The sequence below is a fragment of the Tiliqua scincoides genome, chromosome 6, assembly GCF_035046505.1.
Source record: "Tiliqua scincoides isolate rTilSci1 chromosome 6, rTilSci1.hap2, whole genome shotgun sequence".
NCBI lineage: Eukaryota > Metazoa > Chordata > Lepidosauria > Squamata > Scincidae > Tiliqua > Tiliqua scincoides.
This window is the reverse complement of record NC_089826.1, coordinates 59,254,051-59,523,283: the sequence shown is the minus strand read 5'-3', so window position 1 is coordinate 59,523,283 and position 269,233 is coordinate 59,254,051. Positions and strand designations below refer to the sequence as shown.

General features: G+C 42.8%; 4 protein-coding genes across 4 annotated transcripts; 1 reads left to right on the top strand and 3 right to left on the bottom strand.

Moving 5' to 3' along the window:
* Positions 1-55,907: 55,907 nt before the first annotated feature.
* Positions 55,908-61,222, bottom strand: ING2 (inhibitor of growth family member 2). The gene is made up of 2 exons (XM_066632141.1): positions 60,831-61,222; positions 55,908-58,834 (listed from the first exon to the last, which is right to left on the bottom strand). The coding sequence occupies exons 1-2, from the start codon at positions 61,066-61,068 to the stop codon at positions 58,164-58,166; spliced, it is 909 nt and encodes a 302-aa protein (XP_066488238.1). The 5' UTR covers positions 61,069-61,222; the 3' UTR covers positions 55,908-58,163.
* Positions 61,223-67,378: 6,156 nt separating this feature from the next.
* On the bottom strand, positions 67,379-74,104 carry CDKN2AIP (CDKN2A interacting protein). Its single transcript, XM_066632269.1, has 3 exons — positions 73,704-74,104; positions 71,034-71,161; positions 67,379-70,544 (listed from the first exon to the last, which is right to left on the bottom strand). Exons 1-3 carry the CDS (start codon positions 73,985-73,987, stop codon positions 69,340-69,342), a joined length of 1,617 nt encoding a protein of 538 aa, XP_066488366.1. The 5' UTR covers positions 73,988-74,104; the 3' UTR covers positions 67,379-69,339.
* A 53,013-nt stretch (positions 74,105-127,117) lies between these two features.
* LOC136656016 (claudin-22-like) lies at positions 127,118-127,786 on the top strand. The gene has a single exon (XM_066632828.1). The coding sequence runs from the start codon at positions 127,118-127,120 to the stop codon at positions 127,784-127,786; it is 669 nt and encodes a 222-aa protein (XP_066488925.1).
* A 2,857-nt stretch (positions 127,787-130,643) lies between these two features.
* Positions 130,644-268,417, bottom strand: WWC2 (WW and C2 domain containing 2). The gene is made up of 23 exons (XM_066631782.1): positions 268,076-268,417; positions 219,343-219,452; positions 203,397-203,600; positions 202,576-202,652; positions 199,327-199,406; positions 192,194-192,323; positions 191,223-191,369; positions 189,927-190,000; positions 184,658-184,897; positions 177,599-177,688; positions 175,248-175,864; positions 168,235-168,358; positions 167,607-167,687; positions 167,437-167,523; positions 161,157-161,349; positions 157,420-157,584; positions 154,212-154,345; positions 152,998-153,190; positions 148,876-149,037; positions 145,021-145,113; positions 140,615-140,857; positions 137,210-137,337; positions 130,644-134,080 (listed from the first exon to the last, which is right to left on the bottom strand). The coding sequence occupies exons 1-23, from the start codon at positions 268,204-268,206 to the stop codon at positions 134,014-134,016; spliced, it is 3,570 nt and encodes a 1,189-aa protein (XP_066487879.1). The 5' UTR covers positions 268,207-268,417; the 3' UTR covers positions 130,644-134,013.
* Positions 268,418-269,233: the final 816 nt, after the last annotated feature.

The window sequence follows — 269,233 nt, the reverse complement described above, 5'->3', positions numbered from 1 at the left end:
CAGCACCTCCTTCTGGCAAGCAGTTGCAGAGTGCCTTATAGCACGTTAACTACGGCCATCTCCATGGCAGCTTGTGTAAGACCAGCATGCCTGCCGTGGTGGATTAGACTCCAAGTTCAAATAAATTTATATACATTTTTTAAAATCTCAATGAACAGAATCACATGATGTGAATGTATAGGTACATAGAAAACTACATAGGTGCATAGAAAAGTCAGAACATTGGTCCATCTAGATTAGTATTGTCAACTGGCCTGTAGCTGCTCTCCAGGGTTTCAGATGCAGAACTTTCTCAGCCCTACCTGGATATTCCAGAGATTGAATGTGGGACCTTCTGCATGCAAAACATGTACTCTAGCACTGAGCCACAGACAGCCCTTCCCCAGGCATTTTTGAGAAGGAAAAAAATTAGTTACCTGCTACAGATTTCTTTTTGCTTTTAGCCATCCAGTAATTTGAAAAGCCAAAGGTGCTCCGAAAGGGTTCAAGGATTGTTCTTCTCACAACAGATTTCACTCGCACAGAAATATTTGCACAAAGACCTTTGCTCAAAATGGACTGGGGTGAGTTTCCATTCTAACTTGCAGGTCAGTCAAGTATTGTATGTGGTTGGGATGATAATGGATATTTACTACAATTGCAATGCAGTTTCCTGTAGCAACTAATAGCCAAGTCCCAGGACAGATGCACACAAGCAGGTGCAACATCATAACCTGAAAAAAATATGACGTTTACAAAAATAGTTCAAAGAGTCAATTACCTTCTTCCACTATAAATGGAAGAATGACTGGTAATTATTCCTAATTAAGAACACCTTAGCATAAGAAACTCGTTTTCTGGTGAAGCTGTGTATCACTAGTGTATTTGTATATTATTGCCACTGAACTGAACTGTAGCAGCAGAACTACTGCTACAAATGAAATTATACAAACTAGACCTTAACACGGACTAATCAAGAAGCGTTATCTTCATTCTGAATTAGCTTTGTTTCCCCCTGTGACATTACAGATAGCCAAATCTGTTTGACCATATGATGACTTCACTGACTGGAAGTGAAACATTGGTGCAGAAGCTGCAGCTCAGTGGTGCTATGAAGAGAGTCACAATTTAGCTACCTTCTGAATGCCAGATATAGAGAGGAAATAGGTTACCAGGATGTCTTAGGAGTACCTTCTCTCTGCAGCATCCCTGGTGGAAACTACAGGTCGTGCCTTGTTATCCACTATTTGGTATCCACTGATTTGACTCACCACTGATACCAAGGTTCACCTTTAAATGCCTTGTAACAAGGGAAAAAAGCATCAAAATCCAATTTCTTACCTTCAAGCTGTTAATTATGATTTCTTTCCAGTTGATTCCATTATTCATCCCCATCTAGTGGCTGATTACGGTATAGTGTCTATACCTGGAGTCTGCAACCTGTGTTTTTAGAGCTGCATGTGGCTCTTTCAGCCGTCTGCTGCGGCTCCCAAGTGGGGGCTGGAAGCGGGGCACCTTCCCCATGGCCGCCGCTCAGCCAGCCCAGCCCCGAGGGCGCCTCTCTCCGGCATGACGTGCTGCGGGCGCTGGCTGCTGGTGAGTGCAGGGCTGGGGCGCCGCTCTCGCCCACAGCAGCTCCTTCAGCAGGCAGGGGCAGTGGCGCTCTCCTGCACCTGCTCTCCACGCCCCACTGCGAGCAGGCACCGCAGGACAGGGCCGCTGGTGGCGGGCGCGGGGGGCGCTTTGCAGGACCCTCTGGCCGGGCAGGGAGAGCTGACAGCGCTGGTGCGGCCGCGCATGGGCTCAGCGGGGAAGGGCATCAAAGGAAGGGGCAGCGGCGCTCTCCCACACCTGCTCTCCATGTCCCACTGCGAGCAGGCGCGAGGGGCAGCTGGGCACCTCTTCCCTGCGCCCTTCCTTCCTTCTCCCTGCAGCGGGCAGGGGGCTGAACCGCAGGACAGGGCCGCTGGTGGCAGGCCTGGGGGGCGCTTTGCAGGGACCCCTGTGGCCGGGCAGGGAGAGCTGGTGGCGCATGGGCTCAGCAGGGAAGGGCAGGTGAAAGTGGCAAAGGGGGGTGACAGAGCGCCTCTCTGTCACCCCCTTTGCTAAACTAATTACTATGTAAAAATACAAAGGCATTTCCGAGACAGATAAGCTGCGCTCCGAAGCCTCCTCCGACCCCTCCCCGCAACTTGGAGTGCTCAGCCCGAGGTGCGCGTGCGCCTCCCCTGCGCCCAGGCTGGGCTCTTCTCACCCTGGTGCCGTTCCCCCCCCCCCCCCGCACAGAGCAGGCAGGGGGATCCTTCGGCTCCATCCCTCTGAGTCTGGCAGGCTTCATGAGGCCCTTTGCCTTAATGTTGCCCCCCCCCCACTGCAGAAGAGATGGGGTGACCGACCCTGGAGCTCCCTGGAGTGCGCCTGCAGGGAGTGAAGACAGCCAAAGCACCCTGGCTGGGCACACTGCGCAATCCAAGCGCCCTTCCAGCAGCCAGAGGCTGCAATCCTAGCCACACTTTCCTGGGGGTAAACCCCATTGAACTGAATGGGACTTACTTCTGAGTAGGCATGCTTAGGATTGGGATCCGACTCCGGAATCAGCCCCTCTGGCCTTCGTGCGATTTCTCTCCTGGTCAGTGCGCCTGAGCATGGAAGTCAGTCCCTCTGAAACCGACAGGGCAGACTTCCCAAAAGAAGTCTGAGGGTGGAGGATGCAATCCTAATACTACACACACTGACTAAGGAGGAAGCCTCATGGAAATCAGAGAGGCGCTTACTTCTGAGTAAGCCTGCATAAGTCTTCCCGTTGCTTCGATTCAGCGCAAAGCAGCACCTGTCGGTTTTCTTTTTCCCTCCCCTGACTCCACTCTGGAGTCAAACAAAATCCCATTGATTTAAACACACTATAGTTTTTTTTATACATAGCATAAAGGTAAAAAAAACTATATATGCAGTGTTATCTTCATTTTAGATGTCAAGAGGGTTTTGTGGCTCCCAAGGTTTTCTTTTCTCTGGAAAACGGGTCCAAATGGCTCTTTGAATGTTTAAGGTTGCCGACCCCTGGTCTATACTGATGCATTCTGGGGAGATGATGGAGAAGCAAGAAACCTGGAAGTGGGTCTTTAAAGCTATTTTTCCCATTGATTTGGTATCCACTTATTTTTTTATCCACTGAGGTTTCTGGAACAAAACCCCAGTGGATAACAAGGCACAACCTGTATTGCAAAGAGCTCTCTGAAAAATTGCAGAGAAGTGCTTTTTATGAAGGAGATAAATCTCATTTTGGTTCAGATCTCATTTTGGTGTTTGAGGAGATATTAGTGCCACTTTAATTCTCAGTTATGAACACAATCAGTTTACATTACGAGTTTAAATATTTACAGCCTAATCCTACCTAACTCCCCGCATGGTGATGGTTGCTGGCGGTCTCCTTGCCCTGAAAAAACATTTGCTCCCTTGCCCCAGGGTAAGCTTTAGCAGTTGCTATGGGTTGTCTTGGATCTGTGCCAGCTCTACAAATGGTGCAAGAGCAAGTTGATCCATGAGAAGGGGATTTGGATTCAGTATGTGCTGCTGTCAAATCCACCCTTCTCCTGGGCCTGCCTATCTGCCCATCCCCCACACCATCTCCTCCCCGTTCTACCCTCTTCCCACCCTGCTCCACCCCAAGGTCTGTGGGTGTACACAGGAAAACTCCATTGTTCCCACCAGCACCTTGTGCTGGCGCCCAACACTTTATGGCTGCTTTTCAGCAGCTGCTATTGGTAGAATGTGTATTCCCCCAATACAGCATAGGATGGCGCTGTTAGGAAACTAACCGAGCAGGCATTGCTTTTAATGTATGCATTACATTACCTTCAGAAACAAAAGTGCCATTGGAATATACCAAATATGAAGGTAACTGAAGAAACAGAAGTTCACGTGAGGACACACTTAAAGGTAGGGAATTGCTTGCTTTTAATGTTTTTGCAAGAGTTGGAAGACACCATTTTCCTAACCTCTATTATGTTTGCCAGTAGCACCGCATGTATTTCCATGTTGCCAGAAGGATGAATCATGCACCAAATGACAAAAGGCAGCTATGCCTCAGAAACACAGAGACGTTCATTGTAAAGGTAAGGCACAATGTCCAATAAACAAACAAAATAGCCAGGCAGTTGTGCTATAAACTAAGGCCCCATTTTCAGATACAGCAAATGAGATGGTCAGCAAAGAAATATTTTGGTCATGGGTCTCTCAGACCAATCCTACAAACTCTTTGTTCACTGGCTAAAGAACCCAGTGAGTCAGAAATACATGTTCGCAATTTGTTCACATATATCCTACTATTGCAGAGGTCTTAATACTCCAGGAAAAAGCAGGGTACAGTTCCTAGCAAAACAACTAAATATTGAGTTCAAGTACATTCACCTGACTTGCCAGACACAAACAGGTGGGCCTATCTGTCCTTAGGGTGAAGGTTACACCACCCTGTCTGATAGCCAGTCCTCCAGACAAGGGAAAGCCAAACTCCTACAGGCTAGCTCCCCAGCCCTTGCAAGCTCTGAGCTCCCCCATACTCCAAGGACTGAAGGCCTGAGTGGTTTGCTTCACATAGACTGAGTAGTCTAGGCTAGACTTAGATGAATCCAGTTCCTTTGTACAGGGAAGCCCCCCCCCCCCCAATATTCATAGATCCTGTATTCACAGTTTCACTTAACTGCAAATTGGATTAACACACACCCCACATGGCCTCTGGAGAGTTTCTGAGCCCCACGCACATCCACCAGTGAATGACTGTTACAGAGGGGGGGGAAAAATGTTACTTCCGGTCTTATCATAAAACCAGAAATGATATCTTTATTGCCTTATAAGGCATTCTGAGGCATGGAATGGAACCCCCATACATATTTGGACATGCCTGTACTCACACAGACACAAGCATGTAAGAGTAAATGGTTTATTTAAGAAGTGTGATTAAGGTTACTTTGAAAAGCATTTAGGTTGTTCAGAGAATAAATATATTACACACACAATGCTAAAACAATAACCCTAAGCTTACTTATCCCTGACACTCACCTGGATCTTTCCAACTTCTGAGCATAAACAAAAGTAGCTCTTTTCTTCAGTCCACAGCTGATACAAACAGCTATCTATGATGGAATACCAAAAAGCAGTTCACTCCTCCCAGCAATAGGATTTTAAATACCTTAAACTTAGCTCTTAACCAGCCAGAGATTCAGACTCCTTGAAGCTGCTAGAAACTGATCCCAGGCATGACCTGAGGCTCCTCCCAACTGGAAATTTACAACTGCAGCCAATTTCCAGTTATTGAGACCTTGAGGTTATCAGGTCTCTCATTCTCCCCAGTGAAATTCAAGATAAGGTGCTTCTTCTCAGCCATCTACCTGGTTCTGTTCCCTGCTAAACTGCTGCAGCCTACAAGACAGAGTCAGACTTAAGTCAGTGACTTTACCTTGTTCTTCACATAGGGGAAGTATTCCATCATCTCCCACTGAGAGAGGGGATGGCACAAAGCCATCAGATCTTATTTGCCTCAAGCCATTATATAGTTTCCATGTATTCAGCTTTGAATAATTAGCTAAATTCTGTCCTCTTTTTTTTGTCTGTATATTTGCAGTTTAGCTCACAGGTATGTGCACTTCACATACATTAGGAAGCTGTCTGTATGTTAGCTTGTCCCTCTTGCTGTCATGCCTTTCTATGGACATTTTATGTGTCTGGCAGAGCAAGCCTATGTATGTGTACTCAGAAGTAAGAGCCCAATCCTATCCAACTTTCCAGCACCAATGTTCCCTTACCTTGACGAGGCCTCTGTGGCTGCCCCTCCACCACATGATGCAGTATATGTACCATTGGCACGGCTGCACCAGGACTGGAAAATTGGATAGGATTGGGCCCTAAGTTCCATTGTACACAATGGAGCTTATTCCCGGGGAAGTGTGTATAGGATTGCAGCCTGGGTTACAGAAATGTAAGCTTAGCAATCAATATTTTCAAATGATAATTTTGAAAGGCTATTTAAATGATAGCGGGGGATTTATTTTGTTTTTAGCCCAAAGCAAACATTACAGATCATAAGAATTTCCGTGACTGCTCAGATGAATCTCTGGAGAAGGATGAAACCACTGAATTGACTGAAAAGGAATTAATTTCCAGAGAGAAGGGAACAGAAATGGAGAGATCAGTGCATAACAGATGCCTCCTCCAAAAACAAACACGTGATGAAATTCCTCATTTGGAAAACACAGAGTCAACTGAGGAAAAAAAGATCAACAGAAGGCTAACAGACATATCAAAGAATATGTTCTCAAGTTCTCTAGGGCTATCAGATGTAAAGATCTCCTCAAAAGGTAAAGGAGCAGACAGAGGGGCTCACAATGGATCCTCATCTTTAACTGCGCCTCATCGGAGGGCCCAGACTGAAGAAACAAATCCCTTGAGTGCTCTTTTACTGCAAAACCAAGGAATAACTCCCAATATGAGATATTACCAGCACAGCCAGCCAGACAGTGACACAAGCAGGGCTGTTATTAGAGGACAAATCAACGTGCCATGTTTAGTCAGAAAGAAAATCTTCATGATCTACATCTGTGGAGGCTACCAAGGTACAGCCAAGAGATTTGGAAGTTTGTGTTAATAGCAATCCCAAGGTCTAAAACCAGAAAATGTAGGGTTTGCAATAGAATTGCATAAGGGCAAGTTATTGATTCAGAATCTTGATGCTTTCTTTCATTCCAGTAATGTTATCTCAGACTTGGAAAGGAGGGTTGGGATCTATATCACACTGGATGCATATGGATGCATTCCACCTTTATAAAGGTGGTAAGTCAGAGGTGCAGCGTCAGACAATACGTTTGCAAGTGTATGCTTGTGTGTATGTGTGTTTTGTTAATGTTAAATAGCTGCTGGAATAGGCCAACCTGTGGATTGAGACCACAGTGGGGGCCACACCTATTCCTCCACAGCTACTATTTGCCAAGGAAAACAAAATATCCTCCCATTGGTATAAATTAGGACAGTGCAATCTTATGCATGTCTATTCAGAAGTAAGACCAAATGAGTTTAATAGAACTTTCTCCCAGGTTAGCATGTATACAATTGAAACTTAAAGCTGGAAACATACAATGGTGGTTTTTGTTTGTTTGTTTTTTAAACTGCAAACAGTTTGAGAGAACCCTCACTCCCTATGGTTTACATGCACATTTCTGTCACCTCTGGTCCTTGAGACAAAACAAAGCCTTGTCAAACCAGCTGATTAGAAGTACAAGTGAGATGCGTATCCTATACACGAGAGCACAAAACTCTTCTGGAAGTGAGTTACTTTCAATTCTCTGGAAAATAAAGAAAGCCCATCATAAATCTACAGCCAGGGCTAGCCCAAGATATCTATACCCCTCTTTCTTTATCAATCCAGGGAGTGGAAGGAGAAGAAATAACGGAGGCAAGTAGGTATACAGAGATGGCACCTTCCCTTACCAATCTGCTGCCTGATGCAACTGCTTCAGTTGACCTCATGGATGGGCTGGCCCTGTCTACAGCTTGAGTCTAAGCAAACCTTGTACTGCTCCCTGACGTACTGGGTAGCCTTGCTTGGAACCCTTTTAGTTTTGCGAAGTTATAGCTAAATCTGTACACGTTTAAGGGTTGTCCTCCCCAAATCATAAGAACAAGAAAATTGCTTATTTTTGGAATATGATTTCATTTTCTGGGATTCTAAATAGACTGCAAATTATACAAATTCAAAAAATCTGCATGCCCCTGCCTATTTTGCATAATTTATTTCACTTCTGTTGGACATTATATGGAAGAAGTAATACAGGGTACTGAAGGTCTGCATCCTGACTACTGGGTGACATACAGTGACCTTTCTACCTACAGTGCTCTCATTACATATTTTCACCCAATCTTTTTGATCTTAGGGGCTAGAAGCCATTTTCAAAAATTAAGACAAAGAAAACCTAGAGGTTCATGGAACCTTAAATTTTCAGCCCAGTTTCAAATTCTGCACTTCAACAGGTTGCAGACAGCCCTGAAAATAAACGTACGTCACTAGTTGTGTTTCTCTTTATATTTTCTGTTTTCGTAGAAATAGGATTAATGCATAGAATCACAAGTAGCAAGCAATTAAATAGCAGTTTTCTTTTGATTGCAGAATCAATTATAATTTCTATGCCCATGTCACTTTTGATGTTCAAAATGCTCTCCCATGGATTGCCATAACCAGAGGCGTTCCTACCTTGGAGCATACATGGGTGGAAGTGGTACTTACATTTGGTGGCTTTCTGGAAGGTCAGGGGTATTGCAATATATCACCCCGACCTTCTGGACTCACACATTGGTTTAAATGTGAAAAGCCTGCCTCCCTTAAGCAATCTTCAGGCCCTTTTGGGCCCAGCTACTGTGCACTCTCACCACTGAGTAGTGAAAACATGATCAAAGGTGAAAGCGGGCCCGAAAGCAGCACCGAAGATTTCTGGAGGGAAGCTTAGGCAGTGTCGTGTTGCCCCCTGATGAGCCTTGCGCCTGTGGCAGTCCACCTTCATCACCCCGGTCTTTTGATGCCACTGGCCATACCTATTTCCAATGTTGCTAACTTTTTCATATACAAACTTCCATTGAACTAAATGAAACCAAAATACCCACGTGGTATATTTTTTCTCATAAGAACAGCCCCACTGGATCAGGTCATAGGCCCATCTAGTCCAGCTTCCTGTATCTCACAGCGGCCCACCAAATGCCCCAGGGAGCACACCAGATAACAAGAGACCTCATCCTGGTGCCCTCCCCTGCATCTGGCATTCTGACATAACCCATTTCTAAAATCAGGAGGTTGCGCATACACATCATGGCTTGTACCCATAATGGATTTTTCCTCCAGAAACTTGTCCAATTCCCTTTTAAAGGCGTCTAGGCTAGACGCCAGCACCACATCCTGTGGCAAGGAGTTCCACAGACCGACCACACGCTGAGTAAAGAAATATTTTCTTTTGTCTGTCCTAACCCGACCAACACTCAATTTTAGTGGATGTCCCCTGGTTCTGGTATTATGTGAAAGTGTAAAGAGCATCTCCCTATCCACTCTGTCCATCCCCTGCATAATTTTGTATGTCTCAATCATGTCCCCCCTCAGGTGTCTCTTTTCTAGGCTGAAGAGGCCCAAACGCCGTAGCCTTTCCTCATAAGGAAGGTGCCCCAGCCCCATAATCATCTTAGTCGCTCTCTTTTGCACCTTTTCCATTTCCACTATGTCTTTTTTGAGATGCGGCGACCAAAACTGGACACAATACTCCAGGTGTGGCCTTACCACAGATTTGTACAACTGCATTATAATACTAGCCGTTTTGTTCTCAATACCCTTCCTAATGATCCCAAGCATAGAATTGGCCTTCTTCACTGCCGCCGCACATTGGGTTGACACTTTCATCGACCTGTCCACCACCACCCCAAGATCTCTCTCCTGATCTGTCACAGACAGCTCAGAACCCATCAGCCTATATCTAAAGTTTTGATTTTTTGCCCCAATGTGCATGACTTTACACTTACTGACACTGAAGCGCATCTGCCATTTTGCTGCCCATTCTGCCAGTCTGGAGAGATCCTTCTGGAGCTCCTCACAATCACTTCTGGTCTTCACCACTCGGAAAGTTTGGTGTCGTCTGCAAACTTAGCCACTTCACTGCTCAACCCTGTCTCCAGGTCATTTATGAAGAGGTTGAAAAGCACTGGTCCCAGGACAGATCCTTGGGGCACACCGCTTTTCACTTCTCTCCATTGTGAAAATTGCCCATTGACACCCACTCTCTGTTTCCTGGCCTCCAACCAGTTCTCAATCCATGAGAGGACCTGTCCTCTAATTCCCTGACTGTGGAGTTTTTTCAGTAGCCTTTGGTGAGGGACCGTGTCAAACGCCTTCTGAAAGTCCAGATATATAATGTCCACGGGTTCTCCCAAATCCACATGCCTATTGACCTTTTCAAAGAATTCTATAAGGTTCGTGAGGCAAGACTTACCCTTACAGAAGCCATGCTGACTCTCCCTCAGCAAGGCCTGTTCATCTATGTGTTTTGAGATCCTATCTTTGATGAGGCATTCCACCATCTTACCCGGTATGGATGTTAGGCTGACCGGCCTATAGTTTCCCGGGTCCCCCCTCTTTCCCTTTTTAAAGATAGGCATGACATTTGCTATCCTCCAATCTTCTGGCACCGTGGCCGTTTTGAGGGACAAGTTGCATACCTTAGTCAAGAGATCTGCAACTTCATTCTTCAATTCCTGAATAACTCTTGGGTGGATGCCATCAGGGCCCAGTGACTTATTGATCTTTAATTTATCAATGAGGTCTGAAACATCTTCTCTTTTAACCTCTATCTGACTTAACTCCTCAGTCAGGAGGGGCCGTTCGGGCAGCGGTATCTGCCCGAGGTCTTCTGCCGTGAAGACAGATGCAAAGAACTCATTTAATTTCTCTGCCATCTCTAAGTCTCCTTTTATCTCCCCTTTCCCTCCCTCACCATCCAGAGGGCCAACCGCTTCTCTGGCGGGTTTCCTGCTTCTAACATATTTGAAGAAGCTTTTATTATTCCCCTTAATGTTGCTGGCCATGCGTTCCTCATAGTCTCGCTTGGCCTCCAGTATCACCTTCTTACATTTCTTTTGCCACAGTTTATGTTCCTTTTTATTCTCCTCATTAGGGCAAGACTTCCATTTACGGAAGGAAGCTTCCTTGCCCTTCACAGCCTCTCTAACTTGGCTGGTTAGCCATGCGGGCACTCTCCTGGATTTAGTGGAACCCTTCTTTCTTTGCAGTATACACCTCTGCTGGGCCTCTATTACTGTTGTTTTAAGCAGCCTCCATGCACTCTGGAGAGATTGGACTCTTTTTACCCTCCCTTTCAACCTCCTTCTAACCAGCCTCCTCATTTGGGGGAAGTCTGCCCTTCGGAAGTCGAGGGTTTTTGTTAGAGATTTGCCTGGTATTCTTCCCCCAACGTGCATGTCAAAACGGATCGCAGCATGATCACTGTTCCCCAATGGCTCAGTAACGTTTACATCTCTAACCAGGTCCTGCATACCGCACAATATTAAATCCAGAGTCACCTGTCCTCTGGTGGGCTCCATGACTAGCTGCTCTAAGCCACAGTCATTTAGCACGTCAAGAAATCCAGTTTCCTTATCGTGACCAGAACACAAATTGACCCAGTCAATATGAGGATAATTGAAGTCCCCCATGATTACAACCCTGTCCCTCCTTGTCACCTCCCTGATCTGTTTCCTCATTTCAAGGTCCCCATCCGATTTCTGGTCTGGAGGACGATAGCATGCCCCCAGTATTACAACGCTGCACAAGCCTGGTAATTTAACCCACAGAGATTCTACAGTGGAGTCGGACCCACCTTCAATCTCTACTTTGCTGGATTCTATCCCTTCCTTAACATAAAGGGCCACCCCACCTCCAACACGCCCCTGCCTGTCCCTCCTGTAGAGTTTATAGCCCGGGATTGCAGTATCCCACTGATTCTCCGCATTCCACCAGGTTTCCGTTATGCCCACTATGTCAATGTTTTCCCTTGTCACCAGACATTCCAGTTCTCCCACCTTTGCTCGTAGACTTCTTGTAGACTTTCTCATGGTGGACAATCAAATGTCATGGACCCAGAGCATGCTCTGAGGGTATACAAAACAACCACCATGCTGAAGCTAATCCGGTATGACTCCCAATACCTGGGAGACCAATTGGGAACCAATGTTTGTCACCTTGCGCTCTATGGAAGAAATGTGGAGCGTACATGTATGTTCTACTACTAGCGATCAGATTGACCCTCTTTCCATTTCTGGAGGCAGTGTCTTTAACATTACTACTAGATTAGGTTGCAATCCTAAATACATTTACTAAGGAGTAAGCCCCATTGTCCCCAGTGAGACTTCTGAATAATCATGCATAGGCTTGAGCTCCCTGTATTGTATCTCAGGTGCTACAAAGTAGAGTGGTGTTTTTCTTTTCTTTTTTGTAATCAATATTGCAATTTAGGTTATGTGCTTTATTATCTGAATCAGATTCAGAAGTAGAACGAAATGCATTAATGGAGAACTCCTTTCCTCGGCTGTACAAGTATTGTAAAGAGAGAGGTTATGACTTCCAGATGCTGGACCTGAGGTGGGGGATAAAAGATGGAATCACAAATGATCACCGTTTGGCTTCCCTGCATATGAAGACACTCCAGAAATACCAGCAATTGGGATTCCAAACTTTTGTTGTAAGTTTCAATGCAATTTCTTATCTTTCAGATACTTAGTTTTTCAGAGCCCAATCCTGTGGTCCATGGTGGACCACAGTTGCAAATGTGCTGTAAGGCACGTTTGCGGGGCTCACCGCCAGGCTCCCACTGGAGCTAGCCCAGTGCCGGCCGCCTGGGTTCCGTGGCTCTGCAGTCTCCTGGGCTGTGGAACGGGATGTGGGGGCGTGGCCGGGGGCATGGGGGAGGCGTTCTAGGGAGAGAGGAGGCATGCCAGGGGCGGGCAGGAGGTGTGTCAGGGGGAGGGAGAGAGGTGGATCTGCAGAGCTGTGCTCTGCAGGATCCAGGGCGCTCGTGCAGGGCTGTGCACCCTATACGAGCGCCTTTACTTTAGCGCCGACCTCTTGGTCGGCGCAAAAGAGAGTAACCCCATTGCAGGGCTGCTTCCCTTACTCGGGGGAAGGGGACGAACATCCCCTTCTCCTGAGGTGCCTCCCACGGTAGCGCGGGAGGCGCAGGATCCGGTGGCAGCCCTCCATGGAACTGCCAAGCCTGGGCGCTGCCGGCAGCTCAGGATTAGGCTGCCCGGGCGCAATCCAGAGGTTCCCTTGGGCCAAAGCAAGTCCCTTGTGCTGGCCCAACATTGTTGCGAAAGTGCCATAAAGCTCTTTTGCACCAACGTAAGTGGAGTTAGGCCAGTGCACAGATGAGCGCTGGCCTCCCCACCTTGATGCAGGCCCCTGGATGGGGTAAGTATGTGTGGGCCAAGCTCCACCGGTTCAGGGGTTTGGGGAGGGTTGGGAAGAGGCGGGAGGGAGGCATTTCAGGGCGGGGAGGGCAGGCAGCGGGTGTTCCGGGGGGGGAGGTGGGGCCAGAATTCAGCACTTACGCTGAATCCTAACCTTGTTCTTGGGTGCCCTGGTGCAGTCTCCGGCTGCTCGGATTTGCACCACCTTGTCAGGTGGTGCTGATCCGTGAAGACCCATTGGGGCTACTGCAGTATGAAACAGGGTAAGGAGAAAAGTTTCCTCTTGCCTTGGGCCAAGCCTCAGACCACCTGAAACTTGCGCTGTATACAGCACAGGCCCGCCGGCCTGCCTGTTCCAGCACAAGTTAGGATTGCACCCTCAAAGTTTTAAGAAGAAAGTAGAGTCATAGACCAAAAAAAAGAAGAAAAAGTTGGATCTGGGTTGTCCCTGATAGCATTTGGATCATTAGTTCACTGATCTGCAGATGACACAGTTATGGGAGACTACCAGCTTTACAGATTAAAAAAAGCACCATGTCTGCCTTTGTTCCTTAGTTTGAAAGCCAATTTCTCTCTCTCTCTCTCTCTCTCTCTCTCCCCCCCCTTTCTTTCAGGTTTTCATTGGACAAAAGCATGATGATCTCTCTCTCCCAGAAATAATAAACAAGGAAAACTTAGAGGCAATTAAAAACACAGTTGAACACATGAAACTGAGTACCAAAAAGCCAAAACATGTCTTGTCTGGTGATTTGAAGGAAGAAATGCTATTACCAAAAAAAAATGAAATTCTAGATGACGTTAGCCAAGGTGTCCTATGCCGGAGTGTATCTTCGGAAGAACATGAAGCTGAGACAAACAGCCAGAAGGAAAGTGAAGGGATTGTTTCAAATCAGCAGAACTTCCCTGATGCGTCTCCACTAACACAAAAGACTGGAGCTGAATATGAGAAAGAGCTTCAACTTCTGAATCAGTGGTACAGCTTGGATGAAAACTGCATCCCTGCAGTTTACAGGCTTCAGCCTATCTGGTTGGTTATTCTAATGTTCAGCTTTGAAAGCCAGTTTTTCACTACTTATTCCTTTTTATATTAACAGTCAAATCCTATCAAAATTCCCCTCTGCCATGCAGTTGTGCCACTGGAACACGCACTGCATCTTGCAGGGGAGGTGGTCATGGAGGTCTCCTCCAGATAAGGGAACATTTGTTCCTTTGCCCTGGGGCAAGTCTCTGCCACCTCAAGGATCTGTGCCTGCAATTTTGCTAGTGCAAGTCCAAGTGGGCCCTGGCAGATGAATTGAGGCTGGGAAGGGGGATAGGATATTAGTGGACTCGCTGCTGCCAGTAACCAACCCCTTCCCACCCTCAACACACCCCCATTCCTGCCCTAGCCATCATTCCATTCCACCCACTCCTGCCCCATTCCAGATTTTTTCCAGATTAGTTTTGAGGCAATTTTTTAAATTAAATTACTTCCAAAATACAGGAAATACACGATTTCAGCCAGTTGTTTCTATGACATACTGTAATCTGAAGAAAGAAATGGGCTTTCACATCTAAATATTTCCTCCTCAGCAGCAATTTCCAACCTTTTTCATCTCACAGCACACTGACAAAGGTGCTAAAATGGTCAAAGCACGCCATCAGTGTTTTGACAATTGACAAGGCACACTGCACTGCCAGTGGGAAGCTCACATCCCCCCTACTAATAAATGACCATCCCCCCAACTCCTGTGGCACACCTGAAGATCATTTGCAGCACACCAAATTAATATTGCCATGGGCTTACTCTTCACTTCCCCAAGCAATGTGATAACAGTATTATTTGAGTTATGGCTTTCTTTGGAGCAGAGAACTCTGGAGGTTTACAGTGTTTCGTTAATATAGCTTTAAATACAGTTTTACAGGTTAAGTCAGTGGTTCCCAAATTGTAGGTCATGGCCCCCCAGGGAGCTGCAGAGACCAGCCAGGGAAGCCACCGAATCCTCATGAGCAACCTTCTTTCCTATACCATGTATTAGATTGTAGCGCTAAAGGGGAGCTGCAGCCGATGGCCCAGTAGGTCAAGGGAGCCACCAGTTTGGGAACCACTGGGTTAAGCATTGGAATAGCGTTAAATAGTTTGCATTTCTGTGAGCAATGACAGGTTACATCAGCAGAGGGCAGCTCTGCATCTCAGAAGATTCCTCGACTCTAGTCTGGCTCTCACACTTAGTTTATATCCTAGCCTTTCTCTATCTTTTTCCAGAATCTGTTAGTATACAGAGGAGAGAAGGAATCACTTTTATAACTCAGACTCTCTTCTCAGGTAGAGGTTACCTGGCAGTTGTCCCAATCACCCAATTCTTCTAGATAAATCTTTGATTAACTTGTGCTAGAACTGGCAAGCCAGGCGGCTTGTGCTGTATCCAGCGCATGATTGTGGCCAGCAGTGGCTTAGCCAGAGGCAAGGGGAAACTTTTCCCCTTACCCCTGGGTAAGGGATGCGGGTGCCTATGGGTCTCCTCGGACTAGCACCACCTCCTGAGGTGGCACACGTCCGAGGAGAGCGGAGCTGCTTGAAGCTGCTCCGTTCGCCCCGGGGACGGGGGTTGGGATCCGGCATAACTCCCAGATCCCAGCCCCGCCTCCCGCTCCCTGCCCACTTGCTCCCAGAGTCGCCCATCACCCTGCCTTCCCCCGCTTTCGTCCTTGCGTCGGTTCATCAAGGTGCAGAGGCTTCCATCAGCCTGCGCAGGCCAGCACTTCTTGGAGTGCCAGCCTGGCTTCCTCCCGAGGAGGTGCAAATGTGCTTCACGGCATGTTTGCGATCCTCCCAGGCCAGCCCAAGGGCCAGCATAGGGCGCAGTTAGGATTGCGCTCTAAGACATATCCTGCATTATTAGCTTATAAGTACTGGCTGAGTAGTATTCATGATTGCTAGCCTCTTACAAAATATCTGTGGGTAAATACCAGCAGCCATTTACTCTGTGGCAACTGGCCACAGTTGCCAGGAGGAACTTTTATCTCCTCTGGAGACAAAAGATTTAGCTCTGGAGCTTTTATCAAGTGGACCTGACTGTTACATGTAGAATTAGCAACTCACAGGGTAGCCCCTAGCGTTTTTGCTTTTAGCTTTCAGGTAGTTCCTTCCTGTTTATGCATTTTATGTCTTCTGTACAGCACAGTGTACAGGGATATCTTCAGCAAGGATCCAACTCGCAGGCAACAAGCTAAGAACAAATGGCTGGTGTCTTTTCAGAAACTGCATAAGATATTTCAAGAATATGCTCCAGTAGCTCTTGGTGAAGAAGTTGCCACTACATTGCTCAAAACAGGTGATGAAATCCCAAACCTGGCCAGAATATTGTTTTGCTTCAGTAGCTATTTTATTGTTTCCAGGGGAAAGGGGGACTGTTTTATTCCAGTAACTGGAGTAGAATTGTTTTTGTTTTGCAAGTTTTGCAACAAGAAGTGGATCAAGGATTTCAAATCCAGGGATCTCGTGAGGATCACTGTCACGTCTTCAAAAGAAACATCACTGATCTGCACTGCAGTCTGCTGAGTACCCAGGCATCAAAATATATTGACATTCACCCATCAAGACCCGAGGCCAACAAAACAATGCATGAGGCACATCAGAACTTTGTGAAAAGCCTTCACTCCAGGGTAGGTTAATCACAACGTTCTTATGCACCAGACAGAACTGGAACAACTCCACAAGCATCCCAATGGATCACCTGGGTTGGAAATATTTCAAGGTTCACCAATGAATCCGTATCTGAGAGTTCAATTTCATGAGCCAGTACAGAACTGCAAGGAACCCTGGGGTATATCTCTTACAGCCCAATCCTAACGTGCCCTGGAGCAGGCAGGCCTTAGCGACACCACGGTCTGCCCCGCATTTAAGGCAGGGTTGGGGCAAAAAACCCAGGTAATGCCGAGTAGTGGGTCTAAAGAGCTGATGCAGATCTGAGCAGGCCATAGCTGCTCTAGGCTGCCCAGGAAAGGGGATAGGATCCAGCATAAGTGCCAGATCCTGGCCCTGTCCACCCATTGGCCCACCTTCCCCTTGCCCTGAAACACCTCCCTCCCACCCTCCCCTTGCCCCCTCAGACCTCTGCGCCAGCCTAGCTCGACCGGTGCTAGCTCACCTGTTGGTTCGGCTGAGTGGGTCCCGTGTTGGCCTCCCTCCTTTCCCAGTGGCACAAAAGTGCTTTACGGCACTTTCTCAACACTGGTGAGCTAGCACTAGGGACTTGTGCCATATTAGGATTGTGCCCTTAGAGATTGTATGGTATGGCTGCTTGGAGTGAATGACTTGAGCATCATATTGGCATTGTAGGCATCTTTGATCGATTATGCAAAGAATACATAATTTGCCCAAAACTACAATGTTAATGGGGAAATGAAAATATCTATTACCTCTTATTTTATCACTGCAATTTTCATTATGGTGGCAGAACACTCTGAAACTTGCCTTCAAGTAAACCAAAGGTTCTGGTTATTTCAGATAATACCTTAAGCTACTATATCATCTACTTTTTTTCCACTTTGGTCATCAATTATTTTAATCATATTTGAATTTGCAAGTTCTCTCAGTCATTTCATAAGGAATTTTTTACTTTGATCCTTTTGCCATAAAAATCTCCAACCCATCTTCTCACTAGTTATAAAGTTCCTTGAATCATGAGTATTTCTTCCCTGGTCCTGAAATGAATAAAAGCTAAATGAATGCATAGCCTTGAATGAGCAGGTAGAACCTTATAAATGAGAAATCTATTTCTTCACCTTGTTTCCATCTTCATTTGTATTCAATATGTAGAACTTTAAAATACAAAACATTGAGCAGAGTTAACAGCCCAATCCTCTGGTTAGGTTGAGCTGCTGGAACTTGCATTCTGGCCATGCGACTGGACTTACAGCATTGCAAAATGCAACCTTCTACAGCACATGGGCTGGACTGTTGTCGGAAACAGTGAGTGGGGGCGGCCATGTGACAGCAGTCTTCATGGAGCCTCTGGCACTGGTTAGTCAGTGATGGGGGTGGATAGTGGGGAGGGAGGGGAAGATCGGGGCATTCTGTGGGAGGAACCAGGGGGTGAATATGAGGCGAGAGGGGTTGGATCCAGTGACAGTGGTGCACACTGGATTCTATCCCCTCTTTTTAAAACCTCACCACCCCATTTCCGTCCTTGGACACATGTCACCAAAAAACGTGGCATATGTCTGAGGAGACCCATAAGCAGCCCCAGGACTTATATGGTGGTATATAAAAATTATTTTTACTTACCAACCATTTGCCCTTGGGTTGCCCTTCCCACAGCTGGATGCAGTGCTCGACTTTTTGGCACAATTGCATAATTGCTGGTGGCAGAGGATAGGAATAGGGCATAACAGCCCAATCCTAACCTGCGCTGGAACAAGCAGGCTGGTTTACCATTGCCGGGGCAGCCTCCCCAACTCTCGTAGTGGTGCAAATGTGCTTTACTGCATATTCACAACACCTGGCAATTTAAGATTGTGCTCTATGTTATTCTTGCTCTGTCCTTTAGCAGAAATCCTCAGTTTAGCACTCTGAACATTTCTAATAGTGAAATTCTAAACAGATTTCCTGTTCAGTATTTTTCAATTAGCTGTTTGCTTGCCTTGGAGATTGATATGGACATTATAGGTTTGCCTTTACAGCTTCGTCACACTAATATTTATAAAAGGAACGTTAGCTGGGGAAGAGATGGAATCAGTCCCACCAGCAACAGATCTCATGCCTACTACCTGGAGTGCCTTTGCAATGACTTTCAGAAAATTGTTATCAGCCACTTCAACAGGTCAGCCACATAATTGCTTTCTGGGAAAATGAAAAATGAATATAAGAACGTGAGACAAGTTTCCATTAGACTTCAATGTACAATTAGTTTCACATTACACCTTAAAGAAACAAAAGCCCAAGAAATGAGAGAGAAATTAATTTCTGATTTTACTCTCTTTTACATCCTCGCACAAATTATGGAATTACAGTATTATCACAAGATAGGGTGAAAGCTGCTAGCTTAGGTCACTTCCAAAAGGATTAGACACATTATTGGAGGATAAGACTATTCACAGCTTTTAGCTGACAATCGATACTTGTGAATACCAGATACTGGGAAGTTATAAGAAATGATTCTCATGATCACACAATGTTTGTGAACCTCTCACAGGCACCTGTTACCAGATGTACTCAGGGACACATATATTAGCATGCATACAGTGGGAACCAAACATGTGTGTAGGAATGTTTGCAATTGGTTCATGACACAATCCAATGGAAATTGAAATGGGAACAAGGAGGAGAGAGGCAGAGATACAGGTGTAAACATAACATCCTTTATTGAGGAGGTAAATGTGCAAGAAGAGGGACTGAAATGTAGATTAACCTTTTCCTAAAAGACAGCAACTCCTAGACTTTTAATTCCTGGAAATATTTCTAATTATGATAATAATAGAGATCCAGAAGCATCTTATGGAAGAGAAAGGAAGGCACACAAAGAGGATCTGAAATTCAGAAGAGTGTCATGGAGAGAAGCTGGCATCTTATGTACACCTATTTACCCAGAGGGGTGAAAGGCTTAAGAATGGAGCTGCAGGCTCTTGGGTGGAATGAGGAAAGGGGAAGGGAAAGAAAGCAAGGATTCCAGCCAAGTCATGTGATCACAACTGGGACAGGACTTTACTACAAGTGGATTAGAAAAGGAAGAGGGTGACAGGCAGGAAGAGGAAATATGGAGGGGAGGCAAGTGTTGGAGAGTGGGAGGAGCAGTGAAATGAACATTATTGTGTAGGACGGTGTCAGGTATCAGGTGCCAGAAGGTCCTGGGCCAGCCCTGCAAATATGTGTCCTTGTTCAGCCCCACCTGGCACTTTTTCACTTTCATTGTCAGTCTTGCAGCATGGATTCTCAGAAGCACAGCATGCAAGTACTTTAAATGGAACACATAGCACTATCATCCAGATAATGATCTATCATCATCCACTATCCAGGTGCTGGGCAATGACATAAGGGGTGGGGAGGAGGGTGGGTCAGGTCCGGAAAGGGGGTGGGTTCAGCAGCAGTGGCACTCACTGAATCCAAACCCCTTTCCAGACCAGATCCCCCAATCTGGGTCCACGTGAACCTGCACCAGTGATTTCAATTACCCAGAGAAGACTCTGGGACTCCCCCCCCCCAGCAGGATGCAGTGCAAGAACAATACATCTGATTTTTTTTTAACCTAAGGGCAAGTTCTCTGCTATTGCTTTGAATTTTGAGCACAAAATTATTATTAGCATACTATTAGCATATCAGGACTATAATGGGGAGTGCTGTTTGACATATTCAGCTTAACTATACAGGTACTTCCCCATCTGTGCAATCTGCATCTTTAGACATAAGATTGTCAGCATTCCCATACAATTGTGAGCAACCATATAATTTCTCACATTCACTGTCACATATATATGATGCTGAGATTTGCTTTAAAGCTTTCCCCTTCTGTTTTAATTTAACCAGAATGACCAGTTCAGAAGTTGTTCCAGAAATGCCACATACAAGAAGAAAGCAAGCATTTGATGTTCATATTGATGAAGAGATTCTGGAACATATTCAGCACTGTCAGGCCTTGTAAGTTTGCTGATATGTGGTTGCTTAATTTGCATTAGTTGAGCTTCACTGCAACATTCTGTGCATGGGGACTAGAAGAATTTGTCTTCCTTTTGTTGCTGTTTATAGTAAATGTAAAAAGTAGCTTTACAGACTTCCTGTATTGAGGATGTCCTAAACAAGTTCAGAACTAATCTAACCAGTGGTCCTGGCAGTCTTCTTGTCAATTAACACTAACACAACAAGAAAAATTTAAATTATGTAAGTCAAGAGGTTAGAACCTTCCCTCAGTCACACCATGATCCCAATCTGGATTGGTCCTCTGCCACTGATGTTTATTTATAAACCACAAGCACACAGGGCCAAACCGTACATTTAATGTAATAATAATAATAATAACAGGTATTTATATACCGCCTTTCTTGGTCTTTATTCAAGACTTTATTCAAGGCGGTTTACATAGGCAGGCTTTATTAAATCCCTATTAAATAGGGTTTTTTACAATTTCAAAGAAGGTTCTTTCTTTCAAGAACGACTACATTCAAGGTGTTTCATTCCGATCTGGCTTCACATTCTGGCCTCCATCCTCCCACGCTCCGAGCAGATGGAATTGCTCGGCTTCAGCTTGTTAGCTACTCCAAGGTCGCACGGTGTCGGTGGCCTCGAACTGGCGACCTTGTGGATGTTATCTTCAGGCAGACGGAGGCTCTACCCTCTAGACCAGACCTCCTGCCCTATGCAAACTATGTATGCATAGTTTGTTCAGCAGTATGGTCCTGGACTAGTCTCTTGGAGATCAGCAGTCCGTTATAAGAGTTCTCTCCTGCTCATAAATAGTTATCAATAACTTATGACCAATCCTATGGGCACATTGCGCTGCCAGAACTTGTGTTCCAGTGGCACAGCATGCTTTATGGCTATCACGAAAGGTGACGTGCCATTCTATGCAGCTGGGCCACTGCTGTGCACCAGTTGCCTTCAGAGGAGCCCTGGTGCCAGTATGCTGGTGCAGGGAGTAGACAGGGGGTTGCACAATATTGGAAAATGACAGAAATACTGTTGGTTGAAGATTGGTGGATAAGTCTTGGACTTTGCAGAAATGGACAAACTTACGATTTTACTTAAAGAGAAATCAGTAACTGCATTAATGAACAATTGGAAACCACTTATTGACTTTTGGCATACTAGAGAATAAAATTATATAATGATTTTGGGATTTGAGGATTAGAGAGAAATGAAATAAACTATTGAGAAGAGTCTACATAATTAACCAATAAGTTAAGAAGAAATCTATAAGAAGTGCAGACGGAGACGTATATTATATTTTGTGACATTTAGACTAGATGGCAGGAAACTTATAGTGACTTAGGATATGCTCCATACTTGCATGACATTTATAAGTATATATATTTTTTGTTAGTAGATTTAGTTGTGTTTTAGTTGTTGTTTGTATTGTTTATTGATTTTGTTTTTTATTTTTAATCAAGTTATCAATCAATCAATCAAAAGGGGATAGATGGGGGGTGGATAGTGGGTGGAATGGAATAGGAAGAGGAGGAACAGGATGGAGACCAGGGAAAGGAGGGGGTAGGAGCCCTGGAAGGGGGCAATATCAGTGGCTGCAGAACCACCTATACCCTATCTCCCCAGCCTTGATTCATCTTCCTGGGTCCACTTGAACTTGCGCCAGCAGAACTGCTCATGCAGGTCCAGGTAGACCTAGTGAGATAATGAAGGCTTACCCCTGCATAAGGGGACAACTGTTCCCTTACGCAGACCTCTGGGACTGCCCCCCTCATGCAGGATGCAACGTGCTTTCCAGTAGCATGGCTGCATTGGCAGGGGGACGTTACATAGGATTGGGCTGCAACACTGCAATTCTATACATACTTACCAGGCCCATTAAAGTCAATGGGACTTAATTCTGAGTAGATATGCATAAAATTGCATTGTTGAATATTTAGTACATTTTCATCTAACCTTTCATCCACTTTCATGAGTTCCCAAAGCAGCTAACAAAAACACATTCTAAAACTTCATTAAAATGATTTTTTGAAACTTAACACATAAATTAAGCCCTCGGTGTACATAAAACTGTAAAGGGAGAGCAATAAAAGTTATCCTAAGTTTTGTTATCACTAAAAGTTTCTCTGTTGCAACTTAAAGTTGTTCCTAATAGAATATGACTGCTACCTGGCGCTTTGGGACTGGGGTGAAATTTGAACTGGACGCTTCCTTGCTTATAACTAGCGTGGTGCCACGTTGCTGATGGTCCTGGAGCAAAGTCTTGTACTGGGGTCCCATGAGGTGTGGAGTCCTTGTGCTCTTCCAGCTTTCTAGTGCAGGGAGCAGACAGCAACTGGGATGAATGAATGAATATCAGGTACTCATATCTGATATTCCCCTCAGCCAATAATACTATCTGCTAGAGACCCCATAATGACAAAGGGGCTTCTGAAAGATGGCACATGGCAGAGTGCCATCCAGTGATGGTGTGAATCTCTCAACTGACATGCACAACCATAGCCATTGGTATGGGGGGAGGGGTGTTCAGAGGGTGGTCTGGTCAGGTGGACCCTCTGATGGGCATGGCTCCTGGCTGACCTCCAATGACTCCCCTGCTCTTCGCCACTACATCAAGAAGGCTGAATGAAAACTAGCACCTGTATTGTTTTTCCCTTCTCATATAGGGTTAAATATACAGTAGAAAGAGAAACAGTTTTGTGTGAGCTGAAGAATCAAGTTACATCTTTAAACAAAAGACTAATTGTAGTTTGTGGAGAAGCTGGATGTGGGAAAAGTGCCATGATGGCAAAGGCAGCCTCCTTGGCCTCTAACTGGATTTCTGGGTAAGAGCCTTTTATGCTCATTGTTGGCAGGGAATGTGTGCATTAGTTGGAAATTAAGTTCAGTAAGTGTTTTGGGTCTTTGTCGTTGTAGGAAAGAAATATGCATGTTCTCCTTAAGCCTCAATAAATGAAATAAACAATAAACTAAAAAGTTCTTCGATTTCAGGCAGCTAGGGAGCAGTCAATATAAACCTACTGTTTCCTATACTCACCTCCAAGCTGTTCTTCCCCTGTCCTGTTTGTTTCCTATACGCTTGCCCTGGCTTGTATAATACAGAATTATGTAAAATGCAGAATTATTGCGAGCTGATTGAAATATACAAATCAAGGTAATCTGTATACATTTGTATATTTTACAGTGAGCCCATCATTCGAAGTCATTTGGAACTGATTTTTTTAGGAGGGCTTGTAGAGAATATTCTCACTTAGATCCAGAGGTGTATCATACAGGAGAGACTGTCTATGCAGACTTCCCTCTTCTTATCACAGGAAGCTGCAGTTCCCCATGTTTGCTCTGTTGCGTGCGTGGAAGTGTCCCTTTCATCAAAGGGAATGGTGAAGTTGTTTCAAGCAGAGAAGCTCAGTGCGCCTATCAGAGTTCCCTCTCCCGCAAAGACATCACCATTTGGGGGGACTGCTATTGGCTCAAGGGCAGTGATTTTCAACCATTGTGCTGCAGCAGATTGGTGTGTTGCAAATGGTATGCAGGTGTGCTGTGGGAGTTTGGGGAAGGGTCAGATATTAGTAGGGCCATTGGGAGATGTGAGCCCCTGGCCAGCAGTGCTTTGTCAATTGTCAAAAAAAGGATAGTGTACAAAAAAGATGCAATTTTAGCATCTTCTAAGTGTGCCATGAGAGGAAAAAAGATTGAAAATTGCTGCTCTAGAGCAGGGGTCTCCAAACCTTGTCCTGGGAGCCAGATGTGGCTCTCAGCAAGCCTCTATCCAGCCCATGGCAAGCCTCTGGTCCCCTGTGGGCCTGTGGCCCACTTGACCAAATGAAATGGGGTGGGGTGTTCTGAGTGTTGGAGAGGCCGCCCACAGCCTTCCTGGTCCTCAGAATGCCTAAAAACATCAGTCCCTGATTTTTCCAAAAACCAAGTGACACTTTGTGCCCTCTGAAGGATTTCTGATGATCAGGGAGGCCTCCCCAGCCCTCAGAACATGCTCTGGGTGTTTTTTTGTGGTTCACTGGTTCTAATGTATTTACTCATGTACATGTAAGTAAGCTGCTTATGGGGTGGAGAAACGGGAGTTCATTTGAGGGTGTGCTTTATTTCTGTGGTGTGTGTTGGTGCTTGGAGAAATCCTGGAACTTTGAGCCCATTCATTTATTCATTCATCTAAGTTCTGTCTCTATTTATTTAAATTTTATATTTCAAATTATTTCTTTTTCCGGCCCTTGACACCGTGCCAGATATTTGATCCAGCCCTTTGCCCAAAAAGTTTGGAGACCCTGCTCTAGAGAGTTCAATCAATAAACAGACTGCAGAATTTGGTCTAGCAGGCACAAGCAGGGCAGTATTCAACCACCATAGTACATTCTGAAGAAGCGTTCTTAGTTCAGTGAAGACCAAGAAGTGGTAGGTTAGTCACAGAGCATGTGCTTTGTGGGTACATAATGCCAGGCTCAACCCACAAGAGGAACTCAGGTTGCCCAGAAAAATCTCTGGTTCAGGGTCGCTTCTTATCTTAGTTTTTAGACTAAACAGGAGCTGTGGCATGCTGAAAGAGCACACACATGTACAATTAGGGTGTATTTTTGTCTCTAAAAAATTGACAAGATGTTGTCTCAGTTCTTCTGCTGGCTACAGCTTCCACATTTTTAAGGGTTGCACTAGCTTACTTCTATACTTGTGCATGCTCAGAAACTGATGGTGTAGGCATGTATTTTGAACACATACTATGAATACCTGAGTACAAGAAAGAACAATGTAAATCTGCTTAAAGTTCCTGGAAAACTGCTTCCAGTTGGGTAGATACTGGTGGGCCAGTTGGATCACTACACTCAGTCAGTACAAGCCAACTGCATATACTGACTGGAAAATATTTTATGATGGGGCTCTTGCCACCAGTGGCGTCACTAGGATTCATGTCACCTGGTGAGGGAGGCCTGCACGTCACCCTATGCAGTGGGCGGGGCAATGCCCAAGATGTTGGGCGTGGTGGTGTACCATCGCCCCGCCCCCACTGGTTTTTTGGCTATACCTTTTGTTAGAACAAAGATATTTCAATGTGGTTTGTTTCATTGCATTCTGCATGAAATTACACATTGATTGATATTTAAAATGATGGGATTATTCCTCCAAACTCTGATTTTAGTGATTTTGAAAACTTGTAGAGTCTTGCACACAAACTTGTAGAGTTGACACATGCGTGTCAACTTACTAACAATTTATTGCAGCAGTTCTCAAACTTTTAACACTGGGACCCACTTTTTAGAATGACAATCTGTCCAGGACCCATTGGAAGTGATGTCATGGCCAGAAGTGACATCATCAAGCAAATTAAAATAATTATAAATAATTAAATTAAAATAAAAGAAATAATGAAATAAGGGGGAGCCAGTTCTGTTCCACCAAGTGAATCTACTCTGAAGTAAGTTCTATTGTGGTCAATGGGGCTTACTCTCAGGAAAGTGTGGGTAGGATTGCAACCTGTGAGCCCAATCCTATGCATGTCTACTCAGAAGTAAGTCCCATAGTCGTCAATGGGGCTAACTCTCAGAAAAGTGTGGGTAGGATTGCAACCTGTGAGCCCTATGCATGTCTACTCAGAAGTCCCATAGTGGTCAATGGAGCTTACTCTGTAGTCTGCCTGAAATAACAAACCCCAAAAAGAATTAGTGAGATTTCCAGCCCTCCCAGTGCCCAGTTTAAAGTTCTTCTATTTCAGGCACATCAATATAAAGACCTTATTTCACCTGGCTTTGCAAGTGCAAAATAGAAAACTTTTCTCTTACCAGCTCAAGCCTCTTTTTTGTCCTTTTTGGGGGGGGGGAGGCTGCCTTCTGGAGCATCTCCAGCTCCATCGGATTGGGACCCTTCTGGTGTCCTCACATTCCCCTTTGCCTGGCCTGACCACCAGCCAAGGCACATCTGCCTACCCACGGGGAAATGCGACGTGAGGCTGCTTGGCTTTCCATAGGGCTAAATAGACTGCACCTGGGAGGGAGGGACCTCCTTCTCCCTTTTGTGTTATTGGGGGCTGCATTCATTGGATCAGGACCATTCTGACCTCCTTTGAGTCCTCTCAGCTGCCCTTTCCAACTGACTACTTGCAAGTAAATGCAGCCGTGGCTTCATTTGGGCTCATACTCGAACTCGCAGCTAGGAGGGATGGGACCTTCTCGGGTGTTTTTTGGAGGCTGCATTCATTGGATCGGGACCATTCTGGTGTTGTTGGATTCTTCTCAGCCTGCCCTTTCCAATGGACTATGGCAAGTATGCCTACTCATGAGTAAATGCACAATATGACTCACTTTCAATAGGGCGCCATGCATTTTTTGCTTCTGGTCTTTTGGCCATAGCTTTTGAACAAAAGAAGCTATTTTGATTCTGTTTTTTGCATTGCACTCTGCTGGCCATTCTGCATCCAATGGTGTATGGCATGACATGGTAGCTCCTAAAGCTGTGAAGTTAGCACATCACCCCCGGTGTGGCCCGCACCCCCTGCACCCTCCTAGCGATGCCAGTGCTCTCCACAACCAGTCAGCAACCTCATATCAACCCTTATGCAGGGTGGCATAGCCAGACATTTGAAAGCAGTGAGAAGTATTTTCTGATGGGCCGAAAAGAGCTACATTGGGTTCTTTTTTTCCTTTCCATGCAGGAACCTCAGAGTTATAATTCGATTTATTGGTGTCACTGGTGAAAGTAGGAGTATCCGGCTGCTTCTCTTCAGCCTTTGCTATCAGATATCAGAGATTTACAAGGTCTCTGTTAATTTATCCAAGGTAGCCAGTTACATTTTCCTTCTTTTAAAGCTATGGAATGACTCTGCTATTGCATTGTTGCAATGCTGTCTCTTCCTCTCATAGTCTTTTGCCTAAAATAAATGATGTTATAGCTTCAAAGCCAAGCTAGATGTGCTTTTAATCACAATTTGCTCTTCCATTGGTATATGTGGTTTTTTTCTCCTTAGTGACTAGGGGGAGCTTTCAAACCAAATGGTGCTGATCATCTATTCAGTATATGGGGGGGGGGGAAACGGGGAGAAAAACAACTGGGGAATTTTCATGCGTATCATCACCAAGCACTGAGGCCTGTTGCAAGAACAGAGCCCACAACTATGTGAAAATGTATGCAATGTTGCCAAGAATGTCTTTGATCACTTTCTCCCTCAAGGCCAATTGCTAACACCTATTTAATATTCTGCAAGTTGTCTCTTTATCCTGTTTCTGCTGAGGTGACATTTTGCCTTAGCATCTTATTTCTTAATCATAGTCTTTAAATACTGCAGATATTATGACCAATGCAAAGTATAAAGCACAGTATTATTTGGGGTTGGTTTAAATGTTTACTGTGTTTCTCCACAAGGATTTTGAAGGGCTGATGGAAGAGTTTCTCTCTTTACTGCAATTTGCTACACCAGACAAGCCACTTCTGATATGTCTGGATGGAATGGATGAATTTTTGGAGGAGTATGATGTGAACCTTTCTTGGATACCTACTGAACTACCAGAGAATGTGTATTTGATTGTTTCTGCATGTACAAAATCAGATTTTTTATGCTTAAAAATACTGGAGGTAAAACTATATTTTGGATTGTTTTTCTTGATACTTTCAGGTGGTGGGAAGTTCCAGGGCAGCTTTATATAGTGAGTTTCATTTGAATAGGGAGCACTGGAGGCTTTAGGGATTAATCCAGTCTACTGTGCACAAATGTCACATACTGATGGATTCCCAAAGGACCCCCCCCCCCCAACATGCACACATGCAGGTATACAAGATGTTACAGGGACAGGAAGGCCTGTGCTCAGACCTCACATTCCTTAACTGAGTGGAGATATTAGGAAAGGCCAGATAGATAATATGAGAAACACATATTCGCCTTCCTTTTTCTAAAACAACTTTTTAAAGAAAATTGTGTGTTTTGCCAGGGAAAGGAACAGGACTATTAAGTTCTATGGCAATGGTTCTCAAACTCCTACAAGGGAGTTGGGACCCATCTAAGAAGGTGCAGGGGCAGGGCCAAGGCAACAATGCAATTCCCAGGATCATGTCACTGCTAGAAACAGAAGGGGTGGTTTCCTTACCTTTTTACAAGCAGCGCTGGCATGGGGGTGGTGGTGGTGGTGCTGGAAGCCCCATGGATGCCTCAGTCACAAACCCAGAAGTGGGTCCCAATAGCTTTTTTCACTTACTGAGGCTTGGGGAGCCCTATGGAGGCATCCATGGGGCTCCCTACACCCCTGAATGCTGGTGTTGCTTGTCAAAGGTAAGGAAACCTCCCTTCTGTTTCCAGCAAAGGTATGATACTGGGAATTGCATCTCTGCCTTCACTCTGTCTCTTAAAGGGGCATAGGCCAGTGCATTCCAGGCTGGTGGGTTGCAACCCACCAGTTTGGGAACCACTGCTCTATGGAGATATATTGTATGCAGAGTGGACTGGATCAAGCCCATAAGGTTCTTGAGATATCTATTTATTTACAAATATTCAAGATGAACAGGAAGATATTAAGCAAGCAGTTAATGCTTCAAGATTCACAGCAACATCAATCCCCAAACATGAGCAGCTCTCTGAAAACCCAGGGGTATTCTCATTTTGAAAATATGTATTTCTGTGTCCAAGCACACAGTTCTCTGTTTGCTCTCAGGGCGCACATACCATTTTCCTTTCAGTCCAAAATTGGTATTTAGCTGGCCGTGCTAAATGCCAATTCCAGGAACTCAGAATAGCAAACGGCCCATTGATATCCCATTAATTAGAACCCCATGTCGACTCTAAACTGACAGGCTGCACACCAGAATTTGAAGAGCAAACCATTATGCATAACAGAATCGCATGGCTTTAATAATGGAAGGGAAGAGCAGATGAGTGCAACTGCTACAACTGCATTAATTTTATTACTGTGATGTGAAAAAGCAATTCAGCATTTTTGCACTTAGGCACGTCCCACTTTTTTCTTCTTCAGAGAAAGGATGTGAAAGCATCCAAATGCCAAATCCTAAATGCCAAACTCCCAGTACCAGCAAATGAGTATTTGTGAGCACTTTGAAATTGGATCAGAGCAGGATGGGTTTGCATTTCCAGCATGTACAACAGCACCTTGCTCTGCTTCTTCCTTTGGTGTAACTGCTGTTTGCATCAAGCCTCTGAAAGCCAGTTCATACAGTTGGTTACTTGGCTGTAAGTGTGTGGCTTGCAATATTTAAAAAGAGGAGCGGTCTGTTTTTAAATATTAAATATTAAATATTTTTAAATATTTAAATATTAATATTTAAATGCGTTAGACCACTGATCCATCTAGCCCAGTGTTTCTCAATGTTTGCCCTCCACCAGATCACTTCACATGGTCCACTTATCTGAAGTACTACCGGAAGCAACAGGCGATGACATCATCACCAGTTATTTCTAGGTTGGGAGACGGTGACAAACACTAGTAAGAGGCTCAGGGTGGATAGGAGGGCTTTATCGAGAGTAGAAAAGCATGCTTTGGAGCTCTGCCTGTTGAGCCTCCTACTGCTGTTTGTTGTGTCACGTTGCTGGTCTCACTGCTAGGAGGCAGGGGTCCAGGTGTCCTGTGAGTACCACCAGACACCACCTCAAGTACTACTGGTGGTACCTGTACCACTGGTTGAGAAATACTGATCAAGCCTAACAGTGAATGCATCTTCTGCCAGTGGCAGAAGGGATCAGTGAAGGGATCTTGATGGTAAGACTGGAAAAGATCTTTGTCTAAAATGTTCTCTCTTAGTCTTACCATCAAGTTCCCTTCACTGGAAATGTCAGAAACTGTTATGACTACAAATGACATTCCAGCATGTTCATCTTCCCAAATGTGCTCTGTGCTGCAATCATAAGACAAAATGGACTATCCGAATTATTACAACAGAATAACTATACATTTTTTGTTATAAAAATGCAAAATAACTACAAAGACCCTTTCAAGAAAGCAGCCATTTCCATGACTTGTGAGCCAAGGTCAGATTTTGAATACCCAATGCATCTATGAGTCTCTGTGGAAATTGTCATAGTAGGATATCTCTACTAGAAGAGCAAGCTGCCCCCACAGATCTAGTTGTTGGAAGAAGATATGTCCAACCTTTGAAACAGAATCCCTTGTGGTTCTGATATTTTCGTTATCCATCCAATGCATAAATCTTGTCTTAGGGTGGCAAAAGGGACACCAAATCTTCAGTCAGGTTTGGAGGTGACATGGTAATTGATATGATTTTTTTTTCCAGAAAACAACAATACAAGAAAATATTCTACAAATACCTCCGTTAACATGCAGAGAAATCCATGAGATTATCAATTCCTGGTTAGAAAGGGATCATCGAAGACTCTCCAAACACCAGTACAATCACTTAATGGAATCATGCACAGGCTGCCCACTGCCTCTTTACGTATTCTGTGCTTATAAGGAGTCCTGTTTATGGACATCTTTCAGCCCAGAAGCAGAAGTACGTCTACCTCCAAATATACCAGACATGTATTCACAAATTTTGAATAGAATGGAAAAATTACATGGAGAACAAGCTGTGAAAAAGATGGCAGCTTATATGACACTTTCAAGAAATGGTATAACACAAGAAGAGCTGCTTGACCTTATGTCAATGGACGATGTGGTCATTCAAGAAGTAGCTAAATTCCAAATGGTCTCTGTTTCAGCATTCCCGCTGGTGCTGTGGCTGAAGCTTTTGGATGATCTCGGAGTGCATGTGAGACAGCAAAGAACAGACAACACTTATGTTTTGATTTGGGCTCATACATCTCTGAAACATGTCTGCTTAGAACGATATCTCAAAGCGTCAGAGTTCCAGGTGTCACTACATGCTACTTTTGCAGACTACTACCTGGGCAGAGTTCCACGTGGTATCAGGAAACACAATGACACTTCTGCAATTCAGCCTCTGGCATGGGTTTTGAAAAGAGAGTCCAAGACTAGCTATGTATTTAATATCCGAAAACTCTTTGGGACTCCATATCACCTCATCAAATCTAAGAATATTTCTGATTTAATAAAAGAATGTCTCTTTAATTATGAGTTTCTCTTGCACAAATCTTGGGCTTCATCAGTGATCAGTGTAGAAGAGGATCTAAAAGCAGCTATTACTGCAGAAAGGTGGGTTCATAGCAACAGGGCACAAGGCCTTGATCTTCTATGAAAATGATTTTCAACATTTTTCTTCTCAAGGCACACTGAGCTCTATGGCCTTCTCTATGGTTTTAATCTCTTGTGATGTCACTCCAGCTTCTGGGAGACACTTCTGGGTTCTTCGGCTCTCCTTCTAGGGCAACTGTCCGTGGTAACGAATTGTCTGTCTCTCTTCCTCTGCCAGCTACTTAGAGATAATTTCCAGGTTAATGACACCACTTTCACTGGGTCCTGGACAGATTGTCATTTTAAAAAGTGGGTTCTGGTGCTAAAAAGTTTGAGAACCACTGGAATAGCCTAGAGGGCTGTTCAAGAATTCACTTTAAATTGAAATAGCATTGAAACAATAAGACTTCAAAATCCTATTTACAAGTGTGAATTTAACTTTATTTGGTTCTTCAACTAGCCGTTTGTTTGAAAAATTTAAACCCCGCCTTTCCAATTAAAAATGGCCACAATAAAATCAAACATATTTAGAAATTAAAACACAAAAAGGCAATAATATAACAGCAATAAAAGAACACTAATAGATAAAAACATTCCCTGCTAAATACTGGGAGTAGTGGCAAGAGAATTGTTGAGTAATTATAAGGTGGCAGTGAGGCAGCCCAACCCATCCAAACCCCTCAAAAGCTATTTGAAATAGAATGTTTCCAAAGCCTTGTTGGAACTGCTCCATGGAGGTGGCTAATCATAGATCCTCTGCAAGAATGTTCCAGAGGTGCAGTGCTATAGAGGAGACCTTATTTCTTGCCGCCATTCATTTTGGGGTTTGTTGTTGTTGTTTTTAATACTACATAATTGACAGCACAATCTTACACATTTTTATCCAGAAGTAAATGTGCTCAATATGGGTTATTCCCAGGTAAATGTGCATAGGACTGCAGCCTGAATCCCATATTGTTTCTTCATGCAAACCACTCAAAAGCCCTGAACGCTTCTGGTGTTGTACTGATATGATAGCAAAGATGTACAGAATATGACAACACTTTCTTTCAGGACTGTCCCCGACTTAACTTTACTAAGTGATGCTCTCAAGTTATCCAAGAAAGTTTTAATACAAGACCCATGTCAGATGGCTTCTCAGCTTATAGGCCGCCTTCAGCAGATTGTGGCTGCAGATAAACCAGTCGCCCCAGGTATGGTGAGACTTGGTCTCTTTGTTTCAAACTCTTCTGACTTGGCATTTTCTTCATTTTGGCATGAGTTATAGCCATTATTTATTACTAGCACTAGGCCATAAACACAGCCATATTTACATACACACCTACAGGATCAGGGACGGGCATTACCAAGGAGCACAAGAAGCCACAAGTCCAAAGTTGCAGACATTATAAAAGAAAAGACCATATAGAACTAAATTGGGACTGGCTCAGATTAAAGCCAAGCTATTTGTCTAAGGATATGGAAACAGGGAAGTGGCAGATGCTTAGCAAAACAAGCTGATTGGAAATAGACACAAGAATGTAGTAAACTAAATAAGCAAAGTAAAGACCCAGTCTTTACTAGGAAACTTTTACAGCTAGGCTATCAATCCCTTTTCCCTAAACAATGGTGTCAGTGCCCCAAAGCCTCGGTTCACTAGAAGATTTAGGTTTGGATATAAATCAAGATATTTTAAATACTGTACTGTAATTCACTTGCTTGTGGTTCTTAATTATATCGGGAAAATGATGGTAATTTCATCCTGAAAGGCTGATCAGGTGACATCTTTTGTTGTTGGGGAAACTTGTGTTTGCACCTAGGAAATTCTGCTCCTGAAAACAGAAATATGTTAAATATGTTTTGAAGAATACTGGATTGTTTGATATTTCCATGGTTTAAAAAGACAATCTATAAATAACAGGCCCATATCATTTCATTCAGGTGATCCCAAAAAATACCTCCATCTGCCGACCCTTTTGTCTCAGTGCCAGAAATCTTCCATTCCTGTTCTTGTACCTTCAACATCCTGTCTTATAGCACCTGGTGGACTTCTCTGTGGTCTTCTAAGAGGTAAGGGAGATGAATATTAACCTTTTAGGAATAATGTCTGCAATGTTTCCAATTCCCCTGAATTTGCTCCAAAATGAGCTGAATAAGAATCTTTTCCAGTTAAAAGTGCTGATGACCTTTATTAGCATGTTCTTTCCTACAAGTATATCATTTAGATTGTCGCCCTTACCATTTAAATTTCATTTCTGAACAACTAGAAAAACAATTAGACTTCTTTCCACTTTGGATGAAATATTCCACATTACTACCTAGCACTCATGATTGAAAAACCTGCCTGTTTAGTGATAGTGTGTTAATCCATGGCCAAAACCTATCCAAATTTTCAGCCCTGGTGTAGCTGTGCCAATGGGGTGTGCACTGCATCCTGTGGTGGGAAGATAGCTATGGAGGCCTCCACAAGGCAAAGGAACATTTGTTCCCTTGCCTTGGGGCGGCATTGCAGCTGCACCGGTGATGGAAAGTTGGATAGGATTGGGCCCTCGATACTAATTTCTCACTCATGCACTGGAACTTTTGACTTTTGACTTGAAACAACTCACCCATCTTGGATCATGAACAGTTTTTGTAATTTACTCAGTTTTCAAAAATGATTTGCTGTGCAGCATGTGGGAAGCTACTGTTCAAGAAATACAGATCCCCAGGCAGAGGTAGTTGTGCCATTGCCTGCATTGTAGCCTGCTTGTTTTTTGTTCACACATTGACTAAAATACTGAGAGTTCACAATCAGTTTTATAAAATGAGAGTAACTGGAAATCTGAAGTTCAAAGCACGGAGCTGATACAAATTCTAATTTTAAAAAATGTATCATTTACACACAGAAAAATGGACAAAAGATCAATGGCTCTTGAATGGATCAAAAGATCCATCAAGATAGGAAGCCATACTTAACACAGATTTTCAACCTGTGATCTCAAATGTCAACCTGTTGAAATTAAAGGCATTTGTCATAATGGCATCCTTTCAAAACATCTACTTCTTTATCTGAGCTTGAAAGGAAGTTCAGCAATTCTCTTTGGTTTCTCTGGATTCAGGTCTGCCACTGACAGGTTTTTGTTTTTTTCTAATTGTATGACTCTCTAAGTCAGGGGTGTCAAACATAAGGCCCATAGGCTGACTGTGGCTGCCAGAAGCAATTTATCTGGCCCCCATTACTACTACTACTACCACCACCACCACCACCACCACCACCACCACACAATTGGGCTCTCTCTTATCTTGAACAAGATTTGCATATTTTCTCTTCTGTCATTTGTAACTAATGAATTTCTATGTGAGAACAAAGTACATATTTCTGGCCATCACCTGCTTAATGATGTCATTTTCTGCTTAATGATATCACTTCCACCCCTCAGCAGACACCATGAATGCTAACTTCAGTCCTCTGCATGGAATGAGTTTGACATTCCCACTCTAGGTCACTTGGACAAAATTACCGCAATTGGAGAAACGCAGAAAGAATTCATTGTTGCAACGGTCTCCAGTGATGGCACTTTGAAAATGTGGGATTTGAGGCTTGGCAAAAGTATCTTCACTCTGCATGCAGTTGGGAGGAATATCAGTGCTATTGCAGTATGTTTGGAGAATAAGTTGGTGGCTGTGTCTGACAAAACCACCATTAAAATCTGGGATCTTTCCTTGGAAAGAGTTGTGTATGCAGCTGGTGAGTTTTTGAATACTCCAATATTAACATCTGCAATGAATGGACAACTCCTGATGGTTTTTTTTAATGGCAGCCAAATAGTTCAGGTGAGATTTTTAAAAATTAAATTCTCCTTTTATTTACTTATTTAAAGTATGTGTCTCCTATTTTTCCTTTCAAATACATAGAGTGCTGATCAGTAACTAACTTACAGCCCAATCCTGAGTTGCCTGGGCATGGGGCTGCGGCGGCCCCGAAAATGGCTGCTGCCGCACCCTACATGCCCAAGGCAGCCGTGAGCAGCACCCTGGGAGAAGGGGACTTTTGTCCCCTTCCCCAAGGCAAAGGGAGTAGCCCCGTAATGGGGCTCCCGATTCACTGCGGACCAAAAGGACGGCAGTGAGGTAAAAGCCTCCATGTCAGGCGGTGAGCCTGATCCAGCGGCTTTGGATTCATCTCCCTCCCTCCCCGCTTCCTTCCCCTGGCACGCCACCCACCGCCCTCTCCCTGCCTCCCCATCATGCCTCCTCCCCACCCTCTGCCTACAACAGCCAAGCAGGTGGGACAGACTGCGTGAGAGTGAGGACAAAGGCGGCAAGTGGGAGGAAGGTCGCGTGCACCAGCTGGGAGGCTTTCCAGTATGACCCAATCCTTTTCAGCTTTACTCAGAAGTAGTCCCATTGCAGCTGGTCATTTAATGAGCCTACCAGAGCCATGAATTTTTCTTTGATAGCTGGGAACCACCTCTCTCCCACCTGCTTACTCACCTCTTTTAGCTTTTCTAGCTACTCCTAAGGCAAGAACCCCACCCTCATTCCTTGGGCTCCTCTTTCAACCCATCCTTCATCTACTGAGGAACATCTACTGTTCCTACAGAGATGGAAAAGAGAGCCCATTCCCATTTCTCTCCTCCCACCTCCTGCTCGATGCAAAACTAAAACATTAACTCTTCCTGCCTCCTGGCTGGAACTTCCCTGCTGCTCACCCCATCTGAATGATGGCCCCACAAGGTCTTGCACATGCTGAAAAAAGTAAGCAAGCAAACCCAGATTCGCAGACTCTAGTTGTTCACATTCATGACTCATTTCTGCATCAGTGGCCTTAGACTCAAATCAGTGCCAGAGTCATCAACACAGTGACTCAAGTGTACATGAGTCAGTAAAAAAACACATTTTTGCAACCCAGACTCAAGTCACCTGACTCAAGTTCCCATCCTTGGCAACAATCCTATGCTTATGGAAAATGAAGGTCCAAATCCTAACCAATTTTCCAGCACTGGCATAGCTGTGCCAATGGAACGTGTGCCTCATCCTGCAGTTGGGCAGCACTCACCGGAGGCCTCCTCAACGCCAGGGAATGTTTGTTCACTTATTTCAGAGTTGATTGCTCTTATGTCGGTGTTGAAAAGTGGGTTAGGATTGTGCCCAAAATTTAGTTATGACTGACCTAAGTCCCACTGATCTCAACAGGATTTAGGCATGTCCTATATTTTCCAGATTCAGACCTACGTGGGGATTATCAAGACATGGAGCAAAATTGCTATTGATTCTGAGGGGAGGATTCAAACCTTTGTATTCAGAATGGGTTTGCATTTCTAGATGTTTTCTTCTTACCTCTTCCCATCCCTTCTCATACATTGCTCCCACAATTGAAAAGTATGGCTTTAAATGGATATGAAATGATTAGAAGCCAGTTGAACCAATTTGTTTTCATGCCACATTGTTCTTCAGGTTTTTGATCTAACTCATTCCTGCCAGTTGCTTCATGAGGTCTACCTATCTACAGAGGAAATGTTTATCCACAAGAACCATTCCTTACTGGTATCGAAGAATTCAGTGAAAGATTATGTTCTTTGTGCTTATAGGTTAGTAAGAGCTTAATTCATTGTACAGTGTATGAATTAATACGACAGTGAAAGTTGCAATGTGAATTCAAAAATTCTGAGTTTGGAAAATGTGGCAGGTTGCATGAAAGAAGTGCTGTAGTTGTGGCCAAATCATTCAGCCATTACTTTCTCAGCTTTTCCCACACAAACTTCTTTGCCTGTCAATATATCTATATATGCCCTCATGCTTCAGTCCCACATTAGCTGCTTCCAAAGCCAAAGTACATAATAAGGAAGTGTAACTTTAGGGGAGTAAAACAACTTAAACAATAAATCCCTGTAAACTGTATATTAAGCTGAAGAATTTTGGAAAATAGCCACAGGTTCCTATAACTGCCTGTTAGGAAACCTGGCTTGCAGCCAACCAAGGAAGGATTGCTGTGGCAAGACTAATATCCATTGTTCCCAGTGGGAATATTACTGAAGAAACTACCTTGCTTCAGGAGGACCAATGATGCTTGAAAAGGAATGTTTTCTGGAAAGAAAGATTCTGAAAAGGGGAAGCAGACAGTGCCTGAACAAGGTTGCTGGAATCTCTGAGGCAAAGCCCTGCACTGGGCCTCAGTGGTGCCCCTATACCCTGTGATGTTACACTGGGCACTACTACTTACCCCTAGTATTGAGGGTTCAGTGTTCAGCCTGGTCAGGTGGACCCCTGAGTGTTGTGGGTGGTTGGTTAGTACCTTCCCTGGCTGACCCATTGAACTACAGCATCCCTCAGAGACTTCGGCCTTGCACTGTATTTTTCCTTTCTGTTGACTCTAAAAATTCAGACCAAACATTCTTGATAGTCCTCAGTCTAGCACCTCTCAAAGAGCTTTTCATCTGCACAACTTTGCAGACAAAGTGTGACTTTACTTGAGCATGACTGCTGCATGTGATCTAGTTTTGCAGCATCATGGCTTCCAAAACTATTTTCTGCCCTCTCTTTTGCAGAAGTGGAAGTGAAGCAATGGTCTTTAGTGGTAAAAAAGGGAAAGTGGTTGCTCAGCTGAAAAGCCAAGAGCCAATGGTCGCTGCTGAGGATGTGGCTGTAACTAAAGAATACTTCCTGGTGATTTACAGGTACTGAATGTTTAAAATTGTACTCACATTGTGGTCAACCCTCCAGGACTGACCTGGAGTCTTCAAGAATCAGCATAAATGCTGAATGCAATTCTGGGAACGTTAACAGGACTTCCTTGGTTTAATAACATTCAAGTACCCTTTTGGGAATAAATATCCAGTAATAGCTTCAGTCAGAGCTGACAACCTTATCAGACACCAGAACAGAACTCTGTCATTTTTACCATCTTCCAAATGCATCTCTACTTGTCACTGCATTTTATAGGAACAATTCTCCACCTTTATTTCCCAGGGCCTGGTGATATAGTTACAGTAAAAACTCATGGGCAGCCCAATTTCAATGAATTCACTGTGCAGCATGTTGTGGCTACTTTGGGATAATATTTCAATAAATGGTCCTCTTTAGGAACATTTGTTCCCCTGCCCTGAGGTAAGCCCTAGCAGCCGTTATGGGTCAGCCTGTGAAGGTGGATCGGGCCTTGCCTCTCTCTCAACCCCTGTGCTGTTAGAGCTGCAACCCTTTGTCTGGTAAAGAGTTGTATGGAACCTTGGATGAGCAGGCACACAAAACAGCATACACCAGCAGAGTTCTTTGAATGCAGTGGTTATATTTCAGAGCAAGGGTTATCACAGGTAGAGTAATCAGTAAACAGTCCTAGTCAGCACAATGAGCAGTCAGTCCATAAACAACAAATCCAAATCAGTTTTCCAAGATACACAGTCAAAGTTCATTCCATGGTCAGTATCAACATGCATATACTCACATCCAGCCTCCCAAGTTACTGGCAGCAGTTCAGTAGTCTCCTACTACACTCCTACTGCTGCACTGGAAGCTCAACAGACCAATCATTAAGTAGTTGGAGTGGCCAATCAGTGTAGGCTATGCCACACCCAGGGTGAGGCAGTCACAGGTGTTTGCTGATCCTGCTGACTCCAGCAATCTGCACCTGTTCCTGAACCACCTAGTTGGCTGTGTTTCTGTCTTACCCAGAACACAGACCTGACATGTGCTGCTTTATATACTCTGGCAGGTGTCCACATGTCCAGTGTCCATCTTCACATGGACCCAGCAGCTCACCACTTATGGTGGCAGCCAGGCCACATGCACATGGCTTCTTAGGCAAATTCAGTCTTTTACAAAATTAATATTGCTACTAATTATAGCTTCTAATTTAGTATGCTTTATAACCTGTATTTTATTTGTCTTATTGTGGGGCAGTGAGTATCAGTTCTATTTTAAAGGTAGGGGAACCAAGACTGATTGTAATTTGCATAAGCCCTCACAGTGGGTGGCATCCACAGTGTCCCTTCCTTCAGAATAAGGGATCTTCCTCTGGAACAAGTACTGGTGTTGTTGCTTCAGAATCAGATTCATTGCTCTTGAAGTGAGGGAATCTTACTTAGGGCCTCCTAGGGCCGCCCATGCCATCTTGCTGGACCTACACTAGACAGATCTTCATATTGCCTACAACACCGCTCTTTTTGAATGAAGGTTCTTCTTTCACATCTTCTTTCTATGACTGCTTTTCAGACAGACTCAGAAATGGCAATTCTAATGTCTGCACGTCTACGGGCACAATCCTAACCAACTTTCCAGCACTGACATAGCAGTGGCCGTGGGGCATGTGCTGCATCCTGCAGTTGGGGGGCAGTCACAGAGGCAATGTGGTACCTCAATGTGACATTGAGGTAGGGCAATGTTTGTTCCCTTACCTCGATGTTCATTGCCCTTATGTCAGTGCTGAAAAGTTGGGTTAGGATTGCGGCCTATGTCATCTAACGCTACCTCTCTCATTGTAGGTCTCCTTTCATGAGACAGCGTGAGATTGTCCATATAGAACTGTACAATGTTCATACCTTTGCCTACGCTCACAGTCTGAAGGGATGCTGCAATGATTATATCCATACTTTTGCTGTGAATCATTTGGGTTCTCACCTGATTGCATTTAGCCCCATCCCAAACACCAACACCACTGAGATAGTATCATGGAACCTGGAATCTGAAGACCACAAACATTTGGCTAAATTTTCTTCAGTCCCCGTTGATGGTGAGTAGCTGTACTAGCAAGCTCAAAGTCTCTCTAGAAGACACGTTTTACAAGAGTCCAGAAGCAAACGAGCACAAGAGAAGTAAGCACTAGTGAATAAGAAAGTGAGAGGGAAATATCTCCATATAAGGTTGCTGCCAAGTAGTGACACACATTCATTACCATCTGATCCCAAGAATCATCCACAGAAGACCACTAGGAAGTACAGTAATAATTTAAAGATTTATCTGTATATTGAGGTTAGCATCAAATACATATAGGGCTGATAGTTTTAAAAAAAATTGACACAACACAATTGAATCAGATGTGGATCAAATTCTTCCACATGCTGCAACAGAGGTATGAATCTCAAACAAGCAGGAAGGAAAATAATTCAGGGATGGTGCTGGGCAAAAGCCCACTGGCTATAATGCTATGATATACAAATGATAGCCATTATGTTATATACATGTTGTTTACTTTTAAAATAGTTTCTGTTTTAATTTTAAGACCCTGCACATAAAATTAAACTGTGGGGGGGGGAGGGGGGCTATCTTCAGGCAGTGCTGCTACAGGAAGGGAGGTGAGACCGGGAGACATGTCAGATTTACGGCAGGTCTTTCCACTTCCCTCTCTTAGCCATGGCAACAATTTTCACTGTCCACAGTGCTAGGATATCTGGCAATGGCTTTCCAGATACAGCAGCAGATCTAGAGAATACACTGCCCTGCTGTCAAAGTGGCCACACACTCATCCCTTGGTCATACTGGAGCATGACCACCTTTCCGACCTTAGTGTAGCTCCAATGCAGCCCCTAGGAGAGGGAACAAATGTTCCCTTATCTTGTGGAGGTCTCCATAACTATCCTCCCATCACAGGATGCAGCACAAACCCCATTGACATGGCTACACCAGGTCTGGAAAGTTGGATAGGACTGGGCTCTCAGACTGCAATCTTGGACACGCTTTCCTAGGAATAAGCCCCATTGACCACAATGGGACTTACTTCTGAGTAGATATGGATAGGCTTGCACTGTTGGGCCTTTGAGTAAAAAAGTTAAAGCAGTATGGCTTTAACTTACGACTGGGCAGGCAAGCCAGTTTCCATATATATGAGATTAGGGGGCAAGGCAGCATGGTACTTCACTGTAGAAATGAAGGACTGCCCAGCTCTATAAATTGTCTTTCACTGGCTCAGTGAGAAAGCAATATGTGCTTTGCAAAATGATCCCCTGTTGTCTTACAAAATCACAGGTGTACTATTCAAAGTTCAGATGTCATAAACAATGGTACCAAGTGTTAATTTTAAAAACTTGCTCATTGCTCATTTGTTATTATTGCAACTAGGTGTCTGTTCTGATCTTCGACACTGTTTAGCATTCTGTGATGGAGAGAATTACCTTCGATCATGGAACCTGGCTTCCAGAATCAATGACCAGTCTTTGACCGTCACTGCAAGTGGAGGAAAGAAGACAAATGGTATTCAGGATATTGTAACAATGGAAAATTACCCCAGGTACAAAGACCCAAAAAAGAAACTTTTAAAATGTTTTAGTCACTGTTTTAATATCAAACTCAGCAAATGACTGGCTTAAAATTTAAATGGTATAAGAAATTCTGGCTGCACAGGGTTCTTCAATTATTTTTTTTTAAGCAGATTCTATGCCTTCCATGCAGTCAGAAAAATCCAGAAGGCCTACAGAAGACTGGGCTGTAATGTTTCAGTGCTAATACACATCCAAAATACTTGAACATCTAGAGCAGTGATGTTCAACCTTTTTCATGGCACACTGATAGGGTGCTAAAATTGTCAAGACACACCATCAGTTTTTTGATAATTAACGAGGCACACCACACTGCCAGTGTAGGGCTCACATCTCCCAATGGCCCTACTAATAAATGACCCTCTCCCAAACTCCCGTGGCACACCTATGGATCATTTACGGCACACCAAAATTCCATGGCCCATTGGTTGAAAATTGCTTCTTTAGAGCCACTTCCAAAATATTTACATGAGAATAGACAGGAGTCTGTATGTTCTTTGTGGAAAAAAAGAAAAAAATATTCAACCTTCCATGGCAAAGTAATCCCAATTTTCCAACAAGAAAAGTTAAATAAATCAAATCTGTGTATATCTTCTGCTGGTCATAAGCAGAAATACAGCTACACAGAAGATTGTCATTTTTATAGCTCTGTCCACCTAGAAGCAATTCATGACAACATAGGAAGGCAGCCCTGAGCAAACCAGTCACACAGATTTATATTGCCCAATTCTTAACCCAATTCCACTACATGAAACAATTTTGAACGGCAGCTCTGTGTGAAACCAACACATTATAATGCACTAAAATGTAAGGAGGTGTGTTGTGGAAGCAGGAGGTGAGTGCTTGAAATTCTTCCTCTTGGCCATTCCTGTCCACTGGCCCAGAAATAACAACATTTGCTGAACCTTTGCCATGTATCAGTAACAAGGCTGTTCATTTCAATCTTTTTCCAAGGTATGCTGTGTGCCAAAATGCAGGTCCAGGAGTCATAGCAGTGTGGAACATTGTGAAATCAAAGTGTAAACACAACGCTGTGCGAGTGGAGAGAGGGCTGGCAGAGAATACAGACATTGTCCTGGTTAGAGACATGAAACTTTTTATCCTTACAGACAAAGGAATGGCCTCCTTTGCAGATCCTCCAAGACCCATTTTCCAGGTATCAAATGTAGCTTTGCTTGATACATACACAGATACTGTAGTTTGCTTTTCTGTTATTGGCACTAAACCAGAAGCTGTTAGGAAAAAGATGCTATTTGCATATGTTGTTCTATGCTGAAAGCAAAAATGTGTTTTTATGACATTCCAGACCCTTTTGATTTATGATCTTCTGAAAAAGAAGTATATAAAGAAGCAGACAGGTCTCTACATCATTCCCTGCCCAAATGCTGAGTATAAGATCCTTGAAGGAGACCTTTTGCTTGGTCTTTCAGACAACAGGTAACATTTTTGCTTCAGTAACTGAGAAGGTAATATGATTCTTCTGCTTATTCCACATTGAAAGGAATATGCACAATCAGGTAACAGGTCGAACTAGACTAGTGTGTGATGGGGTTGGGGTGCTTGTGTGTGTTTTTTTAATTCAGTAAATATCAGCCAAAGTGAGCTCCCATGGACTTGGCCCATAGGATTGGTGGAGAGGGGTTTAATACCCCCCCCCCACCTCACCTACCATCCCAATCTGGACTCCCTTCCCTCACCAAGGCTGCTATTTCAATGGAGACAAGTTGCCACTGGCACCAACAGGAGATTTTATTCTCGTGGCAAATAGCTACTGCATGCCTATCAATCTGATTTGTTCTATGTCCGTGCATGTCATCGGGTGACATTAGTGCTGTAACTCTTTTGTGTCTTTAGAAAATCATTTTGAATGATGTCTTGTCTTTATTCATATGTACACTGTATTTTCAGAGACCATTTTATCACCTGGAACTTGGAAACAGGGTTTATTAAGGATCGATTAAGACCAGAATGCAAGGACAAGTTTTCCTTGCAACCTAACCATTCCTTGAACAAAAAAAATACAGAACTATGTGATGGAGTGCCAGCTAAAGGAACAACAGGTTTCAAACATTTCATCCTAACTAAAGGTTACATTGCTAAGACTGCAAACGATTAGTATGCACAGTTAGCAAAAGCAGCCAAAGATTAGAATATTGACCTATTTCCTTGGTAAATGCAAAGGGATAATCTTGAATTTATTATGGGCAGTCCATGATATTTACCTAACCCAGAAGGATAAAGCAAAGATAAAGATGTGAAAGCAAATTACAAAGGAGTCTTACGCCACAATCCTATGCATGTCAGATCAGAAATAAGTTCCACTGAGTTCAATAAGACTTACTCAAAGGCAGATTTGTATAGGCTTGCAGCTTTAGAATTTCACCTTTATCCTGAACCTTTATCCTGAAAGTCAGAACTTCCAGAGGTCATCTTCTTCTTTTACCACTTCAGGCGTCAAGGGAGATACGAAGTTCTGGTTCTCGCACTTCTAGCAGCCTCTTCCAATGTCTTCCAATCCCACCTCCATCCCGCCCCACTCCCTCCCCTGGCATGCCTCCTCCCTGCCCTCCCTCCATCTCCCCCCACCCTGGAACGCCTCCTTTCTGCCTCTCCATATGCCTTCACCTACCTCTCCACTGCTCAGTGGTCTGCGCAGCTGCCGAGCGGCAGAGCTCCGGCACTAACCCGGCACTAGCCCAGCGCCAGCCAGAGCTGGGCTAGCACTGGCGGAACACTGGTGCTAGGGCCCGCAAAAGTGCCTTATGGCATGTTTGCAACAATGCACCGCCAGTGTGCCAGTCTCAGGATTGGGCTCTAAACCATCTTAATCCAGAGCAAGAAAACAAGAACTCTGTGCCATGTTAAAGTGTTGGAGCTCATCACAACATTCCTCATTGCCATGTGCAGCAGCAGCAACAACAACAAACTTTAAATGTCTTCATTATAATGTTGTCTGCTCCTGCCATTTATTTCTATTTATTACATGGATTTAAAATGTAGCTCATTCCAACCTCAAACTCTTGAAGTGGGTTGTAATAAATTTAAAAAAATGTATAAACATTTTAAAATGAGATTTTTAAAAAATCTCAACTAGAGAGATACAGTATAAAAAGTATATTAGAGCGCAATCCTAACCTGTGCTGGAGCAGGCAAGCCAAGAGGCATGTGCTGCATCCAACGCGGGATTGTAGCGAGCAGCAGCTCAGCCAGGGGCAAGGGGAAGCTCTTCCCCTTACCCCTGGGTAAGGGCTGCACACCCCTATGGGTCTCCTCGGACCTGCGCCACCTGCGGAGGTGGCGCAAGTCTGAGGAGAGTGGAGCGGCTTGAAGCCACTCTGCTCGCCCCGGGGAGGGGGTTGGGATCCGGCATAACTGCCGGGTCCCAGCCCTGCTCCTGGCTCCCTGAGTGCCCACCCCTGGGCCTGCCCTCCACCTGCCTAGTAACACCCCCTCCTTCCCCCTCCCCACACCCCCATGCCTACGTTTGCTGCTTGTGCCAGCGCACTCAGGATGCGCACATCTGGATGCGCCAACACAGCTCCCGCTTAAGGAGGTGCAAACGTGCTTTACGGCACGTTTGTGACTCCTCCGGAGCACCTATACCGGCATAAGTGCTGGTTGGGATTGCTCCCTTACAGTGCTAGTCTAGACATGTTTACTCATAAGTTAGTCCAACTATGTTCAATAGGACTTATTCTCAAGTAAATTTGTAAGGCAGCGCTTGAGAGCTCCATGCCACCACGTCTGCTGTAGGTCCCAAAGCTCTGCTTTCCTCAGCATCTCCCTCCATTACACCCCAGGCCTATTTCAGCATAAGCTTTTGTGAGCTACAGTCTAGTTCAGCAAAAACATAATAGAAGAGACATATAATTGGTACCAGGGCAATTTTTTGTTTGTTTTTAAACCAAAAGAACACCAACTAGTAATTTGAAAGAATTACAAAGTTTTGGAAGGATGCTATTGCGTGTGTGTACATAATAAGTTTAAATAGGTTCACATTAAGGCTGATAACACAGGCCTACAAAATTGAGAGTCAGAAAAGTTTCCCCCAAACTTTATGGTGGTTTGATATAAATTTGGGGTGCTGATTCAAAAAATGGCATCTGTTTTGCCCTATCACATCTAGATTTGGAGACACGGCATAGCCTCTTTAGTGAATGGTTCAGGCAGCTTCCTCATGAGGAAGCCATGGTGTAGGCTTTCTCATGAGGAAGCTGCCTGAACCATTCACTAAAGAGGCTATGCCGTGTCTCCAAAACTAGATGTGATAGGGCAAAACAGATGCCATTTTTTGAATCGGCACCCCAAATACACCCAGGAATTGGTGTAACATTTAAGGAAGCAAAATGTGTGTTGGCCTGTGTAATAGTAACCTGGACTATTCTGAAGACAAAGTACAGGTGGGACTTCAGTATCTGCAGGGGATCTGTTCTTGGACCCCCTCCGGATACCGAAAATCACGGATAAGCGAATCCACAATTTTTGACCCTTTATGTATTCTGGTGCCCTCCAGCAGGTTTTCTGAAGCCCACAGAGATAGTGTGTGTCTGCATGCTGCCTTGGGCTTCAAAATGGCTTGCAGAGGCAAAAAACGCCACTTCTGGTGTCATGAGGGAAACCAGAAGTGATGATTTTATTACGTATTAATAAAAACGTAATTTCCAGTTTTTCTCAGGAATCTGGAAGTGTCTTTTTTACCTCTACAGGTCATTCTGAAGCTCACTGCCATGCACTGCCTCTGCAGGCTTCAGAAAGCCCTTTGGAGGCAACTCGACCACAGCTCCAGTCCCATTCAGAGGGTCCAAGTGCAGCCCAAGTCTGGCTCACTGTTGGTTCAAGGCACCCACGCTGAGCCAGATCTGCGGATGCAGGATCTGCAGATACGGAGGCCCCACTTGTAATGTCAGATTTTTTTAAATTTAATTATAAGTGTCTTTAGTTGTGCTCAGAAGATCGTTTATGGCTGTTTACTTGGCTTTCAGAGGTAGAATGTTAAGCAGTTCATGGCAGTCTTTTCCCATCTCTGATAGGAAGGAACAGATGATCATTGGACAAAGGATGGCCATTCTGATATGTTCATTGGTTGAGGGAGAGCAGGAGGCGAAGCCAAGGGGGTTTTTGCCTTATGATTGGCTGTAGAAGCCCAAGGATGGGGGGGGGGATGGAGTTCATAGTGATCATGCTTTCCACTATTGAATGACTGGCTACAGTGGGACTATTTCTGAGTAGGGTTGCAAAGGATTGGGTTGTCCCGGTAAGCCAGCTGAGCTGCTGCTTGTGACCCTCCTCCCTAATGCAGCTTCTCTCCTGGCTTTCTTGCACTCCCTCCCACCCCCTCCCACCCTGTTTTGCAGATGGGTGGGGACATCAGGGGAGTGAGTAAATAGAACTCTATCACACACATACACCCTGGCAGCAGGCCCATTTTTTCCACGGCAGGCTTTGTAAAGGGGGAGGGGCGACTCAACACGAGTTGAGTCACTGAAGGGTGATGTGGCAACTCGGAAAGTGCCCCCATTTTCATCGAGTCACAGGGGGTGGTAACTTGGCAACTCGACTTGAGTCAAGCCATGCTGGGTTTCCCCATCCCTATTACAATCTTCCAATCCAGGCATTAAAATCAGAATTAAAAGCTGTTCATATGCATGTTACATATATCCCTGTTTATCAGTATTGTGGCCTCCTTGGGAAGGGCGAAATGAAACAAAGACTGCGAAGAAAAGGAGACAAGAAAAGGCAGTAAAACTGGAACTGGAGAAGCTACAGCAGCTTGCTAATGAGAAAAGCCATGCTATTGACCAGTACCTCTTGAGTGGAGATGAGAAGGTGAGAGGCAACTTCCTCAACACTGGGTATGATTTAAAACTGAAGTGCTCATTGGTTGCATTTATGTTACTGCCTTACAAGCAGTGTATATAGTCAACCGTTTCAGAATGTAAAATTTCAAAATGTGAAAGTTGTGGAATTGCTGTCTTTTCAAACATGTATACATATGCATTAAGGTCAGGCATTCTTTAACACAAAAGAATCCCTAGTTACTCATGGCTACTCAGATTCCCTAGTTACTTGTCTACTCAGAAGTAGGTCCCATTGTGTTCAGTAGGGCTTACTCCTGAGAAAGTGTGCATAGCATTGCAATGTATCAGACTGAATTGTCAATATTTGAGTAAGAAACTGAATATTTCTCATGTGTATGTTTAGATTGTTAGTCTATGAGTGGGGTTTTCTGGTTAGTTCTGTTTTGTGCTATAGAGAACACTTTGGTTTTTTGAAGGGGTCTTTGTGTGTCATAATGTTCTCCTTCTGTACATGAGATATTAAAAACACCAGCAAATCACCCAGGTTTTTCCTCACTGTGCAATGGCTTTTTTAAAAAGTGGTTCACCTTTTTTTTTGTTCTTCAAAAGCTATTTGAACCTGTTATCTGCAAAGCACACCAAGTGTCTCAAGTGGTTGTGCTGTATTGGACAATAAAATAGACTTGGGAGTACAGTATCTGATAATGAGTGGGCACTCACGTGTCTCTTTCCTACGGTGAAATCAGAAGAGCAAGTTCCCTTTCTTGGCTCCAGATTATTTTCTTTGTGGACATCAGCACTATGGCTCCTTAGCTGGACTTGCTCCATCTTCCTGGGCACCACTATATATGTTTAGGGAGTATTGTCAAGATTGTAGCACTAGAGCAGGGGTGCCCAAACCCCGGCCCTGGGGCCACTTGCGGCCCTCAAGGACTCCCAATGCGACCCTCAGGGAGTCCAGTCTCCAATGAACCTCTGGCCCTCCAGAGATTTGCTGGCGCCCGTGCTGACCCGACGCAACTGCTTTCAGTGTGAGGGTGACTGCTTGACCTCTCATGTGAGCTGTGGGATAAGGGCTCCCTCCACTGCTTGCTGTTTACATCTGTGATGTTGCAGTGGCAGTGAAGGATAGGCTGGTCTTGCTTTGTGCCAGGCCTTTCATAGGCCTTGAGCTATTGCAAGACCTTCATTCATTCATATAAGTTCATCTTTAATATATTCATTTATGCAAACTTATGTAAACTTATTCAAATTTTAAATGTAAATTAATTCTTTTTTCCCTGGCCCCTGACACAGTGTCAGACAGATGATGTGGCCCTCTTGCCAAAAACTTTGGACACCCCTGCACTAGAGGAATGCTCCTTTCCTTGCAAGTAGTAGTTCAGCCTAGAAGAAGTTCAGCCATATGGTGCAGGAGAGAAGGTATCATTGGTGGCATATAGGTGGCAAGGGTTAATTTCTGTTAGTATATCTGGTAAAGGCAGCACCATCACTTCATCCTGCCCAAATCTGCCATTTACACCCTCATATAAACAGGTCTCCTGTGTTCATCTGGCCTTTTGGCAGCTGAGCACTTTTATGTACATACTTTCATGGAAAGAGGATAATTGAATTTATTTCATGGAAGCACTTATATGGAAGCTGTCAGCACTTCATGGAAGCCCCAGATCTCAATCAAACTATCATTCTGTTTTTTAGGTAGCTGTTTGCTCTTACTACGCCCACCACCTGTCTGTATTCAGCTTCGAAAACATGTCCCACCGCCACACTCTTGAAAGTCCAGAATCCATGCTTTTCTTACACAATGCTAGCTTGACATATAGTGGTCATTACCTGGTGCTCTCTGATTACAGTGAGGCGGAGAAAGTCAACTATGTAACACTGTGGAATTTAACCACTGGAAAGGTATCATTTCTGAAATATTTTTGGCAGGGGTACAATAATAAATAATAATAATAAAACTTTATTTTTATCCCGCCCTTCTCCCCAGAGGGACCCAGGGCAGTACAAATCAAGAGTTGCAGTTTATGTCATACATTATCTTGCAAAACTTGACAGTGAATAGTCAAGAGCTTCATTTCAGCAATTCTGCAAACTAATCAAGCTTCACTCACTGCAACTGGAAATTTATTGTAAAAAATATTCCTAATTCTAACGTTCCTGACTTGCTGTTCTCTTGTCATTTACCCTCCTTGCCCCCAAACCAGGCCTGCAAGTCTGCAAGTTTTCCTCTAGCTACTGGCCTCTACCTGTAATGGGATCCTGATTCCCTGGTGCAGCTTTGGCTGTACAGGTGTGTGCCGCTTAACGACAGGGATACTTTCTCTGATCCCCGTTACGTGTCAGGTCATTAAGTGAACATTCAGTCCAATCTATTACTTTTGTTGTGTAAACAGACATTCCATGCCAGACACTAGCTGGCTGCACAGGCTACTAGAGATAGATTGCCTCTTCTTTGCATTAAGAGCCTCTCTGTTGGGTAAACAGACACTCTGCTGCAGGCTATGGGAAATGGGACTGCCTCATTAACAGCATCTTTATTGTGCTTTGACCACCATCATATATGTGATCCATCGTTAAGTGAACGGTTGTTAGCGGCACACGCCTGTACTTCTTCATACTTAACACATGCAGTGAAGCAGGCGCTGCAACAGGAAACTCTACTTGCAGGAGCACCATCACCCCTTCCCCATAAAGTTCTGCTCTAGGTGGTCATCCACTACCAGGCTGCACCACATCACACTTATACACTAGAATAAGTAATCAGTAAATTGGCTCCTAATAGTCTAAGAAAACGTGTCAGTGCTTAGGGAGCAGATGCTTAAAAATGGATGTTTTTCTTTCCTAATGTTTAGGTTAGGAAAAGATTAAGAAATGAGCCAAACGTTTGCTGCACAGCCATTACTGCTGATGCTAGTAGAATAATTTTTGGAGTGATGCTGGAAAACAGGTAAGTCAGATGTCAGTGTTTGGCAGATTTTCACCCCTACAATGTTTATCTAGTAAATACTTCAGTTCTTTTAAGGAAGGTTGTTTGGTAAGGTGGACAAATGAAGACATGTGTAAGCCCAGTATGCTAGATTTCAGGCTTTTTCAACCAGAAGATCATAAGACTAAAAGCAAATAAGCCTAGTCAATTTATTAAATAAAGTGAATGATAATATTTGCATAGCTTACCTTCAAATGTTCTGAGTGCTGTTCTTGTATTGTCATAGAGTTCACAACAACGTCATAGGTAAACTTCAGTTTTCCTAAGTTGCACACAGGGCCCCAAGTCTGAAAGGGAGTGCTAACTGAAAGCCTGCCTTGTTCACAGTAAGAGCGAGATTTGAGCCAGGGATTGTATAACTGACTCTTAGCCACTATACTTCACTAGCTAATATAGTGGGTAAATGGATACTTTTGCATTGGACCCTCTTCTGCGGCTGGAAGAGATGGCAAATATCACCTAATTCTTCCAGTATAACAGCTACAAATGTCTAGTGAGGCACTGTTGCTGATTAAGTAATGCAGCCATTAGCCCCAAAAGCCAAAATAGTTTGGGCAGGCCTATGGGATTGTACATTGTGAATAAAACTTGACTCTGACCAGAACAGTACAGACTCATATTGCATCCCAAACTACTCTTAAAACATGGTGTTTGCAATCTGGTAGGGAGGGGATGGTTGGTGTCCAAGAAAGAAAAAGAGAGTCCTCTGATGGGCACATTCATAAAGTTCTTTGGATTGGGGCCAATGTCATCAAGCTTGTGATAGTGTTAAATTAGAACTCTGTTTTTCAGGAGTTAAACAAACCACTTCTCACAGAGATTAAAGTGCTAAAAAAATAATTTTCAAGGGAGAAATGACGAGCCTCAAGCTTACATGCTCAAGAAGGAGCTGACAATCCATCATTTGGTTGCACAGCTGTTAACTTAAGATTAGCTTGGCTAAGCTTTGGATCTGTCATGTTCCCAGTTTCATTACTTAGCATGACTTTGCATAAAGTTGAGTAACTGACCTATAAGATGATGTAGCAATTCCTGTAGGGACCATTTTCTGAGCAGTTAGCTTACAAAGCCTTGGAACCATAATTTTAAATGGTACAACGAATCCCCTACGACAGTGGTTCTTACACATTTAGCACCAGGACCCACTTTTTAGAATGAGAATCTGTCAGAATCCACCTGAAGTGATGTCATGGCTGGAAGTGACATCATCAAGCAGGAACATTTTTAACAATCCTAGGTTGCCATGCTACCCATACTTACCCTGGAGTAAGTCCCATATACTACCATTGTCAAAAGCATATACATAATAGCCTGTTAAAAGTACAGATGTGTAACATTTCCCCAAATGCAGTCACATACCATGGAAGCATCAAGTCTAATATATTAAAAATAAAATATTGAAATGAATGGGGACCCATCTGAAATTGGCTTGCGACCCACCTAGTAGGTCCAGACCCAAAGTTTGAGAAATACTGCCCAACAAAATAAGGAACTGAAGGAGCATGCCAAAATGTTGCATTAGAATAAACTATGAATCAACCACAGTAATGGTCCTTGGAAAAATGCCATATATCACCTTTGGACTGATAGAAACATTATGACTCTCACATTATGTGTTGTGTAGCAAGCCGGCTTTCTCAGCATGCAAGGATTCAGCAAGACATCATGCAAACAATTGATCAGCAGCAGCTTTTCTATACAAGTTACTGTCATTTGTCAGTGTTAAGAGAAATGATGAAGTCTCCCTTTTATGATTCCTAGGATTAAAGTTTGGGATCCATTTAAGCACAGACACAAGTTAATTCAAGGTTATGATGGCCTTCATCTGACTGTGAATAGTAAACTGCACATATTAGAAGAAACAAAGGCCATCTTAATTGCAGGTTTGTTGAGAATTTTGATTCTGAAGTGGTCACAGAGAACATGGGACTAGAAAGTATACCAACACTGAATATATCCAGAAGAATTTTTATTAAATTAAACCTGGCATTAGCTCAGAGTCATTTTCTCCCTTAGTGGTTTTATTTGCTCACAGCTGATAGGAAAGCAAAAGGTAGCTTATAATTTTTTTTTACTGAGGCTGGTGCTTTATGGAGGAAAAAAATGAATGGCAAGTCCTCCTAAAGTATGCTATGATCATTAACTGCTCAGCCATCTGCAAAACACAGCCTCATTGGCTTCAAAGGAAAATAGGAGGTAGATTCCAACAATGTGTAAAATGAGGTGCATATGTATGCATGTGTGTTAATGAATCCCTCTACAGCAAAAGTCAATTTGCCTTCAAGGGCACAAAAAAATAACAGCATAGGCTCCCACAAAATTGGGTGATCTTGGGAAGTGTATTGCTGCTCTGAATCCTACATCATTTCACATGTTATGAGTCCACCTCCTTTTCTTTTGTAGCTCATTCGCTTATGCATTGTAAAGCTTTAAGAACTCAGAGAGAACTCAAAAGGTATGCAGAGGATTAGCCAAATGCCAAATGCATTTTGAGCTGGTTGACTCTTCTTCAGGGACAACTGATTTAGCACTTTCAAAAAGTAACATATACAGATGATACAGAAGATGTTTTTGAAATTATCTCCTTATTCCTAGTTAGCACCAACAGTAGTTTACTCAATTCATATATCACAGCAAATAGTACTTGGAGCAAACCAGGCCAGGCCATGGAACAGAAAACACACAACTGCATCACATACTCCTAAACTCTAAACCATTATTTAAAAATTGGGTCCTGTGAAATGTAAATTGAAGTACTGTGAAATACCTCTTTCCTTTTTTTACAATGGGAGGTCAAATAGTTCTTACCTTCACCATGATTGTGATGTTTGAGGGATCTGAAATTCAGGTACACAGGTAGGGTCCTTCATAATATGCATGTAATTTTTTGGCATCACAGGTCTTGTTAAACCAGAGTTAGAACGAAGAGCAAAATTATTTCACAGATCGGTTTACTTTGCTTCACAAACACGAACTTAACAGAATAGTGTACTTCCAGTTCAGAATGGAACTCTATGTAGCAGGTATTAATGTAGAAATGCCACAAAGCAACTAGAAGAGCTTAATTCATATTGCATCTGAGCACTATGCAATTAAGAGTCCAATCCTATGCATTTCTACTCAGATGTAAGTCTCACTATAGTCAGTGGGGCTGGGGCTTCCTGCCAGGTAGCTGTGGATAGGAGTGCAGACTTAGACCAAACCATAAAGAAGGAACATCTGCTGATTTCTATTTAGCTCTCATTGATGAAAGCAAAACATGGAGTGGATCATTATAATGAACTGAGGAAGAGGAGAAATTTAGAATGCAGTATCTAACCAGGACATGTTGTGTTCATTTATATCTCTTAGGGGATGTCAGTCTCTGGGACTTGGAACATGGCACAGTTATATCTATCTTTACATCAGACAGCAAAATCTCCTGCCTGACTGTGGCATTTGACAGAAAGACAGTTCTTTTAGGCTTGAGTGACAGTCCTACTCTCATCACTTTGAAAATGCTGAGTATCAACACTCCTGAAAGTTCCACAGGAAGAGATTTGTTTGGAGAGGAATCTACAAGCAGTGAAGAAGAGCCTGAAGTTACTTAAAAGTCACATTCTTAACAAATAACTGGGCAATACACCTGAAAATGTATTGTATACAAGACCTTTAAAAGAAGATTCATAAGTTTGTTGCAATAATGCTAAAAATAGAATTTCTTTTTTCCTTTACTGTTATTAGGTTAACAAGTTCAGTCTTTGCTATTAAATACCTTGAAGTATATAATTATATATTCACATCACCCCCCCCCCCCTTCTCATTCCTGTTTAGCCACAGCATGAATTGGTTGGAGCAGCTTATTCCTTTGCATAAACACCAGCTTCAGCCATCACTCTTTCTGGCATGTCCTTAAGATGATTTTGTGCAGAGTGAGTACTTGTTTGTAGGAAGCATAAATAAAGTGAATGCACAGTGTGCACCATGACAGTACTGCCAATTTTTTTTGAAGTCTACTTTAAAACAACTTCTGATGACATTTCCTAGTAGTCAATTTTGGATCAACCAGACATTTTAATTTTCTTGCAATGCATCTGGGGCAGGCTGAAATCATACCGTAAATTAATTCTCACAAATCTATTTCCTGCTAATGCCCCTTATCTTGCAAGATTTCCTGTGATCATCAAGTTTATTCATCATTAACAGTGTATATATGTTCTTTATATATATCTTTAAAGAAGACTATCTTTAAAGATTACTTGTCAACAAGCACTTCTCCCCCCCCCCAACCTCCATCAGATATGCTGTTAGGAAGAAGGCTACTCAGAACGCTTTCACCTACAAGGCTGCTTGGGAGTTGCAAGTCTTCTCCCTGCTGTTAACAAGAATTCTAGAAAAGTTAGATGTTTGTGCGTGTCATGTTGTAACACCCAAGAAGATCAGGAAGAACGCCAATACTAAATATAATTGATTTCACCAGAAGTTCAACACGTTAATGCTTTGTACAGTTCAAGACCCTTAGTCAAACACTATGGGCCCTTGTCTTATCCTACAGCCTTGGCAGGGCTGATGTAGCCATGTCAACAGGGCATGCACTGTATCCTATAACGAGGAGGGCAGTCGCAGAGGCCTCCTTGTGATAAGGGAATATTTCTTCCCTGGAAAGTCTATAGACATTGCTAGGCTGTTTGTACCCACCTCTCACACACACTAAAGCTGTTCCTGCAAATCTGGACACTTCGGAACAAAATGCTGTGATTTTGATTTGATGCTGTGGACACCAGAAAAGATATTCGGGAGAGGGCAAACTGCATTTCTGGGAACAAGATTGTCAAAACGTTAAGATTTCTGAAAGAAAAAATCATTTCAGTGTTCCCAAACCCAAATCAAAGTGAGTACATAGGAACTGCTCTTGATATATACTCGTTTTTGCATATTGACACATATGGATTGAAAATAAGAAGTGAGTATGCAAAAACCTCTCCTTCAACCGTCATAGGACCCAGAAATAGAGGGGGGACAGATGGGGATGAGCAATTGTCAGAGGCTTGTGCCCCTTACGTATATGAAATGTAGTAGGGGCTGCAGTGGAAGGGAATTAGCAGCCTCTCTGTGCAAGCGTAGAGGTGTCTACTGCACATTCATTTGGCTTTCTGGAACCCAGTTTAAAAGTAAACCTCTAAAAGAGAAAAAATATTATTGAGGGGGACAACATGAAAAACAAAGTACCTGTGCTTCATATCTAGAACCAAAAGGGTTTTTATTCATAAACCATAGCATGCGAAAGATTGGATTCAGAGTAATTGGTACACTCTAGCGTGCCCAGGCTTACAAAATTTAGAACTGAGAGGGAGATTGTCAAACCACAACAAGCAAAGTTACTTTAAAAATCAAAATGGAACTTCATAGCAGTGACGAGTTTCTTAAAAACAAGGAACTTTACCAGTTTGCTAATGTTAGGGTTAAGGGTCAGGTTTCATCAGAAGTAGCGAAGACAAGGATAACAGACACCAGGAGGGAATTCCTAGTTTCAGAGTTGTGCATATGATGCACAGTATACCTGGTTGCAGAATTATTTTGCCTGAACTGAAACACACTCGTTTAATAATCCATTGAAGGTATGTGCTTAATACTACCCTCAAGATTAGCCAATAAAATGAAAACCCTTTCAAATCACACAAGCTGGCATCAAGTTATAGTACTGTACAATATGTGACACATTCTCACCACCAATTCCTCCAGGATGTGGAAAAGGGAGCACAATTACACCAGTATGCTAGAAGTTTGAGATTTTGTTTTCCTGTCCATTGCCTGATTTCGTTCAAGACAGGGAAACTAAAGCAACTAGACATCCAAAATAAAAACACATTTACTATTACTTCATGAACCTGCAGCTCATTTCTCCTAAAGACTTTGAACAAGAGAAGACATATTTCTGGAAGGTTACTTCTGTCTGATTGGCAGACTGTTCATTATCAGTCCACCATATACAAACTCATAATACACTTTTTCAGGTTTTTCGAAGTTGAAACAAGTCTATGAGTCTATAGAGCACAGAAGTAGTGATTCAGCCAGTATTCCTAATATGTTACAGAGGCAGCTCCCAGGAGAGTAATATTGCAATGTCCCAGAAATATTGCTTCTCACCATTACAAATGAAGCTGTCCATCTTAAGTAACTGAATCACAGGCAGTAAAAGAAAATAAATTGTGTTCCCCAGAATTTCTGCAAAGCTCAATAAAATACACAAGCCAACACAATAGATGTTAGCTGCCACAGAAATATTGTTTCACAGAGGATATGGAAATTTGTTCTCAGGCTGTTTATCCATTTAGTTTACACTGCGATTGCCTTGCATGCACATCATATCATCTGCAAAATGCAAATTGAACCACCTAAGAATAAATACTGTCTGGAAAAATCTTCAGCATTGTTAGACAGCTAGTCTATGGCTGTTCATCACCAAGTTTGGCACTAAGTACTATTAAAGAAATGACTGCTTTTGGGGGAGGGGGCATATTCAGTAGTTGTGTGCTCCAAAAATATATTCTGGGGTCTTATTGTAAGGTTCTATTACCAACCACACTTCTGAGAAATGCACCTCTTCCCTCCCATTTACTGTAGCCCTCTAATATAAGAGGGCAGTTGCTTTTAACTACCTACTCCACTTTACTGTTCTCCAGACTCTTATGGCTGAGCAAAGTCGTTTAACAGGCTGATTTAGGCAAATCTGCTGTATTTTGTCTTCTGACTGAAAGATATTTCAATATTTATGCATCCACTGTAATCTTTAAACTTCTCAACATGATTTTATGTTCCTGCTGTCTTCCCAGGAGTCAGTGGCAAGATAGCACAGGAGATATAAAGAGGCTAGGGAGCAGAATGGGAAACCTCAGTTCCAGATTCTCATTATGATGCCGAGTAGAATTTTTCTAGTCATCACTGTTTCATTATTTACGTATCTTCTTTAAACAGGTTTCTAAACTCACCACCACAAGATTAACATAAATTAAGTTTGCGACATATGTAAAGCACATGAAAGGCAATAAAGAAGCAGATTGGCTTATCATCTTGAAAAAAACAAGCAGATTGTATACTTCAGTTATGAATATAACCTGTAATACTCTGAAGACTAAAAGCATCATAGAACCAAACCATCCTCAGCAGAATTAGATATAATGGACTAAAGTTATGGCTGCAATAGATAACACATCAGTCTTAACATGATTATCTCTCCAGTCCTTCATCAGGCATCACCAGATTTCTGCAATTAAAAGAGTGAGGGAACCAGAACTCTTGAATTCCCTCTGTGCTATTCCCATGTGACCCTGTTTCAAGAATTTGGTTACTTAGTGCAGAATATTCAAGAACAGAGTACTAACATCTATTAATACTCCATTAGTACTGCAGATTTTAAAAATTATTGCATAGTTTTATGCATTATTCTAAAATACTGGTCTGTTTATTAAACAGTTTTTAATAAAAACCAAGCCACTCTCAATGCATTTGGAGCATTGACTACCTCGATCTTCTGTCTTTTTTGGATTTGTCTGTACATCTATCCATAGTCTTCTCGTTGTCCCCTCTGCACTTTGGGCAATACCATTTCCCCTTTGGTTTGTACGTGAGTCCCACACATGAAAAATGAAACCACTCAATAGGACACAGTTCATTGTCACATCCTATCATTTCTCCATAAGACACCTGGTCACAGAGACAGTAAGTTGGCTCATTAGGGTCTACTGCAAAGTCAACAGGTGAAGCTTCCCTTTCTTGTTTAGCTTTGGACCGTTTCTTTTTCTTAGCAGATTTGGATTTCTTCTCTTTAGGTGGCTGGTCATCATACTCATCGATTCCATTTGCTAAATGGCATATATCACGACTTTCACTGGTACGCTGCCGACGTGGCCTTCGTGAAGATCTTTCTGGCTGACAAGGATCCACTTTTGACTTTTCAATGGGTTTTTCAGTATCTGACAGATCTTGGAAACACTGTGAGTGAGACTCAATTTGACGGGCTCTGTTCTCCACTAATTCAAGCATCTGAGTAACTATTTGGATTTTCTCATCCCCAAGTTCTTGACTGTTGATCAAGGCTCGCTGAAGATGCTGTTGCAAACGCTTTTTCTGAACTGGATCATCTTCGCTCTTGTATTTCTCATACACTTCATCAATTTCTTTTAGTGCATCTGCCAAAAAAGAAAGCAGAAGAACTGCATGAAACACTAGAACTACCCAAACTACTGACTTCATATCAAGAAATTTGATAATCTTATTATCAAATAATCTTATTATGATATTTGAAATCTTATTTATTTAATAAGATTTGAATAGTGCACCCCAAACCTTTTAATACAGTACACTTTCAGGTAGTATCATGTTAGGATAAAAAAAATCATGGTGTAATTATGACAAAACACACACACTGAAGATGGCATCTTGGAACTTTTAGTCCAGTATGTGCTACCAGATCCTATGGAGCAACATTCACTTGCCACAGTCAGGGTCCATGAGAGGCAATAAAGTGGGCAATTTGTACCCAGGCCCCAAAGGAGGGGCCCCAGAAATCTCCTGGGATCTTACATTTTCCTATCTCACCCAGACTCGCTGCTCACATGGGGCACTCAGGGCACTACTAAGGGCATGGTAGCTGCTGCTGCTGCAAACCATATGCACCAGGCTGAGGAATGCATATAGGATGCTTTTCAACACAGTGTTGAATCTGGGAGGAAACTAGTCTGCTACAGTAGCTCTTCAGCCTGTGGATCTACTTACCATTAATAAGTGCATAGGAATTCAGGAACAAAACCACAGAAGTAAGCTTGATACACAAAGGATACTTTCCATTCTAGTATGAGCCTAAATACGATGCTAATTTTCTGCAATGATTTTCTATATTTAAAAGATTTTAGAAAGACTTAGGAGTGTGTTTGGTTTTCCATATTACCATATTTAGTTGCTGATGCCATGCAGGCAGGCAGACCTGGGCTCCACAGTAGAAAATTCAGTAGACCTGGACTACAAAGACCATTCCAGCTGTGCCCACCCTCCCCTAACCTCTTTTGTCCCCCAAAAGAAACTTTGTACCCCCCCCCAGGAGGCTCTGATCACAGTATCATGAACTCCACCATCTATTTGGGACTTAAAAGCAGACCACAGATTAAGGTCACAACTGTTATCCAGTTATCCAGGAGTAAGTTATTGACTATAACAGAATATATGTCTGAGTAGACATGCATATTGGGTTCTCAGACACTGCCTTGCCCCCCCCCAACTCACTTAACACTAGAAAAAGTGGGGGGAGGAGAAAAACAGGTTATGAATGACCAAAGAGGACATTCCACCCACCCACGGGCACAGTGCTCATCCCTACACCCAGTTCCCCCAATTAAGGATCACACCATGTCCTAAGGTGGATATGAAGTTTGGGGGGGGGGAGGAAATGAGGAACGGCCATTTGCTTCCACCCCTCCAAGTGTTTGGCAAGGGGGGGCACATACGAAGACTGAAAGCCCAATCCTTTGTATGTCTACTCAGAAGTAAGTCCCATTGTAGCCAATGAGGCTTAATTCCAGGAAAGTGTGGATGGGATTGCAGCCTTAATTGGAGTCACTCCTAAGAATCCAATCCTATGCACATCTCCTCAGAAGTAAGTCCCATTATAGATACCAGGGCTTACTGCCAGGTAAGCGTAGAGAGGATGGCAGAGCCCACACACATCTACTCAGAAATAGGTCCTATTATAGACCATGTGGCTTACTTCCAATCAAGTGCAGAGGGGCTTGAGGCTTCAGAGCACCATCCTATGCACATCAACTCAGAAGTAAGTCCCATTATAGTCAATGCAGCTTGCTCCCAGGTGAGTGTGGATAGGACTGCAGCCTCAGAGTCCCCTCTTCTGCAAGCCTACTGAGAAGTAAGTCCCATTATAGTCAATGGGGCTTACTCCCAGGTAAGTGTAGACAGGCTGTCAGCCTCAGAGCCCCCTCCTCTGCATGCCTACTCAGAAATAAGCCCCATGAGTCAACGGCCTTACTCCCAGGTCAGCGTGGAGGAGACTGCCTGCCTACTCAGAAGCAGGTCCCACAGAGTCCGTGGGCCTTACTCCCAGGCAGGCGTGGACAGGCTCTCGCCTCAGAGCCCCGCGCCTGCCCGCTCAGGCTGGGAGGCGGCGGCGGGCCCTACCTCGGCAGCGCGTGTCCATCTCCCTGAGGAGCGAGGCCAGCCTCTGCATGTCCAGCGGCAGGGACTCCACGCACTCCAGGTAGTCCTGCACGTAGCGCGCCAGCAGCTTCTCCGACGCCCCTCCGCAGGGGAAGGCGGCTACCCCCCCCGAGGCGGCGGCGGCACCGGCGACAGCGGTGGCCGCCCCCGCCCCAGACCCCGCCCCCCCGGGCTGTTGCCCCGGCGACCCCAACATCATGACGCGGCGTGACACCCGCTCCTGCCTCCCCTCGGCGGACCCGGGTCCCCACACAGCGGGAGGGGAAGGGGGTCCGGGAACGACGGAAGCCCCGAAGGTGGGCGCCTCTGGAGCGCGGCTGAGGCGAAGGCGCCTCCTCCCTCCCGCACTTGGAACTCCCCGCCTCCTTTTCCTTCCGCACCCCCCTTTCTCAACAAGCGCATTGCGCATGCGCCAGACCCTCTCCTTATAAGGCGCGGGCGGTTCGCATTCTCCCGCCTTCCTCTCGGGGCGCCCCGATTAGCTGTCTGGGCGATGACGTCAGAAGACAAACGGGAGGGGCGGGATGAGAGGCGGGGCTTGGCTCTTAAAGGGACACAGAACCCTTTCGGGGGTTCTATTCCATTCCTCTCCCTGCACTCAATGGAACGCTCAAGCCCTCTCGCTCTCTCTCAGCCAATCACCGGTCAGGACGGACGGAGATGTAGAACCCGCGAGCCAATCCCGTCAGCGGACACACTGCTGCTGCACCGCGCCATCCTCTGCCTCCCGCGGTCCTGCCTGCAGCTGAGCGCACCTGGAAGAGCGACGGGCGGAACAAGAGGGGGAGGGGCGATGGGCGGAACCAGGGAAGGGGCCTTGGGTGGCACGTGTGATTTCGGAAGGGAATGGAGTTTTCTGAGCCAAAGTGTGGATTGGGGGTTCAGTCCCAAACGTACCTTCTGACCAAGCCGACGAATGTCTACATTGTAGTCAATGGGGCTTACTCCCAGGAAAGTGTGCATAGGATCACAACCTGAGAGTCCAATCCTATGTATGCCACTATAGTCAATGGGGCTTACTCCCAGGTAAGAATGGATAGGATTGCAGGCTCACAGCCCAATCCCATGCATGTCTACTCAGAAGTAAGTCCCATTATGGTCAATGGGGCTTACTCTCATGTAAGTATGGATAGGATTGCAGCCTGAGGCTTGCAATGCTATGCATATCTACTCAGAATTAAGTCCTACTATAGTCAATGGGGCTTACTTCCAAATAAGAAACCTAGGCTTGCAATCCTAGGTTAGTAATATAAGCCCATCTGGTATCTGCATCCTTGTAGCCATGCATGTGGATTGCGCTGTCTGTGCAGGGTGACCAGGTGTCATAACCGAAAAAGGGGGTGAGGCACCCCACAATGTAGGACATCTAAGAAAAATGTAGGACAAGACAAAATAAAGGCTAAAAAACACTCGTATATATGAATTTCATGTGGTTTATTTAAACATATTATTTATGCTAGTATTTCTGAGGGCTGGTAACTAAGCTTTGCTGATCCTCAAAGCCTTCCTGTTCATATTGTTGCAGTGTTTTTGTACCTCTATATACTTTCCTGTAAATTTGAGTGTGGTATTGGGTGGTTGTCGGTAGACAGCCCAAGTGCGTGTTGGCAATTCATCCTATGGCCTATCTTTGCCACATGTTCAGCCACCCCTGATTTGTCAACCTGTAGCAACCAACAGTGCCTCTCATGTTCCATGAGAATCCAGGAATTTGGAACAGGCAATGAACTGGGCTGCAGAAAGATAGTCCTTTAAGGAACACACAGTGAACAAGATCAGTGGACAGTTATTGTCAGTTGCCCTGGGTTGAGATGAATGGACTGTGGTTCTCACCTCCAGTCTCATTGAAAATGCCCACCACAGTTGTGGGTGAAACATTGGGAAATGAAAATCTTCACAGTCCACAACCAGTAAGCCCAAACAGTTCTTACTGCAACCATAACATCCAGAAATCTTGGCTTCCTAATGCTGGCACAGGGCTTTTTGCCACTTCAGTGGGAGTGTGTTTGTGAGTTCCAAAAACAATGATCTGGCGAAAGGGAATTGACTACACAGTCCTTTACATCTGAACCCATGAAAGTGGGGTAAAAGGGTAAATTTGTATCCAGACCCAGGACCCAAAGGAGGGGCCAGGAAATTTCCTGGGATCTTACATTTTCCAATCTCACTTGGACTTGCTTCCCACATGGGATGCTGGGGGCTGCCACAAACCATAAGCACCGGGCTGAGGAATGCATACATGATACTCTTAATAAGGTGACAAATCTGGGAGGAAACTCGCCTGTTACAGTAGCTTTTTGGCATGTAGATCCACTTGCCATGAAGGAGTGTATGGGAGCTCAGGGACACAGCTATGGGACTACAGCTGCTGCAGAAGTAACTTTTGGTCCACCCAGGCCACTTTCTGTGACCCTTAGTGTGACCCTAAATATGATGATGCTAATTTTCCACAGTTATTTTCTATATTTAAAAGATTTTAGAGATACTTAAGAGTGAGTTCTGGTTTTCTGTATTACTGTATCTAGCTGGTGATGCAGCATGGGTGGGTAGACCTGGGCTCTGCATTGGGAAGTTGGTAGATCTGGGCTGTAAAGACTTTTCTGGCTGCCACCACCACCACCCCCCATCTTGTTTTGGCCCCTTCCTGCCCCTGCTATGCCAATCCCCATTGCCACCCTCCCCCCAGTTTATTTTACTCCTGTCCACCCCCTTGGGAGGGGTCCCAAAAGAAACTTTGTGCCCCTCTGATAACATTACTCAGAAGTAAGCCCCCTTAGGCTGCAATCAGTGGAGTCAATGGGGTTTACTCCCAGGAAAGTTTGGATTCAATGGGCACTTACTCCCAGCTAAGTGTGGAAAGGACTGCAGTCTACTCCCTTAGCTGGGAGTAAGTCCCCATTGAATCCACACTTTCCTGGGAATAAACCCCATTGATTGCAGTCTAAGGTCTCTCAGCCTAAGCGCTCTTAAACTCTGCTGGGAGTAAGTCCCCATTGAATTCAATGGGGTTAACTCCAGGGGAAAGTGTGGTTAGGAAAAGTGTGAATAGGATTGCAGCCTTGGGCTCGTCCACACTTACCTGGGGGTAGGTAAAAGTTTCCCTTGCACTCAACTTTCCTGGGAGTAAACCCCATTGACAATAATGGGACTTCTGAGCAGAAGTAAAAATGAGGCGGGCGTCCCGAGAATGAGCCCCGTTCTGTTGGTGCGGTGACCCCCTGGGGAGACACTCGCACTACCTGCGTAACTAGAGGGGGGTGACGAGAGGCCCCTCCCGCGCTCACCCGCTCGGCCCTGGGGGCTTCCTGGCGGGGGTTGTAACGTGAGCCTGCGGGACGGGTTACAGCGGGCTACAAAGCGCGCGGCACTCTCTGCCCAAGGTCCGGGGACTTTCCCCAAGGCGGGTGCTGAGACCCAAGAGAAACACTCGTTCTCCGTGCGTGGCCTGGAAAGCAGGTCTTCGGAACGCCTCCAAACATAAACGGCTGTTCATGCACTTTATAAAGCTTTGGCATTTGCTCCATTTTAGGTTACGGTGAATGAAAAAAAAAAATCCACTGTAAGGAATGAAACCATGACAGTATAACCGTGATACAGAGCTCTTAAGTGTCCTGGTCGCTCTCTCTCTAGTTTCTTTGGAGAGCGATTATTTACAACAGAAGGTCAAGGCAATATTTCCTTTATGCTAATCAGCCTTGCATATATTATGCAAATGAGAGCCCCCCTCCAAGAGCAAGCCAATAGGAAATAGGCTCTCTCAAATTCAAGAGGGAGGGGAAGCGAGCTGGAACTGCTGTTAGAACATTCTACTGTGCAAGCTTTGGCCTGGGAGGGAAATTCCCAGGGTTGCATGAATCCAATGCACTGCTAGCCCTTGCAAGTAGGGATGTGCTGCTAAAGACAGCAAAAGCATCTTTGGAGCAAGAGAAGGGGAAGTGCCTATTTTCCTGCTCAGGGCTTATCTGAGCCAGCTTTCACTGGGGCAGCCAGTCCTTTCTCCAGCACAAGGACTTGGTGCTGGGAAGGCAGGAAGAGCCCTTTTTAAGCATGTGCAGAGTGCTTTTCAAACTCCACCAGCTCCCACCTGCTGAGAACTGGAAAGGCTTTCTAGGCTGGAGCACATGACTACACACCACCCTCTGGATGTAGAAATTCAAATTAAGCACTGTTAAAAATATATTGGATTGTTCCTGCTGGGACTTCTACAGCAGAAACACTCAGGCTGAAATCTTACCCACACTTACCTAGGAGTAAGCCCCATTGACTATAATGGAACTTCAAAGTAGACATGAATAGGATTGGGCTCTCAGGTGCTGCCTTTGAAAGTTTCTTCAAAAGGACCTTAAGGCTGCAAAATGGTAATTTTGCCCTAGACTGTTGATGTAACTTACATCACTGCCAGTTTTAGACTTGGTGAGGCCCTAAGCCAGTGGTCTTCAACCATTTTTTGTGCCATGACCTCAATGAATGAGACTGGGGACCCCACTGTCAATCCTATCCTCCTCCCAGACCCTATCTACCTGCCCTGCCCCCATTGCCACTCTCTCCCTGTCCCCATAATGCCCTTCCAGCACTGTTCACTGTAGCCAAATATTCTTATTAGAGAGAGCAGAAAGTAACCATGAAGCCTGGCACTATTGAGTTGTTTTTTTTTAACCCAACTGCTAAGAAACTGAGCAGGATTGGGACACAATCTTCTGGTAGTGGAAAGGGAACACCAGATAGTGTGGTGCTCCCCTTTACCTGGTGGTGCTCTTGTCTAATTGTCTTCAACTTTTTTCATTCCCCTAAAATTGCCGTGACCCCACAACTGAGGCTTCTCAACCCCACTGGGGTCCCAAACCTGAGGCTGAAGAACACTGCCCTAAGCTATATCGGAGGACCCTTGTTAAAAAATTACACCAAAGTTTGCTGCACAAGCCATTGAGATCTACATCCTCAGCACACAGAATTTTAAAAGCTGTGCCCCTCCCAAAAACCTGAAAATTTTGAGGCCCCTGTGATACGTGAAAATCTTTTCCTTCCAAGTGATTTTATATCTGGTTACTAAAATATGTAGGCCAAACCTCAACATACAGGCCACAATCAAATCAAGCCACAAGCGCATGGAATGCATAACCCCCACTTAGCTATATGCAAGTGTCTCCTGATCCATTCACCCTATATGCAAAACAAGTCCGCTGGCACCTCCAGAGGAAGAAGTCTATTGTTCTATTGTTGTGATTCAATCACTCTTAAGTACCCTATGCAAACTGCCTCCAGGGGTTGGCTGAGTTCCCCCACATAGGAAGCCAGTCCTTGCTGATAATTGACTTCTTGATCCTTTCAATGTTTAACATATTCCAAGTGCCCCACTGTGTGTAGTGAGCATGCGCATCCAGATCAGCTCTGGGACACATCAGGGTTATTCTAGGTCAGCATCCGGGTCAGCAAAAACCCTTTTAAAAGAGAGGCTCCGAGCACATGCTCTCTCTCTCCGGCTGCCCTTAAGGCAGAGGTCCTCCATAGGACTCTTTCCCCCCCCCCCAACTGCTTCTCAGGACAGGTAATTACATCTTGCGTCTGGAACTCCCTCCCTTCTATCCTACCTATTTCTCCTTCTCTCCCCATCTTAGTTAGCAACTGGGTTATGCAGACCAGGGACCCCTAAAATCCTTCCCTACAACCTATCCTTTTCTAATTTCTTCGGATGCACCAAATACACGGCACATGCAACCACCATAAAGCTAGGTACACAGGATCCAAGTACTAGGAACCAAGAAACATATACTTACTATTTTCCATGTGCATTATGTTTACCTGTGTGTTTTTGTAATAAAAATATAATCATTGATTGAAAGTTATCTTTCTCCCAGTCTCCTCTTTTCAAGCTAAAAAGGAATTTCTCTGCATTACGCTGTCTTATTATCTAGCCTGCGATCCTGAAGTTTCCAAAAGGGTAATATAATAATTCCCCTTAAAAACATAACAGCCCTTTTTGGTAACACCTGAGGATTGTGAGGTCCTAAGCTGCAGTTGTTTAGTTCAGGGGTCTTCAAACTTTTTGGCCAGAGGGCCGCATCAAATATCTGGCATGGTGTTGAGGGCTGGAAAAAGAATTTAAGTATAAAATTTAAATAAATTAGAGATGGAACTTAGATGAGTGAATAAATGAATGAATGAGCTCTCTGGCCCTCAGAACACCCTCCAGACACAACCAGAGCACAGCTGGTTGTGTTCAGTTGAATGGGTCAGAGGCTTTCAGGGGATAAGAGCCTGGCTTGCGGGACAGAGGCTTGCTGCGGGCCACATCTGGCCCCTGGGCTGGGGTTTGGAGACCCCTGGTTTATGATTAAGTCTGGCCCTTCTTTCCCAAAGGCTGCCTGAGAGTTCATGTTATATACAGTTGGATATAAATAAAACTGGAAATAAACTGGATTTATAAATAAAAACTGGACTCAAAATTATGGTGTTTTCCCACCACTTCTGAATAGAATATTAATTCATTTACATCTGAGTAGAAACCAAGCTATTGTAAATGTCTTTATTTAAATGAAGTATATTTTTACATGGGATGCCATTTTTCCTTAACAAACCAATTACCCATCACATCATTTCTCTGAGTAACTATTTTTGTATCTACCACTCCTACTCAAGATACTCATTTCAAATGCATTTGAATAGAATGTATAAATCTGAATACTGTGTTTTTGGCAGATCAAGCATACTCCCATTACTTAAGCAACTTCAGGAAAGGTTCATTTTTACTGTTATAATTTGCTACTTAGTATTTCAATTGCTAGGCTAAATGATGAACTGCTATCTTGATTTCAAAATAATTGCCTTGGTCCTGATTTTAGAACTGGCACAGCTAGCTAGCATGGAATATTATTGCACATAAAACCTATAGTCAAAACTATCTGCTATGTGGAGATGGTGGTGATGGAAGATTATTCTGTTCTTAACTGCTAAAAAATGTATGGGAATTATACTTAATACTCCAACACAAGCCCATTAACACAAACTAGGGCATTGCAAGGGAAATGCTTCAAAAACAGTTTTAATACTTTTTCTAAAAACAAATATTAAAAGAAATCAGCATAAGCCATGAATCAGAGAACCAATGTAGATGCATAGGAAGACTTGTACTGTGCCCTTTGTCTTTGACAGCAGTTCTGAGATGACAAAGTAATCAAGCAGCATGAAGGATTACTGATAAGGGGGCAAAAAAACTGCAAGCTCCATTGTGTTTATGGAGCTTACCAAGCATCTCTTTTCATCAAGATTCTTCATTGAGAAGAATGCTCTATTCTCTAACGGCTGCTGCACAATCAAATGATATTCAGCATTAGTTCACAGAAACATGACTGAAAGTATTTGGATATATACTAACCTCATCTACTATAAAGCCTATGGAAGCATATTTCAGTCCCTACCTATCACAAGAAATCAGCAACTCACTGAAGAGTCCCCATTGTTCAGAGTCCCCCCAAAAGATGTCTCACTATAGCAGGTGGTGGAACAATGCCTTTATATGCAAGCAAGCAACACACTATTGGAGAGCTTTGTATCTTGTTTAGTATGGTAGTGCAACAATTTTTTTTCTCCAGAACACAGTGAACTTATTTGTCAATACATATTGACATCCAGAAATCAGAATAAAATTGAATTCATGTGCTTTGTAGAAGTTGCAAATTAACACTACAGTGTTTAAGACTAAAAATAATTAAAGAAATAAAAAGGACTGTTAGTTAAAAGTACTTAATGAAAGCAAAGTATATTACACGAGCATTGCAGAATTTTCCCCCACAGAATAGCAGATGGAAAATATGCATAATATAAAAAGTTGTATTTAATTGAAGAAGGTGAAAGGAGTCTCTCTCAAAATAAGAAAAATATGCTTAAGGATGTTTTTAGTGATAAGTAACCTTGGTGATTATGTACTGAAAATTTGCAAGTATGATAGTAAAATAGGACCAGCACATCATTTTTAATTAAGATTTAAAATATTACTTCATTAAAATAATCTGAATCAACTGTTTTCTTTTTAAACAGGCATATTAACTTTATAAGCAACACACTTGAAGCAAGTGATTCAGTGTTTGACTGAATTTTTTTAGATAACTTTCCACCATCCATGTACAATGGTTCTTCCTCTGCAGCTAAAAAAGTATAAGGGTTCCAAAATGAGCATTACTGCTACCAAAATGTAAGAGTTACAAAATTAGACTGTATTGAACAGCAAACTGTACCGTAATTGTTTCATTAAAAAATAGAAGACTTAAGTAGACTATTTAGCAAATAAAACAGCACTCTATTGTGCTATATATGTTAAGGCATACCTTTGTATGCTTTTATGTCTATAACAAATTATTTACATTTGCTACTGAGTGAAAAGAATGGTATCTGTTCTGAAAAACTGAGAATCAAAAAGTACAAAATATCTGGGAGTCTAGTTTACAAAAGTAATTCACTTATTTGTGACAGAACATTATTTGCTAGTATCAACAGTGACAGCTTCACTGTTGTATAATATCTCTTGAGGATTTCTTAAAGCTGGAGGTAAATTTAGAGGTTTTGATTCTTCATCAAGAAGCACCAAATCTTCAATTTCCTTTCCTTTGTACTTCCTTTTACATAATTTCACAATAACTTTCTTCTTCAGAAATAGTTTCAATGCCTCCCTTGAAGCAACTGCTTCAGCATTTTCCTTACTTTTTCCACAGCCAGTACCCAAATACACAGATTTGCATCTCAGTTCACAAACCATACTTTCCTGAGAGCTTTTATTCTGAGGTAAATCTGCAAGCTCTTTCAGTGGAACAAAATCAACATCTAATGTTGCCTTTACAGACTGAATAGACGAGTTTAAGAGTTCTACATGATTTACATTTGGACTAAAGCCTCCAACAGCAACCAACTTCCAAGCAACAGCTTTGTACAGTCTGTTGAAAAATGGCTGCCTCTCTTTTGCATCGTCACTTGTTAATTTGCGTAGTACTTTGGCAGGAACTGCACTTGTGTGTGAACTGCTTTTTGAAGCTGACACTGCAGCTCCTTCCAAACTGACTATCTTTTCAGTTGGTAACGCATTTTCAGATTTGGATTCTGAAGGTTTGGTTAGGCAGTAATTCATCTTTGATTCAGGACCAGGCAAAGAAGCCCGAGCAGATTTGTGCCTAGTGGTTGTTGTAGATTCATAATTAGCAACTCTGGGGTCTATTCTTACTCCTGTTGAAGACGCCGCGGGCGCCGCCTTCTGGGCCACGGATGAAGACGCCGCGGGCGCCGCCTTCTGGGCCACGGATGAAGACGCCGCGGGCGCCGCCTTCTGGGCCACGGATGAAGACGCCGCGGGCGCCGCCTTCTGGGCCACGGATGAAGATGCCGCGGGCGCCGCCTTCTGGGCCACGGATGAAGATGCCGCGGGCGCCGCCTTCTGGGCCACGGATGAAGATGCCGCGGGCGCCGCCTTCTGGGCCACGGATGAAGATGCCGCGGGCGCCGCCTTCTGGGCCACGGATGAAGATAGAAACTTCTCTGGGGTTTTAGCTGCCTCTTTTCCTGGGTTCTTTATAGCCTCAGTGTTTGTTTCCATGGGAATTTCTGCCTTAACAGATTTTGCATCACTTCCACTAACTTCACAAGCTTTGTTTGTGCCAACAGCTTGCTTCTTGCGAGGCTCTTCTGGCCCTTCTAGAAAGAAGTATACACAAATTATGTCTGTAATTGAGTAAATTTAACTGTCCTTATCTGAATCAAACAAAATCTACAGCAAAAGAAGAATCTTAATTACTTCAAAATGTAACAATGTGTGTAATAAAATATTTGGGTTTTGCTATATTATGACAGGTATATCAGTGATGTTCACTTGCCTTAAAAACATAAGCTATTATAACCCAATTGTTTTGTTGTTTAGATTAAAATCAGATTATTACTGTCACAAAACTGTTAAAATAGATTAACATAAAGAAAGAAGGTCTCAGGCTAGTTAACAGTTCTACACCAATTAAAGCAAACTCAACTTGCTCACATTTTTGCAATTTTAAGATTTATCAGATAAAAAAATTAAATTCTTAAGTCTTGACAAATTAAAAAATGAAGCTAGTTTCAATTTCTGAGGGGCAAACATGTTTTCATTTTACTACGCTCCTATATATATTTGCACAGCTATGATCTGCTAACCATTGCTACTTGATATGCCTCGTTTCACCTTGGCAACCAGTTCATCTCTCAGAGTGTGGGTTGGAGCATTAGTCACTGTGATGCCTGCAGCCATGTCCAGGACCTTTTCCATCACTTGTGCAGGATACCTGAACAGGAAAAGACAATAGAAGTTAACACTGTGGAGAAGAACTTAGACCATCATCACTAATTTTTGTTACTGACACATGCAAATCTTAGTCTTTGTGTCTGAATTTATTTTAATGTCAAAAGAAATTCTAAATCCCACCACAGCATTATTGAAATTTTTGGAGACAGTTTCCAGAGTTCTCCTTAGTATGGACACTTCAGCACTTGGTTATTACATATAGAAAGCTGAAGTACTTTCCAATCCCAGATACCCATGTTGAGTAACAGAGACACAATGCTGCAATAGAATGCTCTCCTACCTACACAACATGCACCTACACGTACATGCCATGTTAAACCAAAAGTGTCTCTTAAGACCTATTCAAAGAACACTTAAGTAGACAGATAGCAAGTCCAATTTTATCAGAAGAGACACTGATGTGCTCATGGCAAATGGGAATATCCCAATTTTGTGAAACCACAAGCAAACATAAAGCAGGTTGACTTTAAGCATTGTCAATCACAGCAAATGCCTCTAAAGAAACATTCAGGTAACAGCTTTAACTTCAGCACCCCTGAACCTGATCCAACAAAAAGCTTATGTAAACAGAAGAAAACATTGTGCCTATCAGCCCACAGCTGCAAAACTGGAAGCTCTGTTCTGCAACAGGGGTAAACTCACCAAATTAAAGCCAGTGCAGGCATTATCAGAGTGGGCCTGCGCACTCATAAAACTGCATGGCAGATCATGACAGGCTACAGTAGTTACTTCAGCCATGGAAAAAAGCCTACATCTTGCAATTCTTGTCAGATGATCATCCATGACTTCTCTCATTTCTCAGTTCTCAGTACACAAACCAGCTACAGCAGCAGCGCTCAAACTTTGAGTACTGCACACCAGAATCCAGTCCCCTGTTCAGACCACATCTGAGTGTTTCGCCCAGACACTATACAATGCCCTTTCCATTTGTAAGACAGACGCTCTGGGCAATCACGTCGTCTGCCTGGCGTCCCAAAAGCCTGCAAGGCAGGATATCCGGGCAGACGTGAATACCCAGAGTGTCCCTGTCCTCTGAACGGAAAGCACATCTTATGGCAACCAAGCAGAACTGAAAGGTCCGCTCACCAGGCAAATGGATCTGCACAGACTGCGGATCAGGCCCCCAGCTTGTGCAGTTCTGAGCTACAGGAATGTAGCTGCACTGGCTTCATAAAAAGCAAAGTAGATCTATCACAACGCCACCTAGGAAACAGGGACATGTGGTGGGTGGGGAGGCAGAGCCTCTCTACCAAAGTCTTTCAAAAGAACCCCCACCTTGTGACGCACCCAAACACCCACAACCCATGCGCAGAGCACTTTTCTAAGGACTCCAGTGGGGAGGCTCTGCCTCACCACCCACAACACGACCCTACTAGGAAACCACTCCTTCCTTTTTATGTGTACAGGTCCAACCTATTTATACATGGATTTTCTATACAGTGATTTGACTCAACAGGAATGACCCTTGCAAATGAGAAGGAATGTGCTGATCCCTGGAGAAGGGGGAAAATGCATCCCTATAAATCAGTTTTAAAAACAGAACAGTCCTTTAACAATAGCCTCCTTGATGAGAAAGAAAGGGCAGTTGGCTGACAATCCAACAATCATTCTCTCTCCAGGCAACCCCTCCCTTCCCCCTGAGCATGTGAAAGAAAGGTGATCACTTTGCATTGGTGAAGGGAGGGACTGAATGAAATGCCTTTGTAAAGGCCTGGAGGAGGACTGATAGATGGATTGTCTTATCTTACATCACTATAATAGGACTTATTTTGAGTAGGTATGCATAGGGTCTTATCTCACTTACTTGGTATGCATAGGGTCTTATCTTACTGAGGTGTGACTCTTATTTTACATCACAAAGGTCAGCAAGGCTGTTTTTAAATCACAGGAGCAAAGAAACTTTGTTTTTTAAATTGATTTGCTATTGTTCGAATATGCTTGGAATGGAACCCACTCAATGAGGCTCAACCTGTAAGCGCATTTCAAGGACTCACTCTAGAGCAAGCATCCTTAAGCCATTTCTGCCCAGCACACAGGTGCAGACCAGGAACATGCTGTGGATGGGGAGGCAGGTGAGGCAGAGCCTCCCCACTGAGAGTCCTTGGGAAAGTACAGCTGCATGTGAAGTATTCAAGCACTCACAACCCACATGTACAGCCTGCACACCTCACAGGGTAGCGCTTTTCAAAGGACTCTGGTGGGGAGGCTCTGTCTCACCTGCCTCTCCACCCACCGCATGTCCCTGGTGTACACATTTGGTTCCTGATGCGCATATGCAACGTTGGGCAGAAATGGCTTAATCAAGGACAGGCTTAGAACCCAACTCTACGCATACCTACTCAAAATAAGTCCCATTATCGTCAATGGGGCTTACTCCCAGGAAAGTGAGGAGTGGATGGCAGGCTTAGAGCTCACTCCTAAGCGTGTCTACTCAGGAGTAAGTCCCATTTTCAGTCAACGGGGCTTACTCCCAGGCAAGTGTGGACAAGACCCAAAGCGGGCGAGCCTGGCCAGCCACTCACCGGCAACCCAGGAAGACGTGGTTGGCCCACACCATGGAGAAGGAGACCAGGCGCCGGAGCTCCGCGCTGCTGTTGCCGTCCTTCCCGCCCTGCGGCAGCTCCAGGCCCTCGGCGTTCCGAAGCAAGAAGTCCCGGCGGTGCCTCCAGTGCTGCTCCGGCTCGCACCCCTCGCGCAGCGCCTCCACCCAGCCGGGCCCGGCGTCGCCAGCTTCCCCCGCCCGCTCGCCCCCTCGGCTCGGGGCAGGGCCGGCCCCCGCCGCCGCCGCGGCCTCCCCCTCGGCCATGGGTCACAGGCAGCAGCCGCCGCCGCTCGCTCTCCGCGCTGAGACCCGATTCCCGCCCGAACCGCCGCTGCTCCTACTCCTGCAGCAGCCTCTCCAAATCCGCCACCGGACGTGATCGCATCAGAGACGGCCGACAACCCGCGCCTCACTTCCGGCTACTTTTTATGACGTTGCTTCCGGCGCGTCACGTCGTTTCTGGTCTCATTTTGAAGGACGGCGCTGGCTTCCCAGGGCCCTTTGCGGCAGAGACAAGCGAGTGGAGTGACGTCATCACAACTCATACTTCCGGCGAGCATTTGAATTTGAGCATGTGCGGGGCGAGTAATAGCCCGCAATAAAATGGAGTCGCTTCCGTTTCCTTTGAATTGCTGCGCCTGGGAACCGGAAGTTACATATAGCTCGCTCTGAGTTTGTGCCTCTTTAAGCTCAGTAGTGCTTTCCCTCCGCCCCCTTCCCCTCGTCCAGCTCTGCGATCCTGAAGCGGAATTTGATTGGTTCGTTCCAGCCAATGAGAAGCTTTCTTTCCGACTGGCGCTTCAGAGCCCAGTAGTTCAGTCTTAACCCTTTCCTGCCTGGCCATCCTTGCACACATTGGTCCCTGCTGAGTATACGCAACGTTGGGCAGAAAGGACTTTAAGGTTGCAACCCTGTTATACTTACCTGGGAGTAAGGTATAATGGGACTTACTTCTGAGAGTAATATAATAATAATAATAATATACAGTATTTATATACCGCCTTTCTTGGTCTTTATTCAAGACTTTATTCAAGGCGGTTTACACAGGCAGGCTTATTAAATCCACGCAGGGATTTTTACAAATTGAAAGAAGGTTCTCTCTTTCAAGAACCACCACATTCAAGATGTTACACTCCGATCTGGTTTAACATTCTGGCCTCCATCCTCCGAGCAGATGGAACAGCTCAGCTGCAGCTTGCCAGCTGCTTCAAGGTCGCACGGTGCCGGTGGCCTCAAACTGGCGACCTTGTGGATGTTAATCTTCAGGCAAATGGAGGCTCTACCCTCTAGACCAGACCTCCTGCCAGAGTAAGGTATAATGGGACTTACTTCTGAGTAGACCTGCATAGGTTTGGGCTCTGAGGCTGCCATCCTATCCACACTTTCCTGTAAGTAAGCCCCATTGACTATAGAGGGGTTTACTTCTGAGTAGACATGCATAGGTTTGGGCTCTGAGGCTACAGTCCTCAGCTGTGAGGCTGCAATCCTATCCGTACTTATCTGGCAGTAAGCGTCGTATCTTGAAAATATCTTCCCCATATCTTGAAAATATGAATAGGATTTGCATATTTTTTTTTATGTCATTTGCAGCTTATGAATTCCTACATGAGAACAAAGTGCTTATTTCTGGCCATCACCTTCTTAATGACATCACTTCCTGTTTAATGATGTCACACCCTGTCTTTAGCAGGCTTGATGAATGCTCTTTGACCGGCTGTATGAAATGAGTTTGGCATCCCTCAACTAAAATGTAACAGACTTAGTAAAAAGGGCTAGTCATGGGCTGAAAGTAAAGGAATTTTCCTATTTTATGTGCCATACAAGTTGTTGCCCAAAGAATGACGTGGGGTGTTTCCCAACCATGTTGCTGCTGACTTGGAGACACATGTGCTGACAGAAGAAGAAGAAATAGAGTGGTTATTTTATGGTATTTTTAAAACAGAAACAAGCAGTGTTTTCATACTCCCTGGAGAAGCCAGTGTTGAAGTTAATTCCTTTCTTCTTTAGAAGAATTCTGCACATTTAAATTGCAAGTGAGAAACAAAAGAAATATTCTTCCAATTGAGAATGACAGTTCTGAACACCTTGTTGAGATGGTGTTTTGCCAGATTCCCAGTCCAAGCTCTGCCTGGAGAACCTATGCCCCCTTTTAGCTAATTAGTCCCCCTTTTTTACCCAAAGATGACTCTAGTTCTGCCTTGCAATCCTGCTGGACCCCACCACCTGGGTAGCTTGCCTGTTCAATCTGCAGAGGTCCTCTCTCCTGCCAGCAGCCTCCCGCCACTACAGCAGCCCCTTGGTCCTCAGCAGGTCTTGGGCACAGCAGCCACACACCAAACTCCAGTGTCTCCAGGGTCAGAGGCTCATTGGAGACTGGGGGCTCTCTGCGGGCCGGATTGGGAGTCTCCAAGGGCCACAAGTGGCCCCCGGGCCGGGGTTTGGGCTCCCCTGTTATATACACACAAGTATGCTCAGAGCTTGACTGGCACCCCAGTCTAAAGTTTCATAAATACTAGGAACCTAATCTGAATGTAAGGCTATTGAAAATGATTGTTTCTCAGCTTTGTTTTGCTCTCACCCTGACAAACTTTATTTACTCTGGCATTCTCTGCAAATGATGTTTTGTATGCTACATAGTTTATATCTTCCCCTTGTATAGCTGTGATATTCACATTAATTCCACTGGATGGCACCAAAGAAGACCAGGTCTCACGTAAATAACTCTAGAAGCATAATATAATTTTGAAAGTGAATTCCAGGATTTATACTTGATTTGCATCACTGCTCCAATATCAGGCAAACATGGCCTGATTTGTAATTCTGTTAGATTTGTAATCATAAACATCACACAGAAGCAGCATTATGGAGCATTATGTGACTGTGTGCCTACAGTATGTGTAATGCCTAGTTTTGGGATTTAGGTTTGGCAGAATGCCTAGATTCATGTTTAAAGATTAGTAGCGCATTGCTTAATATTGTTTAGTAATTCCAGACTGTATTGAAATACCAAATGTCTTTCAGAAGTCTTACTATTCATTTTTCAGAGCTAGGCTACACATAATGGCTGCCATTGGAATGCTGCTGAAAACAGCATCCCTGTGATGAGTTCTCTCTCGCTCTCTCTCTCTCTCTCTCATAACATTTAGGATAAGTCACAGAAACAGAGGGAAAGCAGGATGTTTTTTTCATGATGTCTTCTCTATGCCCCAGTTAGTCTCTCTCCCATCCCTAGAATTATAGCACTTGCAAAACAGTAGAAATTGCCATCATCACTCCATTTCCTGGACCATCAGAGATGTCTTAGGGCCCAATCCTATCCAATTTTCTAGTGCCGGTGCAGCCATGCCAATGGGGCATGTGCTGCATCCTGTGGTGAGGAGGCAGTCCCAGAGGCCTCCTCAAGATAAGGGAATGTTTCTTCCCTTACCTCGGGACTGCATTGCAGCTGCACTGGTGTGGGCAAGTTGGATAGGACTGGGCCCAAAATTCCCATTCAAAACACCAACAAGTCATAATTCAGTATTTCAGTGTTTCTGTGGGTCGGGACCCACTAGGTGGGTTGTGAGTCAATTTCAGGTCGGTTCCCATTCATATCAATATTTTAGTTTTAATATATTAAACTTGATTCTACCATGGTATGTGACTGTATTTGGGGAAATGTTACAGACCTGTACTTTTAACAAGCTACTATGTATATTCTTTTAACAGTGATAATAAATGGGACTTAATCCTGGGTAGGATTGCAGCCTAGGATCGTTAAAACATTCCTGCTTGATGATGTCACTTCTGGTCATGACATCATGAGATCTGGTCATGAGAGTGGCAGGCAGGCAGGCAGGCAGGCAGGCAGGCAGGCAATCAATCAATCAATCAATCAATCAATCAATCAATCAATCAAATCAACAGCTTAGTTTCAGTTCACTGCAATGCAAGCAACCCCTCCCTTCCCCTGGAGCATGCAAAAGAATGCAAAGAGAATTCAGTTTAGACTGCCATTGGCAGGTGCAGGCGTAATGTATAGTTCAGCTCTAAGACTGTCACTGCTGCATCAACATATAAGCACACAAAATGGGATGCACCAAGAACTACTCAGCACAATCCTTGCATCCTGGCAACATAATGCAAGCATCACAGGCAGATACCCTAACATACAGTTTAGAATCAGGATGTCAGCAAACCTTAGAAATGCTTCTGCTTACAATGACAAACAGATGCTAGCTTTGATGCTCATTGCTTTGTAATTCCTTTGGGGCAAACGCAAATGCACTTGTGTTTATCAACTAAAGCCTTTCATCTGCATATTTGAAGAACAATTATTAGATATTTGGAAGTATTCTTTCCAACATGATGGAATACTATTGTGGAGGAGAATGCCTACCACCATTTATCACACTGTGTGCCAAGATCATGTCAGTGACTATCGGGAATAATATCCTCTTATATTTGCTTCCTCTCACGAACGCTGTTTCTTTTCTTCTAACTGTGAAACGGCCTATGGCTAAATTGTCAATAAATTCACTATTGCAGATTGCCTCCGCAGCAGCAGCAGCATGAGACTGGAAATGTGGAAGGAGTTGAGAACTCTATGCTTTGATGCTGTTGTTTCACTGCCCTGGGAAAGGTCTCTGTGGGCCAATCGAGCGCGAATCTTACAGATTTGTTTCTCATCTTATTCTTCCTGTTACCCATTTAGTTCTCTTGACCATAAGAACAGGAGCAGTGCTGCAGCAATCCCAGGGAGGCTCCACATCTGCTCCTAGGTAGGTTGATGTCTTGGCCCAGACTGAATCCTAATACAGGGAGGAAGATGGAATCTCCTATATGATGCTCACCTGGATCCAGAATGAAGCAGCAGGGGCAATGTTGCATAGATACAATGAACTCATTGTAGGTGGATGATTAGAGGAAGAAACTGGTGGGAAGAATTGTGTCCATGGCTCAGGCACTCATCACACAAATAAATGCCTGAGCCAAATAAAGAGGAAAGCAAATAGATAACTACACAGGAGAAAGACAGATGTTGGTCTCTTGCTCACTCACTTACTTGCTGTCTCTCAATCTGAGGACTAGAAATTGGAATTTCACAGGATGAGGCTGGAACTATCATTTTGCCTGCCTCAGGGCCAGCCCATCCATGAGGCTGAAGCCCGTCCATGCCCATCCATGACCAACTGAAGCGGTCACCTCAGGCAATTGGTGGGGGCGACCATCGCTTGTTTGCCTCCACTGCTCCTCTTTCTCCTTCCATTCCCTGAATTGGAAAATGGGGACAGAGAAGAAAAAGAAAATGATTGGGAGGAGAGTGCTGAGCAAGAACATTGGAGAGTGGGAGGAGCAGAGCCTGGTACCTCATCAGATGAGGGAGGCAGCATTTGGTATGTTGCCTTATGCCTCAAGTCCTGGGCCAGCCCTGGAGTACCTGATTCTGAAGAGGCCTCTTCAGGCACAGCTCTGAAAACAGGTGTGCATCATGAGCCTTTGTAAATATAATAATAATAATAATAATAATAATAATAATAAAATTCATGTATTTATATACCACCTTTCTTGGTCGTCAGATTTCTCCTCAGACTTTATTCAAGGCGGTTTACATGGGCAGGCTGTTCTAAATCCCCGTAGGGATTTTTACAATCGAAGAAAGGTTCTATCTTTCAAGAACCACAACATTTCAGATGGATCTTTTCGATCTGGTATCACATTCTGGCCTCCGGTTTCCTCCCACGCTGGCTGACAAGCAGCTCCTTCATCTCTCACATGGAGGGCAGCCAAGACGCTTCTTCACTCACACCAAAGAGCAGGTGGAATAACTCGGCTCAGCTTGTCAGCTGCTTCAAGGTCTCACCATTCATGGTGCCAGTGGCCTTGAACTGTGGCAACCTGCGGATGTTATCTTCAGGCAAACGGAGGCTCTACCCTCTAGACCAGACCTCCTGCCCGCAGGCAATATGTAGGCAATATTCATGCAGGCAATATGAAGCCTCTGGGTTGACCAGGTCAGCAATAAATAGTTGGAACCTGCCCTTCTACCTTTACCTGGTCAACAGAAGAGTTCCTCCTACACTTCAGGCCATTGGCCAGCCACAGTAGCTGACATCTGGGTTAGACAACTAGTTTGGATTTAACTTATGTACCTGAAGGACCACCACTCAAACATTACAATAATCGGAAGCTTTTCTTCTTGTGCCTACTATACCTTCTGAAGTGGAATGTGTGGTTAGTGGTGACTGGGGAAGATCACCTGGATTCTCTCCAAGGAGGTTTTCCTGACACCTACTTTGAGGGTTTTTCAGTGCCAAGTGTTGGCCTTTTTATCTTCCCAAACCTTTTAAAATATAATTGAGCAGTCACTGAGCAGGTGATGGGCCTATCACTATGCTTTTGCCCTAAGACAATACCTGGTGACAAAAGAGCTGATGTTCCTTAATGGCCCACTTGATGCTTCCTTAATGGGAAATTTCTCTTGGAAGGTGAAAAACCAGCAGAGCTGGCAAGGTGGCATATCCTATCACCTCACCTGAAGGGAGGAGTTAAAATAGACACTGCAGCTTGCAAAGCAGACTGAATGGAGAAGCTATGAGGGAAAGAGGAGCTATGGAGGGCACCTTGGGGGTACCCGAATTCCTCTCTCTGGGAATAAGAGCTAGCAGACAGCTTGCTTGCCAGGAGTATTTGATGCTCAATGTGTATATTTGGTGAATAAACTAAATATTATAAAGATCCAATGATCATTCTTTCACAGGGACCCAGGTAGCATTGTCTCCAGAACTCCACATGGTATGGAGCATGTGTAACGAGACTATTTGCTCTTTGTTCCTCATACTACAGGTAGTTTATTCTGCTGCCGTTTTAATTTTGCAGTTGTAGTTTTATAAGGTTACTTTACTGTTTTAATTGTTCTTATTTGACTGTAAGCTGTCCTAACAGTTTACCAAGGGGTGTGTGTGTGTGTGTGTGTGTGTGTGTTAAAAATTCCACTTCACTAGAACTATCTAAATTAAAACACCTTCCAAGGAAGGTGCAATAGTAAACAGAGGAACTGGAAGGAAGAGTGAGGACAACAGCAAGGTTTACCTCCTCTTTATTATTTTTGAAAGGAACTCAAGTAGGCCTTTTGGCAGCCCCTCGCCAACTCTTCACTTCTGTTTGATGGACAGATGAGATAGAGATTTTATTAGAATGAAGTGAACCGTCAATAATTAGCTTGTGGCAAGTCAATGTGGGCTGTGCAACATAATATGCTTGGGCATAGCAGATTAAGACTTGACACCTGTGAAATTATGAAAATAATGAAAATTAATAGCTTCCTGGTGTTGAGATGGTTGTTCCTCATGTTCCATAAATTGTCTGCCCCCTGCATGTCAGAAACAATAGATTACAGAAGGCCTTTTTTTTTTTTTTTTTTTAAGAGAGACACAATTGCAGCAAAGGAACTGAAGCTCAATATTTTGCATTCTTTGGTTCATCTTGATGTTATCTTCAGCTAGTTATTTTCCACTGAGTGTGCCAGGAAAATTTATGCATGCCCAAGATACGGCCATTATAAAAGGGATTTTCAAAGGGACGCATAATGTTGTGTTAACTCTAAATACTTACAATGAATGTAATTTAGAATCCTGTCTAAAGAGAATGGACTATAAACTTTAAAGAAGAGTACAGATCATCACTATCATCATTATAATTATTGAAAATCATTCTATACAGAGAATCTGTTCAGATTGGTGTGTTTAAATTGAGCTAGAGGCAGACACCCTGCAAGCAATGGCATTTTCAAAAGCTATCATCTGTCTCCAGTCTTAGGGTTCTGTCACACATGCATTTAATTGCACAGTTAGCCCCAATCAGGGCTTTGGGTTAATTATAAATAAGAAGTGGGGGTGACACTGCAGCAGTTGATAGAAGGGCTTTTGTAATTTGTCCTGCAGGAGTCAGGATCCTAATTGTATACCCTTGTGTGATTTTTAAATGAATAAAAATCCATTGGCTTTCAATATGCTTTCTTTTTCCATTTAAAAATGATGTGCGGGGGAATGTGATTGGAATCAAAACCATGGTGTGGGTCAGGGGTGTCCAAACTTTTTGGCAGGAGGGCCACATCATCTCTCTGACACTGTGTCGGTGGCCCAGGAAAAAATTAATTTCCATTTCAAATTTGAATAAATTTACATAAATGAATATATTAGAGGTGGAACTTATATGAATGAATGAAGGTCTTGCAATAACTCAAGGCCTATAAAAGGCCTTGCACAAGGCAAGGTCAGCCTTCGCTTTGCTGCCGCTGCTGCATCACAGATGTGAAACAGCAAGCATTGGAGGGAGCCCTTGTCCCACAGCTCAGGCGAGAGGTCGCCCTCATGCTGAGAGCAGTTGTGTTGGGCCAGCACGGGCTCCAGCAAGTCCCCGGAGGGCCAGAGGCTCATTGGAGACTGGGGGCTCCCTGGGGGCCAGGTTGGGAGTCCTCAAGGGCCGCAAGTGGCCCCAGGGCCGAGGTTTGGGCACCCCTAGTGTGGGTGAACTACTAAAGACACACTACCCCCTCCTGTGGTTTCATCTAATTTCCAAGTTCTTTTGCTCAGTTTTGATAGTGCATCAGTACATCCTTTCCTTTCTTTTTTGATCCAAAGGTGCCAAAGGTGTGATTATTCATGCATTGGTTACATAGTGTTTGGACTACTGCAATTAGCTCTATATGGGGCTGCCCTTGAAGACTGTCTGGAAACTTTGCAGAATGCTACATGATTGCTGGAGGCCAGAAATGGAGACCAGACCAGAAAGATCCATCTGAAGTGTTGTGTGGTTCTTGAAAGATAGAACCTTTCTGTTATTGTAAAAATCCCCTGGGGGTTTAGAAATAGCCTGCCTATGTGAACCACCTTGAATAAAGTCAGAGGAGTGATCCGATGACCAGAAAAGTGGTATATAAATACCATTATTATCATTATCATTATTGCCTGTGCAGTTCAAACTGCACTGGTTGGTGGAACATTCCAAGTGCAATTCAATGTGCTGGTGTAAACCTTTAAGACCCTAAATGGCTTGATATCTCTCTGAAGGTCCATTTCCCTCCCACATGAAACTGCCAATCCACTGAGTGATTTTTAAGTGTTTCACTGCTGATAGGAAGTGCAGATGAATGTGATGCATGAAAGGGCCTTCTCTGAGGTGGTGCCCAGGCTGTAGAACTCTCTGCCTCAGGAGGTGAATTCTGCACCTTCATTACCTCAATCCTGGCCTGATTGAAAGTCTTTTTGTTTAAGCCATTTCTGCCCAACATTACTTATATGCAACAAGGACCAAATGTTTACACCTGTGGGCTAGGCAGAAATGGGTTGTCTTTTCCTTGTTGATTTACTACTGCTTACTGTTTGGTTTTCTCACTGCTGTCATGACTGTGATTTGGATTATGCTGCTATGTGTTTAATTTCTATTAACTGATTTTACTACCCCATGTGGCTGGCCTCCCCAGCACTCAGAACACCCTCTGGAGGCAGCACAGCTCCCCTCACCCCCAGAGGATTAAAGGTGCCTTAAACCATGGGTTTCATTATCTGCGGTTTTCAGTATCCATGGGGATTCCGGGAATGGAACCCCCATGGATAACAAGGGTTCACCTGTATTTTGTTCACACAATGAGAAAAAAATGCACATCCCAAAACAAAGGAAGAAACTGCCATACTTAAGAAGACTTAATTAATTAAGGCGGCAGTGAAGAAGGCCAATTCTATGCTTGGGATCATTAGGAAGGGTATTGAGAACAAAACGGCTAATATTATAATGCAGTTGTACAAATCTATGGTAAAGCCACACCTGGAGTATTGTGTCCAGTTCTGGTCGCTGCATCTCAAAAAAGACATAATGGAAATGGTGCAAATCGAAAAGGTGCAAAAGAGAGCGACTAAGATGATTACGGGGCTGGGGCACTTTCCTTATGAGGAAAGGCTACGGCGTTTGGGCCTCTTCAGCCTAGAAAAGAGACGCCTGAGGGGGGACATGATTGAGACATACAAAATTATGCAGGGGATGGACAGAGTGGATAGGGAGATGCTCTTTACACTCTCACATAATACCAGAACCAGGGGACATCCACTAAAATTGAGTGTTGGGCGAGTTAGGACAGACAAAAGAAAATATTTCTTTACTCAGCGCGTGGTCGGTCTGTGGAACTCCTTGCCACAGGATGTGGTGCTGGCGTCTAGCTTAGACGCCTTTAAAAGGGGATTGGACAAGTTTCTGGAGGAAAAATCCATTACGGGGTACAAGCCATGATGTGTATGCGCAACCTCCTGATTTTAGAAATGGGGTATGTCAGAATGCCAGATGCAAGGGAGGGCACCAGGATGAGGTCTCTTGTTATCTGGTGTGCTCCCTGGGGCATTTGGTGGGCCGCTGTGAGATACAGGAAGCTGGACTAGATGGGCCTATGGCCTGATCCAGTGGGGCTGTTCTTATGTTCTGCAGTCCTATGGGCAATAGACAAATCAGAGGACAGGATCTGGGGAAGTTCTTTAAATATCTTTTTGAAAGTGCTCAGCCAAGGCAAATCAAACAGAGAAGAACAGGTTTTTTTTTTTAAAGGGGAAACAAAAAATTTAAAGAACAAACCAATTAATTTAGCAGATGATTCTCTTCTTTGCATTGTATCTCCAAAGCAAGCTAGTTCTGTATAACAATTTCTCCTCCCTGAATGAAAAGTGCTAAGGGCAAACTTTGAGTGAGATGGATGGAAGTAAATGAAATAAGATTTAATATAGATAGATGTAAGGTAATACACCTGGGAAGAAATAATCAGCATTACCAATACAAAAATGGGAACTGGTGTTTAGAAAATAATAATATAAGAAAGGCCTGGAAGCTATGTAGATAATTAATTACTGCTGATGTGAACCCAAAATGCAACAAAAGTTGAATAGCATTCAGAGACTTACAGTGTAGGTTTGGAGTTTTTCGGGGGGGGTGGTGGTGGTGGTGGTGGTTGTATCATTAAAAAAATGGAAAAGACAAATGTTAATATAATTGGCACTGTCAGCCCAATCCTACTTACCAGTAGCACCATAAAGCACTTTGTGGTAGTGCAGAGAGCTGACATGCTGGTGGGAAGGACGGAGCCTTCCCACACACTCTGGCAGAGTGATGGAGGCCCACTAGAGCAGGTAAGACTGGTGCAAGGGGTGGAATGGGGTGAGGGGAAGGTGGGGATGGGTTGAACAGGGCAGGGGGGATGGAATGGGGAGTAGATGGGGCAGGGGTAGGTGGATCAGGCCTGGGACAGGGGCGGATTCGGCTACAGTGATACATGCTGAATTCTAACCTTCCCAGACCTGATCCACTATCTGAATCAATGCAAATGCACCTTCAATATCAAGTTGACCCGTTGCAGCTACTGGGTCTAACCCTGGGCAGGGGAACAAATGTGCCCTTATCCTGAAGAGATCTTCAGCAGCCAAAAATTTCCCACAGTATGTTGCATAGCCTGCACTGGCACCACAGTATTGCCATACGGGGATGGGTAGCCCAATCCTGAGCTGCCCGGAACGTGGAACTGCCGCAGCGGCGAAAACAGCTGCCACAGCATCCAGCACACCCCAGACAGTTGCCACTGCCTCCTTGATAGAAGGGGGCATTTGTTCACTTTCCCCAGTAAAGGAATTAGCCCTGCAATGGGGCTACTCGATTCTGTGACAGCTCTGGGCCGCAGGGCCCAACACGGAGCTGAAGATCAGGTGGAGCTAAGCTCCACCATCCCACCCTCCTCCCGCCCCACTCTTTCCCCTGGCATGCCCTCTCCCTGCTCTCTCCCCACCCTCCCCCACCTCCCCCCGCTCTGGAATGCCTCCCCCCAGGTGCCCCGCCCCCCCTCTACTGCCCAGCTGTTTGGACAACTGGCTTTCCACTGGTGCTAATCCAGCGCTGGCTAGTACTGGGCTAGCACTGAGGGCTCGCAAATGCGCTTTATGGCACATTTGCGACAGTGCGTCCCAGCAGTGAGCTGGCATGCCCTGTTTAGAATTGGGCTTTTAGTTAGGGTTGGGCTGTAAGAAGCACTATGAAACTAATCAAAGCAGGTTTTGTGTCAGAGAAGATTCTACAGACATTAAAGTTTTGTGAATTTGAAATGGCTACTGATTTGTAAAGAGAAAGACTTATTTCCTTTGGAATAGCTGACACCAGTAGCATAGTTAGAGGGGGTGCAAAGCACTAAATTTTGCAGGGAGCCTCACCACAGTGTGCAAGTAGCCTATACTCTTTGGAGCCATTCTGGGCAGGGGGAGCAAAATGGTGACGTTCACCTCTGTTCTGCTCATGGTACCCAGAAGGGCTCCAAGGGGAAGGGGCCACTTGCATACTTCAGTGAGGCTCCCTGCAAAACCTAGTGCTTTGCACCCCCTCTAGCTACGCCACTGGCTGGCACACACCAGACTGCAGACTGCTATAACGCAGAATTCTGTTCAGAATTCATGACAAACCCCAATAAAGAAATAGCATGTGAATGTATCCCAGGCAATTGCATCCCTCACACACTGTAAAAATGACATGATTTAGTAAGAGGTAGTGCAGCTGCTAAGAAATTAATGATGGCATTTCAGAAATAATATTAATTTTCAAAAGAAGTGATCAGTTCTCTTTAAAAAAAACATGCACATGAGGAGTGCAATGAAGAAAGGGCATCACATGACATCAAAGCACTTGTGCAACTTTCAGTGAGAAGCCGAGAGGAGAAGGACAGCTTCCTCATGATGTATATATGCAAGAGTATCAACACCCTAAGAGCTGTGCGTATCCAATGACTGAAGGTTAGTTAGATGTCCAAGACACTGTCAGAAGCATAGACGTGCAGGTTTTGTCTATAGGAGATGAGAGATCAAAGTAGTAGTACTGACACAGGAGGTAAAAGATTCATAGTGCTGTTTTATTGAGTCAAGATAGTGCCACTGTCAGTTTTATTTGCTGTATAAAGGACTGCCTAAAATAAGAAAAAAAAAGAGTAGGCATAAAATCTTCTATGACTTAGCATTGTGAGGCATTACAAAACAGCAATTCACAGTATTGCTTCCCTTAAAGCAGGGGTCTCCAAACTATGGCCTGGGGGCCACATCAGAGCTGCCACAAGATTTTATCTGGCTCTCAGCAACTTAAAATAATTTTTCCCCAACTATGCTGTTCACAGTTAACACATAGAGTTCTGTCTATCACACTCCTTTCCATATGACCAGAGTACTGTCAGCCTAGCTATCCTTCATTTTCAGCCACTTCAGCCATATGCTTTAAGACCCTCAAACCATAATTATTCAATGTTAACCTCACCCCTGCCGATGAAACAGACTGGGTTCCCACAAGCTGACTTTTCAACAACGTTGTAAAACTATTGCAGTGAGGAAAGAGCATCATTTTTGCACACAAATAAACAAATTATAACAAACTGGGTTTGCAATGGATCGGGTAGAGACCGTGTGCCATGCATCACTTGCCTCCACCCTATATAAAACTTTTTTTTTTTTTGGTCCATGAAAATGTGTAAAATATATGATGTGGCCCTCCTACTGAAAAGTTTGGAGACCACTACCTCAAAGCATTATGCTCTGTACAGGCAGTAGCTTTTGCAAGATTTTTCATTAGGATCTTTCTCCCTTGATCAGTTCTCTGTGGGGAAGGACAATGCCACTGGAGTGAAAAAAGCCCACATGATCATCCCATCCACATGACTGTAATATTTCCACAAGTACATTTGGGATAGCACCACTGCTTGGTGCATGAGTTTAGTGCAGATCTGGCCCAAAACTCCGGGTGCCTGCACCAATCCCAGGTGCCACCACCCTCTCTGCAAATTTCTCTCCCACAAGGCTTATGGATGCCTGAGCATAATCTTGAGGCACTGCTCCCATTTTTTTTAATTTAGTGCACAAAGCATGCTATGTACATGTGACAGCCACTTCCATCTTTGGAAGTGATGGTACCCCTGCACTGTCTTTTCTAGTGGCTGTCTGCTGGTGTTCTTTTGCATCTTTTTAGATTGTGAGCCCTTTTGGGGCAGGGAGCCATTAGTTGTTTGATTTTCTCTGTAAACCGCTTTGTGAACTTTCCATTGAAAAGCGGTATATAAATACTGTTAATAATAATGATAATAAGTGCTTTATGTGCCATCCTGCACGTGCACACAGTGTGCCCACTTCTTCTATCCTCACTTGGCTGTTTGAAAGAGCAGCAGGGAGAGAACTGAAAAAAAGGTTCTCCACTCCTCTTTCCATCACTTCCCTTTGCCAGTATTCACCTGTTGCACTTTTCAAGCAGTCGGGGTAAGGGTGGCCAGCCAGGCAAGGGGTAGGTGGTGTGAGTGGATGAAGAATCATTGCAGCAGATGGTAGAGAATGGGATGGAGGAGCCATTGGCTGGGGCATATTTTGCCACCTCCTGAAGTTGCCACTTAGCATTTGGGCTCAACAGTCTCCAAGAAGGCTGACTTATTTGTAGGATGTGTAAAAGAGACATCTTACTGTGTGAAAAATGTGGAACAAAGACCAAGTCAGCTAAGAAAATGACAGTGTGAAAGATGACTCTACAGAGGTTTATTAATCAGAGAGCTACACACGGCAGAGGAGCATGATCCCATAAAGGATGTTTGGAGCAGAGGCACAGAAAAGCCATCTGTTCCGACATATTTGCACATAAATACTAATAATTTTGCTTTAGAGGGCAACATTCAGAATTATTTTGTGCTGTCACACTTAAAATATTGCTAAAGCTTGCCTTGTTTTCAGTGGATTGATCTTGTTTTAGCCTTTGTCAAATGGAACACGTGGGATCATGCACTGGAGTAAAAGAATGCTTTTGCAACAAACTGCTTCTCACACAGCTAAGAAATGTTCATCCGGAGGATTGTATGAAAACACTGCCTGGCAATTTCAAGCAGTCTCCTGGTTGTTCTCTGCAAACTTGGTAACACTATATCTGTGACCTCAAGTTTACCCATGGAAGTGTGCATGAAAGTTGCTTGTTTGTATAACAAACACACCTCATGCATGTTGCTGTTGCTAGTGGCATGTATTCCTTGCAATCTGTGATGACCCCCCACCCCCAGATATTTAAGGGAACAGATTGTGTCTTGGTGGGAAATTCTAGCAGCATCTTCTCTTGATGGGTAGCACTGCCCCACTGGTGGAACGTGAGCTTTGGAAAAGACAGGGTATAAATAAAATAAAATACTAGTTTTAAATAAAATAAACTAGCTTTCTGCCAGTGCTTGTTGCTGTAAAGCACGGGAAAAGCCATGTGCATGTTGATGGAGCGCTGGCTGCCTGCCTGAGCAAGTAAGCCAACATAGGAGGTAGGAGTGGTGGGGAAGGGTGGAACGGGGCAGGGAGGGGAAGGAATGGGGTGGGGAGGCTGCAGGAGGGGATGGATCTGGCAGTGATTGCATACAGTGGATCCTATCCCTTCCAGCAGCAACCTCCTTGTCCCCTTTCTCTCCTCAGACCTGTGCCAGTGAAATTGTTGGTACAGGTCTAGGGAGACCCATTGCAGGGCAGAAAGCTTACTGGAGGGAAAGGGGATAAGTCCCTTTCCCTTCAGAGGTCTGCCAATCCACCACCCACTCCCCTGGTGAAAACAGCATGTGCCTTTTCAGCACAGCTGCACTGGCAGAAGGTAAGGGATGGGGTTGTACCAACAGTATTCTCTGTCATGCAAGCAAATTATTATCTCCAAAGCTTAAAGTCACGATATGTTCACAATAGTAGTAGTTTCCTTCAAGATGTATGTATAGTATCATACATCTTGAAGGAAAGTGTTGCTGAAAAACCAGGAATTAGGACAAAATTGGAGCCAGTCATGCAGTCTTTATTGACTGTGCTGGCCTACAGTTGTTCAAAGGATAAAGATGCAGGGGTGGGCAGAAAACCTAGAAGAAAGAACATCTGTTGATGGCTGTTGCTGGATCAGAAAGCCAGAACACTTGGCAGACAGGAAGGATATCAAAGGATATACAATCACTGAGTGGAGAGTATAAAGCCCGTATTCTTCAGAAAGTTTCTATAGAGGCATCTTCTGTTAAAAATCTTTGATTCTACAGATAACACTAATTGAACAAACATGTCTAAAACCTTAGGCTGTTATGTTTTCATTACTATTATTAATAATAAAACAGCACAAAGGGAACTATTTTCTTTGTGAATTAAAGAGTGATCAGTTGATTATAAGCAAGAAAATAGTATAAGTTAAATATATTCCATTTTGTCTTATAGAATACTCCCTGGCTGGTTAATTTATGGTTGTCAACCACAGGCCTCAAGTTTAATAAAGTCAGAAGAAAGAGGGATTCTGTCTCAGCCCTGCTCATTTTCTGGGTAAGAAAAAAAAGGGAATTTCAAGAAAATGAAATGTTCCAACTGATGGAAATCAACAGATTTTATGCACAGTAGTGGCGTCACTAGGATTCGCGTCACCCGGTGTGGGAGGCCTGCGTATCACCCCATGTGGGCAGGGCAACGTCCCAGGTGGGTGTGGTGATGTACCATCGCCCCGTCCCCACTGGTTTTTTGGCTGTACCTTTTGTTATAACACAGAAATTTCAATGTGGTTTGTTTCATTGCATTCTGCATGAAATTATGCATTGATTGATATATAACATGATGGTCTTATTCCTCCAAATTCTGATTTTAAAGATTTTGAAAACTTGTAGAGTCTCTCACACACACACACACACAACCCATGTCAACTAACACCTTATTGCAGCAGTTCTCAAACTTTTAGCACTGGGACCCACTTTTTAGAATGACAGTCTGTCCAGGACCCATTGGAAGTGATGTCATGGCCAGAAGTGACATCATCAAGCAAATTAAAATAAATAATTATAAATAATTAAATTAAAATAAAAGAAATAACGAAATAAGGGGAAGCCAGTCCTGTTCCCCCAAGTGAATCTACTCTGAAGTTAGTCCCATAGTGGTCAATGGGGCTTACTCTCAGGAAAGTGTGGGTAGGATTGCAGCCTGTGAGCCCAAGCCTATGCATGTCTACTCTGAATTAAGTCCCATAGTGGTCAATGGAGCTTACTCTGTAGTCTGCCTGCAATAACAACCCCCAAAAAGAATCAGTGAGATTTCCAGCCCTCCCAGTGTCCAGTTTAAAGTTCTTCATTTTCAGGCATATCCAGATAAAGATCCACCTGGCTTTGCAAGTGCAAAATAGAAAACTTTTCCCTTACCTTTCAAGCCTCTTTTTTGTTCTTTTTTTTTGGGGGGGGGGGAGGCTGCCTTCTGGAGCAGCTCCATCGGTTCAGGACCCTTCTGGTGTCCTCACATTCCCCTTTGCCTGACCTGATCACCAGCCAAGGCACGTCTGCCTACTCACGAGTAAACACGACTGTGAGGCTGCTTTGCTTTCCATAGGGCTTCACAGACTGGGAGGGAGGCAACTGGGAGGGAGGAACCTCCTTCTCTGGTGTTTTTGGGGGCTGCACTCATTGGATGAGGACCATTCTGATGTCCTTGGAGCCTCTCAGCCTGCCTCGACTAAGGCAAGTCCACCTACTCACGAATAAATGCAGCCACATGGCTTCGTTTCGGGCTCAGACTCTCAGCTGGGAGGGGGGAGCTTCTCGGGTGTTTTTGGGGGGCTGCATTCATTGGATCAGGACCATTTAGGTGTCGTTGGATTCCTCTCAGTCTGTCCTTTCCGACGGACTATGGCAAGTGCGCCTACTCGCGAGTAAACGCGCGATACGGCTCACTTTCCATAGGGCTCTATGCATTTTTTCCTTCTGGTTTTTTGGCCATAACTTTTGAACAAAGGGGGCGATTTCAATTCTGTTTTTTGCATTACACTCTGCTGGCCATTCTGCATCCAGTGCACACAGAATGGATGCAGAATGGCCAGCAGAGTCCAATGCAAAAAACAGAATTGAAATCGCCCCTTTCGTTCAAAAGTTATGGCCAAAAAAACCAGAAGGAAAAAATGCATGGAGCCCTATGGAAAGTGAAAGTGAGCCATATTGCGCATGACGGTGTATGGCATGACGGGCCAGCTACTGAAACCGCGATGTTAGCGCATCCTCCCCCCCGGCACGTCATCCGGTGCAGCCCGCACCCCCCGCATCCCCCTAGCGATGCCAGTGATGCACAGTCATTTTCATACAGTATGTTTTTCTCCCGTATGAACCAGGCAGTTTACAGAGGGACTTCCTGTGGTACATTTGTGGGCTTATAAATTGTAGGCACCATGAATTTTCAATGGAAGTCAAATACAGTTGTCTCTTTTACAGTCAGATAAGGACATTTTGTGTTTGGATTATTCATTGTTACACCTGGCTATCCAGACACATCAGATCAGGGGTGTCAAACTCATTTCATACAGCAGGCCGAACAGTATTCATGATGCCTGCTGATGCCTGCTGATGGCCGGAAGTGATATCATTAAGCAGGAAATTATGGGTCCAATCCTATCCAACTTTCCAGCACTGATGCAGCCGCAATGCAGCCCCAAGGTATGGGAACAAGTATTCCCCTACCTAGAGGAGGCCTCCATGACTGCCTCCTCACCGCAGGATGCAGCTTTTGCCCTGTTGTCACAGCTGCATCAGCACTAGAAAGTTGAATAGGACAGGACTCTATGTCATTAAGCAGGTAATGATCAGCAATAAGTACTTTTTTTCCTCACTTAGGAACTCATTAGCTGCAAATGACAGAAGAAAAAGTATGCAAATCTTGATTATATTTTCAAGGTGTGGGACAGCCCAATTTTCATGAGGGCTGCCCTTTCAGCAGTGACACCTCAGCACAGCTCAGCAGCTGAGAGCAGCTGATGGTGGTGGTGGGAGAGCCTGAGAGCAGATAAAGAGCTTACGGGGGCTGCATCTGGCCCCCAGGCCTTATGCTTAGCACCCCTGGCTTGGATTAAAGTTCATTTTCTGTGATGCAGAGCAAAACAAGAGAATTTTGTATATTAGAACAGTGTTCCTACCCAGAGCCCTGGCTTACTTTATCTTAAGTAGTAAACCCTACTACTTCCAGTGCTTTCAAGGGGTATTAAAAGGCCTGGATAAACAAAGTGCATATGTGTTTTACTTATTTATATTCCGTGTCTACTACACTACTCACTGTGTACTAAATATAGCATACTGAAGCTGCATTTTCACAGCCCGATGCTCTTGCCCAGTTACAATGGCTGACACTGTGCCTGTGCTTGCACAAATGCAGTGGAGGGGGGATTGATCTCTCCTATTTGTGGGCTTCCCCAATGGCGTCACTATGCCAGAGCAGGGAGGCAGGGCACCTCAGGCACGAGGATCGGGGATGTGACACCACACCACCTGAGCTTCTGTTTGGCAATTTTGGGGCTGCTTTGGGCCCAGCCACTGTGCTCTCTTGCCATCAATTATGTATTCACTGCTTGCCAGTGAGAGCACACGGCAGCTGAGCCCAAAATGGCCTGAAGATTGCTGAACAGAGGCACATTTTTCACATTTAAGTCAATGTGAAGATTGGGGGCGACATGATTTTGTGATGATGTCATCCCAGAAGTTCATTCTGGAACATCAGGCAAAATTACACCTGAACGAAACTTTCCAGTAACTAGTCAGGAGAAGCACTCAATGCAATGCTACAGCATCAGAGTTCCATACTGAATAGAGAAACCCTCTGGGCACTGAGTTTGTCCCATGCAGGCAAACACTGATCAGGTAGCCATGTGGCATTAGGGTGGAAAGTGCACAGATGCACTCACTGATTTGTGAGAATAGGGCTCTTGTTACTCCCACTTCCCTCCTATATCCCATCCCTTCTGAGCCCATATAGAGGTGTGCAAGGCTGTGTGTTGTGCACATGCTGCTGTGACATTGCAGTTTAGTTGAGGTGTGTAGTGGATGGGAGATAGCAGGTGGTGCAGAACTCTAAGACTTCTCCTATGCAGGAGCTGGGGTGTCATCAGCAGAAGTGCTACTTCTGAAAGTTCTCAAAGAACTGGAGCTGAAAAGACCTATCTGGCTCAGTAGGAGGCAAACTGGGAAATTTACCTAGGAATATTAGTGCTGGTCTGCCCTGCTGTCAGATGCAGGTGGTTGATGGATGGGGAGGTGTGCAGGTCTATGGAAGAAAGCAATTGCTTACCTGGCCCTGGTGCTCCCCAGGGGCACAGGCAGGGATAGGAACTTGAGTCAGGTGACTCAAGTCCGAGTTGCGAAGACGCACATTTTTTGCTGATGGTTAATTTTTTTGTTGTTTTGGGTTTGGGTGGAGTTGCAAAATATAGAAAAGTAACGACTTTGCAGAAGGTGCTGCTTGTGTTCAGAACCCAAGGGAGAGATTTGCTTCTTCTTGTTCCCCAGGCTATCCTTTGGATGGAGGCTGTATTCTGATTTTGTGTCTCTGGGAGAGGGAGAGGCGGAGCCATTTTTGGCCATAGGGACAAACTGGTTTTGCAAGCGGGAAAGTGGTTTAGAAATGGGCTATGTCAGAATGCCAGATGCAAGGGAGGGCACCAGGATGCAAGTCTCTTGTTATCTGGTGTGCTCCCTGGGGCATTTGGTGGGCGCTGTGAGATACAGGAAGCTGGACTAGATGGGCCTATGGCCTGATCCAGCGGGGCTGTTCTTATGTTATGTAGTGGTTCCTGGAGCAAAAAAAGGAGGCACCCACCTCATGTGCTTATTCATCATTCGCTTGCTCCCATGCTGCAACAGTTGGTCTGCATTCTCTCTCTCTCTTTCTCTCTCTCTCTCTCTCTCTCTCTCTCTCTCGTGTGCCTTTGATATGAGGCTGGGGTGGAATCATACAGAAGCAAGGAATCTATCAACACATTCTGCACTGCTGCCTTCAGAGCATGGCTTTTGTTTATGGATGGGATGGGCTGGGACAGTGTTTAAAGAGAACTCAGACATACACAAACACCCCAGTAGTAGCTCAGTTTTTTTTCCCCATGGAGCTGCAGCTGACTTTTTAAAGGGAAAGACTTGTGACTTAAGTCTTCTCAAGTCGCGAAAACGCTCTGAGTGACTCAGAAAGTCTGCCTATCAAGACTTGTTTTTGAGTCCAGTCATGGGGGGGACCGGGGTGAAGACTCTTAACTCAGCTTGAGTCAAGCCGTGCTGGACTTGCCTATCCCTGGTTCACACCTTCACAATGTGTGAGTCAGTGAGGATGCAAAAGTTATGGAGTCTGGGAAACATTTTTGAATTTCAGCTTGCTGATCTCATCTCTAACAGTTCAAACAGGACTTTCCCCCCAGAGGACAGCATTATTAAAGAGGGAAAGCTGTTCTCTTCTAGATGCAGTTAATGAGCACTGTTATTTTGAGAAGGAAGAGATTACGTTTCCTATAGATAGCCAGTATGTATCATTTTACCTTTTTGGTCCTGTATTTGGAATCCATACAAGTTGATAGTGCTCTATTACTTCCCCTTAAAAATCTACTCAAACAAGAGAGCTGTGTTTATAAGACGTTTTCTTTTCCTGAGGGTTATCTCTAAGCATGTACGTTATCATGCTTTCCAGTTTATTATATTTCAAGGAAGTATTTGGTTTTTAAAAAGAAGTGCTATAAACATTAGGGCCATGCAGGACATTTCAAAAACAAATTAATTCAAACATTTCCCACATGTTTTATTGACTGCAAAAAGGAGGCTATTTTTAAAGGAGTGGATAGGTATGAATAGTGGACCAAAAAAGAGACCAGAATAACTTTACAGAACGATATAATAAATTTAGCAAGCATGACATCATATTGAAGTTAAAAACAACTGAATGATAGAAATGTGCCCAGTGTCAAGAATATGAGTGAATGATGATGATCAAGTTTTGTATTTGCTTTCAGTATACCAAGAGACGGTACCGGAGACTAGCACTATAGCCTCTGCCAAAAAGCTTAATTCTGAAACAGGTTGATACATAGACTATCTGAATCTATAGCAGGGGTCTCTAAACTTTTCAGCTGAAGGGCCACATCAAATATCTGGCACGGCATTGAGGGCCGGCAAAAAAAATTAAATATAAAATTTAAATAAATACATTAGAGATGGAACTTAGATGAATGACTGAAATGAATGAATGGGCTCAAATGTCCAGGATTTCTCCAAGCACCAACACAGCCCAAGAAATAAAGCACACACACTTAAATGGACCTCCATTTCCCCACCCCACAAGCACAACTCTGGTTGTGTTTGATCAACTGGACCAGAGGCATTCAGGGGATCAGAGGCTGGCTGCAGGCCAGACAGAAGCTCTCCGTGGGCTGCATCCGGGCCTGGGTTTGGAGAACCCTGATCTATAGGTTCATATATAGTGTTCATGGATCATTTTTGTGCATTGTCTTTTCTCAGAGGGGGTTAGGGCAATATATATGAGGGTTCTATCCCATGCACAGATGTGACTCCACAGATGGTACCTGGCGGCACACATGTTGGGACCATAAATCATACAACAGTCCACACCCATGCTCCAGTGATAAGGACTTGCTGCTATTATCACTCTCCACCACTGCTCCAGTGTAATACTGAGACTGAGGCATGGTGACCCTTGACCCTAGACTGTAAAGCCCAGTACAAGTATAAGCAAAGAAAGAATCATTTTAAAAGCAAAAGCCGCACTGCAAAAGTATAGAAAAACACAGAATAGAAGAGGCTGTTTGACTTCATTTAAAGGCAAAATTGTATTCTCACAGAGCTGCTTAGGCGTATACACCTTGGAATGCAAATAGATAAAATTGCTAGGTAACAAGCAGATAGGCCCCAACTTGGCAGTCTTAGCAAGGATAGTCTGCCTGTGTTCGTTTATAGTTTTAAACTGTTATTCTTCCATGCTTTCAAAGGAAAAGGCACATATAGGCACATATAGAACAGACAAAAGCTTTAACATTGCAGGAAGGCTTCACAGGTGTTTCTATGTTGACATTAGCATAGGAGAAAGGCATGCAGAGGAAAGATAAGGGTATCAGTCAGAATACATTGTGTCATCTCTTAATGAGGATGGTATGGAGACCTGTCAAGGCAGCCCCTGATGGATGCAAGTAAGGGTCAGTACTGGGTCAGTACTGGATAAAATGATATTATAGCAACCCCTGCTGGTTCTTGAAAACTTTGTAATTCAATATGTTTAATTTTACCTTTTATGGGAACTGTAACCTGAAACAAGCCTATCAGGTGTCTCTAAAGTTATCTATGGCCTATTAAGAGTTACCCCCATCTATGATGTCAAACTTCAGCCAATGGGAAGTTCAGATTTTAAAACAAAGGATTCAGAATGGTATAAAGGGTCCAGTTAACATTGGGAAATTGCTCTCATGCTTTGAGACATTAGTCCCATGAGATGCCCGTTGCTTGCAACGAAATAAAGCCTGCAAACGATCACCCTTGAGTACTGAGTCTTGCTTTCTTGAACCCTGCAACAATATGACATGAATTTGAATGAATTTTGTCCCTTTCATGGGGGATTCAGCTTGTACTGCATCTCTCCAGGGCAGCAGCATTGGCCTAGGAATGCCTGACTGTGATTCCTTTCATCCTTCAAAGTCCCCTTCCTGCTTTATTGCTCCAGGGAGATTTGCACAAGTGTGCATTGCTCTGAATGTTCAGTGCTTATTTTCCTAATACAAGCGAGTGTGGGTATATTTGGAACTGCACCAGGTAAGCAGGAAATAGAACAGTATGATGCACGTTTGAGACTGCAACTACTTCTTGTCTCTTTTTCACATTTCTCATCCTTAGTTTGATGAATATGGCAAAACTCTTCAAACTTCTACTTTTGGACAAGGTGGGAGAAAAATTCTTGTGAACCTCAGTGTCTGCTTCTCAAGCTAGTCCCTCCAAAACAGTCAACAATCAGGTGAGTCAAACTGAGAATTATTATTTGTTCTGCAGCCTGATGCCACACTATGCCTAGAGCATGATTGGCACTGCATGGATGTTAATACAGAGGCAAGTTATTGTACAGACAAAGCAGGTAAGGTATGCGCCTGCAGCTTTGAATGTTCAAGCAAGTAGCAACAAACAATGTCCAAATGATTTGGGATTCATCTTTTCACATGTTCTGTGCAGCAATGAATATCTGTGTGGCTGCCCATCACTGGATCTGAATGAAGGAAAGGAGGGAAAGTACACTGGTAAAGGAAACAACAAGGCAACCTCAAAGGTGCAGAAGAGCCTATTCATTATCACTTAAGAGATTGTTCTTCAAGAGCAAGTAAAACAGTGTTTTCAAAGGACCATTGTAAACAGACTTACACAGCATCCTGTTTCTATTCTCTTAGTGTTACCAGTACCTACTTGCAGTATTTGGTACTTTGTATGTGTGATGTGAACAGCAAATTGTAATAAAATAAGGATAACAACAGCCGGTCTTCTTGTGGGCAAGCAACATCATATCATCTCAGAGTCTGATTAGTTTGTTAAATGGATCCATTTGTTGGAAACACAGAAGTGGCTACTCTGAACGTTAGGTGGCCTTTTCTCTTAATTTTTGGAACCCCAGCAGAGAGAGGGGCTCTTTCTTAGAAAATGTCCTTCACCTGGGACTGGACTTGCCTTAGGGCACAATCCCAACTGTGCCAATGCAACTGTGCCAATGGGGCACACACTGCATCCTGTGGTGGAGGGCGGTCACAGAGGCCTCCTCAAGGTAAGAGAACTTTTGTCCCCTTACCTTGGGGTAAGCCTCTCCTTCTTATAAGTTCAAGGAGAGTGAGGAGGCAGGGGAGAGGAAATGGGAATAAGATCCTGGTGCAAGGTGTTGCTGGGATCTATCCCTTTCCTCCCCTGTTTCACCTCCTGCTCTTCCCTTCAACACCCAGAAACACCCCCATTCCTGCCCCTCTTCCTCCCTGCCCTGTTCCTTTCACTACCAATTCTCTCCTCCAGTTTATCTTGTGGAAAGCCAGTAGCAGCAGTGAGTTACTGACACAGCTTCCATTTGCAGTGTTAGTTCCAAAATGGCCAGTGTGCATGTTGTCATATGGCCATTTACAACAGTGGAACTCTTGCTGTGTGGATCAAGCTATTAGTCTGCCAGACTGTGGATTGATGAGCCGCGTAGAAAAGCTCTCAGGCCCAGCCATCCCCTCAATCTTATTCTGAGCAGGAGTATAGGAGAACTGGGGTGTGGGGTGTTTATGTGCAATGCACAGAGCCCTGATTTACAGATTGGTAATTGTCTATGTGTAGAAGCCAGAGAAGTAATGGAGAGCTGCACTTTTGACGGTGACACACTTCAAAGCACTGTGTGACTGTATTCCTCAATATATAGTTAGATTGAACTGTTTTATTCACTTTGAACACTGCTTGATCTAATATCAACTGTGGTAACCCCATGTGGTGAAGAACTTCCATTTCTGTAATCAGCAAGGAAACTTTATTCTTTTGACACAGCCAGATTCTAATGCATCTTAAATTGCACACCCACTGATTTAACATGATATCTGAGAATGGCATCTGAACCCATTCCCTCTTGCACACAAGCAGGCGCTTCATCTTAACTCGGCATCCCCCCACTGTTGGAAATGAAACGGGGGGGGGAGCATGGTATGGGAAGGAATCCTCTTTTTAGACATCGGAAAGTATTAAATACTGTTAATAATACTGTTAATAAAGTCAACAGGCCAACGCAACTGAAAACTCCATCTTAATTTATTAATTCATTGTGTTCTTTTACTTTTATCCTCTGTAATTATGTAGCAGACCATCTATGCCCCTTCCCCTTTAGAAAAGGAACATGGAACATGTTCACATAGTTACTTCTGGGTACATTGGTACAGTGTACAAAAATTGTAGTGCCTATCAAGCTAAAGAACTACTATTGAAAAATGCACTTTGGGTTGTCCCACCTGCCAATGGGCACTTCCAAACTGGATGTGTTTAATCCAGCATTGTCATCCTTCATTCAATCACTCTTGAAAGAGATTTGCATGATGTCATCATCCATCCATTGTCCACCTGTGTGGATTGTGGTTGGCAGGGACAGCCCAAACAAATCTGACATCTGACACCATGCCTGACCTGCTGCCGCCACCACACATACCCCACCAAAACTCTGGAAAGAAGAAAACAGCCTCCTAACTTCCTTCCCCCCCCCCCATATGTTCTGTTTTGACAAAACATGCACTTCATGCTGGATATTCCCATAATACTCCCTGCGCTTCCTGATGTGTTTAAAGGAACCACACAAGGAAGTAGAAGAGTGAGTGGGTAGGAAAGTGAACATAAAAGCCCAACTGGATCAGGCCAACAGCTCATCTAATCCAGCCTTCTCACAGAGGTCCATTAGATTCCTCAGGGAGCACACACGACAACAGGAGATCTACATCCTGGTGCCCTCTCTTGCATCTGGCATTTTAAGTTACCCTACTTCTAAAATCAGAAGGTTGCACATACCCCTCACGGCTTGTAATCTGTGTTGGAGTTTCCTCCAGAAATCTGTCCAATCCCCTTTTAAAGGCATCCAGGCAAGATGCCATCACCACATCCTGTGGCAAGGAGTTCCACAGTCTAATTACATGCTGAATAAAAAAATATTTTCTTTTGTCTGTTCTAACTTTCCCGACACTCAATTTTAGAAGATGCCCCCTGGTTCCGGTGTGGTGTGAGAGGGAAAAGAACATCCCCCTATCAATGTGGCTTGTCCACAGTGGCCAAGGAGGAGGCAGTGGCAGACTTGGACTGAAGGACACCCTGAGTTTGCAGCTCCCCACACCAACTGCTGCTTGATGCAAGCTGCATCATCCACCACAGATGGGCTTTTCCTGGTTGTTACGGTTTCTGTTCTGTCTCTTTTTTAAGAAGTGCATGTCCAGATACACTGAACCACAACACAAATGGGGGGGGCAAAAGGGGGGCTCCATGTACTGTGTCTATACCTTCTATACCTTATAACACACTATACCTTCTAGGGTAGGGGTATCAAACTTGTTTCATACAGAGGGCCGAATAACATTCATGATGCCTGCTGAGGGCTGGAAGTGATGTCATTAGGCAGGAACTGATGTCATTAAACAGGTCATAACCAAAAATACGCACTTTTTCTCGCTTAGGAACTCATTCGCTGCAAATGACAAAAGAAAATATGCAAATTTTGATCATATTTCCAGATATGGGAGAGACCAATTTTCATGTGGACTGCCCTTTCAGCAGTAACACCATAGCAATGCTCAGCAGATGAGAGCCTAAGGGCTGGGTAAAAAGCTTCCGCTGGCCGCATCCGGCACCCGGACACCCCTGTTCTAGGGTATGTAATTCCTTATATAATTTTAAGTGGGAAGGCAACGACTGGGTGGTGGTGGTACGTTGAAAGAGCATGTCTAGAAGTGCCCAGTGTCTGAACTTGTTCAGGATGGGCTATTCCTCTGCCCATTTTGAGAAATAGTGAGCTACAACCAGGATACATTTTTCCTTCAAATGTAATTGGCACAGAACCCAAGATAGTCTGTGTCTTTTTAAAGAGGCTGTCTGGCTGGATTACTGTGGACCCAGTCTTATCCAACTTACCAGTACCGTTGTAGCTGCAATGCAGCCCCGAGGTAAAGGAACAAATGTTCCCATACCTTGAGAAGGCCTCTTTGACTGCCTCCCCACCACAGGATAGTACGGATACACTGGCACTGGAAAATTGGATAGGATTGGGCCCTGTATCATTAGAGCTTGTGGCTTATTTGCTGCCTCCTTTGAGAAGCCACAAACTTCGTAAGCTTTGTGCTAATTCCTTACACATCTCCTACACTCCCACCAAAAATATTGGGACTTGTAATTGTGAGTGACTTTCTCTGTATCCAAAACCATTCCATTTAAGAAACACTGTGAGAAGCGTGAACTACTCACTGCGAGAGGTTCAAATGAAAGAGAGTGTGCCCCTGAATGAACATACATATCCAGAGTAAGGCCTTCTTCACTGCTTCTCAGGACACCTCTGTCAGCCATGAAGAAAGTGATTATTACTTCTCTATAAAGCACAGAAGATAATTCCGAGAGGGAAGCCTGCATGTGTAGATGAGACAGGGTGAAAGTGGTCAGGGGGTGATCAAGCATGGGGTACCAGCAAACTATTTCAGCTATAGTCCACAAAGCATGATGGCCTCACATGGGAGGAGGGTCTGTGGGGCTCTCAGGCAGCTTTAAAGCATTGGATTGGAGAGAGCAATAAGTGCGAAAGAGGCACTGAATCCTTTCCCATCCATTTTGCACCCCTAATCCTATCCTGGTCATGTTTCCTCCAGTCAGACTCGAGGACCAAAGTTAAATCCATCAGCTCCTGGAAGAGAAGCAAAAATGGGAAGGGAAAGTGTTCATCACTTCTCTCCCACCTATTGATTTTAATCACCATCTGATTTACATAGGCTTATAACGAAAAGAGAGCCAGAGTGTGGTAGTGGTCAAACTAGCTCTTGGGAGACCCTGGCTGCTCACTCACTAGGTGAGCCTGGTCAGACACCCTTTCTCAGTTTAGCCTATCCCACAGGTTTGTTATGCAGATAAAACGGAGGGGGCAAGAGTGCCCTGAGATCCTTAGAAAACAAACAGAATAAAATGGTTATTAATATAGAAATTTTAATAATATACAGAGGTTCTTTCAGGACTCGGAAACCTGAAGGACAGAATTTTAAATATTAATTGAAAGCATATGTAACTATTTCAGCAGGAATGTATCAGAAACTTGCTGTATATTTTTAGGAAGTACTGACAGTACTTGTCAATAGTCACCTATGTCTACAGTCAATGGAAAAAGATCATGTGTGCACACACAGAGGCAAATAAACATGCATACCCCATTGAATAAAATGTCTCAGTGGTTGAACATTAACCCTACTTGTCGCCTTCAGATCTCTCATTTGAGTCACCAGATCAATAATGTCATCAGGGAGCGAGTTTTCTTCTATCTGCTGGCAGTAAACAGCGGGCTTCTTCAGGTCAGATTTGTTTTTAAGACAGACTTCTTATGTATTTGAATATTTACGACCCAGTACAGGAATCGGTAAAGGGACAGCAATTCCACCACAGTTTTTGAAATGTGAGAAATGAAACAAATGGAAAGGGGGTCTTGTTTTCAGAGAACTTGCCAGAGCCTGGTGTTTTTCTTTTGACAAGACTTCAGTATTTTTTTTCCACCTTAAAATTTACATTTGAAACAGAGGTGGGCTGATTCATTGCCCAGATCCTTGTTATTCTGTTCTGCCTGTTATTGTTCTGCCTGAATTCAGACTATAAAGGCAATTGTGTGTAATTCTCAGATCCTGTTCATAGCTAACATTTCCTTTTTGTAAGGATGACTTTTTAATAGAACATGATTGATTTCTCACAGCTCCACTAGGATAATAAGGAAACAAGGGCTTCTTATTTCGCACCTGAAAGCATAAATTTCCACTGGTGACCCATCCGCCCACTGGCACTTGACTTTAGATCAGGCAGTTAGAGCAGCAGGAGATTAATTAAAGTAAAATCCTCTTTTCATGTAAATGGCCCTGGTGTAATGCCCAGCTGTGCTTTCTAATGACTCAATACTGCTGCTTTCTAAGAAGCAGCTGTATAGTTGTAGGATAGTAGCTTTGGGGTAGAAAAAGAATCCTGCCTCTGGAAAGGACTGCAATGGGAACTTTGCAGCTTGGATGCGACCATAAATCTGGAAAACTTTCATGTAAATTATGCTATAGAAAGAGGAACTCCATCAGATTCCTTGTTTCAAAACGATGGGCAGAGTGGAGGCAGTTTCCTTTCTCCACTTGATTGTCAGTGGTTGGCAACTACATTCTTTAGAATATTTCCACTCCAGTGTTTTAAAACTGCAGATCATGGGGACACAACCAGAATTGGATAGACACATTTGTTTGGCAACGTCATAGTTCTATTGGGCAGGGCCAACTTTAGGCTAGTAGGGCCAAATCAACCTCTGTGGCTGACAGCCCCCTGTGTTATGGTGAGGGGTGGATCACATGCAGCTGCAGCCAGCACCTGTCTTCAGCTGACACTCTGGCATGGAACCCTCCATGCTAAGGCATTGCCAGGCTGGTGCAGTGTGTAAAGCTTTGGGCACAATCCTAACCCACTTTCCAGCACAGACATAAGGGCAATGCAGCTCTGAGGTAAAGGAACAAACATTCCCTTACTTTGAGGAGGCCTCCGTGAGTGCCACCCAAGTGCAAAACGCAGCATACGTCCCATTGGCACCACTATGCCATTGCTGGAAAGTTGGTTAGGATTTGGGCCTTTGCCACTGGTGGGCCCTCCTGCCAGCTCTTGCCTGTGATAGGCTTGAAATTGTACCCCCCCCCCAGAAGCAGTCAGCAGTGATGAAATGTCATCATGTCACTGCCACCTACTTCCTGGTGCCGCACTTCACACCAAGCACCATCAGACCTGAGTCCGCTGCTACCCTCATCCTTGTGAGTAGGGGGCTACCCTCCCACAAAAAAAATGTTTTGCATTGGGCTGAAAGCTCTTAAGGTCAACTCTGCCATCAGGCTTTGCCTCCTTAAGCCATTTCTGCCCAATGCTGCATATACAAAACAGGGATCAAATGTGTACCCCTGTGGGCTGGGCAGAAGTGGGTGAAAGAGAAGAAGGAAGCAATAAGAGGGAGGGGTAGAAATTAAATGTACAAGGAAGCACCAAATAGAATGATATCTCCCCCTTTTCCTTCAGAGAAGGATCAACATTGGCAACTCTTCAGAGTTTTGAACAGGAATGTTCCTGTGCCCTTCTTGGAGATACCAGAAGCTGGGCATCTTCTGCACACAAAGCCTGTGCTTACCACTCCGCTGTAGCCCCTCCCTCTGCTTCCTGAACTCTGTCTCATTTCAAGTGAGAAAAAGGCAATTCTATAATTGGTAGAAAATGAGGATGGTCAAGTTAGCGAGTTTAAAGATAGACAAGGAGAGAGATCCCCTTTCTAGGTAGGAGATCTGCATGTAGAATCAGGTTTCCACATGCACAGCTAATTGCAATGCTCACCCAGGACCAACAGAATTGGCTGGATGCTTCTTTTGATGCAGATGGGAATATGCATCCCCATGATGTGTCATTAGCTGTTGCACTGACAAGAGACTTGTCTATTAAGGTACACATACATGCAGAATTGAAACATTTAATTAGAGGTGAGACTGTAAATCAATTCACCTACATTCCCTGTGCAATTTGGTATACAATCAACTCAGATATTAATATTTACCAGTTCCGTATTAGCTCCAAGTACATAATAAATTATACTTAATAATGCTCACATGCAAAAATATCTGCTATTATTTTTTTCAAAATATGATTAGATGAGGATAGCTAGAAGCTGTAAGCTGTTACATTGTCATGGATAAAGTAAATAGGAGGCAAGCAATTGAAGATTTAGAGTAGTGATTCCCAGACTCTGAGCTGTGGCTCCCTGAGCAGCCAGGGGAGTCATGGAACCTTTTCAAAAAACCCACTGCTCTATACAAGTGGTTCCCAAACTGGTGGATAGCAACCCACCAGCCTGGGAAGCCAATGCCCCTTAAAGGTGCAGGGAGGGGGAAGGCAGCAACATGATCCCCAGGATCATGCCACTACCAGGGATGGCAGGAGACTTTTCTACTTATCTGCAGCCAGCACTACAGTCCTGGGAGGTCAGGGGGGTGTGGGGAGTCCTTCACAGGACTCCCTGTGCCTGCAAAAGTGTGAAAAAAAGAAAAGGGCACTTCTAGTTTTTGCTATAAAACTAGAAGTGTCCATTTTTGGTCTTTTTTAGACTTCTGTAGGCATGGGGAGCCCTGTGAAGGCTCCCTGCATCCTCTGGATCCCCAGGACTGCAGCACTGGTTGCAGGTAAGAAGAAACCCCCTCTCCCACTCCTGGCAGCAGTGTAATTCTGGGGATCATGTTGCTGCTGTCCCGCCCCCCCCCCCCCGCAACAACTTATAGTGCTCCCAACAGAGGCGTAACTAGGTCATTTGACACCCGGGGCCCATAAATTTTTGTCACCCCATATGACTTAATTAATTAATTAAATTATTAATTATATTAATTAATTAATCCACTTTTTATACCACCCTTCCTCTAAGCAGCTCAGGGTGGTGTACATGGTTCCTCCCCTTGTTTTGTTCTCACAACATCCCTGTGAGGCAGGTGAGACAGAGATAGTAATAGTCATGACATGGAATGAATAATAATAATGGCCAGAAAAATAAATGCAGTGAATATTTCCCCACAAGCAATGGATGAAATTCTGCATCAAATGGTATATAACATGATGGTATTGTTTCTAAAAGCCACGGTTTCCAGAATTTTGGTCACTAGGGTGTCACCCCCCCCCCCGAATGTCTCATTGGCCTGTTTTGAGTTAAGGCAGTGGTTCTCAAACTTTTAACACTGGCACCCACTTTTTAGAATGACTATCTGTCCAGGAACCACGGGAAGTGATGTCAGGGCTGGAAGTGACATCATCAAGCAAAATAAAATAATTATAAATAATTAAATTAAAGAAAAACAGATAAATAAGGGGAAGCCAGCCCTATTTCACCAAGTGATATTTTCAGACACACCCCCCCCGGTGACCACCTTACTAGCTCAAGCCTCTGTTTTATACTTTGGGGGGCTTGCTGCCTGCAATAACACCCCCCACAAATAAAGCAGTGAGATTTTCAGCCCTTCCCAGTGCCCACCTTACCAGCTCAAGGCTCTGGTTTATTCTTTGGGGGGGCTGCCTTCTGGAGCATTTGTTGAGCTCCACTTACATTAGTTGGGGACCATGCAGCTAGCCTTGCATTCCTCTTTGCTTGACTTGACCAGGAGCCAAGGCACATTTGCTTACTCATGAGTAAATGTGACTGTGTGGCTTACTTTCGCTTTCTATAGGGCTGAATACATTATTCTCCTTGGAGGAAGGGACTTCCTTCTTGGGTGTTTTTGGGGGGCTGCTTCATTGGATAGGAACCATTCTGGTGTCATTGGATTCCTCTCAGCCTGCCCTTTCCGATGAACTATGGTAAGTTCACCTACTCACGAGTAAATGCGTGATATGGCTCAGTTTCATTTTCCATAGGGTTCCATGCATTTTTTTGTTTCCATTTTTTGGACCATAACTTTTGATGGAAAGGAGGTATTTCAATCTGTTTTTTTGCATTGCATTCCGCTAGAAATTCCACACCCAATGGTATATGGCATGATGGGGTTACTCTGAACCTTCGCGATGTTAGTGATGTTGGGGCAGGTGGAACACCTCCTGCCCCCGCTAGCTACACCACTGGCTCCCAACTCCCTTGTAGGAATTTGCTCTATACAATGTATAAAATTGTGGCCCTAATGGGGAGCCACGACCAATGGCCCAGTAGGTCAAGGAAGCTGCCAATTGGGAACCACTAGTTTCAGGTCCAATCCTAACGTTGCCAGTGCCGGTGGACCTCAGCACTGAACTTCAGCATCAGGAGGATGCCTGCAATCGGGGCCTATGAGAGGAATTTTATCAGGGGGTACAAAGTTTCTTCTTGGCCCCTTCCCAAAGGGGGAGGGGCACAATGGGAGCAGCATAATGGGGGGCAAAATAGGATAGGGGGAGGGTGCTGACAGCCACACTAGTCTTTGAAGCCCAGGTCTACTAGCTTTCTTGATGCACAGCCCATCAACAAGTTCAGGTGTTTTAGAAAAATGTCAGATCCCAGGAACTTTCTGGGCCTCCTCCTTTGACTCCTGGGCCCCCTTTCTGACCCTGGGCCTGGGTACAAATTACCCCCTTTACCCCCCTCTCCTAGGCCCTGCCTGCAATAAACTACCAGCTTTAAGTAGCACTGCCAGGCGGCGGTGCAGCTTTTTGGGGTGAAGAAAGGCATTCTGGGGTGGGGGAGAGTGGGGAGAGGATGGAACGGGTGAGGGACCAGCCCAGGAGGGGGCAGGACTGGTGGAGACCTCCTCCACTGGATCATATGTCCCACGTTGAGTTGCAAAGCCAAACACAGGGCTTCTCCAGTCTGTCCCACAAAATAGCTGGTGCAGACTTGAGTAGGCGTATTGCATGGCATGGGGCTTTCATCGGGGGAAGGGGATGAAAGTCATTCCCCCATAGAGACCTCCGGTGGACTACCTGGCCCCGGTAGCCATTTTGATGCTGTTGAACCCAGTGGTGCCAGGGAGTTTAGGATTGGGCTGAATTAAGCAACAATCTTTGCTTATGGGATATCCAGATGACCTCTGGCAAAATTCCTGACTGGTTTATGAGAATTCTGCACTAAAAATTTGTTGATGCTGTTAAACCAGTCACAACCTGTTAGCTCTCTGGGACAACAAACTGCCAAGGAACAATCATTAGGTTCCTAAATTTACTCTATATGAACTCAGAACCTATTATGAGTCATGGGCCTATTGAACAGAGACAATTTCACATCAGGCTAGAAATGCCTTGGAAGATGAAAACCTGATTGCATAAAGCCTTGATCATCTATAGAGCCTTGATAACAGATGGGAGGAGTACGCTTTTCATTGAAAAGTGGTATATAAATACTGTTATTAGTAATAATAATAATAATGAAGAAGGAGGAGGAATGACAGGCTATGCAATGTGTACCTGTTGTATTTTAGATGTTTACCCCATAATTGACCAAAGTTAAACAAAGCTGTGAATGTAGGATACACGAATAGTTGCTGGTATAGTGGAAGAGCTGGAATGTAATTACAGGCTGAGTCTCATTATTTGCGAGGGTTCCATTCTGAGAACTCACATGCATGGCAAAAAACACACTATAGCAAATCAATTTAAAAACAACCTTGCTGACCTTTTATAATGCACACAGAGGCAATCAGTCTCTATCCAGGTGATTAGGCTTCACTAAGAGGCAGCAATCCCTCCCTTAACCAGGAGTTGCAGTGAGGGTGAAATAATAGAGAAGGTGATAGTCACTACATTTCGCCTTCTTTCACGTGCTCAGGCGGAAGGAAAGAGTGAAGCCTGCAGAAAGAATAATTGATGGATTGTCAGCCAGCTGTCCTCTCACATTAAGGAGGCTATTGTTAAATGACTGTTTTCCATTTATTTATTTGTTTGTTTGTTTATTTGATTTATATTCCGCTTTTCTCCCCAAAGGGCACCCAAGGCGGCTAACAATCAGGTTAAAAATACAAAACAGCAGTTAAAGATTAAAAATACAAAACAGTTAAAACAATTAAAACAAGATAAAATACATAGCACGCAGTAAAAGACAAATTTATAGCAACAGCCCTTATGGTGCCTCGAAGGCTTTCTTGAATAAAAAAGTCTTCAGGCCCTGCCGGAATGCTAATAATGAGGAAGCAGCTCTCAATTCAAAGGGAAGGGAATTCCATAGTGTAGGTGCCACCACCGAAAAGGCCCTGTTTCTGGCTGCCATTCCCTTCACCACTCTCAATGTCGGCACAACCAACAGGACCCCTTCTGATTATATGGAACAGGACCCCTTCCGGATTATACCAACAGGACCCCTTCTGGATTATACGGAAGAAGGCACTCTCTCAAATATGCTGGTCCCAAGCTGTTTAGGGCTTTAAAGGTCATAACCAGCACCTTGAATTCAGCCCAGAAATGAATGGGCAGCCAGTGCAGCCGCCAGAGTAGCGGCGTGACAGAGTCAAACCGCCGACCCCCAGCAACTACACGAGCCGCCGCATTCTGCACTAGCTGTAGCTTCCGGACCGTCTTCAGGGGCAGCCCCACGTAGAGCGCATTACAGTAATCTAATCTTGATGTCACTATGGCATGGACCACTGTGGCCAGATCCGCCTGAGACAGGTACGGCTGCAGCTGGCGCACCAGCTGAAGCTGGGCAAAGGCACCCCTGGCCACAGCTGACACCTGGACATCCAGGAGGAGCTGCGAGTCCAGCAGAACCCCCAAGCTGCGAACCTGCTCTTTCAGGAGGAGTGCAACCCCATTCAGAGCAGGGCGATAGTCCAGTACCCGCATTGTGGATTTCTGCACCAGGAGGACCTCTGTCTTATCCGGATTTAATCTCAGCTTGTTCGCCCTCATCCAGATCCCAACTGCCTCCAGGCAACGCTCCAGGACAAAAACAGCCACCTTGGAGTCAGGTGGAAAGGAGAGATAGAGCTGAGTGTCATCAGCATACTGATGGCACCCAACTCCAAATCCCCGGATGACCTCTCCCAACTGTTTCATGTAGATGTTAAACAACATGGGGGATAATATAGAACTCTGTGGCATCCCACACCTCAAGGGCCAGGGCGCCAAACAGGAGTCCTCCAAAACCACCATCTGGGACCTGTCAGCCAAGAAGGACCGGAACCACTGCAAAACAGTGCCCCCGATCCCCACCTCGGCCAACCATCCCAGAAGGACACCATGGTCAATGGTGTCGAAAGCCGCTGAGAGGTCCAAAAGGGCCCTTATTATCAGTGTTGAGATAGAAAAATCAGTGGATATTGTTATACCTGTAATCACCTGCATGACTGTCTCTCTACAACAGTAAAAAGCAGTTTTTTAAACTGTGATTTTAAAGGGATGCATTCTTCCCCTTCTCCAGGGATCAGCACATTCCTTCTCATTTGCAGTGGCCATTTGTGATAAATCAGTGTATAAAAAATCCATGCATATCAATATTAGACCTGTATACCATGTATAACAAGGTTGGACCCAAGGTCCTGCTTGCAACAATTCAGTCTGATGAGACATAAGGATCACAGGGTCTGTTTGATTCTTCAGTTAAACAGTTGGTTTGCATCTTATTTGAGTGTTATGTTCCACAGTGAGTGCCTAAAGCCAAAATCATGTATACTCAAAATTACTTTGCAAATTCCTTGGAAAAAAGGTACTCTCTTTAAAAACCATGAGCACTGAGAATGATTGAGGGAACAGAAGTATCATTCTCCCTTCTCAGGTGCACTTTGGGGCATGTATTTAGTAAGTAGAATGACAGGTGGATCGCCTGCACTATTTCAATTTTGTTTTTCTCTTTTTTGTTTGCTGAATTTGTGTAAATAAAGTCTGCATAAGATGTGGGCCAACTGTATATGCCAATTCAAACCAAGGGCTGATACCTTAATCAGAGGTCTGCCACCTCTGAGAGGCAGTTTCTCCACATAAGTATGTAAGCCCGCTTTATTAAAAAAAAAAAAGGGGGGGGTACCCTTATGAATTGATGAAGCCCTGATCTATCAAATTGGGCAACATATATTTTTTAAAATACAGTTTAAAAGGTAAGCACATAAGACTGTTGCATTTTTGTTTTCTGGATTTTTGGCCATAACTTTTGACAGAATGGAGATATTTCCCTCTTTGTTTCATTGCATTCTGCTGCAAATTATGCAACAAATTGTATATAACATGATTGTACTATTCTTATAAATTGTGATTTTTGCCATTTTAGCCACTAGCAGTGTCACCCCCACCCAAGGCTGGCAGCCGGTACAGACCACCACCACCACCTCCTTTGAGAGTGTCATCTCAGGCTGTGGGCATATGAGTCTTATCAGAAAAATAGCAATTGTGCTGATTAGCTATTTAGTGGGTAGGACTGGGGGAAGAGGGTAAATCCAATCACATTTCAGTTCTGATTCTAAGGAAGGCTACAGCAAGAGGGGGGGGCCTAACTGCAGAGCAGATAGACAAAAGTGAAAGGGATCAGAGACAGCAGATGCAATCAAGACAGGCCAGGGTGAAGTGCAATATCAGGTAGATGAGGATAAAATGAGAATAAGAAAAGTCAGAAGACATAGTCAGCCACAGTGGCGGACCTACCAGTAATGGAAAGGGGCAAATGCCCTGGGCACAGAGCACCTCTAGGACTGCATGGAAGCCTCTCTGAGGTTCCTGATGTAATTGGCAAACTGGAAGCACAGTTTAAGAGCCTGGGGAAGCTTCAGTAGGCTTCCCTAGTGCATTCTGAAGTCGTACGGTGTGCTTCAGGTAAGTGGGGGTGGTAGTGGCATCCTGCCGGGGGTGGACCTTTGCCCCAGAGCATGGGGCTGGGGATGTCCACTACTGGTCAGCTCTGGTCAGGGGTTCAAGAGAAACAAGTAAGGGCTGTGTGAGGCTGTACACTGCTTCTCAATCAAGCAACACTGCTCAGATTGAGGAACCTAGTTCAGAGCAACTGTTATATAGGGCCAGCCAGGCCCCTATTGGTCCCTTTGCCTGGATCAAAAGAATTGCAAGACTGGTTTCAGCCACTTGATGGTACTGCACTGCAGAGACAATAGGCTGATAATTTCTTGAGATGGTGTTGGTGTTAAACAGCTGGTTGGTGCAAGTGGCCCTTTTCTGACTGGGGCTATGTATGCACAGTCCTACAGAGGGATCAGGAGAAGAACCCCTATGGCCCACTATGCTTTCCTTTCCAGCTGAAATAGGCTTCCTTTCACTCATGCCTCTTACCTAAATTGAGGTTCATTTTTATCATGTTTGCTTTGTTACTTTGTTGTTTTGCTTTGCTTTGTTGAAGACTTCTCTGGAGCTGCTAGTAATGGTATTCCTCTTCTATTGACAGCAGCAAAAACACACAATCACATTTCCTTTTCATTCTTCTGTTGCTGTAGAGTTAAGAAATTGGGTCAGTTGCCTCCTGTGTAAGAGTGGTTATGAGTCAAATCATAATCTGTTGGAAATAAGCACAGAAGAAGGTTCCTAAAGAGTCAACATTGGCTAAATGTGTTCCACTGCCTTCCACGTCTTATTGTATTCATGGCACATTTTTACTGTTTCATGATTATAATGGATCTCTTTATTGAATTATTGAGCAAAGATTTTAAATAAAACATCAAAGGATATTTTTATGCAATCATGTCTTCCAGAGTCATGGGCTGCAGCAACCCTCAGGACTCCATTCCCCGCCAGAATACTAACTTTGCCAGATTCATTATTTCTAAACATATTGTACAGAAGGCCCCATTCTTTTTTCCTTTCCAAGTAAAACAAATGTCTGTGAATATGAGCACTAAGCTGCTTTTCAGAAAAAAGAATCTTGTGTAATGTAATTTGGTTTTTTATTTTCTCTGTAAACTGCTTTCTGAACTTTTTTTTGGTTGAAGTTATATTATCATCATCATCATCATCATGTCTCTGTCCAGCTCCTAATGTGCATTTCTCCTATGTTCTAAAACAGGGGTCTCCAAACTTTTCAGTACAATGGCCACATAGTATATTTTACTCATTTTTGCAGGGGGAAAAAAATCTGTTTTATAAGTGAATGAATTAAATTTAAATGAATGAATTAATATGTTTTACATGGATTTCTTTTGGAACCAACATGATATGATTCAGAACAAAAGTGACAATTACAAAGAGACAGTGCAATGCTTAAATGGAGAAATGGTATAAATGTAAAACATAAAACGTAAAAATGTCAAACATTAGCAAGTGCTGTGGCCAAAAAGGTTGCTTGGGGCTGGGTAAAATTTTGAGGTGGGCTGAATGTGGCCCCTGGGCCATAGTTTGGAGACCTCCATAGCTCTAGAAGTAATAGATTAATTGCATTCCTTTATAACAGGGATGTCCAAACTTTTTGGCAGGAGGGCCACATCATCTCTCTGATACTGTGATGGGGGCTGGGGGGAAAAAAGGAATTAATTTACATTTCAAATTTGAAGAAATTTACATAAATTTACATGAGTGAATATATTAGAGATGGAACTTATATAAAGGAATAAAGGTCTTGTAATAGCTCAAGGTCTATAAAAGGCCTGGCACAAAGCAAGGCCGGCCTTTCCTTCACTACCACTGCTGCATTACAGACATGTAACAGCAAGCAGTGGAGGGAGCCCTCACGCAAGAGGTCAGTCACCCTCACACTGAGAGCAGCTGCGTCAGGCTAGCATAGGCTCCAGCAAGTCTCTGAAGGGCCAGAGGCTCATTGGAGACTGGGGGCTCCCTGCGGGCCAGATTGGGAGTCCCCAAGGGCCACAAGTGGCCCCTGGGCCAGGGTTTGGGCACCCCTGCTTTATAACATACACAGGCTGAGAGCCCAATCCTGAGCTCCAGGGGCATGCGGTCGACCCTTCCCACTGCTTCTTGGAGCTCCCACTCTTAGCTTGGTGGACTATCTTATCCTAGCACCCTCTGCTATTGTTTGTCTCCAGAATCTAGTTATCAGAACTATTCTGCCTTTAAACACAGAAGCTCAATTTTGGGTTATCATTAATAAAAGCTGTAGATAGTCCAAGAAACTGTCTTCAGGTGTGTACAGGCATATATTAAAAAGAAACAGACCATGCTGTGAATATTCCTTGAGGTGGTCACCTTAGGCAGCAGATAGGTGGGGCGTGCCCAGCTTCACCTGTCCACTTGCCTCTTCAAGTGTTCTTCAACTCCATGGATTGGAAAAGGAGGAAGGGGAATGGACAGAAGAGGGTGCATGAAGAGGAGAGTGGGGGGCTAGCATGTCTCTGAGCATTAGAGACATAATTGCCCAGCATTCTCTTCCCTGGCATACTTCCTTTTCTGTTCAGTCCCCCTCTTCTTTTTCCAATCCAGGGACTGTGAAGAGTTGAGGGTAACCCATCACCAGGTACGTCTGAGGCAGCATTTAGTATGCCACCTCAGTCTCAGGTTTTTGGGCTGGCCCTGGCTTTCAGTTCTGTTTTTCATGTATGTAGGGATGTTGTATACCAGCAGATTGAATGCCAGCATATGTTATGGTCCTTATGGCAGCCCAACCATGAAATGACCCAATACGGCTTGCATCAAGTGGAGGGAATGGCTTATTCAGGGTGCCCCACTGGTGTAGCTAAGGGGGTGAAGGGGTAGCAGCTGCCCCGGCATCAAGCTTTAGGGGGGCAACAAGCTGAGCTTGACCCTAGTGACCAAAATTGTGAAAATCTTGGTATGTATGAATAATGCCATCATGTTATATATCATTGGAAAGGTATTTTAATACAAAATGCAATGCAACAAATAGCACTGGAATATCTGTATTCTATCAAAAGTTATGGCCAATTAACCAGAAAATGAAAACACAACTGTCTTGTGAAACAAAAAGTAGATTTGCTTAACTCCAAACTAACCTATGAGACTGATTGTTCTGAGTGCCAATGAGATGTTATTATGATACAGCATGGAACCAATAACTTTTTATTTATTTACTTAATTAAATTTGATTTTATCATGTAGGGGGGGCTACAAAATCTTCTTTGACCCCGGTTAGCAGATAGAAGCCTTAGCTATGTCACTGACTGAGGGGAGAAGGTGGGTTCCCTCCAATTTTCACATTTTAAAAAGCCCGGTTGTGACATCACTTCCAGTTGTGACATCACTTCCAGGGCAACATTTTGGGCTTGGCAATGGGCTACACGATCATTAGCTATGCCACTGGGGTGCCCTTCTCCCTGAGTCTGCCACCATCTCCCTCCAGTACGCCACAAATTGATGCATTGATCCTCTCCCCACTTGCTAAAAGTGAGCAAGAATCGGATCATCCCATCCTCACGTGGGGTTTAAAGGGAATGCATCCCTTTAAACCCCACACAAGGAAGGAGAGCTTTGCTATTTTCTCCCCTTGCTCTAGTGTGGCATGTTTAAAGGGCCATATCCCTTTACACTTTAAAGCCCTTATTAGGATGGAGCACAGTGAGGAGGGGCTTGTATGTTTCTGGAGGGCAGTGCAGCTGTATGCTCAGCTCATTCTTCTTCGGGAAACACACTCATGGAATGCTGGACGTTTGAAGGTCAAACTACATGTTACAATAATCACATAGTGATTTTGAGGGCAAATGGCAGCATTGCCAGGTCATTTTCAGCAGGAAAAAGGCATGGTGAAAAAAGCATGGTGGAAAGGGTTAACCCCTCCCTCCCCATGTGCCATGCACCCAGTCTTGATCAGGCCCCTTGTGGCTACTATTGGTATTTGTTTCCAAACTGAGAAATGCCTCTAAATAATGCAATTGTTGTAACTTGCAGCTTGGCCCTAAGAGGGAAGTGATGTAACCCCCCCCCCCAACTCAGTGATTAGCTGTCTGAGCTTCATTCCTCAATGAGAAGGTAGAGGAGAAGGTGGAGGTAGCTTCAGAGTAGCCAGCCAGTAGGTGTACCAGCATTTGATTAACCAATATGCTACAATAATGTATCTTTATCAACAGAACTCCAAGGTCATTCACTACACTGTCTTTTAAACATACCTGTTTTTTTCCTTTATAATGACTCAGATGTATGGTCTATATCCAGCCCAGATTTCATAAAGCTCCCCCTCATATGAAACCAAAATCTTTTTCAGTCATGCCATCTGAGATTGGGCTCTTAATTGGGAATGCAATTGGTATTGCAGTTGCCACCTTGGTATGCCCTTATATTTGATAAAACTCATTTCCGCTAATGGGTATGGCATAAGTATTGTACAGTACATGGTATCTTCAAGAGTACTCACTTACCTACAAAACTGGCTTCCAATTCCAGCTGGACTGTCCTGTCCTCTGAAGGTGACGTTGTTGCATTTGTTTGTAGAGTGCTGCCTGAGTTAATCTAGGCCAGCTATACCTTTTGAAATGCAAACATCATGTTATGCACTTGAAAAGGAGAGAAATGGAAAATGTATTTTTATCAAATGACATGTGTTATGTTCCTTTATAAAGAAATAAAAAACAAACCAGTGCTAAGGTCTTTTATTTTCTCATCCACTCAGTTTGTTTTGAACAGAAACACTAGACTCTGTTTGTAATTTTATGGTCATTTTCAGATGAAATTAAAAAAATAATAATAATAATCTTGTTCCGGTAATAAAGGATTCATTAAAACCAACATTACTGTTCCGATGGAAAAATGCTCAGTTTGTCAAAGCGGTTTATTATGTAGCACCACAGGAGGCAAAGCAGTTCACAGAACAAGTGCAACTCCAGTGGACCTGTTATTGAACACAGACGGTCTGCTTATTATAATGTCCTTGAAATGTTTAAAGAAACTGAGCCCACTTATCTTTAAAAAAAAGAAGAAGCTGCGTTTGAAGCGCCGGAAGAAAAGGGATTATGAAAAACTGCGGCAGATATCCATGTAAGCAGCTTGTCTTCCAGCATGTTCAGAGACATTTGGATCAGCTTTTCTGCCACTTGCTTGCATGCATGGAAGGACTCCTATTTTGGGGGCACAATAACTAAAACCATCTGCACCGAACCACAGCTAAACTTTGAAATCCATTAACAACACTGATCACCTTTATTCTCTGCCTGGCACCAGCACCGTAGCTATTTATTTTTCATCCTAGTCCCTGAATTTCAAAAATATTTCATAACTTCTTGTATAAATTTGGGTTACATGGGTGGTTGAACATCTGGCACATGTCAAATATAACATGTGAGATAGTGCTCTCAGTAAAACACAACTAGGTTAGACACTGGCTAAGATGTTTAGCAGAGGCCCTGCCTCATGTTGACCCCTGAAACTTTCAATACCAATAGCAATGGTGATAGGAAGTAGCTATTAAACTCATGTTGCTGCTGTACCTGGCAACCCATCTACAAATGCGTGTCATCCAGAGACCTTAGGACTTAATGGGATCCTTAGGGGATGTTCCTATTGGGAGGTGAGGAGAGAGAGGTATCCATTAAGCTTAGGGGGTGTGGGGATTCAACATGCCATGGTGATCCAGTGCATGATTTTGCCCCATGAAACCTGACACTGGCACTGTACACGTATTCACCTTGTGCTTTGGAGTGCCCAGGTCTCTAGTTTGCTGACAGAAGTGGCATCAGTGACGGAACTAAATGCTCTTATTTACTGAGAAGGAAGGTCTTTGAAGATGAGCATGGACAAAATTCTGCAAGAGATAATGGCACAACATTCTGACCAATTAGTAGGGAGGCTTCATCAAGGCCCAAGGACACTCCGACATGGAAAGCCGAAGGCATGCAAACAGTCTGTGCATCTTTCTAAGGGAGTGCTGACTCAGGAGTGGAAATTTCCAGTCTAAGCGGCAAAGAGTGAGTGATGCATATGACTCCTTCAGGGGATAAAGAGATGAAGGCAAGGGGCAGAAACCAGAAATCTGTGTCACTGAATGTTTCCCCTTTGGGGACTGGGTACCAACCATCTGTTTTTGGATTTTTGACCAACTGAGAAATTGGAAAGGAGAGCTCTATCACCATGTGTTCTAACAGCGCAAGCATAACACATAATTTTCTGGTCAGGTCTGAATGTGAGATCTCAGGTGAAATAGGTGAAATAGCACAATTACTGTGTCTGTGGTAAGAAAGGGGGTAATTGTGCATGAATGCATAGGAATGGAGTGTGTAAGGTAACTTAGATATAGCGGGGCCCTATATCTGTGGATCCTGTATCCACAGTTTCAATTAATCATTGATTGGCTTCGTGGCCCACTGCTTCCCCCCATGCTCCCCCTGGAGATGAGGGGAGGTGGTCTTCCCTCACCTCCAGGGCTTTCTGAGGCCTGCAGAAGCCATGCGCAATTGCCCACAGCTGCTGTGGACCTCAGAATGCCTTATAAGGCATTAAAAAGTCATTTCTGCTTTTATCGTAAAACCAGAAGTGCATTTTTTTTTGCCTTTTTGGTCATTCTGAGGCCCACAGTGGTTGCACGCAGCATCTGCAGGCCTCAGAAAGCCTCCGGAGGTGGGGGGGGGGGGCTCAGTTCCCCATGCTTCTGGAGGGTGGGGGGTTTTTTTTCCAGGTATCTGCAGTTTCAGTTAACCATGGGGGGTGGGTTGGAATGGAACCCCCTCCAGATACCAGAGCATGGCTGTATTTCATAGTGTTGGTGTGCCTTAAGAACATAAGAACATCCCCACTGGATCAGGCCAAAGGCCCATCTAGTCCAGCTTCCTGTATCTCACAGCGGCCCACCAAATGCCCCAGGGAGCACACCAGATAACAAGAGACCTCATCCTGGTGCCCTCCCTTGCATCTGGCCTTCTGACATACCCCATTTCTAAAATCAGGAGGTTGCACATACACATCATGGCTTGTAACCTGTAATGGATTTTTCCTCCAGAAACTTGTCCAATCCCCTTTTAAAGGCATCCAGGCCAGATGCCGTCACCACATCCTGTGGCAAGGAGTTCCACAGACCAACCACATGTGGAGTAAAGAAATATTTTCTTTTGTATGTTGTATGTTGAGTGTATGTCCCAACACTCAATTTTAGTGAATGGCCTCAGGTTCTGGTGTTATGTGAGAGTGTAAAGAGCATCTCTCTATCCACTCTGTCCATCCCCTGCATAATTTTGTATGTCTCAATCATGTCCCCCCTCAGGCGTCTCTTTTCTAGGCTGAAGAGGCCCAACCGCCATAGCCTTTCCTCATAGGGAAGGTGCCCCAGCCCAGTAATCATCTTAGTTGCTTTCTTTTGCACCTTTTCCATTTCCACTATGTCTTTTTGGAGATGCGGCAACCAGAACTGGACACAATACTTCAGGTGTGGCCTTACCATAGATTTGTACAACGGCATTATAATATTAGCTGTTTTGTTCTCAGTACCTTTTCTAATGATCCCAAGCATAAAATTGGCCTTTACTGCCACCGCACACCGGGTCGACACTTTCATCGACCTGTCCACCACCACCCCAAGATCTCTCTCCTGATCTGTCACAGCCAGAACCCATCAGCCTATATGTGAAATTTTGATTTTTTTGCCCCAATGTGCATGACTTTACACTTACTTACATTGAAGCGCATCTGCCATTTTGTTGCCCATTCTGCCAGTCTGGAGAGATCTTGCTGGAGTTCCTCACAAACACTTCTGGTCTTCACCACTCGGAAAAGTTTGGTGTCGTCTGCAAACTTAGCCACTTCACTGCTCAACCCTGTCTCCAGGTCATTTATGAAGAGGTTGAAAAGCACCGGTCCCAGGACAGATCCTTGGGGCACACCGCTTTTCACCTCTCTCCATTGTGAAAATTGCCCATTGACTCCCACTCTGGCCTTCAACCAGTTCTCAATCCATGAGAGGACCTGTCCTCTAATTCCCTGACTGTGGAGTTTTTTTAGTAGCCTTTGGTGAGGGACCATGTCGAACGCCTTCTAAAAGTCCAGATATATAATGTCTATGGGTTCTCCCACATCCACATGCCTGCTGACCTTTTCAAAGAACTCTATAAGGTTTGTGAGGCAAGTCTTACCCTTACAGAAGCCATGCTGATTCTCCCTCAGCAAGGCCTGTTCATCTATGTGTTTTGAGATTCTATCTTTGATGAGGCATTCCACCATCTTACCCGGTATAGATGTTAGGCTGACTGGCCTATAGTTTCCCGGGTCCCCCCTTTCCCTTTTTAAAGATTGGTGTGACATTTGCTATCCTCCAATCTTCTGGCACCGTGGCCGTTTTGAGGGACAAGTTGCATATTTTAGTCAAGAGATCAGCAACTTCATTCTTCAATTCCTGAATAACTCTTGGGTGGATGCCATCAGGGCCCGGTGACTTATTGATCTTTAATTTATCAATGAGGTCTGAAACATCTTCTCTTTTAACTTCTATCTGACTTAATTCCTCTGTCAGGAGGGGCCGTTCAGGCAGCGGTATTTGCCCAAGTTCTTCTGCCGTGAAGAGAGATGCAAGGAACTCATTTAATTTCTCTGCCATCTCTAAGTTTCCTTTTATCTCCCCTTTCCCTCACTCACCATCCAGAGGGCCAACCGCTTCTCTGGTGGGTTTCCTGCTTCTAACATATTTGAAGAAGCTTTTATTATTCCCCTTAATGTTGTTGGCCATGCATTCCTCATAGTCTTGCTTGGCCTCCCGTATCCCCTTCTTACATTTCTTTTGCCACAGTTTATGTTCCTTTTTATTCTCCTCATTAGGGCAAGACTTCCATTTACGGAAGGAAGCTTCCTTGCCTTTTACAGACTCTCTAACTTGGCTCATTAGCCATGCAGGCACCCTCCTGGATTTAGTGGAACCCTTCTTTCTTTGCGGTATACACCTCTGCTGGGCCTCTATTACTGGTTTTAAGCAGCGTACATGCACTCTGGAGAGATTGGACTCTTTATCTTCCCTTTCAACCTCCTTCTAACCAGCCTCCTCATTTGATGGAAGTCCGCCGGTCGGAAGTCAAGGGTTTTTGTGAGAGATTTTGTGAGGTATTCTTCCCCTGACGTGTTCTAATCCACTGGTTTCCAAACTCCGGTTTTCGATTGTGAAGCTGGAAGCAGATTCTTATAGCTATTTCTTACCCACCAGTTTTCTTACCCACCAGTTTGGGAACCACTGTTTTAATCAATTAAACTTTTATTAATTGGATTTCACTGGCTAGACTTGTCTCGTCCTGTGACAGGAAGAAGTTCCTGTTATAGGGTTTGGAACTGAAGAGATTAATCACTTTCCTGACTCCTCCCTCCCTGTGAGGTAGGCCTTTTTGGCCTAGGTCTACCTTTTCAGTCCCAATATCATGGTTGTATTCTGAAGCAGACAAAACACCTACAAAGAGAGGGTCCCAGATTCAGTGTGCAGCATTTCCAGTTAGGCCTGGAAAATACTTATCTGAGACCCTGTTCATAATACTGAGTTAGATGAACCAATGGTCTGATGCATGATAAAGTTGCTTCCTTTATAGTACTTCCTTTAAGTACTGAGCAGTCCTATGAACACCCAGTACCAGTGGCAGTGGCCGATCCTAATGCTGCATCAATAGGGAAGTGGCAGTTGCAATCATTAACTAGACCCAAAAGTGAACATATGAACAACAGAAACCAAAGAAAGCAACATCAGCACGTAATTCAGTTTGCAATCCCAAGACCTTTGGAACATAAAATCATTAGAAACATATCTTTGTGGAAGGACCAAATTATTAGGTTCTCTTTCTCTCTTCCCAAAAAGGTTCCCAACCCTGTTCTTTCCTTCTGTCACCATACAGACAGTTTGGTTGGGACAGCTATTATTTTCTAAATCTCCAGTCTGTAAAGTTCTTGGATGCCTGAACTTTCTTTGGATAACTAGTTCTTTGTGAGTTGGCCTGTTAATTTTATGTCATTACCATTCAATATGAGTGTACGTGTTTGACTGTTTCCAGTTGAAGCGATATCCAACAATTTAGAAAGAATTTCCTTTTCAGACTAATCCAAACACCAACATTTTTCTAAACAGGTCAGAGGACATTTGCTTGTCTGTTGCACAACGTAAAGAAAATTGAACAAGGATTTTTTTCCCCAACAAGCATCTCAGTAAGAACCCTCTTCATCTTGCTATAGTAGCTTTCCACTTAGCACTGCTGAAGGAAGCAATGGCAAGGTAATGCCAGGGTAAGAGCACAAGAATCAAAGCTCAAGATGTGTTTAGAAATTCTACAAAGTCAAACTTTATTTTATTCCCCTAATGCTCCTATGGTGCCGTTTATGTAAAATCTTAAGACAATAGAGTTCGTCTTTCCTTTGTGATCAGAAATTCTCTTTTTTCCTTTTTTCCCTTAAAGATTTTCACACTGTCCTCATAAATTAGATATTTTCTATTACCCGATGCCCAAGGCCATTCAGTGTCTCAAGGATACAATATTAATTATCTAATACAGTACGTATCTAGCATTTCAAAGGATCTTTGTGTTTCAATTTGCAACATTCCTGCAAAGAACACGTCCCTCAAAGACATCTCCCCAGTTCTTCTTTCTTTTGCCCAGCAGACCATAACGTAAACTGGAATTTGATCATTTATTTTGATGTTGTAGGACTTCCGGTAGTTTTATTTCAGTGTTCTCTTTTAAGGCAACCCTTCTTTGACTCACCTATGACAGAAAAAACCAAGAAGTACAGGCCTTTCCCCCGTGAATATTTCAATCGGCTTTTGTGTTTTTCCTCTTAACCCTCCCAACCATAGTTACACTACACTTAACTATGACAGTCTTGCCACCAGGTCTTTCATGTTTTCCTTTCATCCAGCTTCAAATGCTACTAAGTCCTCTTTTCTCCTACCCTTGAGGAAAATGTGTTGGATGCTTTCATGAACTTTGTATTTCCATTCATGATACGTGGTGCAGCCAAACTAAGACAGCAGACTGCATGTAACATGTAAACAATGAACTAGAAATTAATTCTTGCCAGGAGAAAATATTTGTTTGCTATCAAAGGGGAAGTTCACACTTGAGGGATGCCTTCTGTGTCAGTTCAAATGGCACTACTGGAACTTCCATTTTACTTAACACTACATCAAGTGTTAATCACGTCAGGCCCAAAAAGCCTAGTTTCTGTCAAGGCCTATCACTTACTGTGTAAACTGAGAACCTTCTCAACAAACTGGGGAGTTGGGAGCTAATACTCCTCAAGAGTCCTTTCTACTTCAAAGTCTGTACTGAAATTCTGTCAGTACAAAAAATCTCACCTACAAATTCAGAACAAGCAGCTGGGGGGAAGGGTAAGATTAGGGCAGCAATCCTAATTCAAGACTGTTTCAGAGACCTGTCAACAAAGGGGGATGGAGAAGGTTGAAGAAATAGTGGGGAAAGGATAGTTCATCAGATGAGAGATGCATTGTGTATCTCCTTTTTTAATTTTTGGTGGTATATATCATATGGCTAAAACTGAATTTTATACTAGGTATTATAACAGTGTAAATAACTCCTTGTTTTGCAACATTGCATCAAGAAAGCATGCTGGGTTATATAGAGTAAGAACTTAAAAAGAGCCTTGTTGGATCAGGCCAAAAGTGCATCTAGAACTGCATCCTCTTTTGCACCATGGTTACTTCAGATGTCCCTGAGAAGCCCACAAACCAAACAGAAGTATCCTCTTCTGCAGTTCCCCTGCAACTGGGATTCAGAAGCATACTGCCTCTGAATCTAGTGATAGGGTATAGACATAATGACTAGACCTTAGACTTGTGGTCTAGGAAACTGTCCATTTTCCTTTTAAAACCACCTATCTTAGTGGCCAGCACCTCACCTTGTGGTATCAAATTCTACAGAATGATGCACACTATAAAGTACCACCTCCTTCAGTGTGTCCTGAATTTCCTGTCTTATCAATTTCATGTCCCCTGGTTCTAGTCTGGAGGAAGAAAACCTCTCCATCCACTTTCATCACACTGTGTAGGATTTCATAGACCTCTATCATAGTCAACTATTTTAGTCAACTTTTTTCTAAACATTGTAGCCTTTCTCCATAAAGGCACTATAGCCTCCTGATAATTGTTTGCTTCTTCTACACATTTTCCCGTTCAATAATATCCTTCTTGTGGTTACCAGAACAGAGTACAGGATTCCAAGTGTGGCAGTACCATAGATTTTCATAAGGACATTATAATATTAGCACTTTTATTTGCAATCCTTTTCCCAGTACCCCGGCATGAAATTTATTTATCTGAAGAATTTATATCCCACCTTTCTCCCACACTCAAGGGTACTCAAGGTCGCTTACAGAATAAAAACCAATAAAAATTAATACTAAACATGTTAAACATAAAAATAATTAAAATACTAAAACCGAGCAAACCCCAGCATCACACAAAACTATTAAAATCACATCTCATTAAAAATGCCAGCCCACAGTCAAAAAACCTTCCTAAATAAAAAGGTCTTAAGGCCCTGTCAGAAGCCCTCTAGAGATGGAGCCATTCTTAATTCAAGGGGGAGGGAATTCCACAAATGAGGAGCCACCATCAAGAAGGCCCCATTTCTAGGTGCCTTCTGCTGTGGATCTGCTGTTCAGGTCCACAGGACTGAACACAACCAGCACTCTGAATGGCAAAACCAGATTGCAAAACCAAATTGTTTAATCTGGGCATCATAAGGGCAACTGCATCTGTCCGCAATGTCACTATATTTAGACGTATGAGCCTACAGCCCAACTTATCACTTTGAACAGCTGGTGATTAATAGACATTTAGGGTTTGCTTTCCATTTTCAGAGATGCACTTGAAAATTTTCCCAGTGAAGAAAAAAAAAACTTATAGGTATTCATATGGTATATACAAGTTTTCTCTTGTGGGGCAAATAGATGCTTGGAGAGACATGACACCTAATAGCCTGACCTGATCTGCATTCCAGTCCTCTTCCCCTGGAATCTGAATTTACCATTTTTAAAAATGATCATGGCTCTCCCAATGTCAAGTCTGATTAGTTCTCAAGAAAAGCGTATGTTTAAAAAGTCATACATAATACAGATGACTGCATCAGACAGCTAGAAAGAGCTACTATAGCAATATTGCCCCTGCTACTGGTTGAGCATAGGACAGTTCTGTTACACCAGCATGAGATGTGGCACCACAGCAGAAGTTTAGTGCTGGCCTATTTGCTTGTGCAGGAAGTTCATTCAAGAAATACATTTTTTAAACACACACAAATGCACTTACAGTGTATGACCTCTAAAACCCAGTAACAAATCCAGCAGCCTGATAAGTAATAAAAGATTCAAGAAAGTAAAGAGTAATAAATATGTGAAGTGGTAAAAGGTTAAAGTTAAATCTCAAATAATTCCAGGAATGTTGGATGTGCTTTGCCTTAACTTTATTATTCATTTCTCAGGTTTCTCCTTCACAAGTAGACTTGCACTTGCTGGAAGTTGTTTCCTCACAACGATTCCTTTATATAGAATACAAAATAGGATTATTGCACAGAAGAGGAGAATGAACTGACCACCAGCCTAGGAAGAATTAGCTTAATGATCTCTTTGAAAGCCCAGGTACACAGCTCACTCCTTCTACCATGGGCATTAAGAACTTACATACATCTCAATATGTAGGATGCACACAAACTTAAGGCAACCTGTTGAACAAACTGTAGCCATTAAGATTCCTAAAACACAACAATATCCAGTCCTCAATGAAATTATGGTATTATTTGTAACTCTAATAATGCACATGGATGATGCTCTTATAAATTAATAATTCTTTCAGGTATATTTATTTAAGTTTGTATTCCATGAACAGAGTGAATGCACATAGGAATATATTTTAGCTTGTATCTATTATGCTTTTGTCATTTTGGAGTGAACCATGGAATAAAGTGTAATATTGGTTAAACGTTTTGCATAAATCAGTAACAATATTGCAGTGTTTCTCAAACTGTGGGTTGGGACCCACAGGGTGGGTTGTGAACCAATTTCAGGTGGGACCCCATTCACTTCAATATTTTATTTTTAATATGTCTTGATGCTACCATGGTATATGACTGCATTTGGGAAAATGTTACACATCTGAGCAGGCTACTATGTATATACTTTTAACAATGATAGTAAATGGGACTTATGCCTGGGTTGTTAAAAAATTGTCCTGCTTCATGATGTCACTTCCAGTCATGTCATCACTTCCGGTAGGTCCTGACAGATTCTTATTCTAAAAAGTGGGTCCTGGCGCTAAATGTTTGAGAACCACTACATTACTGTAATGTATTCTTTTAATACTATTGTTAATGTTTGTGAATTGTGTATCCAGTACAAGAATAATCAGCAGCCTTAGGGCAAAATGTTTTCTGTTTGTTGTTGGAACTAGAAAATTAGGCTAGATGAACTGGTTCAGCTAGGAGGTTCTTGTATCCTTTATTCAGAGAAAATTTTTTCATAGTGGAAACAGGCTTTTGATTGCAGATTGGCTTGTTTTCTTTTGCTAGCAGCTTGTGCAAGGACCTTACAGGAGGAACATAAAACTAAATTGAGAAGATCTGCCCCACATGCACAAAAGCTGCTTTGCCTAGCAAAATTTTCCCCTATGTATGGTCTTTTACAAATTCCAGGCACAGAGATGCACAACAGGTTTATTATCTTGTGTATGCAACCCTCTGGAATGGGCCTTTAGTCAGAAAGGACCTCTATGGAAACTGGTCGTAAATCTATATATCATCTGAGTGAAGTATACTTAAATACATTAAGACCAACTAAGCTTTAAAATGAATGATGAATGTCACATCAGCAGCAGTAATGCTATAACTTTGGTGGTTCCAGTACAGTGTTTTCAACCTATCACTCCATTCTCTATTGTGCTTTAAAAAGGCTAGACATACAACTAAGCCTATTTAAAATAAATGTCGAATACATGCAAAAGATCTTTTGTAGTCTTCCCTATAGCATGGTGAAAGATGAGAAAAATGCAGGATATGCCTTTGGGTGTATATACACATATATTGAGGAAGTTGAATAATACAGATTATAGGAAAACAGTATACCTTTCTTTACAAGGCCTTGATTTCCAACCCTGAAATCTCAAATTTAGCTCTTACAATGAAGTTCTGTTGCAGACAGAGCTGGTTTTTTATCACCACTTAAAATCTAATTAATCCGTATTGAAGCACAAAGATTTCTGTTGTGTTTTAGGGTGAGGGGTCATAGAGCGTTCTTTGTTCATCCTCAGACTTGTAATCATCAAGCATTGGGATATAATTTTACCAAGCAAATTGGAAGGTAACGGATCAAATCCTTATCAGAAAACCTAACTCATGGTTAAGCAGAGTCCTTCGTCCTTTACAGGAAACATTATATTCAGGAAGAACAAAAACACATTTCAGAGCTTTGAAAGGGTTAAGCTTAAATTCAGAGACTGCGAACAACTAAAGATCATGAGAGCTGCAGCCGCCATATAAGCTAGCTGTTTGTATAGAGTTGACTGATAAGACTTCCCAGCCACACAATTTCAGGGTTCTGTCTTTACAATGGCTTTGGAGTACAGAATGACGTTGCAGTTAGCTGGAATTTTATTTTGTTTGTTGGGATGGGTACTATCCTGTCTCACTACCTACTTACCTCAATGGAAAAACCTCAACTTAGAACTGAATGAATTGGAGATCTGGACCATGGGACTCTGGCAAGCCTGCGTGGTGCAAGAAGAAGGCGGAATGCAATGCAAGGAATTTGATTCTTTTCTGGCTTTGCCTCCTGACCTCAAAATATCTAGGATTTTGATGTTTGTATCAAACGGATTAGGACTTTCAGGTCTCTTGCTCTCAGGTTTTGGACTGGACTGCTTGAAGATTGGAGAACAACAACAGGAGTTAAAGAAAAGGTTACTGCTATTGGGAGGAATATTCTTCTGGATATCAGGAATTACAGCCATAATTCCAGTTTCTTGGGTTGCTCACACTACTGTGCAGGAATTTTGGGATGAGAATATTCCAGACATTGTTCCCAGGTGGGACTTTGGGGAAGCACTGTTTGTAGGCTGGTTTGCTGGATTCTGTCTTATCTTAGGAGGCTCTCTGCTAAATTGCACAGTGTGTTCAACTGGTGTTCATTCATCTTCGGTCCATTATTCAGTAGCAGAAGAACAAGATACCTGTCAGCACTTGGAAAGGGACAACAGACCCAAAAGCCTAAGAGTCTGAGATGCAGAAAGGCTTCTTTTTCTTTTCAAATGCTTAAAAAACACCAGGCAGAACCTTGTTTCAATTAAGATTCAAAAGACTCTTTGTTCCTTAGCCGATTCATTACACCTGGACACCTAACTTTTCTTCCTGTTCTTTTTTATTTCAAGAGCGGCGATTCACCCACCTTATTGTAAAGCCAAAAATGCTGGCTTCCCAGGAGGAGATTAAAATGAATATGACTGTGTAGAAATCACCACCATGTAGTTTTGGCTGCTGCATCTACAATGTGAAAATAAAACTCACCAAAGTTCAAATAAGACATAAGAAAATTCTGTTAAGATCCTCATATTACACAACTACACACTATCAAATCCAGGAACTGATTTCCATGGCCCACTGTACTAATTTCTTCAACAGTCTAGAATTATGAGGCGTATCCTGGCTTTAGGTTTCCACTACAAACAAGTCCAAGTAATGCGAAAACATTTTTAATACCTGCTGCCAAGTACCTTGCAAGTACCTTAAATAATTTCAGTAGTTTGATTCATTGATATCACCTACGGAACAATTAGTAACTCATCTTAACATATGGACAATGCAAAGTTAAAAACAAATCTTTTCATCTGGCTGCTCTATGGTCTACCTATATATAGGTAGTAGCAAATGAAAAACATCCTGTGAAGTACGTGTTAACTATTGCTCTTGTACAGAAACAATGCTGTTCACCTGTATGTAAATACTTGCATTTTAAGCATGCATAATTGCAAATTCCTTAAAGCTGAGAAACAGTACTAAAATACTGCTATTATTTTGCTATTTGAAGGCAGCATTTTATTAGTTTACAGTTTGAAGGAACTGGATTGCTCTTGTTTGTGCCCCAAGAATATGCAATTTATAAAGCCTTTTTATTATGCAGCCTTATGTTACATAATACCATTTCTTAATAATGCTAGACTCTTCAAAGCTATTCCAGTATGTAGTTGAATATTGCTACCTGGATAGATATAAAACATTAAAGTTTGTGCATTAGCTTCCATGGGAAATGAGTTTCTTTCCTTGCCATTATATCCCTATATGTAAAGTATTTCTAAATGGAATCAGCTAGTATGAAATTCTGATATTCGTTGCCAAATATATTTTCACAGCACAAGATGAATAACTCTTTGTATTCAGAACTACTATAACCTGCCCAACCATAACTTATTGAATATTTACTCATAATAAAGCATTTATAATTCTGAGCATATAGTTTTTATTTTCTATTAAGACTTGTTAGCTTGCTCATTCAATACCTTGCAAGACTGCAACAGCCTGAATTTGCAGTACAAATCTAAGCATGACTACTCCAACAGGCATTACTCCCAGGTAAGTGTGTACAGGATCGCAACCTTGGTTTTATGTTAAATGCAGAAAAGTATCATGAAACTCAGGAATGTGTGTATTCCAACAAGGAGGGAACATAATGAGAGCTATAAAAGAATGTTAATCTCACCCCCCAAGCTTTTCCAGAAGAGGTTTCTGAGTGTTTCAGCATCTGTCAAATGGTTTTTGAATAGATTGCCAGCAAATGGGACAACATCAAACCAAAAAACAATGAATGTGCCATTGATTTTGACTTGAAGATTTGTTTTGTGGAGCACAGCAGCAATTTTAGTTTAGCTCTAGCTTCCTTGGCTACCGAAGTTGGTAGAGAACTGCTCAAAAGGCTGCTGTCAGATGACAACACACTGTTTATTGATTAATAGATTCCACCTTCTCTGCCCAGCCTGTTCATCTAAAGTTCATTAGTAATAATTCAAGGCCATAGCATAAACACAAGATACCATCAGCACCTTCAAACTAACAAAACAGTCTTGGGTAAACTAATTTCTTAACATTAAAAACACTGCATATTTCATTTAGCTAAAATATTTTAAAACCTGAAAGATCTCCAGCCAAATCTAAACAATTGTGTTGAAATTTTGAGTGAAAATAAACCAAATGGTGAACCATTCCACCTATTAATGGTGAACCCCATGTATTCATTTCAGAGTGCTGGGTGCTTCTGTTATAATTTGATTTGTAAAAAGAGGTGCTTGCTCATTAGCATCACACAATCCAAGCTATTAATTGAGTTAAATGATTTAACAGAACACTGTCTATCAACAACAGAAATTTGTTGTTACTAAAGGGGAACCAAACTGCTAAGGACTTAAGACGAAAACCACAAGGATCCTATCTGATGAATTAATTCATTCAGTAGTTTATCCAATACTTGGTGGAGCTGTGAAAAACTCTGATGGTATAAAGTTCCCCATTCCAAACTAAGCAAAAATCAGGGCCCAGTTCTATCCAATTTTCCAGTGCCGGTGCTGTAGTGCCAATGGGGTATGCACTGCTTCCTGTGTTGGGGGTGCAATCACAGACTCCTCCTCAAGATATGGGAATATTTGTTTCCTTACCTTGGGGCTGCATCGTGGCTGGACCGCTGCTGGAAAGTTGGATTGGGCCCTTAGTCCCCACACAAAAGTATGTTCTAGAATTCTAAGTTTCTGCATTGTTTTATGAACCAAAGAAGAGGTCATGAGCATGATGCAATACATTCCTGACTTCAAAGTCAGGTTGTGCATTTTGTTATTATATCCCAGTTTTCAGATATTGCCATCAGAAAAAGAATCATATACCACTGCCTGCCAATGCATCTGAGATGGCTGATTCTGGTAAATATAAATAACCATTTTTTATCATATCAATAAATTTACTGTATATTAGACCATATTATATTGTATGAACTAACTCCTATAAAATACAATGAATTCATACAACACATTACACATATTGTGAAGACTTAATCTGGCTGACTTTTGTAAAATAGAACACTATGAAGCAAAAGAGCTTTGTTAAAAAAACTGTATTTTTTTCCAAATCACTGAAACACATGGAAAGTGCAGAAACAAAAGTTAATATAGTGATGTACATGCGTATGTTTACAGACATTATTAGCACAGAAAGACATTCGTGATATAACCTGATTAAATATTTAGTTCAGTCCTGAGCATTTTATACTTCATGTAACAATAAGGTACAAAGTTGACATTTGATTTTCATCCTATAAAATGATTTACTATACTTTGTTCATTTGGCTAAACAATGTTGTACCTGCAATACTTGGAATTTGATAAATAGAATTCTACTAACATAAAAACATAAGGACTATTACATTTGTGCTATCCAGTGAAGGGTAAATTCTACATTATAAGTGATGTTTGTGTAGCACAGAACTTGATCAATATTTGTTCATATATTTCAAAGCCAGCATGTTGTTTCATTACTGCAAATAATATTACAGACCCTGACCAGAAGTCCCACAGGAATTTTGAAGTGAACGAGTTTTCTCTTCAGATGCCATTTTGTTTTTGGCATCCTATACAATTTACAGCACAATCCTACGCATGTCTATTCAGAAGGAAGTTCCATTGTGTTCAACTAGGGTGGGGGGTAATCCCAGAACAATGTGTATAAAATGCCCCTCTTATGCCCTGGTTGCCAGATGTCTACCCAAGATTTTACCCTTCCTTTTGCTATGCCCTAATAGGTTCTGAAGAGAAAACTCGTACAGCTGGACTTCTGATCAGGGACTAGACTAATAAAGTGGGTCAGCGCAAAAAACCAAATCAGTTTGAAATGCATTCATAAAAATTAGTTGATATTACTGTGGGCCTGTTGAGATGTTTTAATAGGAAGAGGATGTATTAATGCACAGAAGCTCTCTCATTTTAAAAATGAGCAAAATTTGCAAACAGCCAACAACATTATTCTTGCCAATATCCATTATTTATCAGAGAGAATCCTTTTTTGCTTCTCCTCCGAAATACATTTAACATGTTTTTATGGAACTAGAAAGCTCTATACATTTCTCAAAATAGCTTTTTAAACCTGCGAATTTTAAATTGCCAGAACGGAACTATATTAAGAAGTACATAAATAAGACTGAAAATAAATAAATCACAAAGGTACAACACTATACATCATTCTACGAACATTTTATATTGTCAAAACGGAGAAGCTGAAACAGTCAAACTTCATTTCTAAATTAAATAATTTTTGAAACTTTAGCTTTTAGAGATTGACCTCATCAGAATGAATGGCATGTATGTATTTATTTCTGTTTTAAAACATAGGTAAAACAAAAAAGGGTATCCATAAAGTATCAGGCATAGTTAGGTTACTGACTGCCTCCATGTCTGAACAATGTTTGAAAGATCAGAATAATTACAAAGGCTTGAGCATAATAAGAAAACCCTGGGGGGAGATTTACAAAAATAAATTAAGGCACAGTATTTTTTTTCCACCAGTAATTCTGAAGATGGCAACAAACATATTGTAATCATGATCTCCTAATCTTTCAAGATTATTACAGTCTGGCAAAAGTAAATACTCCATGTCACATTGGGCTTGACTAAAGGATGTAAATTATATTTTACAAAATGGAAAATACTCAAAGTTTTTTTGTTTTCTAGGTGAATTTCATACATAGTATGTTTGTATGTATGTGTAACACACACAAGCCTAAAGTGTAATTTTGCTTGTGCTCATTAAAAGGCTCCAAAACAGCCCACCCAGTTTACACTATCAAGATGAAACCCCATAATCTGTAAGCAGTATTATGTGCCTTACAGCTCAATCCTATGAATATATACTCTTACACCCAAGTAAGTGTGCACCATTAATTTAGCAAAAGTTGTTAGTTGCTGCTAGAACACAAATGCTAAAGTCTTCCATTCGTCCTTAGCATGGTTTGCTTAGCCCCTCTGTGACATAGCAGCCAAGCTAATGATAAAGTGATGACTTCTCTGTGTGCAAGTCCCAAAGTGACATCAGAGTTGATTGGTCACTTGATGCCAGATCAGCCTCAGAGACCACTGGCAGTGAACATGTTTACATACACACAAACCTATAGACATAAGCTGCTTTGAAGAGTCACCAGAAAATTACTCTGGTTTCCAGAATTTTCTTTGTCAATTCAAATTCTGAAAAGCACATTCATATCGTCTTTTACCTTTTGTCCACACAACAGCTGGTTTAAACAAGCTAAATTCTAGTCCATACCTTTATCATGCTTTTTCCTTATTGTGCCACAGTTAATTTAGGAATCAGCCTGCCTGGTGTATTTAAACTTTAGCATAATAAAACACCATTTTAAGTGCTTCATGTTATAGTTTTTCTTAATTCCTATACCAACAATATATTTGATACTTAGACCAATGAATTTTCTAAGAACCATTCTTTGAAATTGCACAGGTCTGTTCGGACTTTAAAACTTGACTATTCCTACAGGCTATTGGCTGTAGTACTAGACATACAAGGTTATAGTTAAATGCTAGTTTTGCCTTTTAAGTATTTGATTACTCAGGTTTAAATACTTTGCATGAGAACCTGAGTCCACTTTCAGGAAACAGCTGCCCTTTGGGTAGTTTCAGTTTAACACATTTCAGGGTTACAGGCTTGCCACATTACTGCTCCCAGGTTTCAGGAGAAAGAGACCTGATCACCTAAGTGCAGCCTAAAGTCCAGTACATTCACAAAATTATACTCTTGAAGCTCAGTATCCAATGCCTCTTCCGTCATATCAAACAAAGATAGATGGAGAAAAAGGGTGCTGAGAAGGAAATTCCAACACAGGTGACAGAATTCTAAACACCTGTTTTGCATGAGGCAGCCTTGCTGTTTTGGAAGAGGAGCTTCGGCTTGGTTGCTTTTGTACAAAAATATTGCATGGCCTCACAGCCATCTTCACAGTCTGCTCTTGTGAAAAACAACAGTGAAACAAAACTTCCTGCTGAACAGAAAATTTCTCAACACAGTGCAGTTCAACAGGATATACACACTTGGTACTGCCTTTGTTCCTTAGATCCATCTTTACAAAATAGTAGCATAACTGCAATACATACAAACTGTACAAAATTAGCATCATTGTACCAGAAATATTCTACTTTGGTTTTCTGGTGGGGAAGAACTGGGCATGAGAGAGAGAGAGAGAGAGAGAGAGAGAGAGAGAGAGAGAGAGCACACTTCTTGCATTAAAAAAATCAGAACACACAGTAAGTATGTGTAAAAAATACATTATTTTTTACAAGCAGTATCTATAGTGAGATGTAAAATAGACTGTTTTAAAATCAGGTAACTACGAGTATACTACAAAAACTTTTATCTTAAAATTTAAAAAGGATGAACAAGTAGAAAAACACCTCATGGGAGAGATATAATTAGACATCATCAGCTGGCAGAGATGGTATGCTGATCTTTGCTCGTGTGAAGTACGCAATCTTCTTCCTTAAAAAAATAAACAGGAGACAAAGGAAAACAATTTAAGTGGAAGTAAATAAAATATTTTGAACTCTAACATGCACAGTACATGTGAACTCTAACATACACAGTAGAAGATTAAAGCATGTAAGAACCAAGTCACAGGTTTCTATCCAAGCAAATCGACCAACCAACCAACCTTGGTCTAGTTGAACGTTTAGGCTTTAAAATATACTGACTACTTGATCAATTAAATTTGCCGTTAGAGGTAGTCACTGAATGGCTCCCAATGGTTTCCCAATCTAGCAAGGGAAAATGGAGGTTGAAAACCTGCTTCCATGCTCCATTCTCTCATGCAGAATTGGAGGAACTAACATAAGCAACCAGGAAAGTTGGAAATTGTACACCTGCATCCATATCACAATGTCAATTCAGGCCTCAGTGTATTAGTTGAAGTTCAGAGTCCTTTGCAGTAGATGAGAATAGGTACTGTCTGTGTATAGTACTGAACTAAGGCCAATACTTTCAAGAGACCCCAATGACCATCCTTAAAATGGACAGTTTATTCTGGGCATATACAGGTGAACATCACTTAGCGACGTTCCGACCTGCGACAACCTGCATGGTCCCTGTTCACCCCTCCAAGCCTCTGAAGGCAATGGAGCCATGCTTCCCTCACCTCTGGTGGCTTTTCTGAGTTTCACAGAGGCAGCATGCACCTGTATGCTGTTTCTGCGAGGCTCAAACTGGCTGTTTTGGCAGAAAAGATGCAACTTTTGGTTTTCTGAGGAAACTGGAAGTTGTGTCTTTTTGGCCGAAATGGCCAGTCTGAGCCTTGCAGAGGCAATGTGCGGATGCACACTGCCTCTGCAAGATTTAGAAAAGCCTCCAGAGGTGTGGGGAGTGTGCCTTCCCTCATCTTCAGAGGCTTCACTTAATGTCAAGTCTTGCTTGATGACGGGGTGCTGGTCTGCATTCCTGTCATTAAGGGACGTATGATCCTATTTTAACTTCTCCTCAGATGTCCAAAAAGGCTGTTTGTTTCCTCAGTCATTTCCTCTGTGTGTTTCAGACTCAGCCACTAAAATAGTCCTAATTATTTTTATCAACAAAACTGAACAAAATAAGTGTGTCATAGCACTTGAGGGGGATTAGGCCAAACTAAGGGCCAAACTACGCATCATATTAAGCATATCATTGCTTGCTTTTTGTTACTTTAATAGCAGTTGTGAGGGGGATCACAGTTCTTCTCAGAGAGGAAGCTACTGTTGGGGCAAATAGCAGCCCTAAAGGGTAACACTTATGGGTCCACTTTTGGCACCAAATATTAAGTGGATAATATTAAGTGGAAAAGGATAATATTAATATCTTTTTCATTCCCACATTGCAGTTTCCCTTCTGCCCCCATGGCTGCTATTTAGGAAATAAAAACTAAATACATATGGGACAATGATGTGCTTAATGTAATGTGCAGCTTTGACCCAATACTTAGACCTGAGTAACTATGTAACAATGTAACTAATTGAGAATGTGTTATAGTGGAAAAAATAGTGTACCAGATTGGAGGTTTGATCGATCACATACAGAGGACAGCTGCTAAGTCTGGTGTTCCCAAAGCATTTAATTAGATCTTTATCAAGGGACTTTATCAAGGGATTCCAGATCTTTATGGTCCAGCTCAATAAAACTACAGTTTGTTAGAGATTCCTACAACATAACTTTACTGAGCTGGTACATTAAAGATTTGAATATTCCCCTGACAAAACATACTGAAACATGTTGGGAATACAGTATCAGTCTTAGCAGCTGTCCTCTGTATGTGACGGATTAAACCTCTAGTCTGGTGACTGTTTCTTCCACCAAGACATTCTTAATTAGTTATGTTGCTACTCACTTCTAGTGGAAGTATCTAGCTGTTTTGGATCTTCTTCTTCATCTGCTGTAATATTTGATCAGTCCCACTGTACCAATGAACAGCTCAGTTGCTTTACCTACACATTTGAGTAATGTATGTAGTGTCATGGCTAAGGGGCCTGGTGGCAAATCAAGAATTCTCTGGTTTGCATCTCACCTTTGCCATGAGCTCACTAGGTACCTTAGGCGTACCACCACCTCTCAGCCTTCTCCATCTGCAATACGGGGATAATAATACCTACCTTACAGGTTTGTTGTAAGGATTACAGCAAAAATTATGCAGATGAAGTGATGTGCACACTCAAAGTGCTACACAAATGCTAAGTATTATTTTTACTATCCTTTTGTTGTCAATTTTTTGTAAAGTAAATATTTAAAATGATCAGATACAGTCGACAATTTCCAGTGACATCAATTTTCTGGTATGTGTGCATGCACGCAAGAAAGATAGGTTGAGCATTCACAGGCTTTTAAGTTGTCCTATTAAAGCAATCTTTTTAACTTTAACCATCTAAGCAGCAGATGGTATTTTATCACAGTGCTAACTGAGCACAAACTACACAGATGTCGTGTCTAGATATGATCATCTTGACTTCCTCTATTCTACAGGCACTCTATTTCTCCAGATTGGTCCTAAATAGAATACCTGGGCTGATGGCACAATTGCAGATTTGATGTGACCATCTCAGAACTAGCTGTGGAAAATCACAACAAATCTATTCTTATGCAATATTAAAAGAAAAAAAATGCATGCAGTATGGACATGAAAGCATCTCCCTTCTGATTAGTGTTGGGAAAAAAAAATGTTCATTTCAGCCAGGCTTTCTGCCAAAGCAAATCACAGTGCCAAACTTTGAAATACTCGATTGTCTTCACCAGCCAACTTGAAATAATTTGTATTTAAATGGCTCAAACTGGGCTGAGGATTTACTGATGACACCACTGATGACTTTTGCTTCAACCATTAGAGCAGGAGTACAAAGCCAATTACATTCAAAGCATAACACAATTGTTTTGCTTCCTTCCAGTTCTCAAATTGTGAATTGTAACACACAGCCTGAAGTTGTTGATGGTTCTTTTTATGAATATGCAATTTTTAACTGAACTATATTTATGGAATATATAATCCTACAGCATCAACTGGTTCTGGAAAGATGAAAAACATACAATGAGATGCTTATTGGTCAACACACACCTGTTCATTGGTTTTACAAAGCTCCAAGTGCTCAGAAATCTCATTACCTGAATGACTGCACCTGTAGTGGCACCTTCTGGCTCTGCTCCCGCAACCGGCACACATCCTTTGAAGCTTTCCTCATCAATTTTGCAGCACTTAAACCCTGTTTCTTTTCTTCCTTTGATTGTTCAGCCTGTTGAAGGAACCAAACAGCAGCTAACAGAACTGACAGTTGCAGAAACAAGGACACAAGGTGAATGGGAAAGAAGAATGTCCCCTTTAAGCCCATCAGACAACATTCCTACATTAACAGACACAGCATGAATTCAGAAGCAGAGGAGAGGTAGCTGTGTATTGTAGCCAAGAACTGTGCACTTCTCCTTTTATAAAATGAGAAGACATAGTGACACAGTAACAAAAACAGTGCGGGGTTCATTTAAACATGATCTGGATAGCCGAAAAGGGTTTCATGCTCCTGACAACTTTCTTAAAGGGCTTTTAAACCTCATTCAAGCATTTGCTTGCCAGAAGCAAGCCAGAACAAAGTTGCACTGGCATGTGACCATTACATACACAGGGGCTCACAGATGGATCAAGAGCCCTTTAAATGAGATGCCAGGTGACATGAAAACTGGCTTACACAAGGGCTTTTGCACACTCATATCAGTCCTTAGGATGCCAGGTATGACCTGGAATGTATAAGCAGACAGTACTCACGATCTCAAATGTTGCTCAGCCAAGGGTCTGAAAACTCTTCTGGCAATTGTGAATGTATAATATCTCAAACACCCCAAATCATCTTTCATTTATCTACTTCCTGTGACACTGATTAGTTTTATTAAACACTTTCCTGCTGTGTTAATAAAGTATTCTGGTATTTTAGGTGCACATTTTAACATGAGTACACTAAAAGCTCTAAAGTACCTATTGACTTTTGCATTTCTAATGGACATAATATTTCTACAGCAGGCACAGCTTTGCCTCATAGAAGAAACATACGGCTACTACTGAAGGAGATGCATGCAAGCTGTGGCAGTTGCATAGCCATAACGACTGCAACAATAAAAAAGGTATTTTATAGGCTTGAAGTAGGTTCCCATTTCTAGCTCTTCAAATGAAATGTTTATGCATTTACGATGGACTTAAGAACAATATATCCCCGTCGGAAGTTAAATATTTAATATAGGTTTTCAAGATGCAAAGAAGGAAGTACAAAACAAAGGAAAGGTTTTTCTGATTCGTAGCAGATAATCGTGAGAGAGGGAGAGTTATTCTGGACTTCTCAATGGCAGCGAGCGAATGCAAAATATTGACATCAGTGGATTTTAATTTAAAATCTATATATAACATTTTCAAAATAGAGAAGCCAAATTTGTTATTACAACAGTTTCTGCTGATATAGAAATCTGAGTTTCATGGAATTCCTTATGAGGAGTTCTCTAAAATGTGCTCTCATATGCCAGTAGAAAATTGTCCCAGTTAAATATATTACCTTTATTATTTTCACTTCTAACTTTTGAGACCAACGTAATCAGTCATTACCTCTTTTAAGTAGCATTTTTTCAAAATAAATACAGTTATAAATACAGTTTTGCCAAGTCTTCGAAAAATCTAAAAAATAAAAAAACAAAACCCCGAACTAGCATAAGAAGGATTATAAGATGGGGCAAAGGCCCATCTAGTCCAGCTTCCTGTATCTCACAGAGGCCCACTAGATTTTTCAGGGAGTATACAAGACAATAAGAAATCTGCATCCTGGTGCCCTCCCTTGCATCTGGCATTCTGAAGTAGCCTACTTCCAAAGTCAGGAGGTTGCACATACGCTTCATGGCTTGTAACCTGTGATAGACTTTACCACCAGAAATTCGTCCAGTTCTCTTTTAATGCTGTCTAGTCCAGATGCCATCACTGTCCTGTGGCAAGGAGTTCCACAGACTAATTACACGCTGGGTAAAAAATTTTTTTTTCTTTTGTCTATCTTAATTCTCCCAACACTCGATTTTAGAACAGGTCCCCTGATTCCAGTATTGTGTGAGAGAGAAAAGAACATCCCTGTATCCACTATATTCATCCCCTGCATAATTTTGCATAGCAGAATGTCTTGCTGAATCAGGCTAAAGGTGCATTGAATCCAGCATCCCATTTCTCACAGTGCCCCCGATGCCTCTGGAAACTCACAAGGAGGAATGAAAGCCACCCTGCTCTCCACTACTGCTCCCCTGGAAATGGCCTCCTTCAGTGCATATTGTCACTGAATCTGGAGGAAGCACATATCCATCATGACTAGTAGCTTGATGCTACCATGGGATGTGACTGCATTTGGGGAAATGTTACAGACCTGTACTTTTAACAAGCTACTATGTATATTCTTTTAACAATAATAGTAAATGGGACTTACTCCTGGGTAAGTGTGGGTAGGACAGCAGCCTAGGACTGCTTGATGATGTCACTTCCAGTCATGCCATCACTTCTGGTGGGTCCTGACAGATTCTCCTTCAAAAGAGTGGGTCCCAGTGCTAAATGTGTGAGAATCACTGTTCTAAACTACACCAAGTGCTACATATTATTATGTTTCATCTTTAGTTTTAACTTTTGTAGTTTTGATTGTATATTTAACTTTAGGGAAGCTGCTTTGAGCATTTTTTAAAAACAGAGACGTAGTGTAGAAACTACAAAAAAGTTGAAAATTTCACTGAAAGCATCAGATCTGTGCTGCACAAGTGAAAAAGGTTTAAGAAAACTAAGTGAATTTCCAGTCACTCTACCTACAAAAAGATGAACTGAAGGCTGCTTTGCACATTAAGGGAATGCAACAATCAAGAATATGCAAAGCAGCTGTACACCTTTTTGTACACCTGCTGTACCCAGATCTGTAGCACGCACATTTTTCTGCTTGGGGAGATGCACAATTCCCCTTTTACACGATACCTGGAACAAGGAAGCAAGATGTGCAAATGACTTATGAAACCCCTTCACTTTCTTTACAGTGAGGAAGCGCCTCTTAAACAAATAAAGAGATGAATAAGGCTTACATGACTGAGCCTTAACATTTTAAGGGAAAAAATGATAGAGAGAAATGGCAGTGAGATAAGAGAAGCTTATAAACTCACAAGAGGTATGGAGAGAGTGAAAAAAGAAATTTTATAAACTCCCAAAATGCAATAACTTAAGGGCCATCCATATAACACACAGGCAACGGATGGAACTTGCTGTCACAGGATGTTGGCCAGACATTTAAAAAAAATGAGATAACGACATGAGAAGATCAGTCCATCAGTGGCTACAGGCCAAGAAAAGCAAAAGCCCAACCTCCATGGTCAGAGATACTGTGTTTCCAATGTCCAGATGCTGAGAATTTCAAACTAATCTAAAAACATGGAATTTTGAGACTGCACATCTTTTAATTAAGCGAACACTGGTGGTTTCATATATGTGCTTCTCTTTCATTTAGATAACTGTGCTATTTATACCTGTTTTTCAGCTTGTTTTAAGAGCTTTTGGAATCTTTCATCCTCCAGCACACATGGAGGAAGCTCTGTCTCCCCTCTCGCTTTCATCTCCTCCAACTTCTGCTTCAGATCACGCAACGTCTGCAGTTCATCATCCAGGCGACTTTGACGTGTGCGAGAAGCCTGGAGATCCAGTTCCAAGTCAAGAGAGGTGCGGACAGGCTGCTCTTGCGCTGCTCTTCGCATACTAGGCTGGCAAGCAGGCTAGAGTTTTCAGAAATTTCAATAAATAAGAGCACATACAATATACTATAGATCACTAATGGAACATTCCAAGTGTACCAGTGGTTCTCAGACTGGTGGGTCACGACCCACCAGTTTGTGTAAGGGTTCCCTGTCCCTTTGTGAGCCCCAGGATTGCACTGTTAAAGGGGGCAGGGGGTGCTTTTACTTATTGTGGACTTGGGCAAGCAGCAGGAGGTGTGGGGAGCCCCGCAGAGCAGAACACCTCCTGCTGCCTGTCCAAGCCCACAGTAAATAAAAGCAGCCCCCATGCCCCCTCTTAGCAACATGACCCGGAGATTGAGTTGCTGCCCTCGCCTTTCCTCCACAAAGACTTACTTAGGGAGTAAATCTTCCTAAAAGTTTGAGAACCACTGCTTTATACAGAATATACATATATACACGTATTCAGAATATATAGATGGGTCTGTGTTATCCATAGATTTAGGACCCATGGATTCCAGTATCCACAGGTCCCCAAACCTGTGGGTCGGAGCCAACTAGACCTTCCAGAGGTGCGGGGAGCTGTGCTCCCCCAGCCCGTGGGGGGCGTTCCTGGAGAGCCACATGCAGCCTTCCCAGCCCTTAGAAAGTCACTTCCAATTTTTTGTAAAAACCAGAAGTGATGATTTAAGGACTTAAAAGGTTTCCTGAGAGCCAGGGAGGCTACATGCAGCCTCCCCAGCCCATAGAACACCCTTTGGAGGTGAGGGGAGCACAGCTCCTTTCACTTCTGGAGAATTTCAGGGTCCCGAAACCCACATATTTCATTATCTGCAGGTTTCCTTATCTGCAGAGGGTCGTGGAATGGAACCCCCATGGATAATGAGGGCAGTCCTGTACATATAAATGTTTGTATATAGGAGTACATTGTCCAAACGTATTGTACCGACACACATATAATTGTATATACAGGTAGAGTCTCACTATTTGCAAGGGTTCTGTTCCCAGAACTCATGTGGATGGCAAAAACTGCATTAAAGCAAATCCATTTAAAAAACAGTGTCCCTTTGCTAGGCGATTTAAAAACAGCCTAGCTGACCTTTGTGATGTAAGACAGAGTCATTAAGCAGACAATCCATCAGTCAGTCTCTCTCCAGGCGCTTAGAAAGGTTTCATTCCAAGTCAATGACTTGTGTCTTCACCCACAGCAAAGTGATTATCTTTCTTTCATGTGCTCAGGGAAGGGAGGGATCGCTTGCCTTGGAGTGAAGCTACTGCAAGTGCCTGGAGATAGAATGATCAATGGATTGTAAAGTGGCTGCCCTCTCTTGCATTAATGAGGCTATTGCTAAATGACTGTTTTTCTTTAATTTAAAGGGCCCTTCTCAGCATGTTGAGATAGAAAAATCTGTGGATTTTTCCATAGGTGAAAAATCCATGAATAATTTGGTTATACAGGTGGAGCCTCGTTATTTGCGAGGGTTCCGTTCCTGGAGCCCACACACATACCAAATTTCACGTGGAACCAAGTCACAGGAAATTTGGGCTCTACCCACCTCCGAACACGACCAAAGTCTTCCGCCGGTCACGTCCATAGGTGTTCTGAGGCCTGTGGAAACCTTGCGCAGCCTCCCCGGGCATCAAAATGGCCTCCAGAGGTCCTAGAAGGGCACTTCCGGTTTTTGCGCAGCGGGCCTCAGAAAGGCCTCTAAATGCCTCAGAGGCTAGTTCTCCGGAGGTGACTGGAGCTGTGCTCCAGTTGCCTCTGGAGGCCCTTGGAGGTTGCGCACAGCCTCCATGGGCCTCAGAAAGGCCTCCAAAGGTCCTAGAGAGGCACTTCCGGGTTTTGTCCTGTAGCTGTGCTCCAGTCACCTTCAGAGGCTCTTATGAGACCCGTGGAGGCCGTGCACAGCCTCCATAGGTCTCCGGAGGTCCTAGAGAGGCATTTTCGGTTTTCGGTCAAAAACTGGAAGTGCATCTCTAGGACCTCTGGAGGCCATTGTGAGGCTCGTGGGGGCTACATGCGGCCTCCACAGGCTTCAGAAACGGCTCCAGAGGCGACTGGAGCACAGCTCCAGTTGCCTCCGGAGGGTTCAGGTGGGGCCAAATCCGGCTCCATGCAGGTTCTGGGGACCCACGTTGAGTCAGATTCTCGGTTACAAATACCGCAAATAAAGAGGCTCCACCTGTACCTGTAATCGCTTGCATGACTGTCTCTCTACCACAGTAAGAAAAGCAGTTTTTTTAAACTATGATTTTAAAGGGTGCATTTTTCCCCTTCTCCAGGGATCAGCACATTCCTTCTCATTTGCAGGGGCCATTCGTGTTGAGTCAAATCTGTGGATAAAAATTCTGTGTATAACAAGGTTGGACCTATAGACTTAAATTCCATAGGGCTATTGCTCTGCACTTGACTTTTTGAAAGTGGTCAGTGTTTGAAGCTTCAGAAGATAGACACAGGTTATCAGTCATTGGGTGGAATCCTAACCCCTTATGTCAGTGCTTTCCAGCACTGACATAAGGGCAATGCAGCTCCGAGGTAAGGGAACAAACATTCCCTTACTTTGAGGAGGCCTCTGTGAGTGACACCCAACTTTAGGATGCAGCACACGTCCCATTGGCACCGCTATGCCAGTGCTGGAAAGCACAGACATAAGGGGTTAGGACTGCGCCTATTGTTTATTACTGATTTTTAGCTATAGGTCATTATAGGTTAACAACACATTCCACTAATTGTTTGTTCTTTTTAATTATAGCAACATTCCTTTTAATTTTTAAATAGCATGGTAATACAACAAGCTTAACCAACTAATACATTTGCATTAAAGTGAACAACACACCTTTAAATAATGTACACATTAAATTTAAATTATGAGTTTCACTTCCTGAGTCAATAAATGGGAGCCATGTCCTCTGGTATGTCTTAGTTCTTTTTAATGCTATGGGTGTTCTTATTTTCTATTACAGATGTATGGCACAAATGTAATTTTTGCTATTCTTTTTTGCCAAAACACATATGCTGGGAATTTTACCCTCTGTTCCTTAAACATTTACTATTATATATCATTTTATACTTTAGAGGGGTCTGTCTCACTTTTGAAGAATCTCATGGTCCCTGCTGAACTGCAATTGATTTCTAACAAGATATTATTAGCCAGAACTAGGCATCTGGTGCTGATAGGTCTGGGAACCACAACTGTTGCTAAATAAGTACGAAGCAGGGAGAAGGTGCAATCTGAAATTCTGTGAGTGCATGTGTTTTATTGACTCTTCTCACACCCATCAGTTTAATATACAAGTCCCTCCCATTCAGCTAGGATTCACAGGTGGATGTTTGCCACTTAATGGAAAAGCAGCAGCAATGATCAGGACTGGACTGGGTGGTTGCAACCAAAAAGCAGCAGGTGGGAGATGGATTACATGACCCTACCTGGCACTATTCCATTACAAAGGGTACTCTCTTCCAGACACTTTGCAACTTTTTGGTTTTAGCTATGATTTCCAGGACCAACATCCAGTTCTGCCCACTGTTTCCCAATACTGAGCTTAATGTGGGTTTAAGCATGGTGTGGTGGGAAAAAGGTTAATGCAGGGTAAAGTCTGCACTCTTTCAAGAAGAATTTTTTTCATGTGCATAACACTAACAAAACCTAGTTAGGAGTTAATCTTCACATTCAGAAATATCTTTCTGGCATCTCCAGAGGCTTCAGAAAGTCTCCCAGATGTAACTGGAAAAGACCTCTGGTTGCATCTGGGGGCTCAGGTCCAGCCCTTCACTGCAGGTTCAGAACCCGCAGTGTGTGGAATTTGCAGTTCCCAGATCCACAGATAAAAAGGCTGGACCTGTACACACCTCACATTGAATTCAATGGGGCTCATATTTGAGTAGACATAATAGGATTAAGCCATCAGAAAACCATCCAAACCACTTCAGAAGCAAGACATCACTCTGCGTCTTCTGTAATCTGCAAAATTCAGAGCACTTTGAAAGCTAGCATGTCAGAAAGATTCAGGGAAAAGGATAATTTTGAACATGAGGTTTGTTTCTTGGTTTTAAATGGGTATAGAACACTGAAGTACTAGGTCATATCTGCATGTTTTACCCAATACTTGGTTATATCTGCAAAATTACTCCATTCATCTAGCAAAGTGGTTTAAATGGAAGAAAAGCCAACCACTACTCTGGTCAGAACAGCACGTACCCTTTTCACTCTCAAGCTCCGCCGTTCTGTGGCATTTCTCACAAAGAGGGACTTTTTGGCCAATGTTGAGCTGTCACTATCGCTCCGATTCAACTGTCAAAAAAAAGAACAGAAAAATTTACAAGACAAAGCAGCTCAATTTACAAAGCAGCTTGTAGTTTAAAGTTACTTTGAGTATCTATGGCATGTGCTGTTGGACAAGGCCCATACTCTAGCATTAGTCAATTAATGCAATACAGTTGTCCATCGTCTTAAGTGAGGGATATGTTCCAGAATCAGTGTAAAGTTAACATCACGTACACTCAAAATTACATTGAATATCCCTTCCAATTGGAAAATATGTACCTGTTCTTTAAAAATTACAAGTGATAGGTGGAAACGGAGATCAACTGAGTAAATAGCAGCTTCATTCTCTGATCTCAGACTCACCCTCAAGTACGCATTTAGTAAGTGGAATGGTGGGTGGAAATGCCTGCACTATTTGAACTACTTTCTCTCTCTCCCCCTTTTCTATTTACTAACTGTGTGCAGTTGAAACTGCACTTAAGATTAGAGGTAATGCTGTAATGCTAAAAAGCAACAGATCAATTATTTAACTGCACAGAAACAAATTAGATTATGATGGCAATGTGTTAACAGTCTTTAGAAATAATCAAGCACCAAGTGCTTTATTGTCCTCTAATTTCAAAACATGAGCATCTGCTTACTTGCCTATGGCAAACCCTTGTTAGAACTGCCAAAGAAAAATCACATTTATATCCATGGTTCATCAACTAACAATCTCCGCTCCTGGTTAATAATGTACACATCTTCTTTGAGACACCATTGTTCATTGTACTACTAATGAATTTGTTTCTGTGTTATACCATTTAGATTGTAACTGAATTATTGAGCCCTCAACAGCACAACAATCTCTCAAAGAAAATTGTACAGCAGCTTAAGAAACAACACTCTGAAAAATCAATAGAAAACTTATACGCATATGCAGAATATTGTGCTCTTTTTTCTGCAATTGGGACCATCACTGCTTAAATGGAAACCATGGCAGGACTATGCATAGTGATCATGAAAAAGGAAACTTCTATCAAAATGGCCCTATTATGGCATCACCCTAAACCAAGGTTTAGTGCTGCAGATATGAGCTATCCCCTTGCATGCAGCAATTGAACCCTTCTGTTGCTGGTTCAGCAGCAAACTATGTTTCATATCTGAACCTGGTTCAGCAGCAAACTATGGTTGACCAGGATTGCAGGATTTAGACAACATGACAACTATGGTTTTGACACACAGCATGAACAGAAGTTTCTAATTTATCTTTTGTGTGTTCTGGGGGAATGGGAAAGAACGCACAAGAGCCTGAGGTCATAATGCTAAATTTTGGTTAGCATCATTTCTGAATACAGAAAATTAGGTTACAACTTATTAAACAGCAATTGTCTTGCGTGTTTGCAGGATCATGAAGAGATTTTATCTGCCTGGAATTACTAACCATAATTGTAGCTAGAAATTTCTGTATGGTTTTGGCCATCATTGCTCTGTTTGTTGAGGGGGTGGAACAACGAGTCAACATTGTTCTTGACTCAGATTTTTTTTGGCCATCAATTTGATATATGCCACCCACATTTTGCATTACATCAGACTGTAGGTGCTAAGGGCTGCAATATGCTGCATTCAAAAGGCATGATGTTTCACCAAATTATTTATTTTTTCCCTTTCCTACTCTTGTATTTCCTCCCCCCCCCCTTTTTTTAGTCTATATTGCAAGCTACTTGGGAACAGAGACCTATCTATTTTGCTTAGGCAGCTCTCCCACATACATAAAGAACAATAACAACAAATTTAACAGTGTCTTGTCTTACTTTATAGAACTTCACTTTTAAGTCTCTCTGTTTCTGTCAACTAATTGCTGCTTTCCTCACCTTCATCTCCTCCTTTTTCTATCTGCTGAATGGGTTATGGGAAGAGGAGCAGGTGTTGCAAGTGTGGGTATTGTTGAAGGACTGTTTTGTATTATTATATAAACAAAAATGTCATATTAACTTTAAATTAAAAAAAGAAACATAAAAGATATACTTTTCAGTTCTTCTGGAAGACATATTAGACAACATTATGTACAAGAATTATACCATAGAATTTGCAATAATTAACTAGCTCTGAGCCTTAAAATACACTGATGTAGCTAGCGTCTGAAAAATAGTGTGTGATCTAGGTTTCTCTCTCCACAAAGAGAAATTCATTTTCCTACCACAGGAAGTGAACTGTTAAGTGATCATCGATGATAACGGTCATATGTTAGTGCTTAAATATCACTTATGCACTTGAGGCGGTACAAACAGAATCGGAAACTTGGCTTCACATTGCATAGGTGCAGGGGAAAAAAATCGAGTAAGCTGAATAATAAATAATAAAAAAATATATTAAAACAGTTTGTAATTATCTTGTGGCAAATGGGGCAATTAGTAGCAGCCACCTTAGATTTCTTAAGATTGAATCATGTGAGACCAACTCAGTATTCAAATTGGGAAAATAACTTTTAGTGAAGGCTTTGGACCTAATCCCAAGTGACAGTCTCCTCAGAAGCCTTCATGTAGAGGGAAACTTTGCAGAGGGAAAAATAATGAGAAGAGCATACAACTGGCCCACACACACAGAGGTTAAAAGACTGAAAGAGGTACTCAGTGGTACTGTGCAGAGAGCACAACCAAGGCAGATTTAGGGATTAGCAGCATACACATATGGTCCAATGTCACTTTGCAATAGGGCAATGCAGAGTTCTCCAGGCCCACCATCTGGCCCTTGTTCACCTGTCAGGCATGAAGTTAGACTACCACAGGAAGTATCTTATTTCATGCTGCACAGTGGCACTGTCATGGACGGAACACTGTTACAATGACACCCAAGGATTGGTATCCTCTCCTCACTCCAATGTCAGTTATTCATTTTCTGTTCAGTCTTTTCAAGATGAGCACAAGAAGCTGGAAGTCAAATGAACTGGACTGCAGGAAGTGAGTGCAATGGGGGTGCAACCTGCCAGGAAGTCTATAGTTCCTACAAACACACAAGCTTTATGTCTGCCATTATATCAGCAAGCAGTTTGTTAATAATGTATAAAACATAAACCACAAGCAAACATGATACTGTCCTACTAGGGTAGGACTGAGGAGTTCAATCAGTTAAAAATACAGGAAGGCAGGAAAGAGATTATTCATATGCTCAGCCCCCCATACAGTGTAACCCTCTCATGTGACTGCACCATCTCCCATTTCACATAAGTGTGGGTTACTTATTTGAAGGAACTGCCATATGAAAATGCATACATCCCTTATAAGCTTTTGCTTATATCATTCTTTGGAAACTGCTCCGCTGAACTCATCGTGGGAGGTTTCAGCTTCTTCAAGTAAGGTAGTCTCAGAAAGTACCCTCAAAATCAATGCCATTTCCACACTAACATAAGAAATCTAAAAACTATAACCAGTGCTAAGAAATCCCACAGAAGCAGTATGCTACTTATAAACAATTCTCCTTGCAGTGGTTTGAGTAGCTCATCAAGGCTTCAATTATTTTAGGGAATTAAAATAATCAAACAGCTACTCTGCTTATACAGTGAAATCTGGACACGTGAGGAAGTAAGCGAAAGAGGCAGGTATTAACAGCAAAAAGTTCCATGACAGAATTTACCTCTTTGTAGTAACACCAAAACAGCATTTCTTTTTTCACATACATTACACAGGTGAAAAAGACAATTTGCCATGCTCAGTCAGACAGACAGACACTGGGCTCTCAGTGCACAGCTCCATTCCAATAATGTTAAAATGGGTCTTAATAGTACCTCATGGAGAACATGCTTCATCTTACCCTACAGATGTACTGGTTCCGCTCGCCCAGAGAGAAGGTTTGTGAGCGTACAATCACACTGTTTCTGACAAAGGGATGCTGTTGAGACTTCAGGCTGGCTCTGTCCTTGGGTCGGACAGTCACATTCTCATTCCCATCATCTGTATTAGTTTCTTTATCAACCTGTTGAGGATAAATGTACCATTTTTAAAAACCTGCCAACCTCAACAAGCTTTTCTTTTCTTTTAATCATATCTTGGCACAGTTAAGTAGCTAACATCAAACCAAAGGAATACAAATGCGCTGGTTTTTCAAGAAAGTAAAAAGTTAATTGCCAACTTGAGCTCTTTAGGAGGATGGGTGCTCATGTTCTAACGGGGACATCAGTACATCTTATTAGGCACAGCATCACATGTCTGAACATGTTTATCTGAACATGTTTCTGGAGGGAAAATCCATTATGGGTTACAAGCCATGATGTGTACGTGCAACCTCCTGATTTTAGAAATGGGCTATGTCAGAATGCCAATGCAAGGGAGGGCACCAGGATGCAGGTCTCTTGTTATCTGGTGTGCTCCCTGGGGCATTTGGTGGGCCGCTGTGAGACACAGGAAGCTGGACTAGATGGGCCTATGGCCTGATCCAGTGGGGCTGTTCTTATGTCTATCGGATAGAATTATGTCTATCTGAATTATGAACAATTGATCACATGCATATTATCTTTAATCTTAAAGACTTGAGACCCAGGCTGACATAATTAAAAACCAGCTATCATAATGCTAGAGGTTTCTGGTTTAGTTAATGGAAAGAAAACCTTGCAGGATGCTAACCTTAAGTGAATGTCAAGTAAAGAGAATCTCATTGTCTGTTAATAAGTAAAATGTTTATTGTGCAATATTATGTATGTCTATTCAGAAGTAAGCCCTATTTAGTTAAATGGGATTTACTCCCAGATAAGTACATATACGACTGTAGACTTTGGGCCCAATTCTATTCAGTGCGTGCTGGCTCATTTCTCCATGCACTGTCACAAACATGCTGCAAAACATGTTTGTGGGCCCTGGCGCCAGTGGAGTGCTAGTGCTAGCCCAGCAGTGCTGGGCTAGAGCTGGTGGAATATTGGAGCACCGTCGCTTAGTGTTTGCACCGACCTCTGGGCAGCAGAGAGGTAAGTGCGGGGAGAAGGCAGGAAGGAGGCATTCCAGGGTGGGAGGAGAAGGAGGGAGGGCAGGGAGGAGGCGTGCCGGGGGAGGGAACGGTGGAGCAAAGCTCCATCAGATCCTGAGCCTCCAAGTTGGGCTGTTCGCCTGACACAGAGACATTGAATTCTATACCGACCCTTGGGTCATCTTAGAATTGAGTAGCCCCATTGCGGGGTCATGCACTTTACCTGGGGGAAGTGGACGAAAGTCCCTTTCTTCTGAGGAGGTGGCAGTGGCTGCCTGGGGCATGCTGGATGCAGCAGCAGCAGTTTTCATCACTGCTACAGCCCCATGTGCTGGGGATTGGGTAGCCTGTTAGGTTAGGGTGACCATTTGTTTTCAAGAAAGCCACACTGTCCTAATCTACCAGTCGTGAAATTACTATTTAAGAAAGATATTTGCTACTTAAGCTATTAATAAAATTAATCAGAACTGGCCACTGCTGTAATGTCTCTATGTATCCACTTCAGGCAGCAATTTTCAACCTTTTTCATCTCATGGCACACTGACAAGGCACTAAAATTGTCAATGCACACCTTCAGTTTTTTGATAGTTGACAAGGCACACCTTGCCACCAGCCAGGGCTCACATTCCCCCAGTGGCCCTACTAATAAATGACCTTCCCCAAACTCCCATGACACACTTGCAGACCATTCACAGCATATCAGTGTGTGGTTGAAATTTGCTGACTTAAGGTGCGGTTGAGGAAACCTACAGGTTTTTCCTTTTATTTATTCTCATTTAACAGAACAACAGGTAAAGGATCAAAACCAGCTCTCAATTGAAAAAGGACATTAAAAAGGTTTCAACAAGCCAACTTTTTTTCCAGGTATCCCAGCTGGCTTATCTCAAACTTCTGCTTTTGTTGCTTTTTCCACAGGAGCTGTGACGTCAAGGAGGAAGAGTTATCTGGAACCACTTTGCTCATGTGGAAAATTAAATAAGCAAGAAAAAAATAAAAGGAAGGAAGGGAGAAAAGGAGATAAGGTGGAACTATTCAAGAATAAGAGCACACTTGTTCAAAGCTCTCCACAAAACAGTTCAAGGTACTAGCCTGTTTCCAAAGCAATTTCTGCTATTTAGGTCAAAAACTCATCTAGGTAGTACGTAAAAATTCTCGGTTTCACACTGAAGTATGTACAAAACATTTAGGTATCTTGAGAAAAAACATCAGCCTTATATCGATTTCCTAAGCATTGCTCTTTGATCAACTATTTCTTTTCTGAGTGCTCAGGAATAGATTTGATACATAACTTTTGGAAACTTTTCTTTGCTGTTTTAACAATATAAACGCTGTTTAGAGAACTCAGTGGTTTAACGTCATGGTCTTGTACTTCTCAAGTTTCAGTGTTTTATACTTCTGTAGGCTTGAAGCTAGTTGAAGGTAGATGAACGCAGCCCCCCAAAATGTGCCGTAAAGCACATTTGCATGAGCCGCCAGTGCTAGCCCAGTGGTTTGCGGTGCTGCATCCTGGTGCAGTACTGGTTGGCACAGGTAAGGTTGCACCAGGTGGCAAATGGTGTGTGTGTGTGTGTGTGGCAGGAGGGCATTTTGGAGGCAGGGAGTAAGCGTTTTGAGCGCAGGTGGGAGGAATGGGGACAGATTGGGCCTGGGAGGGGGCACGGTTGGTGAAGATGATGCAGATCTGAGAAGCTCCATAGGGATGGCTGGGGCTTTACTTGGGGTAACAGAAATACAGTTGCCCCTTTGCATTCATGGGGTTTTGTTACCAGAACCTCTGCAGATGCCGAAACCCATGGATTAGCAAATCAGCGGGTTGGGGCTTACCTGACTTCCGGATGTGAGGTTTTCAGAAAACCTCAGAGTACCTCTCTGACACCTTCGGGGGGGGGCATTTCTGTGGTCTGCAGAGGCTGCGCTTGGCCTCCTGGGCCTCAGAAAGTCTCCCATATGTGACCATTCTGGTTGCGTTTGACACGTAAGGTGGGCCCTCCACTGCGATTCAGAGCCTGTGGTGAGTCAGATTTGCATGTTCTGAACCCTGCGGATAAAAAAGGCCCACCTGTAAATCCCCTTACCCCAAAGATACCTGTAGCTGCCTCCTGAGCTACACTGTATGTAGCATAGGCAATCTGGGCCCGCTGCACCAGCACAGTTTAGGACTGGGCTATTAATCTACTAATGCTGATAAATTTCCATATGATTAAAACAATATTGCTGAAAGAATAATGCTGAAAGCAAAAAGGATATTTTGTTGTTTTAAAAGACACATGCACATGTCATGGCAGGTTGCATCTCAGAGGAAGCATTCCCTCTTGTGTAAGAGAAGGAACTAGGTCTTAAGAGACCACTTTTTAAAGTTTTTGTTTTACAATAACTAACAATATTTTTAAATGTGCTGTTCTCTTTGGGACACCTGTTTAGTGAATCTAAAGATTTTTAACTGATTAATCCACCTGATCATTTGACTAAACGTATCCCTTGTGTTTCAGATAAAAAACACAAACTTCTCGCATTACTCTGAAGAGCTCAGCCCTTGTTATTAAAACTTCATAACAAAAGCAAAAACAAAAATATTAAACCATTCGTGTATGCAAGTATAGCTTAAACATTAAATAACCTATTAAATATTTAATACATTCATTATTAAACATGAATAATCTACCAAATAAACATTAAATGTTAACTAGCAAGCTGAATGCTTTTCTTGCGGACTTAAGGATATATCAAACAAAAAAACATGACTCTGCTGGGGGGGTGGTGGTGGAGGGAGAAGAACCTGACAGAACTCAGCGGAGAGTTTAAAAGTGAGTCGACTGCATGTATTTATAACAGTGCTGAAAATTTTAAGCAAATTCTTCATGACAAACATTCATGCCTTTACACTTGAAACACACCACCCTGATAGGCCAGAAATAGCCACCAGATGATGGAGTCTTCTTCATGGTGCTTTAGAGCAACATAATCTAAAATATTCACCAGCATGGGTGGTAGTGTTGCTGGCTCACTGTGCTGTACATCTGTCCCGTCTTCCCCATCCTTGATTTCCTCTGCCCCCACCAATTCAAAGCAGAATTTTTCAACATCGGCAGATCTGTCTTGTGCAGCCTCTTTAATTTTGTCCTCTTCTTCAGTCATAACCTCACTGGATGGTTCTGCCAACATTCCTGGCCTGTGAGAACAAAGTAACCTGAGTTTACCCTTGAACTGACAAGACAAAGTCCTGCAAAGAGGAAAGTACTGACATGCATGGGACCCAAACCCATTACAAAAGATGTATTATCTTGGCAAGAACCTGATTAGAATTTTGCTAAAATGCTTTCATCATCCTACAAGTGAATGCATCATATTAACCAATCTGATCAAAGAAAAACAGGAATGCCTTCTACAAATCAGCTCCTTGAGTGTTCTGATAAAGGCATATTACATTTGACATCGCCATAGGATTCCACTGAAGAGTTGCAAAAACTGTATGTCCCTTGTCCAGATTATTAACCCAAATCTAGGCTAATTATGTGTGTTCTCAGTAGATATGCAGCTTTTTCCAGCAGGATTCATTAAGAACAAACACTTAAGCTGTATCAAGAACTTCTTCACAAGATTTTAAACACAGGACAATAAACTCATATCGAAATGCATTTCTTATAAAAGATTCATTTTCCAGACTTCCAGATTGTGTCCAACCTAAGGATGTAGCCCAAGAAGCGGTGTGCATATTCAGAGGCAGTATGCCACTGAATACCAACTGCTGAGGAAAGGGGTGGAGGGGAAACTGTAGGGGAGGAATACTGCCTTCATGCTTTGCTTGGCCACTGTGGGACACTGGACTAGATGGCCCTTTGGTCTGATCCAACAGAACTCATGCAGATCAGACTGAAAGGGAAAGGGTAAGAGGAGAAGGACTGTGTGTCAGCTCATGCTTCATTCATCATTCTCCTTGCAACCATCCTTATTAAAGGCAGAAGCTGCCATTAAAGAATAAACAAACAACCTGTCTCTTCAGCAGTGAGAGATGGTTGCACAAAAAAACAGCAAATGAAGCATGTATGATTCTTCCCCAAGGCATCCAATGTGATGTTGTTTTTATTTTGACAATGTTTGATGATCCATGGATGATTCTTTCAGTATTTTTGTTCTTCTATACTCTACAATTGCAAATACAGTTTTATAAATGAACAAAGAGTTCAGTATACCAGTCTTCCTCAGCACTTTGTGGTTCCTCTGCTTCCTTGTCTTCATCCTCCTCCCCTTCCTCCTCCTCTGCCAATTCTTGTTCCACTGCTTGCAACTCAGCTGATGTCCTTTCCAGTAATGCTGACACGGCATCCTAAAAGAGGCATTGAAAGAAGATCTACGGCATACTGGGTTTCATAAAGTGACACCAGAAAGCCCTCACTTCAATGTTTGTGAACATGGTCAATATCAGGCAAAACAACAGGGCAGCATCTAATATTTTGGTGAAGTCCATGTTTCCTGATGAATCCCCTGTGTCCCTGATCTTTTCAGTGTTTGGGGCAGTTTTACCTCACCAGCAGCAGTCTATGCCATTCAGCTGCTGGGATCAGCTTACAGACAGCTTTTGTCTTTTTCTTGTAGATGCCATTAGCCATGAAGAGGAATTCAGTTTCTCTCCCATCTGAGATAGCAAGTACCCTCTAAAAGTTAGAATGTGGCTGCCGATTGGCTCACATTCCTCTCTGATTTATTCCTCCAGCCAGGGAGTGTCCTCATTCCAGTGAATATAAAAACTCCTAGCACACAGGAAGCTGCAGTAGTTATCTTCCAGCACTCTGGGAACCCACCCTGTGGGACTTGGAGAGGAGATGCACTTGCTGAACAGCAAATGAAAAGAGGTGGAGGTTCATTCTTAGCAAAGAAAGGTTTAGCTAGAATGTGTTAACTTCCACTTCATTTCAGTCTATATTGCAAAGTCCTCCCAGCAGTCACAAACATCACCCTCGGGGTAGGGAAGGACCAGGGGAGGTTCCCAAGTCAACCAGGATTTAACCCTCCTCCACCTACACCATCCTCCACAAACCCCCAAGAGCAATGGTTATTTATTTAGCTTACTCCAAGCCCCAGGTCCTATTAACATACATGTCCTTGGTTAATTATTGCACTAAATTTTCATGTAAAAGATTTTTATTATAGCTTTAAGGGAGCTTCAATTGCTCCAATAACATATTTACATGAATTACAGTAGCTTAAAAACAAAAAAAATATCTAAAAAGCGGCTAAAATTACCATCTTTCAGGTCTCTCAGCATTTCTTCCAGTATAAAAGCTGTTAACCCCCAGCTCCCTTCCTCCTGCTGTGTGTGTTTTCAGGCACCCATGCCCAGGTTTTATTCTTTAAATTACTAATGCAGTACACCTGGGTAACAAACACCCAACTTAATCCATATTAAAGGGAAAGGGACTTGCCCCACCCCGTGACACCAGCTACCACCTTGACCCACATGTCTTCCCTTGTCATTGTTTAATTTTTTTTATTTTTAATTTTTACTAAAAATTGGTTTTATTTTAACCCCTGGTTTGCCTGGTTCCAAAGAGGTTCATGGATTGTCACATCTCTCACTCTGCAAATGCTGCTATGAGGGATTCTAATAGGAACTCCTGGGGTTTAGAGTTCTCCTGGGAGTGGGGGTTTTGCCCAGATGGCCTCATAAGAATATAAGAAGAGCCATGCTGGAGCCCCGTCCCCCTCTGTTTGATCTTATAGCCTGGACTGGGGGCAGACTGGGGGTACATTCTACCATGGCTTTCTCCACTTGGCACAGGGGTGTCCAAACTTTTTGGCAGGAGGGCCACATCATCTCTCTGACACTGTGACGGGGGCCAGGAAAAAAAGAATTAATTTACATTTCAAATTTGCATAAATGAATATATTAGAGATGGAACTTATATGAATGAATGAAGGTCTTGCAAAAGCTCAAGGCCTATAAAAGGCCTTGCACAAAGCAAGGCTGGCCTTTCCTTCACTGTCACTGCTGCATCACAGATATGAAATAGCAAGCAGTGGAGGGAACCCTCATCCCACAGTTCATGTGAGACGTCGAACAGTTGCCCTCACGCTAAGAGGAGTTGCATCGGACAAGTGCGGGCTCCAGCAAGTCTCTGGAGGGCCAGAGGCTCACTGGAGACTGGGGGCTCCCCACAGGCTAGATTCGGAGTCCCCAAGGACCACAAGTGTTCCCACAGCCGGGATTTGGGCACCCATGACTTAGCAGCTTGTCCAAAAAATGAAAGTGGGGAACAGGAAAGGGACAAGCATGCTAAATATTAGGTACTACTTCACTGGGCTAGCCTGCATTTTTTTGGAAAGCCTCTCTAATCCATGCCAAGCACACTACACTATATTATCTTTCATATGTGGTGTTGACTAAATGTACTGAGCACAAGAAAGTGTGTACTGGAGCACATTTATATAATAAACATCATGAAATGGTGCCGATTCAAATTTCACAACCCTCACATGTGACTGTATCAACTCAAGTTATATGAAAGCACTCTGTAAAAATCACACCCCAAATTAAAGTTACCTGAGAAGAAGCAAAGCTAGGCTAATTAATCCATTTCTGCCCAGCTCACATGTGTACACATTTGATTCCTGTTGCGTATATGCAACGTTGGGCAGAAATGGTTTAAAGCTAACAATCCACAAGAGATTAAGGCTTAATGTGTGCAAATGCACACTCTGGTAAAATACACACAAAACCCAGTGAAGACAAGCTTCCCACTCATGTATTTTTGCTGGCCAAAGCAATAATTTACAGCAGTATATACCATAAATAAATTAGTTTGGACATTTTACCCAGATCTATTCCCCCACATGCAGTAGACAAGAATCCTCTTTTCCTTCTAGCCGGAAAGTATGTCTTGTCACCAAATTTCCAAGGGTGCAGTGGGTGGATGCCATGTTCTTCAAGGCATAAGCACATAAAATTCAATGCATGCATACCCAGCTTACACTTGCTGTCCCAGGAATTGACAGAAAGATAATCATGGTGGATTTTATGCATTTTGTGCTTGAAAATAGATTCTCCAGCAGAAGCAGAAATTGGGCAGGGAAAAAGAATCATAAGGCTGAATATCAAATAACCCCCTGCCTATGGAATGCTAGCATCTTAGGAGGAATGGTTGAAATCTAGCCTTCTTCCCAATGAACTAGTTTTCTAAACACAGGGATTTTAATATGGCATTCTGAAGCTGTCTCATAACGGCTGCAATCACATGATCCCCAGCACCTCCCGCACAATAGTTTGGCTGTTAGAAACTTCCTTCACTCAGGTCTAATGACAGTCGACTAGGAAGTATGGCAGGAGGGAGCATGTAGCTCACTGTAGCAGCGGCTTCACTGGCACCACAACTGTTTTCAGAATCCAGAAGGGGTCATACTTACCAAGTCCAAGGAGCCCAACGACTGACTGACTGGTTTAAATATAGGCTCCTCCTTTTGCTCCTTGGTCTTCTTGCCAGGATTATTTTTGCAAGCGAGCAAGTTATACCACAGAGTAGAAGTCTCATTTGATAACGACAAATCTGCCATGCTTATCTGAACTCCAGCCTACACAGCAGTGTGAAAGGATAATTTTACTTGGTCATTTTCATGTTTAGTATTTAACGTTACAAAATTTTAACACTCAAACCTGCATCAAGTTAGGCAAAGAGATACTGATGGTGGGTGGAGGCTGGGCAGGGCAGGGCTCAGTAGGCAGTTTGAAAGCAGCCAACAAAGAAAATGTAATATTGGTTCAGGATATTCTTTATTTAATACAATTATATCCTGCATTTCCATCAGTTAGATCTTCAAGGAAGTTTGTGTGTCTCTCTAAAATTGCTGACAGTCTCAGCAGGGGCATGCATCCACATATAAATCTTCTACTGCAGAACAATGAAAGAGACTCCCTGGCTTTATGCCCTATGACTACTCCAGGGAGTTGTACCAGTTGGTCAGTACCCTTTGGCAATACTCTCCAGTGATGGCTTAGTGGCAGCAGAGGTGAAAGGGTGCAATCCTAGGGTGCAATCCTTTTCAGCACTGGCATAGTGGTGCCATGGGACATGTGCTGCATCTTGCACTTGGGTGTCACTGACGTAGGCCTTCTCAAAGGAAGGGAATGTTTGCTGGAAAGTACTGACATAAGGGGTTAGGACTGTGCCCCAAAAGTGTTGGCCCTCCCCAAAGCACTTCAGAAGGTCAGATAAGAAATGCACAAATCAAAGATGCTGCTGCTTTCACAGAATTCTTCCCACAGAAAGCACAAGGATAGGACTTGAGGGCTAAAAATATTACTTAACATTTGTGCAGCACTTTCCAAACATGCAAAACATGTCACTTGTGTTATCTTGATGTAGTCTGTGCAGTGATGCTGCAACATAAGTATTATTATCCCCACATTGCAGATGGGGAGTTGAGGCTGAAAGGGCTTGCCTAAGGCCACCTACTGAGTCTGTTGCAGAGGTAATGATTTGAACCAGTGAGATTCCAATCGAAGCTCTCGGTCATTACACTACACCAGCTCACATATAAAAGACAATAGCCACTTGACTTTTAAGACAGAAAGCGCAAAGCAGCTCAAGGCATAGGAAGTGGGGTGACAACAGGGGCAGAAGGAAACAAAAAAGTATGAGAGAAGGTTAGAGGGAACATGCAGATTAAAGTGTTCCAGTTTAAGCAGTTGGTAGATCCCATTCTTTTTCTTTTTTTAAAAAAAAATATTCTCAGTATGAGGACAAAAGAATTGTATTTTTAAAGGTAATTAGATAACCTGAAAATATTAAGGATAAGAGAATGCATGCAAGGAAACAAAAAAATCATTTGTAGTCTGTAAATCTAATCAAGTGTAATAGATCCATGTAAGAGCGAGTACTAGCTAAGCTAATGCCTGGGGCAAAATACAGTTAGCCTCAATCCATCCTCTGCATGAGGGAGAAAGTGGTTTTATATGCAAGAGAAGAACATTCAAACTCATATCTGGAGGCTTTGAGAATCCTACTGTGCAACATGCCTCAAGCACCTTCACTTTACATCACTTGGTTATTAATCAATATGCTTCACTTATATCCTCATCTAACAGGCAGCCACTGAGGCAATTTACCTTGAGAAATGTAAATAAAGCAAATACCCTCTGATCATATGGAAGATATATAAAAATCTTGCATGACTGAGCTACAAGACAGTCACAGTACAGTGGATGCATGCATGGAAGTCTTGGGTTCAATCCCTGACATGAAAAATCCCCACCGTGGATGGTAAAAGCCTCAAGCCTTGGAGAAAGAGCTACTACTGGAAAGTAGGAAAACTGGGCTCAGACAGACAGACTCTGTATAAGCTGGTCTAATACATTTTAGGAATCAGAAGTAAGGTCTCTGCAATACTTCTTCAAACGTTCTACCATTCCCTTGTTGACAGCTGACAAAAGCTACCACAGCAAACATCAACATGAAATATAGCCCATGAAATCGCACCAGCACATACTTTATTTAAGAGCATGTCTTATTCAACTGTTATTCAGTTCAATGGGGCTCTCCACAGCTGCAGCAAGGCAATCTGTTTCTGTGGTAGAGTAAAAAGTAATGCCTCTTTATACACCACTGCTTGCATCCAATCCATGCACCAGGACAAGGAAGTTCATATAAAATTATGTCCTCCCTCCAGCCCCTAAAAAGGGGTTCAGAGGCTTTCTGGAAGGGGGCTGAATGGTGATCACTGGGGAGGGGAAATTGCTTAAAAATCAGGCTGAGGCACCTACCAGGATCTTCAATTACTGCGCCCAATTTTAAGCAATCTCTCATTCTCTCTGCATTGTCCAAGAGTTGGCTAAAACCCCATGAATATGGGGGAAAAACCATATTTATTGGTTAGACCTAGCTATGGAAATAAGATATTAGATACTGACCTGATCATGGTTATAGGAAAGCAGAATAACACATAAGTGGTCTTTCCTTAACTTGATTTCTGAATTTTGTCAGCATGAGTACAATTGTCAATTTAAATCAAGGGTCCCCAAACATCAGCCCATGGGCCAGATGCAGCCCACAGCAAGCCTCCATCCAGCCCAAAATGAGCCTCCAACCCCAACAAGCCTCTGGTCCAGAAAAAAATCACTGTGCTATCTCCAAAGCAAAATAATAAAAACATTAGACAACGGTTTGCTTCCTGAAATCATTACTGTAAGAAAATTGGTACCAACAGTTGGCTATTTAAATGTTCTGTACATACACATCCGGCATCTTTTTACACATGAAAATGACAAGACATAAAACAAAACAACAAACCCAAACCCTGCACCTTTGCCTACAACATAAACTTACACAATTTCTTTCAAAGCCTAAGGGATGACTATGTAATACCTTAAGGGTAAAACAACTGGTCACTGCACATAGTTTGTAGGAGCCTGGAAATTTCAACTCACTTTAAAGTTTATAGTTGTCATGCCTGTAAGGTGATGCAGATGAATTCGATATATAACCACAAAAAAGATCAGAAGCAAGGAAGTTTGCAAAAATGACCTAGGGCGCAATCCTAACCTGTTTTCCAGCACCAACCTAAGGGCAATACAGCTCCTAGGTAATGAAACATTCCCTTATTTTGAGGAGTCCTCCGTAAGTGCCCCCCAACTGCAGGATGCAGCACACGTCTCATTGGCACAGCTATGCCAGTGCTGGAAAGTGGGTTAGGATTTAAGCCCTAATCTCTTAAGTTTTTTTTTTTTTTCCTGTTCCTAGACTCATATTTCAAATACTGAAGGTCTGAACCAAAAAGTCTTCCATACTTAGAGGGCACTTTTCCACTACAAAGTATGTGAAGCATACCTTGTGACTTGCCATTCAAAATATCCATTAAAATGGTATGCAAATTATGCTTATTACATGCATCTAAAATATGCATATTAGTTGCAGCCCTCAGGCACATGATACATTTTCAATGAGGCCTTCAATGCTGAACAAATTGTCTACCCCTGTAATATTGTGATCAAAAGGGATTCTAAATTCCACATTCATCCAATATCAGAGAGAAATATAATCAGTCCTGTGGAGGGTTGCTAATGCATGTCTCAGATGGCTCTTATCCATAAGCATGAGAAAGGAAAACAAAAGAACATCAAAACAAAGCCAATAATAAAGAATACTTACTAGGCATTCTTCCCGAAGAGTTTTACTGACAGAGCAGACATCCATTCTCAGAGTCTTCTGAAGCAAAGATGCCTGGGAAATGGCTACTCTGAACATCTCACTGAACAAAAGAGATTCAGCAGCAGAATGGACTTTAGTGCGGAACAAACAGCTGATGTCAGCTGAAGATGGGAGAACAGCAACTCTAACGTACCTATGAAGGGGAAAGAAACTTTTTAAAAAAATATTCAGATATGTATCATGAAGTATCCAGGCATGTTGCTTTGTAAAATGAAATACGGTTAAGATAAATGACTTGATTTCCTTGTTTAATTCTTATTCTGCAGAAGTTTCAGTGATTAAGATAGTAGTTGGCAACCTTCAGTCTCGAAAGACTATGGTATCGCACTCTGAAAGGTGGTTCTGGAACAGCGTCTAGTGTGGCTGAAAAGGCCAATCCGGGAGTGACAATCCCTTCCACACCGGGAGCAAGTGCAGACTGTCCCTGGTCTGTCTCCCTGGCTATGGGCCTTCCTTCTTTGCCTCTTAGCCTCAGACTGTTGGCCAAGTGTCTCTTCAAACTGGGAAAGGCCATGCTGCACAGCCTGCCTCCAAGCGGGCCGCTCAGAGGCCAGGGTTTCCCACTTGTTGAGGTCCATTCCTAAGGCCTTCAGATCCCTCTTGCAGATGTCCTTGTATCGCCGCTGTAGTCTACCTGTAGGGCGCTTTCCTTGCACGAGTTCTCCATAGAGGAGATCCTTTGGGATCCGGCCATCATCCATTCTCACGACATGACCGAGCCAACGCAGGCGTCTTTGTTTCAGTAGTGCATACATGCTAGGGATTCCAGCACGTTCCAGGACTGTGTTGTTTGGAACTTTGTCCTGCCAGGTGATGCCGAGAATACGTCGGAGGCAGCGCATGTGGAAAGCATTCAGTTTCCTCTCCTGTTGTGAGTGAAGAGTCCATGACTCGCTGCAGTACAGAAGTGTACTCAGGACGCAAGCTCTGTAGACCTGGATCTTGGTATGTTCCGTCAGCTTCTTGTTGGACCAGACTCTCTTTGTGAGTCTGGAAAACGTGGTAGCTGCTTTACCGATGCGTTTGTTTAGCTCGGTATCGAGAGAAAGAGTGTCGGAGATCATCGTCACTGAGCTGCATGAAATCCTTTGTCTCTGCTGGAGAAAAGGTGGAGTACCTCAAGACATGAGGGATGCAAACATCATCACGCTGTACAAGAACAAAGGCGACAGGGGTGAACAAGAACAAAGGTGACAGGGGTGACTGCAACAACTACCGTGGCATCTCTCTCCTTAGCGTTGTAGGAAAGTTGTTTGCCCGAGTTGCACTAAAGAGGCTCCAGGTACTTGCAGAGAGCGTTTATCCAGAATCACAGTGCGGATTCCGAGCCAACAGGTCCACCACTGATATGGTATTCTCCCTTAGACAACTGCAGGAGAAATGCAGGGAACAACGACAGCCACTCTTTATAGCCTTCATAGATCTCACGAAGGCTTTCGACCTGGTCAGCAGGGATGGCCTCTTCAAGATTCTCCCCAAGATTGGATGTCCACCCAGGCTCCTCAGCATCATCAGATCCTTCCACAAGGACATGAAGGGCACTGTTGTCTTTGATGGCTCCACATCAGACCCCTTTGACATTCGAAGCGGCGTGAAGCAGGGCTGTGTTCTTGCACCAACCTTGTTTGGGATCTTCTTCGCTGTCCTGCTGAAGCAGGCCTTTGGAACTACAACAGAAGGCATCTATCTCCGGACCAGATCAGATGGAAAGCTCTTCAACCTCTCCAGACTGAGAGCAAAGTCCAAAGTCCAGCTGAAATGTCTGCGTGACTTCCTCTTTGCCGACGATGCAGCTATCACTACCCACTCTGCCAGAGATCTCCAACAGCTCATGGATTAAGATACTACAGCTACCAAGACAAAAAGTGCACTGAACCTTGCTGTTACAGAAACCAACACAAAATTTTAAAATTGTCTAGAGCAGTGTTTCCCAAACTGTGGGTCAGTTTCCATAGGTGTTTGGAAACCTGCTTGCTGGTGGGCTGTAAAACTGAAACTGACAAGCAGATGGCTGACAAAGAAAAAGCATTGAGCCCTATGGAAAATGAAACTGAGCCAGATGTGTGCATTTACTCATGAGTAGGCAACCTTGTCTCAATCCATTTCAAAGGGCAAGCTGAGAGGAATGCAACACCACCAGAATAGTCCCAATCTGATGAACACAGCCTTCAAAAAACATTGGAGAAGGAAGTCCTTCCCTCCAAGCAGACAAGGAAAAATGTATTGAACCCTATGGAAAGTGAAACTGAGCTACATATGCATGTTTACTCACAAGTACACATGAGTAGGTGAACGAGTAAGTGAAAATGCTCCTATCAAAGATTAGGGAAAGGGGAATGCACGTACACCAGAATGATCCCAATCAGCTGAATCTGGATCAGATGAGCCCTCATTTAGGGATCAGATGTCCTTAAACCAAGACTCCAGAAGATGCCCTTCCCCCCACCATAGTAACATTTTTTTTCCATTCTTGTAAAGCTAGTTGGGTTCAGATAGTGAGTTATTGGGGGTCCTGGTGATAAAACGTTTAGGAATCACTGGCCTAGAGTAAGGACATGGAAATTTTCAAAGAAGGCAGGGCAAAGGAAGAAGAATGGTTTACAAATGTGAACTTCCCAACTGTTGATTACCATTAAGAATGAGTTTAGGAGATGATCGGGCAAAGAGAAAGATGGCTGTGGTGTGGAACAAAAACCATTGTGCCCGAACAGATTTTCCTGAATGCAGCAGGCCCCTGTTTGAAGACAGCTGCTGTAAAGTGTGATCTCTCATCTTTCCAACACTTGAGTGCTATGTAGCCTTTAACCCATTTTTGCCCAGCCCACAGGTGTACACATTTGGTCCCTGTTGCATACATGCAACGTTGGGTAGAAATGGCTTAAAAAAAGAAAACCTGCCAACGGAAGACCATACTCTCCACTGCAAAACACCACCATTTGACATGTTTCTTCATGTCTTTTTCCTCTGAAAAATTTCTCCTCCTTCTCTTCAGTACAAAATAACATACCTCCTTTTTTTCTAAAGCAGTAAATAAGCTTGGGGAGAAAGGTCACAGCTCAGTAGTGGAGCACATGCCTTGCACGTGGAAGGTCCAAGGTACTAGTCTTGACATTTCCAGATGGGCTGGGAAAGACCCCTGCTGAAACTCTGGAGAGCCACTGCTGGTCGGTTTCGACAGTAATGACCTAGCTCAGGGGTGTCAAACATAAGGCCCGGGGCTTTTTATCCGGCCCTCAGGCTCTCATCTGCTGAGCAGTGCTGTGGTGTTACTGCTAAAAGGGAAGCCCGCATGAAAATTGGGCTCTTTCATATCTTGAAATATGATCAAGATTTGTGTATTTTCTCTTCTGTTTGCAGCTAATGAGTTCCTAAGTAAGAAAAAAGTGCTTATTTTTGATTATAACCTGTTTAATAACATCTGTTCCTGACTAATGACATCACTTCCGGCCCTCAGCAGGCATCATGAATGCTATTCAGCCCTTGGTATGAAACAAGTTTGACACCCCTGACCTAGCTGGACCAATTGTCTGACTTGCTGTAAGGGAACAGTTGTCTATGTACTAAACTAAACAGTTCGTTCTTGCACATACAGCAAAGACTACCTTTCCCTTCACTGCAGGGGGATTTGAAACAGTTATCAAAGATTCTAAGCCAGTGGTTCTCACACATTTAGTACATTTACCCACAGTCCATGCCAGCCTCCTGAGGAGTCCAGGCAGCCTCCTCAAGCCTCCAAACGTCTGAAAAAGTTTTTTCAATAAATTATCCACTTCCTGTTTTTGTCACAAACAGGAAGTGGTCAATTTTTTTTCCAGCTGTTTTTAGGCTTGGGGAGCCCTGAGGAGGAGACCCCAGGCTACCTGGATTCTGTAGAAGGCTGGTGCTGGCTTTGGGTAAGTGTGCAAACTCCCCTCTGTCCCTGATAGCAGTGCAATCCTGGGAATTACATTGCTACCTCCCCCATCCCTGCAACAAGTTACCTTGGTTCTCAAACTCCCTGAGAATTTGAGAACAGCAGCTCTAGTGAAACCCCATGATAAATCACAATCTATAAGGGAAAGGGTTTGTCCGAGGATTCGGTAATGACCGGCAGGTTGAAAATCTTCTCCAGAAGGAACTGACCTCAAACCAAGCATACTTTTAAGTTGTCATTGAGATGCATGTGCTACGTTGAGACACATTCATTGTATGTGTGTGATATATTTGCATTTCAAAGTGAATGCACTTTCACTTTCTCATTTGATCAGCACAGCAATCCTTCTTTACAAGAGCATGAAATGTCATTCTTACTGGGAGCAGTTGTTTTGGTGGTTTAGTTTGTAGAAATACTATAAATTTTAAGGACTGCCTTCCACACCATAATAAGGAGTGCTCCCATAAGTTGCCCATACTATGGGCGAGAGAGAGAGAGAGAGAGATTACCAAACCATTGTTAGATTTTTACAGTACTCTTAATTATCTGATATGGGTTGGGTCTTCACCCTTCTTTTCAGACATGGTGTCGGTGTGCAAAGAGTGCTCCCATGTGGTTCAAATGTAATGTGGGAAGAAGCAGGTATTTGCTTAGAAGGAGGAGGATGTGACATAACTTTTGTGACCATGACAAGCAAGTGGAGAAGCAGATTATCTGCTTCCCTACCCTCTCCTATTAGTCCTTCCTTGCTCATTTCCTTTGTGCAGGATAATCAGGAAACTCCCAGTATGCCCCAAACTTCCTGTTTTGTTCAAAAGGATTATGCAGAAAGAAGTGAGGCGAGGGAAGAAGGAGCTACACTGCTGTTTTCTGCCTGGGTTTGGTGGAGGGTCGAGCATGCAGCTGCAGCAGCTGATTGTGCTGGATCCCAGGAAATTGGGGCGCAGTGGCATCTGGGGCAACAGGCATCAGAAGAGGCTGCCCAGTGAGAAGCTGTGGGACAATCGAGCAAGGGGAAAGGCAGCTGCAACACAGAATGAAAAGTGCCATGCCCAGACTGATTTTCCCTGAATGCTGGATCCAGGGTTTGGAGACCCCTGCTTTACTGAATTTAGGTTCTTCTAAAAGTACAAAAGCTGTGCACACAAGGAGAAAAGAAGGAAACACAAGGAAGGAGAAAAGAAATTCTGGTGCACCCCTGTTCCCACTGTCAAGGAAGTATTCAGCACCAAGAGTTTCCTACATATAGGTATAACCTAATTATCTATGGATTTTTCACCCGCAATTTTATCTCAACTAAAGGGAATAAAGTTGTTTAGTAAATAGCCTCATTAATGGGGGCAGCCACCAGACAATCCATTAACCATTCTCTTTCCAGGCAGAACAGCTTCACTCCAAGGCAAGAGACCCCTCCCTTCCCTCTGAACACATGAAAGGAAGCTAAGTGGAAGCGATTATCACCTCTTCCATTCTTTTCCTGTGCTCCTGGTGAAGGAAGAGATCACTGCCTCAAAGTGAAGCCTTTCTAAGTGCCTGCAGAGAGACTGATTATCTGCTTGATGCATTACAAAGGACAGCAAGACTGTTGCCTAGCAAAGGGACATTGTTGTTTAAGTGGATTTGCTTTAACACAGACTTTTGACATCCACGTGAGCTCTGGGAACAGAACCCTCACGAACAATGAGACTCAACCTGTATTGCATGCTCTTCTGTCTCCGAGGAAGCAAAACTGTTCCTCCTGTATTCGCTGCAACCAAATGATTACAAGCATACTTTGATTTAACGAAAAACAGTTCTTACTGTCAAAATACTCACAGGCCAATCCTGAACTGCCTGATGTGTGGGGCTGCCATGCACCAAAATGGCTATCGTGGCATCCTGAGCCCAACCGGGCAGCCAGCAGTTGCTCCTTGGAAGAAGGGACTTTTGTCCCCTTCCTGGGGAAGGGAAACGGCTCCGCAATGGAGCTTCTTGACTTTGTGTCGGCTATTTAGCCGGTGCAGAATCAAGAAGCCTCAACAATCCAGGAGCTCTGGATCTGCCCCCTCCTGCCCGACCACCCATCCTCCCTGCCCTCCACCCCAGAACGCCTCCCCCCATGCTGCCAATCACCACTCTGCTGCTCAGCACTCTGGGCAAGCGCCAGCCAACAGACAGGGTTTGCACTCTGCTAGTTCTGGTGCTGGGCCCACGGTACTGCTCGCAAATGTGACTTATAGTGCGCACCGATGGTAAGTTGGCACGTATGGGTCTGGATTGGGCCCTTAGTCCTCAATGTTAGTATTACCTAGGGAGCACTGTACTTACACTTTGGAGCCAATGGGTATAGAAAGGGCATGGAGGCTTCGTAACTGCACCATAATTATCACAAAACTTGAGCTGTTTGTATCATATCTGTTAAACAAAACAAAGGAAAGGGTCAGCCATTTGCAATACATTGTTAACTCTCTGTCTTGTTTTTAAATTTGATGACTTACCTGAGTCCTACTTGTATTTGAGCTGTCTCTAGACTTGTAGTGTCATCTTCACTATATGCAACTTCTTCACTATCATTTGGTCTACAGAGCAGAGATAAAACATTCAGTTAAAGAGTAAGACATACCCACATTTAAACCTCTCTCATACTATGGCCAAACCCAAAAGATTGATTTGAATACAACATCAGTCCAATTTGCAGAATGTTTAGATTTGGGTCTACTGAAGTTCTCAAAGACTGATGCAGAAAACAGTTACCTTCTTATAGATTTAGAAAATAAAGCTCAGGTTTATCTCATTAATAGCCAGTTATTTGAAGATCCACCCTTGAAGGGTCATCACCATTTATAATTTCATGCTTGGAGAAAGTGACAACAAATCGATACTGGAACTAGAAACTCTTTCCCCTACTTTCTAATGGCTCTCAAATTTATAAAATTATGTTGTTCCCCTTCTTATTTACTAGGTTATTTATTCTCTTTGAAGTGAATGCACTTTAATAGCTGCACATTATCAATAGTTTTGTAAAAATCTGTTTCTGAAGTCTGTACATTGAGTTGCAAGATAACCAAACCAGATACATGCATTTTATTTGTGCATAACCATAATCACCTCCCCCTTCAAACCTACTGTTTTACAGAAGCTTCATATACACCACTGTCTCCGGCCACGGACTCATCAGACACTGCCGCAGATACACACCCTGCCTTCTCCTCAAGCAGATGACTTACAGTTCTTCTTGGTATGTCAACACCTAGGGAAAGAGAAGAAAGTCTTTGTTTTAGACTATATTTATCAGAAAGGAGATGTAGTCAAAGCCCTAAAGTCAATTGAAGAGGAAGACCGTGGGTATCAAGGACATTCATCTCAGTATTACACATTACAGAATATTTTACTGTAATAGGAAGCAACATTTTCAAAGCCAAGAATAAGCTTTAGTTCTAACCAGTAATTGCACATAAGAGTGAATTTGTTCTTATACAGGGTTGAGAAAAGGTGCCCCTAAAAAGTTATACAATAATTAAACATAAAGGAGGTCTGTCTGCTCTCTCTCTCTCCTTCTCAATATCAGCCTAACAAAACCCCCTAAACAAAGAAAATGGCAGTGGTGCCACGAATAAAACCCACTTCAATTGGGGTACCATCCACTTATGGGACCAGACCCACTTGTGGAAGACCAACATATTATTGTACTTTTTACAAATCGTTATTACGGCTTTGCACTCCAAATTCTGGAGCTTAGTCCTTTCACTGCCTTGCCAAATATGGTTTCCAATTGTCATTATTCTTTTTTATCCTTAGCTAGAATTCTAGCATTTTCCCCTTTTCATCATACTCAAGAAACACCATAAAGCACACACACACCCGGTACACACAGAAAGTAGGCATTCTGAATACTTTATCACGCTGAATGCTAAGGGAGGAGGGAGAGACAGTGTTGCACTAGATGAAAAAAATCCCAAAGCCTCCTACACTCCATTCTGCAATCATTACAAATGCAGACTTTGCCCAATGTTGTCTCTTCTTTCACCTTTGTTTTACTTAACACCTATCCTGAAGCTGAGTTCTAAAGAACTCAGAGCTTGTACAATGAGATACCTAATACAAGCATTACCTTAGATTTTTTTCCCCAAAAGTCCAATGTGATTACCTATGACTTTTGTTTCCTATAAAGCACAATGTTCTGAAGGTCTTCCAAACAGAATGCCAAAAGTCCAAGTGAAGCCGAAGGTCTTACTTTGCTTAATCAAAAGAATTCACATCTCCACATCTACCATTAATTTAATGGACATCAGAATTCTTCCTACTGATGTCAACACATACTGATTCTGACTTGATTTCAGTGTGAGCATGTTCTACGGCCACCACTGGCAACACTAAAGAGAATTTTCAAGCCAACTATCCTTTAATTTCAATCTTTGACTCATATTCATGTGCTAGCGAATATCCTGCAGAGAGCAAGAAACATTCACTGTAAGCAGCATCCTGTAACATAATAAGCTGCAAGCCTGTAGAGTCCTTTCATCTGCCAAGGAGCTGAGTGTATTGGTATGCATTTTGCCCCCCTCCTGAGTCATGACTTTACATCTTGTTAAGATGTTTAAATTTTAAGGCTTCAGATTAGAGGATTGATTGCTGCATTTCTCCTTTCATTTGTAGCAGTGGGGATGCTTTTTCCTTGATGATGAAGTGCTTTTTCTTCCACCACTTTGAGAGGGGTGAAGGTGATGACATGATTTATTGATTACCCCTAGGAATAACCACAGCAGCCTGAAATCGACTTTGACAATGACAGAGACAGTCTGTGGAAGAACTTCACGGTTATCCTAACTCTGTCGCTACAAAAGATATTCTGCACAGGAATACTATGTAGACTCTACCCCAAGGAAAGAAGTACCAGCACATGGGAAGTGCATTTTTTTTAAATAAAGGACACTCAGCCAGTCTTGCATTTTAGGTCCCATTGATTTCAGAGAAAGAGAGAGAGAGAGAGAGAGAGAGAGAGAGAGAGAGAGAGAGAAGCACATGCTTAACTTTTTCACTGAAATCAATCAGCCATTTACCTGAATTTAAGGAAAAGCATTAAAGCATTTGAATAATCAAGAGCTCTGCACTTGGGGATTACCATTCTAATGTGCCACTTAAAGAACATACAGTGAATTCAGATAACTAACAGTTGCAGACATGATGAAGGATGTACAGTCTACATACAAACTGCAACTCCCAAAATTACTCTTCATACCCTCCAATTTCATATTCAAATAAGTAAATATGTTTTGTATACCACAATATTATTATGCTTACCAAACATTGTGGTACTATTGTTTCAAAAAGCCAACAAATGCGACAGTTCTATGCCCACTTATTTGAAATACTCATTGAATGTAGAAGAATTTATATGCTAGTAATAAGCCTATACTCTTAAGTTCCAGAAGGAACTGCATTGTCGGTGGTTCCGGGCTGCCTACTCCCAGCTCAGATTTAAGCTCAAATTCAAGGGAGCCAGAGAAATCATCCTTCTTCCAACTATAAAATGGGACAATACTTAGGAAAGTAAATCCTGAGAAGACTGTGAGGACCTCAACATTTTGGAGATACGTCTGTTTGTGAAACTGATGAAAATCAGTGCTTAGGATAGCCCAAGTTACAGAGAATGATATGTTAGATTCAAAAATTCTGCCAGTGATAAATGTCAAATTCTGTGGCTTTGCCACAAACAAAATCAATTTCTCAAGTAATATAACTTATGCAGTCTTCCAAAGATCATTGTCCAACAGGTGCAAAAATACAAAGAAATATGGCACATAGTCCACTCCGCCATTGTACTCAAGTTCAGAGTAAATACAGAAGCAGAAATGAAGTCCAATGGAGAATAAAGAACGGAGAACTCCTTTCCCTGGCCATGTCAAGCTCCACCTGTGTTACATTCGGCTTTCACAATATTGCCAGAGATTGCCTTGACTTTTTCAGTATTTCCTCTGACACTCTGAAGTGCTTTTCATATTATTTAAAGAACACTCAAAAGATCCTCAGGGTCCTGCAAATAGATTAGATCATCACAGTTTGTGGCAAGGCTGAAGCTGTTCAGATTTCCAACCTCCCTGCACATATGTATATATTTTTTATTTATTTACACACACACATCTCACATTCCACATAGCAGAGGTATTCAACTTTTTTCTCCCTGCACAAGCTAACTGAGAATAAAAGTCTCTTGCTATTGTAAGAGAATCTGCATTTAGCCATCTGTAGCCCTTACACTTTTGGCAAGTTTGTGATAAGATAGAGAATGTAGTATTTCATATCAAGTAAGCCTGGACAAGTGTGTTAAGCACTGCAATACTGTCATTCATATTACAAATATATTTTTCTTTCTCAGGCAACTGAGCAGATGGCAGCCTGTCAGCTCTGGGGGGCCAGCTTGGACAGTGACAGCTGGCTATTGATATTGTATATTATGAACACACATTGGCTGGAACCACCAATCTTCACTATAGAATGGCCTATGCCATGAAATGTGCTTAAGTCACCATGTGAATCCAAAGCTTGACAAAAATCAATCTGCTTTAGCTATCCAAATAAGAAAGCATCAAGGTTAGGAATTTGGAATCTGAAGTTGAACAGCTTAGCCAGAAGGTGGCATAGGAATACTATGTGTAAGAAGGGGGGAGGGAGGAAAGGCAGACTATGAACACAAACCTTCTGCACAAGATGGAAAGAATACAGAAGTGCAGAGACTAGGAGACGGCAGACTATTCTCGATTGAAACAAAACTCTGAAACAACGTTTTGGGGATAAAAAACATACTATTTGGTCTTGCAAACACAAATATGTGATGCTGGTGAACAATTCTGTGAGTTTAGCCAGGTTTGGATCACTTAGCAGCTTGGAAAATTTAGAAAGGTAGGTTAATCAGTTAGTTGATTGTAAAAAAGAGTTGTTTTTTTTAAAAGTATAAAATCTCTTTGAATAATATAATTTAACACAGGGGTGTCAAACTCGTTTCATCTAGAGGGCCGAATAGCATTCATGATGCCTGCTGAGGGCCGGAAGTGATGTCATTAGGCAGGAAGTGATGTCATTAAATAGGTCATAACCAAAAATAAGCACTTTTTCTCACTTAGGAATTCATTAGCTGCAAAGGCAGAAGAGAAAATATGCAAATCTTGATATTTTGAGATATGGCAGATCTCAGTTCAGCAATAACTCCTCAGCACTGCTCAGCAGCTGAGAACCTGAGGGCTGGATAAAAAGTTTCCACGGGCCGCATCCAGCTCCTGGGCCTTATGCTTGACACCCCTGATTTAACATGCATCAAGGGAGACTTTTCAAACACTGCCAAAATTTGCCTTGCCCTGGAATTTCACTGACCCAGGGAATACAGAACTACAGCCATGTCTGTGTAAAAGTTCGAAAGTTCTGTCTTCTATAACTAGGCGAAATAGACAAATTAAAAATAAACTAAGGAAACTATTCTCAGCTAAGAAACAGATTGTGGCCATCAGGGTCAGTCAGGATTCAAGCTATGGTCTGTGCCCTGTTGCCTCTGGCGATGAGCCACGAGGTTGCAAACATGATGTTAGCTATTTGCTAGCATCCCCAATCCCAGCAAGGCTCTAATCTGTACATGGTAGCCCAATGGTTCCTTCTGTTCTGGAATGGCTATACACGTTTCCAGTTTGGACCTGGATCTTTGTCTGGGCAACAGAGGGATTTTAGCCATGTCTGTGTAGTTCCACAGTTGCTACTAGCACGCCAGGCTGCCAACCCATCTCTAAGTCTCCCTTGCTTTCTGAGGACTCAGCTTCCTTGACCATCTGCATGTTTCTCTATTTGCTGATGCCATGCATCCCTCTTCCAGGTCCTGCAGACAGATGCCTCTTCCAAGCTCATGTTCCACTCTGCCCCAGCTTGGCTCTCCTGAACTAGATTTGTTTATTTAAATGCTTGACCTTGAAATAAAAAGAGCACTCAAGGCAGCATACAACATAGGGAAAAATAAAACCAGTAAAATGCCAACATGGGAATAAAATATAAAGTGCAATACAGCCCAAGGTGGACAGCAACATATAATTCTAAATTAAATGACTATGTCACCCTTGGCACAAATTTAGTCATTTATCAGTTTTAAAACAATAAAATGTATCCAAACTACATACAGCGAGTATTGTGAAAGTCTTCCTATGGGCTTTATGGCCACATTCCTCAGATTTTGTTCTTCCTGATGTTTTGCCCTTAACTATGAAGGACATTGTCAAAGGACTAAAAGGCTACCTAAAAACTAAAAAAAAAAACACCAAGAAATAAAGATGCAGATGGTAGACCTAGAACAGAAATTTCTCCAGCCGAACTCTAAAAAGGGTATTTATAATCACAGGCTTCCCTGGTCCAGGAAGCTTCAGCTAATCAGCTCCCCATACCTTCCTCATACATCCAATTACATAATTGGATAACCATCTGTGCCCTCTCTTTGCTGACCAGCTTCATTGTTCTTAAAGGTACCTACTGCTCCTCCCTGCTCTCCATTGAACCTGAGAATTCTGGTGTTTTTGAGTTCAGGAGTCTAAGCATGGCTAAGACTAAGGGTTTCTTCCTTACAGTTCATATTTAGATGATGTTTCTGGATCTCAATAGGCTCTCAAAGAATTTGTGTCTGGCAGTGCTGTGTCTGGACAAAGTTGATCTGATGCCCTGTGCTCAAGTCATGCTCAGCTACGTGTACATCAGACTTGTCCATCTGATGTAACCGACAATGGGCGCAAACCTAACCAATTTTCCAGCGTCAAGGTAAGGGCAATGCAACTCTGAGGTAAGGGAACAAACATTGCCTTAGCTTGAGGTGGCCACCATGACTGCCCCCGAACTGCAGGATGCAGCACATGTCCCACTGGCACGGCTATGCCACTGCTGGAAAGTTAGTTAGGATTGTGCCCAAAATCTCTGATGTTCTTTAAGTCTGGTGTTGATGGATCTTTTGGAGGTACCAATATAAACCTTTTCAAAATCACACAGAATTCTATAAACACCTTGTGTATCCCAGGGGTGTCTTGGATCTTTTATGGATTTCAGAATCTGTTGGACTTTCCTAGTTGGTTTGAAGACCGGTTCCATGTCTGAATGTCTCAGAATTTTCCCAATCCAGTCAGTCACCCCTTGAATGTAGGGCAGAAAGACCCTGACCCTTCAGCCAGTTTGCTCATCCACCTGAAGAAACACCTTCCTAGGAACCAAAGCCCAACTGATCACCCTATGAGTACAATTATTCTGCTGTAAGGCCATCATGACATGTTCTTGTTCCTTTAGGGGGTGTCGGAGTTCATAGATCCTTTCAGCCCTTTCCATCAATGCATTAATCAAACCCCTTTTTTTGCTCAGGATGCTTTTGTTTGTTTGTTTAGGATTCTTCGAGAGGCTATACAGATCCAGAACTGAATATGCACCATAAGGAAGAGATCCTTAGTCTCAGCCATGCTTGGACCCTTGTGCTCAAAAACATCCGAATCAGGTTCAATGGAGAACAGGGAGTAGCAGTAGGTACCTGGGGCTGGTCATTAAAGAGAGGGAAAAGGTAGTTTTCTAGTAGTAGTAGTTTTCTATTACTAGGTAGTAGGAAAAGGTAGTTTTTTAGTAGTCCAATCTAATTGGAGGCATGAGGAAAGTAATCAGGGAGCTGATTAGCTGGAGCTTCCTGGGCAAGGGAAACCTGTGGTTAGAAATACCCTTTCTTTTCTCTTTGTTCAAATGGGAGTGAGTTTTGGGGGGGGGAAAGATTCTATTTTGAATTGCCCATGGTTAGGGTCTTTTTGGGTTTTGACTGTTTCTATTCTAGGCCTAATATCTGCATGTATTTGGAACATTTATATCTTTGCTTCTGGTAGTTTTAGTTTTTAGGTAGCCTTTTAGTTCTCTGATAATGCCCTTCATAGTTAAGGACAAAATGTCAGGAAAAATAAAATTTGAGGAATTGTGGTCATAAAGCCCATATGAAGATTCTTACATTTTGTGTTCATTCTGACCACAAAGGCCTAGGCTCCTATATATACAGCATCATCATACAAAAGGGAATTCTTTTGAGCAGTAGTGCATACATTAGCATACCCATGTATTGCATCTATGTAGATTTGACCCTGCAACATTTTTACCTGCATTTCTTGAAGTTGACATGGTCTGCCTGATGCTTTCACTGAGGTCTTTATCATCTGCAAGTGACTGAGAAGGTGCTGCAGCATTGGAGTCCAGTAGTATTTGGTTCTCACAGAGGCCAAGGCCTGCAAAGTCACTAGGTAAATCACAGTCCTCAAAATCTGCGGTGAGATGATGCAATGAAGAGTCTTGTGGAGGTACTGAAAATGCACCTTCCAAAACTAAAGGTGATCCAGGAGGGGACAAAGAGGAAAGGGAAGATCTTGAAGACAGAGATGTCACAGATTTTGGAGGTTCAGTTAATTTGGGGGCATGACTTGCTGCCAAAGAGCCAGAAGAATCACTGCATTCCACTCTTCCATGGGAATTGGCTACCTCATTTTCATGGATTGTGGTGATGGGACCCGAAGGAATGTAACCACATTTCTCTTGCAATATGAAGTCTAGTTTATACTGATAATCCAAGTCTGTGGCTTGATCACCTTGGTTATAATATAGGTCTGTAGAGCTAAGGGAATTCAATGAGCCCCTACTGGAAGTGTTTAGAGACCCTCGACTAGATGCAAGGGATCCCAGGCTGCTCCCCGAAGACACAGATAATGTACTGGCGGAGAGACTGTGAAGGAGGAGGAGAAAAAAAGTGTAATTCAGTTACAATTATTTTTTACCCCATGAGCATTAGCTCATGATAAACTGTAATCCAAACTGGTATTTAAGTGACAAAGTACAGTATCTTATTAAAGTACAACTGCTTCCATTTTTACTCAGCATCTGTATAGCACTTTCTGAATGTACAAAGTGCTTCACATGTATTATTTTGGTCCAATCCTTACAAGACAAATATAAATACATATTATTATTCCCATCATACAACTGAGGCTGAGAAGGAACGACTTGCCTAAGGACACACAGTGAGAAATCATGGCAGAGCGTAATTCAAACCAGGGAAGTCTTGATGCAATCCTATTGGGGCTGTAAGCTGGTGGAACCCATGTTCTGCAAGCATAGATTGTCTTCCAGCAGTAGTAAAAAGAAATGCTTTGGAAGTGTGTGAAGTCATGTACTGTAGGAGTGCTGGTGAAGAGGCTGAGCGGCCTCTTGTGCACTAGCAGATTTTAGTATGCCCACCAACAAAGGTAGGCTGGTGGGGGGAAAAAGAATAGCAGTGGGGAAGGCAGAATGAGGCAGAGGGGGAAGGGCAGTCTGGCTTTGGAAAAGGGACAGGTTTGGTGGCAGTGGCTGCTGCTGGATCCTAGTCCACTTCCTGTCCAATCCAATGGCACAGATCCATGTAGCCCTACACCAGCTCCAAGAACCGAGCTTGTCACTACAGCTTGATAGGATCTTTGGAGTTCAACCCAATAAGTAAGCACACCTGTAACACAGTCCTATAATTACAAATCAGTTATGGAGATTTGCAGTTATTTTTGAACTTTTTTTTGTACTTTTGTTGCCAATTTCCTGTGAAGGCCCTGCTCATCTTTTCTTCTGGTTTAGTGTTGGGGGTAACTTTGTTTCCCCCCCCCAAATGTCAGGGGGACATGTTAGACAAAACACCAGAACCTTTGTTAAAGAGAACAAAGAACAAAATAATTTTTGAAAGTAAAAACACAGACACACAAAAACCAGTAACTTGCCCATTTTGAACTTTAGGAAAAATGTTGCTTTCCTTTCTGCTTCTTAGCCATGCCAAAATATTTTCCCAAAATGATTTATATTAGGCTTCAGTACAGATGTGCTCTTTTTGCAGAGCTACTGTTCACACGAGAACAGAGACCACTGTGAGAGGCTCTTTCACAGATTCCTGGTCAGATTACATTGTACTCTTAAGATCAGATGCAACATGAAAACAAGTATCTGTACTAAGCTGCCACTGTGACCACTGACACTATACTGTGACCATAAAGGTGCACAATACCTTGTTCAAGCTAAAGCGTATCTCCTAATTGTTTTAGGGCACAATCCTAACCAGGTCTACTCAGAAGTAAGTCCAATTTTGTTCACTGGAGCTTACTTTCAGGAAAGTGTGGTTAGTATTGCAGCCTTAGCCACTCTCCTGTCCTGTCCCATGGAGCTTGGAATACCTTGGGGAGGGCCAAGTGGACAGCTGTAACAGCTGCTGTGTGCGCTCACAGCCTCTGCTGTATGGCGAGTCAGTACACTGGGACACAGGATTTAGGGAACCAAACTTTACACAGGATTTACATTACATTTTTGTGGGATAAAATGTAATGCTTCCAAGTAAACTCATCTAGAACAAAATAAAACTACTCCAAATTATTCACAGATATGTTGTACAAAGCCAACTTTTCCCAAGTGAAAAACCACAATGAAAACAGAGCAATCTTACCTTTTAAGCTGTAAATGCAAATAAGTAGATAATTTACTGGTTTCTTCAAGTTTTTTAACTAATGTCCTCCTTCTCTCTTCCAATTTTAACCTAGAAGAGATAAGAAATGCTGTTATATGTATGCAAACACTCTTGTTCTTTATGATTCAGTACTGCCCAAAAAAGACATTGTGGTAAAACACAATGAAAACTTTGAAAAGTCCTCTCATCATTGCCACCTTATATTTTAACTGCATTTTAATTACAATAAACTGTAAGGACAATGTTCTCAAGTTCAACCAAGAAATCACATTTTCTCTGTGCTGATCCAGGAACGGCTAACACACTAACACAACCACTTGCACAACAGAGCAAGTTTAAAGTATCATTAAAAATGTCACCGATCAAGCAATATCAGCAATATCATCCTGACAGCCAGGATGGTGTAGTGCAGTGATTCTCAAACTTCCTACGTAAATCTTTGTGGGGGAGTAGCGAGGGCAGCAACACAATCCCCAGGATCAGAATGGTAAGGGGGGGTGCTTTAACTCACACATAGCGCGAGGTCCAGGACAAACAGCGAGCCTTGCACAGCCCTCTGCAGGACTCCCCAATGCTTAGAACTTTCAAACAGAGCGACGGAAAGCACCTCTGGGAAACCAGAAGTGCTTTCTAATCGCTACATTTGAACCGTCTAAGCATTGGGGAGCCCCACAGAGGGCTGCACAGGGATCCCTGCAACTCCTGACCTCGCACTGGCCATTTGTGAGTAAAAGCACCCCTTTTGCTTGCCTCAGCAACACGATCTTGGGGATCGCATTGCTGCCTCCCCCTCCCCATAAAGGAACAGAGAAAGCTTTACACAAGCTGTTGGGTCATGACCCACCAATTTGAGAACCACTAGTGTAGTGATTCAAGAGTTGGACTTAGAACTGAAAGATCCAGTTCAAATCCCTGCTCAGCCATGAAGCTTCCTGGGTGACCTTGGGCCAGTCACCATCTCTCAGCCTCACCTACCTCATATGGTTGTTGTGAGAACAAAAGGAAGGAACTATGTACACTACCGTGAGCTCCTTGGAGGAAGCATGTTATAAAAATGTGGGGGGAAAAAAATCAACAATGTGATCAATGGCACCTGCTGTCACTGTTCTATATTCTGGAAAAGTAAAAATTCTCCAAAAGAATAATGCACAGCTGTTAGATACATGTACACAAATTATTCCAATTATAGAATAAAGATTTTCACCACATAATTTATTTGTTTTGTGAGGAGAATTAATTGTGGACAATTCCTCCTCCTCCAATAATCCGCTCTCATTAAATGCACAACTCAACTTTCACAAGTTGCGATTAGCATTTAAAGAAGATGTGCTCCAAATCTTCCTCTCAGTAAATAATACATAAACATTAATCAGGGAAGCAGTGACCACATATTTACACTCTTTTGAAAGTACAGGAAACTTAAGAAACAATGGGAAAAAGCATGAGCACTCATGCGAAATTGATTGAGGCTTAGTAAAAAAAAAACCCTCTGGACCTTACATCATCTCATAAAGATTCAGAGAATACAAGCTGAGCCAAGAACACAGTCCAAATAGTTTTCAAATTCCGATTCAAAGTACATCATTCTGAACTCAGACTTTTATCCAAACATTTTCATGCATGTATAAAAGACCTGTCTAAAAGTTAAATATGGAGGGAAATGTCTATTAAATCAAGATAGGATTGCTCCATACAATCTTTTTGTTGAAGTACATTTGTGTGATAGACCTCTCAAACTATCACATTGTTCAGCCCCATGCTTCTTAAGCATGATGAAATCTAGTCTAAAGGTTCCACAGTCCTATTCTTAATAATGCCCTTATATAATTTCACATGTCATTCAACTATTTTTTTTTCTCCACTGCTGTTTTTAAAAAGTTCCACATTTCTCTGAATCATTCAAGTCCCCTCAAGCTGTTGCTTTGCCATAAAATATTCAGATATTGTGCCTGAATAAAAGTTATGTGACTCTAGGAAAAGAAAAAAATTAAACTTGTTTTGAAAACTGTTCCTTTGGGAGACTTGTCTCTCAAATAGCAGCTATGAGACAAAGTTTCAAATGCATGACCCCATTCAAAGCTTTTGCATACAAAACAGATATACATCCTCAGGGGGACTTAGCACTGCGGCTTATTTCCTTTCTAATGGAGACAGCTTTAGGGAGGGCCAAAGGCCCCAAATTTAGTACAGTATTAAATATATGTTAAAATCAAATCCTGTTCAGCATGGTGCTCTCAATACATTGTAGGTACAGCTCCACAGATGAGGAGAAAATGTTTCACTGGAGAGCTTTGAGGCCCCTAAAAAAACTGAATATAGAGCAAAGCCCTACACAGACAACTTTGGAGTAATGCAGTGTTTCTCAATCAATGGTACTTGTACCAGTGTCTAGTGGTACATGCAGGACCCCTCTGCCACCTGCCAGCGAGACAAGCAATGCAACGTGACAAGCAGCAGTAAGAGGCTCAGCTCAGCATGCAGAGCTCTAGCATGCACTTCTGTATACTTGAAAAAGCCCTCCCATTCGCCAGGTGTTGGTTGTGTTGTGGAATCGGAAAATAACTGGCGACACCATCACCAGTTATTTCTGGTGGTACTTCCAATAGGTGAACCATGCGAAGTGATATGGTGAGGGACAAACACTCAGAAAGGCTGGAGTAGGGGGAAGAGGGTTTAGGGAGGTTTTGCCTTTCAGATTTGAACCATATGTGACCTACCTTGAAGAAACAATTACTCTACTTAATCATCTTCAGAGGGTTTTTCAGTCAAAGAAAAGGGGATTTTGCTATCTTAAAAATTTCTATTTTTTTTTTTTTACATTCATAAAGCAACTTTCCTCCTCCAGGATACCGTATATGGGCCATCTTTTTTTTTCCACAGTAACAGAAAATATTAACTGAACAGTTTAGGTCTGCTTTGAAAGCAACACTTTAATTATGGGAGAACAAATGAGGAGACCTAAATGAAAACCCCAATTGTGATTCAGTGTGATACCAGGTTGGTGAAGGCCTTGTGAAAGCCCTACCCTAGACCTCCATGCGACCCCTGATGTTTACGAGTACTACTGCTACCATCAATAGTGTATGCAGGGGTCAGCTCAGCCAAGCAAGCTCTCAGCCTATGTCTGACTGAACAACTTCTGATGTCAACTTTGTCCTAATTCACCATAATTTTAATCAAATCACAACCCACACTGCAGCTATCTAAAAAGGAGAACTAAGGGGAGTGGAATAAAAGGTAATAAGTCCAAGACCATTGTAGTTTGAGCATAGGGAAAAGAATGTGGGTGGTAACTATTTTTCAGACCTCAGGTAATTTAAAGGTCTAGACGTTTTTCGTGGTATTAATAAATATTTTTACAAATCATGTGTCTTTGTTACCAAATTGGTTTTCAACATTATGCAAAATGGCTCTAGGGCAAATTAGTTTTCTTAAATTTTAAACGTAGGAATTTCAACGTTTATGACTTAAGACATTTATTCCATCTGTTCATGTAAAGTGTTTTGTGCTGATTGCTATGGCCTATGGCAGAGACAAACTGAACTGCCCTGAATTAAAGTAACTGAATTTTGTTAACAAGCATTGATATAAAATTAAATTTATACCAAGAACATGTGTGGTTTTTTTTAAGTCAGAACCTTCCTCATACCTGCATTCAGAATGCATGCACTGATCCGAGTTAAGAGCTAATTGCTTTCTTGTCATCCCCTTTCCAGTTATCAACCTCTTGTTCTCTATATGTGAGGAAGCCCATGCTGACATAGGACTGGGAAAAGATGACTGAGAATAATCCCATTGATGATATCCAGTTTGAAAAAAAAAAATAAAAGGATAGATTTTCTTCAAGAGCATTCTCCAAATCAAATTGATCCATGAGTCTTTGGAGGTGCATCCTTCTAATGTCTGCCACCCTGATGCCTCGTGTCATTTTGATACTCCCATTAACCATACTCAAGTCAGTCCAACAATACATTCCCTACGGCTACAATTACTTTCCCCTATATGGACCAGAATCTCTTTCTTTCCTGGTAACTTTCTAGTCCTTATGACCTCAGCAACTATCCCCTTGGCTCCTACAGCTGCTCCCTTTATTACAATACCCAGCTTCTTTTATATCTAGCTGGGACTAGATATGAAAGGCAAATGTACCTGGAAGAATGTTAATAACTTCTTTCCCTATCCTTCCTATTTGCCTGGAGGGTCATTTACAGTATTTAAGAAATGAATACCCCACCTTTCCCCCCCACAGTGGAGTACCCACAGTAGCTAATGAAAAAATCACCAACAATTATAAAAATATCATAAAACAACAACAGCAGCACATCAATCTCCAGAAAAAAAACAAGTGTGAGATACATACACACACCATGTAGACCTTTAGAAAAAGATGCTCAATTTCAGAGCTGTCAGTTGAGAAACCAAGGAAGAAGAAACTTTAAAACTATTTCAGGACTCTCAAATAGTTTTAGGAGTCACAGAACAGTTTGTCATCTATTGCATTGTGGCAGCTCCAGCTTATAAGATTTCTCTATACCCTAATCCAGACAGTTCTGTGCTGATATCAGATCTTATTTTCTTTCTCATCTGAATGGCTCCTCTGCTTCCTATGATGGAGAAAAAGCTAATAGTATTTACTTTTAAAGGCTGACTTTTTGTTCCTCTGTGGCTAGGACAATACCTTGCCAGAGGCAAAACTGCACAAAGCAGACAAAAGGTTTTATATTGAAAAGGATTAAATTAAAACATTCCCTTAAATGCAGACACACGCAGGCATGCACACAAAGTCACACACCTATTATAATGTTTCCTCTTTAGGGAAAGAATCAGTATCTATGGATGCTTGAATACACCAGACCCTTCAGGCTTAACAATTCAAAGAATTCTGCAAAAAGGTACAATAGATCCTTACTTAGGTAGAGAACAGTGTTCTTCCCCTTCTTAACAATGATTTGGGGCTCACTCAATCCTCTTCCCTTTCAGACTAACAAGGGCTTTGCCAAACACTTTTAATGGTCATGAAGAACTGCAGCTTTGGCAGCAAATTCTTTTATGGGAGTCAGTACTTTTTTACTGGCAAATCTATTTCAACTTATTTATTAATACAGTGTAAGTCAATGACAGACAAAAGGTAGATAATCTTTGAGTTTGATGTGTTCTAAATCATCTCAAAGTGGTGGGCTGCAACCCAAAGTTCCCAAAGTGGTGGGCTGCAACCCACCACAGGAACCGGAAGCAGGGCATTCCCCCATAAGGGGAGTGGCCCTGCTCTGATGGCAGCAAAGGCACTGTAGCGATTACAGCTCTATCACTACCAAGGGGCTTGTTTTTTACCTGTGGGGCAGAGCTGGCCTCTTGTAGACTCCTGGAGGCTTGCAGCCTCCTCCAATGTCCTCCATGGCTGTGTAAACAATTCTTATCTCCAAACCGCAGTTACTTCTATTTTTGTGAAAACCAGAAGTAACTGCTGATCAGAGATAAGGGCAGGATAAGGACTCACACTGCCTCTGTGGGCTTCAGAAAGCCCTCCTGAGGCGACCAGAGCTGTGCTCTGGTCACCTCTGAAGGGCTCAGGTGGGGCTGTTTGTGGATTTAATGATCTGTGAAATTCAGTATCCACAGGGGCTCTTGAGAATGGATCCCCCGCAGATACCGAGGCCCCACCTGCATGTTCAATCCCATCTCTATGGTGCAGAAGCCTTTTAAAGCAAGCAACTCCTGTTTTCCTTGTACAGCAGTCTCCCCACCCCCTGTGGAGCAATGGCCTTACCTGTGGTTGTTCAATGGCCTTTGAATTCAGATTAACACTAAGCCCATAGTTTGCAAATCAGCTTCAGCTCATGAATTCAGATCCTGATTTATCAAGTCTGTACGGTATAGTGATTAGTATTGGACCCAGAAGCCCCAGTCTATCAAGAAGCTTATGCGGTGACCTTGGCCAGTCACGACTTCTCAGCCTAACTTAGGTTGATGTGAGGATAAAAGTAGAGAGAACAGCCATGCATCTCATACTTTCCTGGAGGAAGCATATTATATAAATGTGCAAAATAAATAAAAATAAACAGATCTCCAAACAACCATGGTTTGTGGGTAAGCTTCAGTTTAGATGTTAAAACAAACCATGGTTTTGTCCTACAGCTGAACTCAGCCATAATCTTTGACAATGACATTATAGACTGGAAAAGAAAGAATCTTTCTCGTAATGATCATTATGCATACATAGCACTGAAAGATATCTGCATCCATCACAGATTCCACAGCATCTACCAAAGTCAATATTTTATACTTTATTTTATTTATTTATACTTTATTTATTTTATTAAATATTTTATTTATTTATACTTTATTTATTTATACTTTATTTATACAATATTTTATACCAAAGTCAAAGTCTATACTTGAGCTCTTATTTAGCATATCATTCGTCACCATAAGCAAAAACTAAGATGCAATTCTTACATAAGATTTGTTTTTTTTTATCACGTTTCCATCCCCTTTCTCAAGTGCATTTGCCATGTTTCGAAGGCTAGTAGGCAACAGTCTGGGTTGTAGTGTAAATGAGAATAGCCAGGAAATGGCAGATCTTATCTTCTGAACTTAAAGTAATATACTTTTTTTTTCTGCATGTGAGCATACATGTGGAATAATATCTCCATCACACATAGGAGGTTCCAATGCTGAAGCAATGAGAGTAACATTTGCAAGGAAGAGTTCATGCAGGTCGCAGCTATTATCACAAAGCCTGCCAATGATGTATTACGCTCTGCTGGCTTTCTTCAGGCACAGGCATTTTCATGCTAGTCACAAACGCAGAGCAACAGATAGCTTGGAATAATACAGGCTCCGTGAGTTCTGCCACAGTGTGAAGGTCTCCTTGCATTACTGCCCAGTGGACTAATAATAAATTTAATTAAAACCTACGCAGAACAGCCACTGAAGGAAAATGGCCCATCAGGGCACAGCTCAGACGCTGCAATGAGTACAAAGGTTAAACTGAAGAAAGAAGTGCTTAACGTTAGGAGGGAGGAAAAGAAACTTTACCTCTCTGTAAGTGTGTCACTAGGTGTGCTTTTCACAGACAGCTCCTCTTCCAGCCTTTTCCTTTCTGCTTCCAGATGCTCCAATTCATCTTGAGTGCGTTTACAGGGGGTGACAAATTGAAGTTCTTTCAGAAGCTCTTCCTTTTCATTTATCAGCATCAGTTTTTCCTTCTCAATATCTAGTGCCCCAGGCCAAGCGTCACTTCCTAACTTAGACAGCTCAATCTTTAAGTTTGCCATGCTAGCACATAAATACACACATATTAAGGGAGAAAGAGAGAAAGCAGATTAGCAATATGCCCCCCCAATTGTGCCAAATAAATTTTGGCGCATTAGAGACGTAACTCTGTTGGCAAGTTAACATCATGCACAGATCAGTCCCAGAACAATCACATTGAAAAAACACCTTTAGCAGCAAGTATGTCATGGTGTCTTTCAAAGGAAAACCTACATTTTGGGCCACACTAGACGAAACAAACCCAAACTGTTGTTTATGTATGGCGGGGAGTGAGGATATGCTTTACAAGTCTGCCCACCCACTTCTGATAGCACCATGTATCCATGCAAGGACTCAACATTAGAATTACATGTTTAAAATTTAATACATGCAAGCTCAGATCACACAGTCTTTTCCCTAATTTTATCTGGGACATCAACCAGGAAAATAGGACCATGAATATAATAAGTCTATTCATGTGTTAGGGCTCCATGAGGATGACTAGCTGGCACCAGAGATGGGAGAAGTGCACTAGCTGGCAAGAAGCAATGGCATGATCTTGTTCCCATATGCCACAGAGAAGCAATCGAATCCACATTATCCAGTCCGTCCCCTGACGTCTGGAAGGAAAGAACGTGGTACATTTCTAATAATGCCACATAAAGGTAAAAGTAGACAATGTTGCTTTCAGGCTTATGTGCAAAACACTGGCTTACAGTAAGCATATGCCACCTTAAGGATCTAATTTTCTCATGCTGAGGGTGGATTTAGACTGCCCAGTTATTTTTTTTCTTGTTAATGTCATGAGAATGAAAACGTTGATGGGAAGACAATTCTCTATGGACAATTGCTTTCCACTGTCTTTGTGATCGCACTCACTTTACTGAATTCATTCCCTATCCAGTTTATCAGTTGTCTCCAACATGCAAATACCTTCCTATAACATAGAAATACAGGAAGCTGCCTTATATTGAGTCAAGCCATTGGTCCATTCAGGTCAGTACACAGACTGACCAGCGGTTCGATACAAGTTCCATTTTTCTCAGTCCTACCTGCAGATGCAGAAGATTGGACTTGGGACTTTCTGTATGCAAAGCAGGGGCTCTACCACTGAGCTACATTCTCTCTCTGAAGTCTTATTCTGCACCTCAACATACTCATACTACTGCAGAGGTTCTATAGATGAAGGTTTAAAGTTGCGCTGCATTTTTAAAAAATCGTGCCATGAATTTAGGCTGTTTTCATAGGAGATCTGTATTGAGATGCACATTTTATGTTATTGGATTACACGGTTTTGATTTTCATTATACTGAATCCTCACTTTAAAGGACTAATGGGGGGAAGGGTGTCTGTTAATGCTGAAAGTCTTTTAAATCCAAGTGCACTGAAGTCAATAGAGACGTGCATGTGCAAAATGTATATGATCAGTTTTTTAATGATGCAGACAATGTCTCTTGTTTCTGAAGCCTGTTAACTCAATGTCTGTTAAACTGAGAGTTCACTGTATTCTTAGTCATTTTATACTGTTTGTAACTCTAGCTACTTTTAAGTACAAAAGCAGCCAATAAACAGATTAAAGAATAGGGAGAGATTGCTACAGCATCGCGTTCACAGATCAGCGAGCAAAGGCTTGATACTGAAGGTATTAATTTTTTTTAATCAATGAACTCTATATGGCATATGCATAGAAAGCATTTTGAAGAGAATCTGGCATGAAGGCCCAGATTGATAATGGAATACAGAAGCTTTGCCTGGGTCACTGGGTGAAACCTCGCCAACCTTGGTATTATCTGAAAGTAGTTGCTTTTGATAGCTGTTCAATGACTTACAACATGAGGTGGCAGTCTCACAGGGGCTCTTTTTCTTTCCATAAAACTAACAGTTATTTGATATCATAATTGGCACCCATGTTAGCTGCCTCATAAAAAAAAAAAAGATCCAGGATAACAAGGACATGAACACTAAAATGCCCTCTTGCCCTTTGAGGCAATACTGTCAAGACACTGCATACACAGTGCCATACCCTTATCTAATCCTGCACTTGTTCTATGTGAATTAAGGTTTCAGTGCCCTCACCTGGCACAGTTTGTCAACACCAATGTTTATACACAAGGTGGGGTGTGTGTAAAAAGGGGGGGAAACACAGTTGTAACCAATACTGCTTTCCTATATATGTAGAAGGGTTGGTTTGAGGTTTCTTGAACTACACTTCAAAATTGTTAAGCAACGAGGGAGAAAGGTTTAATTGTCACAATTTATCCTATACTGCAAACTATATTGCCCCTGGACCCACTTCATTTCTCTCCACTTCCATCTCCCTCTGCAAATTTCATCATTAGGTCAATCCTTCCGTGCTATCAACTCAAGCTGAATTTCTCTGACCTACCTGTACCACTCTGTAACCTAGCCTCTTGACTCCTTATCAAGCACTATCCCTCCCCCATACCTTCTTCTTCCATCTTATCCATACTCAGTTTGATCAGATTGTGCCCGACCCTATCAGAAGAGCATATCCTTCATTATGAGCCACAGTTATTGAATAACTAGTATTAAATATCTGTGAAATAGTATTAGTAGCCTATGATCAAAATTTAAGGAGTTACATTAAATATTCCCAAGGATCAGAATATGTTCATTAGGTCTTTTGAGGAGGGAAGGAGATCTTTTTTGTTTGAGCAGCTGCCTCCTGCCCTCCACACTGAAAACCGCTTTGGAATTTCCTCCAAGTTTAAAAAGTGGCTTGCTGTGTGGTGCGGGAGGTTGCTGGTAAATCAAAAACTTCAATAGACCTGTAGAATTCATGCCAAACTAAACATGAAGAAGAAAATCCATGAATTGGTCTCCCAACATTTTTTTTTCCTTTGGATAACATCAGCCATGGGGGTAGTTTGAACTGGGATCACACAATGCAGAGGGAATGGGTCTACGCCTTTCCATTCTTTGACAAATTGCATCTGTGCTGGTGTCAGCTTCCTGCAGGCTCTGCACCTCCTTCCCAGCTAACTGGCACAGGTAGAGAGTGGCAGCGACTAATGTCTCCTCCTACCTCCATCAGTGAATGGGGTCAAAAATCTTTGGAGGAAGCTTGTTGCTCTCCAGAAGCCATGGAAGCAGCTGCTGAAAGCGCCAAGATGGGGCTTTGGGGGACACTTCTATTTGCAGTTAGGGGTGATAGATGCAGTGGTGGTGTGAATTTCTCAGGTGAGAAATGCTACCACTAGTACTACTACCTCTGGGTACTGCTACCAATGTGCCACAGCTACCACTAGTACTGGGGGGTTCAGGAGCTGATGTGGCCAGGTAGCCCCCTGGATGAAAATGGGCCTGAGGCCAGTGCCTGACTTGACCAATCCTTGATGCCAGTCCTGAACGTCAGCTTCATGGGAGTGGGCTGGGCCATAAACCGAGGAAAGGGCTAGAACCTCTTTCCCCCAGCACTGAAACCCCAGTCCAATCCTGCCTCAGCTGCTTTTAAGAAAAGAAAAGCGTTGGGAGATGCATTAATGCACCTCATGTGTTGCTTTTAGTCTGATACCTGAATCACATGTTATCCGGGTCATTTGGGGCCTGAGCATCACTTTCTTCAGTGTAACCTTTACATTAATTCTCCCTCACTATATTTATGCATGCCTACTTCCTACCTTCTCCCTCCATCTCTATCGTGAACACAATCTTGCCAGTACTTGAACTTTCAGCATAAGGTGTGCTCAGTTACCCATGCTCAGTGTTAACATGTCCAGTCCAGCTTCTCTGGACTACAGTTTAGGACTGCTTCAAACTTTTACATACTAACACATGCTACATACTGTAGGAAGTGCAATATTAGAGTTTATTTTGTCATGAATGCAAAGACCAGTGGCTGACAAGGGCCAGCAAATAATTTCTGCTCTTTCTGGACTTGCATTTATTTCAGTTCACATTCCCTTACTTCTGTGGTTTTCAAACTCTCCAGGAGTATGGAAACTGCAGGAAGTGCTTGCAGGGGACGAGAAGGAGACAGCAGGGGCGGGGGAAGGCAGCGATCCCCAGGATCCTGTCGCTCAGGCAGGGCTGCAGGGACTGGGATGTACTCACCAGTCACTGCAGCAGCATTCCTGGGAGTGTGGGGAACCCTGCGCAAGCATCTGTAGTGGAGCAATCACGTTCCACTTCCAGTTTTGCGGAAGGGGAGTGCAAACACTCCGCTTTCACTTTCTGCATGTTGGGGAGCCCTGCAGACACTCGCGCAGGGCTCCCCGCACCCCAGGAAGGCTGCTGCAGGGACTGCTGAGTGCATCCCAGTCCCTGCAGCCCTGTTAGCGAGCCCTGGGGATCGCGTTGCTGCCTTCCCCCCTGCCACCGCCCCTTAAGGGGCAGAGGCCAGGGCCTTCAAGCTGGGGCGTCACAACACACCAGTTTGAATACTACTGCCTTACTTATGAAAAGTGGTAGCACTATATAATGCGACCTTAGTAACACAGGGGATCCATTCCAGGACCCCTCTGGACACCAAAGTTCACAGATAATTAAATCAGTAGGTTGCAGTCCAATAGGGGCTCCAGACATAACCATTTTGAGGCCACATGTGGCTTTCATGGGCCTCAGAGAGGCCCATGTGTTTAATGGATGCTTCTAGTTTTTAGGGAAAAACCAGAAGTGCCCTTTAAACACATCTGCGGGGGGCTTTCTGAGGCCTGTGGAGGCTGTGCAGAGCCTCTGTGGGCCCTGAAATGCTCTCGGACACAACCGGAGAACATCTCCAGTTGCATCCAGGAGCTCAGGTCCGGCCTCCATTGCGGGTTTGGAACCCATGGTTAGTTAAAACCACAGGTTCCCAATCTGCATATATGTAGGCGGGACCTGTATTCATAAATCTGTATAGATATGGTTTTCTGCACTCACTAATAGTACAAAATATAAATTTCATGCAGGCTAAAAACTAATCAGATAAATGATTCTGATACAAGTAATAGCTCCTATAAATGCATCCAGCAGATGTCACTGCAAGCATGAGATTGAAAACAGGGTTATTTGACTCAGGCTGCAACTCACACTTTAACAAAGAATGAATTACCTTCTTTTGGCTTCTTCATATTGAAGACTCAGTCTGACCTTTTCAGCTAAATTGGACCTATTTCTGATACCAGCCTGTTGAGAGAACCAGCCTTATTTCACAAATCAATTTTTTTTTACAAAAGACAGAAAGCAACAAAACTATTAGAAATACATTTCAGTAAAGAAATCATTGGTTTTGCAGCACAAGAGCTAGTCAAATATTCAAATATTTTCAAATGGAATTTACTTTTCAACAGCTAAATCACCTGAGGACAGATTCAGTACAAACAGGTGCAACATTGTCCAAGGCCTACTTTGAGCTAACATTTACTACATCCCAAGTTGTTACGTACCACTTTGAACTCAGAACTTTGGGGGAGATCAATGAAGTTCAAAGCAGAACTTCAATGAAATTGAGATTGCTAAAAACCACATTCAAGTTTGGGTTTCTTCTCAGGAAATCCTAGTACAATCAGTTCCCCAGCCTTTCATCATACTACCCTTCAAGAAACATGCCAGCATTTGGAAAACATTTGTGGACTATGACTGCCATACAAGGCAATGAGATCCTAAAGATTTTTAAGTTGCTAAAACGTTAATTCCATCAATCAGCGTCAGATGTTCAAAGCACATTTTGGATGAGATCTTTACTCACCAGTTTCTGAAACTGGATAGCTTTGCATTTGACCTTTCCATAACTATTTCCTTTACAGGAAAAACAAATTGTATCCACTTAAATCTAAGACACGTGAGATAATCAAGTTATCCACATCATTCTTAAAAGGAACTTTAAGATCTAATGAGCTTATAAAAGCTCATGTTATTTTTACTTTTATATTGTGAACATGAGAAATTATTTACAGTTGGGAGAAAAGAAGATCTCCACTACCAACATAGTTATTTAAAATACATTTTCTCAATAAACCTTGTCAAATAGATGCTGGTATGCGTTTGGAAAACATTTCAAAGACATTCTAAGTATTCTCACTTCAAAATTTAGTTCTTTCTCAAGAACTAATAAAGTGTGTGGAGAAAAATATATTTGTGCTGCTTTCCTCTCCCACCCCCAGGCTTCTAGGCAATCAGAAAACCATAAAAAAAAGTTGTAGGAGGAAGCCCAATTTCTACTGCTTTCCTTTGAAATCCAGGCTTCAGAACTCCAAATATACCACAGAAAAATCTGTCTTGGGCAAAAGTTCTATCTAATTTGATTAACAATATGTTTAAGCAACAGCAGCTGCCAGCCATTTGAGTCAAATCCCTTCAAGAAAATTCATAGCAAATAGTTTTTTATATTCTCCACCCTGAAACTTACATCACCAGAAATGTTGGTTTGAGACCCGGCGTCCAAAGTCTGCCTGGACAGAGATAGCTGAGAATGCACTGGGCTACACCTCAAATCTGGTTCTGATCTTCCAACAGTTTGGTCGAGGAGGAATCTCTCTCTCAACTTTGCAAGACTCTGAAAGAAAAGACAAAGAGGGATTCACTGTTAATATAAAAAATTCAATATACATCAAAAGTACGTAGTGGGGGGGAAGGAGACATATAAAAAGGGATGCTATAGCCACTTAAGGAGGTCAATGTACATATCTTAATATGTCATTGGCCTTGACACAGATCCAGTTTAGGTGATACTTTAGCAACATGTTCCCTCAGGCTGTGAACACATCCTGGTGCTCCCCTTCCTTTCGGTTTTCTAATTGTATACATTCTAACTGTGGTTTGTCCAAACCACCTCACTAGGTGCATTACCTATGGGCTGCAACTACTACTACTAAGTGATAAACCTATTTACAAAGCCCCCTGGCAACTAACCAGAACTTTTAATTATTTGGGGCTGAACCTGGTATTAATCCTTTCTTTACTAAATGGCAGGCATGTGGGAAGGATTCTAATCAAGACCATGGTGGTGGGGAGAAGGACTTTAACCTTTTGTGATCACCACACTTTTGATATGTGCTGGTGTCCTATTTGCCATGAGAGCGGAGTTCCCATTGGCAATGCTCTCCCTCCCAGGCCATAGTCCAAATCCAGATCAGGAGCCCCTATGGTTATTTAATAATGAAAAGCTAAACACATAAGGGTCATATCTGATGGTAACATGTAGTTTGGTCTGAAGTCAAATGCAATTCAAGTTCATCTTTGCATGAATATAAGTATGGTATTTGGAGAAATAAAAGAAGGTACTTAAGAGAACAGTGTAAGAAAGTATATTTGACTTGAAAAAAAAATCAACAACAACAGTATTACCATGACTATAGGATACAAACAGAAGCAAAATACCTGCATTAAATCTTGCTTTTCCTTCTCACCAGAGCTTATGGCTTTTCTTATAGACTTCAACTCATTCACGATGGCTTTGGCTTCATCTAATTCATAGCCACTCTGGCCTCCAGACATTTTTTGGTCAATTCTGTAAAAAAGAAAGACTGGAGGTAACCCGAAAGAAAGAATGAATATATGTCTCCTTCCACCCCCACCTATGTACTTTTGATATGCACTGAATTTTTTTATATTAAGTATAACAGTGAATCCCTCTTTCTCTTTTTTTCAGAGTCTTGCAAAGTTGAGAGAGAGATTCCTACTTGACCAAATTGTTGAAAGATCATGGTTTCTAATGTTTGGAAGGAGATCATATGGGAAAGAACAGTGTTTTCATAAATATGGTCTCCCTTACCAAAAATACCTAGCTACAATCAAAATGAAAAGGTAGAGGAGTATTATTCCATCTTGCAACAATATATTCCAAAACATACACACGCACTTTAAAGAACTTCAACATCAGAGTACTTTTAATGCATTCATTGTGGAGACTAGGTACGGAATTGGTAGAATTTCTTGGAAGCAGGAGGAGAAATCTCTGGAAACTAGCAATAGACTTGTAATGCTCATTTTCTTTTCCTGACCAAAGGCAAACACTAGCTGATTAGACAGTGCTCTGCCAGTAACTGGGAGGCACTTAGGATTTCATCTGGGAACTTCATGGGAGGAAAAGTTGTGGCAGGGCCGATGTCAGGTTATTTTGCACCCTAGGCAAGGTTAACTACTTGCACACCCCCAATTTTTCTTTCATAAGATTTATAATTAATTAAATTCCATAGCATTGTTGTGGTATTAAAATTAAAAAATATAAATTGTCAGTTACATTTTTATATAGGTTAGAAAAACTAATCTGTATAAAACTGTGTCCCTCCGCACCCTAAGCAACTGCCTAGTTGGCGTAACGATAGCATTGGCCCTGCAGACTAAACAAACAATGACTAGCTGAAATGAAACTAGAATTTGGTGATTGTGTATGGTGCCAATCTTGGTTTGTTAAACAAATCACAGTTAAAATAACCTACATTCCCATGTGACAGCCGACCAGAACTGTCATTTCCAAACTGTATTTTAATCAATGACTTTCCTCCAGCAAACAATTTTAAGGGGAAATCCCACAGATGCTGTTGCAACATTTCAACAGCACTGCTACAAACCCTTGCAAATGTCTAATTAGTTTAGCAAAGATTCAAGGAACCTGGAAATTAAAAGTTTTCACTGGTTCAAACAGAGAATAGCGGCATCCATTTGTTACATTTCTTAACGTTTGCCTGAAAGCACAGGCTGTGACTTAGTACCATATCTAAGAGGAACTGTAATCATTGATCTTTTTGGATTTTTCTTCTTCGGGCTAATCTACATTAAGATGTTATTGATTTCTCACAAATTAAAAACCTATTCTTGCAGAGCAAACAAAAACAAGAGTAAGTTGGCACTCTCTTTCTGGAGTTATTCCTTTTTTGAGAACAACTGTTCTGCTTCCACGCCAACAGGCTCTTCCTTACACCCAAACAACTATCAGAGCACGTATTATAGAATTCCAAGGACCAAGTCAAATATATAATCAACTCCTGCCATAACTTACAGCCATTTTTGCTAGACAGAAATGGAAGCCACAGAATGCTAGAGTAGGAAGGGATCTTGGAGGTCATCTAGTTCAAGCCCCTGCTCAACGCAGGCAACTATAGTATCCCAGGTAGGTGGCCATCCAGACTCTGCCTGAAAACTCCATTAAGGGAGAGCAAACAATGATATAAGGCAGACCATTCCAGTGCCAGATGGCTGTTATAATAATTGGGCTCTCCTGGCACCTCCCTCTCTCACCCCTCTTGGTCTGTCCCTTCCATCGTAGCATTCCTTGCCTTCAGAGGTCTCCTTCCATCTTTCCCTTAAGAGTCTCAGCAGAAGTGGTGTTGCTGAAAGGGTAGTGCTGGGAGAGCCAAATTATTAAAATAGCTTCCACAGGCCTTTAGTCTGACACCCCTGTTTTAGAAGAACATGGGACCTCAGAAAATTTAATTTTTAGTTTATGGCAATAATATTTGTCATAATTCATCAGGATACTCTCAAATTAGTCATGTTAAAAAAAGTCAAATGAAACAAAAAAGGATTTAAAGAGCTGAATTAAAACTAAATTTTAAATACTGGCAACGACAAAGATTGTAAAACCCAAGCCACTCGCAATTTAACATGCTTCAGCATTTAAGAATACAAAGTGTCTTAATACCAGTAAACAGGTAGACAGAAGCCTGTTTACATGCAATATGTATAGAAAGGTAAATATGAACAGTCTGCAAAAGACAGGAAGCCAAGTTTATACTCCATGGGTGACTAACTATTCCTATGAAAATCCAGGTCAAAGTTATCATTCACTGCTACAATTTAAATGCAGCACATTAAAATGCACTAGAGCAGTTTTTCTCAATGTTTCCACTGCTATACCACTCACATGGTTCACCTATTTGAAGTACCACCAGATGTCATCACCAGTTACTTCTGGGTTGGGAATGTTGAGGCCAGATGAGACAAAACAAACACCAGTAAGAGGCTCAGGAAAAGCATGCTTTGAAGCTCTGCCCGACGAGCCGCCTACCACTGTTTGTTGTGTCACATTCCTGGTCTCGCTGCTGGGTAGCAGGTGTCCAGGGGTCCCGCAAGTACCACCAGACACCACCTCAAGTACTACTTTTGGTACCCATACCACTGGTTGAGAAATACTGCACTAGAGGCCTGCAACCAAAGATTTGGCAAGTTATTTCAAAACAGTATGTGAAACTCAGCCATCCTTTCCTTTATAGTTCCCAACAATATATACCTTTTGCCCTGAAAGATCAGGGCAATTTAGTTAATCACTGCTAGAGGCTGTGGCCAGCTTGATAAACAGGCACTTGAATCAATTACTGGCAAATACAACAGATAGCAATGGTTACTTCACAGGTAAAGCCATGTTTAAAAGAAAAAGCAACCTGCCTATTTAGGAGTTTCCCATGAAATAGCACTTTTGGAGACACTGTCAATCTAATAAACAGAAAATAGGTACTGACTGGCACAGAATGTACTGCTCCCATTGGTTAGAATAGCTGTCAATCATGATGGGAAAAAGAGAGCTTTAACAAAGCACCATTAAAGGAAGCAGCATTATAGAAGTTATGGCTGTGGATATGTAAAGGCCAATAGAAACACACATCTGTTTCATCTTCATGCAGTTCCTTAGGCAGCATGGCACAAGCAACACTCCAACCAAGCAGAGCTGACAAAAGATACAAAAGGAAGTGCAATATTTTCCCTTACCCCTACTATCATGCAGAAAAAGAATACACCAGGATCCTATTTAAACATGTTTTCCTGTTATGGATAGAACATTTACTCCCTGGTCACATTTGATTTTTGCCACCTTATCATTCTGGTAGGGTAACTGCACACACAAAAACAAGTGACATGAATTTGAGGTCATGTAGCACACTGCATGCATGCTAGTGCACAGTATGATGTCAGCCATTTCAAGCTGCAACTGTTTTATCATGTATATAGCACAAATGAATAACAAGGCTCTCCAGTATATAAAAATATTCTGACTCTGTTTTCAATAAAAGGCATTAGTGCTATCCAAAACATGGCCGTCTGCATTTTTGCAATAAATGTCCATTGTTTGCTCATGGTATGCTGCTGAGTATTTCCCAAACATGCTCTAGATTCCTATCAAAATTGCTTGTGAGAAAGCCTCTTTAAAACAATACCTCATTGTTACATTAATGTAATATAACCAGCATGTTTGGCTAACCTTTAATCTTGGGACAGTAGTAGAAGTTTTGAAGTTTCAGGTTGAAGTTTTGGGATTTCTTTTGCTTTTTTTAAAAAATATGTTTTAGCAAAAGCTAAGTTTTGGTTAAGTAAGCTCCCATATATTTTTCCTCTAGCCCTCTAATATTTAAGCACCAAAAAAAATGATGCTAAACTGCAGGTAAAGTTTGGTTCCATCTGACTTCATAGTTTCAGCAGGTTCATCTGCCTGCATAGAGAACATGTGATCTTTCTTTCCCTTTCCAAGATTCTGCCTTTATGTTCTCTAACCCCTGAACATCACTCCCTATGCTGAGTCACAAATACACCTAAATTCTCAACCTGTTGCACAGGCCAATTCTCAATAAACAAGAGTTGTAATTTCTCAAAAAAGAGCAATAGAGTATAATTTCTCAGCCTCTAGATGTACTTACTAGGAATCAATTAAACCGACTTCATAATAAACCTATTTAAGGGTGGGTTGTAAATTCCAAATCTGTAAAATGGCACATATGAATCTCAATTTTTAAAATTACAGGTCATGCCTTATTATCCACTGATTTGGTATCCACTGATCTGACTGATCCAGGGCATTTGATGGGCCGCTGTGAGATACAGGAAGCTGGACTACATAGGCCTATGGCCTGATCCAGCGGGGCTGTTCTTATGTTCTTACGACTCACCACTGATACTGGGGTCCACCTTTAAATGCCATGTAACCAGGAAAAAAAGCACCAAAATCCAATTTCCTACCTTCAAGCTGTTAAATAATGATAATTTCATTCCACAAATTTCATTATTCACTCCATCTAATGGCTGAATGTGGTACAGTGTCTATACTAATGCATTCTGGGGCAACAAGGGAAGAACAAGAAATCCAGAAGGTCTTTAAAGCTATTTTTCCACTGATTTGGTAGCCACTGAATTTTTTACTAACTGAGGATTCTGGAACCTCAGTGGATAATGAGGCATGACCTGTATTCTTTTGCTGCTTAGAAAATGCAGACCTGATTGATAAATTAAAGATCAATAAGTCACCGGGCCCTGATGGCATACACCCAAGGGTTATTAAGGAATTGAAGAATGAAGTTGCAGATCTCTTGACTAAGGTATGCAACTTGTCCCTCAAAACGGCCACGGTACCAGAAGATTGGAGGATAGCAAATGTCACGCCTATTTTTAAAAAGGGAAAGAGGGGGGACCCGGGAAACTATAGGCCGGTCAGCCTAACATCCATACCGGGTAAGATGGTGGAATGCCTCATCAAAGATAGGATCTCAAAACACATAGACGAACAGGCCTTGCTGAGGGAGAGTCAGCATGGCTTCTGTAAGGGTAAGTCTTGCCTCACGAACCTTATAGAATTCTTTGAAAAGGTCAACAGGCATGTGGATGCGGGAGAACCCGTGGACATTATATATCTGGACTTTCAGAAGGCGTTTGACACGGTCCCTCACCAAAGGCTACTGAAAAAACTCCACAGTCAGGGAATTAGAGGACAGGTCCTCTCGTGGATTGAGAACTGGTTGGAGGCCAGGAAGCAGAGAGTGGGTGTCAATGGGCAATTTTCACAGTGGAGAGAGGTGAAAAGCGGTGTGCCCCAAGGATCTGTCCTGGGACCGGTGCTTTTCAACCTCTTCATAAATGACCTGGAGACAGGGTTGAGCAGTGAAGTGGCTAAGTTTGCAGACGACACCAAACTTTTCCGAGTGGTAAAGACCAGAAGTGATTGTGAGGAGCTCCAGAAGGATCTCTCCAGACTGGCAGAATGGGCAGCAAAATGGCAGATGCGCTTCAATGTCAGTAAGTGTAAAGTCATGCACATTGGGGCAAAAAATCAAAACTTTAGATATAGGCTGATGGGTTCTGAGCTGTCTGTGACAGATCAGGAGAGAGATCTTGGGGTGGTGGTGGACAGGTCGATGAAAGTGTCGACCCAATGTGCGGCGGCAGTGAAGAAGGCCAATTCTATGCTTGGGATCATTAGGAAGGGTATTGAGAACAAAATGGTTAGTATTATAATGCCATTGTACAAATCGATGGTAAGGCCACACCTGGAGTATTGTGTCCAGTTCTGGTCGCCGCATCTCAAAAAAGACATAGTGGAAATGGAAAAGGTGCAAAAGAGAGCGACTAAGATGATTACGGGGCTGGGGCACCTTCCTTATGAGGAAAGGCTACAGCGTTTGGGCCTCTTCAGCCTAGAAAAGAGACGCTTGAGGGGGGACATAATTGAGACATACAAAATTATGCAGGGGATGGACAGAGTGGATAGGGAGATGCTCTTTACACTCTCACATAATACCAGAACCAGGGGACATCCACTAAAATTGAGTGTTGGGCGGGTTAGGACAGACAAAAGAAAATATTTCTTTACTCAGCGCGTGGTCGGTCTGTGGAACTCCTTGCCACAGGATGTGGTGCTGGCGTCTAGCCTAGACGCCTTTAAAAGGGGATTGGACAAGTTTCTGGAGGAAAAATCCATTATGGGGTACAAGCCATGATGTGTATGCGCAACCTCCTGATTTTAGGAATGGGTTAAGTCAGAATGCCAGATGTAGGGGAGAGCACCAGGATGAGGTCTCTTGTTATCTGGTGTGCTCCCTGGGGCATTTGGTAGGCCGCTGTGAGATACAGGAAGCTGGACTAGATGGGCCTATGGCCTGATCCAGTGGGGCTGTTCTTATGTTCTTATGTTCTTAAAATATATACTGCTGCCTCTTTTTTTTTCTTTTTTCTTTTTAAGGCAGGGACCACCTCTAAGTAGGTATTCATACAATGCCTATGCTTAACTCAGTGCAGGGTTTCACATTTGGGTGCGTAAAGACTAATAAAAGTCATTGGATTTCTCAAATTTGTGTCTCGCTTCAACCTCTGCCTTCTCTTGTGCATTTCAACCTTCTCAAAGTAGTATGTCTTTCTCCATGACGGCCAAAGAGGCAGTAAAGACCTAATCATACTTTAAGGAGCCCATGAAGATGAAAAGTATAATGCTGCCATTTCTCTATTTCCAGTTGCCTCTTCACTCTTCTCCAGAATACAAATTGCTGGTAACTCATTCAACTGCACTTGTTTTTAAACCTGTGTAACAGCTTTATGGTTTTTTTCCATTGACTTTCTAGCAAACTATTTTTTTTCCTTAAAAGTTTCTTGTTCTAAAGCAGTGGTTAGATACTCCATAGTTGGTAAGCAGTATATTTTTTTTCAGCTGTTCCCAAAGCTTTCCTCTGTAAATGGATACAATAATTCTATTTGATTTGGTTCTAAGCAGCAGCCTGAATTATTCAAGTCAATTTCAATTATTTTCATATACTCACTGTTGCAATGTTTCATAGCCTTGCTCCTTATATAGCAGTTCTTGCTTCATCTGAGAGAGTTCTCTCTTCAGCTTTTTAACCTTGTATGTAAAATAAAAGATGTAGAATTTGTTTTTACACAGTGAAACACACAGTGTAGCATAATTAGCACCTTCACATGCTAACTGAAAAGGATACAACTTTTACCCTTGATTAGGTGTTTACATCTCAACTTAACTTGTTCCCACTTTCCAAAACACTAAAACTGAATGATACACTACTGATGGGATCAACCTTACACACTGTATTTTGTGTGAGAAATGCCTCCTCTCCCAAGCTCCACCATCTTTGGGGCAAACTATACATTGGAGGCAACTGTGTTTGTTAAACATGTACTTCCCAAGTTCACTTATAAAACAGTGTGTGCATGTCTACTTTTTTAGTCCAAAAAGAATATGAGGAGACACCACAATTTGCTCTGCTGCCTTTAAATAACTTTTCTTCAACCTGTCTCTGGTACTGGAAAAGAACCAGGTCAGGAGACAAATGCTTTAAGCTACCAAATACACTGATGTAAAGAAGGACTGGGAGGAAGCTGTGGTGGAAAGGGTGGTAGAGGAAAAATTCCCCTGTTCCCACCCATTGCCAGCTCACAGCCGTCAGCCATTGGTAATTGGGGGGGGGGGGGCAAAAAGAGCTAGGGTGAGAGGTGCAGCAGAGCCTGCCTCAGAGCATGATGCACCCTGACACTGGACATGTGAAGTATATGGTCCGTCCGTCCCCCCAGGGACATGAAGCCACCTTACAGTATAAACATGCGGTATAACTACAGCCACAATCTTGCACCTTGCATGTGTCTGAAGCACCATGTGAAGTGACCCTTTTAGAGCTCCATCATCATAACCCTTGCTCCCATCTCAAGCTATCACCTTGCTGGCATTGTAGCTAGGCTGAACATGCTCCAGTCATTCATATTAGAGACATTCCCATGAATACATTCAGCAGACGCAGGAATGCTTCAGCTTTACATGAATGGCCTGGATACAACAGCACATCTGGTGCCTTGGCATCTTGTGCACATCTGGTGCTCTGCATCTTGCCCTGTGCACATGTACAAATACACCCTAGAAGTTCTGATCAAATTTTTATATTACATGAAAATTTTGATGTCTCTGAAGATGTGACTGTTCAGGGATCTAGTAATACTTCCCATAACCCCGTATCTTTTAGCACTGGTTTGTTACAATGCCCTTTGTCCCAGCTTAACAAACAGTCTAGCCAACGACAACTGTTCATTCTGGGCCAGGCAGCTCCCATTTCCTGCTTACTGGATTAACAATGTATTCTATACTGTTGTTTTGTGCAGTGCTCAACTTTCCGGAAAGGATCTCCTGCTTTATAAGAAGTATTACTTATATGGCTTGTTGTCATATAAGTAAAGCTTTATATACATAAAGCTGATTCAAACATTCAGAAAATGCCTATGAAAATTGCCTTCAGAAAATTCAGAACAATACAAAATGCCTGTGGGGGGGGGGGTTGCTTGTTTGGATGTTCACCTATGTTAATGCTTTGCACAGGGAAAGCTAGAGCGCCAAGAAGCAGGTTAGGGTAGACTTCTACAAGATGCACTAATTTCCATATCCACAAAGCTGCTTTAATGTGGGGAAACATTTATTTTATTTTTTGGTTTGTATTCCATCTTTTGCATTGCTCCAAGGTGGTTGACATGAAACATTACAAATCAAAAATTAAAATACAAGATATTCAAACATACAATCCCACCCATATGCCAACATACAGCTTTAGGTGGTACAGTCCTTTTTCCTTATCAGTTTTACACATGGTGCAAATCATGGAGAAAGCACTTACCATTGGAAGTAGTATCCCCTTCACTTAAATACACACATCATATGACAAGCCCATACATGTGCAGTGTTAACATTCAAGCGGTCACAGCCTTGGGCAGACATCTACATATGTATCAGCTGCTACATGTGATACAGCCTCTTAAAGGTGATGATGAAGGGCACACAGAATGCTTACAAAGGCAAGCTTTCTTTGTGACCTTAGTCTTGTATAAATCAAGCCTCAGTGTTTGCACTGTTGTATCTTATCTCTAGAACTATTAGTCCTTATTCGCGCTCACACACTATATAAATCAGTTAGCCTTCTGCAAGAGTCACAGGCAATTTCCACTCTTGGATATGCTAATGCTTACTAATATGGTGAGAACTAACTGTTCATAAAAAGAATAACTGCTCTGAAGAGAATACAATGGTGTGTCAACGTTCAGCTGTCTCTTCTAGCAGACTATCTTGATTTCAACACTACCAGCTTTCCCATAACATATAAATAAGCCCCTGTTAGTATTTGTTAAACACAAAGGAATTCTATCTTCCTCTTAATGTTCACGAACACGCAACTAATGCAAGAGACATGCCAGATTAAAAGACATCTCTTTATTTGGATAACCTCATTATAGTAATTAAACTTGAAATTCACATTTACTGGTTAAGCTAATTTGTCATTCACAGTGCAAGTATGCCACCTGTTCTTATTCAAGACAGATCGCACCGATCAGCATAGTTAGAGAGAATGGGACTCTGTATACATGCACATGAGAGAGAGGGTTCCCAAAGCTCACTTTTGAGGGAAACCAATATACTATAATCTATATTAACTTCAGAACCATGCATTTCCCAACTAGACAGGACTTGTATTTTGCAATCTCTTTTACCAAACTGGAAGTCCAAACTATTTGTGCTCCTATATGCACCGCCTTTCAAATAATACAAATCCTATTCAGATGTCCGCATCTTTCCAAAGCCATACACCTTTGTAAAAAGTCAATAAGCCTGAAAAACTCTAAATCAAGTGCTATTTTTCATATTATTAGCACTGCTATTTGCAAAAAAAAAGAAAAAAAAAGAAAGCACTACTTTGTGTACTATTAACTACTATTTAATTCAGCACTTGGGGATTTCAGTGGCAAGGAGGAAGACATACTACATATTACCCAATAATTCTAAGGGCAAAACTAGACTTGACATTAGTCACTTTCCTTTTTGTGTAAATAGTGCATATGGGGTGCTATGTCTAGGTTGGGATCATGATGGGGGTTAGAGAGGCTTTTACCTTACCCCCTGCAGTTCCAATCCAGATCAAGCCACCACATGTGCTATTAATACACAAAACAACAAGCATGTTCAGAATAAATGACACAACTAGTGTCACATCTAGTCTAGCCCTAAAATTAAGCATACTTACCCTTAATCTTGTCGTGGATATTTCTGCCTTCAGAATGTCAGGGTCATACTTGGTGCTGGAAGAGGAGCTTGAGAATACTTATTTGGAAAGGAGAGAGGGGAAAGAAAATAAGTGAAAATATTTAACCATTTCAGAAATTGTTCATTATTGCTGTTCTCAAAGAGTTCACGTAGTTTTGCAAGTTTAATATAATATAATTAATATCAAGTAATTCTGAATTCAATCTTTTATGGAAATACAGTCAGAGGAGCAACATGAACCTTGATCTCAAACTAGCTTCAGTTTCTATCATTTAGATAGCATTTTATTAACAGAAGACGACACATAAGAACATAAGAACAGCCCCACTGGATCAGGCCATAGGCCCATCTAGTCCAGCTTCCTGTATCTCACAGCGGCCCACCAAATATGAGTAAAAGTTTCAGGAATAAGAAAACAACTGGTTTTTTCTTTAAAGTCAATCTCCTTTTACACAACAGATTCTGGAGTTCAAAGTGAAAAAGCATGTTCGGGGTCTCATACATATTAAGCAGGGTAAATTCCCAACAAGAATCCATGGAGTCCAGGGCTAGCTCTTCTAATAAGCCCCAGTGAGACAATGGGTCCCCATCAGCCTATTGGAGAGTGTGTTGGCAACCACTAGTTAGAACCCACTGCAGCGACTGCCATCTCCTCCTCTTGGTTCACTGTATGGCTATTTAAAAGACAGACAGTGTGGGAAGGAGGAGTGGGGAGAGATGCTGCTCTCGGTAGACACTCTCTACTCCTCTTCCTACCTCCCTTCTCCACCTGTCCTGCCTTTTCAGATTTATCATACTTACAGCTTGTACGTGAGCTTGATTTTTCCTTGTAGGCATCATTCAACCGCACATATTCATCCAGGGCAAGCGCTAGTCTCTGTTCTTTCACATGGTACAGTTCTTTTTGAGTGCTGAGTGCATCTTGTGCTACTGTCAGGTAATCCTTCAGCATTTTCTCTTGCTCTTGTCTCCACTGCTTTCTTGGATCTTCTATCTGTGTTGTTTCTGTAGAAATACAGTTTCAAAAAGTTGTCATTTAATTAAATTAAGCTAACGATGCGCAAGTCACTGAAAGGTCTGAAACTTTATTTCATTATCATGCTCGGGCCAAATGATAGTTACCACTGAGTTGTATTTAGAACTCTGAATTACATACAATAAAGCAGGATCAGCTTGGGTTTTGCTTTGGATGGTGACTGGAAGCTGCTGGCTAGAGACGAAGGAATGGAGACTAGCAAGAAATGGATTAACATCCTGAAAACCAGCCTGAGGTGTGTTCTGAAGCTGCCAGGAAAACACAAGAGCTGTGTAGCCAGGATGACAATTACACCACGAAGTGAAACATCTGGAGAAATGGAGGGTTCTATGAGTTTCTCTCATAAAACAACCCTTGTAAAAAGGGTTTGAAAAAATGGGGTTTATGGTCAGCCTGCCTATGTAACCTGCCTTGAATCAGCTTGCCTTTATATACCACCTTTCTTGTAGACTCAAGTCTCATACACTCAAATAAAGTCTATGAGACTTGAGTCTACAAGTATCCTAAGGAGCACACATGAAAATAAGGTGGTATTTTGTGCTGTTCCATATGTGATTGGACAAGCACATGTAGATAAAATTGCACAGCAATAAGATACTGACACTTTTTTTTTGAAACACCTTGCACAATATTGTTGTGCAAGCTCAAAGCCCAGAAAGGATTCCAAATCAATTTCTGTGTACAAAACCTTGGGCTACCACTTTCACACGCACAAGGCCCATTACATGAACAAAAGGGTGTTTTAGGATACAATCCATTGTATTAAGCTACATATTCAAAAATACATCTTGCCTGTACAATTTTAATGGTATATATGCACACTTTGAGTTTTTCCTGCAATGTAACAATTCAATTTTCTTTATGATTTGAAACATTATTCTCATAATCCCCTATTCTTTTGCCTAGCAACATTTCCTAGAATCCCACACATAAAAGTAGTAACGGAACATAGCTGCACAACAAAGGTGGGATATACACCTTGGAAGACCCATCCTCATAAAGCAGTGAATTGGTTACACAAATACCCCCAGTGCCTTGACTCAGACCAGTGTTTCTCAACATTTGTCCCCCACTGTACCACTTTGATGGTCCACCAATTGGAAGTACCACCAAAAGTAACTGGTGGTGATATCATCACCAGTTACTTTGGATTGGGAGACCAGATGCAACGAACAAACACTGGTAAGAGGCTCAGGGTGGACAGGAGGGCTTTTTTTGAGCACATGAAAAGTGCACTCTGGAGCTATGCCTGCTGAGCTGAACCTCCTGCTGCTGCTTGTCACATTGCATTGCTGATCTTGCTGTCAGGCAGCTGAGATCTGGAGGTCTGTGATTAACACTGGACACCACTTCAAGTACCACTGGTTGAAGACATATGAAGACAGCACAATTTCACTCTTCCATTTCTGTGCAAAGCTACTTTCTGCAGGGGGGAAGAATGCTAGTAAATCTGAATTGGATTGAAAATCGGCACTTATGAAGTCACAGTAACTATGTTTAGATACACAACACTGCAAAAGAAGTATTAACACTTTCAAAGTTTTGTAATAAACATTTTCCACCTTTAGATAAAAAATAATGCCTTCTAAGGGCCCAGCCCTATCCAACTTTCCAGCACTGGTGCAGCTGCAATGCAGCCCTGATGTAACGAAACAAATGTTCCCTTACCTTGAGGAGGCCTCCATGACTGCCTCCCCCCACTACAGGATGCAGTGCATGCCTCACTGGCACAGCTGCACCAGCACTGGAAAATTGGATAGGATTTGGCCCGAAGTCTGCAATCCTTACACTTATCTGAGAGTAAGACCCATTGACTATAATGGGACTTCTGAGTAGACATGCATAGGCATGGGCTTTAAAAGTGACAGACTTATTCAGTGTAAATCAAGACATTTGTTGGTTGCACAAAAGCTACACAGATTTATCTGGTACTAATGTCATTATAAATAGAAGACAAAGCCTTGTCAGACTTTAATAAGTCTGCTGTTCCATTATAAAAGACAGAAGAGTGTTTAAACTCTTGGGACATTTCAGAGAAAGATTTAGGTTTTAAAAGATTTCAGTCAATGAGTTCAATTTAAGTCGATGAAAGGTGGTATAGCGTATAGCTCTTATAGAGTACATCTTCAAAGCTCTCTAGGAAAACATTAATCCAAGCTACTGATGTAGGTTCAAGTGCTTCTCCTCGCCCCAACAACATTAGTTACACATCCCTCACTAAGACAATTCTCTCTACTTTTGCCTACTTAAATTATCCAGAGCAAACAGTAATTCAAATGTGCCACAATAGGGACTTTAAACATATGTTTGGTTAGCTTCTGCTATACCAGAGGAAGATCTCTGGTGGGAACAATTGCCAATAAAACTTGATAGTCCTACACATTTAATCTTCCTGGCGCTACATTTTGATGTGAGCTCAAGAGGCAAGTGAAAAATGAGAAAGTATTCTTTTTTTAAAAGAAAAAAAAGGAATATGTCTCATGTGATTCCCTAAACTCAAATATATGCCAGGTATGCACATTTCTGTAAAACACTTTTTACCAAATGTACTCAAAGCAAAAGCAGATAGCACTAGTTATTTGGCAAGTACATAAAAGAAACTTAGAGAATACTACATATTGATTTCCAGTAAGTTCCACAGGGGATACAAATAATCCCTCACTAATATATTGCATATATTGTTTATGCAATATAAACACCCATGTTTATGCAGTTTCTCTACTCCAAAGAGAAGTCCAGCACATGAAAGGGGGACAATCGATGTACTGTCCTCACCACACATGGATCAACACTGAGGGTTTCAAGTCTCCTGAAGTTCAGGGAGTGGAGCCTGGGAGCTCAAGTCTGATCAGTCTGTTGGACAGGTTGAGAGCCTAATAGCCCTTGATTGCTTTAAAAACAGATCTATACCTTCTTCTAACAACTCCAGAGCAGGATTATTGCACTTTTAGTGTCTTTGAGAATATACAGTTATCAGGGTCAGTCTACTACAGGTGGGCCCTTTTTATCCATGGGCTCAGAACCCAAGGATTAGATTCACTGCAAGTTCCTAATCTGCAATGAAGGACCCCACCTGACCTCGCGGCAATGTCCAGAAGCTCCTTCTGGTCATGTCTGGGAGGCTTTCTGAGGCCCAGAGAGGCCACACACAACCTCTCTGGGCCTCAGAACACCAGCAGACACAACCAGAAGGTAGTTCCGGTCCAGGCCCGCTGATTCAGTTATCCACAGGAGTTCTAGGAATGGAACCCTTGCAGATGCTGAGGGTTGACTGTACTCACAGAAAGACAGATACCTAAACTAGAAGAACATATGGGAAAATGGGTGGTGGTGGGAAACCTGGGGGGAAAGCCTGATGATTGCCTTGTGGAAAAGAGAAGGGGGTATTTGCAGCAGTAGAACGCATGCCTTGCATGCAGAAAGTTTTAGGTTCTATACCAGACCTCTCCAAGTATGGCTAGAAAAGGCTGTTGCCTGAAACTCCAGAAGCTGCTGTTCTTCAATATAAATACTGAGCTAAATGTATATATTGGCAACCTTCAGTCTCGAAAGACTATGGTATCGCGCTCTGAAAGGTGGTTCTGGCACAGCGTCTAGTGTGGCTGAAAAGGCCAATCCGGGAGTGACAATCCCTTCCACACCGGGAGCAAGTGCAGTCTGTCCCTGGTCTGTCTCCCTGGCTATGGGCCTTCCTTCTTTGCCTCTTAGCCTCAGACTGTTGGCAAAGTGTCTCTTCAAACTGGGAAAGGCCATGCTGCACAGCCTGCCTCCAAGCGGGCCGCTCAGAGGCCAGGGTTTCCCACTTGTTGAGGTCCATCCCTAAGGCCTTCAGATCCCTCTTGCAGATGTCCTTGTATCGCAGCTGTGGTCTACCTGTAGGGCGCTTTCCTTGCACGAGTTCTCCATAGAGGAGATCCTTTGGGATCCGGCCATCATCCATTCTCACGACATGACCAAGCCAACGCAGGCGTCTCTGTTTCAGCAGTGAATACATGCTAGGGATTCCAGCACGTTCCAGGACTGTGTTGTTTGGAACTTTGTCCTGCCAGGTGATGCCGAGGATGCGTCGGAGGCAGCGCATGAATTCTGTATAAGGTACCATCATTTGAAAATAGTTTCCCTTGACTTCTTTAACCAAAGATTTGACAGTTTCTTCTGGAGATCCTGAGAAGCCAGCTTGGCTCTAGCCAACATGGTATCCAAATTCCACCTACACTTTTTCTTTTTCTTGTGCAGGCCTACAAAAGTATCTCGTCCTCATCTCTCACTTCTTCCAAACCTGGCAGGATCTTGAGAATTCTCCTGTTCTCAGCATCCTCCCTTCCTAGACATTTTGGTGGGCTGTGGAGGAGGCAACTAGGAGGCAGAGGATGTTCTTTTCCTGATCATACCTGGAAGGAGTGAGATCAAGAACAAGACACAGTAATCCTGCGGCTCCCAAACTCTGTGTCAAGGCACCTGAGGGGACCGCAGCAAACTCACAGGGACACCACAGTATATCCCCAGTGGCCTCATCTCCCCAGCTCTCCTGGGCACTGCCAACTTGGGTCGTGTGAAATCTTGCATACTCCAAGATGGTGGAGAGCCAGAAAGAAGAGGCTGCTGAGAAAGAAGGGTGCTGTGACCACGGTAAGTTTTGGAACTGCTGCAATAACACCACTGTGTCTTCCTTCAGCTTCGCCACAGTGATATTTTGGAGTGGACTGGAGAAGGTAAACTGCTTCCCCCATCTTGCTCACGCTCTAAGGAATGATTTTACCATGTCATGACTTTCAACCGGGTTCATGGGTGGGTCAGCCATGTTCAGGAGGAAGCTAAAACCATGAAACTTCAGGTTAGATCTGGTAATGATGTATGCTCTGACTGTTCCTATTTATCTCGGACAGTTTCTAGTTTGGATGGCTTGCTATGAGTCTCTTGCTACGAGTTTCTCAGATTTCCAGGAGGAGTAGAATATCAGCCTAGAGAGGACCAGAAATGTAGGTGGGACCAGTTTTTTGCCTGACTCTTGCTGTTAGTTTCCATATTCATTAGGCTGCAGCACTGAGACACCAGGCACTTCCTTTTAAACCACCAGATGCCACTAACTTCCATTCCTACCTCAGCAGGCTTCCTCCTCACAAACTCCGCCTCACTGAATCTCAGGGGCCCAGACCTCTGAAACTTGGTATCTCCACTCCTTCCTCCAGAAAGGGCAGGGTCAGATGTAATTCAGAATCTACCCTGCTAACTCGTTATATGGGGTGCAAGTGCAAGTGATGTTACAGTCACACCAGCGTGCAATTTCAAATTGCAATTGTTGTCCAAACTGTCTCCTCATGTGGCACTGAAAGTAACATTTAAATTACAAGTGAAAAAGCTATTTAGAGGACTACTAATCCCCATCCCATTATTAGGGGCATCAAAAGGGGATAATGAACATGCAGTCAGAACTCTAACCACATGAAGGCAGAGTTGATTCAGATGTATTGTCTAAACTGGCCCAAAGAAAAATAAAGATGCCAAACTGCAAGAATGTGCTGGAAGGTGTGCGGTAGTGTTAAACTCTAAAGGGGAAGAACCCTGGGGATGGCTGTATAGAAAACTGCCTGCACCCTTACTCTTCATGCCTCTCTCTGAGATTTCCTTCCTTTGAATCTTCTGAAAAGAAGTCTAAAATGCTGAACATATGTTGGCAGAACTTCTGCATGCACATCTATTTACGCATAACCAATGGCTATTTGAGCTGTCTTTTTTTTTTTTTTTTTTTTTTTGAGGAGTGAAGTGCTTAGGAAGGCAAACACAAAGCATCAAATGGGTTTCATAATGAGTCAAACAATCACATAGGATAAAGGCAGTTCTGCTGGACTTTGGGGATAGATATAATGACTGTGGTTGTACTCTGACAGCAGCACTAGTCGTAATGGAAAATAATCTCACAAGAGAGGAAAGTCATATCTGCGAACACATTTCAGGTAATTGCTCAGTAGGTTTAAGTCAGGATTGCTCAATGTGTGGCCCAAACTACAGGAGTAGCCTGCAGAGTCCTAAAATGTGGCCCACAGCAAATGCTGTCCTTGTGACTGCAGGACAAGGGCAAAACTGTTTCAACTCAATATATATATTTTTAAGCTCTTACAGACTCAAAGCAAGCAATTTTATTTTTACCTCTCTCAGAAACCTCATACAGCCACAATGTTTGTTTCTGAATATGAAGAAAGCAAAATCAAGTGTGACCATTAAGGCCCAAAAAGCTGGTAATACAGTCTCTGAAATGTATTGGTTTGGGGAAAAAATTAGGATCTTTTCCATTGAATGGTTTCAAACACATACACTCTCAAGAGGTAGTTTTCATTCCACGGTTGTTAACGAAAATGGCATAAAAGATTCACTGTCTGACAGGTGGGAACAGATATATAAATTAAGGCTACATGGGTGAATGTTGACCTACTGGAAGTTTCACAGGCCATCTATTCCTAACAGCAGGCTAATGTGCTTTTACATCCATGAAGCAGCAGGATGAGAGTTTGCCCTGCTTACATTAAAGAAAAAGGTTATGCTTCTGCTTCAAGGTAGCCAAGTCAAAGCTGGATGCACCATACTGTGAACATCTGCAGAACATTTGCTGAAGCCTCAAATAAGAGCAAGTCAAATAAGTTGGACATAATTCAGATTTTCCTTACATAATAGGGTGGTGAGAGACAGCTGTGGATATGCTGCTCTGGAGCTTCTAGTACTTGGAACATACCAACAACAGCAGGAAAATGGTTTTTTATAAATAATTTGGGGGGGGGGAACCACACCTAAACATAAACTAGAAGATCCATAATACCTTTTCTTCTTTTTATAAAACTATATTTTCTCAGAGAAAAATGTATGTAAATTTGAGGACCTGGTTCACAGAGTCAGATAGGACATCACAACCTACCTGGATAAATTTCAGTGTAATTGTGAGTCCGTGACAAAGAGCATTTCTCTCAACTCTGTCAGGTTTGATGGAAATGTCATACCATGGAACTGATATCTATTATCTGAGTTAACTGCCCTTTTGTGCAATGCATATGATCTTCCAGAGGGTCATGAATGCTTTGTATTCTTGTGCTCCAACAGAAAAAAAAACAGAATGTAATTTCTTGGGTTGGAAAAATAACCTTTAATCCTTTGGACACTCTTGCTCTACTACTTGCTCAAATAAAATTCTTGTGCTCTTAAACCAAACAGTAAAGACTAGAGTTTCTTCTTTTTCTGAGTAACCAAGTTATACTTCCTCCTGCATCTACATTTCTATAAAATTAAAAAAAGAAAAGAAAAGTAAAGGAAGGTTAGAGGCTCAGTCTAACCCACACAATCTATTAGGAATAGATTTATGAGAGTAATTGATAGCATGTTTAGCTATCTACGCAGAGTGTTTAAAAAATGCAAAATGCTGTTATCAACCCTAAAGGCTGAAGTTCTGCATCCTTTTTAACAAGAGTAACTACTTCACTGTTTACTTATCACATTTTTATACCACCCTTCCTCAAAGAGTTCAGGGTGATGTACATGGTTCCTTCCCTCCACTTGTCCTCAAAACAACCCTGTGAGGTAGGTGAGGCTAAGAGAGTGTGACTGGCCCAAGGTCACCCAGGAAGCCTCATGGCTGAACAGAGATTTGAACCTGGATCTTCCAAAATAAAGTCCAACTCCTGAACCACTACACCATTCTGTTTCTCTTCACAGTTCTTACTATGAAGGACTAGGGCAGAGCACAATTTTTGCACTGTAACCATTGCCTCAAAATCCCTAGCTCGCAATTTGTTACTTACCTTCCCTACTACCTACTGTGCACAAAAGAAGGGCTTCTAAACTTCTTTGTTGTGGGATTGGTGTTGCTGGGGGCAGCCCAAATGGGGTGGCCCAATCCGATCTGCCACCCACACATTCTAAAACCACCTTAAAGTGGTTATGAAGGCATGGCAATTTGTTTACTTATGATTTGGTCCAACTGTTTTTTGCTTGAAAAGGAAACACACAGTGTAATTTTAACGCAGGATGATGTTTTCTCTTCCCCTGCTGAAGTTCAGGCTGCCTAGGCAAACAGCTTATCAAAGCCCATCACGTATACAGTAATCATTAACTGCCTCAATAGTATTCACTTCAGCTCAACTGATTTCCAGAATCAGAAGTGGAGCACAAACAGTAATTAATCATGGACTGTGACAGAGACCATGCTAACGATTACATAAGTTTTTATATATAAATATACACTGTTCTTTTTTTTTTAATCTGAGATATAAGTGGTCTATGGAAAAAAAATTTGCATGAAGAGGTAACTATAAGCTGTACATGTTACATGTATCCTGAAATAGTGTCATTTGAAGGTAGCTTACTCCAAATGTGAAAAGCCTTGTGGCAGCTTCCCAAAAGAAGAAAACTATATATGTGAATGGCTTGAACTTAAACACACTTTGAACATGTTGAGAAACACCAATGCTTCTTTTTCACTTATTTTAGTTTCCGAGTCTGAAATACAAACTGGGCACAACATCAGCCGTATGGCTGGTAAACAATGCTTCTTTATTGAACTGTGACACTAAAGCCATATCAACAAGACACAGTGCATCAAGCTCAGTATGTTTTAACCTCTTTGTAACTTGTCTGTACCAAAAGATGGGATGACAACTGAAAAACAAACAAGAAGTCGTCAAATTTTCAAAGTCAACTAGAGCTAGCAGCGATTTTCAACCTTTTCCATTTCAAGGCACACTGACAAAATGCTAAAACTGTCAAGGCACACCATTGGTTTTTTGACAATTGACAAGGTACACCATGCTGTTGGGTGGCTCACATCCCACAACGGCCTTACTAATAAATGACCCTCCCTCAAACTTCCACAGTACACCTGTGGACTATTCAAGGTACACCAATGAACCACAGCACACTGGTTGAAAATTGCCAAGCTAGAAATATCATGTTTTAAAACCAAGAGTTTGGATTATCATGGCTGTTACATCATTTGGCACTCATATGGCATATTAGAACATGCAGAGCTCTTCACTTCAACTGTTCCAACAACTATTTTTGCTTCTGGATTTATCATTGTCAATAGTGTTTTGTTTTAATTGATTGTAAACTGCCTTGAGCATCTCCCTGTTGGGAAGGGAAAGGTCAGATGGAAATATTCTAGTAATCCCTCTCCTCCCTTCCTCTCACACACACGTGAAATACATTAGTATTAGGAATATCATACCGCAGATCAAGGTTAAGGCTGGTGTTACTAAGCATGCTCTGAGTTGTATGTAATATATATGCATGTGGAGAATTTGAACATGTGTGGGGGGGACCTAGGCGTAACTGTGTGCGGCACATTCAATGGTTTAGTATGAAATAAGGATGAGAAAGAAACAAAGATAAAGGCGCAACACACTACAGCTTACTGGGGGGGGGGGGAATTATACAATTAGAGGGTGGGAATCAGGAAATATCCAAAGCAATGCACATCTGTGTGCACACAGCTAAGCCTGAATGGTAGTAAATACTAGGCACTACAAGAAAAAGAGGAAATCTTCAGAAGGATAGATGTGTAGACTTGTAAAACGGAGGAAGGAAGAAAAGATGAGTGGGAAATACAGAAGGGGAAATGTTTACAGGGAAACATATCTAGGAAAATGAGGGAGATTGCCCAGAGGGATAAGGAACTGGGGTTTGTATGGTATTAGGTATAAGCAGAGAGCTGGAAAAGAAAGGGGAAACAGACTAGAAAGAACCAATAATTCCAGATACAGCACAAACCTGTGGCTTCAGTTGGAGTTCAGTGTGACCTGGAACTGCAGCTAAATGCAAGGTGAGCTCCTTGAGGGGCCATAAAGCACTTCAGTCACTTTCAGTGAGGGATGTTGTCACTCTCACCACATAGAGAGCACCATATGTGACCATATGGAAATCGGCACCATAGCTGCTTGTTAGCCAAAGATGCTTTCACCTCTCAGCCTTGAAGAAATAGCTTTTAGAATATTTGAAGGGGGGGCGACTATATTGTGAGATGAACAGTTAATGGTATCCACCTGAAAAGAAGACCTCAGGCTCACCTCCAGGTCTTTATGCTTCTTGGTACAATATAGACCAAAAAGAGTCCTAAAGTCATCCACACTCATACAGTCACACCAAAGAAAGGAGGAGGGGATAAAAACACTAAGCATGTGTACATTTGACTGCACACAAGACACTGAAGATGGTATGTATTGGGGCCAATGGTCAGGAATGCAGAGGGCCAATGTTACCAACCCATATCTGCTGTGGTTAAGTAGGAGATGCAGGGCTTGTTAGTCAAGATGCAGCCAACTCCCAGTTCAGGCAGGGATGTAAAGGCAAAGAGTTTGAAAAGCAGTGGAAGCGCAGTGGAGGGGACAGTGGAAGTGCATCTTTTCTGGCCATAAAGTATCTGGTTTATACAGAACCAAAAACATTCCAGGTCATGGCATTGTTAGTAGTTCTGAACAGGATGGCAAAGTAAAGTGCAGGTTGGCATGGAATTTTCCAAGGCAAGACTTCTTGCAAGATGGTGAGGAGCGAATGATGCTCCAACAAACCAGAGTGGCCTTTTATCCAAAGGCCTGTGCAGCCTGATGCTCTTTTGCCTTCAGTCCAATCAAAAACAACAAGAGCAGCCTGAGTCACACTCGCATGGTTTAATCATAGTTTTGTATGACATCTAAACCTGATTTGACCGTTTCCTACTGAATTCCTCGTTCAAATGTTACCTTGACCATGAACACTGGGGCACATAAATTAGAGCCTTATTGACAACATTATGTCTGCTCTCAGATGAGAATGGAGGCAATACAAAAGGGGTTGGGAGGTGGCCTGCCCACCTCCCAAGTCTTTAAAACAATATCTGCATTGCTGTATTATAAAGGTGAGCAATTTGTTTTATAAAGCAAAATGCATACAGACCAGAAAAAAAAGCAATGGGGAAAAAGTATCATCATCTTCATCATACCACTTTTAAATAAAAAGTAGTTCACAAAGTGGCTTACACAGCTAAATAAACATACAAACATAAATAGTTCCTGTCTCCAAGAGTTCACAATCTAAAAAAAAAAAAAAGATGCAAAAGAAGCACCAGGAATAGCCACTATGCTGGGGTGAAACTGGACAACTCCCTCTCCCCCTGCTCAATATAAGAGGACATCACACTTTATCTGAAAGACTTACACTCATGCAGGTAGTGCAGAAGTTAATTCCTCATCTAGGACTTCTGCACAACTGATAATGTATACAGGAACACCCCCAAAATGCCATTTCTACTAAAAGATTCATTAACTTTTAACTGTAAACTCTTGTGCGCTGCAGCTCACAATTATCAGACCGTTGCATTCCAGTCAGGTGAATTAAAAGCTATAATCTGAACTTCAGCATGCAAAAGAGAAATGACCTGCTTCTGACCCTTATCCTAGGCAGCTTACCTTCCAGTAACTCAAACAAAGAGTGTTTCTCTTCAGCACACCAGCTCCTACATCCGACATACCCAATGTCTACTGAACTCCAGAAAAAGCTGCAGCAAAACTGCTGTGTCAACATGGATTAATATACCACCAACAGAGAATTAAGTACCCAATTCTTCAGTGTCAAGCAATGAGGAAAAACCAGTTTAACTAAACAAAAGCTCATCCATTCCCTCACCATCCATAAAACACACGGGAGGGGGGCAAGTAGCAAGAAAGCAGGGAATTAGTTATAAATATTTGTATTTTGGGGCTATCAGATGCATTATGCCCAGTGAAAGCCTGCAGCACAACAAATCCGAGCAGACGGTCACAGGGTCAGTTTTGCTAAGGACTGAACAAGGACCATTTAATGCTTGTTTCCTCATCCACCAGTGGCGTACCTGAAAGGGGGCAAGGGGGACAAATGTCCCAGGTGACGGGCTGGGGGGTGGTATTGCCATCCACCCGCCCATAGCACCCCCTCCTCGCACCACTTAGGGCAAAAGACCAGAAACATTTTGAGGGGCAGGGAAGCAGCACGCTGCTTCCCCAGCCTTCCAAAGGCCTTGTAAAGGCTTCAGAGGGCCGAAAAAAACACTTCCAATTTCATAGAGGAAACTAGAAGTGACATTTTTAAGCCCTTGGGTCTTATGAGGGTTGGGGAGGCTTCACCAGCCCTCAGAATGCCTTCTAAGGCTGTTATAATTTCACTTCTGGTTTCCTCTGTGAAATCGGAAGTGATTTTTTTCAGCCCTCCAAGGCTTTTATAAGGCCTTTGGAGGATCGAGGAGGGTGTGTGCCATCTCCCTGGGTCCCTGGAAGGGAGGCACAGTGGAGGGGTGGCAGCTCTGCCATGGGTCTTGGCCCCAGGTCTTGGCCTCTGGCAGTTCAGGGGTCAGGATCACCACTGTCCTCCTCATAGCTAGATACTTGTGATCTTGGTTCTGTAAGGACAAAATGGAAAATGGAATATTTATATGGGGCCTGGTTCTAATAAAATTTTTATCTTGGCTCTTGTGCCAGCCCTGATCTGTTGCTCTAGGGCAGCAGCATCCAAACGTTTTGGCAGGAGGGCCACATGATCTCTCTGACAGTGTGTCAGGGGCCGGGGAAAAAATGAATTAATTTACATTGAAAATTTGAATAAATTTACATAAATTAATTTATTAGAGATGGAACTTACATGAATAAATGAAGGTCTTGCAATAGCTCATGGCCTATAAAAGGCGTTGCACAAAGCAAGACCAGCCTTTCCTTCACTGCCACTGCTGCATCACAGACGTGAAACAACAAGTAGTGGAGGGAGCCTCCGTCCCACAGCTCAGGTGAGAGGTTGAACAGTTGTACTCATGCTAAGAGCAGTTGTGTCAGGCCAGCATGGGCTCCAGCAAGTCTCTGGAGGGCCAGAGGCTCACTGGAGACTGGGAGCTCCCTGAGGGCCAGATTGGGAGCTCCTGAGGGCCACAAGTGGCTCCCGGGCCGGGGTTTGGGCAGCCCTGCTCTAGGGCAATCATCACTAGCTGGCCCATGGGTCTCTTCTACCACACTGTCTTCTTGAGATGCTCCTTTGCATGCTGCCTTCCAATATTTACCCAGGTCAATTAGACTGGAAATACTTTAACCATAATTAACCATAAGGCTTTTCCTTTGCTATAGGTGCATAATGTTAAAGAGACAGAAATTGCTATCACACCATGGAGACCAATTTCAATTTGACAGGAGCTTTCACAGGTAAAACAGTACTGTATCAGATGCTCTGTGATAAATTTCCACATTACACTGTTGTATATTCAGTACATTGGGAGGGAGGAAGAGAGAGTGGAATCATTTCCTCTAGGCCAGTGGTTCTCATGTATTTAGCACCGGGACCCACTTTTTAGAAAGAGAATCTGTCATGACCCACCAGAAGTGAAGTCATGACTGGAAGTGACATTATCAAGCAGGAAAATTTTTAACAATCCTAGGCTCTAATCCTACCCACACTTAGCCAGGAGTAAGTCCCACTTAATATAATTGATAAAAGAATATACGTCGTAGTAGCTTGTTAAAAGTACAGATCTGTAACATTTCCCCAGATTCAGTCGTATACCATGGTAGCATCAAGTCCAATACATTAAAACTAAAATATTTAAATGAATGGGGACTCACTTGAAATTGGCTCGTGACACACCTAGTGGGTCCTGACCCACAGTTAGAGAAACACTGCCCCAGTATACACAAGCAAGGTGCAGAACAATTGTTTTCTGAAATACTGGAGAGACTCTGCCAGTCAGTGCTGACAATACTTAGCTGGATGGATCAATGGTCTGACTTGGTATACAAGAGCTTCCAACGCTCCTAGCCAGAAGTAGTACACTTGACAAAACCTGGTCATTGTTCCTTGATGCTGATCTCTGAAGTATCAGAGAATGTGACATACTACTTTTATTTGAAATCCAGGCCCTTTTAATCTCAGCATCAAACTGCTTATTATATGAAATGTGCATTTCTTTCTGTAGTAAGGACTGGGTGAGGAGTGGTATTCTTCACAGAGCCCACATCTGTCATTCACAGTGCAATCCTAACTGCCAGTTGAGCTGGTGCAGCTGCCCCAGCACTGGCTCAGAGTGTCATAAATATGCCATAAGCCACATCTGTGACAGCTGGTAACACCAGACCAACAAACTGCGCCAGCCTTCCAGCACTGCAGCCAGGACCAGTGCCAGCCAGCACAATAAGGCTGTGCTGAGTGGCACAGGAACATCGATGGGTGGTGGGAAGGAGTGTTTCTTGGTGGGACGAGGTCTGATTGGGGGTGGATTGGAGCCAGCAGTGTGGTGGGATAGGAGAGCAAGCCTCTGCCATACCTGAACTCCTCTTCTGGCTTGCCCGGTGTTACACTGGGCCTCTGGATTTGTGCCAGCTAAATGGCTGGCGTGGATCCAAGAAACCCTATAGGGGTGGCTGAGGTTTTATCCAGGGTATGAGGAAATATATCCCCTTACCCCAAGGAAACCTCCAGCTGCCTCCAAACCTGCACTGGAGGCAGTGCCAGCACAGGTTAGAACTGGGCTGTAAATCACTTATAGTTTTTCTACTTTTAATCATATTATAATTGGTCCTCATCCCAGCCTCACACAAACAGACTAGAACATGCCTAACATTTACTACGATTCTGCATGGCAGGATAAAGCAACAGATCTGGAAAGTTTTCTGGCAAGCCTGTCTACTAGATTTTTGAGGATGTTCAATTTGAGGATGTTTTGTTTTGAACAAAATATTGAACAATTTGAGGATGTTTTGTTTCCTCCCCCCCCCCCATTTATATATATGAATTGTAAGGGGTCCTGCATATGGACTTTGCCTCTGAACATATGAAGATGCCACCCATCATGGGTCCTGACCAGGACGGCCAATCTGCACCTACTGGACGTGAACAAAAACCTTTGAGGTCCGAGGAGTCTGAGGTCCAGGGAGACCTCAGTAGGTTACCAGAAGGCCTTAGAAATCAACTTCCAGTTTTAGTGAAAACCAGAAGTTGGTTTCTTAGACCTTCTGGGGCCTGCTAAGATCCAGGGAGGCCATGTGCAGCCTCCACCTGGCCCTTAGATACCCCCTATACCTGAATGTCAGCCCAAATCATGGATTCAATTATCTGCAGTTTTGTGCATCCACAGGGATTCTGAAAACTGTGGTCCGACTGTACCGAGCCATACCACTGGCCCATCAACTGTCTAAAGCTGTCTAGCGAATGGCCTCAACTCTCAGACTGGAATCTTTCCCATCTACTACCTGGGGATACCAGAGATTGAACCTGGGACCTTCTGCATACAACCCAAGTGCTCCATCACTGAGCTACAATGCTTCTCCAGGAAAAAGTAGATACTTGCAACCAGTTTGGATGTTATGTTCTGGCAAAATTGTACAGTTTTTACTCTAGGCTTGTATACCCATAATGATACAATATTTGAATCAGTCACACACAGGTTTGAGGTCAGACTCTCCTGTGTACTTCTGAACTCCATTTAGTGACCTCAAATTTTGAATGCTCTTGATAGGCAAGGAGATCTATGAGTAGTAAATGACACTGAAGGTGGGGAGAGAAAACAGCAGAGGGAGGCAGTAGTACTTTTCCTAGAAAAATAAACTAGGAGAACTGCTGTGGGGAATTTCAACTGTCTCATAAGAAATCTTTCCTCTTCAAGTCCTTGTTACCAGTCTAACAACAGAATCTAATCTGGCTAAGCCTTCTTATATAATCAATACAGCACTTAGAGAAAACACTTACGGTTTATGTGGTCGATATAGTAGACACCAATCTGAGGGTCGTATGCCGCTTCCCATCCCCATGGTAGTTCATCTCCAACACAGTCTGCAAAGGATAATGGCTTTGTTAACCTAGAAACAAAAATCAGAAAGTAATTGAATTAAGATTATGGAATTCTTCCTAGACATACACATTGAGAAAATTAAGCAAATTGATTCAGAAGCGTCAATTCAGGCACTATCCTGTTCAATATCTCCACTTTCAAAGACAAACCAAAAAAGGATTGTTTAAGAAACATTGATGAGGGTGAGATGCCAAAAATACATACATATAAATACAGCCTTTAAAAAACCCGTCAGTATATTTATTTTCTTCAAAACTAGCCATTTTCAAATCCAGGGCTGCTCCAGTCAGGAGGTGATGTTTGAGCAAAATTGAGGATATATGTGGTGGGGGGACTAAAACACCTCCCCTGCAGCATACCTCTTGGCAGTCTGTCCTCCCAAGTGCTTTTCTCTTCAACTGAGATTTGACACCAAATTCAAATTCGGCTAAAAGAAAAGGACTTGATCAAAAGCCAAGGGAAAGTAGCTGCTAGTAGGGAAAGGGTTCAGCACCCTATCAACGAAGCCCTTTTTTTTTTTTGCTCTAAAAAAAACTGAACCACCAATAGCCCACTTCATATGTGACTGGGGATACTCAGGTTTAAACAATTAGGTGTGTTTCAATCATGTTTCATTTGGTCCATATGACAAAAATCAACATTTTGCTTATCAAGAATGGTCAGAAAAATGTGCTGCAGCGGTATCCTAGCCAAAACATTCAAAAATAATTGCAGCCAGGTGTCTGTAAAGGGAAATATGCAGCCTTCAGCTCAGTCTTGGCAGCAGGAAAGGTGTGGAAAGTGGAGCCTAGGGATAACTCAGAAAACAGCTCAGTCCATCTACTGCAAGGGTAGCTCTGGGCAAGCGAGGGAGCTACAGAGTCATCAGCTCTTCAAACGAAGCATCTTCAAAACTAATAGGTTAAATAGGATTTCCCCCTCTTTCAGCAGGTAGTGTTCCATTTCATATTAAAAGCATGAATATCCCCACAACATATTTTTCTTCCAACGTAAACGTAATTATAAACAATTACCCAATTATTAGACACATTTTAACCCTTCTCCATCAAGAGTTATCATCTTGCTTCTTGGCTTGTATCTCATGGATGTTCCACCCTCTTGTACGTTCTAACAAATTTCCAGACTACCACAAGCAATGCCAAAGCCATTCTGCATGTTCTGAACAGACTAATGAAGGTATTGGGGAGTTCATGGTGGCCAAGCTTCCTGGCACATAAGCTGAGTCAGGATTCCAAAGTCTCCAGCAGTGCCAAACTAGCAACTGCGTGTGCTCATATTCATCCTTTGCCAGGTTGATCATCCCTCTCCCTTCTCTCACTGCAAGAGATTGTAAGCTCTTTGACGTAAAGACCTCTCACTGTTGTCTCATTACAAAACTTTGTATATTGCTGTAATAGTACAGGGCCCCTGTATACATAGATCCCGTATCTATAGATTCACTTATTGGCAGATCTGGTTCACAGACCCCCCCCCCCCGCATGCGCCCTTCCCCCACGCACGCCCCTTCTGGGGACATCCATCCATGCCCTCTGCTGGGCTCAGTCTGAGCCTTAGAAGGCAAAAACTTCCGGTTTGACTTTTTAAATGCCTTATAAGGCATTAGGAGGCCTGGGGAAGCCCCAGAGGTCACAATTTTTCAGCCTGTCTGACTGGAAAGGACAGCCAGTTGCTTGACAGCCTGCTACCTGTTCCAACTAACAGCCACATTAGAAAGGGGACAGTGCCATGTGAGAAAGCACTGCACCACAACAGTGCAGTGCACTGTCTATCTATCTAGGAAAATAGTTCCAAAGCATCAGGATGGTAGCTTTCCAAGAGACATAATGCTCTGTGACTCTGAAGCACACAGCTTATTTGCAGAACTGACCCTGGATAAATACAAACACTGGATATTGACAGCTAGATTTTTGCTTCCAAGATTACTTCCTCAGAGATTCTCATCCCCAGCCATTAGGATGTTTCAGAGATGCATATAGTTTTAAGTCACTAATTGTCTCAAAGGCAGCTTAGCAACCTTCGTTAGATTTGGCTCTATTAGAAAAAAATCAATGAAGCTTACACTTAAATAGGATCAGGGCATTAAATTGACAAAACACTACTTGGGCAGTGATGCTTTGAGCATTATACGTATGAGAAATATAACTGGATTATTTTCAATAGGTAGTTCTCTCACATCATGAATCTGCCCACTCTGTAAGATCCTTCAGAGAGGAGAGATGAAAAACACAGTTCAACTACAATGGAATAAAGTTCATGAACAACAGCAAAATCATGAGTGAGAGTAAGAGAGGCAGAAAAGAGCAAACTTATAATGGAGAGATGCTACAACAGATTAGCCAGCTTGTTGAAACAAGCCAATCACATTTCACATAGGATGGAGCTCCACATTGTGGGGGACACCACAGAAAAGCCCTGTTGCAAATTCAATCATTTTCACAAACAGTCCCTCTGTCAAAAATGCTTCCAGCTCTCTGAGAAAACATACAATTCGCCTCCAGTATAACAGAGTATGGCGTTAAAAGCTGTCAGCAAATCTTGGTATTAAAGGCTAAATGTACTTTTCTAAATATGAACCAGTTTCTTTCACACGCTACAGAAGATGGACGAATGTGAAGCACATAAGATTTGAGAGCTATCCATGTTACATAGGAGTTCGAATGGTCTAATATTTTATTACTATTAAGAATATACATGTCGCATTTCAACAAAAAGTCATTCACAAAGCAAACTATGTAGCTAAATAAATAAATGGTCCTGCAGTTATTAGAAAGCATTTTGAAGGAATGAAGAGCAGAAACAGTATTTTTAAAATCTTATTTTAAGAACATATTTCATTCACTCCAGGAGAAAATATTTCAGAACAAGTTTTATTCCCCAGTGTTTTTCCAAATTTCCCATGTTTCCGCTGGAAAAATGGTTCAGTAAACAGAAAAATGCCACAGAAAAAGCCTCAGTTCCTTCATTTTTTAAAAAATGGGCCTTCACATCTTTACTTCTGCATAGTACATTTATTCTGTGTGAAGCAGTTTTAAATGGAAGAACAGCACTGAGCTGATAGGCAGACAAAAACAAGGAAGCAAAACAGGGGATAATGTTCAACTGCCAAGGAGGGGTGGGGGAGTCAAGCTCCATCAATACAGGAAACCATTAAATGTGTACATTTTGGACTTTAACTAAAAAGAGAGAGCCTGATCACTACTTAATAAATAACCAATTCCTGAAGAGCTATAGAGTAGAGCTGTAAAGGAATTCGTGTCTATGACCACCTTTCTGTACTAGTCAACATGCAATCTGTCCCACCTTTATTTTTATACACTTGTGCAGTGTTCTTTATCAGATCTTGCAAAAGGTAACTGGCAGCCCAATCCTTTTGAAATTCCTCCATGCTGATGCAGCAGGGCTAGCACAGCTTACACTGTATCGTGTGGGGGAATTTTGTGATTCAAGGTCTTCTTGAGCTCAGAGGACATTTGTTCCCTTGTCCCACAGAAAGCCCCAGCTGCAGTAATGGGTCTACTTGAACCTGCATCTGCTAAATTGCTGGTGCACTTCCGGGTGGATCTGTGCCAGTGGACTTGGCATGGGAAGGAGGATAGAATACAATGCGCAGGAGCTGCTGATCCCACACCCCTTCCAGGACCTCCTTCCCAGATCTTCCCCTGCTTTTTTCCTGGAAAGACTGCATTGGCACCAGCAGGATGGCGCAGGCCTTCCCACCAGCGCTGCTAATTCCTACACTGTCGCAACATGTTCTAAGGCACATTTGTGACCGTCCATGCTGATGGAGTAGTCGATTCAGCAGTGCAGAACCACAATAAGACTGTGCCAGTCTCCAGACACAATTCTATGCAAGTCTACCCAGAAGTAAGTTCCATTGTGTCCAATAGGTCTTACTCCCAGGAAAGTGTGGATAGGATTGCAGCCTTAGTTAATAAGCAACATAAATATTAGGGACCAGCGCATAAAATTCAGGAGAGAGGGTGAATGCTGGACTGTGTACTTTCAGATTCAGAGCAATGCTGAACAGAGAACTCTAGAGCCCTAAGAGGATCTTACAAAGTTCTGCAGCCACATCAGTTCAGTCAGACTAGGTAGGAAGCAAGTATTTCATGAGTGTATGAAAACAAAATCAATAGCGTTCATTCAAAAAAGTTCCTTACAAAAACACTCTGCTGTAAGCACATAAGGAATGCCCCTTCATGCTTCACGTGCTTACAGAATGCTACAGTCTGCTGTCCTGGAGTGAAGTCATGCGTACAATCCTTGCCAGCTTTCGCAAAATTTTTCAGTGAAGTTTCAGCAAGAAAAATCCTAACACTAAGAGCCCAATCCTATGCATGTCTACTCAGAATAAGGCCCATTATAGTAAATGGAGCTTGCTCTCAGGAAAGTGTGGATAGGATTGCAACCATAGTTTCACAGACTGATTCTAAACTAAGGACCGACAAAAGCAAGACACTTATTAGGGAATTCAGCTGCCCTTAGATGTGGTGATGAGCACTAGCTAAGATGACTTTTTAAAAGCCATTTTTAAAAACTTAGGCAAACTTATGAAGGACAGGTCTAACATTGGCAATTATCCTGAATACCAGATGCCGGAGGTAAACAAAGGGATGGCTTCCAATTTCTTATTTTACCTGCAAATTTCCAAAAGCTTCTGGTTGGCTGTTGTCAAAACAGAATGCTCAGCTAAAATGACCCTGTCATTCTCGAACAGGGAAATTCTCATACATTTCTCAAAAGTTTGTTCCATTGATCTCAAGAAGTCAATGAGACGGACCAGTTAGGTTAGGATGGTAGATTTAGGCTGACATTTGACACACTTTTTTTTTTTTAACTTGGGAGATAAGAAGCATAAGACCAAATATTGTATCCACAATGCCATAGCAGATGATTGACATTTCAGTGTAATTTTACTCCATGTAGGAAGTAAAGTTTAAAGACCCAGAAAATATTGAGTGCAAATTGCCTTCGGGTATAGTTTATTATTTCAGTGCTTATCTGGTTTTTGACTTGACTAGAAGCAAGTCATAAAAGGGAAATGTAACAAAACAGACAAAGGTCCTGTTCAATTGCTACTTTCTAGAAAGAAATCTCTGTGTGGTTAAGAGTCTCAGCTCTCCCTCCGCTGCCCCTTTAATGCACAGACAAAACAAGTATACTAGACTGTACCACATGTACTTGAATGCAGACTTTCCTGACCCTAAGGTCTGTTTTCCTTTGCAGACCAGGGATGGGTTGCAGGGTTAGGGAGATCCTGTGTTCAAATGAATGCACGGCAACCAGTTTGTTCATTACTTTTTCTGTGCAGAAAGGGATTGGAGACAAAAAACATGTAACTTATAAGTTTGCAATTTTTCCCCAGAAAATAATGAGTGAGCAGGCCAAAGTGAAAAAGGAATGCAATTTTTCATGCTTTTGCCCTAAAAACCCCAGGCTATACTCTTGTTGAATACTGCTTGGATTATTAGGGAATGAGAGGCAAGGTCATACACTGACTTTCTAGCAATGCACACGCCTTTCTCTTTAATGCCTCTTCACTCTCCTGCACCCAGATGAGACTCTCATCATAGTTTCCATTCATAACCACTTCAGGCAATGACACACACCCCTCCATAAAAAAAACCCTCATTCAGGAATAGATTAAGGGAGAATTAAAGTTTTGGTTTACTTTATTATTTAAGAACTTGACAAATGGAGAATTCCTGCAGAGCTAATCCATCACATCAGTGTAACATGAGCCACGAAGTTTTCATTAAGAGAATAAGTCTTCCTGTACATACATACTTGAAAGTCCAGATAATCTAAGAGATATATCTCCTTGCCCATATAATTCTCTCCTTCTAAACCTAATCTGTAATGAGGGGAAAGTGTCTGTATGCTCAAGGGCACTTGCTTGCATATCTGCTGTTATTTTACATTTGTCAAGACCTAGCACTGAGAACAGAGTACAGGACTGGGTTCTAATAAGATCTCACAGAAATTAAATCCTGCACTTTACACACACTCAGAGGCATTACTGTTCCTTCTTGCCGGTTCACATGTTCAGTGTCCCATGTCCTGGCACCACATGGAGCACAACAGGTCCCTTTTCTGCCTGATTCATGTTAAGACCTTGGATTACTCACAACCACCCCTATTTAAATGCAGCGATCCAGCCTCTTTAATCTAGCTGGTGCAGAATAAGCACAAAATTTTCCCTAAAATAGATAATACTTTGTACTAACCCATAAAATAAAAATATATCCAAAAAGTAATCAAGACTAAGTCCTTACTACAACCATCATCTGCACATTATTCATCCCCACAGATCAGCCAATTAAAGCCTTCTATTATTTCTTCTCTAGACTTCAACCTACATTGCCCTGTGTAAAACTAAATAGATTTCTATATAATAACCTGCCATATAAATTTTGTCATATCTTCTCGCCTTTTTTAAATGGTTTATTCGAGAGTAAAACTGGTATAGTCTGGAAGAAAAAGAACACTTTTGGTAATATACTCATCTTAATTACAAAAATCCTTCCTAAAATAGATAACTTCAATCTTTCCTATCTTACAAAATCTCTTTTGATCTCATTCCAAACTTTGACACAATTGTTTTGAAATAACATACAATTCATACTTGTTAGTATAACACCCAGATATTTAACTTTTTTTTCACCTTAAACCCAGTCTTATTCATCAACCTTACTTGTTCTTGTTGATTCATGTTCTTCAATAATATTTTAGATTTTTGTTTATTTATCTTAAAACCTGCAAATAAACTAAATTCCTTTAACTCAACCATCAACATTTCAATGTCTTTTAGTGGTTTTTCAAAAATTAAAACCATATCTTCATCCCCACAGATCAGCCCACACAGTGCAACTACAGTGCATACTGTACCACAACTCAGAAGCTAATCAGAACAGCTGATTCTGACGACCTACACCATGGCTGGTATAGCACAGTGGATAAGAGACTGAAGTGCAAATTGGCACTTCAGATTTGAGTTGTCTGATTCAAATCTCACATCTGCCATGAATGTAATAGGACTAGCCACTCCCACTCAGTCTCAGCCCCCCCAACGGCAATATGGAGAGAATAAGTTGCTATAAGGACATAATCAAGAAAACACATGTGAAGTGCTATTCATACTCAGAAAGTGCTAGACAAATGTTAAGTATCTGTCAAAACAGTACAGGCATGCACCTTTATTCGTGGGTGTACCGTTCGTATTTCAGCGGATAGCTGAAAATACAGATACGGACAAATGCCCGACCCAGTGGTTCTGGGGGGGGGGGAATACGTGACTTCCCTGGAGGGCTTCCCCAGGCTTCCCAGTGCCCCATAAGGCCCTAAAAAGTCGCTTCTGGTTTCTCCATGAAACTGGAAGTCACGTGTTTTTTTGAGCCTCAGATCTCAGTCTGAGCTCAGGGCAGAGGCCAGGGATGGATGTCCTCGGCTGAGCTCTGAGGTCCCTCCGGAGGAGAGGGGAGTGAAGCTCATGTCACCTCCAGAGGGGGTGCATGTGGGGGTCCGCACACTGGGAGGGGGCCCAGACCCAATCAACAGATATGGGATCTATGAATACAGGGGCCCCCTGTATATATTGCACATGCATGCATGCATTCCTCATTAAGCATTTTAAAATTAACAGCAAATTTATGAGTATAATAAAAGATAAATATGAAATTACCCAGTATAATTTCTCCTTTTGTCATTACTAGATCACAGAACAAACAGGAAGCAAGGAGAAAGGAAATTACAGGTTCCTAGAATGCTTTGGGTCTTGCACAACACAGAGCTGTACTACTGTTCTTTCTTTAAAGACTGAAAACTGTCTTGGTTTGTATTGAAAAGGATCAGCAGAAGAAATGGCTAGAAGCCCGCAGGATCATAGCCATGTGTTTTGAGTCCGCAAGTAATTCTGAGCTTTCTGTTTTTTACAGTCTCAACTGCAGATTCTAATCTTGGATTTCAATGTGTGGGGCATTAACCATTATTAGATGACAGAGTAAAGCCATGTGCTTTGAAAGTAGAAGGGTTACTTGTCTGATGGGCAAAGGTAACTAGATTTCATGCCCACTTTTCAGAGATTCTCCATTGTTTGGTTAAAGGAAAGAAGAGATGGAAAGAGTTTAAAAGCCCTGGAAAAAGTCAGACACTACCATTGTTGCACTTATGTAGAACACAACTATGGCTTTAAACAGGACTCTAGGAAAGGCAACTGGGCTCTAATGAGTCTAGGACAGTGGTTCTCATACATTTAGCAATGGGACCCACTTTTTAGAATGAAAATCTGTCAGCACACACCAGAAGTGATGTCATAATTGTAAGTGACATCATCAGGCAGGAAAATTTTTTACAATCCTAGGTTGCAGTCCTACCCACATTTACCCAGGAGTAAGTCCCATTGACTATCATTGTTAAAAGAATATATGTAGTAGTTTGTTAAAAATACAGGTCTGTAACATTTCCCCAAATGCAGTCACATACCATGGCAGCATCAAGTCTAATGTATTAAAAATAAAATATTGAAATGAATGGGGACCCACCTGAAATTGGTTCATAACCCACCTAGTGGGTCCAGACCCATAATTTGAGAAACACTGGTCTAGGAGCACTGTAAGCAGTTGCAGGCTTCTTCAGCAAACTGGCATCAAGGATTTTAAAGCCTAATGCAGTGGTACCAAAACTCACTGACTGGCTGCTTCTTGTTTATCCTACCCTTTGGCAACAAAGATGCCCTTCAATGACAAGCACTATTACCCATCAGTATTTGAAGTTGGACATTTCATTTAAACACAGCTTTTCCTTTCTACTCTAGATCAAGAGCCACAAAGTTTTTCCGTTGAAGGAAGCTTCAAGATCAGTTTTCCCAGTACACAATATTATTTCAGTACTTCTCAGTTGGCCTGACTCTTGATAACACTCAAATGTTTATAGTCAATGTCTTTTTTTTTCTTTTCTGTTCTTTTCAAGGCCTTTTGAAATGACAAGCAAATTGGGAATTCAGCTTCTCACTGCACTTGCCTCCTAATAGTGAGTAGTTGTTTTAAATTAAATACCAGAGTGCTGAACTTGAATGCTATTTGAGAAATGTTGCGATAGTACTCTGGAAAATTCAGACTTGCTGAGATTGTGTAATACATGTATTCAGAAATTATTACATAATGAGCCTCCTAAATCAGGATGGAGAGGGACAATGGAAAGTTTAATTAAGAACAGACTTTGAACCCAATCCTATTCAAGTTTCTAGTGCTGATGCAGCTGTGCAAATGGGATGTGAGCTGCATCCGACAGTGAGGGGGCAGTCATGGAAGCCTCCTCAAGGTAAGGGAATGTTTGTTCCCTTAATTCAGAGTTTCATTGCAGTTGCATCAGCATTGGAAAGTTGGATAGGATTGGGCCCTTCACAAACATCTCAGTCTGGCAATGTTCATTTTTGCCTTGGGTCCAAGGGATAGCATGCATAAGAGAATTTGCTTTTGTATTAGGCTGTTTGATAAACATTCATGAGAGATATTGGAGAGCAATACTACAGAGAATATTAGGTTGTCTCCCTCGGGCCCTCAACGTGGTCAATGCAACCAAATGAACGAGAAGGACATAATACCTATTCAATGACTTTGAATGCTGATCATGTATTGCTTTCAGTTGTGCTATGTACAATCTCCAGATCCAGTCAAAACACACTGAAATAGAAGGGACTTTTAGGGAGAAGTTCACACTTTCCCTGGCAGCTCCATAGGCCTCTGTGCAATGCATATCCTCTCACACACAGTGAAACCAACTGAGGACACCAAACAGGGAAAATGGCATGAAACAATTTTGCTTACTTAGCTTTGAAATGCACTGCAATGAGATCAAAGTTTTTTAGAATTCTGAAACACCCCAGAGCTACACTGATGTGTTTAACATCATGTTTAATTTGACCTTCGAACAACTGGCTCAAACACACTATCCCCTTGGCACCCTTGCTTTTCTTGATGACAAATATGGTGTGGTGCCTCAAAACATTTCTCACACGCCCACAACAGTTCTTCCGCTCCCAATTATTTACTTAATAAATAGCTCTCCCCTCTTTAACTTAGCAGGGGGAGAGTAACTGGCCCTCCTCACCTCAGCAGTGTCTTTTCTAGTGGCTGTCTGCTAGTGTTGCATCTTTTTAGACTGTGAGCCCTTTAGGGACAGGGTGCCATTAGTTGTTTGCTTGATTTTCTCTGTAAACCGCTTTGTGAACTTTTGTTGAAAAGCGGTATATAAATACTGTTATTAATAATAATAATAATAATAATAATTTATTTCAAATCGTAAAAGACGAAGTTCAATAGTAGTAGATTGGTTCCAGGTAGACTTACAATAGCATGCACAGTCCTGTGAATGGCAAATTCAATTTGTATCTAAGAAATCTGACTTCAAATTCATGCCCACCTATAGTCTAGATGGCCTTGGTCAAAACGACAATTTGCCAGTCTCAATTCCACATCTAAAAAATGGATTTATTTTAGTCTTTACTCACAACTTCCTAAATACAGTGTATCAGTAGTTTTCAAACTTTCAGCTCTAGGACCCACTTTTTAGAATGAGAATCTGTCAGGACCCACCGGAAGTGATGTCACAACTGGAAGTGACATCATCAAGGAGGAAATTTTTAACAATCTAAGAGTGCAATCCTATCTTGTGCTGCAACAGGCAAGACAGGAGGCTTGTTCTGTATCCAGCGCAAGGTAAAGCTGTAAAGTGGCTCAGCCGAAGGTAAGGGAAACTCTTCCCCTTACCCCCAGGTAAGTCACTGCAGCCCCTATAGGTCTCCTCGGACTTATGCCACCTCCTGAGGTGGCATGTCTCAGGAGAGCAGAGCAACTTGAGCTGCTCCGTGCTGCTCTGGTATAGGGGCTAAGATCCAGCATAGCAGCCAGATTCCATCCCCGCCTCCCACTCCCCCCAGGACTGCCCTCTGCTCACTCTCCCCCACCCCAGAACGCCTCCCTCCCTCCTCCTCCCCGCCCTCCAGAGCCTTGTATAAGCCAAGCTCAGCCAAGGCAAGGCAAGGCTCTGTCAGCAGGGAGGCTGAATTCAGCCTCCACAGGCTAGGGCGTGGAGGTGCGCTGGCCCAGTCAACTCTTAAGGAGGCACAAACATGCCTTATGCACCCTTAAGCTGCAATGCTACCCACACACACCCAGGAGTAAGTTCCATTTACTATCATTGCTAAAAGCATGTACATAGTAGCCTGTTAAAAGTACAGATCTGTGACATTTCTCCAAATGCAGTCACAGACCATCAAGTCTTGATATATTAAAAATAGAATATTGAAATGAATGGGGACCCACCTGAAACTGGCTCGCAACCCCTAGTGGGTTCCCATCCACTACAGAAACACTGTAGTATATGCAAGAGCAGTTGCTTACATTCATCCTTGGTTAAATGTAAACAGTGGGGAGGCAATGCAAATTCCTTGAGACTAGGATCTGCCTCTCAGCCTATGTTACTCTACGAAGCACATGTACATTAGAAAAAAAAATTAAGAGAAGAAATGTTCGGTGTGGGTCACTGGGATGAAACTTATAAAAGTGAATCATGAAGCCATACTTAGATCATATCCTGCAATAAAGAACAGGCATAATACCACCTAACTGGGATCTGACCCATTTGTGTATGCTTTCCCTTACAAGGAGACTAGGTAAAAAGATCGTGGAGTAAGATTGGAGAAAGGCTTCTCCGACATTCAAAAGTCTTCTGAATGAAAGAAAGCAGTGGTGGTGTAGTTCTGTTTTACCTCCTAGGGCTCCCTGTAACAGTGTGAAGCAACTTTAATTAGGATGAACACTCTGGGAAGAAATGTATGATCTGCTTCAGCCATTTCCTCACCTTGTTTTGCACAAGGGAGCTTTAAAATGTTAAATCCTTTCTTTGTTCCCAATTATTACTGCAGTTAGGAGGTCAAAGAACAGCATGTCTGATAGTCCAAAGAGGTCAGAAAACAGCATAGCTAATAGTCCAAGCAGGATAAAAAGTCCATTTGGTTGAGGTTTGGCCCCATTAATTGGGAAGAACAAATGAGCGAAGATGTGAAGTTAACAATTATCTAATGCCCAGTTGCTCTCCAATCATGAAACCCATACGGGTTTGAACAGGCTCGAATACAAAAACAAACAGGAAAACATACACTAGTGATTCAGAGAAGAATCCGGTATATGCTTTAAGATGACATTTTCATATAGCATTCTTCTTTTTGGCAGCAGGTTACAGCGTTATGCCATCATCACCAAGGCATTCTGCAGCAGAAAGATGCTACTAAACAGCAGGGTTCAAATGCTCCTACAAGAACAGAGGTTAATAGTGAATTTTGAAATCTACAGCAGCTTCCTGCAAAACAAAGCTGCCAATTGTTTTAACTGGTAATCAGGAACATTACAGTGATACGACTGCGGGAGATGAGGATGCAGATCTCACTCTGTCCCTCTTCCATAATTCTAGACCTAAGGATCACATAATGACACCAATTGGCACTATGTTCAGGAATGGCAAGAGTACTTTGTCACAAATTATTCTATGGAATTCACTGCCACAAACTGTGATCATAGCCACTGCTTAAAAAAAAAAAAGGCTTCAAAAAATCTTAGACATTCATGATGGATAGGTCTGGTGACAACTATTACACATGACTGCTAAATGAAAGCTCTATATACAAAGGTTGTATCTCTCTGAATATCAAATAATGGGTACACACAATGGGGAAAGCTGCTTCATACCCTGCTTCGAATTTCCAAAGATATCTGAGTGGTCATTGCTTGAATTGAAATTGGATGGTGTTAGCCAACAGAATTTTTATCTTCTTAAGCTTGAGGTGTCTTTTCAAGTCGCTTGCCTTAAGGCTTTTCTAATGCAGTGACACTTTGATAAAGTTGTGACCTATTCCAATTCCAGTGCTGGTTTTGTCCATGCAGAAAGGGACATGTACACTAATTAGAACAGTATTCATGTTATGTAGTTAATGGGCAACATCCATCAGCGCCCATAACTATGGATGCCAATAAAAAACAATCACAGAAGCTTCCTACTTAAGAACATTAAGCTTAAGAACTTTCAAGATACAAACATCTGGCCATGTGTACATAGATGTTAGTGCCCATTCACAGTATTCTCACCCATTACCCATCTTCTTCCAGCCAGACCCAGAAAGCCAAATTAAGGCGCAATCCTAACGCACTTTCCAGCACTGGCATAGCTGTGCAAGTGGGGCATGTGCTGCATCCTGCAGCTGGTGGGCAGTCATGGAGGCCTCCTCAAGGTATGGCAATGTTTGTTCCCTTACCTTGAAATTGCATTACCCTTATGTCGGTGGTGGAAAGTGGGTTAGGATTGCGCCCTTAGTCTACTTTTCAAGGTAAGATCACAGATGTAGAATACAGTACTGTACTGTAATACATACATTTTTCATATTCAAAAATGTATGTTGGACTTTTGAACTATCTACAACACTAATGTTGGACTTTTGAACAAAACAACTTACAGACAAAATGCTGGAACCTAACCCTGGACCTGTATGTAAATAAAAGAGCATCTTGTATGTCGTTCTGATGTCTTTTGCTTGCCTGCTCAAAAGCAGAAAAAGTACGTGAACATCCCATTAGTTTTTATCCCTGCTTTATGTTTGTTATTCCTTTGAAATTCTTGATGGAATTGTCAATTACAGCTCAGGCTGAAGGCAGCTGTGAAATCGCCAGATATTGTATATCATGCCCTCACTACCTAGGACTGCCAGGTGAGGAGAGGCACTGGATGCCCCTGATATTCGCAAATCAGACCTCAGAGTCGCACACATTAAGTTTTTTTTCCCCTCAGGAGCAGCACTGATCTCTGTGTACACTAGCACTTCTGAAGCTCAGTGCAAGTGCACTTGTTTGCTGCAAGGGCGTTAATTGTATGATTGCCTCAGGACAACTGCCCTCGGATACAGACTATAACTGAGCACCGCAGGCAGAATTCTTCTTAGCACTCCTTATGCATTTTTGTGTAGAATCTTCTCTAATATACAACAAGGTCAGTCTCTGACATAAGTTTTACAGGTATTCTGAGCAATTCATTTTGTACAAAGTAGGTCACCTGTGGAATGGGTCTAGGGCTACAGAGAACAAGTGATAGTTTCTGGTAGAATCCTTTTGGAAACTGGCTCTTGAACCTAAGTAATGGGTCAAGAAGTGATTTTTTTTTATTTGTGCAGGACCCAGTTCAAAGGCTGCTGACAATATTTTAGCAAGAAAAGTCAGTCCTTCTGATGCATTAGGGAATCCAAACTCACTGAAGATTTACCACCTGGGGACAGATGTAGTTATTTCTCTCTGTAGTGTCAGTAAAGTGTAACTAGATGTGTTTCTTTCTTACATATATTTCTTGCAGTAGTTTGAGCATTTGTATGGAGATGAAAAGAAAAGCTCTTATAAAAGTATGTTTGCAAAGCATTCTTAGAAGTAGAAATGGAGGGAAGGGTTGAAGCAGAGCTTTGATTGGGGAGAGCTATGTATGGCACTTGCAGAACCATAAGAACATAAGAACAGCCCTGCTGGATCAGGCCACAGGACCATCTAGTCCAGCTTCCTGTATCTCACAGCGGCCCACCAACTGCCCCAGGGAGCACACAAGACAGCAAGAGACCTGCATCCTGGTGCCCTCCTGCCCTCCCCCACTTTAAAGGTAATTCACACCAGCTACCTCTAACTGTGCAAGGAAAGACACAATGGGAGGTTTCAGTCCATTTATTTTTAACTCTTGTAGTCCATCAAGTTGCTTTTAATTTACAAATCAAGACTGCATACTCAGAATCTCTTAACAGTTAAGGTCTACAACATAGAGATGAGTACATCCTGCTTTAAGAGTCCAAGCAGAAGACAAGTGAGGAAAAGTGAGAAAAGAGGCGCCTGAGGGGGGACATGATTGAGATGTACAAAATCATGCAGGGGATGGACAGAATGGATAGAGAGATGCTCTTTTCCCTCTCACAACACCAGAACCAGGGAACATCCATGAAAGTCGAGTGTTGGGAGAGTTAGGACAGACGGAAGAAAATATTTCTTTACCCAGCGTGTAATTAGTTTGTGGAACTCCTTGCCACAGAATGTAGTGATGGCATCTTGCCTGGATGCCTTTAAGAGGGAACTGGACAAATTTCTGGAGGAAAAGTTCATTATGGGTTACAAGTCATAGTAGGTATGTGCAAGTTCTTGGTTTTAGAGGCAGGCTGCCTCTGATTGCCAGATGCAGGGGAGGGCACCAGGACGCAGGTTGTGTTTGCTGTCTTGTGTGCTCCCTTGGGTATTTGGTGGGCCACTGTGAGATACAGGAAGCTGGACTAGATGGGCCCTTGGTCTGATCCAGCGGGGCTCTTCTTATGTTCTTATGAGGTGAGAGGTTAGTGGGCTGTTCTGGAGGTGACACAGTAGCAGCAGTGCAGAGGGGTGGCAATATTGGGCTGCCTGAAGAACTCCAATCCTTCAATGCTGGGTGTTTCCATGCTGAATGTCACAAAGGCTTTCTATAGTAGTGCAGACCTTACTAGTAATAAATCTCTCTTTCAAGACTAGTTTATCCAAAATTTCAACAGTAGCTTCAAAGTATACAGATACTTAAAGTGTTTATGCGTGACTAATTAAAAAGAAACAATTGTATGGTAAGCCAAAGAGACAATACAGTCATTCCTTGGCAAAAACAAAGAAAAAAACCATTGCCCAAACAAAGAAAAAGCATACTCAACAATTGTTGATAACAAGCTGTAGGACTGCCATATGTCCCTGCCCACCTGGACCTTTTAAGGAGGTATGAATCAGCCAACAGCCTTGCCTCACCACTGCCTTTGCTGCAGACTCCACTGACATACAGAATTTTTTCCACCCTACCAAGTGATGCCATGGATTAAATTGGGGGTTTTCTACATGCAGACCAGGTACTCCATCAGGACTCCATCCCCTTGCATACAAAGCTGTGTTCTACCAAATCAAGACTTCTGATCCATACTGTATAATGGGGTCGATGGCATGCTGATTTGCAGCCGCTTTCTGGGGCTTCAGGCAGGAAATTTTCTCTGCCCTAACTGAAGATGCCAGGAATAAAACCTGGGACCTCTTCTTCCACTGAGCTACAAAACTTGGAACAAGGAAAGCTGCCACACAAATCTCAACTCATACAACTGAAATCTCTCTTCCTGTTTTCTCCTTCAGCCACTAGGCTTTCCTCTCAAAGGCTCCAGCAATTGCATAGAAGGCCTTTGAAAGAAAACCCACTGGATAGCACCAGAAGAAGCAATTCCCATCAAAGGCCTTCACAGTGGTGTGATAGCAGTTCTTCTTCCCATCCTTTGAAGGCAAGGCAGGGGGAGGAACAGCTGGTGCCCAGGAACCTTAGAGAGATGCAAGCTGGCACACTCTGTCTTATGTGCTTTATTTTATACGTACCTATCTTGTGTTTTTTTTTTTTTTAAGGAGACACTATTAAAAATAATTAACAAAAAGGATCACACAGTTCAACACATTATAAGTGGGAGAGATGCTGGGGAAACATGACATTATTAAGCCTGTTCCAAGCTCCCTGGTCCTCTTCTTCCTGAACTCATTGTTGCCTTCTTCCATTTCTCTTCCAAACATAGCATATTTACTGGCCATCCTCTCACTCCATCGCATACCTTTTCCATAAGCTCAGACGACACAGAGCCAGCTGATCCTAAATTCTGAAATGTGCACTATTACCATAATGAGCAAGTTCATACATACGCTCTCCTTCCTGCATCAGCGCAAGCTTAAGCTGGGAAGTCCACAAACGGGCTTCTAGAGGGTGAACAGGAACAAGACGATGGGCCTTATTCTGCTACTGTTTACATCTTCCTCTGGAAATCACACGCCCAGCTTACATATTCAAGTAAAACACAGTTGGGAACAGGAAACAAAAGGGTGGGCAAATTAATTGAAGCCTGGTTGGAAATGCAAGGGTCAGGTAAAAAAGGCAGAGCCTTTAGTTCCCCATCTACAGCTTACAAACCATTGAAGACAATTCCGATGAACATCAGAATAACGCTTTAGACCTAGTAAGAAAAATGTGACCCAATTGATCAAAACATTTTGTGGCAAATTGGCCCCAATGGGCCAATTTACAAGAAGGACACTCAGTCAAGACAAAAAGTATTTCAACCTCATTAATTTGCTACTACTCAGAAATCATCCTTTGCTTAGAAAAAATAAAGCCTATAATGTGATTTTTTTTAAAAGGTTACCTATGCATGTCAGCATGGGGTTATTGTTAATGCCTTTTCTCAACATTATATGGAATTGGCTTCTAAGTAAATATCATAATCATAATTCATTATGCAGCAAGATATTTCATTATTGCAGCAAGACACCATAGTCTTCCGAGACTGAAGGATGCCAACAACAAGATATTTCGGACAATGCATTTCACATGAGAAAAGAAGGTTATTCATTAAATGAGATAATAGCAAACAGATTCTACCTCTTTTACACAGTGCTATAGTGAACCACATTCATAGATTTTGCTAGCACAGGGACGTCATACATAAGGCCCAGGGGCCAAATAAGGCCCAAGGTAGCTCTTTATCCAGTCTACATGTTAATTGGGCTTTCCAGTACCTTGAAAATATGACCAAGTTTTGCATATTCTCTCTTCTGTCATTTGCAGCTAACAAGCTCCTAGAAAAAAAGCTTATTTTTGGTAATCACCTGCTTAATGACATGACTTCTGGCACTCAGCAGGTGCCATGAATGCTTTTCAGCCCACTGTATGAAACAGGTTTGACGCCCCATGCTAGCTAGCACTTACTGAAGTTGCTTTACTTTCCCTTCATTGGGAACCATAAGCAGTAACATACCCAGTGCTTCTGGCTTCCAGGGCAATGCCTGATGTCATGACACAACACAGCATCATGACATCATCAGTGTGCTCGCACACTGTAGTCCGAGTGCGCTTATGACAGTCAGTCTGGCAATTTCACCTGACTAGCTGCTGAGAGGGCACATGCATTCCAACTACTTCCCTTGATGTGGCATCCTCGACATGTGCCATGTTTTGCTGCAGGGGTGGTACACCACTGACCATAAGGAAAAACTTTTCAGAAATATCAGAGAAAGAATTCATGCAACATAAGGTGAAGAAAAATCTAAAATCAATTCAAAAATACAAGGGTTATAATATAAATAAATACAAATGAACTATATATTAATTATTATTATTATTATTTATTATTATTATTAAACTTTATTTATATCCCGCCCTTCTCCCCAAAGGGACCCAGGGCGGCTCACAACATATTAAAAACAGATTAAAAACATAATTAAACCATAATTTAATTCATGTTATCACAATGCAAAATTTTTATAATGCCACCACCAGCCTTTTTCCTGTGCAGCAGTGGACCAGGCACAAGTCTACAATAATGGCAAAACCACTCTGCTTGTTCCATAAAAACATTTACACAGTTACATCTGAGTCATAAACACAGGTAAGGAAAGTCTGTCATAAGAACATAAGAACAGCCCCACTGGATTTCAGCCTTACAGTGCAATTCTGTATAAGTCTATTCAAAAGTAAGTCCCATTCAGTTCAGTGATCCTGTCTCCGAAGTGAGCGGATATAGGATTGGTGACCTAGATGCATATGGGTAATACGAATTCAGTACCCCTAATACAGGTGAAATTACTTATGTTAATAGGAAGTTAAAACACACACACAAAGGTAAAATCTAACATTTTGAGGCATAAAGGCAATGTTAATAGGAAGTTAAAACACACACACAGGTAAAAACTCACATATTGAGGCTAAAAAGCATAAAGGCAATGAGTGTTAAACTACACCACTTGGTAGCAAAAGACTTTCTTCACTTTGAAGCTATCACATTCTTCCCACCTTTTGCCATGACAGTTTTACTACATTATTCTTCAGTGGAGCACTCTGCTCTGAACAAGCGCATAAGGCCTAAATATTAGACCAATGGAATGCTAGGAATGCATGATCACCATACTCTGTGTAGAGATCATTCCACAGCTATAAATGAAACGTTGTGACCTTTGAGCTTTCCAGAGGAAACTCTGAAGCAGCAGAATGATAAAGAGGCCTTTGTTTTAGAAGCTATTGTAATTTTACATGCAATGTCACACTACTTGAATTGGCAAAAAATGAATCTGTGGAAACAATGTGTCTAAATTCTTCAGCTAGTAGAGCAGCATCCAAACTCGCAACTGCTGTGCATTGGAAATACAGTCCCCATTCGGACTGTATCCGACCATTCCACCCAGGCACCACACAAAGTCCTCCTCATTCGGGAGACAGGGACAACCTGGGTAGTCACGTCTGCTACCCAGCATTCCAGAAGACCACAAGACAGGACGTCCAGGCAGACGTGACTGCCCAAGAGTGTCCCTGTCCCCTGAACAAGAACTTTGTGGGGTGCCTGAGCTGAACAGAAAGGTTCGCTCACCAGGCAGACAGATCTGCCCAAACCCTAGATCCAGTCATCAGGCCAGGATTCAAGCAGCCCTGATCTAGTATGTGAAACAGTAGGAGTTTGGATCTGTAGGGATACTACTACTCACTGACCTTACAGGGTTGTGCGAAGGATCATAATAAGATGGCCTGCCCTTCTGAGGTTAGCAAATGGGCCCCTCCTGCACACTCCACTACCAGCAGAGTTTTGGCTGGTGGTGATATGAGAAAAGGCCTTTTCTGTGGTTATGCCACGTGGAACTCTCTGCCTTTGGAGATCAGCATGGTCCCCTTTCTGCCAGCATTTTGAGCTGCTGAAAACCTATTTATTCCTATAAAGCTTTTGGCACATGGCATTTGTTTCAACTGACTTTCGTTCTGTTGTGCTTCGCTGATGGCTTATTTTTTTCTTCCTTGCAATTTTATTTTTGCCCTTTTAATTATTAATTCTTGCAAGCCGCCTTGGGCATGTCGCTCTGAGAGAGGGAAAGGCAGAGCAAACTATATATAAACAAACAAAAGATAATACATTTGAAGTGCTTTACAGTGCTACACCAAATGCTAAAAATTATTACTATGATGAGGACTGCAGTTTTATCATGCAGAGTGCTTATTATTTGAATGTCTTGCCTCAAGTAAAAAAGATTTTCTAAATTATAAAACTACTTGCCTATACTTTTTTAGAAGTATTGGCCTAAAAGAACCCCCACTGATAACATGCAATATTTATTTTTATTGGTTCTTTAGCTGGCTACAAGCAAGATACTGGATAAAAATTATTTTGGTCAGTCAGAAAAAGAGATGCGCTGGAATAGTAAGCTTGAGAAAATTTGCGTCTCATACAATCCTTATTGGGATGAGGGTCCAATCCTATCCAACGTTTCAGCACCAAAGCAGTCCTGAGATCTCTCTTCTTGAGAACCACACTCCCTTGGTTTGAAGAACGTGAGTTCTTCTTGAGTTGAATAACTCCCTTGGGTTGCAGAAAATGTGGGGGGGGGGCGCTCCCCTATGAAAGTTGAGGTGGGGAATCACAGTAGTATATGCCCAAATCAGGAAGCATACTGTCCTGAGAAGGGCAAGGCCTCAGAGGGAAACTCAGGCCCCTTTCAGCAGACAAGTGCTGCTGGGATTTCTGCAGTTCCACAAAGTCTGCCAAGAGATGACTGGCAGCACAGGAGAAGGAACTGGCCTGGCTTGTGCCAGGTAAAAAGCCCTGAATTGCAGTGAACATGTGGTCGTAAATCCCATTCAAGTTGAAACCTACCAGTGTGTCACTCAGCTACATTTTCCCATGAAATAAGGGCACATTTGGCTTGAGCCTCCTTTGGCCAAGTTCTCTAATATAGGAAATGCAGATTTAAATAATTAAAGAACAGAACAATTCTATTAAAGTGTTCTGGTGTTGAAAAAAAAAAGTTGAATGTCTTATTTTGATATGGCACCATATGAATTTGTTTCTAGTGTTTAATTGTCTCTTCAGCATGGGCATTTAGCTGCAATAGGCATTGAATTAATTTGCAGTATTACTTCAGTTCCCATTTACAATTAGACTTACAGACTATGGAGCATGGAGCATTTATGTAACAGGAAACATCTAAATGTTCTGAAGCCATTTCCTTCCTTCACACCCTCAGAAAAATCACTGTCAAACACTTTAACAAATGTAACAAAGCTAGCATTGTAACAACTAGAGACAAACAAAAGTATGGCCCAGTTACTAGTATTGGCTTGGGCCAACAACTCTAAACTGAATCAAATCTCACTTCCTCAGCTGAGTAATAAAAATGTGCTGCTCATATTCCTTTTTCACTCTAATTGGGATAGCATCTGGGAAGAGGCAGAGCAAAATGGTAATGCAGGGCAGAGATTGCCATTCTGTATCTATTACAGGGTTCCTAAATTTTTTGGGACAAGTACCACTTTTCAGAGTACCACCAGTGTGACGGCTATGCTGTCAGGAGCAGGCGTAACTGAGGCGTTGCTCGCCTTCCACCTTCCCCAAACCATTACTCCTTTGAAGGGCCGGACAGCTGTACAAACACAAACAGGCATGCCCCCCTCCAAAGGGGGATCTGTTCCCGTGGTTACATAAAACCATGGATAATGGCAAATGCCTCCCCTTCCCACGCTCCAAAGGGGAGCTTCGTTCTCTTTGCTCCTGGAGGGTCCTCTGAGCCCAGCAGAGGCTCCAGGGCTTCCCCAGGCCTCAATGCCTTATTAAAAGCAGTGGCGTCACTAGGGTTCATGTCACCCTGTGCGGGATGCCAGCGTATCACCCCCCATGCAGTGGGCAGGGCAACACCCCAGGTGGTTGGCGTGGTGATGTATCATCACTCCGCCCCCATTGGTTTTTTGGCTGTACCTTTTGATAGAACAAAGATAGAACACATTCTGCATGAAATTACACATTGATTGATATATAACACGATAGTATTATTCCTCCAAACTGTGATTTTAGTGATTTTGGTCACTAGTGGTGTCACACCCCCCCCAGGGTGCCAACTTACTAACACCTTATTGCAGCAGTTCTCAAACTTTTAGCACTGGGACCCACTTTTTAGAATATGTTTTCCAGACTCACAAAGAGAGTCTGGTCCAACAAGAAGCTGACGGAACATACCAAGATCCAGGTCTACAGAGCTTGCGTCCTGAGTACACTTCTGTACTGCAGCGAGTCATGGACTCTTCGCTCACAACAGGAGAGGAAACTGAACGCATTCCACATGCGCTGCCTCTGACACATCCTCGGCATCACCTGGCAGGACAAAGTTCCAAACAACACAGTCCTGGAACGAGCTGGAATCCCTAGCATGTATGCACTACTGAAACAGAGACGCCTGCGTTGGCTCGGTCATGTTGTGAGAATGGATGATGGCCGGATCCCAAAGGATCTCCTCTATGGAGAACTCGTGCAAGGAAAGCGCCCTACAGGTAGATCACAGCTGCGATACAAGGACATCTGCAAGAGGGATCTGAAGGCCTTAGGAGTGGACCTCAACAGGTGGGAAACCCTGGCCTCTGAGCGGCCCGCTTGGAGGCAGGCTGTGCAGCATGGCCTTTCCTAGTTTGAAGAGACACTTGGCCAACAGTCTGAGGCAAAGAAGGAAGGCCCATAGCCAGGGAGACAGACCAGGGACACACTACACATGCTCCCAGTGTGGAAGGGATTGTCACTCCCAAATCAGCCTTTTCAGCCACACTAGACGCTGTGCCAGAACCACCATCCAGAGCGCGATACCATAGTCTTCCGAGACTGAAGGTTGCCAACAAACAAACAAACAACAAACAAACAAACAATCTGTCCAAGACACACCAGAAGTGATGTCATGGTGGAAGTGATATCATCAGGCAAATTAAAATAAATGTATAAATAATTAAAGTAAAACAAATAATGAAATAAGCAGAAGCCAGCCCTGGTCCACCAAGTGAATTTGTAGCCTGCCTACAATAACATCCCACCTCCAAAACCAGTAAGGTTTTCAGCCCTACCCAGTTCCCAGTTCAATTTAAGAACTTCTGTTTAAACCAGATCACTGTCAGGATCCATCTGACTTTGCAAGTCTCGAAAAAGTTCACCTTATCAGCTGAAGCCTGTTTTTATCCTTTTCAGTGGAGGGGGGAAGCTGCCTTCTGGAGCATTTATTGAGCTCCAGTTCCATCAGATCAGGACCATTCTTGTGGCTTCACATTCCCCTTTGCCTGGCCTGACCACCACCAAAGCACGTTTGCTTACTTGTGAGTAAACGTGACCGGGAGGCTTCATTTCGCTTTCCATAGGGCTCAATACATTCATCTGCTTGGAGGGAAGGATTTCCTTCTCAGGTGTTTTTGGGGGCTGCATTCATTGGATCAGGACCATTCTGGTGTTGTTAGATTCCTCTCAGCCTGCCCTTTCCAACGGACTAGGGCAAGTTCGCCTACTCACGAGTAAACATGCAATACGGCTCAGTTTCACTTTCCATAGAACTCCATGCATTTTTGTTCTCCAGTTTTTTGGCCATAACTTTTGATAGAAAGGAGATATTTCACTCTGGTTTTTTGCATTGTATTCTGCTCAAAATTCCACATCCAAAAGTATATAACATGATGGGGTTACTCCTAACCACCACAATTTTAGCATGTCACCCACCCACAGCACGTCACTCCCCCCATGCGCGTCACCCGGTACGGCCCGCACCCCCCTAGTGATGCCACTGTTAAAAGGTATTTAAAATGCCATTTCCAGTTTCACAGAAAAACCGGAAGTTTTTGTTTTGATTTGAAGTGTTGGGCTCAGTTTGAGCCTGGCAGAGGCCACTGATGAATATCTGTGGCCTCTGCTGGGCTCAGAGGACGCTCCAGAGGTAAGGGGAGCAGGGTTCTCCTCACCTCTAGAGGGGGAGCGTGCAGAGGGGCCCACGGACTGATTTACAGATAAGTGAAACCGCGGATACAGGGGCTCCCCAGTATTTTATTTCACAAGGTACAAGATTCTTCCTATGGGTTTTGAGTCTGTAAGTACCTTCTGATCCTGGAACATTGCTAATCCTGGTTCACATGATCCAGTATTGGATACTGGGACTGTGCTGACGCTCCCATCTCCCAAGGTTAATGAATTATCCTGTAGTACCAGGTTCTGCAGTACTGCTGAAGGTGCAGACTGACCAGTCAACTTGAATAAGAGATAACTAGAAACTCCATATAAGAGCCAGATTTAAATATTCTACAGAAAAACTTTGGATGAAAGGAACAAAATAGAATTGCCTGGGATAGTATCCAAGAACTGTCTCAAAGGGGCAGGACAGATGATGCCTTAACACACAAGAGGCCCATTTGGCATTGTCTCTAACCATCTTTAGGAAAGTGGTAAACATGACTGCTTTCTCCAGCCAGCCCTTTGAATTGAACTGACTGCTATATTCAGTTTACTTTGCAACCATTTGTTTCTCAATTAATGTTGTTTTTATTCTCAAGGCCTTTTTAGTTTTGTTTTAGCTGATAGCTTTATGCAATTATGATTTATTTTCTCTCTCATATAATAATAGGGCCATCCAATTAGACTGATTGGCATGAGATTCAGGACCTATAAAAGTAAGCACTCTTTCATACAATACATAATAAATGTATAGTATTCATTGTCATAAATGTGACTTTTTAAAAAGCTTATATGATATTAAAAGGCAGCTAGCCTTGTGTTTCATGAATTTGTCTATCAATTATCATGATGGCTATACAGAGCTCCCAGGGTCAGAAGTAACATGCCTCTGAACACAAGACACAGTTGAGTAATTAGCATAATAGAAATGCCTGATGATATCTTTACCAGGTGCCAAAGAACTAAGAGCGAGAGGGTCAAATGGCAGGACATTCACTAACCTAGAAGATGCATCCAAAAAGTCTCTGTCTACTAATGTATGAATAGTAGCATCTGGAGCACAGGTAACCTTCTCCCACAACACTGCTATTTTATGTCCCATTGTTAGAGTGCCTAAGTCTTAGGGTCCAATCATGAGTTGGGGCAGCACCGGTGGCTACCGTAGTGCCCTGACAACTGCCATTGCAAAAGTGCCATAAGGCACTCCTGTTCTGGCGGAGAGGATGCGGCACCAGGCCTCAGCACCAAGAAGATGACAACGTGAAGCGGCTGGCAGTAAGTACTCTCACCAGTTGGCAGTGAGGCTTTTCAGGGCAGGAGGGGGGCAGGGGAAGGCAGGGAGGGGGAAGAACTGGGCAGACGGAGGGCAGGCTGGAGCGAGGATCGGCTCTGAATAAGGGCAGGGGGAGTGGCAGACTCTGCCACCAAATCCTGTGCCCCCTTCCAAGCCAGAAAGCCTGACACAGGCCTCCTCAGTTCTGTGCCTGCTAAATAGCGAGCACAGATCCGAAGAGACCCATTACCAGCCATGGAATTGGATATGGGGTAAGGGAACAAATGTTTTAAAGCTAAAGAAAAATCCATCTTGAGAAGCTTGGTCTCAATTTTGATCATTATCAACAACAAAGACCATAGCATTATGCTCTGAATGGTGGTTCTGGAACAGAGTGTCCTCTCCAGTGCGCGAAGCCAAGGTAAAGTAGATATGGAGGATAGACTGTTTCCCTTGCAGCAAATCCCCCCTCTCCAAGTCGCTGAAATAGTCCCATGGAAAGGCAGAAGCCAATAGGGTTGGTTCCAGCAGCATCGCAGGAGTTGCCAGAATGTGACTGTGTTCAGGCATGAACTGCCTCAGGGACTCCAGCTCTGGATTTTGGCTCAAGGTTGACTCCTGAAGCCTTTTCCATAACTGGATGTAGCCACAAGGCAGTGGAGGTTTAGGATCAGAGTTTTCCTTCTCTCAGATGAGCTGCCTTCCCAGGCTAACAAGAACAGCAACTTAAAACAACATGCATTTCTTTCTGGTCTCTTTAAATAACTTCTAAAAGAAAGTTTCTAACAGTTAAAATGTAACGTTAATTCTCACTCTTCAAGTTTTTAAACATGAAGGCAGACATTATGGTTGCATGATCCAACGTGTCATACCAAATTTATATACAGGGAGAAAAGATTGAATTCCACTGTGGGTGAATGAAAGGGGGAACTGGATCATTCCACTGCCCATACTTTTTCCTCTGAAACTGCTTTTCACCAGCCCCATTTATTCTAGAGAAAGGAATCCCCCCCAGGCGGGGGGGGGGTAGAATAGTAGTGGGAAATGTAGCTTCAGGGTAGAAGCTAAATTTGGGCTGATTTGCATCCAGCTCATGCCATGCTCTAAGTGCACCTGCCAGGTCCCAGTATGTAAATTCAACACCAACCTGATTCTGACATATATTATCATTATTATTAACAGTATTTATATACCGCTTTTCAACTAAAGTTCACAAAGCGGTTTACAGAGAAAAATCAAATAATATAAATCTTCTGCAGACATGCTGAATACTCTCCATGAGACTGTTACCATGAGACCATGAGACCGGGTACCAATAAGAGGAATGCTCCTAACCTTGCAAGGATGTGTCTTTTTAAAGCCATTTCTGCCCAACGTTGCATATACGCAACAGGGATCAAATATGTACACCTGTGGGCTGGACAGAAATGGATTAAGAGCTTAGATACAAGATATAGGCGTGCCCTCTTAACCACAGGGATTTCATTCTAGAGCTCCCCGCAGATGGCTGAAACAGCAGATATGGGTGAACGTTATCCGCTGAATATTATCTGCTGATATAGGTGAACAAAGCCATATCCACCCTCCAGGGCTTCCCTGGGCCTCCCAATGCCTTATAAGGCACTAAAAATATCACTTCCAGTTTCACAGAGAAACCTGAAGTCACTTTTTTTAAATCTCTGAGCTCAGTCTTAGTTCGGCAGAGGCCAGGGACAGACGTCCCCTCCCCTCACCTCTGGAGGAGGTGCGTGCACTGGGAAGACCTGGACACAATGTGCAGATAAGTGAATCTGAGGATATGGGATCCATGGATGTGGGGCCCCCTGTATAAGATAAAGGAATTATCAGATCAAGATCTAGGCATCATCAGAAAAGAAAAGTTACCTGTACCCGTGAGTGAACTATCATATTGCAAAGGTGCTGGTGAGACTACAAAGACGGTTTGCTGATATCTTCAAAAATGCAGAACATCTACAGGGTTACTTGAACAATGACAGGTAGTGTACACCTGCCAAATTTGTTAGGGTATGTTATCATAGTTTTAAATTTACATTGTTTTAATTCCTATGATAAAGTGAAGATGTGAGACCCCATTACTGTAATAGGGCGCAATCCTAACCAGCTTTCCATCACTGACCTAGCCACAATGCAGCCCCAAGGTAAGGTAACAAACATGCCCTTACTTTGAGGAGGCCCCCTTGACTGCCTCCCCACTGCTGCATGAAGTGCAAGCCACATTGGCACAGCTATGTCAGTGCTGGAATGCTGGTTAGGATTGCGCCCAAAGTGATTCACCACAAGCCATCTTAGCAGATTTGGCCATAGGAAATTTCTCCAAGTTCCAAGTCTAAGTTTCGAATAGTCCTGCTTTATGCTAACATCCTTGTGTTTCATGGATGCTGGTGCCCTCAGTCATATTATACTAAAGGTCTTTTCTTTTCTTGCAATCTTACCAGCCTGCAGAAAGAAAAGTTTCAAGAAAATCTCGTGTATTGTTCCTGTTCACAGGGGACATCCTATTTTACCCAGTAAATATGAGGTGCTTGAACTGGACTACAGTCATCACACAAGGGCTCACCTTTTGTTTAAATTCTTCCCAAGCAGTTATAAGGGAACAAGCTTGAGATGCATCTCAGGCAGAAAAGCAGAACAGAGGAAAATAACCCCTCCTCACTGACTATAAAGCAGTCCTTGCCTCGAGTTGGCATTCTGACAGACAAATTAACTGAGCCCAATAAAAAGTTCAAAATGCTGGCATTTTTCTCAGAAGTGCTCCACAGGAGGGTGATCTTGGTAAGGTTTGCCTGCCAATGCAGATTAAGCAGAGAAATGGCAGGAATGTCAGGGGGTGGGACCTTCTCTTGCTGCTAGGAACTAGCAACTCTTCTGTCAAACTTTATGAAAAACAAGGTTCACTACCTGTGCACAGTTTCAGAAGCACTTACCTTGCTCACATCAGAAAGTCTAGCTTAGGAGAAGCACATTTCATTCTGTCATTCAGCCTAGCTTAGGAGAAGCACAGTCTGGCTAGTATCCACTTAATTCTACCAAGTACTGGAGTCTCATTGTCCTAACACTGCATTCCTCAGTCTAGAAAGTCATGACTAAGACCCATTTACTTCAGTGGGGATTAGTCATGACTAACTGTACTTAGGATACAATTCATACATTGAAAATGGATGTAGGAGGTGGTGTTCAGGTATGAACATCATATTTATATTGTCAACACCTTTGGACACCCAAAATACTAGAACATTGAATATGATTGGTCCCTTAGTGACACAACATGTAGTCAAAATGCTGCAGCAGCTCCCACATCACCAAGAAAATACAAAGAGAGGGCCTTACATCAACAAGAAATACCTCTCTGCTTTTGACTGCTCCTTGAAAGTTCCTTTACTTCCATTTGTGCAAGCTCATCTGCATGACAACTACAGGGGTTTATTGTAATTTTACTAATATTTGATTTAAATTCAAACCACCAGCTATACCAAAGGGGTTGTTGAAATAAAGAAACAAAACTTAATTATTTTTGTCTTGGGAAGCAGCTAACAGATAAATCACATGTTTATACATAGAACACTAATTAGTATGCAAGTACCAGTGGTTCATACATCCAGATCCTGGAAAAATTATACAAAACAACGTAATCTTGTTTTTGTTCCTCTATTACAATCTGCCTCCTAATTCTGATGCAATTAAAGTCTTCTGCATATGTACAGTGTGGTTACTTCCTACACACATTGTACTTTTTGCTAATTTTTTTAAGTTGTTTCTACAATGTCCCTGTTGAACATTCAGCATTAACAAACTACAGAGGGGCAGCCATGTTAATCTGCTGCAGTAAAAACAACCAAGAGTTCTGTGACACTTTAAAGACTAACAGATTTCTCACAGCACATGCTTTTTTGACCTAGAGCCTACTGCTTTAAATGCACATACTTCATGCATCTGATGAAGCTGGCTCTAATCCACAAAAGTTTACATCACAAGAAATCTGTTAGTCTTTATGGTGCCTTAGGACTCTTGGTAGTTTATCCTCAAGTAAGTGATACTTCTCAACACACTTTATTTAAAAAATAAAAAAGCTCTACATCTGCTTTTCTTATTATACGCACATTCAACGCTGAAGAAAAAAAATAGAGAAAAACAAAATACGCACCGGAAGTGAAACACAGGGGAAGCAGATGGAGGAGAATGTGATCTCAGGAAATCAAACAACTGCAAGTGTGCGTTTAGCAGCCTTTGACTCTTGGATATGATCCAAAAGATCTACCATAGGTGAGATTTCGGACTTTTCACTTAACAGCATACCCTGCATGCTATATTGTAGTTCTTTTAAAAGAGCCCTCAATTTCAAAAGTGGTTTGCCATTTAGTTTTCACATTTTTATAGTGCCCTTCCTCAAAAGAGCTCAGGGTGGTGTACACGGCTGCTCCGCTCCTTTTGTCCTCACAACAACCCTTTGAGGTAGGTGAGGTAAAGAGAAAGTGACTGGCCTAAGGTGACCCAGGAAGCTTTGTGGCTGAAGGGGGTTTTGAACCTGGATCTTCCAAGTCTAAGTCCACCTCCCAAACCACTACATCACCCTGGCTCTCCATCTGGCCGGGGACGGACAGGCTCTGTTACATAACATAAGCCCTCTGGATGCATGGAGCTAGGTGCTTGGTTGCTTGGATTCTGGCTCTTGAATTTTTCTTTCCCTTTTTCTCACCCTACCCCACAAAAGTGAGAGTTGGGGTCAGCCAGGTTAAGTTGCAGCAACAGATAGTATCCAGAATGGCTTCAGTCAGCCTAGGAAATGGTTAACTCAGAAAAATGAGTTTGCCAGAAAACGATATATAGCAAGGTCCCTGTTTACAGCCCACATGTACTCTCATAAAGCCATCACAATTCCTTCCCCCTGGAAGTTAAAACTGATCTCTTGTGAACAAGACTTGTGCCTGAGACATACCCTCCAAAAGAAAAAGGCAGGATAGAAATGCAATAAATTCAATTATGGTTCCACCTCCAAACATACCACTCCTTTTTTTCCTCAGCGAGAAAAACTGGCAGATCCCAGCAGCAGCAACATTTGCTGCACTCCAGAAACTCATCACCCAATCAAGCCCCTCTCTCTGCCACAGCCTGAAGAAAGCCTTCAACTGCACACTGGCTATTCAGGCCAGGAAGTCCTTTGTTCTCCTTTATGGTGCACCAATCACCCCACCTTTGCATTCAGATCCTCCATCACAACTTAGCTCTACTTCAGACTGCTCTTGTGGGGTTGAGCAACTTTCCTGACTGCCTGCTTGGATCCGAGTCAAGTTACTCCTTTTGGATTTAGACTTGGAACCATTGGCTTGGCTGCTCAGGCTTCCATAGGAACTTGGCTCCCCAAGACTCAAGGTCCCCAACACAATGCATCTATTCTCCACTTTTGGATGCTCTCCCAATCCCATTTTAGCAGATTAAGGAAATCCATCATCTATCACCAATTTTCTTGCACATGATCAACGCATGGTGAACACATTTGATCTCCCCCCACCAATTTCCCCCCTTTAACCCAGCAGGCTACAACAAGCAGCATTCAACCTTATCATTCTATCTTTTACCCAAGAGAGGGTAGGAGTTTCAAAGTTTCATTGGTTCAGTCTTTGTGACCAAACCATTAATGTCGTAGATAATTTTAAATTTGGTTCTACTCCTCCAGTGCAGGGATCCCCATTCTAGGATGTTGGAGTCAAATGCTTAGGCATTTGCTTTAACCAGCATTTAACCTCTACCTGCTTTGCCCCCTCCCTGGGCTATCCAAGCATTTGTTCCTATTGCAAGAACCCCCCCCCAACCATTGGTCTCCTCCTTCTCCCCTCCCTCATTCAGAGAAAAAAAATTAGGCCATTCATTTGGCCAATCAATTGTCCATTCCTTCCAAGATGGACAAGACAGCCCCCCTCACCCGGGCTGCCCCCACCTTCCTCTGGTTCCTTCCCCTAGCCTTGTTAAGCCTCCCTCCTCCCCTCCACCCACCCTAGCCTCACCTCCTAGAACCAACCTACCCTCTTCCCACAAAGTCTGCTGGTCACACTAGTCTGAATGCTGGCTTCTGGATCGCCCATGAGGTCTTTTGGGGAAACACGGAAGCGATGAAAAAAATAGTAAGCAAGCACACAGAGACACAAAACTGAGTCAGAGGCATAAAAATCATGGCTCTTCATTACTCTAGTCTATATGAGTCATGACCCTTTTCCTAGTCACTGCCCTGAGTCGCAAGTCTGGGATAACTCAAGTTCCCAGTTGTTTTTGCAACTCAAGTTGAGTCTTGAGCATCCATCCCTATTTTAAGGTAACAGCTCCCTTGAAATGGTAAAGCTGTTAGGCTACTCATTGCACCTTAGCATTTAAATCAGTTATTTTAAATTGCATAATATCAGTCCCTTACTAGACAACTGAAAGGCTTTCCACTTTCAAAACAGATTCCATATAAGTGGAGCATGTAAAATTCTGTGTGTGGAAGTCAATTTATGCTGAACTTGTAATTTATCACAGGAACTCAGGAGATACAAATGAATGTCACAGAACTATTTCTTCATATCATAAATACTAGAGTATTTTATACTTTTTTTAAAAAAAAAAAAGCATTGAGCTTTAAAAAACCTGAATCAATCTTTTCCTTCAGAAAGTGTTACAAGACTCATGAGAAAATTAAAAGCCTCTGTCAGAGAAAGAAAATCCCTTCAGATCACTGATCTTTTGAATAATCACATTAAAGCAGCATTTCTATTCTTTTTCTAAAAACATTAAAAAAGCCCAAGACTATTAAAAATAGCAAATTCGCAGCACACAAATCTGGAGTCCTAGTACAAAGGACAAAAAGAATTCACTAATCAAGACAAGCAAAGTTACTTAGAATTCCAAGTACTTCAAAAACAACATCAACCTTACCTTTGCTTTCAGGTGGATTTTCAGTCTAGCATTTAACCAGTTTGACTGGCATGTTCTCCCATTAAGGGCTAAAATAACAACAACAACAACAACAACAACTATTTATATACCGCTTTTTAACAAAGTTCCCAAAGCGGTTTACAGAAAAAAAATCAAATAACTAATGGCTCCCTGTCCCAAAAGGGCTCACAATCTAAAAATATGCAAAAGAACACCAGCAGACAGCCACTAGAAAAGACACTGCTGGGGGGAGGTGGGCCAGTTACTCTCCCCCTGCTAAAAATAGGAGCACCCACTTGAAAAAGTGTCTCTTACTAGTTAGCAGGGGTCAACTAGTGTTTGGTGTAATGGTGTAATGGTGTTTGGTTTGAGAATAGTTTCCTTGTATCTAAAACTAGAGGCTTAGAAAGGAAATTCTACAAGGACATGAGATACCTGCACCTCTTACAACCAGCCTGTAGTTACAAAAGCTTTTCCCAAGCAAGTACTGTATCATCAGTTCAGGCTGAAAGGCAGGGCTCATTTAATTCCAAACTAACACTGTGGAGTGTGCCCCAAAAGGCTTCAAGTCCATGCCCCAGGCTCTTCTTTTCACCTGCATTTTGTTTGAAGACTGAAATGACGAGCACTCTATAAACTTTTACTTTCCAAATGAGATGTAGGGCAAAACTACATACTGCATTAAGAACTAATCATGGGGTTCCCAAACCCTGTAACATAAATGTGGGTTCCGGACTAAGATGATTACTGGGCTGGGGCACCTTCCTTATGAGGAAAGGCTACAGCGTTTGGGCCTCTTCAGCCTAGAAAAGAGATGCCTGAGGGGGGACATGATTGAGGCATACAAAATTATGCAGGGGATGGACAGAGTGGATAGGGAGATGCTCTTTACACTCTCACATAACACCAGAACCAGGGGACATCCACTAAAATTGAGTGTTGGGCGGGTTAGGACAGACAAAAGAAAATATTTCTTTACTCAGCGTGTGGTTGGTTTGTGGAACTCCTTGCCGCAGGATGTGGTGACGGCATCTGGCCTGGATGCCTTTAAAAGGGGATTGGACGTGTTTCTGGAGGAAAAATCCATTACGGGTTACAAGCCATGATGTGCATGTGCAACCTCCTGATTTTAGAAATGGGCTATGTCAGAATGCCAATGCAAGGGAGGGCACCAGGATGCAGGTCTCTTGTTATCTGGTGTGCTCCCTGGGGCATTTGGTGGGCCGCTGTGAGATACAGGAAGCTGGACTAGATGGGCCTATGGCCTGATCCAGTGGGGCTGTTCTTATGTCATTTGTACAACAGATGGCTGGTAGAAAGAGATTGCCTATGCCCCTCAGGGTGCAATCCAACATTCCAGTACTGACCAAGCTGTAATGCAGTCCCAAGGTCAGGTAACAAATATGCCCTTATCTTGAGGAGGCCTCCTTGACTGCCTCCCCACTGTAGGATGCAGTGCATGCCCCATTGGCACAGCTATGTCAGTGCTGAAAAGTTGGTTAGGATTGCTCCCTCAGCTTAGTATGTAAGAATATTTTAAGATATTTTCAACCCAGCAAGGCTGCAAAATGGGAAGCGAGTTCAGCCAGTGGAATAAAAGCTTACAAAAGCATTTTCAGTTAAGAATTGGTGGTCAAGGAGCAAACCCTTCCTGTCTGCACAGATGCCCCCTGCAAATGTTCTCCAGCTCCTGCATTCATGCTACTTCACCAAATGCCAGTTTGGAAATACAGTATAGTGGGTCTTCTTTATCTGTGGATTTGGAGCCTGTGGATTTGACCCACCATGGATTCTGAACCTGTGTCTAAAGACCCACAGAGGACCTCACAGACATAACCGAAAGTTTCGTCCAGAAGGTCTTCTGAGTTGCAGCAAGGTCACACATTGTCTTCCTGCGACTCATAATGCCAGACAGAGCCTTCTGGCAAGGACTTCCAGTTTTCGCAAAAACCAGAAAACCATGCCTTCACCATCGTTCCGCCCCTTAAGGGGGCAGAGACAAGGCTTCTGGCTGGAGCATCGTAACGCCTCAGTTTGGGAACCTCTGGTCTATGCAATTGGGACCGTTCTGTATTCAGACTCACAGAATTCCTGTTCTCACAACTACCTTGACCCCAAATATACAGATACATTAAAATTTGGGGAGGGGGAGTCGACACACAAATGAGGTATAATGAAATGGTTGCCATAGGTACTGAACTCAAGGACTGCTTCAGGTGGGAGGCAGCAGATTGGCAAAGGCTGCCCTAGATAGTCCTAGTCCTGCACTGTACCAACTACTCCTGCTCCTCCTTCTCTTCCCCTTCCCATTTCCCTTCCACTCTCATTATTTTAAAGACAGAGGGGAACAGAAGACTAAGTGTCTGGAGAAGATGTGACTGGTGGCCTAAAGCATGGGTCTGCAAACTCCAGCCCATGGACCAGATCCAGTGACCATGATAATAATCTTGGGCATGGTACAGAGGTGGAGAAGCCTTACTGTTCTAGGCCAGTCTCCTTTTTTTTGCACCTGCAGCAACTTGTGCCGGGCAGCCACTTCTGCTCCACATCACCCCAGAAGGTTCTGCAACCTGATTTCCAAGGGGAAGCAGCTGCCTGGCAGGAAATGCTGCAGATGTTGGGCACAAAAAAATGATGGCAGTGGCACAGAACGGTAAGGCTTCGTCACTGCCACACCACACTGGAGATTATTATTGTGATGCACTACAAGCCAGAATTTAGAGACTCCTGGCCTAGAGCATCTTGTAAGGGACAATCTATGCCACTGCCTTCATCTCCTCTATGCACTTCCTCCTCTGCTCCCTCTTCTTCAAAAGCACAGAGGTAGGAGGAGGAGGAAGATTTTTAAAAACCAGTCTTCGGGGAAAAAATTCCCAGGTGGGATGAATCAGTGCTCTAAGTAGGATGTTGCACCCACTGGCCGTACCCTGCTACAGGCCTTTCAACAAATTTGCCATCATAAAGTATAGTTTGGATAGAAGAAATTGGCCATGCACTAAACTAGCAACTATTAGAATAACGTTAAACATCCATTTGCTATATGAACACCAAGGATTGTCTCCATCGCCACATCAATAAACCACAAAAACCTAACTTAAAAGGGTTAATACTTCACTTTTGTTTGTTGTACGCCATAAAGTCTGTGATCATTTGAATACTATTTTAGGAATGTTTTACAAAACCTGTCAGATGATTATTAATCTCCACACCATTCCTTTATTCACACTAACAAGTGTGGGAATATTAAGTATTAGGTACACCCCAGCAATCCCAAAGCAGGAGGGTAGAAAGTTGTTCCCCATTCTATGGTTACTCTACAACGCACAGTGATAATTTTGCTAGTAATACAACTGTTCAGACCCCTTCCATACACCATCATTAGAAGGCAATTGCATTGGAGACTTCTGAAACAAGCCATTTAAGTACTTTATCAGCTATGAACTAATTTCATGATTAGGAGGAGTACCAAAACTTAATATATGGTTTTTAAAATCAACAGCTTCTCCTCAATCATACTCAGAGTGGAAGGAAGTCTAAGGATGTGCTTGCTATCCCTGTCTTTACCCATTACACTGAGTCTTCTTCAGTAACTACGTGTTAGTAGCGAATTGTCAAGTTCTTCCAATCTGACAAACCAAAGGTAAGAACCCCGTTATCATCAGGTTGCTCAAGTCAATATGAAAAAATAGCCCATCATTATCCAGGGTCTCTTTTTCTAACACAAACACCCTTCACACTGAACCCCTGATCATTAAAACAAATTAGGTGCAAACTAGTGTTTGTGCCTAAACAAGCATGTAACCAAGCCTAAAGTGGGAAGAGGACAGAAAAACCAATGGGAAGGGGACAAAAAAGTACAAACCCTTATAGCAGGGCCACTTGAACACCTGCCTGGGGGCCAGATCTGGGGTCCGGACGGATCCATCCACCTGGTGAGCGGACCTTTCCATTCCACTCCCACGTAGCTCATCTTTCTGGTAGACCTGGCCACCAGGATGCTTTGGGCAGTCACTTCTGCCCAGACATCCTGTCATAGTCTTCTGGGATGCCGGGCAATAGATGCAACTGCCCAGAGCATCCTGGTGGCCAGGTCTACCAGAGAGATGAGCCTTGCAGCAGCAGAACGGAAAGCTGCAGTCTGGATGGGGATCGCATTCAGATCGGTCACAAGTTTGGGCACCGCTGCTACTATAAAATGATCTGAAACAAAAATCAAAGGAATCACTTCCAAATTAGGCATAGTTCAATAATCTAGTTTAATTACAGTGCTATAAGTACTCTATACTAAACTATCAAAATTCTTCTAAATATTCTAATATTTTCAGCCACTGAAATTTGAATTTTCACTTGCATGCAAAATTGCATAATGAACACATTTACTACCCAGTTTATTTACCCAATTTATTTACCCAATTTATTCATAGGGAAGAGCAAGGAACTATGCAAGTCATGGCAGCTTCATGTCCTGCTAAATTTACCGTTAAGTCTGTCTTGATATGAAAACAGGCATTGATCAACACAATTTCAAGCCCATCTTCACAGCACCAAGAGCTGGCGTAGAATAGTGGTTAAGAAACTGATCTGCAAGTGACTTCTGCTTCGAACCTTGTTTCTATCATCAACACAGGGGGTAGCTTGAAGCAAGCTACTCCCTCTCAGCTCTCCAGCTGAAATATGAGAATACTACTTACCTTACAAGTTTTTTATATAGCTTCAATCAAATTAATACATGTAAAGTGCTTTGCACACTCAGACAGCACTATAAAAATGGTAAGTATAGGTAATATCATTATCAAGGGCTAGACACATCAAGAATTCACTTTAAAACCATTTTTACAGAAGGTAGTTGAACTGAACATACTAGAGCAGCGATTTTCAGCCACTGTGACACAGCACACTGGTGTGATGCAAATGAGCCAAAGCTATGCCCTGGGAGTTTGGGGGTGGTGATTTATTAGTAGGACCATTGGGGAATGTGAGCCCCCCACCAGCAGCATAGTGTACCTTTTCAATTTTTTAAAAACTGATGCTGCGCCTTGACAATTTTAGCACCTTGTCAGTGTGTCATGAGTTGAAAAAAAATTGAAAACTGCTATACTAGAGGTTTTCAATCATGTGAAAAGCTATTTAGCATTAAGCGCACATGCAATTTGAAATGTAAAATCTCTTTAATGTGAACTAATTAAACCCTAGTAAATAATGTACACTGTTCCACAGAATTATGGATCTCCTCTTTAACAAAGATGGATGACCACACTAAATGGCATGTTTGCTTTCAACAAGGAAGTTTCATACCACACATATCTCAAGTGAAAAATACAGTACACTCCCTCTCCCAGACTGTGTTCTATAGTTACCATTAGTTCTAAAACTAATTCAGTCTTTATTCTACACTAAGAAATTGTGTTGCAAATACTGCTGTTAGTTGTAAGAAGTTACCCTTCCACACCATTCATTGACAAGTTCCACTTGAAAAAAAAGAGACATCTTGACTCACTGAATGGAAGAAAATTAAACTGACTATTCCCTAAACCAAGGTGTGTGATATGTAACAAACATCACCCCTGAGGTAGGGAAGGACCAAGGGAGACCCCCAAACCAGCCAGGACTCAACCCTCCTCCACCACCCTCAAGAGCAATGCTTATTCATTTTTGCTTACTCCAAGCCCCAGGTCCCATTATCATACATGCCCCTGGTCAATCACTGCACCCAATGTTTTAAATAAAAGATTTTTATTAAAGCTTTAAGGGAGCTTCAATTGCTCCATAAAAACATAGCTACATGCAACACAATAGCTTTAAAAACAAGAAAGACCCTACCTAAAAAGAGGCTAAAACTACCATCTTACAAGTCTCAGTATTGCTTCCAATATAATAGCTGTAAGCTCCCTTCCCCCTGCTCTCTCTTTTAAGGCACCCAAGCCCAGGTTTTATTCTTTAAGTTATCAATACCCTACACCTGGTTAACCAACACCCAGCCTAAACCATCTTAAAGGGAAAGGGACTTGCCCCACCCCGTGACATGATATACAAACTAACTGGAAGCGCAAACCTAACTTGTGCTGGAACAGGCAGGCCAGCAGGCCTGCATTGTATCCAGCGCAGTTTAGGGCTGGCTGTAGCTTAGCCTGAGGCAAGGGGAAATAATTCCCCTTACACTATGTCGAGCTGCAGCAACTCCAATGGAACTACTCAAATCTGCACCACCTAAAGAGGTGGCACAAATCCGAGCAGCCTGGAGCTGCCCTGGGCTGCCTGGGAACAGGGAAAGGATCCAGCAAAAGTGAAAGATCCTGGCCCTACCGCCCACCCTGCCCCAAAACGCCTCACCTCCTTCCCGCCCTCCCCATGCCCCCCCCCAGCCCTGTGCCAGCCTGGAAAGGCCAGCGCAAACTTACTGGATCTGGAGCCCACGTTGGTGCAGGAAAGCCAGTGTGCATCCTTGCACTGGCCTCCACAACTCCAAAGTCAGAGCAAACGTGCCTCATGGCACATTTGCAACAGTTCCAGGCTGATGCAAGGGACTTACATTGGCCCAAGGGCACGTTAGGATTGCACCATAAGTGTTTTTGCACAGCATGCAAATTCCTATTATAAGACTGAGAAAGTACACGTATGACGTTTCTAGTCTTCAAGTTTGCACACACATTTTAAAATAGACTGTTTTAAATAAATAGCAGGATAAAAAGCTTCTGGTAGCTGCATCCAGCCTGCGGGCCTTATGTTTTACACCCCTCCCAAGAGTCCTTGGAGTGGGGCAACATCTGCTAAGAAGGCCTGAGAACCTAAGTCCACTAGACACAGGGAGAACTTTCCATAAATGTCTCAAGGGGACGATGATGAGCTGCTTTGCACCTTTAAGCTTTTGGTTTGATAAGTCTGAATCAACCAGTCATGGCTGTTTGTTCTCTTAAGAGCTCATGCTAGAGAAGTCAAAATACTAAGTCTGAGTAATTTGTAAAAGACTAAAGAAAATCACCTACATTGGTACAGAGGAAAGGGTAGTCTTGTACTATTTTTCTCCTTTTAAAGGGCTACATAATGAAGTGGGTAATCCCTAAGCCCTTTAGAAGACTACATGGTGAAGTGGATTGTAGATAGTTAATAATGTTTATATATGACAACACACACACTTCAAATGCGTATAGGCACAACAGTGGAGTAATAGGGTCTTATCAACCAATGGCACGTACACTGCCCAATGGGTGCCAGTGGCCATCACACAAAAGCAAATATACCTCTGGTTGCACTTGAGTGCATGGAAAACAGCAAACTTTCATATATTGGAATGTACAGCTCCGAGTGTTCTCATTTAAGCCTTCTCCATTTTCTCCATTTCCATTTAAGCCCTACCAGAAAAGCTCCCCCATTCAGCAATGTTGTCTTTTATTAATTCAGTTTTTTGCAGCATGATCACCTTTCCATTGGTCAGCTAATTGTTCCTATTTTGAAAATTGTCTATGTCCTGCCTTTCTTGCTTTTCCTTCACTTGTCAGCTTTAATTTTTTCTCTAGCTCCAACAGACTTATCTTTCCAGGTCTTCTCCAACAGTCCACAATGTCCTCTTTTTAAAGCTGCCCAAAGTTCCTTTTCTTTCTCTTTTTGGAATACTGTGTCATTAGACAGGCAAATATTACCATGAAATAAGCTACCCTCAGGCATTACACTGTCACTATTTAGGATGTGCAAAAACAACTACATCAAAAGGTAATTTATTTAAATTCATGGGGAAAAATCTTTAAATACGGGCACAAATTAAACACTTTGAAGTTCTATTGATTTCAATAAGACAGATTAAGTGAGTGCTGAACTCCATTATTGAACTCAGTGAGGCTTAACTTGGCTGGATCTTGTCCTATATTTTCATCATAAAGGAATCGCACATTACTACACACAGAAGTCTTACTATGCAGCAAAAGCAATATTTTTTTTAAATATCATGCTACCTAATAATATCTCTAGTGCAATAACACTTAACCCTGCAATTATAACCATGTACATTCATTCTATTTAAAATTTTGTGGAGGAGTAAAACAAGTATGTATGCATTGTGGGCTACAGAAAGTGCCCTCACATTATGTCATATACACAAAGGAAAAGAATAGTGGGGATGTAACAGGCATTAAAACATACAGGTAGGAGAATCAACAGTTGTAGGATTAGAAATGAATAATTTGAGATAATAAAACACTGTTTAATATACCATTCAGAGATATGTTAAGAGCCAAATGATATCTAGAAATTCTGTGTTGTATTTCTATCCTGCCCTAACACCAAGGAACTCAAGGTGGCATACAAGGTTCTTTCCTCTGCTTATCCTCACAACAGTCCTGTGAGGTAGCTGAGAGAGGACGCAAGTCCACAGTTACCTAGTCAGCTTCATGACTGCTTCTCCTCAGTATTAGTCTGACACCCTAAACTAGTGGTTCCCAAACTTTTTAGCACTTGGACCCCCTTTTTAAAATGACACACTATCAGGACCCACCTAGTTTTACAAGACTAAAACAGAAAGTTTCACTTTACCAGCAGGGATGTGCTCAAATCCATGAGCCTGAGTCCCAAGTCAGTGACCCTGTGACTTGACTCAACTCAGTCAGTTGTAACACACAACCATAGTAACTCAATTCATGAAAAATTTTGAGTCTTTCGACTTGAGTCATAAGTCATTTGGAGAAAAGACCCTTAAGTCTTCCTCCGACACTCAACCTTACCCATCCCCCACCTCCTGGAACCAACCTATCTTGCTGCTGCCATTCTTCTAAATGCCATCTTCAGGATCACCCACAAGGTATTTCAGTGTGATGCAGAAGTGTCAAAGATAAAAAAGTAAACAACAAGAACTCACACGCACACTAAATCTCTCTCTCTCTCTCTCTCTCTCTCTCTCTCTCTCTCACACACACACACACACACACACACACACACACACACACGGACTTGAGCCATTCAGTCACTGATAGGGATTGGTTGACAAAACATATCTGGATTTTCACTTGGTCCCTCATTGAAGGCTGCTGAGAAAACTCCACAGTCAGGAAAGAAGAGGGCAGGTCCTCATGGATTATGAACAGGTTGAGGACCAGGAAACAGACAGTGGGTGTCAATGGGCAGTTTTACTGGGACTGGGACTTTTCAACCTGTTCATAAATGTCCTGGAGACAGAGTTAAGCTGCAAGGCAGCCAAGTTTTCATACAACACTAAACTTTTCTGAGTGGTTAAGACCAGAAGGGGTCGTGAGGAGCTCCAGAAGGATCTCTCCAAACTGGGAAAATGGACCGCAAAATGGCAGATGTGCTTAACACTTGCATAAGTGTAAAGCAGGGGTGTCCAAAGTTTTTGGCAAGAGGGCCACATCTTCTCTCTGACACTGTGTCTGGGGGGATAGGGCCAGGGGAAAAAAAGAATTAATTTACATTTCAAATTTGAATAAATTTACATACATTTAATATATTCATTTATGTAAAGATGAACTTATATGAATGAATGAAGGTCTTGCAATAGCTCAAGGCCTATAAAAGGCCTTGCACAAAGCAAGGCTGGCCTTTCCTTTTCTGCTGCTACTGCATCACAGATGTGAAACAGCAAGCAGTGGAGGGAGCCCTCATCCCACAACTCATGTGAGAGGTCAAACAGTTGCCCTCACGCTGAGAGCAGTTGCAACTGGCCAGTGTGGGCTCCAACAAATCACCGGAGGGCCAGAGGCTCATTGGAGACTGGGAGCTCTCTGAGGGCTGCATTGAGAGGCCTTTAGGGCTGCAAGTGGCCCCAGGGCCAGGGTTTGGGCACCCCTGGTGTAAAGTAATGCATATTGGGGCAAAAAAATCAAAACTTCACATATAGGCTAATGGGTTCTGAGCTGTCTAGGACAGATCAGGAGAGAGATCATGGGGTGCTGGTGGGTAGCTCAATGAGAGTGTCTACCCAATGTGTGGCAGCAGTGAAGAAGGTTAATTCCATGCTTGGGATCATTAGAAAAGTATTAACAATAAAACGGCTAATATTATACCAATGTACAAATGAATGGTAAGGCCAAACCTGGAGTATTGCATCCAGTTCTGGTCACCACATCTCAAAAAGGGTATAGCGAAAGTGAAAAAGGTGCAGAAGAGAGTGACAAATATGATTACTGGGCTGGGGCACCACCTTACAAGGAAAGGGTACAGCGTTTGGGGCTCTTTAGTCAAGAAAAAAGACACCTGAGGGAGGACATAATTGAGACATACGAAATTATGCAGGGGATGGATAGTGATAGAGGGATGCTCTTTTCCCTCTCACACAACACAGAACTAGGGAACATCCACTAAAATTGAGGGCTGGCAGTTAGGACGGACAAAAGAAAATATTTCTTTACCCAGCATGTGATTAGTCTGTGGAACTCCCTGCCACAGGATGTGGTGATGGCATCTGGCCTGGGTGCCTTTAAAAGGGGATTGAACAAATTTCTGCAGGTTAGGTATGTGCAACCTCCTGATTTTAGAAGTAGGCTACCTCAGAATGCTAGATGCAAGGGAGGATACCAGGATACAGGTCTTTTGTTGTCTTGTGTGCTCCCTGAGGCATCTGGTGGACCATTGTGATACAGGAAGCTGGACTAGATGGTCCTTTTGCCTGATCCAGTGGGGCTCTTCTTATGTTCTTATTTCAAGTCCCGACTTGTTTTTAGAGTCACAGGCCCTGTATCGCAAATCGAGTCAGGGTCAGCGATGTCCACAACTTGAGTCAACTCGAGTCATCTAAAAACATGCTTTGGGAAGATTCATGCCAAGTGCCCATCCCTGCTTTCCAGCTCGTCAACCCTCCGTTTTTATCCTTTTTACTACTGGGGGGGGACTGCCTTCTGGAGCATTTGTTTAGCTCCACATTCATCGGATCAGGACCACTCTGGTGGCCTTGCATTCCCCTTCACTTAGCCTTTGAGAAGAGCCAAGGCATGGTCACCTACATGGAAGTAAACATGCATGCATGGTTTGGGTTGCGTTTTTCAGCTTCTAGCACTAGGAGCGCTAGAGAGCTTTTTTCCTCTCCTAGCATGCTAAGGTCACGTTTGTTTTTCACCTTCTAGCATGTTGGCAAAATTATCAATCTTTCCTGCAAGCGCGAGGTTAGAAAACATGACTACCTCCATTGTAATTATTCTGTATGGGGGATGGGGACAGGATGACACTGCTCTAGCCACTGTATTTCTACAGGATAAACCTCATGTACTTTTGAATTCACTGCCAATGTTTGATTTTTGTCCAAGTTTTGAAGCACTTAGCACTGGGACCCACTTTTTATAACTGACACTCAATTGGGACCCATCTAACTTTATGAAACTGAAAAAAAAGGTTCACCATACCAGCTCAAGCCTCTGTTATCCTTTTTACTATAGTGGGGGGGGGCACCTTCTGAAGCATTTGTTGAGTTCCACACTCATTGGATCAGGATCATTCTGGTGGCCATGCATTCCCCTTCACCTGGCCTTCAATAGGAGTCAAGGTACTGTTGCTTACTCATGAGTAAACATGTATGTGTGGTTCAGTATCACTTTCCAAATAGGGGTAAGCAAGCCTGGGCAAGCAGGAGGGCTTTTTCAAGTGCACGGTTTTTCACGCAGCAGCTCTACCCACTGTGCCAAGCTTCCTGCCGCTATTTTTAGGCTTGCGTCTCAGTCTTGCTGCTGAGCGGCAAACTTCCCATGATGCACATATTGGGAATCACCACTGAACTAGGCCTGAGATATGGGTAAGCTCAATGTGATATGGAGACCAACTTCAGGCAACCCGATCCTAATATCCTGCTTTGACTTACAGTGCACTGACAGAGGTTTATGCTGCTGCAGCAACTGTAGTTGCATCCTATGCTAGGCCAGAGTCTTCAAGTTTAACTCTTTAGAACTCATTACAGGTTGAGACTAATTATTCATGTGGGTTCTGTTTCAAGCACTCAGGTGGATGGCGCAAAAAAAAAATCACACTATAGCAAATCAATTTAAAAAACAAAGTTTCTTTGCTCCGGTGATTTAAAAGAGCCTTGCTGACCTTCGGGATGTTAAGATAGAGTCATTAAGAGACAATCCAACAATCAGTCTCTCTCAAAGCACTTAGAAAGGCTTCACTCCTACCCCTTCCTTCACCAATGCAAAGTAATCACCTTTCTTTCACTTGCTCAGGGGGAAAGGAGGGGTCTGCTGGAGAGAGAAGGATTGATTGATTGTTAGCCTGCTGCCCCCCCCTCTCTCTCATTAAGGAGGCTGTTGTTAAAGGACTGTTCAGTTTTTAAAACTGATTTTAAAGGGGTGCATTTTTCCCCTTCTCCAGGGATCAGCCCATTCCTTCTCATTTGCAGGGGCCATTCCTGTTGAGTCAAATCCATGTATAAATAGGCTGGACCTGTACTTAAAAAGAAGTTACAGTAGCAGAGAGGTGCCAGAATTCTGCAAACGGAACCATAGCTTTGTAACAACAGAGGGTTCAGCTGCTGAACTAGTGAAGGACACAGCTTGGATTCCTGATATTAGGATATGCTGATGTTACAAAATTGTTCCCTTACTTACCAAGTTAGACAATTGGTCCATCTTTGGCTCAGTATTATATTATTGCCCAGTACTGCCTGACTGGAAGTAGCTAAAGTCTCAGGGCCAAGACTAGACATTATCTTAGTAAAGATGTGGTCCTAAATCCAATTTTACAGAGATGATGAGAAATGCAGGAAGAGGGTCCATTACAAGGAATGCTCTGCAAGGGGGATGTTCAGAGAGGATGAAAATTCCCCACATGTATTTTCATCCCAGTCTAACTTACTTCTGTTTCTGAAACTCTTCTGTTTCAACTAAAAAAAATAACCTGTGAGTTATTTGCAGTATTGCCACCCCTCCCATCATGCTCCCCTGCAGATTTTCCGCTTACTGGGATTGGAACAAGTCTCATATCAAGCTGTGCTACCTCAAGTCCTTTTAGCATGGAGACGTTAGGGATCAACTCAGACTTTAAGCCAGGAGAGGTGACTCTCTACCACTGCACTACGGCTGCGTCCCTCATTCTTGTGTTGTAATGCTGGGACCTTGTATTAGATTCTACAAGCAGTTGTATAAGTACAACGGGTCATAAAGGCAGACTACACAACTGTACTTTGAAGTATACAGGCAGCCCTCAGTATCCGTGGGAGTTCCGTTCCCAGAACCCCTGCAGATAAGGAAACCATGGGTATTCAAAACCAGCGGTTTTCGGGCCCCGCCCCTGAACCTGAGCTCAGCTCCAGTCAGGTCCAGAGGCTCTTCTGAAGCCCGCAAAGGCCACACATGTCCACCCACGGCCTGTGGGCTTCAGAATAAAGCCCAGAACCATTTAAAGGCAACTTTCAGTTTTAGCTGAAAACCAAGGGTCACTTTTAAATGGGTTCAGGTGGCTTTCTGAGGCCTGTAGAGGCCACAGGTGGATGCATGAGGCCTCTGTAGGCTTCGGAAGAACCACCAGAGGTGAGATCAGGGTTCAGGGACACATGGATGAAGAAATCTGCGGTTACTAAACCTGCAGATAATGCAGGCTGCCTGTGCTTAGTTTTAAGGAACTTCCACTGGTAGAGATGGAATTATGCCTGCAATCCTATGCACGTTTTCTGGGGTGTAAACCGCGCACTGAATACAAGGATCTGTAATCGCAAGTAAACCAAAGCAAGATCAAGCGGTGAGTGCTACAGATGATGCATAGTGTGAGAATAAGGGTCAACACCTGGATATAGTTTGAACTTAAATAATAGGGCACACATTATCTGCTTTCTCCCCTTTTTCCATATGGTTCTGTCTCATAGCCAAGCCCCATACATTAGTTATGGATTATCTCAAGTACCAAGAGCAACATACCTCTTTCTGTTTGTTTTGTAACAGTGAGTAACAAGATTGACAAGCATTAATGGAGTTACTCCAAACACTGTCTCCTACACTGTTTAACAAGGACTTCAGTTCATTAGCTCTTAAGAAAATACAGTCAAGCTCAGGGCTGAAAAGTGTCTGAAGTCTTCCCTCACTGCAGGAATTAGAAAATTAATGAAAACTGAAAGACAGTAGTTGCGCCAAGCTTCAGGTGATAAGAGATACAAATTGCTGCTCATTTAGGAGAAACTGTAAAGTTGTGTCTGCAAAGTAGGAGAGTAGAAAAAACAGGCATAGAATGAAATCTTGCCACATTTTGAGAGAACAAATCAACATAACTGAATCCTGATTTGTTAACAATGCAAAACAAAAGCAATCAACCTGGATATACAACAACCTGGATATCCTCTATCATGGTTTTAGTTTCTGTACTCATGCACTACCCTCTCTTTAAACTATTTTGCAAACACAATTCAGAGTGTAAAATACACTGAAAAATTTTCCAAAATTCATCATCTTAGTTATCAAAAATTGCTAAACATACTCATAACTGAATACAAGTACCCTATCCTGCAAAGCCCTTAACATTTACATTGCATTTAAGAAGTATTTCAAAGTATGCAAAAAAAGTCAAACAAAAACATTACACTGCACCAAGAGTTTAGATACAATTACATTCCAGTTAACACGCTTGGCAGTGAAGCAGCTCTGACACTGCACGGTGCAACCAACTTCCAGCATGCAAGCAAGCACCAGGGCTCTGACACCAGTAGGACAAGTTGCAGCTACCTTTTTCAGGCAGGAAATATAAGCCAAGACCTTCTTTAATAATGCAGCATGGCTTGTGCCATAAATTTATAATGCCTCTCATTAGTTTGAGATAACTGGATTTCAAAGGGCTTAATAAGAACCGACAACACTAAAGCCTGCAAGAGTAACAGAGGGAAACTGTTCACAAAAACTATACACCGTACTAGAGGAAAAGTTCTCTCTCTTAGTGGTTGACCCCCAATATTACTCACTTACAATGTATCTGATTAAACAGAAACTCCAGCCTCTCCAAAAGAAATCATTAGTTATGACATATTGGCATGGTGAAACTGGTCCAGGCGTCTCTCCTTTTTAAATATTTAGTTTGAATTTAGAAAGACTGGAAATTTTAGGGAACATCCTAAAAGTGGGTGGGGGGAGCCGGATAAGGAACAGTAGTGAGGCCTACTCTAATACCTCAGGCATGAGGCCTGTGGAGACTTCCCAGCCCCAACTTCCTCACAAGACTTGGAGAGGAGCCCTTTGGAAAAATCTGCAGCTCTATGTAAAGCAGTGTTTTTTATATCCAGGATTTCCAAATAAAGATAAATTCGACCTAATAAGATATGAACAACAAATACAGACTGAGCAACTGCCTAGCCTCCCCTCCCCCCCCTTTGCTACACTAGCCCATTCATGGGAAAACCTTTCAGAAAGTAAGTAATGTCAAATATGTTACAATTAAAGTTTCTCCACTATATACCCACAGCACCCAGATTTGGGCACATTTTTCCTCTAGAGATTTTTAAAAGAGACAAGGTGTCCTAAGAATACCAACTTTACAAACACTTTTAAGCAAAGCTACAGAAATCCACAATGATCTGACATCTATATTATTTTTTATTAGGCAAAAGGAATTCTTTATCCCGTTTCTGTCCAGCCCACAGGTGCATACATTTGATCCCTGTTGCGTATATGCAACATTAGACAAAAATGGTTTTAACCAGTGGTTCCCAACCTGGGGTTCATATACCCCCAGGGGTACTTGCCAGGACCTTTAGGGGTACTTGCAAAAGAATTGAATAATGGTGGGAAAAGACAGGTCTGTGTTAGAATACCCTGTGGGGTCAGCAAGGCAGGGAGGAAAGCAGCTAATTGGATGCAAAAGCCCTACCAACTGCTAGCTTTTGGTCATTAAATTGTGTATTATCAGATATAGATCAGTACTTGAAAACATATAAAGTTGAAATACAGCGACTATGTTAATTACAAACATTTTACTAATATGAGGGGTATGGTTTAGGGAAAATGAACTGCCAAGGGGTATGCAAGTGGGAAAAAAAAGTTGGGAACCACTGCTTTAAACCAACCACCAAGCCAGCTCAAAACATGAGCAAAGTTGTATGCCACACAGGGTCTTTTCAGCACAGAGAATCTCTGCTTGCTTTGGTTCTAACGGGATCATCAAGCCATGGAGGCAACACCAAGTCTCCTCTTGAGAAGAGAAAAAAAAAATCCAGGAGGAAAATGGGCAGGATTGTGCTCAGTGCTCAGGGAGGGTCACAAGGGACATGCATTCCCAGAGTTGCCTCCTTTCTTCTGAGATCTCCTTTTCCCTTCCCAGCCCCAAGAGTCACTTTCACTCTGTCTCCAATACACACACACGCTCTCTCTCTCTCTCCTGGCCAGACAACACATGCCAGGAAGACATAACACAAACTTGTACTTTCAAATAACCTCACAGTCTTTCATAATTAAGGGGGGGATCAAGGAATCCCCTTGATTGGGGGGAAGGATTAAGGAGGGAACCAAGGAATCCTCTTGATTAAGAGGGGACCAAGGAATCCCCTTGATTCCTTCCAGATTATATAACTGTATGGGACCCTCCCCTGCGCCCCTGGGTGGGGGGGGGAAGGCGAAGGCGGAGTGTAACTCTTCCCCAAAGTTGGGACAAGTGTGGGGGCTGCTGGCCAGTGCCTCCTCCCCCCCTTAGCTGCACCCACCTGTCCCTGGGGTCGATCCAGCTGGTCTGCTTGGTGTTGTGGTCGATGTAGAAGACCTTCCCATCGTAGTCCCTGGCCTCCTCCCAGCCTTCGGGTAAGGGGAGCTGCCCATTCCCCACTTTCCTAGGCATGGTCCAGGGCGGGGAGCGGCTGCTCCATAGGGACGGAAAGCAAGAAAGGAAGAGAGGACGCGGGAAGGAAAGAAAGAGCAGCCCTTCCCCGGGCTCCCCACCGCCCCTCCCGGAGCCCTGGGCGGCTGGAGGGAGGCAGAGGCTTCCAAACTCTCCGGAGTTTCAGTCCACCATGGCTGGGCGGCAGCCTCCGCCTTCTGCTGCCCCAGTTCCGATGAGCCAGGTCCAGGCTGAGCCAGGGGCGCTGTCTGGGTTCCGATCCTTGGGGGGGGGGGGGGGAGCCCGGCTGAGTCCCTGAACGGCGGCGGCGGCGGCGGCAACAGTGGCAGCAGAAGCAGCGCTCATTAGCATGAGATTAGCATCCATCTCATCTGAATGCACATTCCTCCCGGGGACATTCCTGAGCCTTAACCCTCTCTCTGCCGCTGCGGGGAGCAGGAAAGAAGGCAAGCTCTGACCACAGTTGCTCCCACCCCCGGGGTACGTGTACCCCCCCCCGGGTACCTTTAGGGGTACCCAGCTGGATAATGGAGGAAACAGGCAGGTCTGTATTAGAATGCCTGATTATGGAATGCACTGTATTGGGGTGCTCACAGGGTGACCAGACAACTAGCCCAAGCGTATGCATGTCTACTCAGAAGTAAGTCCCATTAGAGTCAGTGGGGCTTACTCTCAGGAAAGTGTGGATAGGGTAGAAGCCATCCTCTTTTTTCTCTAGGACAGGCCCTCTTTTAGCGTCACATTCTGCAAAGGAACTACAAAAGAACTTTTCCCTGCGAGTAGGCAACCCAATCCTATGCATGTCTACTCAGAAGTAAGTCCCATGATAGTCAATGGGGCTTACTCCCAGGAAGTGTGGATAGGATGGCAGCCTTAGAGCCCATTCCTATGCATGTCTACTCAGAAGCGTCCCATTATAGTCAATGGGGCTTACTCCCAGGATAGGATTGTAGCCATCCTCTTTTTTCCAGGGCATGTCCTTTTTTTAAGCCTCATGTCCTGCAAGAGAACTTAAATATCCTCCTTT

Bases quoted from the DNA above. Each gene is read 5' to 3' on its own strand.
- ING2 (XM_066632141.1), bottom strand. From the start codon at position 61,068: ATGATGTTGGGGTCGCCGGGGCAACAGCCCGGGGGGGCGGGGTCTGGG. The intron at 58,835-60,830 runs GTAGGGCCCGCC...CTTTTTTGGCAG, and splicing joins GATGGACACGCGCTGCCGAG to ATGCACTAAAAGAAATTGAT.
- CDKN2AIP (XM_066632269.1), bottom strand. From the start codon at position 73,987: ATGGCCGAGGGGGAGGCCGCGGCGGCGGCGGGGGCCGGCCCTGCCCCG. The intron at 71,162-73,703 runs GTGAGTGGCTGG...TTTCCTGTTCAG, and splicing joins CACGTCTTCCTGGGTTGCCG to GTATCCTGCACAAGTGATGG. The intron at 70,545-71,033 runs GTTAGCAGATCA...ACTTCTTTCTAG, and splicing joins AGGCATATCAAGTAGCAATG to AAGGGCCAGAAGAGCCTCGC.
- WWC2 (XM_066631782.1), bottom strand. From the start codon at position 268,206: ATGCCTAGGAAAGTGGGGAATGGGCAGCTCCCCTTACCCGAAGGCTGG. The intron at 202,653-203,396 runs GTAAGTATGATA...TTTCCAAATAAG, and splicing joins ATCAAGCTCACGTACAAGCT to TATTCTCAAGCTCCTCTTCC. The intron at 161,350-167,436 runs GTAAGTACAGTG...TCCCCTTCATAG, and splicing joins ATACCCATTGGCTCCAAAGT to GTACGTTAGAGTTGCTGTTC.
- LOC136656016 (XM_066632828.1), top strand. From the start codon at position 127,118: ATGGCTTTGGAGTACAGAATGACGTTGCAGTTAGCTGGAATTTTATTT.